The 273652-nt window shown below is 41.1% G+C and overlaps 1 protein-coding gene across 1 annotated transcript; it reads left to right on the top strand.

The window, feature by feature from the left end:
• Window positions 1–36751: 36751 nt before the first annotated feature.
• Window positions 36752–273182, top strand: imp3 (IMP U3 small nucleolar ribonucleoprotein 3). The gene is made up of 7 exons (XM_048540071.2): window positions 36752–37155; window positions 50289–50396; window positions 129518–129592; window positions 140971–141050; window positions 198434–198485; window positions 269773–269845; window positions 272039–273182. The coding sequence occupies exons 1-7, from the start codon at window positions 37019–37021 to the stop codon at window positions 272063–272065; spliced, it is 552 nt and encodes a 183-aa protein (XP_048396028.1). The 5' UTR covers window positions 36752–37018; the 3' UTR covers window positions 272066–273182.
• Window positions 273183–273652: the final 470 nt, after the last annotated feature.

Here is a 273652-nt window from a genome sequence, read left to right as displayed (position 1 = left end):
AGTTAAAATCTACACAACTGCCTTCATGACATGTGACAAACCTTTGTTTAGTTTGTGAATCCATGATGCAATGGCATAAACCACAGCAAAGAATGACATTGCAACAAACACTACATATATTCTTCTGCAAAACAGGTTTGCCAAGCCATTTTAGTTCGTTAAGGACCATGCCCCGAAAAGACTGAAAGTTTTGCAACAACGGCATTGTTGGTGCTTGCAGAATTCAAGGAGAGAAATTTACTAAAAAGGAAAATAAAGCGGAAATAAATGAAAATGCCTAGATCCTCAAGATGCTGAACAGAATGTGTTACAGTTCTGTTCATTAAAAAAACTTAATGAATTGTTACCACACCCACACCGCCCCCCCCCCCCCCCCCCGATTTTTCCTCACCCTTTCTCAGCTAAGATGCTATTAAATGGGTGTGAGTTACTTCAATTCAGAGAAATGTCTTCACATATGAACCTGGTCAGAATTAATGTGTTATTATACTTGAGATTCTGTTCTTACCTAATATCCACATCGTTTTTATCTTTTCATGGAATGTAGATTTGTTGCCCATCCCTAATCACGGTATAGTTCAGACTGAAAGCATTAAGGCTAATTATTATACCCACACTGCTACAAAGTGATTAGACATGGAACAAGGCAACATGCCAGAAGGCTTGATAACAAAGTGTGAAGCTGGATGAACACAGCAGGCCAAGCAGCATCTCAGGAGCACAAAAGCTGATGTTTTGGGCCTAGACCCTTCATCTGATGAAGGGTCTAGGCCTGAAACGTCAGCTTTTGTGCTCCTGAGATGCTGCTTGGCCTGCTGTGTTAATCCAGCTTCACACTTTGTTATCTTGGATTCTCCAGCATCTGCAGTTCCCATTATCACATGCCAGAAGCCTTTGTGACATTTATAGCTCATTTCTATATGGAGTACTCACCCAATGAACCATCAATGACATTTCAGAAAAAAAATCTTCATTTCTTTGTTTATTACTGTGCTTTGATTTCTGATTGGGATTGTGAACAGACAGTTGAATTCTAAAGGGATTAATTTGTGTCAGTGTAAACAACATTTTAAGGAAGGGGGCACCTAATGAATTACAGTGAAATATAAATCTCAACCCACATTGGTATACAAGATAATTCTGGTCACCTCTTGTCTCTCAGCTTTCTGTCCCTCCACTAAGCAGAGTACAAATGGACAGTTACAGCAACTGCTGTTGGAATTGTGTGGTTTCTAAGATGACAAGGTCCCCTCTTATTCTCAAAGTACAATATTTTCATGATCAGTACCAGGAAATTCCATCTACGATGCCCAGCTGTGGTTGATCTTTCAAGTTCTGATATATAATCTTTCACTGCCCAACCCAAATATTAGCTCTATTACCCTTCTGACCACTCGGTGACACTATGTAAACGATATAGGAACACACTTCAAAATATGCTAATATGTCAACAACCGTCTTACCTATTACTGTCACCTTACGTGTTTACACATATGTATCACCAAAGCTTCCTGTTGACTAAAGAACAGAGGAAGCAATGTTTGACCAATTCCAAAACCTAGGTGCTAGATTACAAAGAGAACAGAAAGACAAAGATGGAGAAATTGACTGATAGTCCATCAGCCAAGCGTTGAAATCCCACCATGGCAGCTTGAGGAAAAAACAATCTGCTTATGTAATGCCCAGCCTGGTCAATTCATGATTCAAAACTAATTGTTATTTCAATCCAGAAGAAGAAAAAGTTGTAACTCAATGAAACCTGGATAATATACCAATTACAACATTCACATCACACACTGAAGGTGTGAATTTCATTCCAACATTTGAACGATGCTGAAATAGCACAGCAATTCCTCTTTCAGCCACTGGGTGGTGTATTCAATTATTGTCAGGAATCTGGTCTTCAATTCTTTGTTCTTTGGAGCTGTCTCATGAGACAGCCAAGTAATGCCCACAACATTTCACCTTTGACAGGATATTGGAAGTGTTGAGTAACATATAACATTTGGTTTGTCACTAAAGTGTGTATAAAAACATTTCCTTTGAATACTGCATGCCCTTCTAAATCAGTGAAAACTATAATATTTAATGGTTAATAAGCAGAATTCTACCAAGTGCTCGGTTGAATCCTTGTTCTGTGCTGAGTTAACTGATCCGAGCAGGATCAGCGGTAGGATGTGATAATTGGCCTCAGTGACTCTAGGCAAGGGATGGAAAACAACCATTAGTTGCTATCTGATGACTCTAACTGAAATAAGAATGTCTGTGCCAGTGAGAAGGGTGCACGTCTGTGCGCATCTTCACCTCACGTGAGAACAGGATTGGGAGCATTGCAGCGAGTAGTCAAACAGCCCATTGATCATCTGTATTCAAGGTCACATGTGAAGTGCAGGTACTTGAGCAAGAATGACTAATGTCATATCACAGTACAGAGTCAGGATTTTCATAAGAGGAGAACATTAGAAGAAGTAAAAAAGACTGTAAAGTCAGCCAAAGTAAGCATACTTTTTAATACGTTTTGTTCATGGGGTCAGACAGCACAGATGGAGGCTCTTTTGCACGCATGGCTGTACCAAATCTTTGAAAGTACCATCCAATCAATCTCACGTCTTGGTTTCTCCACATAGCCTTGAAAATATTTCCATTTCAAGTTCAGTCAGTATCCAAATTACTTTTCAAAGTGAAGCAAACATTCTGGTGTATTGCTAATTATTCTGGATAGTGCACAATTCTTTTAGTGGGGGAGGAAGGGTATGTGCATTTTGAGATGACAACAGTTTAAGATTTAAAAGTCAATGGCTTTCTGGTAAGTTCAATGTAGTTTCTACCATGATTCTCAGCTACACCGGGGAGAAATGTCAAAAGTCTGATCTCTGCTAAGTCACATAACTTCAATTAGTGTGAAAGTATAGGTGCTCCAGTTGTGGTCAGTGGCTTCAGGAAAGAAATGATAGAGAAGGGAGATCAGACAAATCTTGTTTCTGCGCAGGATCCTGGAGATGTGGATTTTGGAACAGTTTGGTGTACCTCACAATTAAATTGACATTCAAGAAATGAGTGACTTGGGTGAACTATCAGCACATAAGTGGTGTTGCTGAACTTATGGGCAGAACTAATAAATGCGTTCAAACTTGTGTCTCCTTTCAGTCCCAGTTTTGTGGGCAGATGTTTTAACTAGGGAAGCTTACTAAATGGAACATCGGTGGGGTCACGTGTGCATGTAGACATTCACATGAAGTGCAACTGGAGTCAATAAGGATTGAGAATGTAATCTGGCAATTTCAAAAGGAACTGGCTTGGCTGGATAAAATAGAAGGCAAAGAATTAGGTTTGTGCATCACCAGCACCCAAATCCATCCTCCACTCCCTCCGTTTCAGCACTCCAAAAGAACTGTTCTATTCACAATATAATGGCTCACTCCTGAATCAAATTTAATATCCCATCACATTTCAATGCAAGCTTGGGAGATGCTTCATTACTTCCTCTTCCCACTAGCTGGCTGCCTTTTCTCCAATCCCGACTTTCAAGGGTTGGACCATGGACTTCCATTGGATTGGTCCAGACTTACAGGTAAAAGACTACTGTGGTTCACCTTTGCCTTCTGCAAGTTTGCTGACCAGCATACTCTCTTGCTTTCCATTTCTTTTGTTATGGTCTTACTCTTGCTTCTTTCTTGCTTCTGTTTTTGGATGGCAGCTGTTCATCTTCCTATCACACACTCTTCCCCTAGGCACATCTTTTGTTTCCTGACTTATCCTATGACTGCTCCCTTTGGTTTTGCACTATTAACTTCTTTTCATTTTTCATTTAATTTAATTCATTTAATCTCTCCCATAACTTGCTCTCTCACAGACTTCCCATTTTCTTCTTTTACCCACTCTTGCTCCATTCACTTGTTAAAAACTTTTCCCAATTCAGACCAGACAGTATTGACATGAAACATTAATTCAGTTTCTCTCTCCATGGATGCTGTCTGACCGACTGAGTATTTTCAGCAAATCTGTTTTTCTTTCAGTTTTCCAGCATCTATCGTAGTTTGGACTTGCTTTTGCATGCCTTCCATCCAGGTGTGTCTCCTGTTCCTGGAGAAAAAAACTTTCAGTTCATTTTGTTCCTGAACATAGACTCCTTTTGGCAGCCGAGTACACAGTATTATATTCAGTATTACAGTCTCCAAGTTGCCCGCAAGTGAGAGAGTGGGTGCTTATAACAGGTCAATGCATAAGCACAGAGTTATCTTCGTGAAAACTGAAACAACCGTGTCCTAACCTGCTGCTAATAAACAAGGACAGCATGTTCTGTGTGGAGTTGAACCAAATGACTAGAAGATCCCAGAGCACAGTTCATCCTGAATCACCAGCTAAATGCAACACACCTTTTAGACTTTTTAAACAAGCATTACATTGTATCCTGTTGAGCATGGTAACGTGAATTGATTAAATAAACAATTGATGTGGAAACAGGCCCTTTGGCCCAACAAGTCCACACCCCGTCCCTTGGAGCATCCCACCCAGACCCATCCCCCTATAACCCACACAACCCTGAACACTACAGACAATTTATCATGGCCGATCCACCTAGCCTGCACATCTTTGGACTGTGGGAGGAAATCGGAGCACCCGGTAACCTTTTCTAAGCTAGTTAGAGGTGTTACTATTCTATGTAACAAAATTGAAGCTGTGTGCCACTCATGCTATTTATATCACACATTGTTTGATTTGAAACAGTACCCAACTCACAAACTATCAAAATCTCTTTCCACCTCTTTAACAGTTATAGAAATATGGTTCAGAGAGATGTGAAGTGGAAGAACAAACAATGCGGAGAGGGAAAGAGAGAAAGAGATAAAAAGAGAGACTGGTGTAAAAACACATGTGTGTTTGATTTCCTCTGTGTGCTATTTTTATCCTGCAGCTAACAGCTTTGTTAAAATTCTGCCTGTGCTATTTTATTTCAAGAGTTAATCAATAGCTCAGCTGTAAATTCATTCAGGCCACTTTTCCCCCCTGGAACACTTAGAAATGGGAAATGACCTTTATCAGGAGAGCATCTGCAAAAGTTATCCCATTAACCATGTTTATCACTATTGGAGGGGTGCTGGATGAAGACAGTGGCGGGGTTGGGTGTGCAATAGGAATGGGAACAAACAAAGCAGAAGCCCTGAGGTCATCAGCCATCTCATGGTCCAGAAGACAACGCTGTTGGCTGCAAAACATTTCTCTGTATCTTCAACAGCCATTGAAAGGTCTATTTAAAGGTTTACACCCTCACAAATGCCACTGATGTGGCCGCTTCAGAATGACACTTTATTTTCAACAATTAACTTTCTTCTGAGGCTTGAAATAATCACAAAATTACAGGTGGAGTAGTATAGTTGAAGAAGACTCTCTAATTCAGTAATGAAAGGCCTTTCTTCTGTAAAATGCTGTTTCCTTCACAGAATTACACAATAACACAACACTCTCCCAGCTCTCTCTCTCTGTGCTGTGGAATTCCTGGGGTCCATGTCTGAAATTCTTGAAGTCTTCCTCTGTCACACAATCTCTAAGGAGACACACAAGCCAGTGAACAACCATTTGGGTGTTTGGGGACTAAAATATCCATTGAAACATCTGTTCTCAATACCCACCTCGATGAATGGCACTTGAAAAGGAGCACAATTTGAATCCAAAGTGGTGAATTTGTGGAATTTCTTACTACAGAGGGCTGCAGAAGCTGGATTGTTAAGTATATTCAAGGCATATGGCAGACAGATTTTTAATTAGTAAGGGAATCAAGGGTTACGGGGAGAAGGCAAGAAAGTTGAGGATGATCAGGCTAGCAATTATCTCATCAAATGGTGAAGCAAATTCAATGGATTGAATGGCCTGCTTCTACTCCTATGTTTTACGGTCTTACAACTTTCTGTGCAATTTATTCCCATGTTCAGACTGTTTCCTTACTGGGGATGGTACTCCAATTTGCTGAAATGTTCTGGCACCATAAACTAGTGGCTACCTTATTTCTGATGAAGGTTCTAGGCCCAAAATGTCAGCTTTTGTGCTCCTAAGATTTTGCTTGGCCTGCTATGTTCATCCAGCTCTACACTTTGTTATCTTGGCTACCTTATCATTGCTTGAACCAAGATATTGAATACATGAGGTGCATCACAAAACAACGATAACCAGCAAGGGACTGTAAAACTAATAAATGTATGTTAAAGGCGCAGCTGCACCAAGTTATGTGTAGACCCATAAGCTCTTCACATATAGGAGCAGAATTAAGCCATTTGGCCCATCCTGTCTGCCTCACCATTTGATCATGGCTAACATATTTCTTAACCCCATTGTCCTGCCTTCTCCCCTTGATCCCCTTACTTATCAAGAACCTATCTATCTCTGTCTGAAATACACTCAATGACCTGCCTCCACAGCCTTCTGCGACATTGAATTTCACAGATTCACCAGCCTCTAGCTGAAGAAATTCCTCCTCATTTCATTTCTAAAGCGTTGTCCCCTCATTCTGAAGCTGTGCCCTTGGGTCTGAGTCTTTCCTACTAGTGGAAAAACCTTCTCCACGTCTCTCAGTATTATCTAAGTTTCAATGAGATCCCCCTGCTCAAGCTTCTGAAGTCCATTGAGTACAGACTCAGAAACCCCTACTGCTCCTCATCTGGCAAGCCATTAATTCCCAGCATCACACGTGTAAATTTCCTCTGAACCCCACCTAATGTCATCACATCCTTCCTTCGAATCCAAAACTGCTCACAATGTTCCAAACGTGCTCTGATCAGAACCTAATACAGCCTCCGCAGTACATCACTGCTTTTGTATTCTATTCCTCTAAAAATAAATGCTAACATTGCATTTGGCCTCCTCACTGCCTACTGACCCTGCATGTTAACCTTAACAGAATCCTGAACTGGGACTTCCAAAATCCCTTTGTGCTTCAGATTTCTAAAGCTATCCCCCATTCGGAAAACAGTCTACACATCTATCCTTCCCATCAAAGCGTATAACCTCATACTTATCCATATTGTATTCCATCTGCCACCTCTTTGTCCCCTTTCCTAGCATGTCCAAGCAGGAACCCTGCTTCCTCAACACTGCCTGTCTCTCCACCTACCTTTGAGTCGCCTGCAAACTTAGCAACTAAGCTCTCAGTTCCTTTGCCCAGATTGCTAATGTATAACATAAATAGTTGTGGCCCCAACATGGACCCCTGTGGATCTCCACTAGTCACTAGCTACCATCTTGAAATAAACTCCTTTATCCCCACTCTTTGCCTTCTGTCATGCAGCCAATCTTCTGTTCATTACACATTCCCACAATATGCTAACACAAAGTGTCCCAATGTGCTAAATTTCTACCTGTCCACGATGTTGTAAAGGATGGATCTAGCCATACTGCTGCAGAATGCTCTGAGTCAAAATAATTTTGCAGAATGCCTCATCTGAGAAGTTCCAACAAGCACCAAACCATAGTTTAGCTGGCAGTGAGGACGGCACTGCATGTCAGATCTTTCTTGCATGCCTGGACTTTCTGCACCAGTGTATGCTGCCCTCAAGATGGCTGCAGACGTGAAGAGATCACTACACGTCTCTGTTTTGGAATCTGCCTTTGGAAAGAAGATCTGGAGAGGGAGCCAGTGGGTTTAGTCCAGGTTTGCCTTGAACAGCTCCATGATGCAATGGGCTGTTCTCTGGGATGCATATCAAGACAAATATTGGCCTTCAACTCAATGAAAGTCACTCTTAGGTCTGTCTGAAATTTGCTGGACTTCCAGTGCAAACAATTAACTGAGTCTTCCAGGATGGCACATTCCAACGACCGGGATGACGCTGGGAGGCACACTAAAGCTGCAGCTACCATAGCACAGTGGGAAAGTTCTCCATTGAGGCCTTTCTACCATAATATACCAAGAATATATTAACTTTTAGAAGCACCTGGAGCTTGTTTGGGAGTGTAAACAGTTTCTTGTCATATTTGGCAAAGAGTACAAACACTCAGATGAGAAATGTGATATTTTCACTATGTTTTTTTGTAATGGTTTGAATTGTTTTATACTTGCTTATAGATAACTTATGAATAAAGCATATTTTTGCCAAAAACAATTACAGAAAATCGGGAAATCCTTGGCAGGTCAGGTGGCATCCGTGGTGAGAGTGGTTTCTTGTACGCACAGTGATAGCATCACAACATATTAGAACATCTCAAAATACTTGGTTAATGATATTTTGGCATAATAGTAATGTCCCTATTTCTGAACCAGAAGGTTCAAGTCACCCGGACGTGTATTATTGCATTTCTGAACAGGCTGATTAATGCTAAGGCCCTGAGGGCATTGACAGGGTAGATGTGGAGAGAACCTTTCCTGTTATGGGAGAATCTAGAACTGGGATCACCGTTTGAAGGTCAAAGGTCACCCACTTAAAATAGAGATGAGACAATTTTTTTTCTCACAGAGGGTGATGAGTATTTGGAACGTTGTTTCTGAAAGTGTGATGGATGTGGAGTCTTTGAATACTTTTAAGTCAGAGATGGATAGATTGCTGATCGTTCCTTATCACTGTGTCAAAATCCAGACTCACTTCCTAACGGCATTGTGGGTTTACCTTAAGGGCTGCAGCAGTTTAAGAAGGAAGCTCACTATCACCTTCTCCTTGGCAATTAATGATGGGCAATAAATGCTAGTCCAGCGGGCTGCATACACATTCCCTTGAATGAATAAAAAAATGTGGGATTTAAGAAGGTGAATTGGTGAAGGCATTCCATCATCTTCCCGGACCTCAACCCAAACACGAGCCACAACCCATGTAATGCTGCCTGAACTGTGGTATTGATTTTCTTTTGTTTGGAGTTGAGGACATATAGCTTTGCCTATCCCAATGTCTGTTAGCTGCTGTTGCCTCCAATTTGGTGTTTTACTCCAGAAATTCAATCGATAGGCACTTTAAAAGCCTTTATTTGCAGAGATACACAAAACAAGCATACACCATCTACTCTATCACCTAACCTAACTAGCCCAGTTTCAGCCTCTTCTAATGTAAAGATGCACAAATGATTCCCCAGTTAATGTCCACCATCAGAATACAATTATCAGAGTGCCTCTTGTCAGGAAAGAAAGGCTGAAGTGTGCCAGTGAATGAGATGCAATGCGTTTCAATGGTGTAGGTACCACAGTTTAATAGCTGGTATTGTCTGCATGGCGTGAGGCTTGCAGCAGTGTTCTGTGCATGAGGGTGAGGATAGAGGTATAAATATGATATGTGCCTCAAGGTTGATGGAAACAATTAGTTTTAAGTGAATTGAAGATGGTGAATTGTGTACTGTCTAGAGTGTCATTAGAAGGTATTGGAAGATATGAAAAATAGAGAGGCAATGGCCTAGTCACATCATTACTAGACTGTTAATCCAGAGATTCAGGTAATGATGTGGGGACTGGGGTTCAAATCCTGCCACGGTAGATGGTGAAATTTGAACCTAATTTTAAAAAATTTGGATTTAACAGTGTAATGATGACCATGAATCCACTGTTGATTGTTGGGAAAACCTGTCTGGTTCACTGAAGTCCCTTACCAGTTCTGGGCTACATGTGACTCCAGATCTCTAGACCCACAGCAATGTGGTTTGCTCTTGATGGTCATCTGGAATGTTAAGAGGGCAGTTAAGAAAAATCCCATTTTCTAGGTTGGGCAATAAATGCTGGCCTAGCCAGTGATGCACTCTTCACATGAATGAGTTAAAAAAATTCTCTTAGCTTGATTACTAATTTGAGGTCATTAAACGTCTTGCTATGTTCCATCCAGGTACTTGGAGTAACCACTGTTTGCATTGGCCTCCAAGGCTGTCTGTTCCCATTCCCTTCAAAGGGCTTTACCTGCAGAGTCTTTTGGCCCTCTTAGGCTAGAGGACATCTTCCCACAAATCCACCTCTGCTTGGGGGCTGCATCTGAAAATCTGGGTGCCCGCTGTCTTGCTATAGGTCAGACTCTCTTGCACAATGACTTCATGCACCTGCCAGGATATGCACGACGCCTTTAAGTAGAACTCGTGCTGTACAAACTTCAGGCCCCCTGTTGAGATGGTCAACTATTAAAACAACATATATTAATGTGGAACTGGACATTAACAGACAGGACTATGTTTGCTTGCCACCTGCATTACTTTGAATGGCCAGAGGCTAATCATGCATCACGAGTTCTCCACCCATTTTCGGGGGCTATGGAATTTTTAAGGCTATGTTACCTCTGAATTCAAGAATGGTATAGATCATGGTTTCACATTGTTCTGTTTCTGACATGACAGGTTATTACTGCCAAATATGCAGGTATGTTTGTAATTTTGTTTTGTGTTTTCATTTCACAATGAGCTGTATTTGTTGATCTTGACAGGGAGCTGGTGAGGAGCTGTCATGCTGATTGTACGTCAGAAGATTGTTTGTGTAGAATGTGGAAATTGAAATCAATAGGAGGAATTACACCCAGTATAACTGCTGAACAACAATGCAAAGTGGAGGCAGAAAATGTCCATTTAGGTGAAAGGAAGAAAGGAAAGTTCAACAACTTGACTTGGACAACTGGCCCAATGTAATACACTCAAGAGAAGTTCATTATAAAGGATAGAGTTGCTTATTGCTTCCATTTCTGCAGTTTACCCATTACAATATCTTTGGGTGTTGCTTGAGATTGCTGTGACCACCATCAACGTGATCAGCCTGCGTGAGCGTAATGTCACAGGAATGAAGAAGGATGGTTTTCTTGTTACACCATCCACAGTTGGAACTGTCAAAGAGACTGGGGTATTTTACTGAGAAATGATATAACTACTTAGACAGGAAACTATAGGGAGGAAGCAAAGCGATATCTAAGTATTATTGTATTCTTAAATAAAAAGTTCCGCTGTAAAACAAAACAGCTTGAAATTAATTTAAGTTATAATTTACAGAGAAATCTGAGACCATGATGGAACACTGTCTCGTGTGTGACGCAGGAATCTGCGATCAACTAAGCCAATTGATCATTTTCAGTTGAGTGGTTTCAAAAGCAACTGAGAAGCCTATGAACAGGACTACAGATGGTTACAGGCCGAGATTGGAAGCTGCCCATGTTCTCACTTGACCACTGAGCAGAATGCAGAAGGAAATATATTGATGATTTACTTTAAAAAGAAACAGAAAGAAAACTAGGAATTGAAAAAATGCTGAAAATACACAGCATTGCACACCAAATCAAACCACACGACAGCACGGCACACCGAATCAAACCACGCAACAGCATGGCACACCAAATCAAACCACACAACAGCATGGCACACTGAATCAAACCACACAACTGCACGGCACACCAAATCAAACCACACAACAGCACAGCTCACCAAATCAAAACACTCAACAGTACGACTGACCAAATCAAACTACACAAGGAGCACAGCTTACCCAATCAAACAACAGAAAGCGAAGCCAAACCATGGAGAAACACAGCATGCCAAATCAAGCTGCGAAATAGCACAGCATATCATTAAACTATGGAATGGCATAAGGCACCAAATCGAGCCCTGGACTAGTACAGCACTCCAAATCAGACTACTGCATGGCACAGAACAGCAAATTAAACCATTAGACTTGATGGCATACCAAATCAAGTTGGGCACATACCAAATCAGCACATAGTTCATTCAATCAAACCATGACAAAGTGCATCACCTACCAAATCAAATCCACAAAGCACAGCACACCAATCGAACCACGCAAGAGTATAATGCACGAAATTAAACCAGGGAAAAAAGATGAGATCTTAAGCAAAAGTCATATAAAGCTTGTCACAATTCAACTCAACAAACTCAGAAGATAGTCAAGCAGAGATAACTAATGTTAAACAGTACTGTATTTGCCATAGTATGAAACAAATTCTTGCCACTTAAGACGAACACCGTTCTTTCCGGGTTCATAACTGTCACTATGTCATTATGCCTATGGTAAAACAATAAGCTCCATACCAGTGATTCACTTTTGGAAGACTAAATTACTCCGAAGTTTTCTTGCTTTCCTATGGCATAGGGTTCCAATGTTCTTAGCTACAGTCTTTAACACCACTCTGTCATTCCTTCAGTGTTACTGGTGACACCACGTTGAAACCTATCATTACTAATACTTACATATTGAAAAGAAAACCAAATTATTCTTTTCATACTAATCCATGTTCTGAAGAAGGATCACTGGACCCAAAATATTAACTCTGATTTCTCTCCACAGATACTGCCAGACCTGCTGGGATTTTACAGCAATTTTTTTTTAATTAACATCTTGAATGCTTTCCAGCAAAAACTGTGAACATGAGTTAAAAATCGACTGGCTCTCTTTCCCTGTTACTGCATGGCCTATTAAATTAATTACAGCATCACAACAGTTGACTTGGTTGAGGTCAGACATGACTCAATACAACATAGAACTCAAAGCCAAAATCTTCTAGCCAGTATGGTTTGCACCACAAGATGAAGACTTTTTCCTGTGAACCATCAGGGGAGATATTCCACTTCAATTGTTCTGCTTTTTAAAAATATGTCATCAGGCTAAGAGTGACATTGAAAGGCCACATTTATCATGCATTCTTGGTTACTGTGACCGCTTTAAGAAGCAACCATTTCATATGCAATCAGTTATAGGCCAGGCTTGAAAACAGTGGTATTCCCCTTCCTGAAAGATATTGGGGAGCCTATTGCTTTTGTAGTGATTGTAATGAGGTCAGCCAGATAGACCATACAAACCACAAGTTCTCTGATTTAAGCAGTTAATCTGATCCAATCAGGGAGCCTTGGCTGACAGATTAGAACAGGACTGTCAGACATTCTGTTCATTCTGAAAGCTGGCTCTGAGGGAGCTAGACCAATGTCAAAGTCTCTCTACCTATAAATAAAGGGTGACTTGGTGATGGGATACTAGCCTTTTTGAAGTTATTTCACCTTTCACGGTAAGTTTTCTGGTTTTAGCCCATAAATGATCAAATTTATTAAAATTACTAATTACTGATCAAATATCATAACCAATAGGAACATTTTAACCTCATTGACCAGATCCTGCCGTTTCAGTGTGTTGAACCTCAATTACACTCCCTCAATGGCAAGTACCTTCCTCTTTCGGCAAGGTTTCTTTTTGCCTCTTTGTTTTTGAATTCTTTCTTTTGGGAAGCAGTGGTTCATGATTCTGTCTCCTTTAGAAACATATTTTGTTTCTTTTTCCAATGGCACTCCCTTTGCCCTGCACCATCAAGCTTTAATTTCCCATACCTTCCATCCTATTACTGACTTTCCAATTCATTCACTTTCCCAATCTTTCCCCTTTGACTTGTTGAAAACCCGAGAGAGGTAAGGGAGCAAATCACAGAGTCGTTGATGGAAATTTTCCAGGACACTCTGAACAATGGATTTGTAGCAGCAGATTCGAGGATTGCAGATGTGATGCCATTGTTTAAGAAAGGGGCAAAAGCTTGACATCAATCATAGGAAAATATTCAGGGGCCACAGTACAGGATAAGATAAATATACATTTATAGAAAAATTAGCTATGGTTTTGTCAAAATGGTTTTGTCAAGGGCAAGTCATGTCTGACAAATTTAATTGAGTTCATTGACGAGGTGGCACAGGCAGTGGATGAGGGTAGTGCTGTGGATGTTGTACATTTGGACTTTCAGAAAGCAGCTGTTATGGTGCCACATGGCAGGTTGGTTACAAAATTGGAAATGCTTGGGACTGATCGGTCCGTGACAACATGGGTTAGATTTTGCTAAAAGATAGGAAACACCGGAATCGATGGGCATTTCTCAGACTGGAAACAAGTTGAAAGTGGTGTTTTCCAGGGATCAGTGTTGAACCCTAGCTTTTTCTGGTTTATATAGATAATTTGGAGATGAGTGTTGAGAGTAATGTCTCTAAATTTGAAGATGATACTAAGCTAGGTGGGAATAGTGAATTGGGGGTTCATGCCAAATGACATCAGACAAGTCGGCCAAATGGGGAAATACCACACAGATGAATTACAATGCAGAGAAATGTGAGGCAATGCATTTGGTCAGACCATATTTGGAGCATTGTGTTCAGTCTGGGTACCTTATTTATGGAAGGGTGCTAAAGCCCTGGAAAGAGTCCAAAGGAGGTTTACTCGAATGCTACCAGGAACAAAGGATTTTAGATACAAAGAAATAGTAGAGAAATTGAGCATATTATGTTTGGAGCAGAGAAGATTGGGGGTGACTTTATAGGGGTGTTCAAAAGTAAGAACAATTTTAACAGGGTAAAGGAGGATATACTGTTTTCAATTGTTGCTATGTCAGTAACTAGGATCACAATTTCAAGGTTGTTGGCAAGGGATTTAGGAGTGAGATGAGGAGATGTTTCTTCACTCAGAGTTGTTAGGATTTGGAATGTGCTCCGTGGGGGAGTGGAAGAGATGGATTCCATCGGACATTTCAAAAGAGAACCGGATTCGTATTTGAAATTGATGAATTTAGAGGGTTATGGAGATAGGGCTGGAGAATGGAATTAGCTGGGTCGTTCTTTTGGGAGCTTAGACAGACATGATGGGTCAACTGTCTTCCTTCTGTCATGTAAAATTCTGATTGTACATTTCTAACATTATTTCCCAGTTCAGATGAAAGGTCATCAATCTGAAAAGTTCACTCTATTGCTCGCTCCACAAATACTGCAAGTTGTGCAGAGTATTTCGGGCCTTTTCAGCAATTTCTATTTCAGTGTTTTCCAGTATCCACAATTTTTTTAATGCTGTGTTGTCGCAGTTTGCACCTATCACCTTGAACCTTGTCATCCTTTTTCCCTCAGTCTCCACTTTTCCATTTAAAATCGCTGGGATCTCATGCTGCAGTTTAGTACTAACTACATTTTGAATCTGCAGACTTAATGTTATCTACATAGACCCATGATTATCTCCTAACCATATTTCAATCAGTGAGCACTGGATTTTTTTTTCAAATGTGGTTTTTCAAGTCTTGGGTTTCTCTGAATGTGGACTATGCCTCTCTACTGCTTGGCAATGTGAGACTCAGAACTGCATCTCCAATCGCCATTAAGTTTCTTAAATTTTAAGAAGGTTTATCTCATTAATAACATGTCTCTCATCACTGCTGTCATCTGCTGATTTTACAACTGGTTGGACTGGTTTTCCAACTTTACATTGCAATGTGAATCATAGATCTCTGAAGCACACCACTCTTCCCGCTCAGACTGCTCCAATTGAATTGTTACAGTCAAGTTAACTTCAATCCTCTGCTCTTTTCACATATTTCATTAATACCCTGAAGATTAGAGATGATAAGAAATAGGAACAGAGAAATAGGATTTGAGCCTGCTCCATCATTCGATAAGGTCAGAGCTGATCTGACTATGATCACTGATCAAAATGTGGTGGTAGAGGGTAGAACCAGCTGACTGGATGTCAATCTACCCGACAGCATGTGCCAACTGCATGTGTGGTAAACACACTGCACCTTTATTCAACCAATTGAGCAGATCAGAAAGTGGGTGGGGATTACTCAGTCTAGTCAGGGAGCAGGGGATACTGTCCGTCAGGGGATCCCAGTTCCATCATTCACTAGCACAGTCCACGATATGCCAGTACTTGAACCCGAAGCATGTTCACTCCATGTTGCCTGCAAACAGGCAACAAAATGATTGCAAATTATATGTGACTGCAGTTTACAAACACCTGCTTCACGATTTTTCTTCTTAGCCCTTGGCAGATGTGAATCCTGCAATTGACCCAACTGACGCTGACTCTCCAGCCACTGGCACAACGTTCCAACCACCTTCCGGTTGCCGTTAACATTTAGAGCACAGCAAATAATGGCAGGGAACGCAGTTTACAGTGGTATTTCTATTGGTATTGTATTTTTGGTTGCCAAGTACCCTTCTCTCCCCAAGCCTCCACATTCCCTTTTACCTTGATCTTCCCCAACAGCCCAATTCTACTCAAAGGTCTTGTGTGGAGACTAATCACATGGAAATTTATCTCCAACTGTACTCCATGTCCCTGAGCCTTACACCTTAATGATGTCCAGTTCAGTCATCTATGTTTCTTTTGTGAGGCCACAATGGTAGGCTCTGTTAATAAACTTCACTCCCTGTAGCCTACCATACTCCACAATGCTGTTCCACCTGTCCCATTATATCTTGAGTTTACCCCCATCATCATCCTTGTCACCATCTTAACACATGCGGCTGCTTCCCACCCCCAACTTTGTATGCCCCACCTTGGAAGTTATTCAACATTGATCCTACAGCCCATCTTGTACCATTCTGAACAATCACAGTGTAGACCCTCAGTATCCATCCCAGACCTCTGGCTGACTTCAACAAGCAGCTCCAAGGCATGACTGAACAGACAGACCCCAACCATTATGTTTGCAGACCCCTGGCTGACATGCAATTCCCTGATTGCATGTGATGGTCCCATCGACTGACTGCTGACCATTCCCTGGAATGTAATTACACATATTCCCTGACCACGAGTGGCCCAAGGTGATAACTATCTGCTCTGAGCCCTGGACTATGTTGTGGTCTTGTGGAAGAATGGAGGCTTGGAGAGAGGAGGATACCTGGCGACCACTGGATACAATACAGACAGTATCCATTGCAAAACTGTGTTCCCTGTCATCATTTGCTGTTCTCTAATGTTAACTGTGACTGGAAAATGGTTGGAACTGTCGAACTGCTTGCCTGTATGTGATGCTCCCCACTGCACAGGTCTCCAGTGAGGCTTGGGGACAAGTGGTGGTTTCATAAAGGGTGTTTAAATGGGATGTAACTGAGAACAGGTAAACTGAGACCTGGTGATTAAACATTGACTTAAGTGAAAATTTAGGTTCGCAGTGCCAAGGTGAGTCAGTTGTGCTGGCTATGTACCGTGAGCAGTATTTGTTTGCTGTTAAATGAAAACCAAAAAAAACTGCGGATGCTGTAAATCAGGAACAAAAACAAAGTTGCTGGAAAAGCTCAGCAGGTCTGGCAACATCTGTGAAGGAAAAAACAGAGTTATTATTTCGGGTCCAGTGACCCTTCCTCAGAACTGTTCTGAGGAAGAGTCACTGGACCTGCAACGTTAACTCTGTTTTTTCCTTCACTGATGCTGCCAGACCTGCTGAGCTTTCCCAGCAGCTTTGTTTTTGTTATTGGTTTGCTGCTGCTGTGTCATTACATTGCTGGTGAGGGGCAACACTGGACTACCAATATTGTTTGGACGTACAGCTGCCTCTTAAAGATGGCTTGGGTGCGAGCAATGCTGGTTTCTTGGCAGATATCGAGTAAGGGATGAATTGTTCCAGGAATGGTGCACGTCAAGATCGAGCTCAAATCGGACAAGAGTGAAGCCACAGGAGTGTGATCGGGAGTTACTGCTGTGTGTCTGGAAAGATATGGTAAAGAGATCCTGCTATGCCTCACAGCGAGAAACCTTTCAAGAAATTTGACAAAACTGACACAAAAAATGTAAGATTAGCCTACAGTTGATATTCTACCCACCAGTGTCAGAATCATTGGGCTGAATCTTGTGTTTTCTTGGCTACATGTGAGTTGCCTCAGGTTTTGGAGGGATTTTCTTCACAAGGCCTAATGCAATTTCTTGCTTTATCTTACCGAACTCCACTCATGAATTACCCACCACAGCCCCTACCGCGTCCCTCACGTCTGATTACAATGCCATTTTCTCATGCGCTGTTCGCAAAATGTGTTGCCACTTAGAAGATATTACAGAATTAACTGGCATCCGTTGCATCTTTAAAAGCACGATGTGCACCTGGACAAATACTGTCAATCCTGAACTAGCTTGCACAGTTCCTGACTTTTGCCCCAGACATGTCAGGCACAGGGAGATTGGTGCCATGCTTTGTGGGCAAGGATCTGGAGATCCTGCTGGATGGTGGTGTGGATGAGGCACAAACCAGGACCATGCCAGCCTGGCCAAGTTTTGCACAGTCTCACCCATTTAGAGGACTGCTCAGAACTACGGAAAGAAGGTCAATGTCCCTCCTCACTGCCAGTGCAAGTGCCACTGCCTTCTTCCAGTTTCTCACAATGTCTCTATCCTTGCTGCTGTGCACACCTCCAATCAAAACTCATGATCTTCTGTTCTCATTACCATCTGCAACATCTTTTTCACTTACTTGCTGTCACTTAACCTAACCTGACACCAATACCCCTGCATACCCTCTGCACTACCTGCTCACTCACTTGGGACACACCACCAACACTACAACTCCCCTCCCCCCTAACCTGCATTAAAAGTAACAGGTGTGCCACCCAGTTTCATTTTCTGTAATACCTACCTGTCTCTCATTTCAGGAACAAAGCACCCAAAATAGGTCAGAAAGAGTCAAGACACGTGGTGTGTTGTCTGACATTCAGTGTATCTTCTTTTATGAGAAGATCCTGATGCTGACTAACTGACCATGTCCAAGGCCCGGACGAGTACCAGAGGTTGCCCTTGACTTACTGATGCCAGGCCCCTGACTGAACAGTATCCCTCTTGTTGTGTCAGAGATCTGCTGACAACCATAAGAAGCTTCCTGTCTTTGAATCTGCACAAAACCGCAGGGCAAGATAGAAATGATATGAAACAAAAACAGAAATTGCTGGAGAAACTCAGCAGGTCTGGCAGCATCTGTGGAAAGGAAGCACAGTTAACAGTTAGGGTCCAGTGACCCTTCTTTAGAACCCATAGCTTAAACCCTTAGCTCAGGGGAGGCAATGGCCTAGTGGTATTGTCATTGGACTGTTAATTCAGAGATCCACATAATGTTCTGGGGAATGAGATTCAAATCCTGTCATAGGCAGTTAGAGGAATTTGAATTCAATAAAAATATCTGGAATTAAGAATCTAATATGACCATAAACCCATCTGGCTCACTAATGCCCTTTAAGGAAGGAAACTGCCATCCTCACCTGGTCTGGCCTACATGTGACTCCGGATCCACAGCAATGTGGTTGACTCTAAAGTGCCCTCTGAGAAATTAGGGATAGGCAATAAATGCTGCCTGATGAGCAACACCCTCATCCCAAATGAATTTAAGAAAACAGAAAGCATAGTTTCAGAGTAATGCAGTAGCTCTTACAGTGATGACAAAAAACTTCTTCTCTCAGAGGGTTGTGAATTTTTGGAGTTCTCTTCAGTGACACTCATGCAGGACAAGGCAACTCAGTTGACTGGCACTCCAGCCACTACATTATTCATTTCCTCAAACACTGACATTGCCACTGGGTCAAACCTGTATGTAATGTGCTGCCACAGAAAGTGGTGGAGCCTGGTACAATTATAACATTTAAAAGGCATCTGGATGGACATGTAAATAGGAAGGATTTAGTGAGATACGAGGCAAATGCTGGCAACTAGATTAATTTAGGATATCTGGTCAACATGAACAAGTTGGCATGAAGGGTCTGTTTCCATGCTGTGCACCTCTATGAGTTTATCTGCGGATTTATCTAAAACATATGCTTGTAGTCGCTCACTACTACCTTCTCAAGAGCAATTGGGTGTGGGCAATAAATGCTGACCTAACCAGCCACCTAACCAAATCCACTGAAATAAATTTAAAATGTTGGGACTGAGATGGATAGATTGTTGAATTATAAGGGACTCTAGAATTATGGACAACAGGCAGATCAGTGGAATTGAGGATATAACCAGATTAAACATGATCTTACTGAATGGTGGAGAATGTTCATGGAATGGTGTCGCCAACTACTGGTACTATATGCACTGCCTGAGAGTGTGTGGAAGCAGATTCAATTATGGCTCTCAAGAGAGAATTAGATAATTACACTTACCATATATTCTCCTTTAAAGTATTTTTGAAACACACGTCTTTTATAAAACTTTTGAACATCTAACGTAATATCTCCTGATGTGGCTCGGTGTCTGACTTTGAAATTATTTTCATGTAGTTATTAGAACAGTTACTTCACCATGAAGTAGTCGACCACATGTGCAAAAAAACAGTTTCTGGGAAAGGTCAGCAGGTCTGGCAGCATCTGTGCCGGAGAAAAGAGAGTTAACGTTTCGGGTCCAGTGACCCTTCCTCAGAACCCATAGTTCTGAGGAAGGGTCGCTGGACTCGAAATGTTAACTCTGTTTTCTCCTCCACAGATGCTGCCAGGCCTGCTGAGCTTTTCCAGCAACTTTGTTTTTGTTCCTGAGTTACAGCATTCGCAGTTCTTATGGGTTTTTTTCTCTCTACTACAAGTGGTTATTGAGTTAGGATGACAATATCAATGAAGAAAGATGTATGGGGGGGGGTGGGGTACTTTTATGTTGTGGTCGTGCCCCTACCTCTGAGCCAGGAGGCCCAGATTCAAGTCCCACCTGCTCTATGGGTGTGTAATGACATCTCCAAACTGGTTCGGTAGAAAATATCTAAGAAGGGTATATGTACTTCAATAGCTGATCTTGGGACTTGAATAGATTATGCCAATTGAAAATATAACACTGGTACAGGCATGATGGAATGAACTACTTCCCATGATGCTATACTTCCCATAATCCTACAAACGTAGCTGTTAGTTCTGCAAAACAAAACTTTACAACATTGTCACACAGCAACACATGGCAAATACCTTGTTAACCTCTAGTTTTTACCAAGTATCACCAGCACAGAAATATTCAATTAATGTAATCTGAATTCTTTAAGCCCAGCAACACAAACTGATGATTAGGTTTTTCTTCATCTCCCAGCAATTCAGCACCAGCTTGTGCCAATTGTGGGTTATCTTGTGATGTGGTATCTGAATTAGTGAGCAAATAGGATTAATGCAGCCTGAAATGCACAATGTGGAATGGAAGTCACGGTGGGAATATTTAATCAAGTTTACTGCAGCTCATGATGACAGTGGACAAAGAACAGAAGAAAAGAAAAATGTAAATGCTGAAGCTACAGCAGGAAGGTTGATGAGATTAGATTAGATTCCCTACAGTGTGGAAACAGGCACTTCGGCCCAATAAGCGTTTGCATCCCAACTGAGAGTGGGCAGGCTAAAGTCACAGGCAAACGTTTCTTTGTTGTAATCGTCCTAGCTATTGTTACACAGTGTACGGGGACACAGTCTGGTTCAGATACGCTCACGCTCTCAATAATAAAGTTCTCCCTTGACCGCGTCTCCCGCATTTCCCGCAACACATCTCTCACACCCCGCCCCCGACACAACCGCCCTAAGAGGATCCCCCTCATTCTCACATACCACCCCACTAACCTCCGGATACAACGCATCATCCTCCAACACTTCCGCCATCTACAATCCGACCCCACCACCCAAGACATTTTTCCATCCCCCCTTGTCTGCCTTCCAGAGAGACCGCTCTCTCCATGACTCCCTTGTCCGCTCCACACTCCCCTCCAACCCCACCACACCCGGCACCTTCCCCTGCAACCGCAGGAAATGCTACACTTGCCCCCACACCTCCTCTCTCACCCCCATCCCAGGCCCCAAGATGACTTTCCATATTAAGCAGATGTTCACCTGTGCATCTGCCAATGTGGTATATTGTATCCACTGTACCCGGTGTGGCTTCCTCTACATTGGGGAAACCAAGCGGAGACTTGGGGACCGCTTTGCAGAACACCTCCACTCAGTTCGCAATAAACAACTGCACCTCCCAGTCGCGAACCAGTTTAACTCCCCCTCCCATTCCTTAGACGACATGTCCATCATGGGCCTCCTGCAATGCCACAATGATGTCAACCGAAGGTTGCAGGAATAGCAACTTATATTCTGCTTGGGAACCCTGCAGCGCAATGGTATCAATGTGGACTTCACAAGCTTCAAAATCTCCCCTTCCCCACTGCATCCCAAAACCAGCCCAGCTCATCCCCTCCCCCCACTGCACCCCAAAACCAGCCCAGCTTGTCCCTGCCTCCCTAACCTGTTCTTCCTCTCACCTATCCCCTCCTCCCACCTCAAGCCGCACCTCCATTTCCTACCTACTAACCTCATCCCACCTCCTTGACCTGTCCGTCCTCCCTGGACTGACCTATCCCCTCCCTACCTCCCCACCTATACTCTCCTTTCCACCTATCTTCTTTTCTCTCCATTTTCCGTCCGCCTCCCCCTCTCTCCCTATTTATTCCAGAACCCTCTCCCCATCCCCCTCTCCGATGAAGGGTCTAGGCCCGAAACGTCAGTTTTTGTGCTCCTGAGATGCTGCTTGGCCTGCTGTGTTCATCCAGCTTCACACTTTGTTATAAAGTTCTCCCTGTTGCTTTGGTCATTTGTAGCTCACAGAACACCAATCAGAATGTGAACTTGGTCAATGCAATATCAGATCATCTGAGTAGGTCACAATCCCTGGAGAGACCTTTAAAATTAACTATGAAATTCTAATCAACAGCTTAAAGGATGATGTGCAAAGTTAAATGAATTATTGAATGTATTTTAAACTACAGAACTCAACACAATCAAAAATTGCACACTACAGTGATATTTTACACTATCCATTTTGTTGTCATTCAATTCTCCTGGAACCAGTATAAAGTGATTCTAGCTTCAGAGGGTTAACATAAGACATTAAGATGCAGGAGCAGAAGTATGCCATTCAGCCCATCGAGTCTGATATGCCATTCATGGCTGATCTGATAATCCTCAACTCTATTTCCCTGTCCTTTTACCACTGTGCTTCATCCCTAATTAAAAGTCTGTCTATCTCAGCCTTGAATATACTGCATGACCCAGCCTTGATGGACCTCTACAGTAAAGATTTCCACAAACCAATTATCCTCTGACGGAAGAAGAATCCTCCTCATTTCACATCTTAAATGCGCAACATTTTATACTGAGATTATGGTCCTCTGGTCTTAGACCTTCCCAACAGAGAGAAACATCTCCACAAGTACCCTTTTAAGTTCACTAAGAATCTTGTATGTTTCAATATTTTTACCTCTTATTATTCTAAATTCCAATGAGTACAGGCCCAGTCCGCTCAAGCTATAAGACAATCCCTCAATATCCGTAATGGCTGGTGAACTTTCTCTGGACTGCCTCCCATATAAGTATATCCCTTGGTTAAGGGACCAAAAACTTCATAGTATTCCAGTTGTGGGCTGAATTGTGCCTTGTATAGATTAAGCAAAGCCTCCCTATTTTTATACTCCATGCCCTTTGAAATTAAGCCACTATTCCATTTGTCTTCCCTCTTATCCAGTTGGATGTTAGGTCTTTGTGATTTTTAAAAATTCATTCACGAGATGAGGGCATCATTGGCATCTATTGCCCAGAGGGCAGTTAAGAATCAACCTCATTGCTGTGGGTCTGGAGTCACATGTAAGTGAGACCAGGTGAGGATGGCAGTTTCCTTGCCTAAAGGACATTAGTACATAGAACAGTACAGCACAGTGCAGGCCCTTCAGAACACAATGTTGTGCCAAACCTTTACCCTAAACCTAAGGTCTATCTAACCTCCACCCCTAAGTTATACTATCAGCCATGTGCTTATCTAATAGCCGCTTAAATGCCCCTAATGAGGCCGACTCCACTGCCCTCCGGCAATGCATTCCACGCCCCATCACTCTGAGTAAAGAACCTATCTCTGATGTCTCCCCCATATATACCTCCACTCACTTTAAAACTTCGCCCCCTCATAATAGCGACCTCCACCCTAGGAGAAAGTCTCTGGCTGTCCACTTTATCTATACCTCTGACCAGTTTGTACACCTCTATCAAGTCACCTCTCATCCTTTCTTGTCCTCAAGAGAAAAGCCCTAGCTCTCACAACCTTTCCTTGTAAGGCCTTCCCTCCATTCCAGGCAACATCCTGGTAAATCTCCCCTGCACCTTTTCCGACGCTTCCATACCTTTCCTGTAATGACGTGACCAGAACTGGACACAGTACTCCAGATGTTGCCTAACCAGGGTTTTGTATAGCTGGAGCATAACTTCACAGCTCTTGAACTTGATCCCTCTATTAATGAAAGCTAACACACCATCCACCTTCTTAACGACTCTTTCCACCTAAGAGACAGCTTTCAGGGAACTGTGGACATGAACCCCAAGATCCCGCTGCTCCTCCACACTACCAAGAATCTGTCCGTTAACCCTGCATTCTGCTTTCAAGTTTGTCCTTCTGAAATGAATCACCTCACACTTTTCAGGGTTAAACTCCATCTGCCACTTCTCAGCCCAACTCTGCATCCTATTGATGTCTCCTTGTAATTGAGAACAGCCCTCCGCACTATCCACAACTCGACCCACCTCCGTATCATCCATGAACTTACTAATCCACCCTTCCATTCCTACATCCAAATCATTTACAAAAATCACAAATAGAAGAGGATCCAGAATAGATCCTTGTGGCACATCACTCGTAACTGAGCACTATGTTGAATATTTTCCGTCCACTACCACCCTTTATCTTCTAAGGGTCAGCCAATTCTGAATCCAATCTGCCACATTTCCCCCATCCCATGCCTCCTTACCTTCTGCATGAGCCTACCATGGGGAACCTTATCATGCGCCTTTCTTAAATCCATGTATACCACATCCAGTTCTCTACCTTCATCCACATGTTTGGTCACCTCTTCAAAGAATTCAGTCAGGTTTGTGAAGCATGATCTACCCCTCACAAATCCATGCTGACTATCACAAATCAAACTGTGCCTATCCAAGTGGTCATAAATCCTATTTCTCAGAGCCCTTTCCAAAAGTTTGCCCACCACTGAAAGAAGACTAACTGGCCTGTAATTTGTCGAGGGTTATCACTATTCCCTTTTTTGAAAAAGGGAATGATGTTTGGCACTCTCCAAACTTCTGGCACTCTACCCGTGGACACTGAGGACAAAAAGATCATCGCTCTGCAATCTCTTCCCTTGCTTCCCATAGAATCCTTGGGTAAATCCCATCAGGCCCGGGAGATGTATCTATCTTCAAGTTCCTCAAAATTCCTAGTACATCCTCCTCACTAACACCGACCTCCAATAGCCTACCAGCCTATTTCACACTGTACTCCCCTACAACTAGGTCTCTCTCAGTTGTGAATACCGAAGAAAAGTATTCATTAAGGACCTCTCCAATCTCTTTAGTCTTTGAACACAAATTCCCTTTGCCACCCCACATCGGCCCTACCCTTACTCTCGTCATTCTCTTACTTGTCATGTATGTGCAAAAAGCCCTGGAGATGTTCTTGATCCTATCTGCCAAGGTTTTCTTATGCTCCCTTACAGCTCTCCTAAGCCCTTTCTTTGGCTCCTTCCTGGTTAACTTGTATCCCTCTGGAGCCTTTTTCAATCCTTGTCTCCTAAACCTTTTATAAGCATCCTTCTTCCTCTTAACCAGTCGTTCGGCCTCTCTTGAGAACCAAGCCTTCCCCACTCAACCACATCTTCCCTGCTTGCTAGGGACAAACATACTGAGCACACGCAGTATACATTCCTTAAATTATCTCCACATTTCTATAGTGCTCTTCTCTGACAGCATCTGTTCCCATTTTATGTTACCCAGTTTTTGCCTAGATTAGATTCCTTTTAGATTAGATTCCCTACAGTGTGGAAACAGGCCCTTCAGCCCAACAAGTCCACACCACCCCTTGCAGAATCCCACCCAGACCCATCCCCCTACAACCCACACACTCCTGAACACTATGGGTAATTTAGCATGGCCAATCCACCTAACCTGCACATCTTTGGGCTGTGGGAGGAAACCGGGGCACCCAGAGGAAACCCACACCGACACAGGGAGAATGTGCAAACTCCACACAGACAGTCGCCCGAGGCTGGAATCGAACCTGGGTCCCTGGTGCTGTGAGGCTGCAGTGTTAACCACTGAGCCACCGTGCCGCCTAACAGAATTATAACGATCCTTCCCCAATTATAAAACTTACCCTGTTGTATGTACCTATCCTTTTCCATGATATTGTAAAAGTAACAGAGTTATGATCGTTACCGCCAAAATGCTCTTCGACCAAATGGTCGAACACTTGGCCCAGTTCATTGTCAAGCACCAAATCGAAAGTGGCCTTTCCTTGTGTTGGTCTATCTACATACTGTGTCAGGAATCTTTCCTGAATGCACTGGACAAAATCGGCTCCATGTAAACTATTACAACTAAAAAGTTTCCAATCAATATTTGGAAAGTTGAAGTCACCCATGATTACAACCCTGTAACTTCTGCACCTTTCTAGTAGCTGCCTCCCAATCTGCTCCTCCACTTCTCTGCAACTATTAGGGGGTCTGTAAAAAAACCCCAACAAAGTGACTGCTCCTTTCTTGTTCCTGACCTCAGCCCAAACTGACTCTGTAGACATATCATTCTTGAACTGCCTTTCAGTAGCTGCTTTACTAGCCCTGACTAGCAATGCTACTCCCCCACCTCTTTTACCACCCTCCTTATTTCTTTTAAAGCATCTAAGACCTGAAACTTCCAACAACCATTCCTGTCCCTGAGTTACCCAAGTTTCTGTAATGGCCACAACATCGTAGTTTCAAGTACTGACCCATGCTCTAAGTTCATCTGCCTTATTTCTGATAATTCTAACGTTGAAATATGCACACTTCAAATCATGCCTGTGTCTACAACTATGCTCCATCAACCACATTTCTTTATTAACAACCTCACTCCCTGTTGTGTCTTTTGGAAGGCTGAATACCTCATCCTCTGAATTACAAATCTGGTTCCCCACCGCCAGCCAATCGAATTTAAACCATCCTGTACAGCTTGAGCAAACCTCCCTCCTAGGATATTTGTGCCCTTCTGGTTCAGGTTCAACCCGTCCTTCCTGTATAGGTCCCACCTTCCCCAGAATGTGCTCCAATTATCCACATAATGGAAGCCCTTCCTCCTACACCAATCCTGTAGCCATGTGTTTAGCTGCACTCCCTCCCTATTTCTTACCTTGTCATCACTCGGACGAGATAAGAAATGATTATTATCTTCAGAAGGGTCTGGGCCTGAAACGTCAGCTTTCCTGCTCCTCTGATGCTGCTTGGCCTGCTGTGTTCATCCAGCTCTACACCTTGTTATCTCAGATTCTCCAGCATCTGCAGTTCCTACTATCTTATGACAAATCCAAGCTGGACCCCTACCAATCAGTCTATTCTCAATTATCAACAAAATGATGGAATGGGTATCAAATAGCACTAACTCAACTACATTGTTCATTGATATACAGTTTCATTCCATTAGACACAGTCAGATCCTGGTCTCATTACTGCCTTGGCGCAAAGATAGCCAAAAAAGCTGAACACCATAAGTGAGGTGAGTGACTTCCCTTGACATCAAAGCTGCATTTTACTGAATGGGGCACCAAGGAGCTTTAGCAAAGCTGGAATCAGGGAAATCTCTCCACTAGTTTGCGTAGTACCTAGCACAAAAGAAGGCGGTTGTTGGAGGCCACAACAGAAGTTCCTCAACGTAATGTCCTCAGACAACCATCTTCATCTGCTTCAACAATGACCTGTCCTCCTTTGTTAGATCAGGAGTGGGGATGCTCACTGATGATTACATAAAGTTCTGCATTGTTTGCAATTCCTCAGAAATGGACGCAATCCATGTCCAAACGCAACAAGACTTGGATAACAGTCAGGCCTTGTTGATGTTTGCACCATGAATGCCATGACTTCTCCAACAGGAGAGAGGGCAACCATTGCCCCTTGAAATTCAGTGGCATAACGGATGCTGAATCCTCAACTATCTACATTCTGCAGGGTTATCATGCACCTCGTCCAGCCATATAGATATGTGACTACAAAAGCAGGCCAAAGGCTAGGAATTTGTGGTAAGTAATTCACCTCCTGACTCCTCAAAGCCTGTCAAAGCTGATCTGCAAGGCACAAGTCTGGAGTCTGATGGAATAGTGTCTACTTGCTTGGATGAGTGCAGCTTCAATTACACTGAAGAAGCTTGATACCAGTCGGACAAAGCAGACTGCTCGATCGGCACCCCATCTAACACTTTCCACATTCAATCCATCTATCATTGATGCAGTGGCAGAATGTGCACCATTAACAAGATGCACTGCAATAACTCACCAAGGCTCCTCAGACAGAATCTTCTAAACTCATGACCTAAACCACCTAGAAGGACAACAATGTGGGAACACCATCACCTGCAAGCTCTCCTCTACTCTCATTTCTGACTCGGAAAAATATTACCCTTTTTTCACTCTGACTGGGTCAAAATCCTGGAATTCCCTCCCTAACAGCACTATCAATGTACCAATATTACACGAACGGCAGAGATTCAGGAAGGCAACTCACCACCACCTTCTGAGAGGCAACACCACAAAAACGATCGTATATCTCACTGCTTTTGGTGAAAATTAGTTGTTGGTCTATTGGAAGCTGAATTCCCCCACAGAACAAAATGGATATAATTTTTTGTTTGTTTTGTACTTTGGGACATTGAGTAATCAAAAGTTGCTTTATAAAAGCATCTTTATTTTCTTGCCTGTTTTGCCACTTACTTGCAAAACCAGGTCTTTACTGTAGATTCTAACGTTGTCAAATGCTCAGTGGCAGACCACAGTTTTAGCAATCACCTTCATTACATTATTCTGGGCTGTGGGGTGTAAATTGGATGCCCCATATTTAATTTAGATGTCAAACTCCTGACAATATCAATCATAATTCAACTTTGTGTCTTCCCTGCCTCTGTTTTAAAGCTACCACATTGTAGCTTGTACCCTGATATGGCTCAGAAGTGAGATATCGTGGCTCTTCATCAACCAGCAGCAGTACCACTGCTTAATCAGCAATGCAGTGTGCCTAATCTTCCTGTGCTTCTGCAGCAATACCATTAACTTATTTCCAACTACTGTACTCACTCTTTAATTGTCTCACTTCTCGTGTTGTCTTTGCCATAACTAAATTCAGGCTCATCTTGGACTTACACCTGGTGTCATTTTCAAACACCCAAGTAGAAGGAAAAATCCTTGATCCATGAACACAAGAATGACAGGGACATGGAAAACTAAGCAATGCAAGAAAAGAAATCTGGAAGGGAACGCCAGCAGTGGCAGAAGGTGGGATGAGAGACCAGGCAGGGAAAAGGGATGAGACCAAACGGTGAATCTAAGGATCTGGGAAGTATTAAAGATTTGTATCAGAATAAAGTAAAAGGATTTTTATTGAAATAGTGCTTCATGGCCTACGTTTTATAACCAATGTAACAGCTTCGGAATATAGTCACTGTTATAGTGTAGAAAACTTGCAGCAAATTTCACATATGGCTTCACAAAAAACAACAAAATGAATAACCAAACCACTGTTCGAGGTTATGCAAAAACAGAAATTGCTGGAGAAACTCAGCAGATCTGAAAGCAGTTGTAAAGCATCAACAGAGCCTGGATAGCTCAGTTGGTACAGCATCAGACTTTTAATGAGGGTCCAGGGTTCAAGTCCCTGTTTAGGTGCTGCTTTTAAATCTGCATTCCACTTGCCAAAAGCCCTCACAGTATTAAAATTGACTCATTTTCTCATGAAACCACAGGCAGTGAGATTAAAACGATCATATGTTGCCTGCTGCAGGCTTCTTTTAAGAGTGGCAGCACAGTGGCTCGGTGGTTAGCACTGCTGCCACACAACATTCGGGACTTGGGTTTGATTCAGACAACTGTGTGTGGAATTTGCACATTTTCCCTGTGTCTGTGTGGATTTCCTCCGGGTGCTTTGGTTTCCTCCCAGAGTCCAAAGATGTGCTGGTTAGGTGGATTGGCCATGCTAAATTGCTGGTGGTGTCAGGGATGTGTAGCTTAAGTGGGTTACAGGGGGATGGGTCTGGGCAGGATGCTCCAAGGGTTAGGGAAGAATTGTTAGGCTGGAAGGCCAATTTCCATACTGTAGGAAATCTGTGATGATGATGAACATTTGCTGTTGTAGTCTGGTGTAGTGACCTCTACATTGCAAAGGCTCAGCACCTGGTCTCAGATACCTCTTCCTATCTTTCCCTGGACAATGACACATCAGACCATTGTATCAATTACGATCTCATTTCATCTGATGACCTTTTCCACCACTGTCTCCAAGTTAACAGTCCCCCAGTCCCACACAGCTTGTTTCTATCTCCTTCCAAAAGTCCACGAACAGGGCTGTCTGGGCAGACCCATTGTTTCAGCCTGCTCCTGCCCCGCAGAATTCATCTCTTCCTACCTTGACTCAGTCTTCTCTCCCCTATCCAATTTCTGCCCACATACATCTGTGATTCCTCTAATGCTTTACGCCAGTTTCAAAACTTTCAATTTGCAGGTTTCAGCCGCCTCCTGTTTACCATGGATGTGCAATCCCTTAAAACATCTATTTCCCACCAGGAGGGAGTCAGGGCTATCCGCTTCTTCCTGGAGCAAAGACCTGAACCTTCTGCACCCACTACCACTCTCCTCTGCTGGGTAAGCTCATCCTTACTTATCTTTTAACTCCTCTCATTTTCTTCAGGTAAGAGGGATGGCCATGGGTACCCACACTGGGTGACTGCTTTGCAGAACATCTACATTCTGCCTGCAAAAAAGACGCTGAGCTTCTAGTTGCCTGCCACTTTAACACACCACCTTATTCTCTGGCCAACATCTCTGTCTCTGGCTTGCTGCAGTGTTCCAGCAGCTGGAAGAACAACACCTCATTTTCCGCTTGGGGACCCTGCAGCCCTCTAGACTCAATATCGAATTCAATAATTTTAGGGCTTAAACTCTCCCAAGTCATCGTGCCCCAACCCACACACCAGGCCTTGTTATCACATAGCCTGTCATTACACACTATCTATTGTTAGACACCAACAGTCCCCATTAACAGCTATTCACCCTCCCAACCAGATTGTTATCATCTCCTTTATCTGTCCTTTTGCTCTTCTCTCTCTTCAGGCTCTATTCTTTATCCTATCGTTACTCCCTACCCCATCTCCCTCCTTATTTTCTGCATATAAACTGACATTCTCCCAGCTTCCATCAGTTCTAAGGAAGGATCACCAGACTGAAAAAGTTAACTCTGACTTTTCCTTCACAGATGCTGCCAGATCTGCTGAGCTTTTCCAGCAACTTCTGCTTTTGTTCCTGATTTACAGCATCAGTTTTCAGTTCACATTTTGAGTCCAGTGACACTTCTTCAGCGCAGACTCCTGGCCTCAAGGTGAAGCCAACACGGACTCCCAGCCTTGAAAGCCTCAAGGAGAAGCCAGAGCAGACTCCTGGCCTCAGAGTGGACTCATGGCCTCGAGGTGAATCCAGAACAGACTCCCAGCATCGAGAGCCTTGAGGTAAAGTCCAGCATTATCTGGGGCGTAGGTGCCAGTGTGGACTGGGTTGTTAGGACTGTTATTCTGACCATTTTATTTAGTTTTCTAGCTTATTCCCATGATTTTGATCTTTATTTATCTAAGATGGCGTGAAGGTCTGAAATGTTGAACTTGTTAGTTTAGTGTTCTCATTTTCTCTGAAGAATGTGCACTTAAGATTCTGTACATAGGTAGATTCGAACCTAAGACAGTGTCATACGTGGCGGCTTATTCATTCAGTCACAGAGCCGTACAGCATGGAAACAGATCATACAGTCCAACTTGTCTGTGCTGACCAGATGTCCGAAAATAATCTAGTCTTGTTTGCCAGCACTTGGCCCATATCTTTCTAAATGCTTCCTATTCATATACCCATCCAGACACCTTTTAAATTTTGTTATTGCACCAGCCTCTATCACTTCATCTGTCAGCTCGTACCATACACGCACCACCATGTGTGTGAAAAAGTTGCACCTTAGGTCCCTTTTAAATCTTTCTCCTCTCACCTTAAAGCAATGCCCTCTGGTGTTGGACTCCCCGACCCTATGGAAAAAGGCTTTTGCTATTTACCCTTATATATGCCCCTCATGATTTTATAAAACTCTATTACATCACCCCTCAGCCTCTGACACTCCAGCCTATGCAGCATCTCCTTATAGCTCAAACCTCCTAACCCGGGCAACATCCTTGTAAATCTTTTCTGAACCCTTTCAAGTTTCACAACATCCTTCCTACAGCAAGGAGACCAGAACTGCACACAGTACTCCAAAAGTGGCCAAACCAATGTCCTGTACAGCCACAACATGACCTTCCAACTCTCACACAAAGCACTGACCAATAAAGGCAAACATACTAAACACCTTCTTCACTACCTGTCTACTTGCAACTCCACTTTCAAGGAACTATTAGCCTGTACTCCAAGGTCGCTTTGTTCAGCAACAATCACAGGACCTTACCATTAAGTGTATAGGTCCTTCCCTGATTGAATTTCCAAAATGCAACATATCACATTTATATAAACCTCATTTGCCACTCCTTGGCCCATTGCCTCACCTGATCAAGGTCCCATTGTACTCTGAGGTAACCTTCTTATAAATGTTTCACTGTACTCATTTGAGTACACATGATAATAAAGCTAATTCTAATTCTAGATGTAAAATAATATTTCAATTATCTGGATGACGATGCCAGGAGAAAGCCACGTGCATATTTTGAGACTTTGTCTTACTGTTATAATTTTCCATTAACGCTCTCACCAGAATTCATGGCACAATGTTACTGTTGTTTCTCTTAAAAGTTTTCTGAGTCACACTGCCATGTACAGCGGAATCCACAAATATTTGGGAGATTAGCATTCAGTGGTTCAATTGATGCCATAGAGGTTTTCCATTCCAATGTGCCAGGATTTCCTTATTCATTACCCCGGTGAGTTTTTTTTGCATTTATGTTCAAAGAGAAATTTCACTCGAAGAAAATGTACCATTGTTCCTAATTCAAACAGCTTAAAGTAATGTACTTACAGGCATTTTTTTTCTGAGATTTTTGGAACTGTTCAAAAATTGTAACGATGCCACTTAATAACAGGTATCCAGTGTCAGAGTTTCCAGCCTCTTGTACATAATCTGAGGAGGCTGCACCTTAACATCTGGTTCAACATATCTCCAATGTTTATGTAGAATGCTGCGCAAGTCCAAAGCCTTTCTACTTGTAGAACTGGGCTTAGCGAGAATGGGCATCCAGTGTCTGTTCAACTCGTAAACCATGTTCAAAGCTCTCACAGGTGGCCCATTATGTCAGGAATATCATTCACTATTTTATGAGATATTTCTTATGACCAGTAATCACTTAAGGAAATTGAGAGCAGATCTGTTCAAATTGTGCATTTATTTTGAGAGAGTGTAGGGAAAATTTATTGTCTGTTTATGCGGATCATCTGTCGTTTTCACCACATGTATCCTTTTGAGGAGGGATGTTTGAAATAATTTGGTAGGTATTAATGGATGCTGGCTGAGTCTTAGAAACCCGTGTGGGAGAGCTCCCAGCAGGGGAGCAGCTAAGTGGCTTTTTAAACTGTAACATTCCTGTTTGTTTTGTAAAGCTACAATAGTGAGTAGAATGGGTTCTTTTTTGATTATATGCTTTACTGAAATCTCTCTCCTGGTTAAATGTTAAACATATAAAATATAGGTACTAAGTTAGCCAGGAGTTTTTTTTTTAAGAGCAATACCACTGCTATTTTCTGGCAGACAGTTAAGATGCAAAGATGTCCTTTCGTAGAGTGATGTGCTCTAACTGTTGAATGTGGAAGATTAGGGAGAATTTCCATGTTTCATGATGATCACATCTGCATGAAGCGTGTTTGACTGTGAATTCTATCAGCTTGCACGGACCAGCAGTTAAAGGCAATGAGGAGTCTACAGAAGACAGGGGATGGGATAGATGGCTGCTGTGGGAAGGGAGGAAAACCACAGATACAGTCAGGCAGATGAGTTACCACCAGGAAAGGGAGGCGAGTCACTCAGGAATCTCCTGTGGCTATCCCCATCTGAAACATGCATGCTGTTTTGGAAAATATAGGGGATGACAGACTCTCAGGGAAATGTAGCACTAACAGCCAGGTTTCTGGTACTGAGACTGGCTCTAATAGTGAGGGGTATGTCAGGTTTCAAGTGATCGACTGCAATAGGGGACTCTCTAGTCAGAAGCACAGTCAGATGTTTCTGCGGCCAACAGTGAGAAATCAGAATGCTGTGTTGCCTCCCTGGTGCCAGGGTCAAGGATATCTCAGAGAAGGTGCAGAATATTCTCAAAGGGGAGAGGGATCAGCAAGAGGTTTTTGTACACATTGGAACTAACAACACAGGAAGAGAAAAGAATGTGATTCTGAGGAGAGAATAGAGAAAGTTAGACAGGAATTTTAAAAGGTGTTCCTTGAGGATAGTAATATCTGGATCACCCCCTGTGCCACGAGTTAGTGAGGATAGGAATTGGAGGGTGGAGCAGATGAATGCATGGTTGAGGAGCTGGTGCAGGGGAGAAGGATTCACATTTTTTGGATCATTGGACTGTCTTCTTGGGTAGAAGTGACCTTATAAGTAGGGTGGATTGCACCTGAATTGGAAGGGGTCTAATTTACAGACTGGGAGACAGAACTGCTCGGGAAGATTTTAACTAACAAAGCGGGTGGTGGTGCTGGGACTCAGGGAGATAGTGAGGAAAGAGATCAATCAGGTACAGCAATTTCTTATCGTGAATTCCCTATAATGCGATTTTCTTTTGCATGAGTACAGTTGGAAAAAGATCAAGTCAAACAGTCAGGACAGAGCAGAGAATGAGGCAGGACTGATAAATTAAACTGCATTTATTTCAAGGCAAGAAGCCTAAAAAGTAAGGAAGATGAACCTAGGGTGAGTTGGGAACATGGGACTGGGATGTCATAGTAATTATAGGGATGTGGCTTGAGGTTGGACAGGATTGGTAGCTTCATTTTCCAGGGTATAGATGCTACGGGAATGATAGTTGGAAGGTCATGTTGCGCTGTACAGGACATTGGTTTGGCCACTATTGGAGCACTGTGTGCTTTTGTTGGTCATTGAATTGAGTATAGGAGTTGGTCATGTGAAGGCTGTAGAGGACATTGGTTAGGCCACTTTCGAAATATCTTGTGCAATTCTGGTCTCTCTGCTACAGGAAGGATGTTGTGAAATTTGAAAGAGTTGAAGGACTGAGCTATAAGGAGAGGCTAAGCAGGCTGGGGCTAATTTCCCTGGAGCGTCAGAGGGTAAGGCACAGGCTATTCCCAGACAGTATCAGTATCACAAGATATATTGACATGACCACATTGTTTTTTGTTGGATCTGGCACTGCACAAATGAGTTTCCCACATTAAAACAGTGCCTATACTCCCTTAATTGGCTGGAAGGTAGCCTGAAGGGGTGGGGGTGGGGTTAAATGAATGGAGATTTTTTTCCCTGAAGCACAAAGACTCCTACATAAGCCTCACTTCTCACTCATAGATGCTCACCTCACTCTTGTAGATTCAACTACTCTCTTTCCTGTAAATGAGACTGTAAGACATAGCAGCAGGCCATTATGCCCATCAAGTCTGTCTGCTATTCAAGAAGATCACATCTGATCTGATAATATTCAACTCGAGTTTCCCGCCTTTTCCCCATAACACTCGATTCTGTTACTGATTAGAAAACTATCTCAGCCTTGAATATACGTAATGGCTCAGCCTTGACAGCCCTCTATGGTAAAGAATTCCACAGAAATAATCCTCCTAATCTGTTTTAAATGGGCTACTTCTTACTCTGACATTGTTGCCTTTGCTCCTAGAGTCTCCCACAACCTCTTCACATTACCGAGCCAAGTCCCCTAAGAATCTAACGCAGGTAGTTCTGCTATAACACTTTTTTTGTTGAAGTGAATTGGCTGTAATGAGATTGATGAATAGTGGACGCTGTTTGCGTAACACAAACTTTCTGCTGTACAGGTACAGCAATTTCTTATCATGAATTCCCTATAATGCGATTTTCTTTTGCATGAGGTTATGCAAGAATGCAACTATCATGTTACAGGAGAACTACTTGTGTTTCAATAAGGTCTCCTCTCACACTTCTAAACTCCAATGAGTACAAGCCCTCTCCTCATAACAGAATTCCTCCACATCTGAGATCAACCTCGTGAACCTCTCTGGGCTCCAATGCCAGTACATCTTTCCTTAAATGAGTGGACCAAAATTGTTCATAGTATTCCAGCTATGGGCTGACTCATGCTTTCCATAGTTTAGCAAGACCCCTATTTTTGTATTCCATTTCCTTTGAAACTAATTCCAACAACCTAATTGCCTACTCCTAAACTTGGATGCTAGCTGTTTCTATGAGGTCTCCCCAAATCCCTCTGTGCTGCAGCTCCCTGCAATCTTTCCCCGTTTTGAATAATATTCGGTCTTCATCATTTCTTCCAAAATTCATGACTTCTGATTTTCCCATATCATATTCATTCACCTATTTTTGTCACTTTTTGCTCTCTCCCCTGTTGGTTTTATCTTGCTGTCCCTCTATATTCCCTCTGCCCTAGAGAAACACAGCCTCTCCACCACACCCACCCAGTATATTCTCGTCCTTCTGTATATCGTTTCTGCCCATTTATTCCTTCTTCTCTATAGTTTTCTCTCCATCCCCTTTGTATATTCTCACACTCTCTTGTAGAGCACGATTGCCTCTCCTCCTCCTTTCCTCCTGTAGTAGCTCCCTCACACCCTCCCCTCCTCCTGCAGAAACTCCTTCACTCCTGTATTAGTTCCCTCACACACACACTCTCTCTCCCCTGGATATAAATTCCTCCACTCACTCTCTCCTTACCTAATTGCTCTCCTTCCCTCCTGCACTCTCCCTCCCTTCTGTATAAGTTCCTTCATTCCCTCTCTCTCTCTTCCCCTTCTGTACAAATTCCTTCATTATCTCTCTGTCTCTTCCCCTTTTGCATAAATTCCATCATTCTCTCTCTGTCTCTTCCCCTTCTGTATAAATTCCTTCATTCTCTCTCTCTCTCTGTCTCTCCCCCTTCTGTAAAAATTCCTTCATTCTCTGTCTCTCCCCCTTCTGTACAAATTCCTTCATTCTCTGTCTCTCCCCCTTCTGTACAAATTCCTTCATTCTCTGTCTCTCCCCCTTCTGTACAAATTCCTTCATTCTCCATCTCTGTACACAGTCTCTGCCAACTCTGTGGTATTCTTGCTGAGAACAGGCAGCTCCGCAGGCAGCACGACCTCTCATCGAGGACCCCGGTAACCATGGTGCGCAAGCTGAAGTACCACGAGCAGAAGCTGCTGAAAAAAGTCGATTTTATCTCCTGGGAGGTGGACAATAACCTGAGCGAAGTGAAAGTGCTACGCCGGTACCGCATCCAGCGCAGAGAGGATTACACCAAGTGAGTATGACAGCGGCTCAGGCGGCCGAACGGGTGGAAACACGGGGCGCCGCCATGTTGGCCAGGCCTTAGCAACGGATCCGTGCTCCCCTGAAGACAGTTCCCACCCTCTCTTGGCAACGACACACTGCCGCCCCTTCTCTGCAGGTCACTCCGTACGGTCACCTGGGGCTAGAATCAAACCTGGCCCTGTGAAGCAGCAGTGATGATCGCTGAGCCACCGTGCTGCCCCATGAGACACCTCTGATGGCTGTAGGGAGTGTATTCTTCCTTTGCCCTGTGCTTGAGCTCCTTCTATAGACCCTTCAGCCTTTATGTAGGGTACTGTCAGTTCACTCATCTGGCCAAAGTCTAGTCTCTGATTTGATTTGATTTGATTTGATTTGATTTAGTTTTTATCGCCACATGTGCAATCAAGAGCTTCGTTTATGAGCGGTACAGGAAAATCACAGCAAGCAAAGGATGTACAGATCAAAAAGACTTAGAAGCATATAGGTTACGTTACGTGTTAGATTATTTGAGGCTGGAGTTCATTGAACAGTTTGATAATGGCGGGAAAGAAGCTATTCCTGAACCTGCTTGTATTTCTGTTCAGGCTTCTGTATCTTATGCCTGACGGAAGCGGTTTAGGAGGTCATTACCAGGTATAATGGTTCTTTGATGATGTTAGCTGCTTTTCTGTGGGAGCAAGCTGTATAAATGGAGTCAAGGTCGGCACGGTGGCTGAGTGGTTAGCACTGCTGCCTCACAGCGCCAGCGGCCTGGGTTCGATTTTCCCCCTCAGACTGTAGGGAGTTTGCACCTTCTCCCCATGTCTGTTTGGGTTTTCCCCAGGTGCTCTGGTTTCCTCCCACAGTCCAAAGATGTGTGGGCTAGGTGGATTAACCATGCTAGGTTGCATGTAGTATTCAGGGATGTGTAGATTAGGTGGGTTTGAGGAATGGGTCTAGGTGGGATGTTTTGAGGGGCAGTGTGGACTTGTTGGGCTTAGGGGCCTGTTTTCAGACTGTATGGATTCTGTGAATAAAATCTATGAGTCTGTGCTTGGAAGATTAGCTTCCCTGATGGTCTGGGCTGTGCACACCACCTTTTGTAGTTTTTTTACGGTCCTGGGCAGAGCAATTGCCATACCGGGCCATTATGCACCTGGACAGTATGCTTTCAGTGGTGCATCTGTAGAAGTTGGCGAGGGGCCTTATGAGTGTGCCAAATTTCCTGAGGAAGAAGAGGCGTTGTGCCTTTTTTACTGTTGCATTTATGTGGGAAGTCCAGGACAGGTCATCGTTTATCGTCATACTGAGGAACTTCATGCTACTCGCTCTGTTAGCCTCAGTTCCATTGATGTGGATGGGGACATGTTCTCCTTTTTCTTTCCGAAGTCGATGATCAGTTCTTTAGTTTTCCCGCCGTTGAGAGACAGATTGTTTTCATTGCACCATATCACCAAACTGTCGGTCTCCCTTCTGTATTTTGACTCTTCGTTGTTAGATATTCATCTCACTATGGTGGTGTTGTCGGTGAACTTGTAGTTGCTCTACGTTGTGCGGTGTAGTATTTTCAGTCCTGTCCTGCCTCATCACCTGGCATGTGTAATGGAGGTACATGCTGGACATCAGGCAAAGCAGCATCTGAAAAGGCATGTTTAAGTTTTAACTATGTTTCCACTTGAAAGTTTAAGGCAGGGAAAGATGAGAGAATAGAATTGATAGCCCTGGTTATTCCAAAGCTTACACATGCAGGACAAAAGGATGCCATTGATTCATTGTGCTTGTGCCATTTCTTAAAGGCAGCTATCCAATTAGTTTCTGTCCTCTGCTTTATCTCATAACCCTAAAATTTATTGTAACTTTTAGGCATATATTCACAGAACTTTCTCTTCAAAGATACTGTGACTTATTCTACATCTATTTGAGAAGACTGTCCAACAATGCGTTCATTCCTAAAATGACGTAAAAGTTTTCTTAGCGTTAGAATCCAGACTTAGGAGTTAGGAATTGGAGGAATGAAGTGTTAGAAATAAGAAAAGTCACAATGAGGCAAAATAGCTTGCAGGTGCTGCCAAAATACAAACAATTATTTGGAAAATTTACTGTTTGTAATGCTGAGAGGCTACTGCACAGACTAACCTTCTAACAGAAGTGCACCCAAGCATCCTGCCTGTTGACTTCTATGCCTGCCTGTTAAAATTTCAAATCCTTTGTTGGTGTACTGATCAACTCTGCTTCCTTGTACTCTCTTGTGTGCAGTGTGTGCATTGGGTTTCATTATGTTCCTGGACCAGTAAGTCAGAAGATGACCCAAAACCGGAGTTCACTTCTCATTGTGACAGTTGAGAAATTTAAGTTCAGTTAAATAAATTTAGAATAAAAAACACGTCAGTAATAGCAAGCATGAATCTAGTGCAAAAAAACCCCACCTGATTCACAGTGTCCTTTTGGGAAGCAAATCCTTACCTAATTTAGACTACAAGTGATTCTCTATCCGTAACTACTTTTTGGGTGGCTAAGCATTATGAATTGTTTAGTGTTAGCTTCGTCAATGTAAGAACACAAGTACACCCTGCCCATTTGACCCTGCAAAGTTCTTGTGCCAGATTTGTAAGCGCTCTATGACCTGTTCCATCTGCAGGACAGATTTGCCAAAGGTGGTAGCATAGAGACCCTTTGAATCAACAGCCAGGTAATACTTATTGGGATAATTTCTATTTTCAAGTTATATCAATGTTTTTATTTTGAATCATTTGACCTGAGAAATGTGTTCTAAAGTGGTTGACTCTGGACCTCATGAAGTCTTATCGCTTCAGATGAAAGAGAATGTATATCATTTTAGTGGACCAGCACTGGTTTTGTAAGGAATGTGAGAGAGCATGCAAGGAGGAGCAATGGGTAGACTTTATTGATGCATGCTGAAGCTATAGCATTGAACTACATCTAAACCAAGCTTTGAACTAACATGATCAGATGTTGCTGAGAAACTCGACATGCCTGGCAGCATTTGTGGAGAGAAAGCAGAGTTAGCATGATAGTCCAGTGATCCTTCTTTACAAATAACATGCTATGGGTAGAGCTAAACTATACCACAAGTGACAGATAGGATTAAAATTTTGCAGCCTGGCCATGGAAGGTATGAATAGTTGAACAGCAGATAAGGGGAAAAGAGCTCCATGGATACTCCATCTTCAATTATCTGAGTGCTTAGCATTCAAATGAAAAAGAATAAGTACAAAAACACAGCCATCTATGGTAAGAGTGCTGAGTGGGTGATCCATCTCTTGAGGCCCCCCTTGCATGGATGACAGTCTTCAGCCATTTGTTTGCTTCATGTGATACCTAGATACAGCAAAGTTTATGGCTGTCCGTAATACCCATAGTTGGTGCTGAAGATTTTTTCTTCAGATCTAACAACATTCTTAACCATTCTATTCCTTGTGACTTCAACATTATCGATATGGACAGTTGTCCAAGTATGTCTCATCCGCAATAGGTAGGACAAATTCTATCTACCAGTAATCTCAATCATAGCGAAGTGATGGAAGATATCATTGACACTGTATTCAAAAAGCATGTACTGAGTAAATATCTGCTCACTGGTGCTCGGTTTGGATTATGCTAAGACAACTCAGTTCCCAAAGAATTCTGGGGAGAGATGGGGAGGCGGATAGAAGATAGATAAAGGAGAAGATAGGTGGAGAGGAGACAGACAGGTTAAAGAGGCAGGGTTGGAACCAGTAAAGGTGAATGTAGGTGGGGATTTAGGGAGGGGAGAGGTCAGCCAAGGGAGGACAGACAGGTCAAGGAGGATAGATGAGATTAATGGGTAGGAGATAGGGGTGGGGCTTGAGGTGGGAGGAATGATTAGGGAGGTGGGGATGAGCTGGACTGGTTTTGGGATGCGGTCGGGGAGGGGAGATTTTTGAAGCTTGTGAAGTCCACATTGATACCCTTGGGCTGCAGGGTTCCCAAGCAAATTATGAGATGCTGTTCCTGCAGCTTTCGGGTGGCGTCATTGTGGCAATGCAGGAGGCCCAGGATGGACATGTTGTCCAAGGAGTGGGAGGAGGAGTTGAAATGGTTCACGACTGGGAGGTTTAGTTGTTTGTTGTGAACTGAGTGTAAGTGCTCTGCAAAGCAGCCCCCAAGCCTCCGCTTGGTTTCTGTGAAGTAGAGGAGGCCACAACGGGAACAGTGGGTACAGTATATCACATTAGCAGATGTGCAGGTGAACATCTGTTTCATGTGGAAAGTCTTCTTGGGGCCTGGGATGGGGGTGAGGGGGGAGGCGTAGGGGCAGGTATTTAATACAGTATACCACCTACTGCTTGGCCTGCTGAGTTCATCCAGGTCCACACCGTGTTATTCAGATTCTATAGCATCGGCAGTTCTTACTATGTCTCTCCAAAATAATTATAGTCTCTTTGCAAGCATAGACAAAAAGTTGAATTTCAAAGAAGAGTGAGGATGCCTTTGACATCAAAGCAATAATTGATTGACGATGCCATCAGAGCCTCTAAAATTTATGAAAATCTTCAGGAAATTCTTGGAGTCAGTTCTAGCATGAAGGAGATATTTATTGTTGTAATGCAATAATCTGAGCTTCCTTAACATCGCTGCCAAATTCTTCAGGGTGGTGTTGTTAGCACAACCATCTCCAGATAGTACCTTAGTTATATTCTCTCCAACGTAAGTGTTGGAGGCAAGGAGCCCTTGTAGCAGTTAAGAAGTATTTCAATATATATTTACGATGCCAAGGCATACAAGGCTCTGCTCCAAGTTCTGAAAAATTGGATTAGAATAATTGGGTGGTTGTTTTTGACCATCACAGATTATATGACGCTCAAGGCCTTTTACTGTACTAGTGACCTCTGAGTTTATAAGGTTTGAAATGTGGATATTTGCTGATGATTGAATCTGAATGTAGTGACATTACAACTCCATGGAATCTCAAACAACCCATGCTTGCCTGCAGCAAGACTGAAGTGTTCAGGCTTTAGCTGATAGGTATTAAGTAGCATTGCTTGGCATTTGCGTGACAGGAATGAATATATCTGCAAGAGAAAACCTAACCATTGTCTTTACACACAGCACCACTAATTTCCCCCACCATTAGCCTTTGGTGGGGTTTTCATAGACCAGAAACTTAATTGAATGAGCTGAAAAAGTATGACTATAAGAGAAGGTCAGAAGCTTAGAAGTCTGTGGCACATAACTCACCAGACTTCTCAAAACTTGTCCACTGTCCTGCAAAGTACAGGTCAGGACTGTGATGGAACAGTCTACGCTTACCTACATGAGTGCAACTGCAACAACACTTGAGACATTGAGTACAACTGTTCAGGAAGGTAACTTGTTTGATCAGCACCCCGTTCATTTTGCAATATTTGGGTTAACCACTTATTAGCGGCAGCAGTGTTGACCTCTACAAGTTTCCTTCGGCAGTATCTTTCAGACCTGTGACTTCCACTGACCAGGGCAAAGGCAGCAAGTGGATGGCGACACCATCCTCTGAAAGTTATCGTTCAGTTTGAATGGCTTAATGGGATATGGGTATAGGGTTCATCTTGAACTTTATTATTTCTGGGTCAAACTCTGTAAGAGTACCTTGTTCTGTGTGATTGCAAATGCCACATAGAATAGAGCGGTTTGAGAATGTTACACACCACCGCCACATTAGTTGTCAATACATAGAACAAGTAGCCATAGGAGTCTAACTAGAAAATCATCTTACATAATGTTTAGGAGCTAGCTGTGCCTAATTTGGCTGTCATGTTTGCCTACATATGATAGCGAGCCTTCAAAATGATTTGTAACTTGCAGTATTCTGAGATTATGAAAAGTACTGTATAAATCTGAGTTTATTTTTCAAAATATTGCGGTCATGTTGATGTCCCAAAGTCAATATTACAGGTATAGTTTTACATAGCATGCATTGTGTATTAAACTGTTGTTATCATTGATTAACTGATTGCTTAACTCTTTATCTGGGTAGTCTTATCGAAACATAATGTACTGACAGGATTGACGTGATTGATGCTGAGGAGATGTTTCCACATGTGGGGAAGTCATGAAATAGGGGATGTATTTGAAAAATAGGGAGACCTGCATTTAAAACTGAAATGCTAAGGAATTCTCTATTCCAGAGAGTTGTGGAGGCTAGATTACTGGAAGTATTTAATGAGGAGATAAATTTTTGAAAAACCAGCGAGTTGAAGGCTATGATGATTGACCTGAGAAAAGAATTGAATTGAAGCCTGGGGCAGATAAACCATGATCTTAGAGTCATAGTCATACACCACAGAAACAGACCCATTGGCCCAACTCATCCATGCTGACCAGGCTTCATAGAATCATAAATCCCTATAGAGTGGAAACAGGTCATTTGGTGCAACAGGCCCGCGGTGATCCTCCAAAGAGCATCCCACCCAGATTCACCCCTCTACCCTATTCCTGTAACCCTGCATTTCCAGTGGCTTATCCACCTAACTTACACGTTCCTGATCACTGTGGTCAATTTATCATGGCAAATCCACCTAATCTACGCATCTTTGGACTGTGGGAGGAAACCGGAGGACCCAGAGGAAACCCCTGCAGACACCAGGAGAACGTGCAAACGCCACACAGACGGTTGCCTGAGATTGGACTTGAACCTGAGTCCCTGGCACTGTGAGACAACAGTGCTAACTACTGAGCCACTGTGGTGCCCATATGCCTACATTTGGCTGATATCCCATTAAGCCATTCATATCATGTACCTATCTAAATGTTTTTTAAATGTTGTAACTGTACTTGTCTACCACTTCCTCTGGCAACTGTATGAAAAAGGGAAAAAAAACGTTATCCCTCAGATCAGTTTTAAATCTTTCCACTCTCACCAGAAATCAATGTCCTCCTACCCTGGGGAAAATTTCCTTGGCTATTCACTTTATCCAAGTCCCACATGATGTTATAAACCTCTATAAGGTCACCCCCTTGGCCTCCTATTCCCCAGGGCTGAAAGCCTCAGTCCATCCAGTCCTTCTATGTAACCCAAACCTTCCAGTCTCAGTAATATCCTTGTAAATCTCTTTGCATCCTACTTCTGCTCCTATTTCTTATGCACTGTACTGTGTATTCTTAAACCATCTGCAGTGCCTCACCTGTTCTGAAACAAATAAGAGTTTAAGGCTAAAAAAGACCATAGTTTAATATCATTTGCCTTTTCTACTGCTAAGTGGAAGCAAGAATCAAATTCACATTTTGGGCCCAATGATCCTTCTACAGAATACATGTTCTGAGAAGGATGATTGGGCCTGAAATGTTAACTCTGTGTTTTCTTCATTGATGCTGTCGGACTTTGAGTTTCTCCCATAATAGCTGTTTTTGTTTTGGATTTCCAGTATCTGCAATTCGGTTTTCTTTTGCTTAGAATCAACAATATGCTTCTCTTAAATGTTTGTCTAATTTAATCTAAACTGATCTAAGCTATTTGCTTCTACAGCCTGCTTTTAATGCACTTTCTCATGTTTGTTTGAACTTATCGCCCTTTTGTCTGTATCCCTTTGTTTGGACTTGTACAATGAAATATTCCTGACTAATGCTACATCTGCAACTCCTATCAATTTGAACATCACCTTTATATTCTGCTTCAGTTGTTTCCTAGCTGTTCAAATTCATTCTTTATTTCTTGATTTATCGTGTCAAGAGGTGGCCAGTGCTGTACAGAAGTTTGAATAAAACTCTGTATGATGGCAGGATAACCTTCTTCAATTGGCAAACATTCTGTTTCTTACAGGTCAGAACCTTTTGTTTACTTTCCTAAAGGCAGCCAGACTTTTAATTGATGAGAGAAATTGGTCAGTGCTGAGTTCTGGCCCCTTACCCTAACTGGTAGTTGTCAGTATTTTTCCAGTAAACTAATTAATTAATATGCTTATTTTCATATGTTTAAATGTTGCTCCATTGAACTGCCCTTGCCAATTCTCAGGCCAATTGTGAAATGCAATTTAGATTATTTGAATTGCCAGAAATGAACAGTTTCCTCATAAGACATATGTGAATATCATTATGAAAGTGCTTAGCCAAGGTTTCTTGAGAAAAGAGAATGAAGGTCCCTCAACAGCTGAGAAGAAAAATGCCAGTTTAACTGGCCAAATAGCAGCCCTTGATTAGAACTGTTCAGACAGTTTCTGTGGCCAAAAAAAGCTTTTGAAATTGTTGTTCATTTCTAGCTTTAATTGCCGAATTTTGTTCTGCAGGTTTTGAAAAGTATGCATGTTGTGAATCAGCTGGATAGTAACAATGCTGTGATTATTTTCACGATTGCTAAAGCCTGCAAAAGGGATAAATTAACCAAGAACCGCTATTTAATTTGGTGACTCCTGCTGAAAGTGAATATTTGTAATTGTTGGACAAGGGCAGGATTGGCTCAGTTATAGTTTCCCCCATTGGCCAAAATAGCAGACTAACTCACTTCTTTGCCTCAATATGCAGAAGAGGAGAACTTTGATGAAGTTGCTGGTGTTGTCTTTCTCTATTTTAGAATAGAATATATACAGTGTGGAAACAGGGCATTCAGCCCAACAAGTCCATAATGATTCTCCAGAGAGCCTCCCAGCCGGATCCACCCACCTACCGTATCCCTGCATGTCCCATGGCTAATCCACCTAACCTACACATCCGTGGACACTATAGGCAATTTAGCATGGCTAAACCACCTAAACTGCACATCTTTGGATTGTGGGAGGAAACCAGAGCACCCAGAGGAAATCCACGCAGACTTGGGAAGAATGTGCAGATTTTGCACAGACAGTCACCCAAGGCTGGGATCAAAGTTGGGTTCCTGCTGTGAGGCAGCAGTGCTAACCACTGAGCCACTTTGCCACTCCAGCATGACTTGCCACCTTCAGAAGAGGTGGAAGGGCAAAAAAAGCAGGAAATGGATTGACAAATGAATTTGCTATTGAGACAAATTTTTGTATCATTTCAGATGTAAAACTTGGAGTGTATTTACAGTGATCCCACTCTCATTGAGTTGAACTCAAAATTGTTTGCATCAAAAAGAAAGTGACTATATAATTTGAGAGTTTGGTGTTTATCTAACTCTCCTGCTTGCTAAGGCCAAGAGGCTACCTTCACTGTTTTGACTTGTCATATCACTCCACTTTGTGCCCTGCAGATCTCCAGTAAACTTTTGAAATCTTCTGCAAAATGAAAGAAAATTAGTGCAGATGCTGGATACCGGAAATAAATATAGAAAGTGCTGGAAACGCTCACTGTCTTGAGGCAGAGAAAGAGTGGTCATGTTTGGATTTTTTTTTTAAATGCTAGAAAGTGGATGGGAGTGTGTACTTTTTACAAACACTGAAATATGGCTCTAAGCACAATACTGGATTTGATGGAAATCAAAGAATAACAGAAAATAGTGGAAAAGTTCAGCAGCTCAGACAGCATCAGTAGAGAAGTTGATGGAAGCTCATAAACCTGTAATATTCTGTGCCGACAAATGCCTAGTGTTTCCAGCAATTTGTATTTGCATTACCAAACAGTAGGTGTTTAGGCAGTGAAACCCGTATACATACAGAATGTCCTTGTGTGCAAACCACTGTCAATTATGTCTTGCACAACAGCTATGTGCTAATTATGGAATACATTGCACAGATATTCTTGAGACTAGCAGTTTTGTTTCATAGTAGCCTGCCATTCCAGAAAAAAACTAATTGAAGGTCTAGCACACGCATCTTTGGATGCAAAAGCTATTATTTGCATATAATTTAAGTCAACTGTAAGTAGAGGGCATTTAAGATTTACCGACTGAGAAGTGAATTTGATCTTAATGTCATGTGCTGCAGTTTTTACTTTGATTGTGTTTTAAGTTTGCATTGCATGACAGCAGCATCTGAACACTATCTGCCTGTTAATATATTGCTGAAACAAACAGTTGGCAACCAAGTGCAAAAATAATAGACCTATGAAGGAAAGGTGTCTCTGATCATGTTACCACAATACATGATTTATTTTCAGTGATTTGAATGCATGAAACTGCCTCAATTTCCACTCTTCATGACTCATAACAGACCAACTTCCTGCAGGAGTACCTTTTCAGGTTGGAGGTTGAAAGAATTCAGTGCATGGCAGCCAGGCTCAGACTTGGAACAAGATTTTATTGTGATCCACTTGACACAGCTCTTTTAAACCTTTTCAAGTCAGTTAATTGGGATGTCTTTAGACTTGTGGCAGTGAAAAGTAGGCTACAAACTGCAGCTTGCCTCCTCTGATCCAGTGACAATGATAATGGGTTTGAAAGTAGTCATCAGGGTACTAACTGCAACTCCATTTGCGAGTGCTGATTTGCTGATCATTAATCTTAGCGGGGGAACAGCTCCTAACTGTTGAACATCTTGTATTAAGATTCTTAATTTTTAAAATATTTTGTGTGTAACTTGTATAATAGTGTTAACGGGTACCATTTGAGTTGTGAGATCTTAATTCAGCATAATTAGTTTTGATTTTGGAGCGTTCTAATTTACCACAAGTAGTGCTGATTCATTTGAATGCTTTCGTGTATTGGCATAATTTCAGATTTTGTTTGTATAATTAGGATTTCTTTATGAAAACTTGACTTACTGTTGGAAGCTTAGTAATCCTTGGCTGAGCCAGTTTCCTCTTTGTGACACAGGCAAAGAATAACCTTTCAATGCTTGAAGTGATTTACAATTTGTAAAAACTCACAAGTATGTGGATGGAAATTCCTAGAAAATCAGGAATAGCCTACACCTTGTTTATTAGCTTGCAGTCTGTCTTTGACTTAGAATTAGAGTCATTAAAATTTTGATAATATATTCATTGCTTATCTTTTACCTACCCTACTTCATTAATGGCATTATTGGTAGAGGCATCCTACCATTTGCAAGAAGTGAACAAATGTAAGGGGACAGAGGAACATATTGGTGGATGTTGGCGGTGTTAACGTGAAGGAGCAGTAGATGATTGATAGAGGATTATCCACTTGCCAACTTTTGAGTTGTTGGAAAGGGTGAGCCATCAATCACATCACAACTAGAGTAGTTTAAGAGGCATCTAGATTGATGTGAAGGGAGCTGGAATGGGAGTGTACTCAACCTGTAAATGTATGTTTTACACCTTGTCAAGTTATGGAGTGATTCAAGACATTGAACAATGTCTCACCAAGTTTTTACGATGTATGACATGGGCAGCAGTTAACATTTGCAATCCTGGAACTGGAGACCCTGAATCCAGAGGTTTATAGTCTGAAACAGTGAGAATATGTGGTTTTGTGATGAACAGAATGATGGCCAGAACAAGATGAAAAGACTACTGCTTGTACTGTTCCTATGGACTGAAGGTAAAGTTGTCATGCTTTTACCAGACTGTAGTGCTACTCGTTAGAGATTCGACTGGTGGTTTAACCTGAAGTCATCATGCTTCAGTTGAAGGGAGACATTGAGAAGGCAAATCATTCATGGTAACCTTACCTGGTCCAGAAATAGAATTCACACTACTGGCATCACTTTGAGTGATCAGATCCAACCATTACTTTACTACCATTTCTCTTGACTTCTGCAGTACCCCCTTGTTGGGGCAGCACAGTGGCTCAGTGGCTAGCACTGCCTCACAGCGCCAGGGTTCCCAAACATGGGAGACGGTCTGTGTGCAGTTTGTACATTCTCCCAGTGTCTGCGTGAGTTTCTTCCAGTGCTCTGGTTTCCTCCCACAGTCCAGAGATGTGCAGGCTGAGTGGATTGGCCATGCTAAATTGCCCATAGTGTTCAAGGCAGTGTAAATTAGGTGGATTAACTATGGGAAATGTGGGGTTACAGGGAATGGATAAGAGATGGGACAGTGTGAACGTTTTGGGACAAATGGCCTGTTTCTACACTGTAGAGATGCTATGGATTGCTTCTCTGACGTTTTAGTCCTGAATGAGATGAAATTTCTTTCAGTTAAAAGTTAGGGTACATTTTCCATTGCTATCTCATCAGTTCTTGGTTGCAGCCTCTACCAAACTAATCAGGTGTGCAACAGTGGTTATAATGAGCTGAGACTTTCACCTATCTAATATCACACGTCTTTACTTCAGATGGATTCGAGGCAGTATTTTCCAGATCGTGCATGTTCTGTCCAAACTCACCTACCGAATGTTCTCCATCTCTGAGTCTTCTTTGGTCTGATACAAATTAACTCCTGCATGAGCCTTGGATATAAGCTGTCCCCGTGTTTAGGTTGCACAAACTAGCCTTGACCCTGATTTGAACATGGCACCATTCTTAAAATGTTATTTTAAAGATTATTAAATCTTATTTGCATCTTTCAGAAATCTGATCACCATTCTGCTGTCCCATTTTTGATTCATTGCTATAAAATGCTCATTTCACCAAACCTTGGCCTATGGACAGATTCGCTGCAGTAGTTATACTCCATCTCAACTTTTTCTAGGGAGCTCTAAATACAGAATTATTACCCTAAAAACTAGAGCTGAATGTTATTTTAACAATTGGTGAGCCTCAAGTCTTTTTAAATTGGGATAAACTGTTTCATGACGGCAGTTGCATACGTTATCATAACTGGAGTCGTATAATCTTCCAGGTAGCATTTGCTTGTCAAGACACCATCCTTTTCAACCATGAAGTATCTTTAAATTCTTGAAAGTAAAAATTCTCTGTATTAAGCAGCCAGATAAACGTACCATGACTTATGATCTTGGCAACTTCACTGAGACAACAGATTCTAGTTGAAGTGGGACCTGGTAGAGACAGCCACTGGCGAGTGAGAAAAGGAGTTTAAAGCAATTGTAAAGAAAAATCGCAATCATACTGGGGTATTGAGAAAATGAATCGAAGAAGTCCTTGAATTACACTAAGTTCTTGGACTTGCACGCAACGTTACTGATCCTGTCACCATGCTGAAAACCAAACTTTCAAGACAGTAACACTGATTTGGCATTGTGACCCACAACTTGGATTAGATGTTTCTTTAAATATAATTTCCGAATGCCTTGAAACCATTTTTCAAGTGCGTACAATATATACAGACATTAGTTTTAATCCTACCTTATTTGCCATACATTTTGCCCAGACAAAATGTGGAACTAACTGTTTAATGGTGAAAGATTAAATTTTCCATCTCTCTCATTTTTAACAGGTACAATAAGCTGAGCCGAGAAGTTCGAGAATTGGCACGCAAGATCCGAGACCTTAATGAGAAAGACTCCTTCCGAGTCAAGTGCACTAGCCGACTACTGGAAAAACTGTGAGTGCTTCCAACTCAATTAAAATAGAGCAAAAAGATACTAATTTCAACAGAAAATTTAAATCATGAATATATTTATTGTTTGAAACTGAATTTCATGCACTTTAGTTTGCTGAAGTTGTCCTATACGTTTTCCAGTTTCACATTGAATACTGAAGACTTAATATTTTTCTTCCCTCTTACACTTTTCCTTCTCCTCCAGTATCCTCATGATACTGAGACAAATTCGACTATTCCATTTGAAACAAAGATACTCCTGATAGACGTAAGATCTTAGTTGAGGCACATGCGTCACGTAACACGTATTCCACTGAATAGTCAAATGAGCTCATTCATCTCGTCTTTGAGCGGTTTTAGATTTTTTTAATTGTAAATTATCATGGCTTCCTTTCTCTTCATTAAGCAAGATAGTCTGAATGCAAACTTTAAATTTTTGATTTTGGACCGCAACTTGGTCTTGTGATTCCAAAGACCCGAAACTTGTAAAATAAAACGTCAAGACAACTTGGTTGATAATTGGATGTCATACCCCTCCAGAGAAAAAAAGAATAATGGTTCAATACGTAACTTAAGCGAGCGCTTCATTCACCATCTGAAAGGAGTGTTAAACTGAAGTCTTATCTGGTCTGTTTAGACGGATACTGTAAGAATAGCTGTAATAAGACTGTAAAATGTGAGAGCTTAATTAGGCCATTCAGCCCAAAAATTCTCTTCCATTATTTGATCATGCTTGGTATGTTTTCCAATCCCATTCTCCTGCCTTCTCCCCATAAAGCTTTATTCCCTTACAAATCAAGAACCTATCCATCTCTGTTCTAAATACACTCGATGGCTTGCCCTTCGTAGCCCTCTGTGGCATTGAGTTCCACAGATTAACCACCTCTGTCTGAAAAATCTCTCCTTATCTCAGTTCTAAAGGGTTGTCACTTCATGCTAAGGCCTTACCTTGGGTCCTCATCTGTCCTACTAGTGAAAACATGTTCTCCACATCCACTCTACCCAGCCCTCTCAGTAGTCTCTAAGTTTCAATGAGATCCCCTCATCCTTCTAAACTCCATTTTGTACAGATCCCCAGAGTCCTCAACCTTCACGTGACAAGCCTTTCATCCCCGGGATCATTCTTGTCAACTTCCTTTTGGGGCCCATCGAGAGCCAGCACATCCTGCCTTAGATATGGGGCCCAAAACTGCTCACAATGTTCCAAATGTGGTCTCATCAGAGCTTTATACAGCCTCGACAGTACATTTTGGTCTTGTATTCTAGCCCTCTTAACATGATTGCTAACAATGCGTTTGCCTTCTTAACTGCCAGCTGAACCTGTGTATTAACCTGAAGAGAATCCTGAAGTGGGACTCCCTTTGAGCTTCAAGTTTTGGAAGACTTTCCCCATTTAGAAAATAGTTTACACCTCTATTCCTCCTTTGAAAGTGCATAACCTCATACTTTCCCACATTGTATTCCATCTGCCACTTCTTTTGTCGACTCTCTTGCCCTGTCCAAGTCCTCCTGCAGCCTCTACATTTTGTCTACACCACCTGTTCCTCCATTTATATTTGCATCATCTGCAAACCTAGCACAATGCCTTCAGTTCCTTCATCCACGTGGTTATTATATAATGATAATAGTTGTCTCAGTGCTGACTCCTGTGGAACTCCACTAGTCACCGGCTACCACCCTTTATCCCCACCCTTTGCCTTCTGCCAATCCGCCCATCCTCTATGCATGCCATATCTTTCCCCTTACACCATGGGCTCTTGTCTAGCAGATGTCTGTGCAGCACTTTGTCAAAAGCCTTATGGAAAAGTATGTGCAATTCTGGTCCCCCTACTTTAGGAAGGATGTTGTGGAACTTGAAAGGGTTTAGAAAAGGTTTTCAAGGATGTTACTGGGGTTGGAGGTTTGAAATATAGCTAGAGGCTGAATAGGCTGGGGCCATTTTCCCTGGAACATTTGAGGCTGAGGGGTGATGTTATAGAGGTTTATAAAATGAGGGGCAAGGATAGAGTAAATAGACAAAGTCTTTTCCCTGGGCTGTGGGAGTAAAAAATTAGAGGGCATAGGTTGAAAGTGAGAGGGGAAAGATTTAAAAGGGACCTTAGGGGCAACCTTTTTACTCAGATGGTGGTGTGTGTATGGAATGAGCTGGACAAGGAAGTGGTGGAAGCTGGTACAGTGACAACATTTAGAAGGCATCTGGATGGGTATCTGAACAGAAAGAGTTTAGAAAGAGATGGGCCAAATGCTGGCAAATGGGATAATGTCTGTGTGGGTCTGTACCCCAGTGAGCGTCAGTGTGTGTGTGGGACTGTACCCCAGTGAGAGTCAGTGGGTGTGGGGGACTGTACTCCCAATGCTGCTTGCTTGTCAGACAAACCTCTGCACCAAAAGTGGTGATTTCCAAATAATTTTAGAGACTGATTATGATTGTTGAGGTTTTCGAGATCTTATAACTAGTTAAAAATTTAATACAAAAAATTGTTGCTGTCATATTACTTACTTGCAACTTCTAACAAATGTTGGCACATTAGTTAAGTTTGTTTTTACCACATTCAGGCAGGTTCAACTGTTACCTCTTGCACTCCTGGTCAATGTGCTCCATTGAGGTGTGTCCCTTGGTTATTAATGCAGCCCTGAATTTTTTTTGTTCTAAGTTTCCAAATTTTATTTTTTAGCTGATGATTCTTTGCTTCCATGTCATTATCCAGACTGCCAGGTGGCGAAGCATGCTCTTTATAAGGATTTATCGTTGACCTGACAAAGTTTGTCTGTGTCAGTAGGTTCACAAGTGACTCCCCAATTAATGCCCAATACCTGCATACAATTAATCCCAATTAATATAAATTAATAAGGTTGAAGATATGACTACCAATGATTTTAAAACCAAAGGTGTGTGAGAGAGGACAGTTGGAGGAATGCAGCTTTCTTGGACAGATGCAGAGTTCAGGATGGGGAGGGTATAGGCTGAGGCAACGCACAGGATTGAAAACGAGGATGATAATTTTCAAGTCAAGGCTTTGTTTAACTGGGAACCAATGTAGTTCTCGTGCTTATTGGGTAATGGCATATGTTGCAATTTAGGATATAGGTAGCAGACTATTTGTATGACTTTTAAGTTAATGGATAATGTAAAATGGGAGACTTGCCAGGATTGTATTAGAATGGTCTAAATGTGACAAATGCGTGGATGAGGATTCCACTAACTGGTTCTCATAGGGTGGAGTTGGGTGATGAAACAGAGATGGAAAAGTTTTTAAAATGAAAACCAAGGGCAGTCGAGATTACCTGGCTCTAGGGAGCCTTCTGGTGCCACCTGCATCTGAAATCCTTTTAGATTTCCAAAATGATGATCTCTATGTCGTTTTTATGCTTTGTGGTTAGAAAATCTGATTAACCAAATCCAGGCAACTTGCATTTGAACTCTCCTTGCTCGTTTGTCTTGTTTTAAATTCATAAATCTGTCAGGGGCTGTTAATAATAAAATTACAGCATCTCATTAAAAATACCATGGTCTGTGTTTAAAATCTTCAGATTAAAGTCGAGTGAAAGATTGACGGAAACACTGATTTATAACTTTCACATGGGAATTGTGAGCCTCAAATGGATGTGCTAAAGTCTCACACAAAAATCAATAACTTTAAAGTTATATAAAGCCCATGCAGTTTTAAAAAACAATCATTTATTAGTATTTTTATATAGGAATCATAAATATCGCTCCACTTTACGGTGATAAAAGTTGTGATCCCTAATGTTGTTTGACTGATTACTCCCTGGTTTACTTCATATGAACTTTGTGGAACTAATTAATCTTTTAATAATTAACAGTGGTTTTTATCCTGTTTTTGAATAAAATAATATTTTTAAATATTGTGTTCTCTTGGCACAGTGATATTACTTTTGCCTCTCAGTCAGAGTGTTGTATATTTCAGTCACACTTTAGGGCCTGAGTATGTTATCTAGGCAGACTAAGTATTGCATTAATGGAAAAATGTTGCATAGACAGAGGATCTGTCTAATGAATGTTTGTCCGGCTAGGCAGATGTAGAAGTAAGGTAGCACCATTCAAAGAATGGGGAGTTTTCATGATGTCCTGACGAATGCTTATTCCTCAACGGGCACCACCAAAAACATTGAGCAAGTCATTCAGTTTATTTGCAACTCAGTACCAGAATGGCTGCTGAATTTGCTTCCACAACAGTTAGCATACTTGGACAATAATTCATTGTCCATGTAAAATATTTGGGACATCAAGGCAGGTTTACATGCAAGCTACTCCTTTCAACTAAATCTTAAATGGTAAATGCATACCTTATAAGTATTTTAACTCAACCTGTTTGGGTATATCATGACTCATATCTGGGTTGGGGGGACACTTTCTGGCCCAGAGGTAGGAACACAGCCACTTCATCACAAAAGTCCTAATGCATGCCCTATAAACTCATCATAAAAACTGCTGTTCCATTGTCACCTTGTTACCTAAAACCATCCCGAATTCGGGACCAATTAAAAATGGTGGAATTATGAATTTGCCATTTTCCTTGCTTAATGACACAATTTTAGTGCACTTTCTGGTATTTCTACTCTAAATCACTTGGGTGTTTATCATCTCTTGTCTTCAGTCAGCCAACCTTGTTCCTAAACTTCATTTGTCTGACTCCACCCGATGTAATGTATCTTTTAGATGTTTTGTTGTGTTTTAGAATGTGGACAAATACATTTCTGTGAGAATTTGCTGCTGAATAATGGCTGGACAGAAAGGGAAAATGTATCACATTTTATAGTGTGGCTGTCTCTCACTAGTGTGGTTATACATCAGTCAAGTTGTGTAATTTGCACATGTCACATATACCCCTGAACATACATCAATCTTTCTCTATCCTTTCTGACAGGCTGTCTTTGGGTTGTGATCTGTATTTTGCTATTAACAGTAATGCGGATAAAATGAGAGAGCAAGCCTGGCTCAGTCTTCTTTACAGCTTTGAAGCTGTTGTGTGAGAATGTTATTTCTATTTTGTGGAATTTGAACAAAAAGCGTTGTTAACTATTGTTGGTTATCTTGAATTCTTCCCATTTAAGTGATGTAAACATTTAATTCTTTGCATTCTGAAGGCACTTCATAGTTTATGATTTGATTTTATGATTACCTTTTATATGGTGAAACTTTGTGCTAGAATTTAAATTCTACAGTTTTAAAGACTGTGATGCTTTTTTTCATAAATGGGGCAGAAAAATGGAAGAGAGGTGCATAAAATTTCTCCATCTTAAGTGTGGTGTTCTGTTGTACTGTTTCTTAACTTACTAAAAAGCACAGACATTTTAAGCTGTAAAAACGTTTTTTAGTGGTTCCATCACCAGCACTATAGATGTACTTAGACGATATGAACTGTAGTAGGTTTAGGAACGGCTCACTGTCACCACCTCAAGAACAATTGAGTTTGATTAATAAATGTTGTCTTTGCACTTTCCATGTGCAAAAAGACCCACAGTCCTGCACCCTTAACCACCTGCCTTTGGCATCATCGGTCCTTGTGCCACCCACTGTGATCCAGGGCTGCATTGTCTGGGCAGATCTTGGAACTCAATCTGTGATTTGTGCTGAGTTAACTTGTGTGCCTTTTTGCTTTACATAGTCATACAACACAGAAAAGGCCCCTACGGACCAACTTACCCATGCCAACCAAGTTGCCCAAATTAAGCTATTCCCAGTTGCCTGCCTTTGGCCCATATTTCTCTAAAACTTTCGTATTTATGTACCTTTTTTGTTTTGATATGTCGTTAAAATGTAACTGTATGTGCATCTGCCACTTCGTCTGGCAGTTCATTCCACATATGAACCACCCTCTGTGAAAACGTTACCCTTCAGGTCCCTTTTAAATCTTTTTCCTCTCACCTTAAAAATATGCCCCCTAATTTTGAACCTCTCTACCCTAGGGTAAAGACTTTTGCTATTCACCTTATCTATGTACCTCGTGAATTTGTAAACCTCAAGAAAACATCCCTCCAACATCCTACACTCTAGTGAAAAATAGTTTCTCCTTATAACTTAAATCTTCGAGGCCCGGCAACATCCCAGTATGTCTTCTGAACCCTTTCCAATTTCATAAAGGCCTTCCGACAGCAGTGTTTTGTCTTGCTGTCATCTCTGTGTTAGGGAGGGGAAACTGTTTGACATAACATTTGAATTTCTGTTTTTTATTTCATTTCTTTTTAAAGATGACGTAGCATTCGTACCTGAGCCTCACTAAATTTCAGAATGAAAATTAAGAGTCAATTAGTTTGTTTGATCATATGAAAATTTTGTTTGTCAAGAAACTTATTCAATGGAAGAGTTATTTTGCTTTGTGCATGTTGAATCTCATGCTTTAAAAGACCTGGGTATCACTGCTTCAGCGAACAAGGAAATAGTTTTGCTGCTCGTTATCGTATATCTCGATAACAAGTGATTGTACAGTGAGTGTTATATGAAACTAGAGATCTTCACTTCAGTTGCCTTAATTTGTCTGAAATAAAGACCATGTTGCAAGTATTTGGAATTCTCATCATCAGTATTTAATACTTGTCCTGCAACTGTTGAATCCAGAAGAGTTGCTTCTTAGGAGGTTGCAAGCTAAGTTTTCTTAACGATAGAGAGTGGTGTGATTTGTAATGATGTCATTCTTAGCATGAAGCAGGGACTACATTTCAAAAGCACTTCGTTGATCATAGAAATAATTACTATTGCTGCCTTTACTCTTTCTTTCGTGATTCACAAATATTCTCCAGGTGAGACTTATTAAATTTTGGGAATAAATCATCAATTTGGGTTGTGTTAGTTCATGACAAAAACGGAGATGAGTTGGCAAAACTCAGTGGAAAAATTAACTCTGCTTTCTTCCCATGATGCTGCCAGACCTGCTGAGTATCACCAGCTATTCCTATTTTTGTTTCAGACCTCCAGCACCTGAGTTTTTTGTTTTATTTTGTGTTAATTCATATTTGGCAGAGACTGTATTGGACTGTCTAAGAATATAATTTATTTATCTTGTCCTCTTTTGGGTTATTACATTTTCTCTGATTATAATGTGAGCCAATTGTAGTATTGTCCGCAAGATCTCTTGAAAGGACCAAATAAAAATTAGCTTCTGATCAAAACCTTTTGCCTACATACAACATTGCAACTTTTGACTCTGCTTCGTATTAGCAATAAAGCTTTTTGTTTTCCTCAAGAAACGAGAACTTAACTAACTTGTACAGTTAGATTAACCATGATATAAATCCCTGTGGAAGTCTGAGACATTGAAGACTGTGAAGGTGCCAACATCATCACTCTCGGCCACCTAACTCAAATTGCAGGCTTCAGCTTTTAGAGGTTACGATTGCAAGTAAGACTAGCCATTCACTGAGAACACCAAGATTTGCTTTTCATAAACCTCACCTTAAGTATTGTTGGAAAATTAGTAAACATAACAAATGGTAAGTGAATTTTAAATGCAGTGAAAATAGCCAGATTTCACTTGCAGCAGGAATGCCTTGTCTCAAGGTGAGCAGGGCCAGGCGTGATTTCTGTAGATTGGTTCTGAGCGTTTTTTTTTGGAATACCTGTTACTGCTGAAAGTGATAAAACTGTTCACTTTTTTAAATGTACCATAAGTCTATTTAGTTTCCACTGTGAATTAATGATTGACTTGAAGAAGGATGCAGTCACATCTGCTGCCAGTTAAATTGTGGCGGAAGAATTGTTAACCCATTCACCAGTTGGAAAACGTGCACTGAGAAATGGAAGACTCTAGACATTCTGCTGATGTGAAGTTGTTACTCTTTTACAGAAGTCCAGTACAATGTGGATAATGATTGTACATTGGCTTCAAGTCAGAATGATGACCAAATTGCTCCAGATGACTTGATTACCTGTATTCCCATGATTGACAATGTCAAACATTATTTCATTTACTTTAAAAGTACTTTGTGGTTTGATACAGTAAAATTGTGTTTTGAGCTTAAAGCTGTTATTCTCACGAGAAACATTCAGCTCTGATTTGGGTGTTGATTCTGCTATTGTCAGTAGAGGCCAATTCTGTATTGTACCCTGTGAATTGATTTTGGAGTTGTTAGGAAGTTGACAGATGTTTTGTAGAAGAAGTGATGAGAGATTTCTGGTGGATTAATGCGATCAATACTGGGTACAAAGCTTATTATGAATGATGGCAATTTCCAAAATGGCTGTGGGGCCAAATTGTCCCATTATTTGTTCAGGAATTCTTTTCAATTGGGCATAACATTTTTGGCATTCAAACATAGGTAATAGTGTTACTTACTACTTGATTATATTACGATCTTAAATGGTGACAATTCTGTACAAGTCAGATCCTGGCTTTAGGCCCAAATGAGATAGTAAGAACTGCTGATGTTGGAGTCAGAGTGTCACAGTGTGGAGCTGGAGGAACACAGCAGGCCAGGCAGCATCAGAGAAACAGGAAAACTGATGTTTCAGGTTGGAACCATTTTTCAGAAATGGGGGAGGGGTAGAGGGCTTTGAAATAAATAGAAAGAGGAGGGTGAGGTTGGGGAAGGTGGGTGGGGTGGTGATAGGTGAGTGCAGGTAGGTAGCGGTGGGTGTTGGTCAGTGAGGTGGGAGGAGCAGTTAGGTGGGAGAGAAGACTTGACAGGTCAAGGAGGCAGGGATGAGAGAGAGGGTTGGTCAGGGGATGAAGTGGGGGTGGGGAAATTTTGAAGCTAGTTAAATTCACATTGAGACTGTTGGGTTGTAGTCTCCAAAGTGGAAAATGAGGTGCTGCTCCTCCAGTTTCTGCGTGGTGTTGTGGTGGTGGCCCAGGATGGAGATGCCCTCCAGGAAGTAGGAGGGGGAGTTGAAGTTGTTCACGGCTGGAAGGTTTTGTTGTTTGTCGTGAGCCGAGCGCAGGTGCTCGACAAAGCAGTCTCCGAGCCTCTGCTTGGTCTCACCGATTATAGAGGGGACCACGTTGGGAGCAGCGAATGCAGTAGACCACATTACTGGATGTGCTAGTGAACATCTGTCTGATGTGGAATTTTTTTTGGGTCCTTGGATGGAGTTGAGGTAGGAGGTACAGGGGCATTTTTGCAGATGGCTTAACATTGTCATCAGTCATTGAAAATATTTGCAAGATGTTGCCCATGTAGTTTGAACAAAATACAATAAATGTATTACACACAAGGAGAATGTGAACTGTTTTACACTGTACAAAACTCATTGCAACGATCCTATTACAAATACCAGAAATAACGATTCAACCTTTGCATTCCCAACAACAACTTTTTTTATAGGATTACCCTCATTCCACTAAAAAGTTCTTTGCTGAGTGACCATGGCTGCAAATGATTTATTTTTGGTAAACTGGTTTACACAATCGCAACTGTGCCTATCAGGACAATGAACATTAAGAGCCGAGAATCTTTTGATGTTACAGCAATTTTTTCAAATGAGATGAAATGTCATTCAACTCCATTCTCTGTAAAATTAGACCGAGCACAGACATTGAGTTCAGTCAAATTCCTCGTTAGAATTAGAGTCTTGCGCTAAGCTGCTTGGACTTCAGTCTTAATGTATTGTAATTTTTTCTTGACAAAAACTATGTTGTTTGATTTCCCTGTTTGGATTTCAAACTTCTAAAATTTAGTTTCTCTTTCCAAATCTCTCCCTCTCCCTCTTCTTGCTTGCCAGTTTAAACTTTCTCATTTCCATCTCTTTCCACTTTTCTTTATTTCCTTTCCCTTTTTCTTCCAATTCAAGATTTTTCATTTTGCTTTTGACTTTCCGTCTAATTCAATTTTTAAAATTTCTAAATGTATTTCCTCTAATTCTAGCAGTGGAAATTCAATTTCAGGCTTCCTTCCTTTTGATTCCACATTCTAATAAATATTAGCAGCTCCTCCTTATGAAACCCTACTTTTATATCCAGTTACCATTTATTAGATAACTTCTCAAAGCCTTTATCAGAAATTACAAAGAATCTTCTGTTCCATCTTCTACATCCAAAAACATTTTGGCAATTGTCAAAAGAATTTGAAATGTCCATCCCTGTAATATATTCCATGATAACTGTTGTGTTTTTATGCTCAGTACCTCTACAACCAATTTTTAAAGATTTGCAGTTTGCTTCTAAGTTCAACTAAGTTTGATCTTGTCAACAGCCCTCACTTTATGATTCTGATTGATGGAAATTCTGAACAAGTCAGATCTCTCTGATGAAGGGTCTAGGCCCGAAACGTCAGCTTTTGTGTTCCTGAGATGCTGCTTGGCCTGCTGTGTTCATCCAGCCTCACATTTTATTATCTCAAAGTGAAATCTGGCTTGATATTCCCAAAGGTTTATTTTTGAAATTTGTTTATCTTATTTAGCATAGTGATGCATCATAGTGGTCAGTCACTCAACATATTCACAAAAGATTGCGACTGTACTTTTAACATAAAACATCAACGTTTGATATGCACACAGAATATAAGCCATTTTACAATGCACAAGAATTATTTGAAACATTATTAGTACAAATATCAGAAATGAAGAATCAACCCCTTTATTCTCGACAACAACCTTACAAACACTTAAATGTCAGTGAAGGGACCATCCTGCTTTAAAACTTGTTCAACGAGCACAGCTGTGCTTGGTTTGTTTATTGGCAAATCTTTATTCACTCAGTGCTATCTTCTTTAGTTGATGTGTCTTCCTGGTACGCCTAAACAAATTGCGAACACAACTTACTTTATTTCTTATCATACATTCCTTAAACTCCTGTTTCACAGCCTCCTGGTTTTGCAGCTTCTCTCTGTGGCATTAACCCATTCAAATTTCTTCTCTTCTATGTTGATTAGAGACAGCTAAACTGCATTGTTACTTTTATAGGTTTTTGTTTTCTCTCTGTTCAGCTGCTCATTGTAGGAAACCTGCAGACAACCTGATCTTCTGAATGGCTTTGAGTATTTGATTCCTCTCTTCTCTGTGTCATACCTTGCCAAGAACCTATGTTTTCATCTGAAACAGAAGCTTCATTTAGTGCTTGGAAGCAAATTTCCAAATAACCTAAGCCACTCTTAATATTCAAACATGAAACTAAAACTATTTATTTGGAGGGGGAAAACACGACATAGAAATAATTTGAAATTCGATTTGTGTGTAAGGTTCTATTCTCTTTAGAGAGAATATATAGCATGAACCTTCATCAGAATTAAAAGTATGCAGGACTCCTTATGGTATCAAAGGAGTCAAATCCCATCATGCTCCAATGAATCAGTGTGGAAAATCCTTTTGTACTTCGGTTACTGTCTTAGAGTGGCAGTTTGGAAAATAAAATGTAGGATTTCCGAACAGTAGAATTAGAGAAGCAGTAATGTTCAAGTTTTAGATGTTCCGTTGGTACAGATCTTTTTTTTTGTTCCATGTTAGCCTAATATAAAGCAACAATTTAGTTTGTGACTGGTATTTTATTGTATATTCACATTCAGTTGAATAAAATATCTTCTGGTTTATTGAAGCATACGTTTGGTAATATTGCCATGATTGTTCTGTGGTCAGTGTAGCAGAAACATTGTTCTACCATGGATTTGAAATAATTATAAACAAAAATAAAGTAGGCTGTTTCTATATGAATGTTTATTTTGATTTTGCTTCAAGTGTTTTTTAACGTCAATAAGTTATGAAGCCTGGATGTATTGTTGTAGTTTCGAACTTACTCGGGTCACAGAAATTTAAATAAACTGCTGTTATGATGCTGTTGTTTCATACTTTGAGGAAAGGAGGCCTGAGTCGAGCTGTACTGTTGCTGTGAGCAACTTGTTCCATAATTGTCACAGAGGTAGCAGGAACTGCCGATGCTGGAGAATCTGAGATGACACGGTGTGAAGCTGGATGAACACGGCACACCAAGCAGCATCAGAGGACCAGGAAAGCTTGACAGTCGGGTTGGGACCCTTGTTCAGAAATCTATATATATATCTATATATTTCTGAAGATGGGTTTCGACCCAAAACATCAAGCTGTCCTCCCCCCACCCACTGCATCCCAAAACCAGTCCAACCTGTCTCTGCCTCCCTAACCGGTTCTTCCTCTCACCCATCCCTTCCTCCCACCCCCAGCCGCACCCCCAGCTACCTACTAACCTCATCCCACCTCCTTGACCTGTCCGTCTTCCCTGGACTGACCTATCCCCTCCCTACCTCCCCACCTACACCCTCTCCACCTGTCTTCTTTGCTCTCCATCTTCGGTCCGCCTCCCCCTCTCTCCCTATTTATTCCAGTTCCCTCCCCCCATCCCCCTCTCTGATGAAGGGTCTAGGCCCGAAACGTCAGCTTTTGTGCTCCTGAGATGCTGCTTGGCCTGCTGTGTTCATCCAGCCTCACATTTTATTATCTTGGAGTCTCCAGCATCTGCAGTTCCCATTATCTCATCAAGCTGTCCTGCTCCTCTGATGCTTCTTGGCCTGCTGTGTTCATCTAGCTTCACAGTGTTATCTCATTCCATTATTGGTTTGTTTGATGTGATGGTGCTAATTATAAGCTCGAAATAGAATGTATATCCTCCACCAGTCAATGACGTTATTTGAAGACCTTTTGTATGGACCAGCTTTACGTCAGAATAGGTTTGATTTCTGAGTCAGTTATTGATGTTTAGGTTTTGTTCTTGTGACAGTGTCATTATAGCCCACCCCTGGCCTTTGTGTAATATTCTCCCAGAATTACTGGCAGTCCTGGTGAATAGCCATTATTTTATTTAGCTTTTCTGCAGTAGTGAATTTTAGTTAGTTGCTTACTTCAGATTTCCTTAAATATTGTAAGGGTTTCTGCCTCTAACACTCTTTTATAAGCAGTGAGTTTCAGATTCCCACCACTCTGAAAAGTTGTTCCTCCCATCTCTTCCAAACCTTCTGCCACATAGCTAAATTTGTGTCTCCTTGTCATCAATCCCTCCCTCAAGGGCAAAAATCTCTTGTCCCTTACCTCTGCCTTTCATAGCCTTAGGCTTCTCAATCATGCTCTTTGGTTTTGTCAGAACAAGGGAGATTGACAATCGTAGACTGTCCAATCTCTCTTCATAACTAACACTCTTCAGGCCAGGCAACGTCCTGTAAATCTCCTCAGCACCCTCTCCAGTGCTATCATATCCTTCCTATGATGTATAGTCCACAACTGCACACAATACTCTAGCTGTGGTCTAGTGAACAATTTTTACTGTTCCAGCATAACCTTCCTTATCTTAAACTATATGCCTTGGCTAATAAAGACAAGCATGCCATGTGCTTTCTTAACCACTTTATCCACCTGTCCTGATACCTTGACAGACTGATGTACATGCATGCGAGAAGCATGCAACCATTCTGAACATCCACAAATGTTCACTCCCTCAATCATCAGGTCAGTAACAGCTATGTATAGATTGGCACCCCATCCGTCAACTTAATAACATCCATTTCCATCACCACAGCACGTGTTGGCAGGAGCCTGTATCATCATCAAGATGCAGTAACTCACTATGGCTCCTTCAAAACGGCAACTTCTGTCACCTCGAAGGGCAAGAATAGCTGATACATGTCAGCAACCGTTGCAAGTTCCCTTCCAAGCCACATCCCACCTTGACTTTGGAATTATATCAGCATGCCTTCACTATCCTTGCACCCCAAGGATTGCAGCTGTTCAAGTTCTTAAAACGCACATAGGTAGATAAATCCCTGGGACCTGATTGGGTGTACCTGAGAACTCTGTGGGAAGTTAGGGAAGGGATTGTTGGCTCCTGATATTTGTACCATCAACAGCCACAGGTGAAGTGCTGGAAGACTGGAGGTTGGCTAACATGGTACCAGTATTTAAGAAAGGTGGCAAGTTGAAGCCAGGGAACCACAAACTGGTCAGCCTGACATTGGTGGTGGGCGAGTTGTTGGAGGGAATTCTGAGGGGCAGGATTTACATGTGTTTGATTGAGAACAAAATTGACATTTGTTTGTCTGATGCTACTACTTGTCAGTTCCTGTCAAACTTTGGGAGAATGAAGAAATCTTGTGCAGCAGTGAATGAGTTAAGTATAAGATCCACCCCAAGGTGAAATTAAGATACTAACCTATGTCCAGATCACACAGTCAAGTGAACAGCTGTAAGCTTACTAATAGATAAAAGATGTTTATTCTTGGTTTTGCCCCCACCATTGCTGTTTACTTTCTCCAATCACAGCTGTCAGAACTATACATAGAATCTATGCCGTGTATGTATGATTTATATCTTAACAATGGGAAAGACGATGTACATGTTCTGTTGTTTGTAAAAACTCCATTATTTATTGTGAAGATGTTTTAGAGTTGTGAACGGATACTGAAGCGATAATGGTACGTTTATTGCCCATTTTATTTTATTGGTGTCCAATTGTGTTTTCTCTATCTCATGGGAAACCTGTGAACCAACAGTTGAAATATTGGTGCTACTTGCAGGCCCAAAGATGTGATGTACAACTGTGTTTGAAGTAATCTCATAATGTTTGGAAATTTGTTAAATTACTGCAGTACACATTACTGACCTGTCCCAGTCTTTTACAGACACATTCTATTGCTGTTCATAACCTGTTCACCATAAAATTGCCTTCACTTTTCAATAGCATTATTATGTTAAGTTGTATTGAAATATTTGCACAATAGAGACAAGTTGTGAATAGCTAGGAAATGTGCAATGTGATAATTGAAGGAGCATCTTCTCTCGTGAGGTATTTTTAAAATAATTCTGAGTTGCACAGTAGATTTGCGCTTATCTCGAGGAATTGAATTTGAATTCAATGCAGGTCAATGAAGAGATTTCCCCTGCATTGCAAGTTTGTCCATGCTATGAAAAAGCTTAGAAATTACTTCTTTTAGTTGAAATGGTCATGAGTGGAGTGGACAAGAGCATTGCAGGATATGTAGTGAATTAATTGGTATTTTCTTTTGAAAGCACGAATTTTCGACTTGATCTCTGAAGACTCGGAGATCTGAGGACTTGTGCAATTTCCTTTATGCTGATTATTATCATATTCTGTATATCTTAAGTGATATCAGACCAAGGATCCTCCATCATTACCACATGCTGTTAAGGCACAGAACCTTCATAACATTTCAGTCAAATTGCAGGCACCACTCCAGTATTGTCAACTCTCAGGATCATTGTTAGTGGCACAGATGGTAGCCATGACATGGAGGCCCAAGTGGAGGACCAGGGTAGACAAAATCAGAAGTCACACAATACCAAATTATAGTCCTACAAATTTGTTTGAAATCACAAGCTTTTAGAGTCTGCTCCCTGGTCAGCTGAAGTGGAGGGAAGCACACCAGGCACAGACTTTATATGCAGAGAAATCATTGCAAGATAATTCCAGGTAATTAAGAATGTCAAAATATGGTACGAATTGTGTAAATGGAGTATCAACAGACTGAATGATAAGTCTTTGCAGGTAATCAAAAGTGACAAACGGTGCGAATAAAAAGTGTTAACAGCTGAATAACAAGTTAAAGGATGACATATCTTCTGATTAATTAAGGCAGAGAGACAATTAGAAAAAAACAAAAATAAGATGGTGCTAGAGACAAACCAAATGACTGGAATAACATGATAGGTATAAGAGTCGCATGACAAGGACCTAACCCAAGTAACAAGTAATCCAAAACTGTACAAACTCATTAAGGTAGAGAGGTCATAACAAGTTATTCAGGAGATGGTGTCCAAACAGATCAGTTAGGAAGATTTTCCAACCACGAACAGTATGGTGAGGTTACATGTAGTGTGACCTGAACCAAGGTTACGGTTGAGGGCATTTTCATTGGTATGGAACTTGGTTATCACTTGCAGCTTGGTGATTCTGGGTTGTTGTGTATCTTAAAGGCTGCCGTAGAGGACATGTACCCAAAAATTGAAGGCAAAATGTCCTTTGCCGCTGAAGTTTTTCCCTACTGGGAGGGAAAACTTCTGCCTGTCCATTGCCGTATAATCTGCATGGTCTCACCGATACCATCAGGTACCCCTTCCTGAAGTATGTGAGGTAGAGAAAATTGGCTGAGCCATAAGTGCCTCCTATATACATGGTGCGTGGTGTTCCCACGTGTGATGATAGTATTCATGTCGATGATCTGGAATGCTTTGAAAAGATTGCCGTAGCAGAGTTGCGTGGTGTTGCAACCATGGTTCTCCTGAAGACTGGATAATTTTCTCTGAATGATGGACTGTTTGAGGTTTGATGATTGTTTAAAAGGGAGAAGTGGAGGTATAGGGATAGCTCTGGCAAGATGTTCGTCGTCATTGACGACATGTCGAAGGCCGCGAAGAACATAGCGTAATTTCTCTGCTCTGGGGAAGTACTGGACAATGAAGTGTACTCCATTGGTTGTGTCCCGTATCTGTCTTCTGAGTTGGTCGTTGCATTTTCTTGCCTGTTTCAACATGGTTTAGCATTGGAAGAGTTGAGCAAAATATCCTATTTTTATGAAGGTGTCTTTCAGCATCAATAAGTGTCTGTTGCCTTTCTCCTCGTCTGAGCGGATCTTGTGAATACGCAGGGCTTGCCCATAAGGGTTGCTTCTTTAATATGCTTAGGATGGAAGGTAGAGAATGAAGATTCTTGAGGTTATCTGTGGGTTTGTGGTAGAGTGAAGTACTGAGGTGTCCGTCCTTGATGAAGACACGTATGTTCAAGAATGAGACTGATGGGATAAAACTTGTTGATATCGTTGATTCAGTGATTCCACACCATGAGTCCAAAAGAAAAAGATGTCATTGATGTATCTGGTGTATACCTTTTGTTGGCACTCCTGCGCAGCAAAAAAGTCATGCTCGAGCTTCTGCATGCAAGTGTTGGCATATTTTGGGTGCAAATTTAATCCCCATGGCTGTTCCGTGTGTCGGGATGAAAAGCTGGTTGTTGAAGTTGATGATGTTTCAGTCAAGAATGAAGCGGATGAGTTGTAGCATGGTGTCTGGAAATTGGCAGTTGTTGGTGTTGAGTCTTGAGGCTGTCCTAGTGATGCTGTCATTGTAGAGGAAGCTGATGTGGAATACCGAAACATCTGTCGTGACAAGGAGTGTTCCTGCTTCGACTTGTCTGTGGGTGCTGAGTTTCTGTAAGAATTCTGTAGTGCCGTGACAGAAGTTTGGGGTTCTTTTTGTACAGTGGGTTTCACAGCTGTCACACAGTGTCCACCATCAGACTACTGTGGACTGCACTTTGGAATCAGTCTCATTCTTGAAACCTGCATTTCCGTCAAGGACGGACACCATTGTACTTCACTGTACAACAAGCCAACGAAAACTTCACGATGCTTCACTTCTCTAGCTTCCACCCTAAACATGTTAAAGAAACAATCACCTATGGACAAACCCTGTGTATACACAGGATCTACTCAGACAAGGAGGAACGCGATGCACCTACAGACACTGAAAGACACCCTCATAAGAACGGGATACAATGCTCAACTCATCAATTGTCAGTTCCGATGTTCTACAGTGATAAATCACAATGACCTCTTCTAAGGACAGACATGAGACAGGATTGATAGAGTACTGTTCATTGTGCTTTCCTGGAACAGACAGACTATGCTAGTTCTTTGCAGCCTTCAGCATGTCATCAATAATGACAAACATCTCGCCAGAGCCATCCCTACGCCTCCACTTCTCACCTTTTAAACAACCACCAGCCCTCAAAAGGTCATCATTCGCAGCAAACTACCTGGCCTTCTGGAGAATAGTGATCTTAACACCACACAATCTTGCCATGGCAACCTCTGCAAAATACGCCAGATAGTTGACAGTTACTACCATCACATGTGGAATGCCACCCACCATGTACACGGTAGGTGCTTATGTGATTCGGCCAATGTTATCTACCTCCATAGGCTGCAGGAAAGGATGCCCTGAGGCATGGTACATTGGTGAGGCCATGCAAATGCTACGACAACGGATGAATGGACACTGCACAACAATCGTTGGGGAGGAGTGTTCCCTCCCAGTCGGGGAGCACATCAGTGATCAAGGACATTCAGCCTCCGATCTTCAGTAAATGTCCTCCCAGGTAGACTTCGAGATATACAATGATGCAGAATTGCCAAGCCAAAACTAATAGCCAAGTTCTGTACCCGTAAAGAACGTCTCAATCATGATGTGAATTAATAGAATCCCTACAGTGTGGAAACAGGCCCTTCGGTCCAACAAGCCCACACCGATCCTCAGGGCATCCCACCCAAACCCATCCCTCTATTATACTATGGGCAATTTAGCATGGCCAATCCACCTAGCCTGCACATCTTTGGATTGTGGGTGGAAACTGGAGCGTCCAGAGGAAACTCACGCAGACACAGGGACGGTGTGGAAAGTCCACACAGACAGTCGCCCGAGGGTGGAATCGAGCTGTGAGGCAGCAGTGCTAACCACTGAGCCACCGTGCTACCCCTCATGTGGGTTCCTTTTGGACTATATGTAACCCCCACCATACTGTTCTGCGGTTGTAAAATTTCCCTGTTTTGTTGTGACCGTACTGCCTTGATAACTTGTTATGTCCTCTCCACCTTAATTAGTTTGTACAGTTTTGGATTACTTGTTACTTTGGTAACTTTGGTTACTTGGGTTAGGCCTTTGTCACGTTATTCCAGCCATTTTGGTTTGTCTCCAGCATCATCTTATTTTTTGTAATTATCTCTGTGCCTTAGTTAATTGAATTGTAGGTCATCTCCTCACTTGCTATTCAGCTGTTGACACTTCTTATTCACACCCTTTGACACTTTTAATTACCTGCAAAGACTTGTTATTCAACCTGTCAACACTCCACTCACACAATTTGTACCATATTTTTATGCTTTTAATCACCTGGAATTATTTTGCATGATCTCTTTGCATACAAGGTCTGTGCCTGTGTGCTGTCCTTCACTTCACCTGACAAGGGAGCACTCTAAAAGCTCATGACTTCAAATAAATCTGTTGGACTATGACCTGATGTCATGTGACTTCCAACAGGTAGTACCAACCCTTACATAGTCAAACTTCACTCCTGGTATTAACTATTGTAAAATTGATTCAGTTGGGAGAATTGTTTTGTCTATTAGTTTTCATCTGACCCTGGGAAGTATTATCCAGTTGGTCCTACTCGCTTGCTCATTCCCCACATTTGTAAAAAAAAATCTTTTCAAAGATATACTATTTCCCTTTTGAAAGTTATGATTGAATCTGTTTCAAATATCCTTACAGATGCATTCTACAAAATGGCAGTCAAAGTAAAAAACAAATTCCACCATGAATCTCTCTGTCTCTGTCTCTCTCTGAATCTTTGTCTCCCCGATGTTTTCCCACCATCTATAAGGCATAAGCCTTGAGTCTGGATGAGCATTCTGGTACGTAGCACTTGCCAATATTATTCTTAGCAATATGCAGTATAAGTAAGAGCCTGAGGTAAGGCAGGCTGTCTTAGCAATTGATTTTTTTTTTAAAGTCATCGAAATAAAGTAAAGAAGGAAATGTGGAACGTTGTTTTGAAGTTGGCATTGTCATCGTTAGTCCCTCCAAAATGAGAATAACGTTGAGCGAGTTTCATGACAGTGACTCAGAAAGCCAGTCCTATTATCACAGCACTTTGGGCAGAGAGAACAAAAGTTGCCTTGAAGAAGGGTTTCTTGAGCCACGGTTCTATTCTCTCTCCTTACATTTTGGTTACTTCTCTGCAGCAGAGTTTGTTTTGTCAACTTTTACCTCCGTTGTGGCTTGCTGAATGAAGTATTCCCAGATGATGCAGTTTGCAGCAAGTTCCTTATACACACCAATGCTCCCTTTTCAATGAGGCATTCATAGTGCCTTAAAAGATTTTCTCTATCCTTTTTGTAATTGGATGCCATCTCTAAGTTGTGAAATGAGAATTTGCTTTGGAATGTGATTATTTGGCATGTGGAAACAGTCTGAACCAGTCAAGCCAATTTTGCATTATCGTCATTGTGATGCTATAAAATTTAGCCTTGTGGTGATGCTGTAACTTGTTTACCTGACTTCCTACTTTAAGTTTTGCAGGGACATACTGTTATTGGTGATTTTGAATAAAATTCTTCTTGTAAATACTGCTTGTATGTAGGCTAAATTCAAAGATAATGAAAGGGACAGAATGATTAGCCAACTGAAAGCAAAGTGTAATCTTGTGAAGAGGATGGGAGATAGAGACAAACTTCACATAAATTTGGACCAAGATTGAGTTGCAAAGTAACCCAGTTTTAATCAGTTGTTTATTATTAAAATGCCATACCTTGCCTGCCACAATAACATTGGTTACTAAATAACTGGCCAGTCAGTCAGCGAGTGATTGGCTGAGAGCACAGTTTCAAATATAGAGATAACAAGGTGTAGAGCTGAATGAACGCCAGGAGGCCAAGCAGCATCAGAGGAGCAGGAAGGCTGGTGTTTTGGGCCTAGACCTGAAACATCAGCTTTCCAACTCCTCTGATGCTGCTTGGCCTGCTGTGTACGTCCAGCTCTACACCTTGTTATCTCAGATTCTCCAGCATCAGCAGTTCCTACTATTTCTGAAACAATTTCAAATGTGTTTTGAATTGACTTTGTGGTGAATGGAAGAAGAATTCACTGCAAGTAGCTACTTCAGTAATTAATAGGAAATCCTTCGTTGTCCATGAGTTGTATTAAAAAACCCAATACTAGCATCTGAAAGCATTTCACAGAAAGACTTTAATGTACAGCCACAGATAACTTCTATTATCCATGATAATTTGAATAGCATTATTGAATGTTTGCTCTAATACATATTGAGAGGATCAGCATTGGTGTGTTTTCCTCATGAAGTTATTTCTTCTGGGTCACAATTTGTTGTGAATGAGATGCAAATATCCAGGATGTATTTTTCTTGAAAAAGTAAAAACAGAAATAGATCTCAACAGATCAGTTGGGAATGATATTACTCACATTGAGGAAATAAGATTGAAAAGGCAGCACATTTTATCAGTGAAACAAAACATCATGGCAGTTATTCAACATCTTTTTAATTATCTTTTTTTTAACCTCAGTTCTTTGTCCCTTTTCCCTCGCCCAAAGTCTCAGGGTGATTACGGCATCCTTAAGGACATTACAGTTTTCAGACTAAGTATCTAGCAAGCTAATCTCACTGAGACAATACAATCAATGAGAATGCTAGTTGAGGTGGATGACACACAAAAACCAAATGAACGTTGTTCTTCCTTGTTTCAAACTTCATTGGCAAAGTTATAAACAATTAGTATATGGTAAATACCTGTCAAATAATTGGGCATCATTAATCCTTAGATTAATATGGCTACCCTGATATCTCTATCTCCTTTTTCTCTTTCTTTTTCTCTTTTCTCTTTTTTTCCTCTCTCCCCTCTCTGTCTCTCTCTTCTTGCTGTCAGTTATGGTGATTGATTTTTGGCCAATTAATTACAATTGAAATTTATGTTTTATTATTGAATTTGCATTATTATCTTACTATGTACACTCAGGTTAGAACCTTTTAGTAAAAACAATTATCAAGGTGAATGACCTGATGTCTTTGGAACAGATAATAGCATAGATGCAATATTTTTGTTTTCTTACGTTCTGTCATTTGATCATTTGTCTCCTGTGTGGTCTGGTTTCGACATGCTTTGCAATTCAGTACACATAGCAGTGCAATCCAGCCGTGGAGGATTAAAGAACCAGTTCCACAATTGTGTTGTTAATTGGCAACTTTGAAGCATTTTTTTTTGCACTGCTGATATAATTGCAGTTGTGTAATCAAGCTGTCACAACAAAATGACACTTATTGCATAGCCTGTGTAGCTCTGTGACTTTGGACCTGCACATATGAGAACTCTGTGCATGTCTCAACAAGTTAATTAGTCAAAAGAAAATCCATGTCCAATTGTTGCATTATAAGGTTTATAAAATATTTTTTTCTGATGTAAATTTAAGATATTTAAATAAAGTGGATCATACAATTTGTTCCACTGTCTGCGCAGCAGTAAGCCTGATAGTTTGGTTTCTCAAAAGTCAACAAAAGACATAAATTCTTATGCTGCGAAGATGAGGAAAAATGTGTATGCTTGGAACTGATGACCATAGTCTATGAGATTACTGAGTCGATTCTTAAGTTTCCCAGAGTTCTATAAAGGTGTTATTGGAATTTGATTGTTATACTGTAGCATTTACTTCTATAATGAAAAGAGTTGTAATTAAAAATGGCTAATCGGTATTGCGCACCGGGGACCTGTGTTTGATTCCACCCTCAGGTGACTGTCTGTGTGGAGTTCACACATTCTCCCTGTGTCTGCGTGGGTTTCCTCCAAGTGCTCTGGTTTTCCCCCCACAGTCCAGAAATGTGCAGGTTAGGTGGATTGGCCATGCATATATTGCCCATAGTGTTCAGGGGTGTGCAGATTAGGTGGGGTTATGGGGATTGGGATGCTCTGAGGGTCAGTGTGGACTTGTTGGGCTGAAGGCCCTGTTCCCACACCGTAGGGATTCTATGAAATGAATGTGATTCGCACTGCCTTGAAGATTTTTTTTTGAGACGTAATTGCGAGTTCCCTGACAAATTGCTGCAGTCACAGACCAGGGGCTGTGTTTGTTCAGTGAGAAAAGGTAACTTGTGTTTGTAATGTGCAACAGCCACATGTGAAAGGGACACAGTTTCTACTTTAAGAGATGTATCATGTGGCTGTCTGTAAATTTTGCGATTTTTGTTTTCTCATGGCCAGGAGGAAGAAGATTCATAACGAGTTTTGAGAAGATTTGTAGCTCAGGTTGAATTTCTGGATGTGAGTTTGCTCGCTGAACTGGAAGGTTAGTTTTCAGATGTTTCGTCACCATCCGCTTCATCGGAGGCTCACTGATGATGTTACCTAGAATGGTGACGAAACATCTGAAAACTAACCTTCCAGCTCAGCAAGCAAATTCACATCCAGAAGATTCATAAGAACAGTCTTAGAGGTGGTGGAATTAACAAACTGTCTGTCTGAAAATCAAGGAAAATATCTATGAATGGTGATTTGAAGTCACCACTTGTTGAGATTGGGATATGGGTCTGATTGGAAGCTGGGAGCAGCATTTTTCTGATTCTTTGATGGGATGTGGCTGTCAATGGCAGATCAGCAACAGATGCAGGCCAGAATAGGTAAGGACAACAAATTTCTTCTTCTTTTAAAGGGCAACCAATGTTGTTTTCATCGTTGCTGTTATTGAGATTAGCTTTCAAATCAAGATTTTATTTAATTTACATTTCACCCATTAGTTTGGATGCCTACATCGCTAGTCCATTGACATTACCACTATGGCAATGTTTTCCTGTAATTTCTGTCTGCTCCTAGTTCTGTGGAAAGGGCAGTGAATAAACATAATAAATGTCCTTTGTGCAGTCAAAAGATAAGTTCATAGAATTCCTGTAGTGTGGATGCAGGCCATTCAGCCCATTGAGTCCATGCTGACCCTTTCAAAGAGCATCCCACCCAGACCCACCAGCTCTACCTCTGTGTTTTCCATGACTAATCCACCTAACCTACACATCTTTGAACTGCATGGGGGATACCAGAGCACCTGGAGGAAATGCATGTAGCCAAGGAGAGAATGTGCAAATTCCACACAGACAGTTGCCTGAGGGTGGAATTGAACCTGGGTCCCTGGTGCTGTGAGGCAGCAGTGCTAACTAACCACTGAGCCACCACGCTGTCCCCGTATTGTCTGTGAAGAAATACTATTTAGTCAAGAGATAGTAGGAACTGCAGATGCTGGAGAATCTGAGATAGCAAGGTGTAGAGCTGAATGAACACGGCAGCATCAGAGGATCAGGAAGGCAGCTGTTTTGGGCCAAGACCCTTCTTCAGAAATGGGGGAGGGGAAAGGTGTTCTGAAATAAATGGGAGAAAGGGGGAGGCGGATCGAAGATGGATAGGTGGAGAGGAGACAGACAGGTCAAAGAGGTGGGGATGGAGCCAGTAAAGGTGAGTGTAGGTGGAGAGTCAGGGAGGAGATAGGTCAGCCCAGGGAGGACAGATAGGTCAAGGGGGCAGGATGAGGTTAGTTGATAGGAGATGGCGGTGGCATTTGAGTGGGAGGAGGGGATAGGTGGGAGGGAGGACAATTTTTTTATCATCTAACAGTAAATGGTATAAAATTAATAGTCTGTGTCATTCTTTGAGCAATTGATTGGAATTCTGATGTAGTTTTGAATGTAATTTAGTTTCGTCAGTAACTACAGTGTGGCAGACTCAAACTAATAAATGGAGAGCCACCAGAGAAAGCTATCTTGGCTGTGTCCTCAGAATTAAAACTACATTCAGCTACTCCATTAAAGTATGTTGCTATCCCTATTTTCTGGATTGCTGTTCAGAATTTAGGGAACTATCTGAATAAACTGAGTAAAGGTTCTGAAATATACTGACTGATACATAAGCCTAACTCGAATGTTTAAATTTATGGTTAGTGTAATTTTCAGCTAGCAAACTCCATTTTACTTAGCACTGAGTGCATGAAATTGTTGGGTATGCAAGTCTAAGATCTTGTTTTATCTTGTACAAATCTAATTTAGTTTATAATTAGCATTAAGTGGAAAACTACAGTTTAAATTCTGGGATGACAAGGTGTACAGCTGGATGAACACAGCAGGCCTGGCAGCATTCTGTAGTTGCCACCTCTGAGCAGGATTTCTTCAAAGATTTAATTGAAAGATCAGCTTACTCAAGAACTATCTGAAACTATATCCTCATTTAAATGACTTGTGAAGGCCCATTGTTTTAGGTGTGCATATATAAGTAGCCAATTTAATTCAACTTAGCACTTGAGTGCAGTTTGCAATAAAATGCTAGAGTTGAGCACTTCATGGAGATGGGAAGGAGGTGTTTGTTGCCTTTGTTTTTGCCTAAACTTTGATCAGCCTCCAGGAATTGATTCTTACTCAGCCACAGGAGAAGAAGCTAGTTAATTCGTGAGTATCTGGTAAGTTATTATGGTTTATTCCATTAATTAAGGTTCAAAATGGTACAATTGAGGGAGGAATGAGTGGGAGAGGATAAAAAGTATGGATTGAGAGGCCTACCTGTCATGAGACCAGTGGTGGAGTCATGTCACAAATCACAACATAATGCAAGCTCAGGGAAAGCAGTGGATCAGTGAGCATTTCTAATCTTTAAGATAAAAGTTAGGTTTTTAGTTTGGGTTTAGGTCTCTAGTCTCTTCTTTATCTCTTTTTTTCTTTTCCTTCAAAAATGGATGGTTATCTGTAAGATTGATACTGGTGAAAAAAGCATGGGAAGTGGGGTGGTATGGTTGATAGTGTTTGAGATACCTGAGCTCCTCCAAGTTGCCTAACAGTTGTGGACGTTCCTGCAGGCTGTGTGGATGAGAGCAGGGACTACAGGGTACCATGATACAGGGAGCCAACCAAGTTGGGTAAGAAATAGGAATGTGATTGTGGTAGGAGACATCATATTTATATTCCAATTATAGATTCTGTTCATTACAGTTGTGAGTATGAGTCTCAGATACTGGGTTGACAGCCTGATGCCAGGACTAAAGGCATCGCCCCAGGGCTGGAGTTGAAATTAGAGTGGGAAGAGAGGGATTCAGTTGAGATCATCCATGTTGCTGCCAGCAACATCGGTAGAACTGGAAGGGAGATTCTGCTGAAAGGATTTAAAGTTAGGCACTCCTTTAAATAGCAGAACCTCTGAGATAATCTCAAGATTATAGCTCAAATCCTGGGCAAACTGACACAGAGTAAATGAAGTCAATAAATTAATATGTGACTCAAAAGTTGATTGTGGGGGACTAGGTTTCAAACCATGTGGCACTGGCATCAGTATTAAATCAGATGGGAGATGGTCTGGTGAAATGAACTTCACTTGAATTGTCCTGGGACTTATGTACAGGCAAATTAAATAATCTGGGCTGTAGAGATGTCCTTAAACTAAACAGAGTAGGGGAGTCTTCTGAAGAGGTCATACATAGGTTTGTAAAGGGAACTGGCAGCAATCCAGGTCAGTTTAGGTAATGTTACTTAGAGTGGGACAGAGTGTACAAACATAAAATCGGACAGAATAAAAGGGGGATGAAATTGTAAAATGGTAAAATCACTGGCTCTTATTTCTGATGAAGGGTCTAGGCGCAAAATGTCAGCCTTTGTGCTCCTAAGATGTTGCTTGGCTTGCTGTGTTCATCCAGCTCCATATTTTGTTATCTTAGATTCTCCAGCATCTGCTGTTCCCAATTTCTCGGCTCTTTAAATTAAGTGTGTGTAGTATTTGGAACAAAATAAATTAATTAATGGCAAAAATACAGTTTGATGATCTCAACCATAGAATGGTTACAAGGAGATCAAAGCTGGGAACTAAATATTTAGGAATTTTTGTTTTTTTTTGAAAGGACAAGCAGAAAGGCAAGAGTGAAAGAGTAACTATTAGTATGAGGTGGAGTAAGTGCAAAATCAAGAAATGATCTTGGATTGGAAAGTCTAGAATCCATATCGATGCAGGTAAGAAATAACGAGGGGAAGAAGGTACTGGTGCAGGTTTTCGAAGGCCCCCTAACAGTAGTTGTATGGTGGGAGAGAGAATAAATCACAAGACAATGTGGGCATGTTAAAAAAGCAGTATGTTAAATATGGTACTGCTTATGTTCGTTCTTACATTTCATCTAGTTTGGGAAAATCCAGTTGGCAGAGATAGCTATGGAGATAATCTGAGTGTCTTTGGGACAGTTTCCTCGAATAGAATGTTGTGGATCCGATCAGGCTGTTTTCCAACTGATGATATGTGATCGGGTAGGTCTGACATATAATCTAAGAGTAAAAACTCCCCTCAGAAACAGCTGTGATATTGAAGATTTGAGCATGTAACCAGTGAATGAGAAAATGGGGTTGGAAACAACTGTGCTAAATTAAGTAATGGTAAGTAGAAGAGAATGAAGACAGACGTGACTGGAGTGGAATGGAAAAGGTGGTTAACAGCATAGAAGTTTGAGGAACAATGGGAGACATTTAAGAAAATTGTTAATGACTCTCAAATATATCTCCATAAAGAAGGATTCCAGGTCAGAGATAAACCAACAGTGGTTAATCAAGGAAATTACAGACAGTATCAAGTTGAGGACTTTTGCGGCTGGGTGATTAACTACAAACAAGGCTAAAATAGACTGATTTTTATTCAGTAAGGCAGTCAAGGGTTATGTGTAAAATGCAGCAAAGTGCACTTGAGGATTATCAGCTCAGCTGTGATCTCATCGTTTGACGGGGCAAACTGAGAGGCTGAATTGCTTACTAATGCTCCTATGGTAACTTTTTGGTTTGAACAGCTTTGTAGAAGACGGTAGAGAACAGATAAAAGTTACAGACTCTTCAATTTTATGGAATAGATAGCTGCATTTTTGTTTCAGTAAAAATATTCTGGATGGTACCATCATAACCCACTGCCAAAGCAGTACAAAATAGTAGCAACCTTGATGAACCTTTTGTCTTGAAAGTTATGTCTGCTGAGATCAAGAGGCAAATATCTTAACAGTCTAATAGTAGTCAGTCATTAGCAGCGGGATTAAGGAAACACTTTGTTTCTGAGGTTGGTGGTTCATACTCTGTAAGGGAATGTTTTCCCCACCTTTGCACCGGCTTCAGATGACACTAATTAGGCAGCAAAGGGAGGAACAGTGTTGTGTGCAGTAATGATTAAAGGAAAGAACTCTGCAACAGTATTTTCAAGTAGCATTTTACAAAAACTAACATAGATCTGCTTGTTGCCAAAGTAGGCCTTTGTAAAGCTTGCCAAATACTATAATTAGCAGCTCATCCACTAAGTGAGGACAATAACATTAGTGTTTGATGAAAATAACCAGTGCAATAAATCTCTAGCAGTTCATTGTAACACATGAGGGGATTAGGGTTCAATCTGTTTTTATATGGGTCACATGTACAGGCAGCAATTTATTCTCGCAAGGGATGATAATTTTTGTCAGTCTTTCCATCAGCCACCTACTTTGAGAGGGAACACATTGCAGTAATTTTAAGTTTTGACAATTTTTCAAATTGATATGTTTCTTCAGCCTTAGATCACTTTTTAAAATTTTAAGCAGTCAACAATACACTGCGATTGGCTAATATAGGAACGCTTCTCAGAGTTGAGTTGTGCAATTACAAAACCCAGATAATTAAAAGAGGCTGCGATTGCCTGTCTTGCACCTGAGGCATGATCTCAGCTGTAATAGATTTTAATTCAACTTGTGCTGAAATTACAATCATGATCTGAACAACTAATTGAAAATTCCAAAAAAGATGGATGAGTGTGGACGATTCTCTTTAATTGAAAACGAGTTGGAGTAATTTTCAAAGTAATGCAAGTCGTGGTTAGCTAGAGTAGTGTAAATCTATTGTGAATTTGGTATAGTACACATGGATTGAAAGGCAGGACGCCAGGATTTATTTATAAAATGATTGGGGGGGGGGGGGTGGCAAGAGTCCCTTTAAAAGATTAAAAAATGTCTGCAAGCAGCAGCAGCGGATGTGCGGAGAGTTCTTGAAATAGAAACAGTATCAAAAAGCTATACTGTTAGAAGGTAAAGCAACCTTTTTTTACCAAGACAGCAGGTTTTTGAATTTAACCAATGAATTTAATCCAGGCCCTGGATACCAAAGCACAATGAAATCAAATCTGATGGTTTTGACAACCTCGGATCAATCCTATTGTAAAAAATTAATAGGCCATCGTGGGTATAAAAGAAAAGGGTTTTTGGAAATTGGGTGAGAGCAAACTGCCATCTGTTGAGAGAACAGCTCTCAATACCCATCAGTTCTAAGAAAGAGATTTCTGTGAGACGCAGTGATTTTCTCGAAGATCTCAGGGTGAGCATCGCCTAAATAAAGGTACTATGGCAGTATAGTGTCTGAGGAGTCACAAATGATGCTGAACGTTGTGCAATGATTGGTGAACATCCCTACTTCTGACCTTATGGTAGCAGAAGGGTCGATGATGAAGATAGTTGGGCCGAGGACACTACCCTGAGGAACTCCTGCAGAGACGTCCTGGAGCTGAGATGATTTGCCTCCAGCAACCGTGACCATCTTCCTATGTGTCAGGTGTGACTCGAACTACCAGAGAGTTTGCCCTTTGATACCCATTGATTCCAGTTTTGCCAGGGCTCCTTGATGTCAAGACACTCTCACCTTACCTCCTGGAATTTAGCTCTTTTGTCCATGTTTGAACCAAGGCTGTAATGAGGTCAGAAGCTGAGTGGCTCTGGCGGAACCCAAACTGGGCGTCACTGAGCAGGTTATTGCTGAGCAGGTGCTGCTTGATAGCACTGTTGATGACACCTCCCAGCACTTTACTGATGATTGAGAGTAGACTGATGGGGCAATAATTGGCCTGGTTGGATTTGTCCTGTATTTTGTGTACAGGACATACCTGGGCAATTTTCCACTTTGTCGGGTAGATCCCAGTGTACTAACTAACGGCCCTGGAACAGCTTGGCTAAGGCAGCGGCACGTTCTGGAGCATAAGTCTTCAGTACCATTACTGGAGTATTGTCGGGGCCGATAGTCTTTGCAGTATCCAGTGTCTCCAACCGTTTCTTGACATCATGTGGAGTAAATTGAATTGGCTGGAGACTGATATGTATAACGCTGGGAACCACTGGAGGAGGTAGAGATGGATCATCTACTTGGCACTTCTGGCTGAAGATTGCTGCAAGAGCTTCAGCCTTAGCTTTTGCACTGATGTGCTGGGCTCTTCCATCATTGAGGATGGGGCTATTTGTGGAGCCTCCTGCTCCAGTGAGTTGTTTAATTGCCCACTATCGTTCATGACAGGATGTGGCAGGATTGCAGAGCTTAGATTTGATCCATTTGGATGTGGGATCACTTAGCTCTCTCTCACTTGCGGCTTTCACTTTTTAGTGTGCATGTAGCCCTGTTTGGCTTTACCAGGTTGATACCATATCTTCATGTATGCCTGGTGCTACTCCTGGCATGCCCTCCTGCACTCTCAATTGAGCCAGGGTTGATCCCTTGGCTTGACAGTAATGGTCGAGTAGGGGATATGCTGGGCCGTGAGGTTACAGATTGTGCTGGAGTACAATTCTGCTGTTGATGGCTTACAATGCCTCACGGATATCCAGTCTTGAGTTGCTAGATCTGTGCAAAGTCTGTCCCATTTAGCACGGTCATAGTGGCATACAATATGATGGAAGTTACTCTCAATGTGAAGATGGGACTTCAACTCCACAACGACTAGGCAATGGTCACTCTTAGCGATACTGTCATGGGCGGATACATCTGCAGCTAGCAGTTTGATAAGGTTGAGGTCAAGAATATTTTTCCCTCTTGGTTCCCTCACCACCTGCCGCAGACCCAGTCTAGCAGCTGTGTCCTTTAGGGCCTGACCAACTCAATCAGTAGTCCTGCTGCCAAGCCATTTTTGGCTGTGGACATTGAAATTCCCCACCCAGAATATATTTTGTGCCCTTGCCACCCTCAGTGCTTCCTCCAAGTGTTGTTCAACATTGATCAGCTGAGGGAGGATGGTAGGTGAGTATCAGCAAGAAGTTTCCTTGCCCATGTTTAACCTGAAGCCATGAGACTTCATGGGGTCTGGAGTCAATGTTGAGGACTCCGAGAGCAACGCCATCCTGACGTTATACCAATGTGCCACCCCCTCTGTTGGAACTGTCCTGCTGGTGGGACAGGACATATCCAGGGATGGTGATGGTGGTGTCTGGGACATAGTCTGTAAGGTAATGGGCTTCAGATTGGTATGACAGGTTGGCACAACATCGAGGGCCGAAGGGCCTGTACTGTGCTGTTATGTTCTATGTTCTATGTTCTATTGACGGAGGAGTGTATTCCTGACTGAAGGACAGCTGAGAAATCAAAGAACATTCCGGATGCACTGCAGCCTCACAGCGCCAGAGACCCAGGTTCAATTCCAGCCTCTGGCGACTGTCTGTGTGGAGTTTGCACATTCTCCCTGTGTTTGCGTGGGTTTCCTCCGGGTGCTCCGGTTTCCTCCCACAGTCCAAAGATGTGCAGGCTAGCTGGATCAGCGATGCTAAATTGCCCGTAGTGTTCAGGGGTGTGTTGTTTATAGGGGGATGGGTCTGGGTGGGATGCTTCAAGTGGCAGTGTGACCTTGTTGGGCCGAAGGGCCTGTTTCCACACTGTAGGGAATCTAATCTAATCACAAAGCCTGCAATAATTTTAAAGGGCGTCACGGTAGCTCAGTGGTTAGCACTGTAACCTCAGTGTCAGGGACCCGGGTTCGATTCTTGCCTCGGGCGACTGTCTGCCTGTGTGGAGTTTGCACATTTTCCCCGTGTCTGCATGGGTTTCCTCCGGGTGCTCCGGTTTCCTCCCACAGTCCAAAGATGTGCAGGATAGTGGATTGGCCATGCTAAATTGCCTGTAGTGTTCAGGGTGTGTAGGTTACAGGGGGATGGGTCTGGGTGGGATGCTCCAAAGGGTGGTGTGGACTTCTTGGGCCAAGGGCCTGTTTCCACACTGTAGGAAATCTAATCTAATCTAAGACTTATCCTGGCTTTAATTTCGAGAGGTTAAGCTTCAATTTTTATTTATTAATTTCATTTATGTAGGTGGGAATTGTATCTGTTGGCATACCATTAGAATTTTGTTTTATTCAGAAGTAGTTATTTGTTAATGCGGAATTGTTTGGTTTGTTAGTAGTTCTGTTAATTTGTTAACTGTTAGAATTGGATAAATAAATTGTTACTTGTTGGTTATAAAGTGAGTATCGGGGATTTCTTTCATTAAACCACTCCTTTAATTGACTATGAGGTGAGGAGAGTTCCTCTGGGGTATTTTGATTATTCGAAAGGTGTTAACCAGTCCTTCGTAACAAATCCCAGAAATAATATTTGTTTAGTGTGTTTGGTATATGTCCTGTTTCTCAATTTTTATTTATTCTTCCTTGCACCTCCTGTATATGGTGTACTGTATGTTCTCGCCCTTCTTTCTAACTTCTCCATGCTGAAATTGAGTCTTATTGCATCAAGTTAATTTGGATCCCTGGAGACAATTGTCCTTGAATGCTGGTTCTCTATTTGCTCCATAATTAGTGTTACTTCGCATTGGCTTCAATATCAGTAGCATCGCCTTCCAGAGAACAAAACAACAACCTTGGAAACAAAGCGTTTTCTGCTACTAACTTCTTCATATTCAATCATGGGATGTGGATTTTGCAAGTTAGCTGAACTGCCAAAGGGAGATAAGAATCAACTGCATTGCTGAAGGTGTGAAATCACATGTAAAGCAGACTAGACAAGGACAGGTTTCTTTCTTTAATTATGTTGCTGAACGAATTGGGTTTTTACAACAGTTAACTATGTTTGGAAAGCTCTTCCACAAACAGCAGTGGATGCAAGATCAGATGTTATTTTTAGACAGACAGAACAGCCGTGCGGACCAGATTTGCTTCCCAATGTGCCAATGTTTTCATGCACAGATTTGAACAAGACTTCTTTGCTGCATAGAACCTCCACCCACAGCTATAGACCAGATACGTTGATATTTTCTTCTTTTGGAATCACTGAAACAACTACATAGCGATATTAACAAGTTTCATCTCACCGTCGGACTTACTATGGACTACTCTTTAGAATCAGTCTCATTCTCGGACACAGGCATCTCCATTAGGGATGGACACCTCAGTACATCACTCTACTGCAAGCCTACAGATAACCTCACAATGCTGCGCTTGGTGTGAAGGATGCCATCATAGGACAGGTTATGATGCTCACCTCGTCGATCACCTGTTCTGACGTGCCACAGCGAGAAACTGTTATGAATTCCTCAGAAGGCAGACACAGGATATGTCTAGGGTATCCTTCGTTGTCCCGTACTTCCCAGGAGTGGGGAAACAATGCCATGTTCTTTGCAGCCTTCAATACATGGATGACGATGAGCACCTCGCCAAGATCTTCCCCATGTCTCCACTTCTCGCCTTCAAACGACCACCAAACCTTAAACAGATCATTGTTCGCAGCAAACTCCCCAGCAAATCTATGGGGTGAATTTGTATTTGAAGATACATTTTACTTTGTTGAAAAAGCACACAGTTTGTAGACAGTCAGTCAATGTGGCGTTTGAGAAATTTCTCCTTCAGAAATAAAACCAATCTGACTCCAAACTAAAATACAAACAGATCTAAAGGCCTCACACCTAACATGCTTTGTCTGACTTAAAATGTCACCCCTTCATGCAGAAGAAACCTTTAGTTCTTTCAGGACAGTGACTTGTTGGTTTAAATATACATGTTAATCAATTAAAACCTTCTTACTGATTAAAGATTTAACAGCATCTGAGATTTGTTTAGTACATCCTCATCAATGGTGTGAACCTTTGATCTTTTACTGATAAATTTTGTGTCTGACACTACCTCTCTCACCAACACCTGACGAAGGAGTGAGACTCGGAAAGCTTGTGTCTTCAAATAAACCTGTTGGACTATAAACTGGTGTCTTGTGATGTCTGACCTTGCCCACCACACACGCACACAAACAACAGTCCAACACCAGCACCTCCACGTTATAGTTCTAGATGTGAAATTGATAAATTTTTGTTGACCAAAGGTATTAAGGGATATGGATCAAAAGCAGATATGTGCAGTTAGGCCATCATCTCACTTAATGGAGAAACAGACTGAGGTGGCTGAATGGCCTGCTCCTGTTCTTATGATTCTATGCCTCCTTTAGACAAGCTGTTTATTTGATTTTTATAGAATTCAAATTTCACCATCTGCTATGATTGTATTTGAATCCTTGTCCCTATAGCTTTCGCCTGGAGTTCTGGTTTATTAATCCTTGGCGTTGCCAATGTGATACTTTGAAAGCTCATAACCTTCTTTTCCCCCTATAATTTTGATTGTGAACTGAAATTACAAAAGAGCAGTTTTAAAAGTGAAGGGTTGTTGAAGGATTTACTTTTAAAAAGTAAATGACCTGATTCTCCTTATAAGTGCTGTTGACACAGCTGTTCGAGCGATGGGGAAAGCCTGTTTATAGACTAGCTGGAGCCTTGGGATTGTGTAGGAATGAAGATTTGGCTGGCATCAAGTAGCTGATTAGTCTATGAAAAGGTGATCAGTCATCAATGACAAAGGCCTCCTGCCTACCAGCAACTATGTAATTGCTTCTGCCCAAACATTTACACCTTGGAACCATTAACCTGGGAGTGAATCAGACCTCTGGGAGGGAAGGAACTATGTTCCTTTTCTGCTGTTAAAAAGTATCTCGAACCTGAAGATTAGCCAATTTATTCACCACCGCGGCCCCCTCCCCCCGAATCAGTTGCTGCAAACTGTAATTTAATTAATGAGTCAGAGACCTTTTATAAAATGTGAACCAGTCAGCCTGTCCCATCTGCAAAAATAAAAGTACCTGGAGAAGGAAGATCGAGAAGTAGCATTCTGATCAGCAAAAGGATCATCTCAACAAACCCTATGGACAGGGGCGACCGAATTGCCCTCGAGTCGTCCCTTCAACCTCTGGTAGGCATGTATTCTTTGTTTGTCTGTTTCTGTCCATAAGTGTTTAGTGCCAGTGTTTCATAGTTGTTCTTCTGTGAGTTGAGTCTAGTAAATAAATAAGTACAAATTCTCCTTAAGTCCTGAAACCTGGTGTGAACTTTACATCAATCTGGGCCAAAAAGATAGATAAATTGGGTAATTCTGTGGCGTTTTAAGATCTTTAATTTTCGTGACAATTCCAGGAAGAGCGAGGCTTGATTTCCAGTGCTCCACGCTGGTGAGGCAAGCACACTGCCTCTACTGATTTGTCTTTGACTGCAGTAACATTTTACTGTTAACAAAACCATAGCTGTACAAGAAAATGATTTTTCTTTCTTTCCCATGCAGAAGGGTAATTAGGCACATATCTGCTCATGTTGTGCCTCACTCAGCTTAAATCAGCAGCAAATAAGCAACATTAGCAGATCGTAACTGCAGTGCAGTGTGAAGTTAAAATTAATCTTTCACAGAATTACCAGAAATGTGTTGAGATTGAGTGATCAGAAGTGGATATCACATCTGAGCTTATATGCAGTCATTGCCAATATCAGATCTTTCCCTTTACATTAACTTATCAAAGATCACTCAGCAGAAGTTTTCTGATTGTTTAGTTTCCCTCATTTAAAGAAAGTAAATCCGTAAATTACAAAATAGAGGGCGGTGAAATCATTAACGTCACACGTATGTTAGTTCTAATCTAAACAACATACAAAAGATTTACGAGGCACAAAGATTGATAACAATTGGGGGAAAGAAAGAGTGATTCTGAAGATAAGTTGACAGGGAAGCCTTTGTAGGAAGACAGCATTAGAGATATAGTTTTGGGAGAGAATGAAGGACAGTATAGCAGAAACATTTGCTTCTGATTGTAGTCAGAGGGGACATGCAAACTGAAGAATGCTTCAAGGTGGGGCCCTCTTGTGGTGCAGTGATAGTCCCTTTCCCTGGACTGAGACACTGGTGTTCAAGTCCCAACTGCTCCAGAGGTGCGAAATAACATCTCTCAACAGGTTGATTAGAAAAAAGATAGGTTAAGAAAATGTGTCTAGAGATTGATATTTGTGATAAAAGATAAGTGCGGCAGCAATGTGTATCCATGGCATTTTTACAGTCAGGAAATGTTAAAAGACATTTCATGAAAAGAAAAAGTAGGCAGAACTAAGGAGTAAGCACTTGGGAAGAAAGTTTAAAAAATACTGTTTTTCTGAAGACAATTTTAATGGGTACAACATATTAGAGCCACTACTGTGGCAAGCAGAACAGAACTGGGTATTGACCCAAGATAATAAAATGTGAGGCTGGATGAACACAGCAGGCCAAGCAGCATCTCAGGAGCACAAAAGCTGACGTTTCGGGCCTAGACCCTTCATCAGAGAGGGGGATGGGGTGAGGGAACTGGAATAAATAGGGAGAGAGGGGGAGGCGGACCGAAGATGGAGAGTAAAGAAGATAGGTGGAGAGAGTGTAGGTGGGGAGGTAGGGAGGGGATAGGTCAGTCCAGGGAAGACGGACAGGTCAAGGAGGTGGGATGAGGTTAGTAGGTAGCTGGGGGTGCGGCTTGGGGTGGGAGGAAGGGATGGGTGAGAGGAAGAACCGGTTAGGGAGGCAGAGACAGGTTGGACTGGTTTTGGGATGCAGTGGGTGGGGGGGAAGAGCTGGGCTGGTTGTGTGGTGCAGTGGGGGGAGGGGATGAACTGGGCTGGTTTAGGGATGCAGTGGGGGAAGGGGAGATTTTGAAACTGGTGAAGTCCACATTGATACCATATGGCTGCAGAGTTCCCAGGCGGAATATGAGTTGCTGTTCCTGCAACCTTCGGGTGGCATCATTGTGGCAGTGCAGGAGGCCCATGATGGACATGTCATCAAGAGAATGGGAGGGGGAGTGGAAATGGTTTGCGACTGGGAGGTGCAGTTGTTTGTTGCGAACTGAGCGGAGGTGTTCTGCAAAGCGGTCCCCAAGCCTCCGCTTGGGTATTGACCCAGTGGTGCGATAGGTAATATTGTGTATAGATCTCCTAGGAAGATAGAAATGGCCTTGATAACAGTTTTTAGAGCTGGAGGATATTTCAGAAACGGTGGGATATGGACATGGATGAATTTACAGCCAGACCTTTAGTGATGTAGCCAGTGTGGGTGCTGGGGACAGTTGATGTAAGACACTTGATTTGGAACAAGGGCATGTGTTTTTTTTTGCTAAATTGAGGTTCATGCAGCATGTAAGTTTTTTGAAAATTAGCATCTGAAAACTTGTATCTGACCCTGAAAGTGTTAAAAGGACCCGTAAAAATTTCAGTAGGATGTGTTGAGGGCTTTGTGGATTTTGACAATGAAAACAGCCATTTCACTGCATTCACTGGCGTACAGCTAGTGTTGCATGATAAGCATGACAGCCTTGAGTGTGCGAGCTTGAACAAATTAGGTTGTAGTGTTCTCTGTTAACTGGAGTATTTTGACAGTATAATGTTGGGGGTGGGGATACCAAGAAGAATAAGGAAAAGACTGATTTTGAAGCAATAAGTCATTCTCTGGATTGCAATTCTTGTAGGAATAAGGTAGATTGCATGCATCATTTAGCTGTAAGAAGATAAAGGGTTGGTTAGAGGTTTTGATTTGGTTGAAATTTTGGGGCATGTGGAAACTGGTAGAAATGGAAAGGGTGACTTCAATTGTCTGATGTTGATCACTTGGAAACATCGCTTCATCTTATCTTTGACTTATTGGATTGTCATCTGTTTGGTAATGATGGAATGGCGGCTTTGGAGCAGGGACCTGTTTTACCATTCATTTGAATCAGCTCCTCAACATTATCTACATCAACGCTCAAAAATACGTGGGGACATTGGGCGAATCCATTCTCTGAAAGCTTCCAAATTCTCTGGGAAAATTCACTCAGGGGCAACCAATTGGAGAAAGTTTACCCCCATAAGTTAAATGGAAGTAAATAGTGAGGAGCGGCTTCTTCGGTCACAGATCTGATCTCCCTCGTACTCGCTGCTGATAATCAGCAAATGCAGGGAAGCAACCTACAATTGGAGGAGAGGAAAAATATGATAGCAGTGAGTGAGTTGCTGGGGGAACCTTTAACCAGTGGGATGGACTCTTGCTGAGGCTGGGATTGGGGCTGTTGTTCGCCAAGTTTGAGAGTTCTCTCTGCCAGGGTTTGAGATTTAGAAACGAGGAGGCTGCAAGAGATTTGGGCATGGAGAATGGCACCAAAGGGTCTGTTTCTGTGCTGTATGACTCCAAGCGTGTCACTTGTATTGGGGAAACCAAATTGTTGCTAACTTATACATACTTTATTTAAATTGACGCAAGATTGTGGTGTCTAGGAAATTAACGTTTTCCTTATGTTGTTTAATGGAGGGCTGATAATTATTGGGGATATTGATAAATTCTTCCAATCTTTTTGCTTCTGAGTCCAAATATTACATGTGTCAACACAGCTGGAGAAGGTTGTGTTATTATAGGACTACATCATTTTAATAAGTGAATGAATTAGTGAGATTGAAGAAGACAACCATAGGAAAATATCAAGAGGAGCCCTGATAGGTGGTTTGACCCAATTCTATGTGGTGCTGACCACATGATTGCAGGCATTAATGAGGAGGTTTCAGTAAGTGTGTTTGGACATGTAGGAGTGGAACTAAGATAGTGTGCCCGACAAAAATGTGTTCCAAAACAGTTAGTGCAGTGAAAGTGATGGAGGGTGAGGAGGAGTTATGAGCAGGAACTCATTGGTGTCTTTGATCAGACTGATTTCAGTGTTGTAGCTGGCTCAAAACTGATTGGAAGAATATGGCAAATGACTGCTGAAAAATGGAAACTATGTCTACTACCAAAGAACACTAATCAGCAATTATATAAATATAAGTTCTTATTGTTTCTGTTTTTAAAAACTTATATTGCAAATGGAAGATCATTATTGTTCATCTTGAAGGCTTTCTTTGAGAACCTTTTACCGATTTGTGCACACTCAATATTCTGTTGAGGCAACTGCTTTTTATTTGCATTACTATCACTAGCATTTATTGATCATCCCTAGTTGCACTTGAAAGGTAATGGTGAACTGAATTAAGTTATTTCTTAACTATGACATTGTAAAACTTGATGCACTGCAGTCAAGTTATTGTCTTTGGGTATTATTTTATAGCGTCTAGTGCCTTCTGAAAAGGTAGAAAGTGTTCATTTTTCAAGTTAGTCTGGTAAGCCAGTTGTAGATTCTGGCAGCTGATAAATTACTGTGAAATATTTTTCATTAGTATCAGTAATGCACTGTAAATATTTAATCTCAATAGCTCTTGAGTCTTTAAAAATGCTTTTGCTGTGCTGCTGATGTGAAGTCCATGTTAGTGTAGAACATGCATTGTCAGGAAAATGAGTTTAACCATGATCCATGGTTAACTTGATCCATGGCTTCCAGGAATTAGGTCTTCCTGTTTGTATAGTGCCATGCTTACCCCAAATTACTTGTCACCTTACTGACAGTCTTAAAGAGTTAATGTGTAGCAGTATTTTACTTCTTAAAGGTTTGTGGAAAGAGGGACTGCTGTATTTGATCCTTAAGACATGGTAGTTGATTTATCATTTTTTTTTTCCTCCTCCCCTGGGCCATTTGATTTTTTTTTGTAATGGGAATGTAAATACATTTTTGGATGGTTAAGTGGGACAGTGGCTGACAGTAGAGGTTGTATGGTTAAATCCCGAGACCTCTGGTGGGATTTGATGGAACCACTGGTATGTTGCAACAACATAAACTGGGAAATTACCTGTTTCATTGCTGCGCACCACAAAATGTACAAGAGAGTTGTGAGCTTGAACTTGGAGAAGATGTACAGTTGTTGATTCCTGATGCTATTTTCTGTCCCGTTGGTACTTGCAGGGTCACCTTCCAGAGCTTTCAACTGACTTAACAGCCAAGTTTACAAATCAATATTTGTTCGCCTTCTCAAAAGGCAATGGGTGCCTGAAGATGCCATGTCAGCTAGAGCTTCTCCGTTTTTAACTATGGCATAGTTAGGATGGAATTTATTTCAAACCAAAGTTCCAAGACAAAGCATAAGCTGATGTACTTTGTTGGAGGTTGCATAGTCTCTAGACATGAAAAACCTCAGGCACCTGCAGTGAAGGTCAGTTTTAAATTGTGCTACAGTAACGTTGAAAATTTGCAGCTGACACACTATTTGATTCGCTTGCATTTTTTGTTTGCTATAATGAGATGAGTTCCGACGTTTACAGTAAATATGCAGTACATTTATGTTTTTAATTCCAGTGATTGCCTAAAAGTACTACCTTTGGAAGTTTATGAGGCTTCAGTCTGACAGAGCCATCTTTTACTGTGATTGCATGCTTGTGTCTGTGTCTGTGGATGTTTGATGAGCAAAGGACCAGCCCTAGCTCTGATGTTTCCAGCTATGTGACGTCCTAAAACTGCTAATGGGGAAAAAAAAACCTAGTTGAAGGGTGGGACTCATAAAAGAAATTATAGACGAAGGGTGCAGTTTGGCGCATCTTGCTCATTCTTCCATTGGCACATAGAAAGCCCAAACTCAGCATGTGACTGTCTCTTAAATGAATGCTTTTGTTTTTGCTTCTGCCATATAGCCTTGTCTGAAGTCCATTTCCGGTATGGAATATTGGTCAGGTGAGTAACTGATTTCATTGTTTATTTTTGAAGTGTGGGAATTGTGTTCAGACCCACTTGATGGTGTGCTGTTTCTTTTGAAGTCATGCCTAAGATACTTTCAGCAGTGCCCACTCAATTCCTATCCATCATTTCTTTGTCGGTAAATCGACATTTGCAGTCAGACAACCACGAGTTGGTCGCAGAAGGGAAACTGAAAAATGTCGCTGTAGTGTGGGTGGTGAGTTTGGGGTTAAGATGTTACAGCAGGGGACCTTTTTATTATGTTTCACCTGACTAAGGAGGACTTGATGTGGGTTCCCAAAATAACAAATATTCTGTTTTGCTCCAATTTGATCTCTCTCACACGCGCATTATTTGCATGTCTCTGCTTTTTGAAGTTAGGGAATGAATAATAATGAAACACTTTTATACATTGTACTCATGACTGTAATAAGTTAGTTGCATGCAGTGTGAAGTTTCCTTGACATTTCATCTGCAGTATTATTCAAGCCTCTCTACTTACTCTGTCAGAAACCTTAATCAAACCAACAAAGGCACAGTAAAGTCCCATTTTGTTTCTTGCATCATTTCACCTTGTATTTACTGCAAGGTGTGGATCATTTCGCCAGACCCTCCGCCTTTCCGGAATCTAGTTTAACTTGTAGTTCATACACATTCTATTATGTGGCTTACCAGTCTGTTGAATAGATCTTTTGCCAGAATCTTATCAGCTATCACAAGGCGGCATTTCTTTCTATTTGTCGTACACAGGTTTTTGTCCTCTTCCTTTATATGACTGAATTATTGACTTTCTTGAAGGACTGGGGAATGACTTGTTGATTCCCTGTTTCATGATGTAATTGAACGTGTTTTTGCTGACTGAATGCCCCTAGATTTGTAAACTGCTTACACCTGAATCTGGAACTTCCCTGAGAGGGAGTTGAAAAAAAATGAAAGGGGGCCAGAAAATAAATCCTTGGTTGGTCTCACACACATATATACTGTCTCTCTTTACTGTATACACTGATCACAATGTCATGCCGTTCAGATTGGGGGTACTAGATGCTGACAGGGCTTCATGAAGTACCACCTGGTCTGCCAGAACGATCACAATCTTCATTTTGCCTCATTTTAATACACCTTGTTCTAAGCTAACATTGCTATCCTAGGTCTGCTGCAGTTTTACAGTAACTTCAGATGCAAACTGGAGGAACAGCACCCTATTCTCCACCTACGCTTCCACAGCCTTCTGGACTGAACATTGAGGTTCAACAACTTCACACCATGAACTCTGTCCTTCAGTTTGTCACACCGGCTCCTGTAGACTCTGCTGTTGTCTGACATATAAAATTCTGCTGATCTATCTTATGGTCCCACAAGTATTTTCTTAAGAATTCACCGGTATAGATCTTGAAAGTTCATGCAAATGTTCAATCATACGGGTGACTCAAATGGTTTTGGCTATGGATCAAGTGTGCTGATGATATACTTTTTCCGAGTCAAATTTTTTCTCCCTTTATAAACGACCAACTCAGGTTATTTGTTCTTTTATCTGGTTCTTGTTTTCAAGACCATGTTTTGTGCGTGTTTGCTTGTGCGTTTTCCCACATGTGAATGTGTGTGAAGAAGAGTTCACTTGTTGTGAAGCACTTGAGGGTCCTAAGGCTATTTAGTGCTGTTAGTCCTTTCTTCCTCGTTTCTTCTGTTCGGAAACAATGTATATTTTGTTAGGAGCCAGTTCCATACACCTTTACCCAATTAATCAGTCTTGTCAGTTTGGGCTGCAAGTACTGGCTACTGTTTCAATGTCACAGCCAAGACAACTGACTCTCATCTCATCCACATATGTAAACCTTACCATAGGGGACAGAATTGTTCACTTGCCAAGAGTGTCTTGCTTTTTGCATTATCTTCCATCCATGTGTGCCATGCATGCCCACCTTCAAACAGCTGGGTGAGATGACGTTTGCCTGGTACCACGCATACCTATTCAATCAGCAGTGACCTCTCTTTGTACATCCACACTGTTACTTCAATTCAACACACTTGTGTGACAAATTTTGTATGCTTAAAAATGGATGTTCAGTGCAAACAGTCTGTTCATTTTCAAGTATTATTAGTTTTATTTTACAGGTTTTCCTCCAACATGAGCTATGGGATTATTTTTCTGTAAAAATATGTCTTATTAACTGTCTTATTCTATTAAGATGCTTATGTAAACTTGAAACTTTAAATCATCTGGCCATTTTCCCAAAAATAATTTATGTTTCGCGGTACCTCGGTAGCTACAGACTCAAGGTATGATCGACTGTACTCGGATGACTAGGCGCAAGTTGATGTTAACGGTGACACTAGATGATAGCGGACAAGCCCCAGTCCCCAGCTAGAGTCGCACCCCAAACTTACTGACGGAGGAAGAGAGGACACGAGTCCTTCGGAAAAAGAGCTTTTACTGTCTCAGTCCGAAGACACAAAATGGACACAACTCGATTGTATTTATATATTAGGAATGACCTCGACCAATCAAATGCGGAGTAGCATACTTAAGCGTCCATCAGCCAATGAGAAGTGAGCTTTATTGATAGGCGGTCTTTTCGGCCGGGAAAGCAACATGGCGGAACCGGCGTGAAAAACTCGAAACTCAAACCTTAGAAAAAGCAAACCCTTGATTCCACTATCTTTAAGAGCTCTATCCATCTCTTTCTTGAAAGTATCCAGAGAGTTGGCCTCTACTGCTTTTTGGGGCAGAGCATTCTGTATATCCACCACTCTCTGGGTGAAGAAGTTTTTCCTCAACTCTGTTCTAAATGGTCTACCCCTTATTTTTAAACTGTGTCCTCTGGTTCTGGACTCACCCATCTGCGGAAATATGCTTCCTGCCTCCAGAGTGTCCAATCCCTTAATAATCTTATACATCTCAATTAGATCCCCTCTCATCCTTCTAAACTCCAGTGTATACAAGCCCAGTCGCTCCAATCTTTCGACATATGATAGTCCTGCCGTTCCGGGAATTAACTTCGTGAACCTATGCTGCACTCCCTCAATAGCCAGAATGTCCCTCCTCAAATTTGGAGACCAAAACTGCACACAGTACTCCAGGTGCAGTCTCACCAGGGCCCTGTCCAGCTGCAGAAGGACCTCTTTGCTCCTATACTCAATTCCTCTTGTTATGAAGGCCAGCATGCTATTAGCTTTCTTCACTGCCTGCTGTACCTGCATGCTTGCTTGCATTGACTGATGTACAAGAACACCTAGATCTCGTTGTATTTCCCCTTTACCTAACCTGACTCCATTGAGATAATAATCTGCCTTCCTTTTCTTGCCACCAAAGTGGATAACCACACATTTATCCACATTAAATTGCATCTGCCATGCATTCGTCCACTCACCTAGCCTGTCCAGGTCACCCTGTATTCTCATAACATCCTCCTCACATTTCACACTGCCACCCAGCTTTGTGTCATCAGCAAATTTGCTGATATTACTTTTAATGCCTTCGTCTGTATCAGTAATATACATTGTAAACAGCTGCGGTCCCAGCACCAAACCTTGTGGTACTCCACTGGTCACCGCTTGCCATTCCGAAAGGACCCCGTTTATCACTACTCTTTGCTTCCTGTCAGCCAGCCAATTTGCAATCCAACTCAGTATTTTGCCCCCAATGCCATGTGCCCTAATTTTGCTCACCAATCTCCTATGTGGGACTTTATCAAAGGCTTTCTGAAAGTCCAAGTACACTACACCCACTGGTTCTCCCTTGTCCATCTTCATAGATACGTCCTCAAAAAATTCCGGAAGATTAGTCAAGCACGATTTCCCCTTCGTAAATCCACGCTGACTCTGACCTATCCTGTTACTGCTATCCAAATGAGTCGTAATTTCATCTGTTATAATTGACTCCAGCATCTTTCCCACCACTGACAACAGGCTAACTGGTCTATAATTTCTTGTTTTCTCTCTCCCTCCTTCTTGAAAAGTGGGACAACATTAGCCACCCTCCAATCCGCAGGAACTGATCCTGAATCTATTTGGCGTGTGCAGTTTGAGAACGTAGTTTAAAAAGGCAATCTGGGACTTATAAATAGAGACAAAGTACAAAATCAGGGAAGTTTTGATTAACCTTTTAAAACACTCCTTGACTTCAACAGGAGTAAAATTTGGATATCAGAGGATGTGAAGACTTCAGACAGGGTGCAGAAAAAATTTACAAGTGTATTTCTGGGGAAGAAGGACTTTAATTATAGAAATAGATTCAAGAAATTTGGTTGCTTTCCAAATATGCAAGGAGCTTTAACAGTCTTGTTAGAGGCTATGTCAGCTTGACAGAATAGGTAGAAACTCTACCGAATGGTGGAAGTGACAAGAACCAGAGGACATTGATTTAAGACACATTGAGTATGGGAGTTGGGAGGTCATGTTGTGTCTGCACAGGACGGTGATTCAGCCACTTTTGAAATATGGCTTTCAATTCTGGTCTCCCACCTGTAGGAAAGATGTTGTGAAACTTGACAGGGTTCAGAAAAGATTTACAAGGAAGTTGCTGGGGTTGGAGGTTTGAGCTATGGAGAGAGGCTGAATAGGCTGGAGCTATTTTCCCTGGAGTGTTGGAGGCTGAGGGATGACGTGTAGAAGCTTATAAAATCAAGAGGGGCTTGGAAAAGTTGAACAGCGAAGGTCTTTTCTCCAGGATAGGGGAGACCAAATCTAGAGGGCATAGGTTTAAGTTGAGAGGGGAAAGATTTAAAAGGGACCTGAGAGGCAACTTGTTCAAGTAGAACATCGTGCATGTATGGAATGAGTTGCCAGAGGAAGTGGCGGAGGCTGGCCCAATTACAACATCTAGAAGGCATCTGAATGTGTACATGAATAGGAAGGGTTTAGAGGGGTATGGGCCAAATGCTGGCAAATGCGACTATATTAATTTAGGATATCTGGTTGGTTTGGACGAATTGGACCGAAGGGTTTGTTTCAATGCTGTACATCTCTATGATTCTATGAATGGGAAAAGAACTAATTGTAACTTGGAAGAGAAAAGCCTTCTTTATGCAACGTCTGGTTGGGACTTGGTGCTCACAGGGTGAGTGAGGGTTAGAGGTCAATATAATTCTCGCCTTCAGAAGGAAAGTGGATGAGCAGCTAAAGAGGAAATTTTCAGGGCTCCAGAGGAGTGGGGCTTGCTGACTCATTCTTGCAAAGCCACCATGGTCACAAAGGGCCAAATAACCTTTCTGTGGCAGCCTCCTGTTTTGTAACCATTCTATGATTTTAATGCCAATGCAAGTATTTGCTGTAAATGATGTTTACTACTGCAGTAACAACTTTTACTTGTATATTGTTTTCATATATGGCCACAAGCTTGGTCAAAGAGGAAGGTAAGTTGGAGCGGTTGTGAAAGTTAAGGAGGCAATTTCAGAGCTAATGAGACATTAGAAAGTGTAGTTGCCTACAAATAGAGCAGTTTAGATCAGAGATGCTTGAAAGACCAGAAGTAGATGACGACAGATAGCGCAGAGGACTGAAGGAGATTATAGAAACAGGGAGAATTGGGACAACTGAGTGATTTGAAATAAAGGACAAGAATTTTTGAATATAGACATTGCGAGATTGTGAACCAGCGTAGGTCAGCAAGCACAGAGGTAGCCAACAAATTAAATTTGATGCCACTTAAGACACAGACAGCAGATTATTGGTTGACTTCAAATTTTTAGAGAATAGAATGTGGGAATTCAGCAGGAGAATGTTGACATGGTCAACATAGGAAGTAACAGAAGCAAGTATGTGGATGGATGAATAAAGCTGTAGTCACACTTAAGATGCTTGGCACTATGCAGGGTAAAGCAATTTGCTTGATTTTTTTCCCATCCCATTCACCACTTAAACATCATTACCTTTGCCAATGGCGCACCGATGTGGCAGAGTTTACTATGTACAAGATGCACCGTAACAACTTAACAAACCTCCTTCAACATCTCCTTCCAAACTCTTAACTTTCGTCACCTGAGTGCAGTGGTGGACAACGTTTTTGCTTGGGGCGAAGAGGGCACATTTCAATGGATTTTGTTCACTAGGAGGCACAATGACAAACATGAATTTCATCAAAAAATACAAGTAGTTCTACTATACCGCGATAGTTTGTGTTCTTATGTAACCTTGTGCTATAGAAAATTGCTGTAGAAAATCATGTTCGGGGGAAATGGCTATAGAATATCACTATACCTGTTCAGCACAAAGTTTGCATTATCCAAACAGCGTCCATTATTCATCACTTGTGTTCCAGCCAATTTGTGTTAATGAAACACAAGTTATAGCAGAACTACCTGTAATTCAAAAACAATAAATTTAGAACTTAAATGAGTAATTAGTAGAAATGACCTTAAATTTTGCTGCTTAGCACTTTTAAATAACTCCAAATGTTGCATTTTTGGTTAAGGAGCAGAACAAGAGATGAGAAAAAGGATCATCCCGACTTCATGATCATCAAGGAAAGAACAGTGATTGAGGCCAAGCGACATTGTTTGGTGTAACTAATACTGATTGCCTTGGGTAGGGTACATTCCAATCCGGTTTCATTGGAACTAGCATGAAAGTGTGGGTCAGTCTCAGGTTTCCTCCTTTTGAAGCCTGTTTTCCTGTCACCCTTACTGCCACTTACCTCTTTTCCACTACCCCTCACCCCTTCCCCTCTCATTCTTACTCCTTCCTCCATCTCTATACCAGTCACCGTTTCTCCCCCACCCCCCCAATTACCCAGTCATTCTCTGTATGCCTTTAACTTCAAGAAAATAATCCATGGGGATTTGATGATTTTTTGACGCACAGTCCTAAAGAACAGTGCTGTTTTAAAAAGAGAGCTAGTCTTGCCTGTGAAATGAACACCCGTGCACAGAAAAACTACTTCCAGAAGTTTTTGAAAATGCATTGTAACCCCAGCTCTGTATAGGCCTCAGAGATGGCCATCTACTGCAAGAAGCTCAATAAACACTGCCTGGATGGCTCCGTGCTGGGGGAGTACCTGGGACCAGTCCTTATCAGTGGCTTAATGGAGCCTGGACCAGGAGCTCCCCAGCACCTTATCTGTATGGCAAGAGCCTGGGCCCTTTCCTATGTCCCAGTCAGAAACACTTCCTACCAATTTTCTCCTCAGTTTTCAATGGCATTGGTGGCTACCCGGATTAGCTGTTCCTGACCAGCCCTGGTTGCTGTGTCCATACATCCGAGATAAGAAATAACCCTTGGCAATAATTGCTAGTATATGGTATTAAATTTCTCCTATTAGAAGAGAAGAGGGGCTGGCAGAACTGTATCCATCACAACCTGTCCCTGAATGGCATTTTGAAGGCGCCCAAGGAGGAGGTCAATCTAGGTGAGAATTCTCCTCCCCAGTCCTACCATGTGGAAATGGGCCCTTCGGCCCAACAAGTCCACACCAACCCTCGGCATATCCCACCCAGACCCATCCCCGTATAACGCATCTAATCTACACATCCCTGAATACTACAGGCAATTTAGCATTGCCAATTCAACCAGCTTGCACATCTTTGGACTGTGGGAGGAAACTGGAGCACCCGGGGGAAATCCATGCGGACATGGGGAGAATGTGCAAACTCCACACCACTCCTGGTGCTGTGAGGCAGCAGTGCTAACCATGGAGCCACCGTGCTGCCCTGATTATCCCAGGATGAAATTATTCTCCATTTAGAGAGGCAAGATTCATCAAGATAGAGTCAGCGTGACTTTGTCAGAGGAAAGTCATGCCAAACAAATCGAGTGGAGTTTTTCTGAGAAGATGACCAAGTGTTTGGATGTAACTTATTTGGATTTCAGCAAGCCCTTTCACGGGCCCACATGGAAAACTGATATAAGAATGGTAACTTGGCAAGATGAATCCTAAATTAGATTAGTGACAGGTGACAGAGGTTGGTAATAGAAACTGGGTTGTATTACTCAAGCCCGGTGTGTCGTGGGTACCACAGAGATCAGTGCTGGGCTCCTTTTTGATTGTAATATTCACAAATGATATAGATGAGAATGTGGGAGGGATGATAAGTAAGTGTGTAGATGACACAAAGATTGGCTGTGTTGTCGAGGAGGAAGGTGTTTGATTACAGGAAGTTCTAAAAGGATTGATAAGAATGGCAGATCAATGGCAGATGGGATTTAACCCCAGTAAACATGAGGTAATGCACTTTGGAAGAAGGAACAAGAAAAGGTCATACTCAATGAATGCCAAGACACTAGGAAGGTCAGAGGAACAAAGGGATCTTATGGTGCTTGTCCGTAGATCCCTGAAGGTGGCAGGACCGGTTAGTAGGGCAGTTAAGAAGGTATATGGATGCTTGCCTTCATTAGTTGTGTCACAGCTTATAAGACCAGAGATGTAATGTTGGAGCTGTATAGAACTTTGATTAGGCCACATCTGGAATACTTTGGGCAATTCTGGTCGTCACACTGTAGGAACAATGTGATTGCACGGGGAGGGATGCGTAGGAGATTCACGAGGATGTTGCCTGGGATGGAGCGCCTCATCTATGAGGAAAGGCTAGCTAAGTCCAAGTTGTTTTCTGTGGAGCAGAGAAGGTTGACAAAGAGGGCATGGAGAGGAAAGGCAGGAGGTTTAGAGGAGAGAGAGAGAGAGAGATAATGGGAACTGCAGATGCTGGAGATTCCAAGATAATAAAATGTGAGGCTGGATGAACACAGCAGGCCAAGCAGCATCTCAGGAGCACAAAAGCTGACGTTTCGGGTCTAGACCCTTCATCAGAGAGGGGGATGGGGGGAGGGAACTGGAATAAATAGGGAGAGAGGGGGAGGCGGACCGAAGATGGAGAGTAAAGAAGATAGGTGGAGAGGGTGGAGGTAGGGAGGGGATAGGTCAGTCCAGGGAAGACGGACAGGTCAAGGAGGTGGGATGAGGTTAGTAGGTAGCGGGGGGTGCGGCTTGGGGTGGGAGGAAGGGATGGGTGAGAGGAAGAACCGGTTAGGGAGGCAGAGACAGGTTGGACTGGTTTTGGGATGCAGTGGGTGGGGGGGGAAGAGCTGGGCTGGTTGTGTGGTGCAGTGGGGGGAGGGGATGAACTGGGCTGGTTTAGGGATGCAGTAGGGGAAGGGGAGATTTTGAAACTGGTGAAGTCCACATTGATACCATATGGCTGCAGGGTTCCCAGGCGGAATATGAGTTGCTGTTCCTGCAACCTTCGGGTGGCATCATTGTGGCAGTGCAGGAGGCCCATGATGGACATGTCATCAAGAGAATGGGAGGGGGAGTGGAAATGGTTTGCGACTGGGAGGTGCAGTTGTTTGTTGCGAACTGAGCGGAGGTGTTCTGCAAAGCGGTCCCCAAGCCTCCGCTTGGTTTCCCCAATGTAGAGGAAGCCGCACCGGGTACAGTGGATGCAGTATACCACATTGGCAGATGTGCAGGTGAACCTCTGCTTAATGTGGAATGTCATCTTGGGGCCTGGGATGGGGGTGAGGGAGGAGGTGTGGGGACAAGTGTAGCATTTCCTGCGGTTGCAGGGGAAGGTGCCGGGTGTGGTGGGGTTGGAGGGCAGTGTGGAGCGAACAAGGGAGTCACGGAGAGAGTGGTCTCTCCGGAAAGCAGACAGGGGAGGGGATGGAAAAATGTCTTGGGTGGTGGGGTCGGATTGTAAATGGCGGAAGTGTCGGAGGATAATGCGTTGTATCCGGAGGTTGGTAGGGTGGTGTGTGAGAACGAGGGGGATCCTCTTGGGGCGGTTGTGGCGGGGGCGGGGTGTGAGGGATGTATCGCGGGAAATGCGGGAGACGCGGTCAAGGGCGTTCTCAATCACCGTGGGGGGAAAGTTAAGGACCGCAACTTTCCCCCCACGGTGATTGAGAACGCCCTTGACCGCGTCTCCCGCATTTCCCGCGACACATCCCTCACACCCCGCCCCCGCCACAACCGCCCCAAGAGGATCCCCCTCGTTCTCACACACCACCCTACCAACCTCCGGATACAACGCATTATCCTCCGACACTTCCGCCATTTACAATCCGACCCCACCACCCAAGACATTTTTCCATCCCCTCCCCTGTCTGCTTTCCGGAGAGACCACTCTCTCCGTGACTCCCTTGTTCGCTCCACACTGCCCTCCAACCCCACCACACCCGGCACCTTCCCCTGCAACCGCAGGAAATGCTACACTTGTCCCCACACCTCCTCCCTCACCCCCATCCCAGGCCCCAAGATGACATTCCACATTAAGCAGAGGTTCACCTGCACATCTGCCAATGTGGTATACTGCATCCACTGTACCCGGTGCGGCTTCCTCTACATTGGGGAAACCAAGCGGAGGCTTGGGGACCGCTTTGCAGAACACCTCCGCTCAGTTCGCAACAAACAACTGCACCTCCCAGTCGCAAACCATTTCCACTCCCCCTCCCATTCTCTTGATGACATGTCCATCATGGGCCTCCTGCACTGCCACAATGATGCCACCCGAAGGTTGCAGGAACAGCAACTCATATTCCGCCTGGGAACCCTGCAGCCATATGGTATCAATGTGGACTTCACCAGTTTCAAAATCTCCCCTTCCCCTACTGCATCCCTAAACCAGCCCAGTTCATCCCCTCCCCCCACTGCACCACACAACCAGCCCAGCTCTTTCCCCCCACCCACTGCATCCCAAAACCAGTCCAACCTGTCTCTGCCTCCCTAACCGGTTCTTCCTCTCACCCATCCCTTCCGCCCACCCCAAGCCGCACCCCCCGCTACCTACTAACCTCATCCCACCTCCTTGACCTGTCTGTCTTCCCTGGACTGACCTATCCCCTCCCTACCTCCCCACCTACACCCTCTCCACCTATCTTCTTTACTCTCCATCTTCGGTCCGCCTCCCCCTCTCTCCCTATTTATTCCAGTTCCCTCCCCCCATCCCCCTCTCTGATGAAGGGTCTAGGCCCGAAACGTCAGGTTTAGAGGAGAATGTTTTCACCTACTGGTTGGTGGAAATCTGGAATGCACTGCCTGGGAGGATAGTAGGGAAACCTCACAACCTTTTAAAAAGTATTTGGATATGCATTTGAAGCGTCGTAATGTTCAAGGCCAAGGGCCTGATGTGGGAAAGTGAGTGTCATGTAGGTAATAGTATATTTTTGGTGATATGGACTCTCTGGGCCAAAGTGTCTAGTCTGTACTGTATGATTCTATTCCAGGAAAGAAATAAGCACGGATGTAATTTTCAGCAGCAGATGAGCTGAAACTAGCAAAATCAGGCAATGTTATTAAAATATGTTGTCTGTCTTATGGCGCATACGGAATAAAAACAAAGTTGCTGGAAAAGCTCAGCAGGTCTGGCAGCATCTGTGGAGGAGAAAACAGAGTTAACGTTTCTGGTCCGGTGACCCTTCCTCACTACTGATGGTGGCTGGGAAAACGTCAGTTTGTATGCAGAAAATGGGGAGGTGAGCGCGGTAGGGAGTAAACGATAAGATAGAGCCCAAAGAGAGAGAAAGACAGTTGGACAGACAAAGGAGTTGCTATGATCAGGCTGGGAGGGTGAATAGTTGTTGATGGGGACTGTTGAGGACTAACAACAGGGGGTGTGTAGTGGCACGCTATGTGGTAACAAGGCCTGGTGTGTGTGGTGTCGGAGGCTGAGACACGAGAGAGTTTAGGCTCCCTTTTGGAGGCTCCCTTGTCGAAGTTGGCCTCATCTGAACATATGCGACGGAGACGGAGGAGCTGAGAAAATGCGATGGAGTCTTTACAGGAGTGTGAGGATGTATAGTCCAGGTAGCTGCAGGAGTCAGTGAGTTACAGACAGACATGTTCAGATGATGCCAACTTCGACAAGGGAGCCTCCGAAATGTCCACATTCCTTCTCAACCGAGGATTCCCCAGCTCCGTTGTCAACAGGGCCCTCAATCTGACCCTTCTCCTGCACTTCTGCCCTCACTCCTTCTCTTCTCTCCCGCAATAGCGATAGGCTTCCCCTTATCCTCACCTACCATCCCACCAGCATTCACATCCAGAAGATCATGCGATGCCATTTCCGCCACCTCCAGCAAGATGCCACCACCAGACATGTATTCTCCCTTCCCTTGTCCGTTTTCCACAGAGACCGTTTCCTCCAGGACACCCTGGTCCACACTTCCTATACCCCCAACACCTCCCGACAGCCCTATGGCCCCTTGCCCTGTAACCAGCGAAGGTGCGACACCTGCCCATTTACCTCCTCCCTCCCCAGTATCCAAGGACCCAAACATACCTTCCAGGTGAAGCAACACTTCACCTGTACTTCCCTTTGCTGCTCACAATGTGGTCCCCTCTACCTTGGGGAAATGAAGCATAGACTTGGCGACTGCTTCGCAGAATATCTACGTTCTGGTCGCAAAAAAGATCCTGAACTACCTGTTGCCTGCCACTTCAATGCACCACCCTGCTCTCTGGCCAACATTTCTGTCTCCGGCTTGCTACAGTGTTCCAGTGAAGCCGAACACAAGCTGGAGGAACAACACCTCATTTTCCACTTGGGGACCCTGCAGCCCTCCGAACTTCATATCGAGTTCAATAATTTAACGGCCTAAACTCTCCCATGTCCCAGCCCCCGACACCACACATCAGGCCTTGTTACCACATAACCTGCCACTATACGCCGGCTGTTGTTAGTCGCTAACAGTCCCCATCAACAACTATTCACCCTCCCAGCCCTGATCGTTGGCAACTCCTTTGTCTGTCCAACTGTCTTTCTCTCTCTTTGGGCTCTCTCCTATCATTTACTCTGTATCCCACCCACCTCCCTATTTTCTGCATATAAACTGACGTTTTCCCAGCCACCATTAGTTCTGAGGAAGGGTCACTGGACCAGAAACGTTAACTCTGTTTTCTCCTCCACAGATGCTGCTAGACCTGCTGAGCTTTACCAGCAACTTCATTTTTGTTCCTGATTTACAGCATCTGCAGTTCTTTTGGTTTTTATATGGCATATGTGTATTGGTGAAAGCTCATCTCTGGGTCAAATATGACACCGAGGTTTTCCTTCAGGATAAGGCATCACAGTGGCAAAGGTTTCGTTTTTTTCTTTTCTCGTCTTGTCAAATTGATTTAATACTGAAGAAGATTGTACAAGGTAATGAGAGGCATGGATAGAGTCGATAGCCAGAGACTTTTCCCCAGGGCAGGATTGACTGCCACGAGGGGTCATCATTTTAAGGTGTTAGGAGGAAGGTATAGAGGAGACGTCAGAGGGAGGTTCTTCACCCAGAGAGTTGTGAGTGCGTGGAATACTTTGCCAGTGGTAGTCGTGGAAGCGGAGTCATTAGTGACATTTAAGCGACTGCTGGACATGCACATGGACAGCAGTGAATTGAGGGGAATGTAGGTTAGGTTATTTTATTTTTGGATTAGGATTATTCCACAGCACAAAATCGTGGACCGAAGGGCCTGTTCTGTGCTGTACTTTTCTATAAATGTTTCCAACCACTTTTGAAGGCAGCAATAAACTTTCTCTGAAGCAACAAATTATTTTTCTCTTCCTTCCCAGCCAAATTCTGGCTAAGTTCCCTTCTTTTTGAATGGTATCCTGATTTAAGAAAGAAAGCAGAGTGAAATCACCCAATTTTCATGTGTGAGAAGGCTAAACCTCTGTATTGAAGGAGTGGGGTGGGAAAAAAAAGAGTTTCAACCTTAAAGCTGTTTCCGTCCCTCTGTCATTATTTAGTTATCACTTAGTCTTGTTTGCCCTTGATATGGCCGTGTTCGTATCTGCAGTTACGGTTTGTAGTGGGAACTACACTTAGTGCAAAATGAACTTTCCCACAGGAAAGCCTTGAAAAGAATATCTGTTTAATTCATATAAACAGCGTTGTTTCTGTTGAAAATGTAATCTGTCTGTAACCTTCTGCTGGATGAATTCTTGATGAATTGAACTATATTCATTTTCCAGACTCTGTAGTTAAAATTGTTTATGGCCCAGTGAAGCTTGAACATATATGTCTGTAAATAACTTCACATGATGAGAATGTATTAAACTGCATTTATCTTGTTTTCACCAGTCCATTTTAAAATGTATTGCATAGTTCAGTCGATTTGCTGCTAACTCTCATTCATGAATTTAGTTGAATCTTGAACATTGACTTACATCAATTACATCAATCAAGGTATGCGATTTCCGAGCAGCTTTACAGTGTACTACTGAGGGAACAGCTGTAGGCTGCAATATTCAGTCTAGTGTTAACCTCAAAAATGAAGTAACTGGGCCTGTATTGATGACCAGATAAGATAAAATGTATAGGGTGCTATGTAATCATTGAGAGAAAGAAAGCCATACAATTTTACCACCTTTTGGGGAGGGGAAGCTATTGGTTAGTTTTCCAGATGCTGGTTTTAAATGAGCAACGCAAAGATTGAGGACAGTTTCAGCCTTGCCTATGACTCGACAGTTGGAAAGACTGCTTTGGCTAATTCGCACATTGGGTTGTCTGCTTGAGAAAGAACCATTCATATGAATGACTTCTGAAACCCTGGGTAACAAAGTACTTCTGAAGTGGAATCATTTTTCTAATATAGACAAGGGTGGCAGTTAATTTGAGTGCACCAACAGAAATCAATGAAAATAAATTGTTCCAATCTATTTTACTGGTGTTAGTTTAGGCATGAATGCTCAGATGTTTGTTGAGGGATAAATGTTCAACGGAACTCCTTGTTCTTCTTTAAATATTGCCTTGGGAACTGGCTGATGCCTTAAACATTTCACTTTTTACAGGCGAGCAGAAGGAGCAAACAGACTGGATTTGGATAAAGCAGTCTTGGAACATGGGGTATTAAGAACTACAATATCTTGGTAGCAAAAAGAGAACAATCCTTTAGGTTTTTTTTTGGTTCCCTTGGTCGTCCTATGTATTATTTTTGCTTTCATGTGTTCCAGCAGTGTTGTTTTTTATTCAGTCACGAGATAAGGGCAACATTTATTACCCATCCCTCGTGGGCAGATAGAAGTCAACCACGTTTGCTGTAGGGCTGAAGTCACATGTAGGCCAGACCAGGTAAGGATGGCAGTTTCCTTCCCTCAAGCACATTACAGAACCAGACGGGTTTTTCCTGACAATTGACAATGGATTCAGGGTCATCATTAGCTTCTTAATTCCGGACACTTTATTGAATTCAAATTCCTCCACCTCAATCGAATCCAGGTCTCCAGAACATTATCTGGGTCTCAGGATTAACAACCCAGTGATAATACCACGAGGCAATTGCCTCCCCCATAAAGTGTGCATTGTTTGAAGCTGTTCCCAGGATGACCTTACTTTGCTAACTTGGTGTGCCTGTTTAATGATCCATTTTGTCCTCAAACTCTCTGTACCATTATAAGTGATTTGATTTGCCCAAACTGAAGTCTGCTATGTTTCTGATTCAGTTTATTAATCTTCTGTTTAGGCACCTTTATTTGGCATGTTTTTCGTAATTGTGTGTAAGCACCTTAACTTACGTTCATGCCTTCTTGCTTTTTATGACTTCTTTTTAAAAGCTAGATCTGATATATTTTTCTGAACGTTCTACTTTGCACTCCACCTCATGTGGCTCCACCTCCCTAAAGCAATTTCTCAACAGCTGTCTTCCTTGTAATTCTTATGATTCCCATTATGTTTAAATGCATCTGGTTCTTTCAAATCTACTCTTTCTGTACGGAAAACATTTTCAGTTGCTAATCATCTTGGTACCAGTTTTTTTCATCTTTCTTTAAATAATTGTTTTCCTGCTAAACATGTGAAACATTACTTGTGATCTTTTGGGTAACAAACATCTAGACGAAATTGGCTAAATGCTATCCCTTCCCCATTTTCTTGATTGTAAATGCAACTAATCAAGTGAACAAGTACCAAGATTTGGGAAGAGTTTAGTTTGGAGAATTAAATGAAAACAGCTCCTGTTGGGAACAGTATTTTTACATTAGAAATCTTTGAGAGGCTTGTGGGCATTTTAGATGTCACAAGGTTCTTCAGCTCCATTGTTGATTTTTATTTTGCATCTCATATCTGAAACTGCCAGTCATCTCCACAACACTCTGGTTTCTTAGACCCAGAGAAATTTTTGATGAATTCCAGTTGTTTTAATCTTGGTGATTTACATACAGTGAGCACTTTGAATTTAGCAAAGGTTATTTGCTGATCAGAAATAATTAAACATTACAATACTTTACTGAATCCTGATAAAGATGCCCTCGGTATGTTCAAGATGTAATACATAAAGGACCACTTCTGATAAATAGCTCTTGTTTCAATGCAAAATCAACATAATTCCTTTGCTTCCAAGGTTTGGACAGCAACCCAATGGTCCAGTAGGTTTACCCATATTTAGCCAGTTTTTTTTCCTCTGTATGTTGGTTTAACATACTTGACAAAGATCATGCCCATGCGGTGTTTAATCACTAATACTTTTAAGTGGTGACTTTGCTAATGAAATTTAAGAGTCACATTTGAGCTCAATGCAGCCAAACTGACAGCACTCGCAATAGTTAGGGAAAACTTGCATCAACAGCCAAAGGTTTCAAGTGTTCTGTCAATCACAAATGCACAGTCTGTTGCCAAGGGTGATGTCCAATTTCCTGTAAGGTTAGTGCTTATGTCCAAAATAATTTTGGGTTCTTCCCACGAAAATACCTCTTCAGATCCGACATGACCTACCGTGACTGCTGTATGTACTTCACTGCATTGTTCTACTACTTCTCCATTTAAAGATGCAAATTATACCGTAAAATAGTTTCACAAGTGCCAACAACTCTTTGGTTACCCATCCAATGTCCAGTGGGCCCTTCTTCACAAGTTCAAGCAGTGACACTTGGGAGGTTGATTAACTCGGGAGGTTGTGGCAGAGTCTAATGCTCTTTTCATCTGATATATACTACATGGTATGTTTGACAATTCCTCCTGTCTCTCAAATAATTGTTCTGAGTTAGTTTTTAACCACTTGTAAGAGACACTGTTCGTCAATTAGCTCAACATTATTGCTTGGCTATCATGTTCAATAATGTGATTGCTGAAAATTTGAGGGAATTGATGATCAGTATGAGGTGGCAACTTAATTAGTTTTATGACATTAAGCACAAGCAAACATAATGACTTTGAAATGCAAACATCACACAAATAGAAAAGACCACCTTTTCAATTTTGAACTGAAGCCAATAGGTCATTTCTGTTGGCTATTTTAATGAAGTTGCAATGAGTCAAGTATGTATAATCTATGACTAAAGTTGTGACAGCATTTTCAGCCCAAGAAGGTTGCTCATGATAAGTCAGAGTTCCACACAAGCCAGACCTGTGCATGCTTGTCACATTTGTTGACTGTGTAACAACCAGGCAGTGTGGAATTTAGTGTGTGAAACCATGGGCAAGACCACAGTGATGTCTACACCTCGCTGGTGTCCTGCAGGAGTACGTGCGAATAAACATTTTTGACTTTAATGAAACCGATCTAATTTACATTCTTTTATTAGGTTGCTCAATAATGTTTAAAGATGAAGATAAAGATATAATGGCGGGAGGTGAAGTGAGGAATGTGCCACTGCTATGGTGTGGGCCACATGTATGGTACCAAAAAACTTGCTTTTAGGATAGACAAGTCCACGGAGCCACATTACTTTATGAATATCAAGACGCTACTCTTGCTATGTAAGGCTGACTAAACTGCTTGGATGACCTCCAGCATTTTTGAGGAGCAGGTCAAGTAACTGGACAAAGTTTAGCAGTGGAAGAAATGGAAGATTATCACCTGATGACCCTGAAGAGACGGTGAATGCCCATCCACTCACCCGAGTATTTCCCTAGGTGAAGCTGCAAAGGACGTAGAGCTGCTCCAGGATTTAACAGCGCTATGCAAAAACTTGCAAAACATGTTCAAAGGTGTTGTCGATAAGGCATACTCTTTCAAAGACAGTATGCTTCCGCAGGGACCATTGCCTCTGGGACACCCTGGTCTGTTCTTCTTTCACTCCCAAAATCTCCCTACAGCCTCATGGCACCTTCCTCTGCAACCGCCGAAGGTGTAATGCCTTCCAGGTGAAGTAGCACTTTACCTGTACTTTCCTCAATCTAATCTAATCTACTGCATTTGCTGCTCAGTGTGATCTCCTCTACATTGGGGAAATGAAGCGTAGATTGGGTGACTGCTTCACAGAACGTTTACGTTCTGCCCACAAGAAAGGATGCTGAGCTTCCAGTTGTCTGCCACTTTAACACACCACCCTGCTCCCTTGCCAACACCTCTGTCTCAGGTTTGCTGCAGTGTTTCGGCGAAGCTGAAGAACAGTACCTCTCCTTTTATAGAACTGCACAAAATCACTGAATTTACTGCCTTTTAAACCTGGCTTGACAGAATGCACGGGCCAGATTTCTGTACTTAAAAAGGATTACTGTTTGTTATGAATAGGGGACCCTGCAGCCCTCCGGAATCAATGATGAGTTCAATAATTTTAGAACCTGATCTCTCCTATGTCCTAGCCCCCTACCCCACACTCCAGGCCTTGTTATCACATAGTGAGTCATTGCACACTATCTATTGTTAGCCACTAACAGTCCCCATTAACAGCTATTCACCCTCCCAGCCAGATCGTTAGTCACTCCTTTGTCTGTCCAACTGTTCTTCTGTCCCTTTGGGTGCTATCTCCACCTATTGTTTACCCCTCATTCCCTCTCCCCACCCTGTCTTCTGCATATAAACCAACATTTTCCTAGCTACATCAGTTCTGAGGAAGCATCACCAGACCTGAAACATTAACTCTGATTTCTGTTCACAGATACTGCCAGACCTGAGCTTTTCCAGAAATGTCTGTTTTGGTTTGTGGTTATGGGAAAGAACTGTAACCTGAAGCGAGGGCATGATTTCAACAAGTTTGGTTGGCAACAAGTAGCTGGTTGGTCTATGAAATGGTGAGGAGTTAGCAATGGCAAAATTCCTCTCCTGCCAACAACTATCTGATTGGCTCCCAGATAGCTGAACAATTTATGGATTGTTATGCAAATATTTCATGAGAAGTTATTTGACCTCTGAAACAGAAGGAGCTATCTTTATCCTGTTCAACAGAAAGAACCTCAAGACTCAAGAAAGCTAGTTCATTTCCCCTTCGCTGCTGCTGTAGGCTGTAGCTTCTAACGAATAAGTCAGAGTCTTCGTAAATGTGGATCAGAGCTTGCCTCCTGCAAGCAAGCGAAAATACTTGGAAGAAGGAGGATCAAGGAGTAGCAGTCCTGACAAATCAAAAAGATCATTTTGGGGAACAGGGATGATTGAACTGCCTTCCCAGACTTTTCCTTTGTCTGTAACATCTAATGTATTTTTTTTTTCTGTCAGTCTGCATATGGAGCTCTTTACAAATTGATTGGAGCTCTTACTGGTAGAGTTAAATTTCAATTGTTTACTTGTATTAGGATCTATTTATTCGTAAACAAATAGTAATCCTTGTTAAGTACAGAAATCTGGTACATACATTCTGTCAAGTCAGATCTAAAAGGCAGTAAATTGGGTAATTTGTGTAGTTTTATAAAATCTTTAATTTTTATGAGAACTTTGGGAAGAGCAAGGCTTGATTTCTAGATACCCTGGTGGGGGGTAACACCAAGCAAAGCAATCACTTGTACCTATGGAAACGGTAAAAAAGAATGATATTGAATAGGTAACCTGGCATTGACCTAGGCACTGGAAGCAGCAATAGCATATCCATCTCTCTCAGCTGTGCAAAATCCTCCTTACTAAAGCCCTTAGGATTGTGCCAAAATCAGGAAAGCTGACTTACATTCTTGTCAAACAGTGACCTGACTCAATCATATTCACTACACCATACCATATTGCCAATGACCTGGACAACAACATTGCCAACTCTGGGTATCTTCTGTACCACCAGCAGGACAGAAGTGGTGGCACATGGTGCACATTCTTAAGTGACATTGATGCTTTGAATTTTCATAGCCTTAGGTCAAACATGAGCATGGAAATTGTAATGGAAAAAGCAGTGAGAACGTTATAGGCACAGAACGTACCCTGGGTGAGGAACTTAAATGCTGACCTCCAACAGTGGGTTGGTAGTATCCCAACTGACCGGGTTTACTGAGTCCTGAGGAAATTTCTGCTCAACTGGGTCCTCAGGCTGTTTCTGATAGAGTTGGTTCGGATGATCACATTAAAACCAACACATCAATCGTTTCACTAGCCATGTTTTTTAAGACCCCAAGGTAATGCCCTGGAGAATCCAGGGACTTGTCAACCTGAAGCTCCAATAACCTTATGACTTCACTGATTAACGCTGGATGAACACAGCAGGCCAAGCAGTATCTCAGGAGCACAAAAGCTGACGTTTCAGGCTCCTGAGATGCTCCTGCTGTGTTCATCCAGCTTCACACTTTGTTATCTTGGATTTTCCAGCATCTGCAGTTCCCATTATCTCTGACTTCACTGACTGTACTTTTCTTCAGTTCCTCCCTTCCTTTTGCTCGCTGATTTGTAGATGTTTCTGTGATGTTATTTGTATCCATTATAGTGAAGACTGATTGCAAAATACCTGTCCAAATAATCTTCTTTCTTCCCATTCAGAATTCACCAAATCCACTTTCTATAGGATCAAGACTTGCCCTGTTAACATTTCTTTTTATGAAATATATATACAATCTGCTACTATCTGTTTTGATACTCCCAGGTAGCTTTGACTCCATGCTCTAGCTTTCTCATCTTTATTAATCTTTTAGTCAGTCTGTGCTTTTCTTTTATATTCTGTTCAATTTTCTGACCTGCTGCCCATTGTATATAATTATATGCATTTTTAAAAAAAAAAGTACCACTTTCTCACGTTTTTAGTTCACCGTGGATTATTAGAATATATCTGTTATGTGTATTCTGATATATCCCCTTCAACCTCTGCCACTACATCTCTGGTGATCCATCCCTTAATCCAATTTAGCAGTTCACTTTAGCTAGGGTTCTTCCCTTGTACTTATTCTTATTTATGTTTCAAAATGTTAATCTTGGATTGACATCTTTTATATTTTCCACTTCTACTGTTGCACGTTATTCAAAATTATTTTAATCTCGAAATTTTAGTTCTTGCAAACAAAGTTATATTCTATCAACAATGTGTATGCACAGATTGTCCTCAGTATTGTGTACATAAAAAAGCTAATAAGTTGAAGTTTTAATTTATTTTGGAAAACTTTTACTTGTATTTAGAAAAATGTTCAACTTTTTTTAACAGTAGCTCTCAACATTTGATTTTGTAGAATCTTAAGAAATACATATTGCAGATAATTGTCTAATTTATACCTTGGTTTTATTAAGCATAATGTTAAGCAGCGTATTTACTGCTCCCAGCATGAAACTTGGATATATTTCACATGTAAGAATGCCCTTATTCTTGAATTTCGATTATTTGATAACTATAATCATCATATTGCAGGAAGGAAATATGCCTAATATTTGGCATAAAATATACCGAAGGGAAAAGAGCCAGTTTTTTCCATTAGCTAAGCTTAAGGTTTGAACTACTGACCCAACAGTTTGTTCCCCTCCATAAAGAACACAAGCAAGGCTTTTTCAAATCTGTGCAGATGTTAGGCGTTCAACAATGCGTTGTACAGTCACTATCTTAAAAGTGTGAATGAACTAATGCTAGACATGGCAAGTCTTATGTGAGCTTTTGTCTCTTGAGGAATAATCTTGAAGTGAATAATCCCGAAGCAGAAAAAGACATCTCCATCTGCTCAGAAGAGATTTGAGCATTATTCAAAGTTTTAGAACCAATAAACTCTGCTTTTTCCTTAAAAAAATGTTTTAACTAGCCTTTTAAGTTATTTTACACACTTTGGGTATAGTGTAAATTGCCACACTTGGGCCGAATGTCATTCTGTTCGCATAATTCCTGTGGACAGAAAAGTACGTTGAACGCTATCACTAATGAAATCCTCATTTAAAAAGAGGTTACTCTTTTCTGTTTTATTGCTTTTTAAAAAAAGCTAGAAGATGCACAGTAGTCAGAACAAAAACTAGTTAACTGTGTTTCAGTCATGATCTGTTTTTCAGCTTTACAGTGAATCAGTTCCCCGTTTGACTGTAATTTCTTCTGGTCAGATTCCCATTGTAATATATTATTATCAAAGTGTTCACAAGTTCACCAAAAGAATGCTATTGTTTGGTAAAGAGCAGGACCGTTCCATGGACTCTACCTCAATTGAAGGGCATCACATCTTTTCCTTTGTTGGGACAAAAACTGAAATGAAAGTTGGACTTCTCTTAACTTAAAACACAATGAGATTTTTGCACCTTGAAATGTTATGTATTTTTGGCTGTGCAAGACAGTTTTGCTTTTCAAAGCAGCAGGGTGGGTACTTTGACACAGACTGGCACCATGAGTTTTTGAATTAAGAAAATTCTGCCCAATGACAAACATCCAATTGGTTGAACTGCACTTTCGTGCAAATCTGTAAATGCAGAATCTGCCGACATCCAGAATCTGCAAACTGAAAACCTCCCTCTCTCCCTGTCACACTCCATGCGGGTGAAAACACAGAAACTCCAAAAGATCATAAGAGATGGAGTTCTAGCAAAAAAGTGCGAGGTCCACTGGATCAGCTATCAAAGTGAAGAATGATGGTTGCTTTATCGACAGCATCACATAAACGTTGCTGAAATAAAAAGGAATTGAGTGACTGTTAACCCACTGTTGAAATCTGGACTTTTGACTTGTAGAATTTTATTTTCCCTATTTTTTTTCCAACCCTATGTCTGTGTCAAACTCTCTCTCTTTCATTTTTGGTTGTGAATGTGTGTACACTTACTTAGGTTTTCTGAAGGAACACAGCTTTCGCAGATTAGGAATCCTTTCTTTTCTCTGCCATTTGTTGAAGCTGTGTGTTACAATAAATTATGTCAACATTTTGGGGTTAACAACATTTTTTTCTTTGTCAAAATAGCAGGATTTTCATAATTTGCTTTGTCATTTAGATGTATCAAATAATGTGTGTGCCAGAATACAAGCAAGAGAAAAAAAGAATCATGAGGGATACAGAAAGAAGGATTCACGTTATTATAGCTTATTTTCTGATACCCAAAATGCTTTAGAGTGCCCAAAATGTTTGATGGCAAATGAAGTACTTTTGAAGTGCAATCAGTGTTGAAAATATAGCTCATTGTACACAAATTATCAAGAACAATTATAATATAAATGACTTTCATAATCTATTAGTGATCTTGCTTAAAGGAAAACATTGACCAAGTCATGGGGGAGCTCTCCTGGTGATCTTTAAATATTTTCTAATCAACCTGTTTCTCGCATGTAAGTGCTGTTTGTTGGCAGCCTGTCCTACTTTGCTGGCAAGTGAACATGGACTGATAGGGCAGTGACTGGCCAGATTTGATTTATTCTGTTTCTTTGTGGACAGACCATACCTGGGCAGTTTGCATGTAGCTGCTGGACCAACTTAGAAGCACAGCGTGTTCTGGAGCGTCACAGTTTGAATGATTTTAGAGCAAATGAACTTTGCTATGTCTCATATTCTCAACTATTTCTTGATATTGTGAGTTGAATGGGCTTAAATTGAAGATGAGCACCTGTTTTGGTAGGGACCCCAGGAGGAGGCTATGATGGATCACCCACTCACCACTTGTGTTTAAACATGGTTACAAAAGCTGTAGCCCTGTGTACAGGTTGGGGCTCCACCCTTAACTGAATATGTGGTTTTTGCGCAGGCTCCATTTGAATTGAATTGAATTGAATTAGCTTTATTGTCACATGTACTCAGATGAGTACAGTGAAAAATTTACAAGTTGCCACTTAGGGTGTTATTTTAGGTACAGGTACCTAGGTAAAGATTCTTCAGTACAAGTTCTTAGGAAAAAAATTAGAAAAATAAAGAAATAAAAAGTCCACTGTTACAATCGTAGGAATAAATTAGAAAATAGAGAAATAAAAAGTTCAGAATAACTGTCCTTCTAATTGGCGTCTGGAGCCTGGTCTGCAATGGGCCTTAACTCCAGACTGCGCTGGGATTCATTTCGAAGCTGTCGAGGCCAGGAGACTGCTGTGGAATCACCTCGAGGCTGGAAGTCCATGCTGAGACCACACCAGGTTGAGAGACCCTCAAGCCAGGCCAGGACACTGCCATGTCAGGCTGAGAGGACCGCTTCCTGGTACCATACTGAGGTCAGGAGTCCGAATTTGTGCTGAGGCCTGGAGTCCAGGACATGCCAAGAAGAAAGAAGAGAGCCAAAAAAATGCGAGAGAAGAAAAGAAGAAAAAGAAAAACAAAGAAATGGACAAAGGGGATGCGCTCTGGCTGACGCGTCCTGCTGTGCTGCCATCTTGGAAAGTGAACATAGAACATAGAACAGTACAGCACAGAACAGGCCCTTCAGCCCACAATGTTGTGCCGACCATTGATCCTCATGTATGCACCCTCAAATTTCTGTGACCATATACATGTCCAGCAGTCTCTTAAATGACCCCAATGACCTTGCTTCCACAACTGCTGCTGGCAACGCATTCCATGCTCTCACAACTCTCTGCGTAAAGAACCTGCCTCTGACATCCCCTCTATACTTTCCACCGACCAGCTTAAAACTATGACCCCTCGTGCTAGCCATTTCTGCCCTGGGAAATAGTCTCTGGCTATCGACTCTATCTATGCCTCTCATTATCTTGTATACCTCAATTAGGTCCCCTCTCCTCCTCCTTTTCTCCAATGAAAAGAGACCGAGCTCAGTCAACCTCTCTTTATAAGATAAGCCCTCCAGTCCAGGCAGCATCCTGGTAAACCTCCTCTGAACCCTCTCCAAAGCATCCACATCTTTCCTATAATAGGGCGCCCAGAACTGGACGCAGTATTCCAAGTGCGGTCCAACCAAAGTTTTATAGAGCTGCAACAAGATCTCACGACTCTTAAACTCAATCCCCCTGTTAATGAAAGCCAAAACACCATCTGCTTTCTTAACAACCCTGTCCACTTGAGTGGCCATTTTAAGGGATCTATGTATCTGCACACCAAGATCCCTCTGTTCCTCCACGCTGCCAAGAATCCTATCCTTAATCCTGTACTCAGCTTTCAAATTCGACCTTCCAAAATGCATCACCTCGCATTTATCCAGGTTGAACTCCATCTGCCACCTCTCAGCCCATCTCTGCATCCTGTCAATGTCCCGCTGCAGCCTACAACAGCCCTCTACACTGTCAACGACACCTCCGACCTTTGTGTCGTCTGCAAACTTGCTGACCCATCCTTCAATTCCCTCGTCCAAGTCATTAATAAAAATTACAAACAGTAGAGGCCCAAGGACAGAGCCCTGTGGAACTCCACTCACCACTGACTTCCAGGCAGAATATTTTCCTTCTACTACCACTCGCTGTCTTCTGTTGGCCAGCCAATTCTGTATCCAAGCAGCTAAGTTCCCCTGTATCCCATTCCTCCTGACCTTCTGAATGAGCCTACCATGGGGAACCTTATCAAATGCCTTACTGAAGTCCATATACACCACATCCACAGCTCGACCCTCATCGACTTTTCTAGTCACATCCTCAAAAAACTCTAAGGTTTGTAAGGCATGACCTACCCCTCACAAAGCCGTGTTGACTGTATTTGATCAAGCCATGCTCTTCCAGATGGTCATAAATCTTATCCCTCAGAATCCTTTCTAACACCTTGCAGACGACAGATTTCCCTGCCGGGGATTTCCCTATTTCTTTTCTTGAAGAGAGGAATTACATTTGCCTCTCTCCAGTCCTCAGGTACGACTCCAGTGGAGAGCGAGGATGCAAAGATCTTCGCAAGTGGCGAAGCAATTGCATTTCTCGCTTCCCAAAGCAGCCGAGGACAAATCTGGTCCGGGCCTGGCGACTTGTCAATCTTAATGTTTGACAAAATTTTCAGCACATCAGCTTCCTCTATCTCTATCCATTCCAGCATGTGGTTGTTTAATTGTCTACCACCATTCATAATTGTACGTAGCAGGACTGCAGAGCTATGATTTGATTTGTTAGTTGTGAGATCATTTTAGATCTGCCATGAAAGGATTCAAGCTCATATCTGCAGAGCATTAGTCTGAGTTTCTGGATTATTAACCCAGTAAAATTGTCATCATGTTATCATTGAAGCTAACATAATTGTTGATCTTATAATCACTTGTGTTGCCTGCCTTTGGTGATGGACTCTATGTTACTTCATATTGTGTCAAGGCAGCCAATTTTTGTTGCCTAATGCATGCTACACAAGTTGGTCATCAAATCCTTTGTGATTGAGGAAGTTTCAGAGTTTTGTACTTGTATATTGACTAATAATGTACAGTGAATTGCACAAATATTGGACTAACCCAGATTGTAACTGACATTCAGCACCAGGCATGGCTTTCCAAAGTGGAAATGGATTGAAGCAAGTGACATAGTGTCCCGAGAATGGAAAAACAATTAACGCTGTGGAGGATAACTTACATGGATGTACTGTGCCAAATCAAACTTCAGCTCTTTGATCTGCAACCAATCATAACAGTAATTATTGTATTTTACATTTGGGAGCTGGAAAAAATTTCACTTCAATAGAAGTCTTCAGATTCCTTATGAAATAAAGTATATTTGTAAAGCTTCAGTTCTTGATTTTTTTTCGACTAATGTTTGCATTCCCTTGAGGCTAAGTAAGAATAGCATGGTTTGGTGTTCAAAATACTTTTAACTTGCACATGAATTAGGGTCAAGATTGGATGAAGGTAGACATGGATAAAACCACTAATCTGGGATTTGCCGTTTCAAGAGCTCCAGTAGTTATTTGGTTTTTGTGAAAAGAATGTGCTTTTTGTATTCTTCACTCGTGTAGAATATTGTTCAACTTAAATGCTGAGTTGGTTTATTTTAATTTAGTTAATTTGGATTGGAGAGAGTTGCCAGTTATGCGCGTCGTTTGATCTCATTTCTGTTTAGTATCTTCACTTGTTGATGGCAACAGATTAGGTGGTTGCTGTTTGGAGAAAGCACAAACTTGAACTCCAGTTTTTTAAATTTCTGTTACTTTGGATCATAATTTTATCTGATGTGTTAGCTCTGTGAATAGCATTGTTTTCTATTGATTGAGTTGGTGAACGTACAAAGTGGAAAATTGCTTCAAATTTGGCTTAAATTGTCTTTGTCGTTTGTTTGAAGGGAAAACCCAAATTTGTTGAGAGTTTTCAACTTTTTCTTTGAACACTTAGACTCAGGCAAGGCTCAACATAAAGTTCCTGAGATAAATTGACTGATGTAAAATCTATTGGCTAATTTTTGCCACTGTTCATGTCAGACTCGGCGCAGAGCTGTCTGAAAATTTGTAACACGTTCATATTTCTGAAGTACTTTTCCAACAGTATTTTTCTTTTCTGGACAGGATGCAAGGGAAAGCCGGTTGTCTGATTGATCATCTTTATTTCCTATCCTGTTGCTGTGTTTTAGGCTGTCTAAAATCTGCGTTCATTGCCGAATCCCGAAATATGCATTGCATGCAACTGGGTAAAGGAAGTATTCCAAGTTTCTGGCTTTCATGAATCCTATGAAGTTTAAATCTGCCTGTGCTGATGTATTGGTAATTGTTATTTGTAGATATATGAATTTAAATTCACCAGATACCGTTGAGAGTTGAGCTGCACTGATCTTTAAAATACCATGAACAGGTGCAGAAAATAATGAGGAAGGCTAATGGAATGTTGGCCTTTGTATCTAGAGGACTGGGCTATAAGGACTGAGAAGTTATGCCGTGGCTATGTAAAACTTTGCTTAGATCTCACTTGGAGTACTGAGAGCAGATCTGGGCGCCGCATGGGGAGGCGATGGCCGAGTAGTATGATCGCTGTACTATTAATCCAGAGACCCAGATCATGTTCTAGGGACCCAGGTTCAAATCCCACCATGGCAGATGGTGGAATTTGAATTCAATAAAGTATCTGGAATTAAAAATCTCATCATGACTGTGAATCCATTGCCAATTGTCAGGGGAAAAACCCATCTGGTTCACTTATGTCCTTTAGGGAAGGAAACTGCCATCCTTACCTGGTCTGGCATATATGTGACTCCAGACCCACAGCAATGTGGTTGATTTTTAACTGCCCTCTGGGCAATAAGGGATGGGTAATAAATGCTGTCGAGCCAGCGACATCCTCATTCCCATGAACGAATAAAGAAGGCAAAAAAGACACACCTTGGGAAGGATGTATTAGCCTTGCAGGGCATTCATTATGCGTTTACAAGGTTGATACCTGGACTTCAGGTATTAAAAAGTGAGGTAATATTTATGTAAATTGGCCTGTTTTCTCTAGAATTGAGAAATGTAAGGGGTGATCTGATCAAAGTCTAAAACGTATTAATCGGGAAAAGACAGACAGGTAGATAAAGATAGAGTATTTCCACTGGTCAGGGATTCGACAACTAGGGGCATAGTGTGAGAATTAGGACTTGACCATCCAGGTGAGATGCCACAAAGCACTTCTTCACACAAAGGGTGATCGAGGTTTGGGACTCTCTTCCACAAACAGCAGTTTATGCTAGATCACTTTGCAGTTTTAAATCTGAGATATATAAATTGTTGTTAAGCAAAGTATTAAGGGGTATGAGCTAAAGGCAGGTAAAGGAGTTAGGCCAGAGTCAGCCGTGATCTCAAGGGACTGAATGGCCTACTCCTATTCCTTTGGTCCTGTAAAAGCAGCTTTTCTTGCGTACTCTTGTGTGTTCTCTCTCTGTCTCCACCTCCCGCCGCCGCCTCCCCTCGCGCGTCAGAACCCCATTTTCCCTCTCCTTACTGCAATTAATTTTTTTCCTCCATTTTTACTGATGTTACTTTGTTCCTTTTCTGAACTTTAAACATTTAGCTTCAATTTTCTCCTTCACTCTATACTTTATCCTCATTCCTCTTTTTTAGGCATTTTTCTTCTTTCAAAAGTGGGTGTTTTTGCTCCCAGGTTGGTGTCCCTGAATTATTGACATTTGATTTGCCCCATACCTCTTCAATTGTAATGCTCTCCTGTGCTATTAATCTTGACTTTTCAGATCTGTTTCTCAGGTTAAAAAAACAGGATTCCAATGTAGAAACAAAGCAAATATGATGAGGGACAGCATTGGGCAGAGTAGTACACAACCTTGTTCATGATTCATTATATTCATCACAAACTCCATTTTCCATTTATTTAATGACAACCTCTGTCTTTTTGTCTTGATAATAATCACTTTCAATTGCCTAAGTTAAGTCATCTTAGTTGTTATAACATCATTTTTGAATCAGATATGTAAATTACTTATTTTCCTTTCTTGAAGTTTGCAACCCCGCTTCCTCTCTCCCACAGACTGATTTTGATTAGTTAAAAATTGTTACATGGGCATATGTTACTCTAAAACTCCAGTAACACAGTTTATTCATAAACTGTAGAAAAGCAAATGATGCATATCATAATGCTGATCAGCACAAGTTGTAATGGCAGTAATAGTGATGCATGGTTAAGTGATACTTGTTTCTTAAATAGCTTCAGTGACAGTGGTAGTATAAAGGAGAGTATTTACCATGTGCATCAAAGCTTTTTTCGACAAAAGTCAGAATCAAGCATGCATAAAGAAAATGAAAAGTCTAGACATGACTGGAGAAGTGAACACATTCACATTATTTGTTTAAATTAATTGATAAGTTGGGATTAGTTTAAAAATAGCTCCAGATGTGGGTTTCTAATTTAGGGAGAGCAGAAGGAGAGATGAGCAGCAACCTGAGGGCAGATTCTAGTTTCATGTCTTGTTTACTCAAACTGATATTGCTTCATGCTGTCATAGAATCAATATTCCTCACAGTATGGACACTCTGTTTTAGTATGTAGTGTACAGGGAGGGCTTTATATTGTCGTAGAGTCATAGAGATTTAGAGCGCAGAAGATCCTTCAGTCCAAGTTGTCCACGCTGATCAGATATCCAAAGTTAACCTAGTCCCATTTGCCAGCACTTTGTCCATATCCTCCTAGACCCTTCTATTCACATACCCATCCAAATGGCTTTTAGATGTTGTATTTACACCAGCCTCCACCAGTTCTTCTGGCAGCTCATTCCATTCTTGCACCACCTTTTGCTTGAAAAAATTACCCCTTGGGTCCCTTTTTATATCTTTCACCTTCAACCTGTGCCACCGAGTTTTGGATTCCCCCACACTGGGGTCAAGACCCTGATTGTTTATTCTATCCATGTCCCTCATGATTTTATAAACAAGCAATACTTTGTGTTCTGTGTGCTTTAGCTGTTTGTGCATTCTGGTGTCCTATATTTTCATTCAGGCAAACCTGAATGGCTGCAAACGCATCATCCTCCGACACTTTCGCCATTTACAATCCGACCCCACCACCCGAGACATTTTTCCATCCCCACCCCTGTCTGCTTTCCGGAGAGACCACTTTCTCCGTGACTCCCTTGTTCGCTCCACACTGCCCTCCAATCCCACCACACCCGGCACCTTCCCCTGCGACCGCAGGAAATGCTACACTTGCCCCCACACCACCTCCCTCACCCCTATCCCAGGCCCTAAGATGACATTCCACATTAAGCAGAGGTTCACCTGCACATCTGCCAATGTGGTATACTGCATCCACTGTACCCGGTGTGGCACCTCTACATTGGGGAAACCAAGCGGAGGCTTGGAGACCGCTTTGCAGAACACCTCCGCTCAGTTCGCAACAAACAACTGCACCTCCCAGTCGCAAACCATTTCCACTCCCCCTCCCATTCTCTAGATGACATGTCCATCATGGGCCTCCTGCACTGCCACAATGATGCCACCCGAAGGTTGCAGGAACAGCAACTCATATTCCGCCTGGGAACCCTGCAGCCTAATGGTATCAATGTGGACTTCACCAGTTTCAAAATCTTCCCTTCCCCTACTGCATCCCTAAACCAGCCCAGTTTGTCCCCTCCCCCCACTGCACCTCACAACCAGCCCAGCTCTCCCCCCCCCCCCACCCACTGCATCCCAAAACCAGTCCAACCTGTCTCTGCCTCCCTAACCGGTTCTTCCTCTCACCCATCCCTTCCTCCCACCCCAAGCCGCACCCCCATCTACCTACTAACCTCATCCCACCTCCTTGACCTGTCCGTCTTCACTGGACTGACCTATCCCCTCCCTACCTCCCCACCAATACTCTCTCCACCTATCTTCTTTACTCTCCATCTTCGGTCCGCCTCCCCCTCTCTCCCTATTTATTCCAGTTCCCTCTCCCCATCCCCCTCTCTGATGAAGGGTCTAGGCCCGAAACGTCAGCTTTTGTGCTCCTGAGATGCTGCTTGGCCTGCTGTGTTCATCCAGCCTCACATTTTATTATCTTGGCTGCAATTGTAACAAATTTCCTCTGCCCCAGATAATCTCAGCAGCCTGTTTTTTTTATGTGCTTTGAGGCTTAATTGACTCAGATGAGCAAGTTATGTATCATGGTAAATTGAAACTCTTCAATTACACACAGAAAGCGTCAATTTGTTGTGAAACTGTTCAGTTATCAAATTTAATTGATGTTCCAAAAGGAGACTAAGACAGAACAATTACAGCTCACATTGACTTTCTCAGAGGAATCTTGTTTTTGTGTTTAAAAAAAGTATTTTTGCATGTTGGTGCTTTGGTATTCATTAAGTTGGATTTTGGTAACTCAATATCAAAATAATTCAACACCATCACGACTTTTTTTTAAACAAAGACAAGTAGCTTTCAGTGCAAGCAATCTTTCTATGACTTTACATCTTTATCCAAGCTATTTGTCTTGCATTCCAGCGAAGAACTTTGAGGACTTCGAAAATCCTTGTTCTACTGGCTGTGATTGCTGACTATATTTTCATGCTGTTACCAATATACCAGACCAAAAAAAACATGATTTTTTTCGATGTCACATACTTTGGTTATGTGCTAGTTTTAATTTTTACTAAAATTGTACCTCTAAATTGATCCTAGCAGCTTCACCACCAATGACAAAACTCCAGTGTTTCAACATTAAGGGTAATACAGATTACTCCAGACCCTGTCTCAGTTTAGAGCACAATACATTATAACTTCGCTGTTATTGTAAAATGCTGGAAATACTCTGCTGCTCAGGCCACAGCGGAGAGAGAAAGGCTTCATATTTCACTTTGATGGCCTTTTATTATGGATGAGAAAAGTCAAAAATGTAGGGGTTTTAGCAACTGCAGAGGTGGAGGGCAGCAAAGCACGTAAAGAACGCTGTCAGATTGTGTCTACGTTTAAATAGCTGTAGGGACAGAATCTGTTGTTGCAAACTTAATGTCCAATTCCCCAAGCAGTCCAGTGCCTTGCTAGCGAGCAAGTGTAAATCCGGGCTGACACTCTCAAATATTAGTTGAAGGTAAAACATTATATAATAGGGTAGGGATGATGGTACGATGCAAAAGTGGGTAGTAATCAGGCAAGTAAAGAAACTTAAACTTGGAGCAACTAGAAAATAGAATAGAATACCCTTTATTGTCACATGTACTCCAGTATAGAAGTACAGGAGTAATGTGAAAAGTATTTACAATGGTTGCCTTTAATGGCACCGTCTTGGGTACAAGTACCTCGGTACAAATCTTGAATACGAAAGAGGAATAAAAGGAAAAGTAGTAACATTATTTATTGAGTCTAAAAACTATTTTAGAAAAAAGATAATTATAACATAGTTAAAAGGATTGACATTACAGTCCAGTAAAGAATTTCAAGTAGCAGCAGCTCAGCACGTGGTCTGACTGCCCAAGCCAAGTCCCAGTCCAACAACTGTCCCACTCCGCTCCAAGCGCCAGTCTGTTCCACACTGGCATTCAGCTGCACCAAGGTAAGTTGTGCTGCTCCAGGACTCTGGTTTCCCATCGCGCTGCTCCACGGCTGCTAAAAAGAGAGAGAGAAAAGAATACGAACAAAAAGAACATACACTGAAAAGGGGTGTTCAGAAACAAGCAAAAACAGAAATTGCTGGAGAAATTCAGGTCTGATAGCATCTGTGGAAAGAAAGTCGTTTGTGTTCAAATCTGTGTTTGGCCTCCAATACAGAGGAGAGAACATGGGGAGCAGAGATTATGTTTTACAAAATGAAAGAAGTACAAGTAAATTGTCGTTGTACTTGAAAGATAGTTTTGCGTTCTCAGATGGTTGGTAGGGAGGATGTTAAAGGGCACATGCTAGATTTCCTGAGCTTGGAGATGAATACGAAGGTATGTTTGGCATGATGGAGAAGTAACCCAGTACATCAAGGACAGGCCCTTTGTAGAGTGGATCCTTTGGGGAAAGGAACGAGGTGCTCAAAGCTGAGTAGATGTCAGCTATGCTCTGTCACTCAGTGAACTCAGACCGAAGTTATACATTAACTTCCCTTTGCTTCCATATCCCTTGATTCCTAGGTGACATCTTTAGAACTGGTGTGACTGAGAAGCAAGACAAATAGAATAGAGTCCTGGCAGAAAGTGTACCAAAATGGAGTCAATGAGCTTACAGTAGACATTAATTGAAACCTGTCACCAAAAAGGAAGATGGAGAAGTCAAGAAAAGGTGAGAAGATGAAGCAGTGATTTACCTGTACTTCATTCAATCTAGTCTCCTATATTCACTGTTAACTGTGTGGTCACCTCTACATTGGGGTGATGAAATGTAGACTGGGTGAATACTTTGCAGAGCACCTCCATTCTGTCTGCAAACATGACCCTGAGCTTCCAGTTGCTTGTTGCTTAAACACACCACTGTGTTCTCATGCCAACATTTCTGCGTTGGCCCTGCTGCAACGTTCTAGTGAGCTTCAGTGCAAGCTTGAAGAACAACATCTCATATTCTGCTTCAGGACCTGCAGCCTTTCGGACTCAACAATCAAGTGCAATAACTTTAGCGACTGATTTCATCCTTCCATGTTTTTTATCCACCACACACTTGATCCTGTTATGATTGGGTTGCTTTTAGCACAGTCACCCATTCTCTCTTACTCTTAGTTGTTATTAAGTTTTTCTTCTGTCCTGGCCTACTACCCATAATTTCTTTGTTTCATATCCCTCTCTTTCTGGGCCCAAATCTCCCCTCTTTCCCCATCCCCACTCCCAACTTCACTTTCAGCATAATTACCATCTTTTTCTAGTGGCTATCATTTCTGATGAAGAGTAACTGGGTTTGAAACATTGTTGTTTCCCACAGAGGCTGCCAGATCTGTTGAGTGTAGCTAGTGATTTTTGTTTTTGATTCAGGTAAAGCTGCCCATTTGGAGCAGCTCCCTCCTTTCCCTGTATCACTAGCATCTTCATTCTAACATTTCGTGATTAATGTATGAGCATTTTCAGATCCCTGTACCAGAGCACTGTGAAGTTTCTTGACATGTAAAAGGTTAGCTTTTCTATTCTTCACAGCAAAGTAGATGACAGTATGTTTCACCACATGATCTACCTGCTAAGCTTTTGCCCAATCTAACCTGTCTTTACCTCTTTGCAGACTTTGTGGCCTCCTCACAACTTGCTTTCCTGCCTTTCTTTGTTCCTCAATGAAATTGGTTAAAGCATACTCGGTCCCTTCATTTAAGCCATTAATATAGATTTGGAAATTATTGGCCAACCTGCCAATGAACAGTTTATCCTGACACACTGTTTCTTGGTAGTCAGCTGATCCTCTCTCTGTGTTAATATATTACAACTAACACCACTAATTCTTACTTTGTGCAGTCACATTTAATGAGGCACTTTATTGAATGACTTTTGGAAGTTGAAATACACAACATTGTTTGATGCCTCTTTATCTATCCTGCCAGATACATCCTAAGAACGTTTAATAAATTGGTCAAATATAATTTCCTTTTCATAAAACCATGTTGACTCTGCCTGATCATAGATAACAAGTGTAGGTCTGGATGAACAGAGCAGGCCAAGCAGCATCAGAGGGCCTAGATCCTCCTTCGGACCCTTCTTCTGATGGAGGGTCGAGGCCAAAAACATCAGCCTTCCTGCTCCTGTGATGCTGCTTGGCCTGCAGTGTTCAACCACACCTTGTTATCTCAGATTTTCCAACATCTGGAGTTCCTACTATCTCTGCCTGTTCATATTTTGATTTTCTAAATTTCCCACTATTTTCAATAATTAAATGCAGTATTTTCTCAATGTCTGAGATTTGGCTCAGCAGCCTATAATTTCCCACTTTCTGTCTCCCATGTTCCTTGAAGAGAGGTCTTAGATTTTGCTGTTTTCTAGTCAGCTGGGAGGGAGAGAGCTAGGGAGCTATAGAACTTTAGCAAGAGAGCTTTGAGGTGATGTTCAAGACTGCTGAAAAATACGGACAGCAAAATTTTGAATGAACACAAACCACATGGAATGCAAGGTGAAATATTGACCATTGAAATGCTGAAGTGTGGAGGTAACAAGGAAATAGATGCAGATTTCTTCAGCGAAGGTGAGCTGTGGCAGGGGTGGAGTTGAACAATGGTATGGAACTGAAAATAGGTAATCTTGCTGCTTGTGTGGATGTATAGTTTGAAATTTACCTCTGGGATAAACATAGCATCTGGTTTGTGAGTGGCCTTACGCAACTTAGTAGAGTTACCCAAAAAGAAAACTTTGGTTAGGAAATGAACAATGTTGTGGGGCCCAAAGAGAGAGATAATTGGAGATAGATATTCAGTTGACCTATTTCAAGCCAGCAGATCTTGATGAAAAGATCTCGAGGGTGAGGCCAGAAGGAGGGGTCCAGGTGGATGAAATTTCTGAAGATGAGAGGAAAGGGCTGGTCATGTACAGGTGCACTCAAAAGTATCAGCCAAAGAGATAGGTGTGTTGGCTATGGAAGACCTCAGCACTGTACAGAGCTTGAAATTTGATAAGATGATGGATAAGAGAACAAATTTTTTTGGGGCCTGACGGTTCACATTGGGAGGAGGAAACCAAACAAAGATGTTATGAAGTTGTGTAGAGTGTGTGATTCCTGTAAGAAATAAAGTGCTTTTCTAAGCTTAGAGATTTACACAAAAAAAAGTCTGCATGTAGCTCAAGATGTACAGCCAGTTCTAAAATTGAAACCTGTATCAGTTGGCTGTGTTATTGAAAATCTCGGCTTGTTTTGATGTTTTGGCAATGACCTGCAGTCAACCAGTTAATTTAAGCCAAGCACTTAGCAATTGAAAGTCAATTCAATTGAAATCTGATGGTTTTGACAACCTAGGACCAACACTTGTAAGAAAATTGATAGGTACTTAAGGAGAGGGTTTTTGAAAATTGACGTGAGAGCAAACCGCTAAGAAATAAGCACCTAGCTCTCTCAGGAAGTCTCTAAGAAAGCACTATCTTATCTTTAAAAGGTGCCACAGCACTTCTAACTAAGAGTCTGCACAGAGAAAACATCACAAGATCAGCAAAAGAGAGGCATTTATAACTATTGTTACTTATAAAGTGAAATCAAGGATTTTCTTCCATTTAACCTCCCCTTCTCTGTAACATTTTAACAGACTAGGTCAGGTGAGGTGTGCATCTCTGGATGTTTCAGGTTTAATTATCAGAAGGGAATCTGCACTCATGCTGTAACAGATTGGGGACTTGTGTTTTGAATTTAATTATTAGAGGGGCTCGACCTCCCCTTCCTAACAGAATGAAAACATGACCGATGTTCAAATTGAAGGATGGATGAATAATTATTGTGATGTTGGACGTTTTACAGTGGTTCTTTTAGTGTTTAACTTTATTGAGTTCTAAGCTGGGAGGGAAGATTTATTGGTAGACTAGTCAGTGACAACCACCAGTCTCCAACTTTAATATCCAGGAATGGTGTCATGGACAAAGCAGCTTGATTCATACCCCAACCACTACCTTCAGCATTCACTCCTTCTGTCATCATACAGTGGCAGCAGTATACAATCTGCTCTGCAGTAACTCACCACAGTTCCTTCTGTAGCACTTTCTAAATCTGTAATCCCTGCCACCGAGAAAAACAATGGTAGCAAATACATAGGATGCCCACTATCCAAGCCACATACTGCTCAAAAATTGAACTCTCTTGCCATTTTTTCACTGTTATTAGGTCACAACCTGGAATACACTTCACCGTGGGTATACCTACACCCAAAATCTGAAATCGTTCAAGAAGACATCTATTACCACTTTCTCAAGGATAATTCGGGAAAGACCATAAATGCTGGCACAGCCAGTGACATCCACATGCCAAGAATAAATAGAAAATGGAGAGAGGATAACCTAAAGAGAATGAGCTTAATTGGTGGCATTTTTAATGGAAAGAGAAGTAGGGAAGTGAGGTGCCTCTCATATAAGTGGAAAACTCTTCAGTAATCTATGGTGAAACACTTACTAAGTGTGCAGTTTTGTGTGTGGAATCCATGTTTGCCCGATTTAGGCAATGATTTAAGTCTAAGTCCTAGTATTTTGTAACCTTGTCCAGCCCAGTCTTTCCCCTTCACCATGCTGTTTGTTAGACTTTTCTGTACCTGAACATTTTTCCTGTAAAACAGTGACTGTGCTTCAAAAGTAAGTAATTTGGTTCTAAGATGTCTTAGGAAGTCCTGGGAATATGACAGCTGTCTGACAAATAGAGGCTCTTTCTTCATTCGCTCTGTTATGTTTTATCAGAGTGAGCACAAGTGAGATGAGGTTGACATTTGTTTGACGTATGAAGTGTGCTATATTTCCTGAACATAGAGTTGACACTGCTGGCTGTGGTCAGAAGTTTAAAATTGGCCTGTTGGTGCATTGAACAAAAGAGTACATATGAACTTTGTGAAGCAAAATATTCTTTTGCATTGTTTTTATATTATTCATATTATTATTTTTGCAGTCAGCTATTAAAGTAGTGACTTGTCAGAACTGTTTGACATGGCGTGCAGAATTAATGTGCAGTGGATGAGCTGGGTGGCTCCATGTATGAAAATACAGTACATTAACCTATAATATCAAGGCTTGGATGATATCCAAACATTCATGCATACAGGTTCCACAGTCTTTGATACTGCATAGTACTTTGACCTCTACATTATATATCACAGCAAATTGTTAAGGCTTCTTTGGGCAGTAGCTCACAAACCAACAAACCTCCAATTCCCTAGAATCTCAAGGGTGGAAGGTGCATTGGGAGCATCAAATCTGTGTCATGTGCAGTTCTAACTAGGACCCATCATTATTGAGTCTCAATTCTAGAATTTCCTTTGTATCTGCATTGTGAGAATAACATCCAAACACAGATTGCTGAGATTTGGGGAGAAGGACCATCACCACCATTTCACAATTTGAGATAAGAAATTAATTCTGTCCTTATGAGTGAAGCCCACATTTGAACACTTATTAAACAAATAAGTTCCCTTAACACTTCTTTTGACACTGTTTGCAGGACCCGGAAACATGCCTTAGCTGTGCCACATTGTTTCCAATTTTGTTGGTGTGAAAATGTTGCATGTTATGCATTTTATGAATGAGTTTCTCTACTAGAGACATTTCTCTTCTTGAAAGTGTATTAATACCCACCAAGCTTATTTTATGGTAGTTTCTCAAGTTGTAAATTCAATTGGTTTTGACTGGAGTGTGAAACAGATCCCTGAGGTGGAAGACCATCTCGAGATGTTACACTTTTCACATTACTTGCTATGGAGTGATGCCTTTTAGCTTTAGAAGATGCATGATCAACCTCTGATTGTTTGGACAATTTAGTTCAGGACACACATTTGAGCAAGCATTTTACGTTCCGGCGAATTCGAGCATTCTCTTTTTTCTGTTCTGTTTCTCCGTTTGCAAATGTTGTCAGATCTGCTGAATTTCTCCAGTACTTTGGAATTGTTTTCCCCCAGATTTCCTGCACATGTAATATTTCACCTTGGTTCTCTGTTCAGGTCCTGGTGAATACAAAGCTTCAGCTCAACATTTCAGATAGTGATTGAGGCTATGTGTTCAGGCTCAGCAATGACTTAGAGTGGTTGGTTTGTGTCAGTCATGCTTTGACAACACTTGATACTACTAGACTGTGAGAAGTTGTTTCTTAACACTGGAGAATTGTACGGAGGAGATAGTTCCTATTTCTTGAAATTAATTCAATTTAATTTTGGTCCTGTTGTTAATTTCAGATACTCAGCAGGCCTGATCCCCACAAAGCAAGGTCTACACCTTTGTGAGAGAGTGTCAGCATCATCTTTCTGCAGGTATGAATTTATTACATGATTGTGTGCAGTGAAAAAAATGATACCCTGCCAGTTTGCTTATTGCCCATTTGCAATTAATTCATGTTCACACTCAATATTGCTTTGATTATTTTTTATTAGCAGTGTTATGAAAGTTGTGTTTGCTTTATTTGGTACGAAATGGGTTTTGATCCATGACACATTTGCTGAAATAACTTGTTTAGAAGACAGAGGACAAATTTGAAAATGATGATTGACAGAAATTGGTCTATGTGTGAGAGCGGGTTGGTACAATTCGCTGTGGTCCTATGAGAGCTCTTTGACAATATAACTCGTTAACCTATTTTCAGGGGGTGAATGCAGTTTTCTTTGCTATTCCTGATTTACGATAATGTTGTGTTTAAATTTGAAGCATCTGTTAAAATGCATTCCTAATCTAAATGCTATGTTTTCGAACTCAGTTTGGCACTTTACATTTGAAGGATTATTAAAATTCTTGTTTTAGTCGGCGACCAATTTAAATTGACTCAGGAGACAAAAGTTTAGACATGTCCTGATTCTCCATTAAAAGTTGGATAGCGTACATGTGGGCAAGTTGAGGACAATGGATTTCTTGAGTTTCTGCAAAGACCCAAACATTACTGCTGCTCTTCGCCAAGCTCCATTTCAGTTTGATACGCATTTCTGCCTGCTATCATGACTCTCCTGCCTTTCCTTTTTTGACTTCATGCTTGAAATCCTGCTCTATTGTGCTGAGTTAAATCCAGTCAATGTAGTTTCCGAGTGTAGTAGTATTTGTACTGCTCTCACAATGAAAGACCATCATAAAAAGGGTAATATTTTGTTTCTTAATTAGCAGCATGAGCAAATAGGGAAAAATAGTGCAAATAGAAATAGTAGTGAAAATGAGATATATCCGTAAACCATCAATAAGGTTTTTTAAAAAAAATTAGTGCAGTGTTTCATAAAAGGCTGCTTAGAAACTCTAGTGTGTTTTTATTTTTAAAGTATATGGTAGTATGTATTCAGTATGTATTGAAGTATTTTCTCTTGAATTGTGTATGTTAGATTGGAGATATGATTTCAGAATATCCTAATTTAGGAAGATGGCGAATTGTGGCAGGGACTATTGTTTTAAAAGAAACAAGTTGGTAAATTTTGAAGACAGCTATTCTGGCTTTAATGAAAATAATTAGTAGCTACTTTAGTTAAATAAAAAAAAGTAGCTATGCAGGAACACAGCATTCATTTCTGTCCTAATCCGGTGCATACAAATTTTATTTTACAAGGGTAATTAGATGGTGTTCAAAAAGAGGAATTCAGGCTCAATTTCAGTTCCCTCACCCAAGGATACTGAGACTAATTTTTTTTTTCTAGCTCCTCTTTCAAGTTACTTCGCACATATATTTTAATGTGCTGGTACCTCACTGATCACAATGGCTCAGCATTTGATGGTCTGAACTAACTAAGTCATTGTTCAGCTGAGTTTTGGTCAACTTTGTTTATTTGTTTTTGTTACATGTTTGCCTCATTCAAAAGATATAATGAAGTCTTTGAATTTTGGTTGACTGCTTGAGTTGGACATGTTGAATGTCATTGAGTTTGACCAATTTTGGCAGCATCGCGGCCTGATCTGCTACAGACTGTTTTGTAGCCCACAAAGCTCACTTTTAAAAATCCACAATTCCCCAAAAAGACTCAGGAAGAAAAGGAAGGTGTAAATTTAAATAATTGGTGGTACCTCAATACAAGGAGGATATTTGCTATGGAATCCGAGAGGCATGACTGAGTGAAAAGAAGAAGGAAAAGAAAATGAGGGTGTTAGAGTTAGGGATAGAATCACTACAAAGTCAAACAGATAGAAAAGAAAGTTAAAAGACTTAAGGGCGAAGCAGCATTGATGGGGTAAGAGGAAGTCTGTGTAGTCAGTTGGCTAATTTGTGGGTGTTGACAAGTCACATCCCTTCTAGATCTTTGTTTTTGCATCTTCAGCCCTTGTCATGCACCTTGCTTCAAAATCATGTATATCTTGGTGGAGCAGGGCTAGCCACCATGAATGGTCCAATGTGTTCTCTTCCCAGCTTTTGCAGTTGAAACCAGACTTCATGAAGTGGATTTTCATGATATCCTTGAAATGTTTCCAGTGGCTGCTCCTGTGATTGTGGACCAGATGCCTCAAAGTGCTTTACCACCGATGGCTTACTTTTGAAGTGTAGTCATTATTGTAATATAGGGCATGGAGCAGCCAATTGGCACATGGCAAAGTCTTTGTTGTAATGACCAGATAATTTGTTTGTTATTTGATGTTGATTGAGTGATTGGCCAGGGTTCCAATAATTGCACTACCCTTTGAGATAGTGCTAAGGGATCTTTTATGTCTACCAGAAAAGGCAGGAGGGCCCTCTGTTTAACATCTAATTTGAAACACAGCACTTCTGACAGCGTCATACACTCTTTTCTTGCTTTTCTTGTTGGTTTTCATGCTGAAGGACGAGGACCCACAATAGTGACCTTGAGGCGAGAACTGAATGGCAACAGAAAATAAAGACTCGTGATTGTTTCTGCTCACCACAAGATGACTTGGAATCTAGTGAGTGTAAAATGATGAGGCACATGCTTCAGATAGTGGCGAACATTAAACTCTTGAGTGGACTTAAGAGTTAGTCGAAGTATATGTTTCCATCAATCATCTGGACTGATTTCTCCTCAGGTGTATCATCATGATTTACATAAATTTCAGAGCAGAGCCTGTGATGCACTTTGTGCATTTTTTTTCATGGTTTAATTCCTGGCATTTTATTAGTGTGTTAAAATATTTCCTGAGATGGATCATACATGTATGTCGATTTGGGTGTGAATTTGAGCAATTGCAGAAAACATTCAGTAGATACAAGTTCAAGAAGATGAAGTGACATTTACATCAAAATATTGCAAAATCAAAAAATTTGTGTGAAACTTTAAACTGCCAGGATAGCTGCTTGTAGCACCTTCAGTTTACTGCACATTGCATACTTGTAGACTAGCCTTTCCAGTGCTTTGAATAAAATATTATCATTATATGCTCTGCCTCTATGTCACACCCAGTACTTCTGAGTCAGCTGGAAACAGGAAGTTGTATCCAATTTCACAATAAATCTCCTATGCAAAGTTAATACAATTGTTGTGCAAGTCAGCAGGAAACAAAACAACAGCTAATATTTATATAATTTAGATGCATGTTCCAAGCTGTGCATGCAAACAGTTAAATGCTCAGCTAAGAAAGAAAAGAATGTATTGGGTGGGGTGATCAAAAGCCTGTACAACAAGGTAAGTTTTAAGGAAAAACTTAAGTAAGAGGGAGATCTAAAAGTAGAACAATTTATGTTGAGAACCAATCGGTGAGGTGGGGGGAGGGGTCAGGGTTAGAGGAGGGTAGAGAGGTGTGGGAGTTTATGGCATTGAAAGAGGTGTAATTTAGGGTGAGAGGAAATAGAGGAAGATGAGCTTTAGGCGAATGGCAAGGGCAAAGGTTGGGAACTTTGAAGTCAGAGTTATCAATGCAATTTACTGATTCCAATTCATCCCTATATTTTAGCATTTATTTATTTATTCCTCCAACCTTTATCTCATTGGTCAAAGGAACGCACTTTTTATTCCATTGTTCACCAGGGTCCCTTGTAGTGCCAATATTAGCTGACCATTCCTGAAACCCAATAAATAAAAATTCTACACCTGAAAAGACAAACTACTTTAGTGCTGTTTTGGAGACAAACTAGTCTGTTACTTCCAGCAAAGTATATGATTTATGTTGTTAGTTGCAGTTTTGACATGCAAAAGGTACATATTTAAAATGTGGCATATTTTGAAAGAAAAGCTGACATCAGTTATTTTCCCTTAGTCTACTGTATCCCTGGTTTTGCTAGTAATGTGAAGATATGTCATTTTCCCAGAAGTATTTTAAATATCTCTTCCATCAACTGTGTAAGAATTCCTGCCAGCTTTATGTCCAAGATGCTGTAATTTTGTTCATTCTTTTAGGTGATTAGGGGTCACTGTGTCAGCCAGGATAAGCAGCAAGTAATAGAAACAGCTAAGTGATCCCATATCCAATAGATTAGATCTAAACTCAGCAATCCTATCACAACCAGTTGTGAATGGGGTGGACAATTAAACAGCTCACTAATATCCCTATCTCAGTGGTAGAAGAGCCCAGTTCATCAGTACAAAAGATCAGGCTGAAGCATTCGCAACGTGCTTTAGCCAGAACTGCCGAGTAAGTGATCCATCTTGGCCTCCTACAGTGATCCTCAGCATCACACATATTTGGTCTTCAGCCAATTCGATTCATTTCCTGTGATATTCAGAAATGGTTGTAAATACTGGATACTGCAAAAGCTATAGGCCTTGAAAATTCTGGCAATAATACTGAAGACTTGTGCCCCAGAAATTACCGCACACCCCTAGCCAAGCTGTTTCAATGCAGCCACAACACTGGCATCCACCCAGCAAGTTGAGAAATTGCCCAGTATCTCCTGTAGACAAGAAGCGGGACCAATCCAACTCAGCCAATCACTATTGCATTTGTCTACTCTCAATTATCAGTGAAGTGATGGAAGGTGTTATCCAATAGTGCAATGAAGCAGCTGCTTTCATAGAACATAGACTTTCATAGAACCCCTACAGTGTGGAAACGGGCCCTTCGACCCAACAAGTCCACAATGACCCTCAGAACGTCCCACCCAGACCCACATCCCTATAACCCACCTAACCTGCACACCCCTGAACACTGTGGGCAATTTAGCATGGCCAGTCCACCAAGCCCGTGCGTCTTTGGACTGTGGGAGGAAACCCACACAGATACAGGGAGAATGTGCAAACTTCACACACGCACAATTGCTTGAGAGTAGAATCGAACCCGTGGCGTTGTGAGACAGCAGAGTTAACTACCGAACCACTGTGCCACTCCTTAACTTGTTCAGCAATAACCTGCTCAGTGATAGACAGTTTGGATTCCACCAGGGCCACTTAGTTCCTGACCTCATTAAAGCCTTGGCTCAAACGTGGTGAAAAGAGCTTAATTCTGGAGGTGAGGTGAGATTGACAGCTGTTGTCATCAAGAGAGCATCAAAGAGCCTGAACAAAACTGGAATTAACAGGAATCAGGAGGCAAAGTCTCTACTGGTTGGAGTCAGACCTGACACAGAGTAAGATGGTCGTGGTTGTTGAAGATCAGTCATCTCAGCTGCAGGACATCACTGTCGTGTTCCTCAGGGTAGTGTCCTTGGTTCAACTATCATCAATGACCTACCCTCCATCATAAGATCAAAGTCGGGGATGTTCGCAGATTTTTGCATAGTGTTCAGTACCATTTTCCATTCCTCAGATACTGAAACAATTCATGTTCAACTGCAACAAGCCCTGGACAGTATCCAGGTTTGGGTTGAAAAGTAGCAAGTAATATTTGCGCCATGCAAATAATCATCTCTAGTAAGAGACGATCCAGCCATTGTCCCTTGACATTCAGTGGCATAAATATCAAAATTCTGGGGTGGTTACCACTGACCATTGACCAAAAACTCAACTGGATTTGCTACATAAATGCAGTGGCTACAAGAACAGGTCAGAGGCCAGGAATATAGTAGTAACTTACCACCTGATTCCCCAAAGCATGCCCATCTTGTACATGACACAAGTCAGGTGCATGATGGAATACTACCCACTTGCCTGGATGCATGCAGCTCCAACAACACTTGAAGATTGACACCATCCAGGACAAAACAGCTGGGTTGATTGGCACCACATCCACAGACATCCAAACTATACATCACTGATGTGCAATAGCAATATTGTGGACTATCTACAAGATGCACACAGAGATTCACCAAAAGATCTTTAGTCAGCACCTTTCAACCCCACGATCGTTTCCATCTAGTTGGACGAGGACAGTGAATACAAGTAAACTCCACGACTTGCAAGTTCCCCTCCAAGCCACTCTCCATCCTGACTTGGAAATATATCACCGTTACTTCAATGTGGCTAGATCAAAATCTTGGAATTCCCTTCTTAACAGCAGTTTGAGTCTATGTACAGTACATGGACTGCAACAGTTCAAGAAGGCAGCTCACCACTAGCTTGTTAAGGGCAACGAGGAACAGGCAATAAATGCTGGCCCAGCCAGCAAGTGAAAAAAAAATTAAAAAGTGTGAATGTGAATACTATTATCTGCTGAGAATTTCTAACTCCAATGTATTCAAAAATACAAAAGAAAACATGTTTGCCGTTGATATGCATGGTTTTATAGTGGTTGCTGTCATTTATTTTCCGCATTTTACCCAATGGCTTTTGAGCTGTCTATGTTATGGAGCAATACCATTGACCTCTCTATACTTTTCTCAAGTATCAACATACTTCTCTTTATTTCACAATAAGGACACAGTCTATTTGACAGCTGTAATGACATTTCATGGCTGTACCTCCTTTAACATTAACCAAATTAGTAAGTATTATTAATGGAACAAAATGGTAATAAAGATCAGTGCCCTTTGTTTTCATATGTAGAGAGGGCACTCGATATCCTCGCTACATGTGAAAAAATAAAGGGCATTGATCTTTATTATGAGATAGTTTGATAGTTCATCCAGCTCTACACCATTGATCTTTATTATCATTTTTTTCCACTGTAAACATTTCATTTCTCTGTTTGCACTTAATTTTGTTTTCATGCTACCTGTGAATGAGTGGGCAATGAAATAAATTAGTTTGATTAGATTAGATTCCCTGTAATATAGAAACAGGCCCTTGGGCCCAACAAGTCCACACTGCCCCTTGAAGCATCCCTCCCAGACCCATCCCTCTATAACCCATACACCCCTGAACACTCCGGTCAATTTTTAGCATGGCCAATCCATCTAGCCTGGACATCTTTGGACTGTGGGAGGCAACCGGAGCACCCGGAGGAAACCCACGCAGATACGGGGAGAATGTCTGTGTGGAGTTTGCATAGTCACCCGAGGCTGGAATTGAACCCTGGTCCCTGGTGCTGTGAGGCTGCAGTGCTAACACTGAGCTACCATGGAGATGTAAACCACAGGAACTGTGCCTCTTAGAATTTAACACAATTCATATCTTTGGTAATGATCTTGATTTTCCGCCACTGTCATTCTGGTAGAGTTAGCAAGGTCTTTTTATCTCCTTTGTACATTGTCAGAATATGAGGTTTACTGAGAGTAATATTGTGTACTTCATGTTCCATTTATTTTCTCAAGTTAAGATTAGTCTGGGGTGAAGCCTGAATTGAAGTTTGCAGCTCTTTTCAATCATCCCAGAAATAACTCCTTCCCCTTAGATGCCTGCCATTTCAATACATGCGCATCCTGCAGCAAGATAAAACATTAGGATTAATGCCAGTTTCAAATAAAAAAAAGCTTAATGCTTAACGCAAACATACTTTGAGCCTTGTCTCTTTAAAGAACAATAACTCTAGCTGAGGTGGAGAATAAGTCTCTTTGATAGATCATCCTAAGGAATGAATGCTGAAAATTGGAAAAGCTGAAACCTCTGAAAATCTGTTCTACTTAGACTTAAAAGTCTGACAGATTCTGAGAGATTGGTGGAGGGAAGCGGGGTACACCTCCAAGATGCAGTTGCTCAGTGAACTAAACCCGACCCCTAACAAAAATTGCCCAGTCTGTGTCTAATGAAACCAGTTACCTTTTTAGCTGGCCACTAAACAGGAGACTTGCTGACCTTCAGATCAACAGTGATCAATATCACTGCATTCAGTATATTTTGGTACAGGGGGCTTTTGTGGTGCAGTGGTGGCAGACCTAACCCTGAACTGGGAGGCCTGGGTTCAAGTTCCACCTGCTCCAGAGGAGCGTAATCACATCTCTGAATAGGTTGGTTTTTTTAAAAAAAAAATCATATTTTGGTACAAAGCAATACAATTCTTTGTTCTAAGGATATAAACCAATCACAAAAAACTCTTCCACTATTACTTCGTGCTCGTTTAGATGACAAAGTAAAAGAGTATTTAACTAGGTTTCCATACCAGTGCTTCTCGACTCGTTGTATGGCTAACAGCTGGGACCAGTGAACCCTATGAATATCTATCTTCATATAGATTCACATGGCATCTTGGGAAATTTACATATGTGTAATACAATTTATCATTTTAATCACAAGCAAAAACAAATTGCTGGAAAATTTCAGTAGGTCTGGCAGCATCTGTGGAGAGAAATCAGAGTTAACATGTTGGGTCCAGTGAACCTGCTTCAGAACGACTCTGTGTAATCAGCAATTTATCTACACAAGGAAAATATTTATTCAAATGTAACTTTTGAATGGGAATCCCCATCCAAACGTCTAGACATTTTTCAGCTTGTAACCTAGATGCTTCTTTATCCAGTTCATGCTTCTGGATTTCTGTTACAATCCCACACCAGATCCCTACCATTATGTTATGATCCTGGATGATATTGCCAGATTATGTTGCAATCTGTTTCGGGGAGAGTACTTTTTATTTTTAAACTGGATGGAAGATGAGTACAAGAAGCCTTGGAAGATAACAATACAACACATTTCTAGAGACCAGAAATCATGTGGTAAAGAGGAGTAGTTTCATTTTAATGTATTCATTCATAGGATGTTGGCAACATTTATTAAACATTCCTAAATTTCCCTTCACCAAAGTGATTTTCTAAGCCATTTAGGGGGCATAGTCTCAGAGCAAGGGATCATCCATTTGTGACAGATTTGAAGAGGACTTTTTTTTTCCCTCAGAAGGCTGTGAGTCTACGGAATTCTTTACAGAGGGCTGTGGAAGCTGTGTCATTAAGGCTAAGATAGACAGGTTCTTAGTCTGCAAAGGAATCAATGGTTATAGGGAAAAGGCAGGAAAGTGGAGTTGAAGATCATCAGATCAGTCTTGATCTCGTTGGATGCAGAGCATATATGATATACTTCTGTTTCTGAATCTTATGATTTTTGCATGTATCATGTTGTAACTTGCTTGTAAGAAAGACTATTTCAGTCCGACACAATAAAATGTATCTGACTTGTATATAAAAAGTTACAGATGACGAAGGCCACCTTTGGCAATGGATTTTACCTGTGCAAAATTTTCAAGTCAAAACTTCATTAAAGGGGACTGAAATTTTCTGTAATCACAATGATTCATTGTGGAGGCAACACCACAGAAAAAGCATATGGTTTTCCATTCATCCTAATATTTGTACTTTTAAGGCTTCCTCTAAACAAAACAGCAGAACAGAATTTGTATGATTTTTTTACTTAGTCATTTGCAGCAAGTTCACTTTTCTATCACCCAGCCACAAAGAAACTGAGGTCTTGCTCCAGATTAAGGATTTGTAATATTTTTAATATGGTTCCATCTCCATCTTCATTTGTCACAGTGTTGAGTGGCCAAATAGAATGAAACCAGAGCACAATGTTGTTATTTAGGTCTCATTTTGAAAGTACGTCTTTATTTTTAGTTACTATTGCAAATTTGTCAGTTGGCATTTAAATTGGAGCTGCAATTCCATCAATAGCTGTAATTGATCTCATCACCTCTTACGCCTTCTTTGAACTCTTACCATTGTCACCTTTTTGTCGTGCTGTCTTTTACCCTTTATTCTTTGTTGCTCACCCCTTACATCACAAGCTTATTTTGACATTATTTAAATATCGTGGGACACAGACAAAAGCTACAACAAATCTGTCAGTACACTTTCTTACTTGCAGACGGGCACACATTTAGTTATTTGTTGTGCTTTGCAAAATTATGTGAGGAGAATGGACTATGATTTGAGAAGCTGAATACTGCAATAAAATAGCCGACAGAGTAGAATTATTGTGTCCAGGAATTATGCACACTGCAAGTGTGCTGATTTGGTATTCTAACATCAGGTCACCGTACCAAAATTTGGAACTTCATTGAATAGACCAAAGCATTCTCGTGAAGTAGCTAAGAAACCATTAACTACACAATGGACAATTTGAGTAGATTTATTCATTGCATCCCAAAGTTAATTTTTGCATTTTTTTCCAATTGGTACTTCGTTTAGTCTCATACTTTGAATATTAGAAATATTAGATGCTGAAGGATAATGAAAAATTTCAGAAAACTCTGTTGAGATGGTTGTGGCTACCCATTGACAGTGTTGTACATTCAAAATGAAGTGTTACAATCAACAGTTGAACCATGAAAAGTGCACAATGAATGTGGACACAGGAAACAATACTTTAAAGGTATTGGCACACAGTCTCTGAATACAGGAAGACATAGCACAGACATTACATGCAGGTGTAAGATTTTAAAAATATTGATTAAAGGTAATGGCACACCGTAATAAGGGATATTCATGGCCTTGGATTTTTAAAAGTACTTGAGTGTGATTTCATTTACGTGATGGTTAAGTCTCGTGTTGTACGCATATATTGCAAGAATGATAAAATGTTATTCCTAATGCAGGCCATTGAACATTTCTTGAACTCCGTTTGCTCTGAGCAAAGTGTCATTGTTGTTGAATTTCCGATTGCCGTAGACCTCAATTCTGAACAGTGGCAACACAAGTCTAGAATGTCAATTAGAACCATTTAACACAATTCAATTCATATGATCAATCAGGCTGGAAGCCTTCATCACTAGGCTGTTTTCTTTAAAAAATGAAGCGCAAGTAATTTTCAGAGTCTGTGCCATGACTGGAAAGCATTGAGGATATAAGACTGTAGCTAGTATTTAAAAAAATTGCTAATAAAAATTCATGGTGTAACTGTAAGCTTATGACGAATATTTCTTTTGTTTTGTCATGTCATCAAGCACAATTCCCTTACGGAATTTTTAGGACATTTGTGTTCTAAACTTTGGTCAGCCTTGTTTCTTTTTCAGAAAAGAATTCAACAGTAAAAGTACATTGCATAAACACTAATCAATTGTAATCAAGAACTGAGCTTTTACTGGGGACTGTAATTTTCTACAGTACAGCTATCGAACACATTAAATATGAGGACGACTGTCAGGGATATACAGAGCTTCACATGACTTTTTAATGAGGTCATTGCCATATCATCTCTACTTCATAGTAAAATTGAATAGTTGTGTTGGTGTATCCTCTAAAACTGGAGACCTGACTGACACATTCTGTTGCTCATTTGGAATGAGTTTTCCCAGTTACTAATCTATCTTGGTTGGTTGGTATGGTTACCGGCAAGCATTGTGTAATTTCAAAGCTGAGATATTTGAGAGAACCAGCTTGTACTAGATTTTTTTTTGGCCACTTCACAGCTGTACAAATAAAGGACTGAATTCTTGTGCCTGGTCACCAATGCTTGATGGAAGAAGATGATATTTACTGAGAGCTGTAATAAGCATTTGATTCTGCGGTTTAAAATAAATTAAACTTGTGCTCCTTTTCCAGGAGGCGTCTCCCCACTATTATGGTGAAACTTCGGATGGCTCAGAATCTAAAAGCAGCAATTACCTTCATTGAACAAGGACGTATCCTTTGCAAATATTCCCATAGAGTGAAGCGCTGTAGTGAAATCTTTCCATTCTGCTTCATTTGCATTTCAGTGGATAACATAAGCAAAAATGTTCTTGAAATTGGCCAATGTGCAGTCAGTGTGCTGTAAACTGGAGAAAAGGAAGAAAGACAATGTTTTAGTTTTAGACTAGTCGTATCCCCAAGCTTGTAATTATTTTCAAGCCATAGGCTGTTTGTCTCCCTCCATTTTATCAGATGCCAATTCCACTCTCCTTGCTTGTGATAGTGGGGGGAAGTAGACTTTGGCAACTTTCCTTCTCTCTTTCTCACCCTTGCATTTTGTTCCTGTTGACCCCTGCCCTGTTTGCCCAGTGTACAATACTGAACCAACAAAAACTGTTCCAATTTGGAAACAGGAGACAGGATATTACCATTTTGAATGTTCAAGTATATGATAGCTGTTATAGGATAAGATAAAGTTTACATGTGGGATTGCCAATTTTCTTGATGCAATTTTTTTTAATGTAGTGTTTGTTATTTTACCTTCTTTTAGCTTCTCCCATATTACTTGGGATTGCCATGGTACTGGTTGATCACCCAACTCCATGTTTACAGTTTTACTGTCAAGTGAATCAGTCTAAAAATATAAATAAGCAGGTTTCTGAAACCTTGAATAGTTGATTAATTTCATATGGTAAGTGAAGTGACAGACTGTTTTAATATGTTTTGCATAATGCATCTTATCATAGATCATAGGATCCCCACAGCATGTGGACAGGCCCTTCGGCCCAACAAAAGTCTACACCACTCCTCAGAACATCCCACCCAGATCTATCCCCTGTAACGACCTAATCCATACATCCCCGAACACTATGAGCAATTTAGCATGGCCAATCCACCTGGTCTGCACATTTTTGGATTGTGGGAGGAAACCGGAGCAAACCCACGCAGACGGAGGGAGAATGTGCAAACTCCAGACAGCCACTTGCCTGAGACTGGAATTGAACCTGGGATCCTGGCGCTGTGAGGCTGCGGTACTAACCACTGGGCCACCGTGCCGCCCAACATATTATGTTGCTAATATGGAGCCTACATGAGATGCCTGTATTGTTTTATGCAAATGTACATGTTTATGAAACCAGTTATTTACACCTGAAAGGTGTATTTTCAATTCCCGATTTTTATACCATTTCATGTGTGGCATTGCAATTTTTCACAATGATACATCTCAAAATGTATCTATGTGCCTGTTTGAGTGGACACATTCATTATAAAGATGATGAGGACACTGGAGATTTTGCAGAATCCTTAGAAAGTGTAAAGTGAAAAAGCTGTTCCTAATCAGGACATTTAGAAGAATAACAAATGATAAACATGTTGAAAAGTTTCAGGTCCTTCTTACCCCAATAAACCCAAGCTAGAATATTTTGTAGATTTTTTGTTTACCAGGATGATGTCAGAGATTAAAAATAATAATTCTGCCATCATTCTCCTTCATGGAGGTAAATGTTTTTCAAAATTTGTGGAGAAATTTTCCTCCTCATAGTCTTTCTGTATCTGTGCAATTTCAAGCAGCATATTGACAATGGGAACATTGCAGCTGGCCATGTGATAATAAAAACCATCACATAAATAGTATGGTCGGAAAGTACCTGTGTTTGATTTGGGCATTCCCTCCCTTCCAATCCCAAGTACCCTTCCAACTTTGTACAGTGGTTGGTCACTACCCCTGCATCCAAGTGTTTAATACTTTTACATTGTATGAATTTTCCACTGCTTTCCCCTGTCGTACTGCTAGTCCTGTCCTTCTCTTCCCCTTGTCTCGTATTCTGTCTATGGATTCCTTCCCAAGGCATTAACCCCTCCCCCTTTCTCCTGCTATAGTTCATCATTATCTAGGTTCTAATGGTAGCTGAACCCTCCAGGATGCTGTTACTTGATAACTGTCATCAAAAGAAATTCATCTGTAGTAAAAAAGAAAAGTGCAGATGGGAAACGTCAGCTCTCCTGCCCCTCTGATGCTGCTTACCCTGCTGTGTTCATCCAACTCTACACCTTGTTATCTCAGATTCTCCAACATCGGCAGTTCCTACTATCTCATCTGCAGTAATTCTGTTTTTCGTTCACGGGTAAGGGCTTTGTCAGCTAGGTCAGCATTTATCACCTATCTGTAATCACCCAGAGAACAGTTAAGAATGAACCACATTGCTGTGGGTCAGGAGTCCCACCGGGTGGCATTTTCCTCCCTTAAAGCACATTCTAAAACTCGGATACTGAACAGTGGATTAATTGTTGTCATAAGACTCTCAATTCCATGTTTTTATTAAATTCAAATACCACTGTCTGGCAGGATTCGAATCCAGGTCCCCAGGATGTTACATGGGTCTCTGGAATAACAGCCCAGCAATAGTTCTGCTAGGTCATTGCCTACCCTTGAGTAATTGAGAATTATACACACATTGTAAGAGAGAAAAAGTGAAAGTGAACTGGACAAGAGTGCAAGTTATTCAGTACCTGTAAGAAAACATGCATACATTAGTATGAATGAAAACAAAATGAAGAAAAGATATTTACAAGCTACACAAAGAAAAGCACAACAGAAAGTTGGTAGCAATGTTTTTTTTTGCAAACAATATTGAAATGTCAAATTAAAAGTACTAAACATAGAACATTACAGCACAGTACAGGCCCTTCGGCCCTCGATGTTGTGCTGACCTGTCATACCGATCTCAAGCCCATCTAACCTACACTATTCCATGTACGTCCATATGCTTGTCCAATGATGACTTAAATGTACCTAAAGTTGGCAAATCTACAACCGTTGCAGGCAAAGCGTTCCATTACCCTACTACTGTCTGAGTAAAGAAACTATCTCTGACATCTGTCCTATATCTTTCACCCCTCAATTTAAAGCTATGCCCCCTCGTGCTCACCGTCACTATCCTAGGAAAAAGGCTCTCCCTATCCACCCTGTCTAACCCTCTGATTATTTTATATGTTTCAATTAAGTCACCTCTCAACCTTCTTCTCTCTAATGAAAAACAGCCTCAAGTCCCTCAGCCTTTCCTCGTAAGACCTTCCCTTCATACCAGGCAACATCCTAGTAAATCTCCTCTGACCCTTTCCAAAGCTTCCACATCCTTTTTATAATGCGGTGACCAGAGCTGTATGCAATACTCCAAGCGCGGCCGCACCAGAGTTTTGTACAGCTTCACCATAACCTCCTGGTTCCGGAACTCGATCCCTCTATTAATAAAAGCTCAAACACTGTATGCCTTCTTAACAGCCCTGTCAACCTGGGTGGCAACTTTCGAGGATCGATGTACGTGGACACTGAGATCTCTCTGCTCATCTACACTACCAAGAATCTTACCATTAGCCCAGTACTTTGCCTTCTGGTTACTCCTACCAAAATGCATCACCTCACACTTGTCTGCATTAAACTCCATTTGCCACCACTTAGCCCAGCTCTGCAGCTTATCTATGTCTCTCTACAACCTGCCGCATCCTTTGTCACTATCCACAACTCCACCGACCTTAGAGTCGTCTGCAAATTTACTAACCCATCCTTCTGCGTCCTCATCCAGGTCATTTATAAAAATGACAAACAGCAGTGGACCCAACGCCGACCCTTGCGGTACACCACTAGTAACTGGTCTCCAGGATGAACATTTCCTATCAACTACCACCCTCTGTCTTCTTTCAGCAAGGCAATTTCCGATCCAAACTGCTATATCTCCCACAATTCCATTCCTCCACATTTTGTACAATAGCCTATTATGGGGAACATTATCGAACGCCTTGCTGAAATCCATATACACCACATAAGCCGGTTTACTCTCATCTACCTGTTTGGTCACCTTCTCAAAGAACTCAATAAGGTTTGTGAGGCACGACCTACCCTTCACAAAACCATGCTGACTATCCCTAATCAATTTATTCTTTTCTGGATGATTATAAATCCTATCCCTTATAACCTTTTCCAACACTTTACCAACAACTGAGGTAAGGCTCACTGGTCTATAATTACCAGGGTTGTCTCTACTCCCCTTCTTGAATATTTGCTATCCTCCAGTCATCTGGCACTATTCCTGTAGACAATGACGAGTTAAAGATCAATGCCAAAGGCTCGGCAATCTCCTCCCTGGCTTCCCAGATGATCCGAGGATAAATCCCATCCGGCCCGGGGACTTATCTATCTTCACCCTCTGTATGATTTCTAATACCTCTTCCCGAACCTCAATCCCACATAGTCTAGTAGCCTGTATCTCAATATTCTCCTCGACAACATTGTTGTTTTCTAGAGTGAATACTGTTGAAAAATATTCATTTAGCGCTTCCCCTATCTCCTCTGACTCCACACACAACTTACCACTACTATCGTTGATCGGCCCTAATCTTACTTTCGTCATTCTTTTATTCCTTAAATACGAAAGTAAGATTAGGCCCAATCAAGGATAGTAGTGGTAAGTTGTGTGTGGAGTCAGATGAGATAGGGAAAGCGCTAAATAAATGTAAAGTAGGTAAAGTAGTTTTTGATAGGAGTATGCTGTTTTACCGAGGTTGCTGTTTTCCTTTGTTCTAATACCTTAGTATATAAGGACAAGTTAACAGAACTAATTGTCTAAACGGGCTTCAACTCGTAGAAGTATGCAGTGTGTAATTTTTGGAGCAGTTCTGATCACATAATTAAACTGTTTTGTGTCTTGGCTGAACCGGTCTCCCATTTTGACTTTTGTCTTATTTTCCAGAAAATGATGATAAAGCACTTTTAAAAGTTTAGACAGCTGGATTTGATCACTTTTACACAGAGCAGATTTACCATTTTACACCACAGTTTAACAGTGTGGTTAAATGAGAGCTAGTAGCTTCACTTTAACCTGTTATAGGCTGAGTATTTTCCTGAGAAGATTTGCTGGATGGAGACATTTTTTCTGGAGGGACCACTCTTTCCGTGACTCCCTTGTCCGCTCCACAGTCGCCTCCAGCCCCACCACACCCAGCACTTTTCCCTGCAACTGAAGTCCTCCACCTGCCCCCACACCACCTCCCTCACCCCCATCCCAGGCCCCAGGAAGACTTTCCAAATCAAGCAGATGTTCACCTGCACATCTGCTAATGTGGTATACTGCATCCGCTGTACCCGTTGTGGTCTCCTCTACATTGAGGAAACCAAGTGGAGGCTTGGAACCTACTTTGCAGAACACCTATACTTGGTTCGCAATAAACAACTGCACCCCCCAGTCGCGAACCATTTCAACTCCCCCTCCCATTCCTCAGACGACATGTCCACCCTGGGCCTCCAGCAGTGCCACAACGATACCACCCGCAGGTTGCAAAACAGCAACTCATCTTGCGCTTGGGAACCCTGCAGCCCAATGGTATCAATGTGGATTTCACAAGCTTCAAAATCTCCCTTCCCCTATCGCAAACCAAAACCAGCCCAGCTTGTCCCCACCTCCCTAACCTGTTCTTCCTCTTACCTATCCCCTCCTCCCATGTCAAGCCCCACCCCCGTCTCCTACCTACTAACCTCATCCCGCCCCCTTGATCTGTCCGTCCTCCCTGGACTGACCTATCTCCTCCCTACCTCTACACCTACACTCACGTTTACTGGCTCCATCCCTGCCTGTTTGACTTGTCTGTTTCCCGTCCATCCATCATCTCCTCTATCCATCTTCGATCCGCCTCCCCCTCTCTCCCTATTTATTTCAGAACCCGCTTTCCTTCCCCCATTTCTGATGAAGGGTCTTGGCCCGAAACATCAGCTGGTGTGCTCCTAAGACCCTGCTTGGCCTTCTGTGTTCATCCAGTCTACAAATTGTTATTTCACATTTTTCTCAGTTGCCCATTTTCAGACCTTTTGTCATAACTTTTTTTGAAAAAGTGTCCTTTGGTGGTTTTGCCGTTCCTCTGCTGACTTCTCTGTTCTGTCCTTTGTCTGCCCCTCTATTCCCATTGGATAAGACAGAAAGGAGCCTTGAGGTTATTTCAGCTGGAACTGGATGCACTGCAACAATGAACTTTGGGCAGTACTTTCATCTTAGGAGATGCCAATTGTGCTAATATTTTTAATTCTGCAATTTATTTTCTCTTTTCTTTATGATGGTCATGATTAGGCTTCCCATCTTAAAGTGATACTCTGAAGTGGCTAATCAAACTCCCTCTGAGGACGTGAATTTCATTTGTACCCTAAATGTGGATACACTTAGAACATTTACAAGACATTTGGACAGGTACATGAATAGGAACGGTTTAGAGGGATATGGGCCAAGTGCAGGTAAGTGGGACTGGTTTAGTTTGGGAAACTTGGTTGGCATGGATAAGTTGGACCAGAGGGTTTGTTTCCATGCTAATTGACTCTGTATGAAGCAGTTTGATGCCGTCTGTCAACATTTAACATTTTGTTCCTTTTAAGATAAAGTTTCATGCCAGTAGATTGAGATAAGGTTCACACGTTCTCTAAACTTAGCTAATTGCATTTCAAACTGCAAATGCGTGCTTTTTATACAATTTCTGTGCGTTATTTTTGAGACTGCAAAGTGCATTGAAATTCAAATATTCCTTTATATTTTCAGTTAACCCAGGCTTCTCTGACACTTCTCAGAAACTTACATTTGTTTTGTTTTTATTATTTCTGTTTGGTTTTATTTGGTGTTTCAATATACTTTATTAAGCGTCTGACGATTTGTTTCAGTTCTTTGTTAACAGTAATTAATTTTTGAGTTTTTATCGTTAGCTTTGCTGTTGTCTATGTCATGCAATGTGATCCATCTATTTGTTCGCATATGTAGAACATGTCTGCATTTATTTACGCATTCACCCGTGTAAGCATTCCTTTTTAGTGCGAAGTCAGTATCTTACTTATCTGTGTTCTTGATTATGGATTGAAATGGTCCAAGACTATTTTTAAAACCAAAGATTGTGCAAGGTATTGTTTAAAGTATTAAAATACAAGTTATTTAAACTCCTAGTAAGTCAAATTAGACTGCTGCTTTGTTCAAGCAATATGAGAGTTCAGCAGTGGGGGTGTGTACAAAGTGAGATACAAGTGGTGTAGTGGTTAGACCTGCTGCCTCACAGCAACAGGCTCAGTTCCACCCTTGTCTAGAGCTTGGACGTTCTCTCTGTCTCTGCATGAGTTTCTACCAGATGCTCCAGTTTCCTCCCACAGTCGAAATATGTGTGAGTTGGATGGATTGGTCATGCTAAATTGCCCACAATGTTCAGAGATATGTAGGTTAGGTGCGTTAGCTATGCAAAATATGGGGTTACAGGGAAATGGTGGGGGAATGGGTCTCGGTGAGATGCTCTTTGGAAGGCTGGTGAGGACTTTTTGGGCCGCATGGCCCATTTCTACACCATGAGTCACAAAGACGCGTAGCTTGGAGGGGAAATTGCAAGTGCTTGTATTCTATGTATTTTGGCCTGCTAGGTGGATATGTTTATGGGTTTAGAAGTTGATGTCTAAGGAGCCATGCTAAATATCTGCAGTCCATCTTACAGATGGTACATGCAGTAGCTACTGAGCAACAGTAGATGTTTGTGAATGTGCTTTCAATCAAGTGGGCTGATTTGTCCAGGACAAGCTTCTTGAGAATTGTTGGAGCTTCACTTATTTAAGTGAGTGCAGAGTATTCAATTACCCTGTTGGCTTTGTCTCTTTTCAAAACTGTTATTTTATTCTTCCTCAAAATGACTTATCATGACCCAATCTGATCTCTCAAATTATCATGACGTCTTCAAAATCCATGTTTGAGCTGCTCTAATCTGGTTTCTTCCCTATTGTTGGACTGAAATTATTTCTAATTGGAAGATATAGATTGGGCATCTATATACTTGCTGACATTCTTCAGCCTTACATCTTCGACTTGCCTCAATCCCCACAGTATCTGTCTGCATATTTGGAATCTGGTTGAGCCAAAGATTGTTCAGTGAAGGACTGGAAAGGCCAATGCCAAATTCCTGTTCCAAACTGCACTCTTTTTATTAATTCCAGCCTTCCTTGAACACTGACTTGAGTGCAGATAGACTGTATGCAATCTTTGTCATTCTGTTTAACCCAGACGCAATCTTCCAACTCCATAACCTTCCCTTGACAAAGGGATCTCCTGTCACCATAGTTTTCCATGTTTCTTACTTCGCTGCCATTCGCCTGCTGAAATTTTCATCAGCTTGATCTCCAGACTTGAATATTCCTCCATCTTCTTCCCTCCATAATTCTGAACTCCCTGTTTCCTGAGCAGTACCTAGTCTTCCTCACCCATCATTCCAGTGTTTGCACAGATTTGGTTCTGCATTTTTTTTAAGATACATTCATGGCCTTTTCCTCCTTATCCCTTGCCTGTTCCCCAGTGCCGCGACCCTGGGCAATGTTCCTCCAACTCTGAGCTCATGTGCACCCTCCATTTTGCACTGACTGCAATGCTTGTAGGTTCCTGGGCCCTAAGTTCTGAAACTCCCAGCCTTGATCTTTCTACTTCTGCAGCATCCCATGGTCCTTCAAATACCATCTTGTTCCATTTTTTTAGTTTTCCCTCTTAGTATCTTGTGGCTGTGCTCATCTTTGCCTGATTCCACTTTTGCAGTGCCTTCAGTTTGTATTTTATGTTGAAGTCATGTGTAAACCTTGGTACAAATAGTAATTGCCATCATCCTGATTGTGGAATTGAAGTCACAGACTCAACTTCTTTGTTTTTGAGACACAAGACTGCACATGAAATAAGAGCGACATTGCACCCAAGTATGCATCAGATCCTCTTACTAATACAAAGATGATCTCTCATTCAGAATGCTCCTAAATGCCTTGGGCTTCATTGCCATTTTGTAAACTTGCCAAGTAGGCTTATTCGTGTTTCAATCAAGCTTGTCAGTATCAGCATTTTGGTCTTTGTCTTAAATACGACTTCATCTATTCACTGTATTGTTCCAAATCTCTTGCGGGAAATGCAGTAAAATAGCTTTATCCTGAAAGATTTGCTCATTTTGGGGGAATCCTATCTGTGGAATAAAACTCCTTTCTGTTTAAAAAAAAGAGATCTTTGAATTTGCAGGCTGTATTTGATCCCTCTGCTGTTGGGAATAGATCCAGTTTAGTTTGTGTGAGGTCTCTGGTGAAATTCAATTTGGTTCTGGAAGCATTGTTACTGTTTGTACAGAAAGAGTGGAGGAAGCGGCATGTGAACATGAATGTTGTAGATTGCTCAATATCAGCATTCATTGAGTCCTAGAGATTTATAGTGTGGAAACAGACCCTTCAGCCCAACTTGCCCATGCCGACCAGAAATCCCAAACTAATCTAGTCCTATTTACCAGCATTTGGCCCATATCCCTTGAAACCCTTTCTATTCATGTATCCATCCAGATACCTTTTTAAATGTTGTAATTGTACCAACCTCCACCACTTCCTCTGGAAGCTCATTCCATTCACACACCACTCTCTGCATGAAAAGGTTGCCCCCCCCCCCCCCCCCCCCCCCCCCCCCCGATTACCTTGTAGACAGTGGATGATTGCTAAAATACACAAATGTGATCATTTACTCCTGAGTCAGGATAAGGATATTGATGGATCAGTGTTCTGAGAGGTTGGTGACATAGTGGTGCTCAGGAAGACCTAGGTCTTCCAAGGGAAAGAATGAAACAGTATTCAATATTACATTTGTTGTCACTAGAACCTTGGTGGGGCCATTAGAGACATCAGTGTGCAATGGTTAACTCAGAATCCATGTTTATGTAATCAATAGTGTTTGAGTGAATACGTAAGAAAGTGGTCAATGAGTGGACAGTGTCAACTATATCAATTTTAATAGGTTAGTAAGTCAGTATTTTCAGTTTAAAAAACAGCTAAACATTAAAATAGTTTGAATTAGTAAGTGTTAAACTTCCTCCTTTTAAACTGCATTGACTTTTACGTAGCATTTATTCGCTACTGTTAGTATACACCCTTAAAAGGAATTATACAACACTTTGAGCCTTTGTCTTTGAATTGGAGAGACCGTACTTGTCTTTTTGGAGCTGAAAAGAATAAGAGTTGATCTTATTGATGTAAGTCGATTCTGAGTTGGGTTGACAGTGTAGATGCTGAGAGGATGTTTTCCTCTAGGGGGAGGGAATCTAGAATTAAGGAGTACAGTTTAAAAATAAGGGGTCTCCCATTTGTGACTGAGATGAGAAACTTCTTCTCACTGCCAGTGAATAAACTTTGGAATTCATTACCCAAGGAAGCATTGGAGGAGGAATTATTTTTCATGTAAGTCCAACTTTGTGGGAGACCAGCTGAAAAGTAAGTTAAGGCCACCTATTAGATCAAACCAAGACTTTATTGAGTGGTGGAGTAAACTTAAATGATAAAATGGCTTTCTGTTGCACCTATTTAAATGTTTTTGTCTCACCAAAATGAATTTGAGTGTGCAGAGCACTGTGGAATTGCAATTTGTTAACAAACATTGGTAAGGTGGAGGTAAGAGCAATGATGGATGGTTTGCATTACATGACTCCACGAAGAGTTAATATGGTCAATTGATCTATTTTCATTCCATCACTTGAATGAGCAATGTTGACCAAGGCAACCTGTTTATTTTTGAAGCCTACTTTGGATACTTTTACACCTATCAGAACTGATAGATATGGCCTCTGTTTAATACTTCACACAAAAGACAGCATCTAAAACAACATGGCACACTCAGAATTGTACTGAAGTGCTCGCCTATAGATAAGCATGTTTATAAAGCTCTTACTTAGTGGGGAGAAAACATGTGATTTGTAAACATCCTTATCCTAATCTGTCTCTGGCAAATTATTCTAAACTTTCAATCTCTTCTGTGCAGAGTCTGGAAAATTTCAACTTGTAAGAATGGACTTGTGGTATTATTGCTGTTTCTTATTTCAGCATTTGAGACATATATCAGTGAAACGATTTTTAAAATGTGTGTTGCATAATGTAAATTTTAAAACTATTTTTCTTACTCTGAATTTTTGTCTTCACTTAATACTTCTTTCTTTCACAATTTTCCAACACAAAGTATCATGTCAGCAGTTTTATATGGGGATTAATTGCTTTCAGCTTGATTAAAAGATTAATTCTGTGAGAAACACAAGCTGTTTTTTAGTGTAATGTTGCAGTATGCTGTTCAGGTTATGTATCTGTCTATCTTCAAAATTCAAACAACACATATTTCCTTTTACTCTTTTCATGCGGAAATTGGATGGCACTTTTGCAGCAGTGAAAATTTCCAAATCTAGACAAGTATCCACTTGCCATTATTTCAAAGTTTAGAGGCCTGGCTCGTGTTTTTCTCTTTAGTTAACATAACTTCCAAGCTATTTTGGATGTGAAATCTTGTAATCTGATCAAAACCTTGTTTATTACTTTCTTTGTGTGTAACTATTCTGTCCAATTCTGACCTTCTGGAATGTGCTATAGTTTATAAAACTGCTTAGAGTAGCATTTGCATTTTAAATTGCTATTTGCATCCTTCAATTGAGGTTGAGAATTTACATTCCTGTCCTTCTAATGTGAAATATTCCTCTGGCTGTGAAATTAGTTTAGTCATAGGCTCCCTGATTTCTATTGTTAAACTGGTACTTAACAGGTCTGTTGGGCAACATGTAAACCAACTCTTTCTTTCTTTTTAAGTGTATTTCTAATTTTCACTCATTGTTTTCAATTTTATTTTTTCCTGTCATTTTGACTGAGTTGATAACTTTATTTCACCATCAGTGTGCCAGAATATCTCAACAATTTGTATATATCTTTAATGTCGAAAAATGTCTCAAACTTCTTCATGTAACAGTATAGTAAGAGTAGAGAGGAGCTGAGTCAAAGGATATATTTAGATAGATGATCAAATCTTGATCAAAGAGACGGATTTTAGTGAATACAGGAGGAAAAGGAGATGAAGATACAAAAGTGTTTAGGGTGGGAAAACAGACATTCAACTGTAGATGAAGGAGGGGTGAGAATGTACAGGAGTCCAGATATGCCAGCTTAATTATTTAACCAAATTGCTCGGAAATATTATGACCTATTGGATTTCTTTTTCATAGTTTAACACCGATGATCCATATAATTCACAAAATAATATTTAAATAATTTCATGAAATCTTAAGAATCTGTTGTCAAAATCAAAAATAAGGGAGAGCAAGTATTTTGCAAGGGTGGAATTTTACAGAAGAGTGTTTTAGAAGTGAAACAGAACATACCACAAGCTATTGAAATAAGGCTCCAATTTTCATATGGCAGATTCCCACAAACTGAATAAATAGCTCGGATCTTGGTTGATATTCACATCCAAAATTGGACAGATCTGTAATTGAAGTACTCATCCACTACTGGAATCAAGTGCCAATCTGGATTTTTGTGCCCAATCCCAAAGTATCGCAGAATACTATTACCTGAGCCAAAACTGACATTTTTATGAATTATTACACGTCATGGTGCCAGAAGATTAATAAGTTTAGAAACTGATTGTGATCTACTTTCATTATTGTTTATCTCAGCTGAGTAATTGTCATGTTCTTAGAAAATCTGGACCACTATTTGACTGATATCGGATGAAGCCAGAGCGGCCCAGCACTTAAGTCTATATTGCTTCCTTTATTCCTTCTACGACAATGTATGACCTCATCTTTCTCTGCATTAAATTTCAGCTGCCATGTTGCATCCATATCTGTGTCCCGTTGCAGTCAACTTATAATCGCCCTCACTGTTTACCACCCCTCTAAGTTTAATGCCATTCATTTTATCATAACGTGTACCGAAATACAGTAAAAAGCTTTGTTTACAGGCAGTGCAGGCAGATCACAGCAAACAAAGGATGTACAGACCAAAAAGACTTAGAGGCATACAGGCTAAATTGCAGGTTACATTACTTGAGTCTAGAGTCCATTCAACAGTGTGACAACGGCCATAAAAAAGCTATTCCTGAACCTGCTGGTGCTTGTGTTCAGGCTTCTGTATCTTCTGCCTGATGGAAGAGAATGTAGGAGATCATTACCTGGCGCGATGGGCCTTTGATGATGTTAGCTGCCTTTCCACGGCAGCGAGCTATATAAATAGAGTCCACGGATGGAAGTTTGGCTTCCCTGATGGTCTGGGCTGTGCACACCACCTTCTGTAGTTTCCCATAGTACTGGGCAGAGCAGTTGCCATCCCAGACTGTTGTGCACCCAGACTGTATGCTTTCAATGAGGCATCTGTAGAAGTTGATGAGGGTACTTATGGACATGCCAAATTTCCTGAGCTGCCTGAAGAAGAAGAGGCATTGTTGTGTCTTTTTGACTGTTGCATTTATATGGGAAGTACAGGCCACGTTGTCAGTTCTCGTCACTCCAAGGGACTTGATACTCTTCACGCTCTCAACCTCGGTTCTGTTGACGTAGATGGGGGCATTGGCAAATTTTGAAATTTGGTCTGTGTCTACTATCCAAGGCATTTTTATGTAAAATACAGTGGTCAAAACCCTGATGTTTAGTGAAGGTCAATGACTGACTGCCACCCTCCAATCTGCAAAGTAACTAGTTATTTTGACTGTTTCCGTTGATGACTGTATTGGCACCGCCTCGTGCTCCCACGAGGAGCTCGAACAGGTCATCCACTTCACCATCACCTTCCACCCCAACTTTAAGTTCACCTGGTCCATCTCAAATACCTCTCTCTCTCTCCTTCCTGGACCTCTCTGTTTCCATCTCTGGCAACCACCTAGAAACCGATGTCCATTTCAAGCCCACTGACTCGCACAGCTACCTAAAATACACCTCGTCCCACCCATTTTCCTGCAAAAATGCCATCCCGTCTTTCCAATTCCTTCGCCTCCACCGCATCTGCTCCCAGGATGAGGCATTCCACTCCCGTACATCTGAGGTGTCCTCGTTTTTCAAGGACCACAACTTCTCCCCTCTCAGTGGTCAAGAACGCCCGCGACTGTGTCTCCCGCATTTCCCGCAACTCATAGCTCACACCCCTTCCCCACAATAACAACCAAAACAGAGCCCCCTTCGTGCTCATGTACCACCCCACCAACCTCCCGGATCCAACGCACCATCCTCCAACATTTCTGCCATATGCAATGCTACCACCAAAGACACTTCTCCCACCCCACCCTTGTCTGCCTTCTGGAGGGACCACTCTGTCCGTGACTTCCTTGTCCACTCCATACTCCCCTCCAGCCCCACCACAACCGGCACTTTCCCCTGCAACCGCAGGAAGTGCTATACCCGCCCCTACACCTACCCCCTCACCACCACCCCCCCCCCCAACCCAGGCGCCAAGAAGACTTTCCACATCAAGCAGATGTTCACCTGCACATCTGCCAATGTGTTGTACTGCATCCGCAGTACCCGTTGTGGCCTTCTCTTCATTGGGCAAACCAAGCTTTTCAGAACACCTATACTCAGTTCGCACTAAACAACTGCAGCTCCCAGTCGCAAACCATTTCAACTCCCCCTCCCATTCCTCAGACAACATGTCCATCCTGGGCCTCCTGCAGTGCCACAACGATGCTACCCGAATGTTGCAGGAACAGCAACTCATATTCCGTTTGGGAATCCTGCAGCCCAATGGCATCAATGTGGACTCCATAAGCTTCAAAATCTCCCCTTCCCCTACCACATCCCTAAACTAAACCAGCTTGTCCCCACCTCCCGAACCTGTTCTTCCTCCCACCTTATGCCCCACCCCCATCTCCTACCTACTAACCTCATCCCACCCCCTTGACCTGTCTGTCCTCCCTGGACTGACCTAGCTCACCACTCACACGCCTTTACTGGCTCCATCCCCACCTCTTTGACCTGTCTGTCTCCTCTCCACCTATCTTCTCCTCTGTCCATCTTCTATCCGCCTCCTCCTCTCTCCCTATTTATTTCAGAACCCCCTTCCCCTCCCCCATTTCTGAAGAAGGGCTTAGGCCTGAAACGTCAGACTTGCCTCTCCTCTGATATCTGCTTGGCCTGCTGTGTTCATCCAGCTCTACACCTTGCTATCTCCTATTTACCACATCTCCTGAATTGTCACTAAGTCAATTTTAAGGTCAAACTGATCCAGTTGTTTCTGTTTCATTGGTCATAACTTTGGTTATTTGTTGTTTGTGACTACTCTTGGTGTCAGCATCCTTTGATAGGTAAACTGTTCGTCATTTTTTTAAGAAAGAGATGCTTACCATTTAAGCTTGTCAAACACATTTCCTTCTACTTCGGGTGAAATAAAATTAATGCTATTTTCAGGAAATTGTGGCTTCTTGTGGCTCTCACTCTGCTATTCTATTTGCTCGGCTTGAGAATTGGTTATCCACAGGATAATAGCTGTTCTGACCTATATGACTTGTGATTTTGAATGTCATTCATGTTGGATATGGCCTCCATGCATAATTCTCCTTCCAAATAGCACAAATTGACAGCCTTATTTAATGACCAATGTGGGAAATGTATGTGTAATTGTTTGATTGTTGAAATTTGATGTTTTGGGCCATTGATACAATATCTCGATGAGGCAGATTCGTTGTTCTTTCATCCTGCATGAAATCCATGCTGTATCTTTGATCCATGAACCATTATGTTCATTAAAACCAAATGCTGCAAATTCTGGAAATCTGAAACCAAAACAAAAGATTCTGGGGAAACTTGGTAAGTGTGGCAATGTCTATGGAGAGAGAAACAGAGTAAACAGACTTGAAACTTTAACTCTGTTTGTCTTCCCATAAATGCTGCCAGATCTGCTAGGCTTTTCCAGCAATTTGTGTTTTTGCTCTGCTTCCAAGATGGAATTGGACTGACAGGACATTATTAAACTCCAAAATTAGCAATTGTTGGTCAAAGTAAAATATCAATGTGAGGTAGTTACACCCATTTCTTTTTGGAGATGATTACTGCCTGGCACTTTTTTTTAGCATGTATGTATCTTATAACTTTCCAACAGGGGCCTTACTTTTTATGGACAGGGACAGCTGCAGTGTCAGGGAAATGACCAATAGAACTGAACATTTTGTGATCACCAGCGTCTCCAGTCTGACTTGATGAAAGGAAGATCATCAGAGAAGCCTTTGAAAGCTGTTGGGGTGGAGATACTGCCCTGGGAAACTTCTGCATTAATGTCCCAGAGTTGAAATAGTTGGCTGCCAATAACCGCAACCACTTTCCTTCTTGCTATATATGATTCCAGTCAGTGGAGAGGTTTGAGGGCTGTGGATCTTGCACCAATTCTGCTTATATTTGAATGAAGGATGTATTGATATCAGGAGTTGAGCGATACAAATGGAATCCAAATCGAGGATTAATTTGCAGGTAATTGGGAATAAATGCTGCATGATAACTGTATCAGTGACATCTTCTAGCCCTTGGCTGGTAATTGAGAATAGTTTTATAGATGGTAGTTGATCAGATTGTATTTGCCCATTTAAAATTTTTCCATTTGTTGGATGGATGCCAGTGTTCTTGCTCAACTGGAGCAAAATCTCAAAAAGTAAGTACGAAAAACAAAGCTGAAAACATTGCCGCCCTCAGTCAGAGGGGCCAAGTAGATCATTCACCTGGAGTTGCACCTACTTCCAGAATTCAGGTTTTCGCTACAGTTAGGATATTTTGTAAGCACATAATGTTTGTTTTATCCAGTGCAGTTGTCTATTTTTCATATCACCTGCTATTTTCATAGCAGGCTAATGACTGTCATTTGTAGTGGCGAGATCCTCCAATTGCAGCCCCAATGATTGACCAAGTTGATGATAGCAAAGCTTTCAGCCTCATCTTTTGTGCTTAGGTCTTGAGTTTTTGCCATTATTTAGGATAGAAGTGCTCGTAGAGCTGCCTCATCTAGCTAATTGTTTAGTTACCCAACACCATTCTCAGCTGAATGTAGCAGGACTGGAGAGCATTGATCTGATCAGTTGGCTGTGGGATTGCGTCAGCCTGCCTACAATATGTTGCTTTCATGTTGTATTTTCTAATTGAAGGTGATGGGTATTAAATCAGCAATGAAAGTTTTGTATACTGTTATTTTCTCCTCTCCTCCAACCTCCCCCCTCCCCCAGTCACCACTACCACTACCACCACCACCACCAGTCCAACCCCAACATTCTCTGATGTCCTGGAGCGTTGTTGGAAGCATTTCTACTTTCAACTTTCACAGCACTATTCCTCTTGCTTACTCTGTGTCGGCAAAAACTTGAATGTTGGAGGTTACTAATTTGGGCAGAACCATGTGTTTTGTTTACTGAGTTATACTGAAATCTAATATTTTGTTCTCAGGCATTTAAAATTATAACTCATTCTGAAATTTACAGGTCAAAAGTGTGCATTTTTTCACTGCTTAAATGTTTGTTGGAATGGGTGGAGATATAATTTATGAATTCAGTTTATTTTGAGAAATTGTGCTCATGATTCATTCTGTGGCACGAGGCATGTAGATGGCCGTTTTCTATTCAGTTACTTTCCTTTTCTTTGCCACATTATACACGTCCAGCAAATATTGAAAGAGGAATGGTTTGTAAATGCGTAGAATCTCGTTATACCCTACTTGAGATTATCAACTTCCTGGAAAAGACTCATGCTTCAAATCTGCAGGGCTCTGCAAATTCCCAGTTTATATTTAAGGTGTACTCCTTAGAACCATGATATTGTAAAATAATGGATAAATTCTGCCTCTCCCTCTTGCCCCTAACTCCCATTGACCAATGTTCTCCCTTCCTCTCAAAGTTGCCATCTCTTGTTGGTCTCACCCAAGTGATATATGCATTCTTAATATTTGAATCCATTAAAAATTGGCCAAAGCTTTCATCGTGGAGAAATTCGAAACCCATGTCCTGGTTTCCAAGAAGGATTTCTTGATGGCATGCTGATGTAATCCTGGCTGAACTACTGCGCAGTGGGATCCACGACTTGTATACAAAGCAGAAATCAAGTATGAAATAACCTCATCTGTTTGCCCCTAAATTCAACATCTAGCCCTAAGCTAGAGTTTTCAAGGAACCTGGGAGTTCTTTGTCTCGTTTCTGAGCCAGGAATGGTGTAAAGAGTAAAATAAAGAGAAAAAGGAATAGAAATCGTTTTTTAATGTAAAAGCCTTTTAAAAACAAACTGCTGTCTTCAAATAAATGGACTGCAGAACTCAGTTGAAGAAAGAAAGTCTTTGTGTCATGGGTAGGATCACAGTTTTATAGTGATTAACTGAATTTCAATTTTCTTCACATAGACTTTCTGTATTTTATGGCTGTTTGACAGTTGTGTTTTGCAGTCCCGTCCTTCTGCAGTTGTGATCTATGGTTACTAGAGACCTGTTCCATTCTAATTGTGAGATTCCATTACTTGTGCTTGTAAGATTCTATTTGGGTTTATTTTGTAAAAACTGGAAATTAATGCTGTTGCTTTGAAGTAGCCACATAAATACTTGTTCTCTCCAGTATATAATTTAGTTTTTTAATTTAAAACTGCTTTCTAAATAGTTTTTTTAATAGAAAAATGGCTCAGTTCATATTTACCCTTTCACCAGTATGCCTTGATTTCAGGCAATACATATCTTTCTATTTTTGAAATTTAATTTAATTTAATTCTGGTTTATTAGTTTTGTTTGCAAATGGTGACTCCTATCTGGGATTAAGAGTAATTTATTTTAGGGTAATTTCGTTACTCAAATCACTTTCCTTGGGAACCCTGCTTAGCACATTATTCCCATCGAAAGATTTCTCTGCACTTCAGAGCTTAAGACATGCTTTTCTCTCAAATGACTTCACAAAACAGATGTAAAAATGAAAGTTAGAGTCTGGACAGTTCTCCCCCGATCCCTCTGAGTAGTTCCCTAGGAACCCTGGGTTGCTGCCCATCATTTGAAATTTTCTGCATTGTAGTTTTTAAAAGCTGGCTGTCAACTGCAAACACGGACAAACCTGTATATTTACCTTAGAATTCCAGTGACCCAAGCTTGCAGTAAGCAATATTCATATAGAGTGATAAAATGTTAGTTGCTGCCATGTGGTGTAGTTGAAGAAAATAGCATTGATGCATTCATGTGGGTATGAGGACTTTGCTTGAAAAGGTAATTAGAGTGGAGGAGGTTTTTGCACAGTATAACCACAAATATCAACTAGTTGGACTCAATGGCCTCCTTGTGTGTTCTGGTTTCTTTGCAATCAAATTGGAGTGGTTTATACAGGAAATGAAACTCCAAGAGTATTACGCTGTTGGAAAAGCTAGGTTGAAAATGTATACCTTTCTTCCCTTCAAGTTAGCTATCTTTTTACTGTTTCTATTTCAGTTCTATCATTCAGGTGACATTTTCTATAACTACAGGCAATCCTTAATTCTTGCTATTTTATCTTACTGTTTTGCAACAGATTTTGTTTTTACCTAACTTATGATGTGAACTACCAACAAAAGAGAGTTTCACTGAACAATAATACCCTTTCTGTGTCAGTTGCTAGTGATTGGATAAAGTCCAGAATCTAACCTTCTGAGTGCCAGTATAAACTTGGCAAGCCTTTTTTCTGAACAGATCGTGACTTAAAATACAGCTGTCTGTGGGGTAAGTTTCGTATGAAGCAACAGTTGAAAGCAATTCTCAGTTCCATCCCTTCTCCCACCTCTGCAATTAAACCATTCTGCCTGTATTGAGTGTTTGTAACATAGACAAGTCAGCTAGACTCCACCTCTGCTGGAGTTTGTACATTGAACTTGCATTATAGTCCGTGCCCTTTTAAGAGGCAATTATCAGAAGTTACTACGTTTTTGTAAGATGTTTTACGTGCTAGAGTTAATGAACTATAAATCTATATTTGCATATTCTGTGTTCAGTGATTGGTGGTATACCTTCAGTTGCCCTCGAGCTCATATTTTTTTTTCTTTTTAAGATAAGCCTTAAAATGTCTTTGATCATGCTTTAAGTTATCCGGCCAAATATCTCCTTAATAAAAGCATGCTAGAAATCTGAAAAACCAAACGAAAATGCACGATTTGGCAACATCTGTGAAGAGATGAGCAGAGTTAATGTTTTGAGCCCAGTGACTCCATACTGCCAGACCTGCTCAGTTTCACCAGCATTTCCTGTTTCTAATATATCCTTTCTGGCTTGGTGTCAAGTTTTGCTTGATAATGCTTGTAAAGAGTATTGTTGTATCTCATTAAATAAATATAAGTTGTCATCCTTTTGCAAAATATATGCTTTTAGAAAAAAAAATTGTTGAACATTCAAATAGAACTTCTAATAGAAGTTCTGAGGAAGGGTTACCGGACCCGAAATGTTAACTCTGATGTTATCTTCACAGATGCTGCCAAACCTGCTGAGCTTTTTTAGGTCCTTCTGTTTATGTTCCTAATAAAAGGACAGCTCAAATGTTATTCTTTTGTTTGTGATATCCTTCTTCAGCTTCTGAATGTAATCTGCCTTTTCCTTCCTCCCAAGCATCAAGATCATAAAATACAGGAGCAGAAGTATGCCTTTCAGTCCAATTCAGTCTGCTCTGCCATTCGATCATGCTGATTTATTTCTCAACCTCATTCCCCTGGCTTTTCTCTGTAACTCTTGATCCCTATAAGAACCTCTCAATCTCTCATGTGGAACCTTATCAAAAGCATTCTGAAAGCCCAAGTAAACCATATTCACTAGCTCCTCCCTTGTCAAGTCCACTAGTTTCAACCTCGTCAGTCAACTATTAATAATTTAAAATCCATTTTAGCGTATTTAGAATTTGGCTAATATTACATTTCTGACTAGTGACTAAAAGATAAGGATAAGTGTTATCATTGGACCTATGTTTCTCATTCACAAGATTCATGTTTGTAAGTACTTCAAGGTTTTTTTTAGTAAAATGGCAAGTTTGTAAGTGGTATTTTGATTGGTATGAGTGCTTAACTACTTTGGTCACTGCTTACTAATTATCTGCTGAATTGGTGTGTGATATACAAAGGAAATAGTCAGCACCACCAGCTTTCCCTTTATCGATCCTTCTTGCTACTCCTTCAAAGAATGTAGTAAATTTTCCAGGCATAATTTCTTCTTTGTGAAGATGACTTGACAGTATTTTGTATATTTCTAAATGCTGTGCTGTTACATCCTTCATAACAGACTCGACCATATTCCTGGTATCAGATGCTGAGCTAGTTAGCCTGTAGTTGTTTATTTTCTGTCTCCTTCCTGTTTTAAATAAAGGAATTACATTGACAATTTGCCAGTTCTCTGGGGCTTTTCTGGAATTCACAGATTCTTGGGAGACTTCTGCCAGTGCATTCACTGCCTCTGTAGCTACTAATTTTAATGTCCTTGGATGTTTCCTGTCAGGTCCAGGTCTTTTCAGAGAAAGAAGACTCAGACTGTTAAATCTTTCCTGACAGGTACAATTTCTTAATTCTGGTATCAGTTCAGAAAACCTTTTTTTTAAAAAAATACATTCTCCAGTGAACCCTGCAGTCCAGTTTAGGTTTTATAATGTGGAGACCAGAACTGCGTCTAATATTCTCATCGATGAGCAAGGTACTCATCAAATTTAGAACAAGCCAAAAAAAGCAAAAATAATTTGAGAAATAGCTTTCTTGGTAAGCAAGTAGATAAGGCAGGGCTATCATCGAATTATAGAGTCAGAGAATCCCGACAGCACAGAAAGAGGCCACTCAGTCCATTGAGTCTGCACCAATCCTCTGAAAGGCATGCCATCCAGCAACAGCTGCTATGGAGTGCTGACTGAGTTACAACAGCTGTCCTGATCTAGCAGGCTTCCACTGTCACATTCCCCAAACCCTGAGCTGTCAGTTCTCATTGAGGGATTGTGACGATTTTCGATCGCTCAAAATGGTGTCACAGTAGAAAAATGTCTGGAAGCCCTGAATTAGGCTCTGGAATGCATTGCCTGTGATATGGTGGAGGCAGGTTAAATTTATGCATTTGAAAAGGAGTCAGCTTATTCCTTTTCAGATAACTATGTACAGGGTTATACAGAGAGCAGGGGAATGTTATTATGCAAAATACCCATTCAGACAGATAATTTTGTCTGAATTGCTTCACCTGCATTGTAATAATTCTATCATTAGAATGTAGTTTGGTCGTTTAGCTTGACCTATCCTTTGTAAATCCTCTAGAAGTTAACTTCTTTGCATTTTATGATTCTGTTAACCTGCATTGCTGCCTTTAGTGATTTTACATATCAGTCCCCCAAAATCCCTTTGTTACTTGTTATCCCATTTTGACTCTTGAATTATGTTTTTTCCTTTTTTTTCTAACAAAGTATACCATCATAGAGTTAATTATTGAAGCAGATATTAATGAATCTTTCTCATTGATATTACAAATGCTAACATGTAATTTCTACTTCAAGCACCAATTTATAATTGCTGACCAGAACTAGAATAATTCATGCCCTTTTCCACATGGTGGTCAATAGAGGCAAAACAGTGCAGATGCTGGAAATCTGAAACAAACCCAGAATGTTGGAGAAACTCAGCAGGTCTGGAAATAGAAGCAGCATTGAGGTTTTCATGTTCTGAAGAAATTGTACCAGACAGGAGAGTTTCACAGTTGTTAGAATGAAATCCTGATTGGAGGGATTGAAACATGGATTATTGAATAATGTGTCCCAGATTTCTGAGAGGATTGGAAGAAGAAAGGAAGGTTGTATTTGCATGTTTTTGATGAGTTTTTGTTTTGAAGAGAGGAGTTAAAAGGCAGGTGACAGATTTGGAGAGGATAACACTATCTAAACAGAGAGTACCATTAATAATATGTGCTGACATGGGAACTCGAAAGAGGAACTCGATGATCAGTATTTCTGTGGGAATAGTATCGAGCAAGTAGGAAAAACATCTCTTGGACAAAATGTGCTTGGAGAGGAATAAGAGGAGACATAGCAAAACTAATCAACAATGGATATTCAGGGTTCGGTTAGGGAGGGAGGTTGACCGGGTTGATTGGGAAATGGAGGGAATTAGCAGAACAGCTGATTAGATTATCTCAATCGTCATGACAAAGAAGCCCAGGAGCCCCTTGCTCTTGTGGGACTTGAGAACAGAGCAGATGGAGATTTAAGATAGATGATTTGCACCCCTAACTGCCTTGAGAAGATGGTGAGCTGCATTCTTGAACTGCTGCAGTCCATGTGACTCCTAAATGACTCAAAGAAAATGACAGTTTTATTTGCATTTGTCTTAAATATTCTCTTGCCAGTCTGCACGCAGGAAGGCCCCACAAATGGCATTGTAAATATTGACCATGCTTACTGTTTTAGGTCTTGGCTGAACAATTAATGTCAGGCAGAACAGCAGTGGAACTCCCCTGCTTTTCAAATAGCACCACAGCAACCAAATTAGATGTTTTGGCTTTTACAAGTATTCTTGGGAGGTGAATTTAAAAAGTTCAGTTTCTGGTGAAATGAGGGATCATAAAAATTGTTATTGTGCAGAAAACATATGATTTTAGTGTGTGATAGAAACAATCCAAACTCCCTGACCTCACTTAACTTCAAACCACCACCTCACACTACCCCATGTTAATTGGCAAACTTAACATTTTCTGGTCAACCAATGGTTATGTGTGGCTGAGGTTAAGCAAGTACTCCCTCGTCAAGCTGAGTTTCTCATCCAAATTTGTGCTTATTCACTAATTGTGTAGCTGCTGTCCTTTTTGTATTTCTCTTGCCAGGAAGTGAGAAGGCTGTTGTACCAATAGATTTTCTGTTCAGGAATCGACTTATTGGTCTGTTAATCAAGCTGGTTATTTTTCTTCATGGAGGCAGCTTCCTGTACTACATTTGGGAGAATGACCTATTGATACACAAGTGTGATAACGAATTATTGATTTTTCATGACCATTTTGGAAAACTTGTGTGGATTGTTAGCTCAGTGAGATGTCAACCTCCTCTGTAGTCCAAGGAGCATTTCAAAACTGTATGAATTTACTTCATTCTAAAACACACCACTGAACCATAGCTCTTTCCCAAATCCTTTCATTGAATAAATGGTCAAAGGGAATTTCTGATGTGGCAACATCCAGATTAATGTTTTGTTGTGCTTTAGTTTGGTAGTCATGAATTGATCTTCACCAGTACTGCAATATGGGAGAAGAAAATAGGGCTCAGTGTAAATTGGCCACTGATCAGCTACGAAGTTGCTCTTCATAATTAGCAGAGACCAGTTTCACGTAGTATGTTTGTCATTACATAATGTTGACTGTGTTGGATGTCAGTGTCAGAACAGTGTAGTTGAGGTAATTTGAAGCCCTACTGCAAGTTTTCTGATAAACACAGATTTAAAAATCAGGCTTCTTCAGTATTGAGTTCTGTACATTTTCCATTTAACTTGAAGGCATTTCCTTCATGACAGTAAGCAATTCTGTCCTTTGTTGGCTTTGTTAATGGCTGCTGGCTCCTTAGATTTGTCAGGTCGGTGACTGCTGTGATTTTTGAATTCTTTTCATGTCAACTTACATCAGGATTTGAAAACCTGACCACAAGTGGAGGTTGACCCAAAGACACTACCTTGACTTGGAAAGTAAAATTTAAACCATGTTGGCAAAGCTGCATGGTATGGTACATGACAACACTTACTACATAGCAAGAATGGAAAGTGTGGCCCTGGGTCAGTCTTTCACGTGATTACACCTTGTGCCACCACAGTATTTGTGGAAACTTCTGAAGTGGCTCAGCACATGGCGCAGCAGCAGCTAATCATGTTACAAAATATGCTTCAGATTCCTTATTCATGAAATCCAGTTTGTCTTTTAATTGCAGTTTTAGACATCCATGTGCTAAAATTGGACATTTATGGTGTGATATAGTCTTTCTCTAAGGCATTGCCTGTAGACAATGACTTCAGTAACCCCAATTTTATCCTCACTTGCACTATTGATTGTTTTGTAGCTTGGAAGCTGCACTGTCGTGAATCACACTGGATTTCCTTGTGTTGTGTGTTTGGAAACAATTACCTCTTTAAAATTAAGAAATTGATTATGTCAACATTTTTCAGATATTGCTTTTCTTTGGAATTCCTGACTCATTAATGCACAAACTATTATTTGTGCTCTGGACAGAGGTGGCCTAACACCAAAGGTATTTTAATCCCTTAAACTGTGTTTTCACAAGGGACACAGTCATCTGGTTCCCAAGGAGATAAATTAGTTTCTTTCAGTTGACTAATAGTGAGCAGGAACATTTTATGAATGTGCAATTCCCATTTCCTTTTGCACAAAAGGAGAGCCCAACTGCAGAGAAAATTTTCATTAATAACTACTTTGAAATTTTTTTTTTCATTTTATGGTAGTGGAATGAAAAGAAGATTTCAGTAGGATTGGTGGATCTCAGAACGTGGCCGAGCCCTGCAGTCTGAAAAGGTCTCCGTGCTTCTAAATGGCTGAACTAATACTAATTAAAGGATTGTGGTTGTCTTCTTGGTTGGCTTTCTTGAAACTCAAGAGAGAGAGAGAGAGAGAGAGAGGCTTAGCTAACTTTTCCAAGGCAGGATGAGATTAATGTTTCGAAAACAACCAATTTATTCAGTGTAGACATGATACTCATAGTTGTGGTTGCATTTGGACCCAAAGTATTTTTCGTGTTTCAGGTTGGGCATTCGCCCTAGTCAGTGGAATCTTTACAGTGCAATTTCTAATTTGTTATGGTTAGAATTAAATATTGCTTACAATTCATGTGCCTGCCATGGTACTCCTCCCCTGTTCATATTGCAACTTTCACAATCTGGAAGAGGAAAATCACTGTTCTTGTTTGTTGCAGTTACACTCTGTTCCTATCTTGCAAGAGGACCTGTTGTAACAATCCTAAAATAAAAGAAAAGATAAAAGTATGTGCAGACAGACGTCAATGGGTCAGTTAGTTTTATGAAAATCATGTGCTAAACATATCTGCCTGATTTCTTGAGCACCTAAATTGATTTTCTTTTTGGACCAAGATTGAGTGAATCGAGGAGTATAGACCTCAGGCCTCTGTGTGCAGAATGGACATCTAAATTGGACATATTAAATTCAAGGGAATAGTTGGTAAGAGATTGATTTAATTTTTATGCCTTGTCATTTCAAACAGAAATATATGTTCCGTAACTTTGTGTGTATTTCATGCTAGTGATTTAAAAACAGATTGGAATTGCCTATTATGAAGTATTTAAGCTTTTGATTTAGATTTGGAAAAAGCAGTTCACTTGCAATACTGCAATACTTTTGGTTCTCATTTCGGCTTTGATGATGAGTCATTTCAACTCAAAGTTAGCTTTGTCTCTCTCCATGGATGCTGTCTGATTGTTGTGATCTCCAGCATTTTTCGTTTTCATTTTAGTTTCTCCTGATTAATTAATAAATACCTGATATCTCTTAGTCCCACAAACCGAGAGGTTGAAAGTGAACCAGTCGTGTTTCTGAAGCTATTAATGTGACATGGTAATGTAGTTCCACGAAGAAAATAACTTTGTTGAAAGCTTCCAGATTAATGTTCTTCCAGATGGCAACTTTTCAACTCCATTATTCATAAATCCAAGTAAATTGCAAATGCACACTCCATTGCACTTTACTGTTTTACAATATAAGTAATTCCTTTTTAACGTTGTGTTATGACTGTCAATGAGGTTGACTAAACTTAATACAGACAATGTGATTCTCAGATAATTAATGTTGTTATTAAAGTAGCCAAAGTTGACTAAAATTCAGTCTGATCCTTAAATTGAAAAGTTTTGGTTTCAGTTCTAGGGTAGTCTGTGATATAAATTTCAGTTATTCAGAGCTGTTTCCTTACGTAATACCCGGTCTGGCTATACTGCAACAAGCTCTATTAGAGGGGTTCATTCCAAGAAATGTACACCATTGTTTTCCTTTATTAAACTGTTATAGCCTTACCTTACACTGTCATGATTCTTTGCGCAGTTGGGATATTTCAAAAATATCATCTTCATTCATTTCAGAATTGTCCCTTTCATTTTCTTCTTATATGTGTTTGATCACAAGAAAATGTACATGCATATTTTCTAAGATGTTGCAGCCAAAAGGGACACTGGAGTACCAAATCAGACCATTAGATGAACAGGAGTGTTCTGGCTACAGACAAGAGGTCTGTTCTCTGCTGTAGATATGGAGGGCATAGTTACCTGTTTAGTAAGCAGGCTGTTGCATTTCATAGTCAAACTAGGTTTTCAAGATTTTCTGTTTTTGATAGTTTGTGTTAATGGAAGAATAGGAAAAGTGCAATACGGTTCAAGCTTTTTATGCATGTTATGATACGTTAGAGATGAATAACTTCTTAAAAAGATATTTGAAATTCGAATAATTAACTGGAAGGATGACATGATGAAATGTTGAGCTTTAAGACTTTTACTGTAACAAGGAAACTCAAAGCAACATGGATTAACAACTATTCTTGGAGGCAACTTAAATACAAATTGCTTAACATTTTTCATTTAACTTTTAAAATAGCTGATAATCCTCAGCCATGGTCATCCTTTACTTTGACTTCTCGTGTGGGCACTTCTTTCTCTAGGATTCATTGCAAAGCTATTTTCAGATACAAATTACTTGATTTGTTTCTCCATGCCCAGTTTAATGGTTTTCAATCCCTGAATTGACTTTTATGTTCAGAGTTATCTTGGAAACTTCTCCCTAAAACAAAAGGTGGAGAATTTTCTGGCCTCATTAAAATCCTCATCAATTTAGACCTTCAATCTGAGCTGCCACCTCACTTGCATGTTGATTAATAAAGACTGACTGTTCTAGTTCCTGTAGCTACCTCTGGATTTTGGCAATTATTTGTTCACAGCATGACATGAGAAATTGCTGTTAAATTTGTCCTGTAATATAGCACTGATTATTTCACCTTTATTGTTATACCACAGTCTTGACTGCATAGTTAAAATGCAGAGGGTGACTAAGAAAGTTATTTCAACAGCAACGGTCGAGGGAGGAAATGTCATTTGTGAGGTCAAAAAAACCTTTGTATTTGTTTTGTTTTGCAATATTGCTTGCCTTGCATCTGTCCTTAGTAGTAACACAGCTGAAGCTAACTTGTCTCAAGACAAATGGCTCCCATCTCCAGAAAAAAGTTTGTCCTGTGCACTGCTAGAATGATATTGCAGTGTTGCCCTGATTGTAGCTACATTGCCAGAGTTGCATCTAAGCTATGTACTTTCATCCTTAAAGCTCATTGACCCAGAAAGTCACATGAACAAGTGGCATATTTTTAAAGACTGCTTCTTTACTGCTTATGAAACTGATTTTGGGATGTGTTTTCATTTAAAATTGACTTGTCAGCTGATTCCTCTTATATGATTAGTGTATTCACACACCCACTCCAAATCCTTTGTGATTTTGTGTTCCTGGACAGTGCTAGAACCAGTCTTCTCTGGCTGCCAACAATCGAATTTAGTACAGGAAGTGAAGCTCACAAATTTGCTTCGTGCTACATAATTGAACAAATTCTCTTTACTGAAAACTATGGATGGGGAAAATATCATTTTCTTTTAGAAAAGAGATGTTGCATTACATATTTTTTGTTTAAGCTGTGAGCTGTCATCACATTTTCCCCTTCTTACCCTCACAATTCCCAAACTCAATCCTCCACACCCACGTAGTTTCTTTGCATGTCATCGCCTTTCAGATTAGTCATGTGATTTTATCCATGAGAATACAGGAAGTTCTATCTTTTAAAGAAAAGACTTTGTTTCACTTGTTGTGGCTGCTCTTGGTTTTAACGCTTTCAGTCATTCCATTTGGTTCCTTACCCACCCTTTACAAAGTTATCTGGCATTTTTGAACACACTTGTAAGCCTGCGAGGGTTGACTAAGATAATAAAGTGTGAAGCTGGATGAACACAGCAGGCCAAGCAGCATCTCAGGAGCACAAAAGCTGATGTTTCGGGCCTAGACCCTTCATCAGAGAGGGAGATGGGGAGGGGGGTCTGGAATAAATAAGGAGAGAGGGGGAGGCACACCGAAGATGGAGAGAAAAGAAGATAGGTGGACTGAGTAAGCTTTGATTTTATTCATTTGCCCAGTGAAGAAATTTCCGATGTCTCTTCTGTATCTTTCCCGACATCTGTGCCCGTGATTCAGACTTGATGTGTCAAAGCCACAGAGTTAACTTGTGCTGTGATGTGTGTTGTGTCAACCGAACTGGTTAAAAACAAGTCAAAGTACAAATGAAGAAGATAGAAAATTGCTGAGTAGAGAATTGAAAATGGGTTCCTTTGGTGGACTGGTTGATCATGTGTCACAGGATTTGAAATTATAGATTGGGTCAGATGTAAGACTTTCAAGAGAGGTCTTTCAAGTCCCATAATCCTTAGAACAAGCCTAGAACATCCCTTAGATTTTCATAATTGCTATCCTTTCAGCCAAAGGAAGGTCTTATGATTTTAAAGAGCATTTTCTTTTGTTAAATAATATATGTTGCTGAACTTGTGGAAAAGTACTCCTGGCGGGGGTTACTTAGTTGGGTTAGGCCACCCTTTGGAGATGACTGTGTTATAAGTGCTACATTTTCATCAGTAGGGTGCTTTTCAAATCAAACTCAAGAAGATATTTAGATTTCTAAATTCATACCATGCCACATTAAGTATTTCTGCTTTGTGACTTGGAGCTGTTTTACTTCAGACATCGCATTCTAGTGACCGTGACAAAGGTGACATTTCTCCTTTTGTGGCTCAACCTGTCTTCAACCTTTAGTACAGTTAACCACACATCTTTGTCTAATGTCTCTCCACTGTCCGCACTCATCTGCTTCAGTTCTAATCCTTCTAATTGTAGCCAGAGTATCATTTGCTATGATTACTGCTCCTGGTCCTGCACTGTTAGATCAGATGTCCTCCAAGAAACTGTTGCTTGCTGTCTCCTGTTTTTAGTCTTGTGTTGCTCCTGGAAGATACTGTCCAAAAGTACTTCTTAAGTCTACCACTTTACTAAATTATTTGACCCACAGCATAAGATGGATGGATGTTTCATCTAATTGAATATTGGAATAACTGAAGCTGTTGTTTTTGTTCTTCATTCCCTTGCTACTAACTGCAAACCGCTCTCTTGAAATTGTACAGGTCCAAATCACACTGTTTGCAACCATGCTGTCATATTTGTTTCCAAAATCAACCTCTATTTATGTTGCCTGGTGAAGTGAAGCTTGATTTTTTAGAATTGTCATCTGTGTTTTCAGATCTCTGTCTGAAATCTCAGCCAACATCATCAGTAATCAGATTTCTGCACTCCATCTTCACCCTAGTTTTTCAACAGCCTAAATTTTTGTGCTCTAACATTTGTGGCTGAGTTTTCAGCTTTACAGGCCTTAATTTCTGAATTCCTTTCCTAAACCCTTCCTGCTCTCTTTCCCTCTTTAGTCTTTTAAGTCACTCCTTTAAAATCAATTTTTTTTACCAAGATTGCCTTAATGTGGTCTCCTGTGGCTTTCTTTTGTTTTACAACGCTCTTCCAAAATGCCAGAGGCATTTTATTTACATTAAAGGTGCTGGAAAGATATAAATGATTACAGTAGACGTTATTTCCATTCTTTTTGAAAAGGATCTGCTCAATGACACCTTTTCTATAGTCAGAGTTGAATTATCCTTATCTCAAATAAGTGTCAAGGAATGTTTCTAAAAACAGAACAAAGGATAAAGCTGAGTAAGAATTTGAGTCTTTAGAGCATCATGTGCCTTGTACACTTTTATATTCATTTAGGCATTTCTGTTTGTGCCTTGTCTCGCTGCCTTGTGCGTTGGAAATTGTTTTTTCTTGTCACCAGAGGTTTCAGTTCCGAACAATGCGTTTGACATTCTTCGCACCATCCGAAACTCTGTTCCAGTTTCTAAGAAAACCTTATTGTCATTGTTTTGACAGTGATGGCTGGGAGTTTTGAACTAAAATTTTATAATTACAATCTTATTCATTCTCGGAGATATTTAAAGTTGCTTGTAAAAGTAAAGTGACAATGGTGAAGAGAAGCACTCTGATGTAATATAGCTCAACATTGTTATTTGCTACATTTGAACCGACCGGGGGTTATTTCTAATCTGCAAACATTAACTAACCTCTCTGTGATAAATGCATTGGCAGTGGCATAGGCAATACATGAATTGTGTCACAGGTAGGGGGTAGAGGAATATATGATGCATAATGGAGTTTGTGGATTGTGCCAAAGACTACAATTGTGTCTTCTCAAGTTAATAGAAAAACCTTGCAGTTTATCTGATACTTGCAGCATCTGAAAGATACAAATATATTGTTAGCAGGGTATGAATGCTTGAGGTCAAAAGCCAGAATTTTGGTGGTAAGAAAGAACAGGATACTATTTCTGCTGCTGTTTGATGAAATCATCCATGTAGCTGAAAAATATGAAGAGGTCATGGATAGATCCTTGAGGATACTAAAATAATCCAAATCAGTGGTGATACTGGACAAGTCAAATCCCAGATTAAAAGTTGGTTGATAGACCACTTGGTTAATCTTTTAATTTAGATACCATCAATTCTAGGAAATATTGCTCCGATCTCAACACCTCCCAATTTTGTTTTTTGGATTTTTGTGACAGTTTTATGATTTTTTTTCCTAGCCTACTGGCATGAATCTTCGCAATTCTAATAGTCAAACCTTATTCAATTTTAACAATTTAAGGACTTCAACTGCAGTTCCTCTGGCTTAGAAGCATCATAAACCAAAAACGCTTTTGTTCCTAGTGACTGTTTACCCTAAGCTAAAACATGATCATCTTCCAAGAAAACTGGTTTCCTTCTTGACTGAACATTTGATTCTTCAAAACGAATGTAAAAAGCTAAACTAATGGCTTCCGATCTGTCTGAAGAAATTAGCTCCACAGAATTGGCAGATACCATTTTTCTTTAACTTTAAAACCCAAAGCCCTGAAAAAATATATATTATAAATCCATTGTCATATTACCGGAATTAACAGTGTGGGAATAGACTTAAGAAACCATCACAGAAATTTCTCTGGCTGGAACAACAGCAACAATTTACATTTATATAGTACCTTTTAAGGTGCTTTTTTGGGAACTTTTTAAAGACAAAATATGACACTGAGTCACATAAATAAGTTATTAAATTATATTAAATCATATAATCAAAATCTTGCTTAAGGAAATTCATTTTAAGCAGTGTCTTAAAGGTGGAAAGCCAAACAGAGTAGAATATTGGTATAGAGAGGGAAGCCAGAGCTGAGGCGAGAAAAGAAGATTCTTAAAGGTGGAAATGAGTTACAAAATTGATGAAGGTTAGGGATAGAATCCCAGGGCTGAGGGTCTAGGAAACTGAAGGTTTGAAGACCAGTTATGGCGTATTAGAGCGATTATCTTAACGGTTGTGGGGCTGAAAGAGATTAAGTAGATAGGGAGGGTTGAGGCAAAGAAGGGATTTGAACATAATTGTAATGAGAATTTAAACTTGAGATATTGTTTGACTGTGAACCAATATAGATCAGCGAGCACAAAAATGATTGGCCTTGATAAAAGCAAAATGCTACAGATGTTGGCTATCTAAAATAGAGCAGAAAATGCTGGAGAAACTCAGCAGTTCTGGTAGGAGAAGCAAAATTAATGTTTTGAATATGATATGCCCCTTCTTCAGAAAAGTTGGGGCTTGATTTGAATTAAGATGCAAGCAGCAGAGTTTGGATGTCCTCAAGTTTACAGAGGGGAGTTTATGGGAAACTGGAATGAATATGCAGAACGGTAAGACTAGAGTTAACAAAGGCCTGAATGATGATTTCAGCAGCAAATGAACACAGATATGGAGTGATGTTGTGGAGATAGGTGTAAATGGTAGTGATGGCATGAATATATGGTCATGACTGAATTATAAAATTGGAACTCAATAAGGCAGTCCCCCTGAAAAAGAGTCATATTGGACTTGAAATGTTAACTCTGTTTCTCTGTTTATAGATGTTGCCAGACCTGCTGAGTATCTCCAGCATTTACTATGTTTCTTTATCAGGCAGTTCCACTTAGCTGAACAACTGAAGAGAGATTATTTAAAGAGGATGGTGTAGTCAACCAGCCAATGACTGCAGACAGATTGAGAGGAGGGAATCATGCATCAGTTGCAGGGGACAGTAATGTGAGACTTTGATCAGGACAGCTTCAGTTCTGTGGCAACAGTGACAGTTTAATTGGAGAGATTAAACATGTAGTTGGGTGAAAGGTGGGCACTGATTTCACATTATGCAAGTGTACTTGCTTCCGTGTGTGGTGAAATACCTGCTGAATGTTCCTCAGCTACCTGAATGATTTGACTCCATACATAAACTCTTCTTCCAAAGTTATACCAGAGTCAAATCTGCCAAACATCAAAGAGAGACAATAATGCACATTTTTTGAATACAAGTATTAAAAATTGAGTTGGAGAAGCAAAATCCAACAGATTTAAAGACTTTGTGAAAAATGTACCATTATTTCTGTTCACATCTGCTGCAAAAACTCCGTAAATGCTGTAAAAATACATGAGCAGAGATCAAAATAGGTGATGAGTTTGTTCAAGTCTCTGCACTCTGAGCAAGAATGCACTGTCCTGCTATTAGAATACTCGCTGCCCTCACCTCCCTGTGCCAATGTGCTACAAATGGAAAAATGCAGATCCACCTTCTCTTTGAGTATGCCTAATTGAGTCGAGTTTCCATTATTGCTAAAGCTTCGGTTTAAAGTGAAAATTCTGACGTGTAAGTTAGAATTTCAAGGTTCAAATGAAGGTTGTAGGAAAGCAAGAATTTGGCTAGGTTGAGTATTGGGTTTAAAGGAAGATTTTGTTTTTTCTTGGAGGAACCATCCAAGGTTGATTTGGATGACAGCTCAAAATTTTATAATCTAAACTAGAGTGTGCTTTGATAACTTCATTTGAACAATTGTTTTTATAACAACTGACCGCCTGAGAAACTGAGGAAATCTGATCGAAGTATTCAATATCATGAGTAGGGAAAGAGGAACATCTTCTCATTAGTGAAAGAAGAACACGGTGGCACATTTAAAGTAATTTGCAAACGAGCCAAAAGAGATAGGAGGTCTGCTGCTCTCTGAGGGGCTAAGAACATTTCAATGTGGTGCTGACTCTATGAAGGTAAGATGGCAGAGCAAACTTAATGCAATAATTGTCTAAATGATCTCTTCATCTGAAGCTCAATTTTTGTAGTAATCTCTTGTGTATTCTTTTATTAGTGTTTTTTTGAAAATCTAAATGTATTACATTTCTTGCCTCCTTGTTATCTACCCTGCTAATTACACCCTCCAAACTCATTCGTGGAGTATGATTTGCTTTTCATAAATCAGTGTTGACTGTGCCCAACGGCAGAGATATGGTATTTCTCAAGTGCTCTGTTACTGGGTTCATTAAAAGCACATTTTTGCATTGAGGTCAGATTAACTGGCATATCGTTTCCTCATAACTTTGTCTCTCCTTTCTCGCATGGTAGTTAGTGACCAGGGGAACAGGTTAAACTGAGAAATTAGAGTATGACAGGTGGTTATGAGAACGGGATCATCCCACTAGGTGGGATTTTGAAGACGTGGGGAGTGAATAAAGTAGTCAAATTAGGCTGGCTTTGATAGTAAAAGGCATGGGAGAGAGCAGGAGGGTGATATTACACTGAGAGTAAAGTATTAAAGTGAATAGGGAGCGATCTTGAGATTGAGGACACACTGAATGGAAAAGCATACAGCATGCGAAGTAATATGTTGCTAAAAGATTAAGGCAAGTTAGCAGTAAACTAGAATAATTCTGAACGGCATAGTAGAGTATGGACAGAATTCTGGAGAGTGAGATCAGATTAGATGGAACATTAAAGGGAAGGAGGAGAGATTGCAAGGGTGTGAGTAGACTAGATGGGGCATTAAAAAAAAGGAAAGCAAGCAACAGGATTAGGTAAATGGGGTTAGACTGTATTATTAAAGGATATCAAAAGGAGATTAAACAAGTGGGATATAAGAGGACTTCAGGAGTGAGCAGCAGCATGGTAATAGACTGAAAGAAACTTAAAAACTAGAGAGGGCAGAAGAGTGGTAGTGGACTAACAGGAAATTAAAGCATGAGCAAGAAAGGGATTGGAGGGTGTACAGAATTAAATAGCATAGCGTGAGCAGCAGAGAATATTATAACATTCAGAAAATGAATTAGGGAACGTGATCAAACTGGATCAATTTGTTAAATTATTCATGCACGGGATGTGGGTATAGCTGGCTGGGCTAGTATTTGTTGCCCAACCCTAATTATGCAGAGGGCAGTTAAGAATCCACCACCTGTGGATCTGAAGTCACGCTAGACCAGACGAGGTAAGGATGGCAGATTTCCTTTCCTGAAGGACATTAGTCAGCCAGATGGGTTTTTAATGATAACTGGCAGATAATTGGCAATCATTAGACTTTTAATTCCATTTTTGTGATTCCATTTAAATCTCACTACCTGTCAAGGCGGGATTCAAACCAACTCAAACATGTAGTTTGGGTTTTTGGATTACTAGTTTAGTGACATTCCCCTTATGCCATAATGTGCAGGAGGGAGGGATTACACTGGTGGGATATTAAAGAGAGTGTGGTGTACAGGAGAGAGGGAGATTAGATTGGATGGAATATTAAAGGGTAAGTAGAATTGGGCCATTTGGAACATTCAAGATTTTCACAAGAAAGCTGGATTTTGGTGTCATGAGAACATGTACTAAAAATCCAAACAAATCTTGAATTCGTTCCTTCACCATGGTGTTGTCTTGAGTTTTAATAGTTTAAGGATGATTCATGCCTGACTCTATTCAAGAAAGTATTTTACAAAGACGCATGAACAGGCAAGGAATAAAGGGACATGGACCATGTGCAGGCAGATGGGATTAATTTAGAATGGCAACAGAGTAGGCTGAAGGGCCTGTTCTTGTGCCGTACTGTTCAATGTTCAGTGAAAATGTTTTCTTGCAGTAAATGGCTAGATCTTGAATGCACTGAGAACAAATTCTCGTGTTTAGGTCTTTGGCATCTGAAGGCTTGGTTGCTACAGGTGGAGTGATTAAAATTGGGGATGCTGAAGAGTCCAGAATTGGAGAAGTGCAGACATCTCGGAGGGCTGTTTGGCTGGCGGAGATTTCAGAGACAGAAAGATATGAGAGGTTTGAAAACAGCGTGGGAGTTTTAAAACTGTGACACTCTAACTGGAAGTGAGATGGAAGGAGTACACTTTTTTTTTCTAATTCAATTACCCCACTGGTCAAAACAAATTTGTTTTACTCCGTTCTTGATTTTGTCAACTATATGCTTTACAACTGCTTTCTTTACATTAGACTTAAAATAAAAGAGATCTGTCAATCAGCTTTTTTTAATAAGCACAAAATTATTATAAATCGGAATTTATTCCACAAGAATGCAGATTTAGATAACACACACACATGAAAATACAAATCTGCACTATGAAAACAAACACAGCAGTGAAGGAAAATGAGTAAATTTATTGTATTCGTTGTGCGAAAAAGAAACATGTTTGGCCAATAATGAATAGTTCTTGAAAGAAACAAAAGGATAAGACCTAGTATGTTCAGATGGCTATTGATCTTATGCTGTGGTATGACAATTGACTCTGAGGTCTAGGCATATGCATCTTGCTTGGGAAACATTAATAACAATTCTTCCACTTTGTCTTCAAGTTGACAATCAGATTATGCACTGGATTCACAACAGGGCTGTTTCAGTTGTTAGGAAGGGGAGTCGAACCCCTCTGATAATTAAATTGAAACACAAGTCCCCAGTCTGTTACGGCAGGAGTAGAGGTCCCCTTCCAATAATTAAACCTCAAACACCCCAGAGGCTGTCCTCACCTGGGCTAATCTATTAAACTGTTATGGAGAAGGGGAGGTTAAATGAAAGAAAATCCCTGATATTTACTTTATAAGTAACAATTTATTTATTCAACCATATCAGTGAGCAAATTAAAAGAATTGCTAACAAACCGAACGATTCCTGAATAACTACTAATTTTTCCCTAACTGAACTAAATTCTACTGGTATGTTGTTCTAACAATCACAAGTCCCGCTTACGTAAACCCAAGTTAAAAGAAAATAGATTAAAATATAGGCTCTCAAAGTCTATGTACTTTTCTTCTGCTGTTTTCTCAAGTCACAAACACCTTTCTTCTGCTAACTCGGCTGTCAGGGATTTTTTTGGGAAGACTAGAAGTACTTTGGTACCTTTTATAGATCAATGGTGCTTTTTTTAGCGAGCTTACAGAATTCTTCTGAGTGTTGAATGCTTATTTCTCAGATGGCAGTTCGCTCTGACACTGATTTTAAAAAACACCCTCTCCTCAATATACTTTGGATGACATATCAGTTTTCTTACAATCGCATTGGTCTGAAGTTGTCAAAACTATCAGATTTCAATTCAGTTGGCTTTCAATTGCTAAGTGGTTGGTTTAAATTAATTGGTTGATTCAAGCTGGTTGCCAAAACATCAAAACAAGCCTAAGGTTTCCAATCACACAACTAATTGATATGTATTTCCATTTTAGAACTGGCTGTACATCTTCAGCTACATGCAGACACATTTTTTTCTATATGAATCTCCTAAGCTTAGAAAAGCCCTTTCCCTCTTAAAAGAGGCATGTACTCTTCTCTCTTATTTTTTTACAAACTAATTCTAGTTTCCTGCCTTCCAATTCACAATTACTCTACATAACTTCGTAAAACAGTAACGGATGAGTTCAGCTAATCAGCCTATTCTTCAGCAGACTCCTCCTTACTGAAACAAAACAAACTCCAACTGCCTGCCAACAGTGTTTAAACAAGTCAGCCGTAAAACACAGTCAGGTGACCTCTAGCAAACAAGTCCACCAATTGGCTGAAATTGCTTTTTTAAAAAAAGTTCCAATATGTCTTTTCTTTGACTTTTTGAAAGTAAAAATCCAGACATCTCCGCGAAACTTGGAAAAGGAACTTTTTTCCCCCCGTAATCTCTTAAAGCTCACATGCTTAAAATAATTGACTATGAAGCCTTTGTAACATGTGGCATTTTAAAAATCTTTCGTAATATATGTCAGAAGAATTGTTGAGACGTATTTTGAAATTTGAAATTTTTGAAGTGAAAATTTGGCTGCTTTGGGAAGTAGAGCAAGTTTCAAACATGTGTTAATTGATAGTGGAAGGCCATACAGTTTGGTGGAATTGGAACCAGCCCATGGGTCACGCTCTCCCTTGTACTGTTTGTTCATCTGCACTACTTCATTCTGCTGTCTTCATGACTGGAACAACAGTGAAACTAAGCATTCTTTGTGACGTTCTCATGAGTATCAGTTCATTGCCTTTTACGTTGATGAAGACAATTGTAAAACTGCAACTTTTGACAATGTCCCATCCATAAATAAGTGAATAGCACTTCCAGAATGGGTATTTTCAATCTATTCTTTTTAACATTTGTGTGTAATTTATTTACTGAGGTATCTGCAGAATTTATTTACAATAAATTTAAACTCTCTAGTTTTGTCTAAACTTACAATTCTGAAAAATGAAATATTTGTAGAATTTTCTAATGTCCTAACTTCATGTAGTTGAATCATGGGTTTGACTTTCCTAAAATATGCATAACAAATTTGTTAAAAATAAGATGCTACAATTTGCATTGTTTCAGATTTTGCTTCATTTGTTTAATCTGGAAGAGGTTAGTAACTAAAGGCAAAATTTAATGAGATGCAAAATGAGGTGAAATTTCTTCCTGTGCTTGGTGTTAGCACATAATACTTGAAGATGTTTTTCTCTCTTTTCTCCTGCCTTTGATTCCAAGCATTGTTTTATTGTTACATGTATAATGAAAAGCTTTACTTGCGAGCAGTCCAGGCAGATCATAGTAAGCAAGGACATACCGCTCATAGGGTGAAAAAAATACTTGAACAGAGTAAGGCATACAAGCTATGCTGCACAGGGTATGTGCTAGGCAAGATCAACTTATCAAAATCAGCATTATTTGAAGCAAGAGAGCCCACTCATTAGTCTAATGGCAGCAGGGGAGAAGCTGTTCTTGAACTTTATGGAGTGTGTGTTCAGCTTCAGTCAGGCAGAAGATAAAGAAGAGGTTGTAGGAGAGCATTCCTGGCATGGGATGTGTCTTTGATTTTGGCAGCCTTTCTATGGCAACGAGATGGGTAAGTGGAGATAATGGGTGCCATGCTGGCTCCCATAATGGCCTAGGCTGTGCACACGACATTCTGTAGTTTGTTATGGTCCTGGGCAGAGCAGCTGCTGTACCAGGCCGTTATGCACCTGGACAGTATGCTTTCAGTGGTGCATCTGTAAAAACTGGTGAGGGTCCTTATGATCATGACAAATTTCCTGAGCCATCTGAGGAAGAACAGGTGTTGTGGTGTCTGGGTGACAGACTTACATTGAATTGGTCGACACTTATGGGCACATACTGCAATGTTCACCACTACCTTTCACAGGATTGCTGATGAGGAGATGCTTACAGTCCTTATCATTTATTCTCAGGTACATCAGCCTGAAAACAAAAATGCTAGAGATCCCAGGTCAGACAGCATATAGAGAGAAAGGAAGCTAACGTTTGAGACTTAACGACTCTTCATCAGAGCTGACATGAAGAGTGGAGGGGGCAGCATTTATGATTGCCGTCTTGATGACGACTTGAATCCAGAACTTCTGGCTCTGACAGAGGGAGATATTTTTAATAAACCTGGACAGACATGTTGTATTACACTCCTGGAGTAGGCTAAACTTGAAGCCAGGCCTTCTATCCTAGAGGTAGGGATGTAGCTACGAAGAGAACTCGACAGGGTAGATGCGGAAAGCTTGCTTCCCCTTGTGGAAAAGTCTAGGACTTGAGGGCATAATCTTAGACTAATGGGTCGAACGTTTAAAGTAGAATGTGGAGAAGTTTCTTCTCTGGGTGTTGTGAATCTGCAGAATTCTTTACCACTGTGGTGCGTTGAGTCTGAGACATTAAGTTTATTCAAGACTGAGATAGGCAGATTTTTATTCAGTAACGGAATCAAGGGTTAGGGGGAAATAGCAGCAAAATGGATTTAAAAGATTATTGGGTCAGCAATGATCGCACTGAATGGCAGAGCAGACTTGATGAGTTGAATGGCCTGTCTCTGCTGCTATTTTTATGGTTTGAGTCCTCCTTAAGGACTCTTGCCTATCAGTGTATTATAAGTTCTTTGAACTACTGCATTTATTAATATGTTTCTAAAATTAAAAGAGTTGGTATTCAGAGAAAATAATTTTTCAAAACAGCTTTATCCCTCTCCATACAGTTCATGAGATGATTAAGATGCAACTATATTTGTTTGAAAAAGGATGATAAAGTTGCAACTATATTTGTTTCCAAAACTTAGAAGACTAGCGAAGATCCTGTGATTTGGGGTGCAAGCATATTTTTCCCCTCCAAATGAGAAAAAGCAAAATTGCAAGTAATTAAATACGGATGATGAACAACCCAATCTGCCTGCATTTTTGAGCTGATTGTGAGTATACTCTTTACCTCTCCAAACATGTTTATGCAATGAGTGACAAGCGTGATGAAGCCAGTTAAAGGTGACTGACTGACTGCCAGAAATTTATTTTGTGGAATTCTGTTAAAAATTGTTTTGAAATTAAACAATTGATAGTTTACATCAGCTGAGCTTCCAGTTGCCTGCCACTTCATCACACCACCTTGTTCACTAGCCAACATGTCTGTGTCGGTCTTGCTACAATGCACCAGCAAAGCTGGAAAGACAGCACCTCGTTTTATCCGTGAGATCTCCTCAGCCTTCTGGATACAATATCGAGGTCAACAATTTTAGGGCTAGTGACACGTCCTTCCATGTCCTTAGCCCAATCCCTTCACACCAGGCCTTGTTATTCACATGATAACAAAGTGTGGAGCTGGATGAACACAGCAGGCCAAGCAGCATCTCAGGAGCACAAAAGCTGACGTTTCGGGCCTAGACCCTTCATGGATGAAGGGAAACGTCAACTTTTGTGCTCCTGAGATGCTGCTTGGCCTGGTGTGTTCATCCAGCTCCACACTTTGCAGATGCTGGAGAATCCAAGATAACAGTTCCCATTATCACTTGTTATCACATGAGCTGTTATTGCATGCAACTTATTGTTAGTTGCTAATAGTCTCCATTAGTGATTATTCATTCTCCTAGGCTGACCATTATCCGTTTCTTTGTCTATCCAACCTCTGTCTGTTTGGGCTGTATCTCCATTTGTTCATTTGCTCCTTCTCCCACACGCATACACACATACGATCTTCTGCAAAAAAAACTATTTTTTCCTCAATACCATCAGTTCTGAAGAAGGGTCACTGGACCCAAAACGTTAACTCTGATTTCCCCTCACAGATGCTGTCAGATTTGCCAGGCTTTTCCAGCAATTTCTGTTTTTGTTTCTGATTTCCAGCAACTGCAGTTCTTTCTGATTTTAATTGATGGTTTAGATTGGCAGCTAAATCTTCATTGTCAGATGCTGCAGTTGTGTCTATTAGTGCAAAAAGTGATGAATTGACTCTCATGAGAAAGTTCTGAAGACACTTTTCCCAAGGCAATTTGTATTATTTGGAGCACAAGGCACTAATCTGTAATATTTTGTAATTTTCTCTGAAAAAGTTAGATTGAGAGGACAATGTCTCTTTAAAATAACAAATCCCCAGAAGTTCCCAGTAGTTGGATGCATTGGTAGATGACAGATGGGCAGGGTATTGGCCGGAATGGTGGGAAACTGCCTGCCTTATCTCAGCATTCTACCTTGAACTGAGAGAGCAGGTTGAAGACCTCCAATTAATATTAAATCAACCAGATAACAAGTGCAGGTTTGAGAGGCATCACAGGGAGCTTGGAATCTTTGTATGTTTAGCCATAATTTGCTGAACACTCGCTGTTTGTCAAGACAATAACCTTGGCTTAAGAAAATTATTGCTTCAATCACTGTTTTATTAAATGAAGTCAACAACCCAGATGGCATCAGAGGCAGAGCAGCTGTTTGCTACAATTTGTTTTGAATTTCATCATGCCGTTTATTAGTTTGAACCTTGAAGGACAGAGCCTAACCAGTTTTAATTTAATGTATAATTAAGAAATATATGTGTCATTTGGTCAAAACCTCACTGGGTAGGAAGTCTATCAGAATGTAATTACATTAAACACTGTATGTTGGGTTAGATTCACTGGGCTTTGAGAACACTATATGTTAAAATTTTTAAAAAAAGCTAGCAAAAGCTAATCTTTAGCTGGGAGCATCTAAAACGCTGACTGCTCAAAAACGGTTCTTGGTATAGACTTCAATATGTGAAGATGAAGAAGATGACTGATACAGTGGAATACCTAACTTGAGCTTCATGAAGACTAAGCATCTCACCATTACAATAGGAGGTGTTACAAATGGTGTGGGAAAGGCTTGGAGATTTGAAAGGCTACCATTTGTGCTCTTGATTTGGAAATTTATAAACTACAGACTTAATGCAATAATATGCAAGTTTTATTTTCTAGGATCCCTGACATGCTGGTCAGAAAATTCTGCTATTCAAGATTTACTTAAGTGCAATTTGGAACATCTTGAGATCTACTGCAATTTGTCATTCATACCAAAAATAATGTCTCCAGGTTTAACAATGAAAATAAAATAGCTGAGATTTGAATATAACTTTACAGAATTCAGCTGCTTTGGAAATTTAACCTTATTTGAACATAAACAAATAAGTGTTAAAAATCTGCTGACATTGCCATTTGTGAAGAGTGGCAAACTGTTAGGCAGAGTGTAGGAGAACTTAAGCAGATAATAGAGACTGGACAGATAAATGGCAGATGCAGTTTAAATTTGAAAAATGGTGACTTAATGTATGTCAGCAATTGGAATGCTCCTTGTGTTAGAAATTTCTAAATGCCATCGAGAAGCAAAAACTTTCTGTGAATCCTTTTGAGGTATGAATCATTTAAAAGTTGTTAGACTGTTTAAAAATAAAGTAGATGGAATTTTAGGATTTCTGGAAATGGACAATAAATAACCTTTTATTTAAAAGAAGGTAATTGGTCTCCTGTACAAGATGATGATTTTCTCTACCTGAGGGTTAATTTAAGTTTTTTTTAATCATTTAACGATTAGATGAGGCAAACATATTATTTCCATTGGCACATGAATTGAAGATATGGTTGTAATAAAATAAACGTCAGATATGTGAAAGAGAGATTGGAAGAATTGGCTTTTCTAGACTAAGGTTTTCTTCAGTCACCAGACTCTGGCTTTAACTTCAACTCCTGTGGGAAACCACGCTTCACTTAACCTTCTGATTTTCAAGAACACAACTCTGACTTTAACTGAAGACACCCTGAAATCTTTTTTTTTCCCGTTCAACACTATCACAAACTTTCCCTATTAGATTAACGCTCTAACCCCATTCCGTGCTTCTTTTCTTAACACCTGTTACATCTCTGTCTACTTCTAGTTCTGATGAAGGATCATCACTCAGAAATATTAACTTTCTTTCTTTGCCCGTACACAATGTCAGGCCAGTCAATATTTCTGGCAGGTTTGAATCTCTTTGTTCCCTAATTGGGTCAAGACATAATGGCATGTGGTCATGAAAGGAGTAACATGTGCTAAGCCCTTTGCTAACTTTTTCACCCCATTATCTCTGCTCTTGTATGTGCAATGTGAATCAATGCCTTTTGACCTGAGTAGCAGTTGGCAGGACTCCAGAGAGTGTTGGCAGTCTTTACTTGAGAGTACAATTCAACTATACCAATAACTTGCTGCTAGTTTAGTTGGGACACCTGAACCCACAGCTCCTTTAAATAACAGAGTAAATTCAAATATTTGCAGTGCTAAACTCTGGCATGTTTTCAGTTGTTTTGTAGCAAGTTACTGGAACTCCTGTGAATTCTTTTGAAAAATAACAAACATTAGTTTTAATAATTGATCTTTCTGCTCATCTTCAGCTAGTTTTTGTACTGAAGCTGAAAGAAGCTCAGCTCTTTTTTTTAAACGGTAAATCTATATTTTTGTGCCTCACTAATGACTCACTTGTTAAAAATCATTGTGTCAGTTGGCGTTGGGCAACTTTGAGACAGTTTTGTTTTTCCAATCTGTGGTGACTCATATTCTAAATGGGTCTGATTGACTTGTTGCAACTACTTTCAAAACCGTTTAGATTATGTGTCCATGCCTTGTGGGTAGTGAGGTGAGGGCTGATGTTGACCAACTGTGCTTTTGCTCTGATTGCTGTTTAATCATTCTTGCTGAAAAAATGTAACTTGTATGGATGCCAGGTTAAGCTAGGCTTGGCTTTCATGTTCCCCCAGTAGTAACTAAAGGAATACTTGCATTATGTAGTGCCCTGCCTGATCTCAGTGTCCAGGAAGAGTACTGAAAGCTAATATTGTATCTTTAAAGAGAGAGGGAATGAATACTAAATTTCCTTCATTCTAATTGAAGATATACGTTTTATGAAATGTTCAACCTCATCAGTGATTTAGCTTTTATGTTGTCCTTGAAGGGAATAAATTATTTCATTATTGCCATGTCTCCCTTTATAGAGATTATGCGAGTGAAAGGTAAAGTAAAGAGCAGAGCTGCTCTCTCATTAGAGAGAGATATCTGTGATGGTTTAACCTGAGGGTCACCACGCCTCAGGCAAGGGGAGAGACTGAGAAGTGTCCTTCATGGTAACCATAGCCGGTGTAGGAATTGAACCCATGCTGTTGGCATCATGACATTTCCCATGCTCCTTTGGCTTTTTACAAAGGTCATGACCAAAAGACTGAGTGAGACAGTAGAGATAAACCCTAGACCGAAGGGTTTTCTTGTGGCAGCTTCTTCTTGCAATGAGAACATTGCTGTGCTTAACGTCATAAAGAGAGCCAAACACAACTGTAAAGATCTAGCAGTTGTCTTTGTTAACCTTCTAGAAGTGTTCAGTTCATTTGGACACAAGCTTTGTACTGAGTAAACCTTCCCAGTGATTTCATCAACCTAATAGAAACCTTGTATTCAAAGACTCAGCAGTTATTCTTGAGGTCAGATTGGCCTTAAAATTAAACTGTGGCATCTGACGAAGTTGGGTTTAGTATCTGTGGATTGGAAGGCAGTACATTAGAATTTGTTTGTAAAATGACAGGGGGAAAGAGCGTGTGTTCCCTTTAAAAGACGATGTACTTTTCTAGGCTTGGAGGCAATAGCAGATAAATAGAGTTCTTAAAATTGAAACATTGTATCAGAATTAGCTATACTGTTAGTGGCAAAGCAGCATTTTTACCAAGGCAACAGGTTTTGAATTTAGCCAATTAATTTAATTTAAACCAGGTCCTTAATACCAAAACCCAATTAATTTGTGCTCCTAAGATGCTGGTTGGCCTGCTGTGTTCATCCAGCTCTACACTTTGTTACCTCGGATTCTGCAGCATCTACAGTTCCCATTATCTCTGATAAATTTAAGTCTGATGGTTTTGACAACCCAGGACCAATCATGTTGTAACCAATTAATGGGTCATCAAAGATATAAAAGAAGAGGACATCTGAAAATCGGGGTGAGACCGAACTACCATCTGAACAGAAGCTCACAGGCTGTCTCAGTAATCTATTAGCTCTTAGAGTAAGCACCTTTTAAATGAAGGTACTATATTCCTGATACAAGAATTCAGAATGGAAAATGGTGGAGAAGGCAAAGAGCGTTCTAGAAGATGTATCCTGGCTGTAATCTTGAGAGATGTAAGTTTTAATTTTTTTTTCTTAACACTTTGCTTTATGCCAGTGGGACTTGTATTTGGTCGAGCAGCATACCAGTAGAATTTTGTTTTATTTAGGAATAGCTAGTAATTAAGGGTCAAATTGTTTGGTTTGTTAGTTATTCTGTAGATTTGTTCAATGTTAGCTAAATAAATTACCGTTGCTTATAAAGTGAGTATCAGGGACTTCATTACACTTAACCATCCCCTTTGTATCAGGCATCTTTTTATGGTTGATAGAATAGTGAGATCTGGACTGGGACACCTGTCTTGAGTTCTGGAACTCTTCGCATTTGGTTAAATACAACCATGGATATTAATGCTATTTTGGATAGGATGGATACATTAGACAAGAAGAATGTTTTTCATGGATGTGGTAAATTATGTAATCTTAGTTTAAATTTGAATAGATTCTTGGTCTTTGGCAACCTTGTGTCTCATCAGATGATGGTTTCTGAACTCTGATGGATATTGCCTGGTCTGGCTCAGGAGCCTGACTCTGGCAAGAAATCTCTGTTGCACTTACTGCAGAAATAATTTGAGAGAGTGCATCCTTCGTTGATCTGTTTTCTCTGGGCTTTCTTTGTCACAGGCTGAGCTTCTTATTTCAATGCCGTTCTACACGATCAGCCTCTCGCAGTCACACCCATCAGTAACTGGCTCCCTGTTGTCCGTGTCAATGTCTGCTATCTTTATCTCACTTCTAGATGTCCCATTTTAGCAGAGCTCTGGATGCCGAGGAGGTTGTGGTTCATTGACCAGTTCACTGTACTGAATCTCTTTGGGCATACGTATGTCATCCATCGAAAGAATATGAGTGAGTCAGTGCAGATAGCATTGGCTTAAAATGTATTTGAGCTCATGGAATTAGCACCCTCCAGGGCCTCTGGTGATTTTCTCTTTCTAAGAGATGCCAAGGTTATCTCTGGATAGCAAAGGTGGAAACTCTTTCAGGTTTTTCTTCCTGTCTGGTGTATACAGCCCAGGTCTCTCTCATGTAGATGAATGCACTGAGGATGCAGACATGGGAGACTTGCAGTTTGCTGTTCTGAGTTAGGTCACTGTTGTTTCACATTCTTCTGCGGAGCTTAGACGTGACACATTTTACACCATGCATGTTAATTTCAGCATTGCAAAAAAGATTGCTCTTGATTTGTGGAACCCAGATATGAGACAATTAACAACTTCCAGTATAGCAAACTCTGCTGATTGGCAGTATGGCAACATTCAGGACCTTGATATTTTTCTTCCTGATGTGCACAATTCAAGTTAGTGTTCCACTAATCTCCTCAGTTGTTTATTGTAGCTGGTGATGGCCTCCCTTTGTTTTCAATACTAGTGAATATACATTTGAGAATCCCTCAGAATTTGCAAAGCCATCCACAATTAAGTGGCATGTGTCCCTCTTGGATATGCTGATGTGTTTCGATGCACTTCAAATCCCTGACTGATCAAAAAAAAGTGGTTGCAATGGAGTTTACGACAAAGGTTTGTAGCACGGTTTATTGAAGCTTATCTCATGACCTGCATTATGATTGACTCAGCTTTATTGATATCAGATGATTTTGAAGAATTTATTGCTATGCAAAGAATAATTGTCACGGGGATCGTTTTAACATCTCCCACCTTCCTGATTCTAGTGATTTATGAATTGTGAGAACAGTTTGAAGTATTGATAGAAGTACATACTCTTTAAGTATGTTTGATATGCAGAGTTGAAATGCTGAGCTGTTTGTTTATATAAATGATGACCCATTTGGTTTTGGCAGAGACCATAATAAAGCTTGTTAAGCTTTTAAATTCTTTTTAATTATAGCTTCCCATGCTATAAGTCTTATTCCCAAATGATAATGGACTATTTTTAGATTATTCTGAGTTCCTTCAGTGGGCTTAGAAAGTGAGAACAATGCCTTTTTTTAGTTCCTTTTGGCATGGTCTTTGGAAAGTTCATCTCTGTGTGACTGTAGGGAGCTGAGAAATAAGAGGTCTGGTGCACTCTACTCAATTCCTGTGATATTGCTGGATGGGAAACAGGAAGTAGCTCATTACAGCCCTGGTGTTTGGTCTTAAGGGATTGTTTGGATTCAGGAGCCTTGGATGACTGAAAACACAGGCCGAATTATGGAGACCTTCACAAGACAATAAGTTGTATCTTCATTCTGTTATACTCCCCTCTCTTGATAATGCAGACTCAACCTGGAGACGGGCCATAGCAATATCTCATGCTTAACGTAAATAGCCATTTTTCATGTGCAAGTCCAGATAGCGAGTGTCGATCAGCTAGTCAGCTGTGGAGATCAGTACCATCCAAAACTGATTATATGGTCATGCGTTTACTTTCTACTTGAAGGATTGTGCCGAGTTCAAATTACCTGCTGTGTTTTCTTATGGAGCAAAACTTGAAATGCCGTCTTTTGATTATAATTACTTTGGTGCACTCTAAGCACTATATGCACAGAAATTCCTTACTATTCCTTTTTATAATCTTCAGCAACATCGGTACACTAGAAACCATGGATGTGTGGAACAAAATGTGAGAGATCCCAGTCTGTTCTCCCATGATGCTATCATAAACTATCATGGTGCATAGAGAAATCTGAGGAGGTTAAAATAAGCACAGCAGTCTTAAAAGCTGAATTGGAATGCGGCAGCTATTACTCATTACCCCAGTGGCTTTGCTTTATAAATGCAGTCACTGTCAACTAATTGCAGCTGTAAACAGCTGTCCAGATTTTTAAAAAAATGTTAACTTGGTGCTTCTTTTAGAAATGGAAGCAAAAATTTGCTGTTTTTGGATCTACCAACTTAGAGTTTCCATCAAGTAATGTCCTAACCCAAAATTAATTTCTCAATTACAGTTTTGTATGCTTATCCTGCAAAGGCTCAACAACTCAAAGGATATTCCACTGATGTTACTTCCAAATTGTAACTATTCAAAGAAATTATGCAAATAGATACTAAACTGAATTGACATCTTTTTATTTAAAAATGTGCTCTGGTAATCATCAGTTTTTGGCGATCAGTGTGTTTGCAAATAAGTTAGACTTGGTGAACCCAGAGGAAGAGTGTCCATATTGCTTTGTATCAATGGTTTCTCTTCACCACTTATGAATTCCCTGAGACCCCAAGTAGATGTTATCCTCATGTGCTGAAGTATGAGTAATGCTGCAGTTTTGGATTTCTGTGTTTTTCTTCCAAACCAAAAGATTACATGTGAGCTGCTGGAGTTGGTGTCTCACAGATTGTGTGAAGTGGTTTGTAGTGGGAGGTAATTTCATTATGATCAGAGATTTAGTAGTGTAAGAGATTTAGATCAGCGATCAGAAGAATCTTGTCTTTACGTGGCGGATAGTGGGGCTGTGGAATATATTATTGGAGTTAGTGAGCAAAATAGAGATCGTATCAACACTTACGAGCTAGGTGGCTGATAGAATAGGATGAAACGTTCATGGGAATTAGCACACATATATGGGGTTAAAGCAACAGCTCTAAGGGGCATAAGAACCAATGCTGACTGATTTGTCAGACATCCTCATCTGCTGTTGCACTTCTGAGTGTCATTTCACACAAGACCATAGACCTCAGCAGCTTGGTAACATATCCATTATTTATACGTCTGCCCTGGACTATGGGTATTATAGGTGAGCCCACTGATTCCTTGTCTTATGTTAACTTCACAAGTCTTCCCATCCACAGAGATGTTTGATTTAAGTGCTATAGTTATTCCTGCTCCAACACCGGTCTCACTGCAGCGTGCTCATACTAAAAATCTGTTAGCACAGTTTTCTACAGGTGATTGCTCACTGTACCTTGTGTTTATCCAGTTACTGCAATTGACCTCCAAGCCCCACTTCAGTGTAGTTAACAATAAGATCATGGTGACAAAAGAAACATCATCTGCAAACTCCCCCTGGGGAAATTTAGGTCTGTTTTAAATCTGTGAATTTTGAAAATGGTAAAGTAAGCTGTGGTTGTGCCTTGTTTGCTAAGTTTTACTTTAAGCTTTTGATGTATATTCTCAGTTTCAAATTATTTGTGCTTTAAGTGTTTTGGGGTTTAAAGGTTTGATTTGTAATGCCAGCTAAAATAACATTTTAATCAAGTTAAAGGCCTGATTGCCATTCAAGAGGGAGATGTATCAGGTCCAGAAGGCTCAACCAATTTTTGGTTTTTGAACTCACCAGCTTTGTTACTGAAGCTAGGAATCCCTGTGTGTGTCTGTATTTGGTTTGGGCTACTATGGTTACCTTGTCTCAGTTAAACTGATGGCCTTCATTGTCTCAGTATACACGTACAGAATTCCTAGAGACATGGTTCTCAGCCCACCGTGCAATCAACAAACATTTAGAATTGGACCCCATATGCAAACCCATACTGATCAAAACTTGAAGTGACACTGCTGGCCAGAATGGACCAGACAGTATAAATTCCAAGCAGAGAAGAATAACATCGCTTCATCGGACGATCCACTGATGAAGTCACCCAGCATGGTGACGAAATGTCTGAATGAGATCAAGCCAGCTCTTACCACTGGGAGTTAAAAACATAATGTGTTATTTATCTTGACTCCACACACTTAGATGACTTTTTTTTGCATAGAAAGGTTGTGGCTGATCAAGTTTGTTCTCACTTTGGTTTGTTGCAGTTTTCTCCAGTCAATAATAATTAATCTTGTAATTTATATAAGCCTTTGTAATAGGCACTTCCTTGATACATCAGCCAGTGCTTCCATTCTTTGTGTGGATATCTGTATTTTCAAAAATTCATTCACAGGATAGTGCTGGATGGTGATGTGGCCCTAAGTCACACCCAAGAGGGTACGTGGCATAGAGGGTAGCTTGCAGGTAGCGTGATGGCCCTGTATCGGCTGCTGCTGTTCTTTTGGTGAACTGAATGGGGATTTGGAAAATGCTGCCTAAGAAGCCATTGTTGCAGTGTATCTTGGAGATAGTACTCACCACTGCCATTTTACATCAATGGTGGAGAGTGTGTTGTATGCAGCAGGTAGGGTGCCAGTCAAACAGGCTACTTAGTCTCAGATGTTTTTGAGCTTGTTGAGTGTTGCTGGAGCTATATTCATCCAAGCAAGTGGGAGAGTATTCCAATCACACCTAACTTGTTCCTTGTGGATGATGGACAGACTTTGAGTCAAAAGATGAGTTATTTGCTGCAAAATTTCTAGTCACTGACCTGCTCTGGTAGCCACAGTACAGTATTTTGACACTTCTGGGTCCATGTCAACTTCATTAACACAACAGTTCATCAACATTACAAATCTAACATAGTGATGGACCATATGTACGTAAATGTATGTATCCAACAACTTTGACAACACGTTAGTACAAATTGTGTGCAAAAGCTAATGTGTGTGCATCTCAACCCAAGCTGTGTTACTGGCACATTAAGTATTAAAGGATAATGCGGGAAAGAGTAGGGCCTGCTAAGGACCACGATGGTCTTTTTGTATATGGAACCAGAGGATGTAGGTCAGGTTCTAAGTGAATACTTTGGTATTCTGTAGTACTAGGTCTATAGTACAACTAGAGAAATTAACATAGAGAGCAGGTTCTGAGTGATCTGCAGGCTTAGAAGTAGATAAAAGTAGAGGAAATGTACCCCAGGTTGTTGAGTGAGGCAAAGGAGGAAATAACAGGGGTGCTTGTAAAAATTTTCAGTTCATCTTTGGCCACAGGAGAGGGGTCAGAGGAATAGTTGACAACCAATATGGTACTGTTATTGAAGAAAGGAGCAGGGGATAAACCAGGAATCTAAGGCAAATCAGTCTGACCACAGTGGTGTGAAAAGTATTGGAAGCAATTCTGAGGGACAGAATTAATCTGCACTCTGAGAAGTGAGGATTAATCAATAATAGTAAGCATGGTTTTTGTTAAGGGGAGGTCTTGTCTGACCAACTTGATTGAATTTTTTTGAAGAGGTGACCCAGTGTGTTGAGAGCAATACTTTTGATAGATTCTATTCGGACTTCAGCCAGGCTTTTAATAGGGTCCTGCATTGGACACTGATGCAAGATTAAGAGCCCGTGAGTTCCAAGAAAATTTGACAAATTGGATCCACAATTAGCAAAGTGGCAGAAGGCAAAAGGTAATTGTTAAGGAGTGTTTTTCCGACATGGGTGCCAAAAGAGAGCCCGATAGCCTTAGATTACAAGACATACTGGTCAGATAGGCTAATCAGAAGTAAATGGAATTCAATCCAGATAAATGTGAGCCAGTGCACTTGGGCGGGACAAATAAGGCAGCTTTTCCTTATCTAAAGGACATGAGTGAATCAGATGGGTTTTTATGACAATTGGCAATGGTTTTGTGGTCACCATTTGACTATCTTTGTGGTCCAATTTTTTTAATTGTTGTGTACCTTCTGTCAATACATTTGAAAGGGAAGTCAGTGCTATTGTCATCATCTGGAAGTGGAAGGGGAAGTACGCTGACTGTGGCTGTCTCCACCACCGCACTGATGGCTGCCTCTTTGCCAACTCTCTGATTAGCTCCTTGACATGCTGTTGCTTATCCCCTTGTCGACCCACTGGCTATCTACCTCGCTGTCTCACTCACCGTCCCACTAGTTGACTTTCTATTGCTGCAAATTCCACGACAGTATGCTAAAGGCAATTGGGCGTTGACTTGAAGAGAATCGATTTCAGGATTAAGGAGCATTCGTTAGACTTGGCCTGCTCTGTGGGACAGACTGTTCCCATTGTTATATTGAGTAGCAAGTCTATACTTTGAATTGAGAGATAATACCACTGCCTCAGTATAGATTCATAGGACAAGTTCCAGGTGTCTGCCAGCTCCCTAGTCAGGTAGTGAGCAATTTTACCCACTAGCAGTCACCCATAAGCACTGTAACTTTGTGGACTAATGAGTGTACCCACTGGAGTGGGAACAAGCATCTTTTTATTAATTAAGTTCACCATCTGCCGTGTTGGAATGCAAATCATTTCTGGAGAACAGTAGCCTGGTTTCTGGATTGCGAGACCACTACACCACTCTGCCTCCTCAGCTTTAAGTAAATTAGCACAGCATAAGATTGTTTTCAAGATTTCTATGATTATAACTGATGGATAAGGAGTAAATTTTAAACTGGTTTAACAATATAATCTAATTGTACATGTATATATTCGACACTTGGATGTATGGAGCATTTATTGATTTAGATTCTTGACAGACCATATTGCTGTAGCATTCTCCAATATTGGCAGTCCTGACGTCCTGACGTTCTGACGTTCTAACGTTCTAACATTATTTGGTGCATTCATCAAATGTAATGTGCTGCTCATTTTGCTGAACTTTATTAATGAGAGCCATCCCCTGGAAAATGACTTTTGCCTTGGTGTTTAATTTTAATCAAATAGTTTTGTCTTGTTACGGGATACTTAAACCTGAATATTCTGGCCCAGGGATAGGAATGCTAACACCAGACACACATCCCTCAGTGGAGTGACATTTACCCACCATTAAGGATCATACCAATTGGGAAATATTGAAGCAAGTTACTAATTTAGTTTTAGGCATCGTGTGCCTGAGCTGATCTGCGTGGTTTTGACTGGGTAGTTGAATGACCCCTTTCTACCAAGTTAGTCAAGGTCCTGACTCCTGATCACAGTTCAAACAGTTCTGCTTAGAAGTGCAGATACACAGCTTCCAATGAAGACAGGACAGGGCTTGCACGTGTGCGATACCCTTGTCAGCCACCCAATCAACAGTCATTCCTCTGCTAAGATACTGCAGGGCAACTACTTCCAGAGAGCCGTACTATGACAGTAGGTGCTTTCCAGAGATGAAAGATGATGTTTAGGACTATTTGCTATCTTTAATAGAGCCATTGGCATATACAGTATGCTCAATTTTGAGAGTGAATTTTTTGAAAAGCTATTTCAAGTATCATATTAACCTTTTTATTAATTCACTTGTGGGATTGGGTGTCACTGGTTCGAATCATAGATGGTCTCCTTCCACACTGTAGACATATCAGTCCTTCAAGTTCACACAGACCCTCCAAACAGCATCTCACCCAGACCCACACCCACTGCTCTATTCTTGTAATCCTACATTTCCTATCACTAGTCCACCTAGCCTACACATCCTTGGACAATACCAGCAATTTAAGCTGGCTGTGGGAGGAAACCGGAGTAGTCAGAGGCAATCCATACAGACACCGGGAGAACATGCAAACTCCTTGCAGACAGTCACCCAAGGGTGGAATTGAACCCGGGTCTCTGGTGCTGTGAGGCAGCAGTGCTAACCACTGAGCACCATGTTGTCCATTGGCCAACATTCCCCAGTTGCCCTTGAAAAGTTGGTGGTGAGCTGCTGCCTTGAACTGCTGCAGAGTTCCCATGCTGTAGTTGGCTACAGATTGCTGTGAGGGAGGAATTTCCATGATTTAGACAGTGATAGTGAGAGAATGGTGATATATTTCCAAGTCAAGATGGTGTGTGGCTTGGAGGGGAACTTGCAGGGGGTGATGTTCCCATGTATCTGCTGCCCTTGCCCTTCTAGATGGAAGAGGTTGTAGGTTGTAGGTGGTGTCTAAGGATCTTTGGTGAATTTCTGCAGTGCATCTTCGAGACACTACGTTCTGCTGCTACTGAGCATCAGTCATGGAGGGAGTGAATGTATGTAGATGTGCCAGTCAGACGAGCTGCTTTGTGCTGGGTGATGTCAAGCTTCTTGAGTATTGTTGGGGTTGCACTAATCCAGGGAAATGGGGAATATTCCATCACATTGCTGACTTGTGTCTTGTAGATGGTGGGCAGGCTCTGGGGAGTCAGGAGGTGAATTTATCAGCAGTATCTTAGCCTTTGACCTGCTGTTGTAACCGCTGTATTTATATGGAAAGTGTAATTGAGTTTCTGGTTAGCAAAAACCCTGAGGATGTTGGTCGTAGGAATTCAGGTATAATGCCATTGAATGTCAAGGAATGATGGTTTGATTGTCTCATATTGGAGGTAGTCATTGCCTGGCTTTTGTGTTGCATGAATGTTATTTGCCACTTCTCAGCCCAAACCTGGACATTGTCAGATCTTCAATCATTTGAACATGGACTACTTCAGTATCTGAGGAATTCTGAACGGTGCTGAACATTGTGCAATCATTGGTGAGCATCCCCACTTCTGAGCATATGATGGAGGGAAGGTCATTGGCGAAGCAGCTGAAGATGTTTGGGCCTAGGACACTACCCTCAGGAGCTCCTGCAGAGATGTCCTACAACTCTGATGATTGACCTCCAACAACCACAATCATCTTCCTATATGCCTAATATGATTCCAACCAGTAGAGATTTTGACTCTTAATACCTATTGATTCCAGTCTTGCTTCGACTCCTTGATGCCACACTCGATTGAATACAACTCTGATGTCAAGGGCTGTCACTCTCTCCTTACCTCTGGAATTCATCTCTTTTGTCCATGTTCGAAGTAAGGCTGTAGTTCCCCAGGTGGGGATGTTTGCTGATTCAGTGTTGAGCGCTGTGGTTATTTTTCCAAGGTAACACCGCCCATGAACAAGTTTTCACATGTAAATTGAGGGTGATTGGGTACATAAATGTTTGCGTGTGAGAGTGTGGGTGCACACGCAAGCCAGCCAGTATCTCTGTGCGGGAAAACCAGCTGTTTATGTTTATTTTGAAAGAAGTCATACATTTCATTAAAGAACCACAGACAGCGAACTAGTGCAAATCTGCCTTTTGTCTTGTTTGTGGAAGAACTGGAGAAACAGGAATAAAATGCAGATTTCATTTGCAAATGTTTAAATTGTGTAAGACTCTTTTTGTTCCTTGACAATGATAAAACTTGGTAACTACTTCCTTGCCAACCTATTGTAGGTGATGTATGTATCAGATGTAGCTCAGTAAAAATGATCATAGAATCCCTACAGGGGAAGCAGGCCATTCAGCCTATCGGTTCCACACTGAACCTCTGAACAGTGGCCCACCCAGTCTCTTCTCCCTACCCTATCCCTGTAATCCTGCATTTCCCATGCCTAATCCACCTAGCCTGTACATCCCTAGACACTACAGAGCAATTGTTTGCAAGACTTGTTTCCCTGATCTGCCACTCAACTGGTCCTGCATGAGAATCATTGCGATCTCTTGAAAATGAATGCACAAAGGAGGTTATCCATTTTTTTAAAAAAAAACTCAAATTGGCTTTAACAATTGAAAGCTTCTGTGTTTCATCTGAAAGCTTATTAAAGAGATGGTGGGTGTAGCATGGACTAATAATACAGAGACCCTGACAAATCCCACATGGCAACTGATGGAATTTAAATTTAATTAATAAAGTATTGAATTATTAGGGATTCTTGTGACAAAGTTGTAGTGCCTGTATCCCTGATTAAGCAGGCCTAGGTTCAAGTCCCACCTGCACCAGACATGTGTAGTCTTTAAGCAGGTTGATTAGAAAATAACAGAATCTAGTATTAAAAAAGCTTATCTCATTAACAGTGACGATGAAACCACCATTGGTTGTCATAAACTTGCCCTGGTTTATTAATATCCTTTAGGGAAGGAAATCTGACATCCTTGTCAAGCCTGGCCTACTTGTGACTCATCACTGTTCTCTGCAATCTCTTTGCAAGCCAATCCTTTCAAAGGCAATACATTCAGGCCCATTCCCATGAAAGCATCAAAAAATAAATAAGGGCAGTGAGTAATACAGGCTCAATCCAAGGTTTGTATTGAGCTGCTTTCTCACAGGATTAATCGACAGAATAAATTGACCTCACACCTTCAGGTTAAAGCATGCACATGGCTGAAGTAAAACAGTGATTCCTGATTTTTAAGACTTTTGACAATAGAGCAGCAAAACCATTCAGACTGTGCCAAATAGAGGACAAAATTTTAACTTTATTTGACTTCCCTTCAAGTTAGCCTTGCCTTGGAGAAGCTAACTGCAAAGTCATAGTTGCTAGCTGAGACTGAGGCAAAGTTGCTTTACAGCTGTTGCTTGACCTGACTGAAGATGAGTATCTTTTCTCGTGTCTCCAAGGAGCAGAATCTTGCAAGATTGCACTGGCAAATATTACTGTTAAGCTCAAATGTTTTTATCAAAATAAATATAAATGATCAGTGAAATGCTCAATATATGTTTCATCATCTCTGAGACTTAACAACTTAGACAGCTCTACTAATTTCAATTTGTATTTCCTTGCCCTACTTGCTTGTTACTTCAGCCTCACATCACTGTCTCTCCATGATGGGCATCTTCAGATCATAAGTTAGTGTCAGCCCTGCTTTCAGAGGAATGGTATGTTTTCTAACAAATTATGTTAATCTACAGGGTTGGTTTTATGATTACTGCGCTTTGTTTAATGTTTTGTGCATTATGCAGAATTGAAGTAGCTGCTTTAGGGGTGGAAGGAATTGTCTTGCACCTGAGAACCTTGTTGGGGGACCATAAGTTGCGTTTATATCCTTTTTTCTAAGATATCAAAAATATGCAATATGTAAAGATTGTCATTCACCATAGTTGGAACTGCAGATTCATGTTGACCAAGTCAAAGTTTGTTTACATTGTATTGTATTTCAGAATTTTTATCATTGATTTTTGAATTGCAGTGGTTGGTTTTATTCCTTATTCCATGAAAATTAATACCCATGACATTTTCAATAATAAAATAAACCTAAATAAGAATTAACTTGTGCAAGATGCAGAACAACATAACCGGAGACAAAGCAATGCGTTGGTTTGTTAATTGAATGTGGTACTCTCTCAGTGAATCTCAGTCCAATGATTTCTTAACTTTCTGTGTCAGATGTGCGAGTTGGACCAGAAGTAGTAACTGATCCAGCCTTCCTGGTGACAAGGTAAGCAGTGATTTTTAAAAATGATCTGTTCCTTTCATTTTGAGCTGACGTTCTAAACACTTTTTGTAACTTTTCCAATCCTTCATGGGATCTTTTCACCCCATTTGTGCGACACAGTTTAATTTTATCTTTTGTTTTGTAAAATTCAAGTAAAGGCAATTTTAGTGTAAGTTTTGTTATGCAAAACTGCTGGCACACCCAAGGTAAGAAAATGTTCCTGTTCCTAAAGGAGATCTTCTTTTCCTAGCCCACCAACGTGTCTGTGTTGCAAGATTCATCCGTGCCAAGCCTTGAAATCTCATCTTTATCACTTCTTGCCTATCACATCTCATGCCCTTTCTTAGCTCATGTTGCTCATGAGATACTCTTCCTGCTCCCTCAACCTTATTCCCAAAACACTGTGACCATATATCTTGCCTTTCTGAATTTAAATTTGGCTGCTGTTATTAATGAAAAGCTCACTCTTGTCAGGTGCTTCTCCAGGGCTTCCCCGACGTTGTCTTTGGACCTTTATTGAAAGCTTTGTTCCCTGATCACTAATTGTATTCCGCAATTACAGAATTGCAATTAACAACTGCCTAAGGCCGACTGCGTCTGTTCACATCTTTAATATTATATTTGACCCTCTGAGCTTCTGATCACATGTAAAGCATCACCACAAACAAATTTACCACATTGGCTGACGGCAATGCTGCTGAAACCTTGATCATGTCTTTGTAACCCTTTGTCTTTCCTGATGCACAGATGGCTGTTGCCCATCTTCCACTCTGCATCGACTTAAGGCCGTTCAAAACTTTGTTGCTGTGCCCTTATACACGCCAGGACCTGCTCATTCCACACTCTCCTACCCTCTGCTCTGTACATGAACGTCTGATGGAACAACACCTTGATTTTATAATCTGATTGAGCCCCTACTTTCTTCCATAGTCTTGCCTCACTCAATCGCTGTAATGTCCTTTGCCAATAAAACTCTTAGATATCTGCACTCCAAGAGCTATGATTGCTTGTTCATCTTGAATTTTATTGACTCCACTGTTGGTAACTATACCTTCAGCTGCCATAGCCTGAAGCTCTCTAAGTCCCTCATGAAATGTACATGCCTCTCTGTTGCTTTCAGACGCTCCTTAAAACCTTTGTTTAAAAACTTTTGGTCAGCTTTCCCACTCCTTACGTGGCTGTGTGTCAAATTAGATTTTATAATGCTGCTGTCAGGGTGTTTCGCTTGAGTAACGCTGCTGTATGAAATGCCACAAATTATTGTTGATTGGAGGTGCTTCTACCAGTATAATATTTTTTGACTGTGTAGAATAAATTTTATTTCCCCTGAAAAGCTTTGGCCGTGATTTTTTTTGGTTTTTTGGCCGTTCCTTTTTAAATGTGCTAACTTTTGCTGGATTTGGGCTGAGTGAACATGGAAATTAATCTACCACATGTTCGCAAATTGCCATTTCCATATGCAAGCCTGGATATTAAAGCCCTGGAAGTTGTTTGTATAATAGTTCCGTTGTGTTTTCACCAGAGATCCATATTTATACTTTTTAATGGAAGCATTGGGTAGTGATGAGGAGCAGCAGTACTGAGTAATTTTCTCAGGGTTTTTTGAGGCCAACTGTCGTACTTCTCTTGTAATCTTTCGAGAATTCATCTGATGTGAACCAACCACAAAACTTCGATCCAATGTGGTGTGGCACATTAATTCACTGAGACATTGTGAAGCTGAAACTCCAATCCATCTAAACATGAATAAACTTGATCTCTGTAAGGACTATTTATTGATAGAGTAAAAATATGAAATATTTACCCAAATCCATGATAATGGATCTTTATCAAGGAATGATGTAGATTTATGGTTAAAATCATTTTTTTAATCCAGGCAAATATTCAAAATGCTTGCTGCTTTAAAAGTAGCACAAAGGTAGGTGATTTGTGATAATGATAGCACAATGTCAATGCTCAAGATACACCTGGATTAAAGAAGATAAGAATTCAGTGATGTATCATTAGTATATATTTTGTTCTGGATATAATTGCTGTACTTGTATTAAATACAGCCTTATATTTAAAAAATTCCCATATAATCTCACTATTGCTGCAGCATGTTTTATAGGTTGGTGAGTGCTGCAAAGGATGCTTCCTTCTTTGTATCATTCTGACTTTGTGCTCTGTTTACTTCCCATGTTTAATGTATTGTTTTCTTCTCAACTTCTGTGTGCTCTTATACGGCTGGAGCCAGCCTCCTCTTATTCCCAAATTGTTGGCACTCTGACCAAAAAAAGGGTTTCTTCCTGGAAATAATTTAGAAACCACATTTATTATCCACATAATCCCAATTGCTAAAACCTTGGATACTGAATTGCACATACTAAGATGTGAGGTAGCACAAAAATTTGTGAAATTTTGGATTGAAAGGATGGTTTGTTCTTAACTGTGGGGTGAGGGAGGGTTGGATTAACTTGATGGCACAACGTCTTAGGACATTGTCGGTTTCTGTCGGGTTTGGATTTGCAACTCGTCTGGATGGAATGGAAATGTCTACTGTTTTAACAGCTGCACAAAGCCTAGTGGGATAAGTTTGGGCAATCTCATCCCCGTTTCAAATGAACAAAGATCTGCAATGCACAGCTGCTGTATTGCACTACGAAATAAACAGTTTCAGAGAGGCAGTGAAGGTCATGTTGCTCTGAGTTAGAAAGAGAGAACGTAGAACATAGAACAGTACAGCACAGTCCGGGCCCTTCAGCCCACAATGTTGAGCTGACCTATTATCCTACTAAGATCAATCTCCTCTGCATACCCTACATTTTACTATCCTACTATTTACTAGGATGGGGAGAAAGCTTATTGTGCACCAGAACTGCACTGGAACCAAACAAAGGATATTTGTTAAAAATGTCAGGTTTTAGAATTGGGAAATGTTCCTTGTTTCTTTATTTGACATGTTAAGTGAACAATTTGTGCAAGTGTGATATTTAGCTGGTGGTCTAGACAACCTAGTTAAACGGGAGTGGTGTCATTTTGGGATCATTTGGGAACATAGAACATAGAACATTACAGCGCAGTACAGGCCCTTTGGGCCGTGATGTTGTGCCGACCTGTCAGACCGATCTCAAGCCCATCTAACCTACACTATTCCATGTACGTCCATATGCTTATCGAATAACGACTTAAATGTACCTAAAGTTGGCGAATCTACTACTGTTGCAGGCAAGGCGTTCCATTCCCTTCCTACTCTCTGAGTAAGGAAACTACCTCTGACATCTGTCCTATATCTTTCACCCCTCAATTTAAAGCTATGCCCCTCGTGCTCACCATCACCATCCTAGGAAAAAGGCTCTCCCTATCCACCCTATCTAACCCTCTGATTATTTTATATGTTTCTATTAAGTCACCTCTCAACCTTCTTCTCTCTAATGAAAACAGCCTCAGGTCCCTCAGCCTTTCCTCATAAGGCCCTCCCTCCATACCAGGCAACATGCTAGTAAATCTCCTCTGCACCCTTTCCAAAGCTTCCACATCCTCCTTATAATGTGGTGACCAGAACTGTATGCAATACTCCAAGCGCGGCCGCACCAGAGTTTTGTACACCTGCAGCATAGCCTCTTGGTTCTGGAACTCGATCCCTCTATTAATAAAAGCTAAAACACTGTATGCCTTCTTAGCCCTGTAAACCTGGGTGGCAACTTTCAAGGATCTGTGTGCATGGACACTGAGATCTCTCTGTTCTTCTACACTACTAAGAATCTTACCATTAGCCCTGTACTTTGCCTTCTGGTACTCCTACCAAAATGCATCACCTCACACTTGTCTGCATTAAACTCCATTTGCCACCTCTCAGCCCAGCTCTGCAGCTTATCTATGTCTCTCTGCAACCTACAGCATCCTTCGTTACTATCCACAACTCCACCGACCTTAGTGTCGTCTGCAAATTTACTAACCCATCCTTCTACGCCCTCATCCAGGTCATTGATAAAATGACAAACAGCAGTGGACCCAACACTGACCCTTGCGGTACACCACTAGTAACTGGTCTCCAGGATGAACATTTCCCATCAACAACCACCCTCTGTCTTCTTTCAGCAAGCCAATTTCTGATCCAAACTGCTTTATCTCCTACAATTCCATTCCTCCGCATTTTTCGACTATTGTGGGGAACATTATCGAACGCCTTGCTGAAATCCATATACACCACATCAGCCGGTTTACTCTCATCTACCTGTTTGGTCACCTTCTCAAAGAACTCAGTAAGGTTTGTGAGGCACGACCTTCCCTTCACAAAACCGTGCTGACTATCCCTAATCAATTTATTCTTTTCTAGATGATTATAAATCCTGTCCCTTATAATCTTTTCCAACACTTTACCAACAACTGAGGTAAGGCTCACTAGTCTATAATTACCAGGGTTATCTCTACTCCCCTTCTTGACCAGCGGAACCACATTTACTACCCTCCAGTCGTCTGGCACTATTCCTGTAGACAATGATGAGTTAAAGATCAATGCCAAAGGCTCGGCAGTCTCCTCCCTGGCTTCCCACAGGATCCAAGGATAAATCCCATCCGGTCCAGGGGACTTATCTATCTTCACCTTCTGAAGGATTTCTAATACCTCTTCCATGTGAACCTCAATCCCACCTAGTCTAGTATGCTGCATCTCAGTATTCTCCTCGACAACATTGTCGTTTTCTAGAGTGAATACTGTTGAAAAATATTCATTTAGCGCTTCCCCTATCTCATCTGACTCCACACACAACTTACCACTACTATCCTTGATTGGGCCTAATCTTACTTTCGTCATTGTTTTATTCCTTAAATACCTATAGAAAGCCTTTGGGTTTACCCTGATCCTATCCGCCAACAACTTCTCATGTCTCCTCCTGGCTCTTCTGAGCTCTCTCTTTAGGTCTTTCCTGGCTACCTTGTAGCCCTCAAGTGCCCTAACTGAGCCTTCACATCTCATCCTAACATGAGCTTTCTTGTGAGTTTTGGGAAGATTCGTAGCTCAGGTTGAGGTTCTGGATGTGAGTTTGCTCGCTGAGCTGGAAGGTTAGTTTTCAGACGTTTTGTCACCATTCTAGGCAACATCATCAGTGAGCCTCCGACAAAGCGCTGGTGTTATGTCCCGCTTTCTATTTATCTGGTTAGGTTTCCTTGGGTTGTTGATGTCATTTCCTGTTCTTTTTCTCAGGGGATGGCAGATTGGCTCCAAATCAATGTGTTTGTTGATGGAGTTCCGGTTGGAATGCCATGCTTCTAGGAATTCTCGTGCGTGTCTCTGTTTGGCTAGTCCTAGGATGGATGTGTTATCCCAATCAAAGTGGTGTCCTCCCTCATCTGTTTGACCAGGCAATAAGAGAGTCTGACAACTGAATAGCCTGCATCATACTTTGGCAGAAAGACCTTAGTGTACTTTCCCTGCTGTATCTTGACAGCGGTTGAGCCAAGTTTTTGTGCATTCCTTTAGTCACGGGCTTTGGAACATGCCAGATTGCAACACTCGATCAAGACAACTCTTTGCACTGGAAAGCTAACAACTTTCGAGCAGACCAAGAGCATTTTTTTTTACCAAGCTGATGGCCTTCCAAGCACAGTCAATGTTTGTCCTGGTGTGCATCCCAGGGAACAGACTGTATAGCACAGAATCTTGTGTCACGTAGCTGTTCGGAATGAACCTTAGCAAAAAACACAATCTCTGTCTAGATCTTCACTGGTCAGAACACTGAGTACAGGAGTTGGGACGTCATGTTGTGATCACATTGACGAGGCCACATGTAGAATACTAGAGAGTGAATTTCCTGATTGGGGCTATTATTCTGGTCCAATAAGGGAGCACAAGCTGAAAGTTGAAAAATGGAGTGCCGAAGATTCTTGCATTCTGGGTGCTGACTCTGATAAGGCTGTGCCAAAGGCAAGGACTTTCCATGTGAAAATAAAGGGTGACTTGGTGACCCTGTAGAGTTCTTTCAGAATCTATTTTAATTTGATGATTTAGTTTTGTTTTAGGTAATGGTGCCCAAAATGGCTATTTATTTTGTTTGTTTAATTAATTTGTTTTTTTTTGCATGGTTTATTGAAAGAGCACTGTGTGTATAGAAAGTAAAGCCAGGCAGTGCCAGAGGAAGTTTGTTTCGAGTAGAAATGAAATGGCAAGCAATTAAAAAGTCTCCACCAGAGCATTTGAGTTTGGTATACACTTCACAGATAGGCTTGGAAGTCCTCCAGCATCAGCAGCACTCACGTCCCATCAACAAATTTTTAAAAATAAGGTTTTCTATCAGAAGCAGGGATGAAGCATGGAATATTTCTTCTTATAGTGTCTTCATTTTGACTGTTTGTTGACATTAAGAATTGATGAGTAGTTCTATTCATGTAAGATGTCATAATGTATTTTGTTGTAGACTTTACTGATGTATTACTGAGTTAAATTTTACTTTCTCCTGAACATTAAATTTATAGTGTTTGTACTTCGGATGCTTTGAAAGCAAGTTAACAGTTGATGTAATTCAGTTTCCTGTCTTTCATGCTTCCCTCCATTTTAATTCAGATCAATTAGTAGTGACAGGAATTTTAATCATGCAAAAAACTGAAAGTAAGAAGATTTCATCAGGAATGAGTTCTTCATCCTGTTGGCACTTTTCTTCCCTGCTGCTCCCAAATCCAGTGATTTCATGGATGTATACTCTGGTAGTGTCATGAGCCCTCTAATTTCTTCTCCAAATGATCACTTTTCAGTTGAGACCTTGTGTGAGAATAGCCTATTTGACTGAGCTATGAACTGTAAAGTTTGAACATGATTTTGTCCTGTCTATCTCCACACACATGTACATCTCAGTCACATGTGGCTGACTTCTCACCATTCACTCGGGCATTATAATCCAAAACAGGTTTTTAAAAAAATATTAAACAAAAATGATCAAATGAAAAAGTACAGCACAGGAACAGGCCCTTTGGCTCTCCAAGCTAGTGCCAGCCATGATACCCTAATTAATCTAAAAACAAACCTGCCATTTTTTTGATCCATATCCCTCTATTCCCTCCCTATTCATGTACCCATCTAGGTGCCTTTTAAATGTCTTCAGTGTACCCGCTTCCGCCACCTCTTCTGGTAGTGCATTCCAGTCTGCTACCACTGTCTACATGAAAAACTTTCCTCGCACATCTCCCTTAAACTTTCCCACTCTGACCTTGAACCTGTGTCCCCTTGTATTTGAAACTTCAACCCTGGGAAAACTTCTCTGACTATCCACCCTACCTATGCCTCTAATTGTTTTGTAGACCGCTATCAGGCGTCCTCTCAGCTGCCGTCTTTCCAGTGAAGACAATCCTGGTCGTTTTAAACCTTTCCTCATAGTCAATGCCCTGGAGACCAGGCAACATCCTGGTGAACCTTCTCTGTATCCTCTCCAAAGCTTCCACATTCTTCTGGTAGTGTGGTGACCAAAATTGCACACAGTACTCTAAATGTGGCCTAACAAGGGTTTCATATAGCTGCAACGTGTTTTGCCAACTCTTGTACTCCATGCGTGGGGCGATGAAGGCAAGCAATCCATATGCCTTCTTAATCTCCTTGACTACCCATGTTGTCACTTTCAGGGAACTGTGAATCTGCATGCCCAGATCTGTCTGAATGTTAGTATTCCTAAGGGTTCTGCCATTTACAATACAATTCACACCTACGTTTAATCCTCCAGAATGCATCACCTCACATGTGTCTGGATTAAACTCCATTTCCCATTTCTGTGACCAAGTTGCCAGTCTGTCTATATCCTGTTGTATACTTTCACAATCATTGGCACTGTCAACATCTCTGCCAATCTTTGTGTCATCAGCAAACTTGTTTATCAGACCACCCACAGTTACCTCCAGATCATTTATGTTTACTACAAACACAAAGGACCTAAGACTGGCCCCCAAGTGGAACACCACTAGTTACCGACCGATATAGCATCTAGCACTAAAAGGATCAGAGAATATGGGGATGAATGGGAACAGGCTTTTGAGTTGGATAATAATTGGCCAAATAAAACCTGGGATGGTGGTGAAAATGAAAATTTCCGAACAGATAAAAAGTGGAATGATTTTCGTAACAATTTTTACAGAATCCCAGAATTGTTATGGCGCAGAAGGAGGCAAATTGATCCATAGAGCTGAACGAGCTTCATTATTTAGTGTCAATCTCTTGCTTTCTCTCCATGTCCTTGCATACTATTTCAGTCCATATGATTATCTAGTGTCCTCTTGAATGCCTCAAATAAACCTGTCTCCACCACACTTGTAGGCAGTGCATTTCATACTGCATTAAAAAATTTTTTTTTATGACAACACCCTCGCTTCTTTTACAAATCAGTTTAAATAAAATCAGAAGAAATGGGAACAAGATAAACATTCTGCCCCTCAACTCTGCTCTGCTATTCAATAGAATCGTATCTGATCTGACACACCTCATTTTTCTGCCTTTTCCCTGTCACCGTTGATTCCCCAACTAATCAAGAATCTATCGACCTCAACCTTAAAAATACACAAGGACTGTGCTCCCACAGCTCTCTGTGGCAAAGAGTTCCAAAGACAAGCTGAGAAATGAAATTCCTCCCCATTCTCAGTCTTAAATTTAAAACCCCTTCATTCTCTCAGCATTTACCCTGTCAAGCCCCTTCAGAATTCTATATATTTCAATAAGATCCCATCGCACTCCTCGAAGTTCCAATGAATAGAGTCCCAACCTGTTTTGCTCATAAGACAATCCCTCCATACTGGGGATCGTCCTAGTGAACCTTCTTTGAACTGTCTGCTATGAAATAATTTCTTAAATGAGGGTCCAAAACAGTTCACCATACAAATGAGCAGGAACAACCTCTCCTTATCCACTCTATCCGGCTTGCTTGTGATCTTGAAAACCTCTATCAAGTCTCCTCTGAACCTTGCTCTCTCAAAGGGAAAGAGTCCCAACTTCTCTTTTCTTGGATGAGAATTTGCGTTTTTACAAGGAGAAGGAGTAAGCTCATTTCAGTTATACATACATAGATACTTTACTAGGTTGTTTAGCATTCACTTGTTTCTAAAACTTGTGTTATCTTCCATTGGCCAGCAGCCGAAACCAAGGAAGAAGAAAGGCTAGCACAATATGCGTATCTTATTTTGGTTGATCGAATAATGGGAACAATCTATATATTATGCTTTGTAAAGTACTTTTAATGGTAACTATTGATTCAACATTCAAGTCACAGTTCATGACATTGTCTGCATTCCTTTTTAAGGATAATAACTGCATTTCCTGTGATGCACTCTGTTATTCTATTGATGAATGTGTGTACCTCATGGGCAACTATTCAATTATTTATAGAATTTTTAGTGTTTTACAGTACAGGGGCCATTCAGCACATTGTGCCTGTGCCAGGTCCCAAAAGAGCTAGCAACCAAGCTAGTCCCTATCTCAAAAACCCTCTAAATTCATCATTTTCAAATATTTATCCAACTCTCTTGTGAAACCTCCTATGGAATCAGCCTCCACCACTCTCCCAGGCAGCACATTCCAAATCTTAACAACTCTCTAAGCAAAGAAATTTCTCCTCGCACCAACCCTAGCTCCCTTGTTGACAATCTTGAAATTGTGACCCCTGTTTACTGACATGCCAGGTATTGGAAATAGAATACCCTGTCAAAATTGTTCACAATTTAGAATGCTTCAATAAAGTCATACCTTAATCTGTTCTGCACGAAGAAGGATGAGCCCACTTCCACTATTCGTTCATTGTATCTAAAATCCTTCATTCCTGATATCATTCTAATAAATCTCCTTTGCACTGTTTCCAGAGCTTTAACATCATTGCTTAAATAAAGTACTCAGAACTGAACATGGTATTCTAACTAAAGTCTGACCAATGATTCATGGAGGTGCAGCATCATTTCCTTGCTTTCACACTCTATGTCTTTATTTATAAACCCAATGATTCTGTAGGTCTACTTAACAACTATTTAAACTTGCCTGGCCAGCTTCAGAGAGTTATGCACTTGAAAACAAAAGTCTCTCTGCTCTTGTACTCTCTTCAAAGTTGTACCATTGGGCCAATATTGTCTCTCCATTTTTTTTAATGAAAGCACATTGCCTGACATTTCTTGGCACTGAAATTCATCTGCCTGGTTTTTGTCCATTCTACCATTTTGTTGAAGTCTCTCTGAAGTCATTCAGCATCATCGTAACAATTCACTATTCTCCATAGCTTAGTAACTTCTGCAAATTGAGAGATTTTGACCTCAACACCCATCTCCAAGTTATTTATTTACATCCGAAAAAACTAGGGCCCCAACTCCAATCCCTGGGAAACACCGTTTTCAATTCATCTCCAGCCTGAGAAATGCCCATCTGTATCTACTGTATCCTATCATTTAGCCAACTTCTCAACCATGCAGTCAAGGACCCATCAATCCCAAACATTTGCTAATCAACTTGCCATGTGGCACCATGCTTTCTGAAACTCGAAATATATAACATCCACAGCACTACCCTTATCCACACACAATGCCACCACATCAAAAAACTCAGTTAAATTTCTGACAATACCTACCCTTGACAAAGTCATGTTGACTGTCTAGTCTTCGCTTATTTTTCTCTGAGAATATGTTTATCTTGTCCTGTAGTGTGGCCTCATTTTTCCCGCTTTCGATGTCAAGTTGACAGGTCTATAGTTCTTCCTTGTTATCCTTCGCACATTTCTTAAACAACACTGTCACATCTGCAATTCCCTGGGACGAACACTGTGTTCAGAGAGGCCTGGCTCTCCGATTTGCTTCCTTAGCCCCTCGGCAATTAGGATGCACCCCATCCTGATGACTTCTCTACCCAGAGTGCTGCAAGCTTTTTTACCGCCTCTATCTCTCACAATATACCTCAAGTTGCTCAACACCAATGTTTTCAATTGGATCATTGTCACCATCATTTACTTTGGCAAAAGCAGAAGCAGAATATTAATTTAGTGTCTCTACCATGCCGTTTGCTTCAGTGGGGCGGCATGGTGGCTCAGTGGTTAGCACTGCAGCCTCACAGCGCCAGGGACCCGGGTTCGATTCCAGCCTTGGGTAACTGACTGTGCAGAGTTTGCACATTCTCCCTGTGTTTGCCTGGGTTTCCTCCCACTGTCCAAAGATGTGCAGGTTAGGTGGATTGTCCATGCTAAATTGCCCGTAGTGTTCAGGGGTGTGTGGGTTATATGGGGATGGATCTGGGTGGGATGCCCCAAGGGGTGGTGTGGACTTATATAGAACATAGAACATTACAGCACAGTACAGGCCCTTCGGCCCTCGATGTTGTGCTGACCTGTCATACTGTCTGAAGCCCATCTAACCTACACTATTCCATGTACATCCATATGCTTGTCCAATGACGACTTAAATGTACCTAAAGTTGGCGAATCTACTACCGTTGCAGGCAAAGCGTTCCATTCCCTTACTGCTCTCTGAGTAAAGAAACTACCTCTGACATCTGTCCTATATCTTTCACCCCTCAATTTAAAGCTGTGCCCCCTCGTGCTCGCCGTTACCATCCTAGGAAAAAGGATCTCCCTATCCACCCTATCTAACCCTCTGATTATTTTATATATTTCAATTAAGTCACCTCTCAACCTTCTTCTCTCTCATGAAAAGAGCCTCAAGTCCCTCAGCCTTTCCTCGTAAGACCTTCCCTCCATACCGGGCAACGTCCTAGTAAATCTCCTTTGCACCCTTTCCAAAGCTTCCACATCCTTTTTATAATGCGGTGACCAGAGCTGTATGCAATACTCCAAGCGCGGCCGCACCAGAGTTTTGCACAGCTTCACCATAACCTCCTGGTTCCGGAACTCGATCCCTCTATTAATAAAAGCTAAAACACTGTATGCCTTCTTAACAGCCCTGTCAACCTGGGTGGCAACTTTGAAGGATCTGTGTACATGGACACCGAGATCTCTCTGCTCATCTACACTACTAAGAATCTTACCATTAGCCCTGTACTTTGTCTTCCGGTTACTCCTACCAAAGTGCATCGCCTCACACTTGTCTGCATTAAACTCCATTTGCCACCTCTCAGCCCAGCTCTGCAGCTTATCTATGTCTCTCTGCAACCTACAGCATCCTTCGTCACTATCCACAACTCCACCGACCTTAGTGTTGTCTGCAAATTTACTAACGTATCCTTCCGCGTCCTCATCCAGGCCATTTATGAAAATGACAAACAGCAGTGGACCCAACACTGACCCTTGCGGTACACCACTAGTAACTGGTCTCCAGGATGAACATTTCCCATCAACAACCACCCTCTGTCTTCTTTCAGCAAGCCAATTCCCGATCCAAACTGCTATATCTCCTACAATTCCATTCCTCCGCATTTTGTACAATAGCCTATTGTGGGGAGCCTTATCGAACGCCTTGCTGAAATCCATATACACCACATCAGCTGGTTTACTCTCATCTGCCTGTTTGGTCACCTTCTCAAAGAACTCAGTAAGGTTTGTGTGGCACGATCTTCCCTTCACAAAACCGTGCTGACTATCCCTAATCAATTTATTCTTTTCTGGATGATTATAAATCCTGTCCCTTATAACCTTTTCCAACACTTTACCAACAACTGAGGTAAGGCTCACTGGTCTATAATTACCACGGTTGTCTCTACTTCCCTTCTTGAACAGGGGAACCACATTTTCTATCCTCCAGTCGTCTGGCACTATTCCTGTAGACAATGACGAGTTAAAGATCAATGCCAAAGGCTCGGCAATCTCCTCCCTGGCTTCCCACAGGATCCAAGGATAAATCCCATCCGGCCCAGGGGACTTATCTATCTTCACCTTCTGAAGGATTTCTAATACCTCTTCCTTGTGAACCTCAATCCCACCTACTCTAGTAGGCTGTATCTCAGTATTCTCCTCGACAACATTGTCGTTTTCTAGAGTGAATACTGTTGAAAAATATTCATTTAGCGCTTCCCCTATCTCATCTGACTCCACACACAACTTACCACTACTATCCCTGATTGGGCCTAATCTTACTTTCGTCATTGTTTTATTCCTTAAATGCCTATAGAAAGCCTTTGGGTTTACCCTGATCCTATCCGCCAACAACTTCTCATGTCTCCTCCACGCTCTTCTGAGCTCTCTCTTTAGGTCTTTCCTGGCTACTTTGTAGCCGTCAAGTGCCCTAACTGAGCCTTCACATCTCATCCTAACATAAGCCTTCTTCTTCCTCTTGACCAGAGATTCCACCTCCTTCGTAAACCACGGCTCCTGCACTCTACAGCTTCCTCCCTGCCTGACAGGTACATATTTATCTAGGACACACAGGAGCTTTTCCTTCAATAAGCTCCACATTTCTAATGTACCCATCCCCTGCAGTTTGTTTCCCCATTCTATGCTCCCTAAATCTTGCCTAATCCCATCGTAATTGCCTTTCCCCCTGCTATAACTCTTGCCCAGTGGTATACACCTAGCCCTTTCCATCACTAAAGTAAACATAACAGAATTGTGATCGCTATCACCAAAGTGCTCACCTACTTCCAAATCTAACACCTGGCCTGGCTCATTACCCAGTACCAAATCTAATGTGGCTTCGCCCCTTGTTGGCCAATCTACATAGTGTGTCAGGAAGCCCTGCTGCACACACTGGACAAAAACTGACCCATCTATAGTACTCGAACTATAGTGTTCCCAGTCAATGTCTGGAAAGTTGAAGTCCGCCATGACAACTACCCTGTCTCTCTCACTCCTATCGAGAATCATCTTTGCTATCCTTTCCTCTACATCTCTGGAACTATTCGGAGGCCGATAGAAAAGTCCCAACAGGGTGACCTCTCCTTTCCTGTTTGTAACCTCAGCCCATACTACCTCAGTTGACGAGTCCCCAAACATCCTTTCTGCAACTGTAATACTGTCCTTGACCAACAATGCCACACCTCCACCCCGTTTACCATCTTCTCTGTTCTTACTGAAACATCTAAATCCCGGAACCTGCAACAACCATTCCTGTCCCTGCTCTATCCATGTCTCCGAAATGGCCACAACATCGAAGTCCCAGGTACCAACCCATGCTGCAAGTTCACCCACCTTATTCCGGATGCTCCTGGCATTGAAGTAGACACACTTCAATCCAACTTCTCGCATGCCGGTGCCATCTTGCTTCCCTGAAACTTTATTTCGGACCACCCTACTCTCAACCTTTTCTATAGTCGAACTACAATTTTGTTGCCCATCCCCTTGCTGAATTAGTTTAAACCCACCTGAATAGCCTTAGCAAATTTCCCCCCCAGGATATCGGTACCCCCTTTGGTTCAGGTGAAGACCATCTTGCTTGTAGAGGTCCCACCTACCCCAGAAAGAGCCCCAATTATCCAAGAATCCAAAACCCTCCCTCCTGCACCATCCCTGTAGTCACATGTTCAACTCCTCTCTCTCCCTATTCCTCGCCTCACTAGCACGTGGCACGGGCAACAAGCCAGAGACAACAACTCTGTTCGTCCTAGCTCTCAGCTTCCATCCTAGCTCCCTGAATTTCTGCCTTAAATCCCCATCTCTCTTCCTACCTATGTCGTTGGTGCCAATGTGGACCACGACTTGGGGCTGCTCCCCCTCCCCCTTAAGGATCCCAAAAACATGATCAGAGACATCACGCACCCTGGCACCTGGGAGGCAACACACCAAGCGTGAGTCTCTCTCGTCCCCACAGAACCTCCTAACTATGGAGCCCCCAATGACTAATGCTCTGCTCCTCTTGCCCCTTCCCTTCTGAGCAGCAGGGACAGACTCTGTGCCAGAGACCTGTGCCCCACTGCTTTCCCCGGTAAGTCGTTCCCCCGCAACAGTATCCAAAACGGTATACTTATTGTTGAGGGGAATGGCCACAGGGGATCCCTGCACCCCTGACCGTAACCCATCTGCCTTTTTCCTGTACTTGAGTGACTACCTCCCTGTAACTCCTCTCAATAACCGCCTCTGCCTCCCGAATGATCCGAAGTTCATCCAGCTCCAGCTCCAGTTCCCTAACGCGGTTTTCAAGGAGCTGGAGTTGGGTGCACTTCCTGCAGAGGTAGTCAGCAGGGACACTAGTGGTGACCCTTACCTCCCACATTCTGCAGGAGGAACATTCAACTGCCCTGACCTCCGTTCCCATTATTCTAAGTTCCCAAAGACTTAAAAAAAAAGAATAAAAAATAAACTTGTTACCTTACCAATCAGGCACACAGAACCTTTTTTTTGGTAAGAGGAGGAGGATGGGTGGGAGACATTACCCGGGTAGTGTTTTGGGTAACGCAACCACACAAATATATTACCTCACTCACTCACCAGTCCCGTGTCCGCTCCTGCTCAGCCTACCTCCGCCTATTCACGAGGTAAGCTTTTTAACGATTCAAAAACAGTGACTCACTGGCTTCCCGACAGGCTCCTGCTCCAAGCTCCCGCTCTTGCTGCTGCTGCAACCAGAAATCCTGGTAAATCTCCTCTGCACCTTTTCCAATGCTTCCACACCTTTCCTGTAATGAGGCGACCAGAACTGGACACAAAACCCCAGACGTGGCTGAGCGAGGCTTTTGTATAGCTGGAGCATAACTTCATGGCTCTTGAACTCAATTACTCTATTAATGAAAGCTAACACACCATACGCCTTCTTAACAACTCTATCGACATGGTGGCAGCTTTCAGGGAACTGTGAACATAAGTCCTCAGATCCCTCTGCTCTTCCACACTGTCAAGAATCTTTCCGTTCACCCTGTATTCTGCTTTCAAATTTGTCCTTCCAAAATGAATCACCTCACACTTGTCAGAGTTAAACCCCATCTGCCATTTGACAGCCCAGCTCTGCATCCTATCATTGTCCCTTTGTAACCTAGAACAGCCCTGTGCACTGTCTACAACATGACCCACTTTTGTCCACAAATTTGCTAATCCACCCTTCCGCTCCTTCATCCAAATCACTTACAAAAATCACAAATAGAAGATGACCCAGAACAGATCCTTGTGATTAAGCCTGAACACTGTGATGCTATTTTCACAGTGGCAGAAATGGAAGAGCAATTTAACATCTTGGTGTTTAGGATGAATAAGGGATGAGAGAGGGTGGTCTAAAATAAGTGAATATGTACATAAGGTGACGTGCGAGAGATATAGCACACAGCATTAGTAAGCTCTTCTAGGACAGAGGTGTGAAACTTTGCATTACGTATTCTGAATTGATAATTGCAGCAAAAAGTTTGTCAGCATTCAAGAACTGGTTAGATAGATGGTTTTGTGAAAGCTGGGGTAAAGGCATGTGGGATTAGACTGCTTATTTGAAGGTAACACCTCAATTTGGGCTGAGTATGCTGTTGCCTCTGTATTCTGTTCACTTTGAGTAAAGTGTAAATCATTTAGGAGTGAATGAAATTAATTATCTAATAGTATTACTTCCTCAGAAATAACACCTTTTTAATGCTGTCCATTCACGGTGTGCATTGGGGAGGTGATGGCCTAGTGATATTATCGCTGGACTGTTAATCCAGAGAAACCAGATAATGTTCTGAGGACCCGGGTTTGAATTCCACCACGACAGATGAATTCAACAAAAAAAAAATCTGGAATTAAGCATCTAATGATGACCAAGAACCCATTACCGATTGTGATAAAAATCCATCTGGCTCACTAATGTCCTGCAGGGAAGGAAACTGCTATCCTTACCTGGTCTGGCCTACATGTAACTCCAGACCCGCAGCAATGTGGTTGACTCTGAACTGCCCTCTGGGCAATTAGGGTGGACAAGATATGCTGCCTGGCCAGCTACACCCTCATCCCGTTAATGAATTAAAACTAAAATTCATGGAATTCTAATATGTGCCAAAGTGAATATTTCTGTTTTAAATTAAGAACGAATTAATCCCCTCAATCTTCAGGTGTTCTGTACATGGATTGCATAACCAATTGGCAAACAGCCAGTTAGTAGTTTGAACTGGATTAAGTGAACTCTATTTAAGCTCTGCTTTAGGTTGAGCTGCTTGGGCAGGAGGATGGTTAAAATTATATTTGTTGAATGGAGGGATCTGCCAACTCTATGCACTCTGCAGCCAGTGAAATGCAGGCTAGACCAGTCTTGACGACTTTTTCCAAGTTGAAATTCCATTTGTATCTAGTTTGTGAAAAACTATTCTCCATGTGAGGTTATCACATCAACACTGGCCTTTCATCTCTCCCTCTCCAACTGAGCTCATTCTACTTGCAATGGTTTTATTCCTCTTTGCCCATATTAAATGGTTGCCAACCAGAGGTTTAAAGCTGCAGTGCTTTTGATTTTAGCTGAATATCTTCATAATCTGTTCTTTAGCAAGATGAGACCAAGTACTTTACTACTGTTTGAAAACTTTGGAAAGGTTTGAAGATAAGTTCACCTTGATTCGATGAAGAATGCAGCAGGACATGCCAAGAGCAGCACCCGGCATACATAAAAATGCATCAAGCTGATGAAACAACAGCACAAGGCTCTGCCATGTCAAACCACAAGTAAAAGTAAAGGCTATGTGATTCCACAATCAGTGGATCAAATCTAAACTCTGCATCCCTCCCTCATCCAGTTGTGAATGGCTGTGGACAACTGAAAAACTCTATGGAAGAGGAGGCTGCACTAATCTCGCTATCGTCAATGATGCAGCAGCCCAGCACATCAGTGCAAAAGCTAAAGCTGATGATTGCAGCAATCCATGCAGAAGTACTGAGAGGGTGACTCATCTTAGTCTCCACCTGAAGTCCCCAGCATCACAGATCCCAGTCTTCAACCAATTCAATTCCATTCCACATGATATCAGGAAATAGCTCAAGGCATTGGATACTGCAAAGACAGTAGGCCATAACAATATTCTGGCAACAGTACTGAAGACTTGTGCTCTAGAACTTGCAGTACTCCTAGCCATTAGTACAGCTACAATACTGACATCTACCTGAAAATGTGGAAAATTACATTATGTATTTACTGTATGCAAAAAGTAAGACAAATCCATCCTGGCCAATTAACGCGTCAGGAATCTGCTCCCAATCATCAGTGATGTGATGGAGTATTTGCAGAACTATTCTCACCTTCAATCATTGACATGCTCAGGATGGGGCTTGGATACTTTGCCTCATTTAGAGCTGGGAAAAGTGTTATTAAATTGAATGCTCACTCACTGACTTGAGATAATTATAGTAAACCTGCTTTTTAAAAACTCTCATTTGCACTTCTCAGCCACTGTTAATGTATTGCTTTCTTGACTTAAATTGGAATGGTTATTTTGTGGCAGTTGCATTTCAGTTGTGGGAGCTCTTAAATCCAAGTCAGATTGTTACTGTGAGGATTCTAGCTTGCTTGGCCAGTTTTTTTTTTATGCCTTTATGTGGGCTTTCTTGCTTTTCCAAGTGGAAGATTGCCTATTATGGAAACAATTTTGGGTGTTTTTTGCTTTAATTTTAGAATCACACTTGACCTAGATGCAGATTTAACATTTCCTATTACTTATGTGCTTGAATTTTGAGTTCTGGATCTGACTTTTAAAGATGTCTGTGGTGTATTATGTTACTTTTTGCTAAGAATATGACTAATAGATATCCAGTGCAGATGTTATCAAATTGATGGGTTTTGATAGTTGCTTCAACTGTTTTAAACTGCTACTGATATCTTACTTTCTCTGATAAGGATTCCTTTTACATGTATTCCTGTCATTAGTTTTAGCCATTAAATATTCATAAATGGAACAACCCACTATAATAAGAAGTTTCTTCTTTCATTGATTTGGTAATTAATTCACAAACCCAAGAGTATAAGAATGATAGATAATAAAATGTGAGGCTGGATGAACACAGCAGGCCAAGCAGCATCTCAGGAGCACAAAAGCTGACGTTTCGGGCCTAGACCCTTCATCAGAGAGGGGGATGGGGAGAGGGAACTGGAATAAATAGGGAGAGAGGGGGAGGCGGACCGAAGATGGAGAGTAAAGAAGGTAGGTGGAGAGAGTGTAGGTGGGGAGGTAGGGAGGGGATAGGTCGGTCCAGGGAAGACGGACAGGTCAAGGAGGTGGGATGAGGTTAGTAGGTAGCTGGGGGTGCGGCTTGGGGTGGGAGGAAGGGATGGGCGAGAGGAAGAACCGGTTAGGGAGGCAGAGACAGGTTGGACTGGTTTTGGGATGCAGTGGGTGGGGGGGAAGAGCTGGGCTGGTTGTGTGGTGCAGTGGGGGGAGGGGACGAACTGGGCTGGTTTAGGGATGCAGTAGGGGAATGGGAGATTTTGAAACTGGTGAAGTCCACATTGATACCATATGGCTGCAGGGTTCCCAGGCGGAATATGAGTTGCTGTTCCTGCAACCTTCGGGTGGCATCATTGTGGCAGTGCAGGAGGCCCATGATGGACATGTCATCTAGAGAATGGGAGGGGGAGTGGAAATGGTTTGCGACTGGGAGGTGCAGTTGTTAAGAATGATGAGTGGTAATGCCCTTCAGACTTAAGAGACAGAATGTTCCTTTTTATTGTGAAGGGCAAGGCTGGTAGGTTTAGGAAATGCTGGATGTCTAGAGAAATTGAGGATCTGGTCAAGAAAAAGGAGGAGGCATATATTAGGGCAGCACGGTGGCTCAGTGGTTAGCACTGCAGCCTCACAGCGCCAGGGACCTTGGTTCCATTCCAGCCTTGGGCAACTGTCTGTGTGGAGTTTGCACGTTCTCCCCGTAACAATCTGACTTGGATTTAAGAGTTCCCACAACTTAAATGCAACTGCCACAAAATAACCATTCCAATTTAAGTCAAGAAAGCACTACATTAACAGTGGCTGAGAAGTGCAAATGAGAGTCTGTGTGGGTTTCCTCCAGGTGCTCCAGTTTCCTCCCACAGTCCAAAGATGTGCAGGCTAGGTGGATTGGCTGTGCTAAATTGCCCGTAGTGTTCAGGGGTGTGTCTGTTATAGAGGGATGGGTCTGGGTAGGATGCTTGAGGGGCAGTGTGGACTTGTTGGGCTGAAGGGCCTGCTTCCTCACTGTAGGGAATCTAATCTAATCTAATAGACATAAACAGCTGGGATTGAGTGAATCCCAAGAAGAGTATAAAGTAGTTGGAATATACTTAGCAGGGAAATCGGGAGGTAAAAACGGGACAGGAGATAGCTTTGGTAGATAGGATTAAGGAGAATCCAAAGAGATTCTATAAATACATTTAAGGGTAAAAGAATAACTAGAGAGAGAACAGGGCTCCTTAAAGATCAGTGTGGCCACTATTCCTGTGGAGCCACAGGAAATGGGTGAGTTACTAAACAAATATTGTGTCAGTATTTACTGTAGAGAAGGACTTGGAAACCAAGAAACTTTCGATGTCTTGAAAAGAATTCACATTGCCGAAGTGGAGATGTCGGAGGCCTTATTATGAACATAGAAAAGTACAGCACAGTACAGGCCCTTTGGCCCACGATGTTGTGCTGCGGAATAATCCTAATCCAAAAATAAAATAACGAAACCTACGTTCCCCTCAATTCACTGCTGTCCATGTGCATGTCCAGCAGTCGCTTAAATGTCACTAATGACTCTGCTTCCACAACTACCACTGGTAAACTATTCCATGCGCTCACAACTCTCTGGGTGAAGAACCTCCTTCTGACATATCCTCTATAACCTTCCTCCAAACACCTTAAAACTATTACCTCTCGTGGCAGTCAATCGTGCCCTTGGGAAAAGTCTCTGGCTATCGACTCTATCCATACCTCTCATTACCTTGTACTCCTCGATCAGGTCACTTCTCTTCCTCCTTCTCTCCAGATACATGAGGTATATATATCCCAGGGACCTAATCAGGGAAGTTAGTGAAGAGATTGCAAGACACTCTGCTGAGATATTTGAATCATCAGTTGCCACAGGTGAGGTGCTGGAAGACTGGAGTTTGGCTAATGTGATGCCATTATTTAAGAAAGGCTGTGAAGAAAAGCCAGGGAACTATAGACTGGTGAGTGTTATGTCAGTGGTGGTTAAGTTCTGGGATGGGATTCTGAGGGACAGGATCTATATACATTTGTAAAGGCGAGGACTGATTGGGGACAGTTAGCATGGTTTTGTATGTGGGAAATTGTGTCTCACTAACGAGTTTTTTGAACAGGTGACAAAAAATATTTCGAAGGCAGAGCAGTAGACATTGTCTCTGTGGACTTCAGCAAAGCGTTCAGCAAGACCCCTCATGGTAGTCTAGTTCATAAGGTTAGATAACATGGGATTCAGGGAATTACTTGCCAATTAGTTACAAAATTGGCTTGAAGGTAGGAGACAGAGGGTGGTGGTGGATGGTTGTGTTTTGGATTGGAGACCTGGGACCAGTAGTGAGCCATAAGGAACAGTGCTGGGCCCACCGCTTTTCATCACTTTTATAAATGATGTGGATGTGAATATAGGAGGTATGGTTCATAGGTTTACACAGAATGTGAACCTAAGTGATGCAGTGGACGGTGAAGAAGATTATTTCAGAGTACAACAGGACTTTGATCAGTTGGGCCAATAGGCTGAGAAGTGGCAGATAGAGTTTAATTTTAATAAATGCGAGGTGTTGCATTTTGTAAAGGGAAACCAGGGCAGGACAGATATAACTAATGATAGGTCCTTGGGGAGTGTTGACGAACAAAGAGATCAAGAGAAGCAGGTGCTTTGTTTGTTGAAGGTAGAGTCACTGGTAGGCAGGATGGTGAGGAAGGCATTTGGCATGCCTGCCTTCATTGGTCAGTGCATTGAGTATAGGAGTTGGGAGGTTATGCTGCGGCTATACAGGACATTGGAGAGGCCACTGTTGGAATGCTGCATTCAATTCTGTTTGTCGTTCTATAGAAGGATTTTGTTAAACTTGAAAAGGTTCAGAAAAGATTTAGAAGGATGCTGCTGGGACTGGAGGGTTCGTGATTTAGGGAGAGGCTGAAAATGCAGTGGCTGTTAAATAACGGGACAGAGGCTGGGTCCCAACACCAACTCACCCTTTATTTACTAGTGCACAGTACACTTGCTGTAGCCAGCCAGTTCAGAGTCAATCATTAGCTGAGGAGATCATAGATCATAGAATCCCGACTGTGGAAAAGGTCCTTCGGCCCAACAAGCCCACAAGACCCTTGGAGCATCCCACCCAGACTCATCCCCCCTTTCACTCACCTAATCTACTCATCCCTTAATATTACAGGCAATTTAGCATGGCCAATCCATCTAGTCTGCACATCTTTGGACTCTAGTCTCCTGGTTATATTGGTCAGCCAAGGCTTTCCTGATTGACACAGGATAACAACCCCAAACAAGAACCTCATAGTTACCGGGGTCAGCCTGGGCTAAATCACTATAGGCTGTTTTCCTTCAAGCATCGGAGGCTGCGTGGTGACCTTTTGGAGGTTTATTAATTTATGAGAGGCATGGATAGGGTGAATATCCTAGGTTTTTGCCCCAGGGCATGGGAGTCCAAAATTAGAGGGTATAGATTTAAAGTGAGAGGGAAAAGATTTAAAAGGGACCAAAGGGCCATCTGGATTGATATATGAAAAGGAGGGATATGGCCCAAATGACCGTGAATGGAACTTGGTTAGATTAGGAGGTCTAGTTGATATGTATGAGTTGGACTGAAGGGTCTGTTTTTGTGCTGCATGACTCTGTAAAAGTTTATACCTTTCTCATCATGTCTAATTGCTGTTTCAACTTATCTTTCAATCTCTCCTCTGTTTGAAAATGAGTCCCACTCCACTTTGAGTCCATTTGAATCATCACCATGTCAATTTATCCTACAAGTCAATCAATTTTTCAATGAAGAGTTTGTTTTGCTTTCTTTTACAATTTTCATTCTTAGGTACGTAAAGGACAATTTTCTAATTGCTGTTCACAATTTTAATTTGGAAAAGGGAATGAATGGAATGCACAGAGACTATTTTTGTTAAGTCTAGAAATCTGAATGTGGGAAAAATTTTGCACAATGCTTTTTTTTATTCTTCTCGTTTTCTCTGCCAGCAATCAAGTTACTTTTTAAAATAACACTGTGTAGTTGTTTGTGCGAACTGAGCGAGACTTGGGGATCGCTTTGCGGAACACCTACACTCAGTTTGCAAAAAACAACTACACCTCCCAGTCGCGAACCATTTCAACTCTGCGCCCACGCCACCTCCACTTCTTGGACGATATGTCCATCCTGGGCCTCCTGCATTGTCACAATGACGCCACCCAAAAGATGCAGGACCAGCATCTCATATTTTGCTTGGGAACCCTGCAATCCAAGGGTTTCCATGTGGACTTCACAAGCTTCAAAATCTCCCCTCCCCCGCTCACATGCCAAAATCAACCCAGCTAGTCCCAGCCTCCCTAACCATTGCTCCCACCTCAAGCCCCACCCCCCATCTCCTACCCACTCACCTCATCCCGCCCCCTTGACCTGTCCGTCCTCCCTGGACTGACCTATCCCATCTCTAACTCCCTACCTACATTCACCTTCACTGGCTCTAACCCTGCCTCTTTGACCTGTCTGTCTCCTCTCACCCTATCTTCTCCTTTATTCATCTTCTATTAGCCTCCCCCTGTCTCCCTATGTATTTCAGAATCTCCTTCCCCTCCCCCATTTCTGAAGAAGGGTCCCGACCCAAAACTTCAAACTTTCCTGCTCCTCTGATGCTGCTTGGCCTGCTGTGTTCATCCAGCTTCACACCATGTTATCTAAGTTACTTTTTAAGTTTGGTTGCATGATCTGTATCCCCTGCCTCCCGAAACAAGACATTTATCTGCCTTTTTGTTGGTAATGTGTTAGAGCTAAATACCTAGAATTCTTGTGTCCCTAGCTCTGGGTCAGAAGGTGCAATTCAAATCCCATCTGTCCCCATCATGTATCGCAATATACCCGATTAAGAACTGAACACCTGTTCCAGTTTCTGTTCCTTAGCTCGAATTGGCCTCCTACTATTGTTTTTCAGCATTGTTATTAATGATCCTGGTTCTTATGGTGTCCTGTCAAAGTTTACTTTGTGGTTTATCTTGTGAAAAATATTTCCATTACACTGTGGTGGCCAGGATTGCTGAGTACTCTGGTTGAATAATGTTATGCACAAGTTCTTATTCTAATTCATTGCGTCCTAATATTTCTAAGATCTTTTTTACTGCTGTCACACGCATTGCTGCCAATGTCAGCAAGTCAACAATCAGAATTACCAGATGATTCTTTGTTCTGCCTCAATGATCAGTCTGTGTAGCTTCTTTACCCATTCGACCTTCACTAGTTTGCACTTAACCACATTGTAACAACTTGCTAGTTTTACATCAATTTTTTATTTCTTCCAATTCTTGGATTTTGGGTCTTGCAAATCAAATTAGATTGGATGTTAGTCTTGCATGTTCTCAGCGGTTCCATTCACTTCCTAGTGGACATGAATCAACAGGATAAAATTGTTCTTAAACATGTTGATAAATTTAAGTTTTAGATATTACGTCTCATTTGAAGAAGTTTGATTGTGTTTAAGTGTTTGCCAAAACTTTTCTTTCTTGTAGACTTTCACTTTACCCAACATTCATCAGTATGTGTGACCAGTGAAATTTAAATTGAAGGACCAAACTTAGTAGAATCAAATAAATTCTGCAAGGAAATTGGAGATTATCTTTCACATGCTACTTTGATTCAAGGCCAACAGTAATTTCCTGCAATGGATTACTCTGCAATGTGTTCTTTTGTTTATTTTGTTTTCTTGCTTGCCTTGTCCTTTTATCTCCCCCTCTCTACATTTACCATTTGGATAGAAATCTTTGCTTCAGCTTGTGTAGCAATACTAATGAGAAAATATGAGACACTAGATCCAAATCAGACCGCATCCTTTACTACTTCAGTATTCTGTGTTCTGAAGACTGTCTTTTTTATTGTGATTACTAATTTTGTTGCCTCATTAGATAACCTGAATTTTCAAGTGTGTTTTGAAGAATCTTTCATGTAGGCTATCCTTCATGTCTACATATTTCAAAAGGTCTACTAAGTGTCAACACAAAACTACTGCATATTTATAGCTATTCTGAATTAATTCACTACCAGAAACAGTCCACGTTTATAAACTGATTTTGCTTCTGATGATATTGTAATGGACTTCCTTCATTCTGATGGAGGTTTTTCAGTTGGTGTTACTATCTGCAATGTAGTCGGTACTACAGCAATATTGTGCTATCTCTTGCACTTCATCTTACAGGGAACAACTCACTTTGATTCATGTTTTCTCATTCATTCAACGGACATTGTATCCTCATGACATTACCATCTTGTTGCACTGAAATGCGCGTTATGAGATCTTTACCAACAGATGTAGGCATTATACAAAATTGAAAGGGGAAGTTTCCGCTTACTTTTGCTTTTTGAAATTTTAAACCATTAAAAAAAGTTATGTTAACATGGATGAAATCAAATCACTAAATAAATGCAAGTTAAAATTTCAAATCTAGTGCATTCAAATATTTTGCACAATCCTTGATGGGTTGCAGAATATGTTTTCTGCATGTTTCTGTAGTATCTTTATTAGTGAATTTGTTGTTTCTAGTGGTCAATATTTTCTAGGATGATATTTTATTGCTAACTGAAAGCTGGTAAAATGTTGGCTGTTGGGAGTAATTTTTAAAAATAATTCATTCGCGGAATATGGACAGCATTGGTAAAACCAGCCCTTATAAACAATGCTTAATTATCCTGAAGAAGATATTGAACTATTGGCTTTAGCAATGTGGCCTGTGTGGTAAAGGTATTTGCACAGATCTGTTAGATTTAGTTTCCAGGATTTTCACAGTGCAATAAATGAACAATGATATATTTCCAGGACAAGATCGAGTATGACTTGGGATAGAAGGCTATTCTTTGGAATGGTTGGGATAAAAGGCTCTTCTTCGGAAGGGCAACCGGTGACGAGTGGTGTCCCGCAGGGTTCAGTGTTGGGGCCGCAGCTGTTCACCTTATACATTAATGATCTGGATGAAGGGACTGGGGGCATTCTGGCGAAGTTTGCCGATGATACGAAGATAGGTGGACAGGCAGGTAGTACTGAGGAGGTGGGGAAGCTGCAGAAAGATTGAGACAGTTTAGGAGAGTGGTCCAGGAAATGGCTGATGAAATTCAATGTGAGTAAATGTGAGATTTTGCACTTTGGAAAAAAGAATACAGGCATGGACTATTTTCTAAATGGTGAGAAAATTCGCAAAGCCGAAGTACAAAGGGATCTGGGAGTGTTGGTCCAGGATTCTCTAAAGGTTAAGTTGCAGGTAGAGTCTATAATTAAGAAAGCGAATGTAATGTTGTCGTTTATCTCAAGAGGGTTGGAATATAAAAGCAAGGATGTGCTTCTGAGGCTTTATAAAGCTCTAGTTAGGCCCCATTTAGAATACTGTGTCCAATTTTGAGCCCCACACCTCAGGAAGGACATACTAGCCCTGGAGCGTGTCCAGCGGAGATTCACACGGATGATCCCTGGAATGGTAGGTTTAACATATGATGAACGGCTAAGGATCCTGGGATTGTACTCATTAGAGTTTAGAAGGTTGAGGGGAGATCTAATAGAAACTTACAAGATAATGTATGGTTTAGAAGGGGTGGACACTAGAAGTTGTTTCCGTTAGGCGGGGAGACTAGGACCCGTGGACATAGCCTTAAAATTAGAGGGGGTAAATTTAAAACTGAAATGAGACGACATTTCTTCAGCCAGAGTGTGGCGGGCTTGTCGAATTCATTGCCACGGAGTGCAGTGGAGGCCGGGACGTTGGATGCCTTCAAGGTAGAGATCGACAAATTCTTGATCTCAGAAGGAATCAAGGGCTATGGGGAGAGTGCAGGGAAGTGGAGTGGCAATGCCCATCAGCCATGATTTAAATGGCGGAGTGGACATGATGGGCTGAATGGCCTTACTTCCACTCCTATGTTTTATGGTCTTATGGACTTGGAAGTGGTGGGTTTCTGTATTGCAGTTACCATTGTCTCGCTAGGTGGTAAAGGCACGAGTTGGAAAGTAGCTTGGGAAGTAGCTGTAGTGTATGTTTTGGATGGTATTTACTGTTACCACAGTGCATTCATGATGCAGGACATGCATGTTCAAGGTAAGTTCAGATTGTCGGCTAAGTGGGCTGCTTTGTTCTAGATGGCATTGAACTTCTTGAGAATTATTCGAGCTACATTCAACCAGGCAAACTGGAAAGCATTCCAACAGATGTGGACCAGCTTTGGAGAGGTAAGGAGGTTAATAATTGACTTTATATATTGCAAAAATGAATATTGATGACGAGATTATGGCTGATCTGAATGTGAACTTAATTTCACTTTCCCACTTGTTCCTCATAGCCTTCAATTCCACTGTTTATTCTTCTTCCTTAATCTTTAACAGAATCAGTTTAATTGTTCTCTTGCTGCTGACATCACAATTATACATTCACTTCAGGTTGCTGACTACAGGTTGCTGTCTACAGCATGCTCCCTCCCACTGGCTCTCCACTCACTGCCATCTGCCACTGTCTTCTCCCACAGCTGTCTGCTCCCTCTATTATCTGCTCTCTTCATCCAACATCCTTCCAATGCCTGGTGTTCACTCCCCCTCACTCACCTCTGTGCTGCCTATCCTCTCCATTTCCTGCTGTCTGCTGCCCATCCTGCCCATTTTCCTTTCTCCATCCATTGTTGTCTGTTGTCTGTTTCCCACCATCAGATACCTCCTCCCTTTGTTTTTGCTCCCTGGCAACATCTCTCCCTTCCCCTCTCCCATTGCTCATTTTGATGCTCCCTCTGTGCTTGTTCTCTCCTGCTCCCTCTGACCTATCCACTGCCTTTGCTGCTGCTGCTTCCTCATTACTGCTCTTTCTACTACTACCTCCCACTCACTCTGCTGCTTTCTCCTGCTCTCTTCACTGTTCCTTCCTGCTTGCTCCCACTCCTTCTGCTCCTAGCTTTGCCACCCTCTCTTGTACGCTTCAACACTCCTTCATCGTTTCTCCCCGTATCACATTTTGTCTGTGTCTCATAGCACTCTGCTTCCCAGTATTTGAAATCCAAAATCCTCTGGTCCATGTTTAGTTTGTAAATGAAAAAAGCAATGGACTGACATCTATTTTATCAGCACTTAGTGCATGTTTCTTATGCTTTTGAAAGGAACATTTGCTGAATTTTCTAAGCCTGAAAGCATACCAGATAAAGGATTTTGTTTTGCTCTGTTGGAAAGAGTATCAGTTCCATATGGCCATCTTCCCTATGCTGGAGAATTAGGGAGTGTTGAGGTCAGCTCCTGGCACTTACACCCATTTTTCTTTAGGTTAACTTCCAAACACAATATGGGTATTCAAATAAAAAAAACGCATCTTTGTACTTCTGTGATCAAGGCTACATGAACATAATACGTGGAATGAAGCAGTATGCATGTGTATGGTCTTTTTCTGTGGTTGACTTCGGAAAGCTTATTATGTACTGTTTGTTTCCATGCATCAGTACAGTTTTGTTGCTACTTCTTGCACTGACATAAGAAAAACCCAAATAAAATTCCAAATCAACATGTGATCAATGTGCCAGTTTTACAACTGCTTCATAATGACTTCTCTCCATCGTACGGTCAGAAGTAGGGATGTCAACTGAAAGTTGCACAACATTCTGCACCATTCCTGACTCCTCAGATACTGAAGAAGATCAAATGCAACAGGACCCAGACAACATCCTGGCTTGGGTTGATAAGTGATGAGTAACATTCACACCACACAAATGCAACGCAACGACCATATCCAATAACAGACTATTACTATCTCCCCTTGATGTTCAATGGCATGCCCATCACTAAATACCCCACAATCAGCATCCTGGGGATTTCCAGTGACCACAAACTCAACTAAACTTGTCGTATAAATACAGTGGCTACAAGTGCAGGTCAGAGGCTAAGATACTGTCAAGAAACTCACCGTCTGACTCCCAAAAATATGTCCACCATCTACAAAGCACAAGTCCAGAGTGTGATGGAAAATTACCTACTTCGCTGGATAACTGCAGCTCCAACAAGCTTGACACCATCCAGGTTAAAGCAGCTCACTTGATTGGCACCACATCCACAAGCGCCCACTCCCTCCACCACCAGTGCTCAGTAGCAGCTGTATATACTCTCTATAAAATGCACAGTGGAAATTCACCAAGGATCCTTAGACAGCACCTTCCAAACTTATGATCACTCCCATCTGGATGGACAAGGGCAGCAAATATATGGGATCACCATCACCTGCAAGTTTCCCCCCAAGCTATTCACCATCCTGATTTGGACATATGTTACCATTCCTTCAGTGTTGCTGGGTCAAAATCCTGGAATTCCTTCCATAGTGGCATTGTGAGTCTATCTGCAACATATGGACTGTAGAGTTTCAAAAAGGCAGCTCACCACCACCACTTCAAGGGTAGCTAGGGACAGGCAATGAATGCTGGCCATCCAGTGATGCCTGTGTCCCAAGCAATAATTTAAAAACTAAGGGGCTACAGAACTGATTCAAAGGGAACTACAAAATGCCTCATTGAATGTGGACTCCTATTCAAGTGAATGGCATGTTCAGGGAGGTGAGTCTGGAGGCAGAAAAGGGAATGGATGGTTGCCAGTTAGTTCAAGAGAAATAGGCAGCTAGCCCATGAATTCCCTGGGTTCGCTTGTGAATCATTTTCCATTTGGTGGTTGATAAGATGCAGGTTCCTCAAGAATGTACAGTAGTTTGCGGTACCTTGAATGGCTTGGCTGTACAGAAGGGGAGGAAAAAGAACAGAAGAGCAATAGTATAATTGGGACTGAATGGAATGTGTGCAGGGATATCGAAGGAAGTAAGATTTGAAGTTGTAGATGCACTGGCAATAATCTTTCAGTCTTCTCTATTCTAAGCATAGATGCCAGAGGACTGGACAATTGCAGATATTATACCCTTGCTCAAAAAGGGTTGTAAAGATAAACCCAGCAATTACAGACCAGACAGTTTAAATTCAGTCGTGGGAAAACTTCTAGAAGCAATTATTCAGATTAGAATTAGTCATCACATGGAAAAAGGTGGGATGATTCAGAAGAACTAGCATAAATTTCTGAGGGGGACAATGTGTTTCACCAGCTTGCTGGAGTTTATGCATAGGTTTCAGAAGAGAATGATAATGCTATTGATATGGTGCATAGATCTTGATACAGTGCCACACAGCAGCATGAAAAAAATCTTCGCTCATGAAATAAAAGGAACTGTAGCACCATAGATACAAAATTGCATGAGTAATAGGAAACAGACCATAATGGTCAATGGATATTTTTCAGGTTGGACAAAGGAATTTTGTACTGGAATTAACGAGGAGTTTGGTATTAGGACCCTTGTTTTTCATGATATGTTAATAATATGGATCTTGCTGTGCAGAGCACCATTTTAAAGTCTGCAGATAAGATGAGTTACAGAATCCAAAAAAGTCAGAAGAGACCTTGCCCTTGACCACAACATTTGAAATGGAAAGATTTTAGAGGTAATCTCAAGGGTTTGTAATGAGTGAACTTGGCTGAGGATAGAATTGCAGAGAATTCAGAGGTGAGTCAGCAGACTGACTTTAGCCAATTTTGTTATTTCCCAGATAATTATATAGATTAGTTAATTATACGTATCGTTGTTTCAAGCTTGCATGTATATTGTCTCAAGATTTAGACTTTAAGATTTGAACAAGATCTGTCTTAAATTATATTATTGTCCAGTAAGTACGAGTATGTATTTAACTGACATGGATTTCTAATAGTCATAAATAAGGTGATTACTGTGATACATCAGATTGATTGATTGATTGATTGATTGATTGATTTTTACCCTGTAGATACTAAAGTTATAAAATTATCTAATTGTGTATATTAATAAATTATGGTAATATTACTCAACCAATTGAAAGTATAAGTTAATATCTGTAATAATGTAGAATATAAATAGTTTAGAATTTTAATCATGTGCTGCATCACTTAGATTCTGTGTAAATGTAACACACACAAAGCACAATTTTAGTGTTTATAGTGATACTCCCATTGTAGCAGCATCAGATTTAGTTCTACATCAACTCCTGGTCTTAGATTAATATCTATAAAGTGTAATGCTGAGCTGGCTGCAAGTCTTCCTAAGATCAGAAACTGAAGAATTCTTTGCACGTGTGCTTTGATGTGAGTATGTGTGCTTGAATATTTGCACAGATGTTTTGGGGAGCTAATTGTGAAACAGGTGGGATAATCTTCTTACTCCTGGTGTTCACATTGAAAAATTAAGTTTTGAAAAATTAAAATCCCCGGATTGGAAGTGGACTTGTATTTTCTTGCAGTTGATGCCAGTGTTGGGTGTGGAAACTATCCATTGACTATATATGACTGCTAAACCTGCTTCTGGCCCTGTTCTGATTGGTACCACATTCTAAGTTGTGTCTGGGACAGTGCCTCTAATCGCTACAGTGAGCTAGGTCTAATCTTCTGGCTTGGTGGCATGAAGTAATTGGATGAGTGCTGGACCATGAATGCTGGTCTAGCTTTGGTTTTGCTGCACATGGCAGTGAATACTACTTCATAATTTCCAGTATTCGGGTGTCTGTCAGTATTTATGATGAAGGGTAGTGGCTGGTTTTAATTCAAGGGTTGCTATTGCAGAGAAATATAAAATTGTCGTGGTGCTCCAATTAACAATTGTGACCTTGGTTCAGATGAGAGGAAAAAGACCAATAATGGTTGCCTAAATGAGGTCCAGATGAAGCAAATGCATGTGAAAACTTTGTCATCGAAGAGATTGGAGCTGTGGTGCCCTATAAGCAAACACTGTTCTGATTGTTCATCGTCCATGTTTATGTGAAAAATAGCCATGGGGTGCCTTGGGATTGTAGTCTCAAAAGAGTAGGCATATCTGGGGGAGAAAATTTGGGAAGTGAGTGAGAGAAAGTATAGTACAGCATGTAGTTAAGCTGTACTAAGGGAACAAATGTGTTAGTTGAGGGGTCGCCCATTTTTCAGTTTTTGTACTGGACCCCTATGCAAGTTGCACTATTATAGTCTGAAATGCGTAATGGGGTTGGCTGGCAGTTAAGGTTAAAAGGATACTTGTGTATCTTTAAAAGCAGTAGCTTATGTGGTTAGAGCTTGGCATGGGGTTCCTCTTCTGTCTGCTCTAAGCAGCTTCTTCCTGTTTCTTTCAGTTCTGTGGTGTGGACAAAGCACAAATGACTCAACTTACATGCGGGCTTGAGCTCGCTACTTGAATTTTTCTTGTCTTTATCAGATATACTTTAATTCTTGCACTTGTGATGTGTTTATTGAGTAAGCCTATCAAATCTAGCTACAGCTCACAAACTAAGTTTACATGCTTGGCTCCTTCTGCTTGAATCAATTCCTAATGCAAAAGCGGTTTTATAATTTCTTAAATAGTGTGCACCAAAATCCACCCTATTTATAATCCAGCGCAATTCTACTGTACTGGTCAAATCAAATAGCTGTGAATGCAATCATTCATTAACTTTACGCTTGCCAGACCTTTGTCAATGTCTATGGTCTGCACTGACCATGGTCTAATTTTACTGGCCTGAATGAGAAAACCTAAAGGCTCGACCTACTGATGGACATGAATAATAACTTTTCCCGTTGCCAGTGAAGACGAGCTTGCAGTTGTCATTTCTGGCATCAATATTTTCATAGAATCCCTACAGCATGGAAACGGGCCATTCAGCCCATCGAGTCCACTCCAAAGACCCTATCTTTGTTATCCTGCGTTTCCCATGATTAATTAACCTAGTCTTCACATCCCTCGACACTATGGGCAATTTAGCACTGCCAGTCCACCTAGTCTGCACATCTTTGGACTGTGGGAAGAAACCGGAGCACCCAAAGGAAACGCATGCGGATTTTGGGAGTATGTGCAAATTCCACACAGACAGTTGCCCGGGGCTGGAATTGAACCCAGGCCCTTTGCACTGTGAGATAGCAATGCTAACCACTGAACCACCATGCCACCCTCTCTTCATACCTCTCTACATTGTCGCCGGTCATATAAATGAAAATTTCATGTTTTGCAGAGGATCTTGGTGGGCACTTTTTAGCCAGTATTTCAGTAATCAGGAACAACAATGCTAATTGGTGAAGGCGAGTCTCAAATTTGTTCTGGGACACTGTTGACTGATGTTTGAGCTATATTTTTGAATATTTCCTGCTTTTGACATGTTGTCCTGACATTATTTTTCCAGTTCTCTCTTGGTTTCTAGTCGTCTTTCCTAAATTGACCATAGCTTTTTTTTTTCTCAATTTGTTTAGCACCTGGCAAAAGATTGTGTTAACAGAGAGGTGAGGGAAGAGGGAATTTAAAACAAGAAGACTGGCAGAAATGTTTTGTAGCTTGCTGCAATTAGCAATGAGTTATTAAAATCTGTGTTTATTAAGACATTAAATTTAGAGGATTTTGCATTATGATTGTGGGGACTGTGTTTGAATCCATCCAGAAGAAATGGATTGCACATGCCCTCTGCTCCTCAGATGTAAGCATTAAGGACTTTAAACCAGTTTACCATTTGTGATTTTCTAAGGATTGAAGCAAAGATGCAGAATTTCTCATACTCATTGGTATACTGGCTTGCAGTTGTGTGATATTTCTTGACTCGTTCCCATTACCAATGCACGCTAAATCCAAATTTTATTTTGTAGCATTTATTACAAATTTTGAGAACAGAAAATGTGATTCAAGGGTTACCTAGTTTGTTTCACAATACAAATTGCATATAGGACAAATAGATCTTCGCAGATCATCATAGTCCCAAAGGAGTATAGGGCTGTTCTCTCATTTGGAAGGGACAACTGGTGGTGAGTTTAATCTGAGAGTCAGCATGCCTCAGACAATGGGCAAGGTTGAGAAGGCAGTGGTGTGGGAATTGAACTCCCGTTGTTGGCATCACTCTGCAACGGAAACCAACATCTAAGCTAACCAATCTCCAAAATTTATATAATGGGTAAGAAGTATAATTTTGATTCCTTCTTGAGGATAATTACATCACCTGCCATAAATAGATAAAACAGAAGTGATTTTTGATTTTAATTTCCTTCCTGACTTCTCCCAGCAACCTGCAACGGGGTGGTGGGGGGGGGGGGGGGGGTAGTGGATGGGGTGGACGGGTAGGCGGGGTTCATTCGCTGTTCTAATCTCCCTTCACTGCCAGACTGTACCTGATGTTTAAACAATAAATCCCCTTTCATTACTTCTCTCTTTTTATGTAGAAACCTCTGCCCTTCATATTTCCCTTTCTAACGTAACCACATTGAAGTGAGGATTTGCATATGGTCAATGATTAAAATCAGGAGGTGCAGAAGCACAGCTTAAGTCATGAATACACTATGTGGGATTTGCCTGGAAATGATAAAATGATTGGCCAGTCAAGCATTCAGTGCTGCTGACGCTTTTGTTACAGGCTGAACTTGTCTGCCTCTCTACCTGGTGATGATATAATTCATTAGATGCCAATGCATAGAATGTGAATGCATCCAAGATGTAATCTTGCAATTTGTGTGGAAACCTAGTAATTAACTGCTCATGCTCAAAGCTCACCTCAGCAAGAGGGGGAGACCATAGCAGTTACAATTGTCAACTCTTGTGTTTTTCCCCAGTAACCCTTCCCACACCTGATAATTTGCATGAACATTTATATTGATGTCACCAAGAGTATTTAGCTTGTCTGATCTTGGCAGAGTAGCTGTCAAGGGGTGAAAGGCATTATAGAATTTATCCTTGACTTTATCAGAGTTGGACCTGGTAGGGATATACACAATGATTATCAGTTTCATGCAGAGGAAATTTAAGCATCCTCAGAAGATTTTTGACGGCTTCGAGAAGACCAGTAAAGCTTGCGCCAGCTGTTTGTCTCTGCTCCAACTGCTCCATAGTAATATGAGGCCTGCACCAAATTTTTTTCTTCATTCTTGGGATGTGAGCATCGCTGGCTGGATTATCATTGATTGCCAATGCTTTGTTGCCATTGAAAAAGTGAGGTGCTGCAGTCCATTTGCTGTTAGGGAGGGAGTTCCTGGAGACTGAAGGAATGGTGATAAATTTCCAAGTCAGAATGGTGAGTGGCTTGGAATCTTGCGGGTAATGGTGATCCAATATGTTTGTTAGCTCATGGATGGTAGTGGCGTTGGATTAAGAACAGTGCTATGCCCAGCAACATCTCTGTACCTTGTCTTATAATGAAGCAAAAATCTTCAATGAAGAAGCTGAGAATTGTTAAGCTGAGGACACTCCCCTGGGAAACTCCTGGGGCTCTTGTGTCCCAACTTCTGAGGCAGGAGACCAGGGTTCAAGACCCACTTGTTTCAGAGTTGTGTAGTAATATCTCTGAACAGGTTGATTAGAAAATATCTCCCCTCAGGAACTCCTGTAGCTATATCATTGAGTTGAGATGCCTGACCTCCAACGTCTATAATGATACTTCATTGTATTGGGCATGATCAGTAGAGAGGTTCCCCTGATTCCCATTGACACTCATTTTCCTCGGGGTCTTTGATGGCACACTCAGTCAATTGTGGCCTTAGTAAGGACGCCACACCACTTCACCTCTGGAATTTAACTCTTTTGTCCTTGTTTGAGCCAAAGTTGTAATGAGTGGCCTGTCAGAGTCCAAACTGAGCATCAGTGAGCAACTTATCACTAAGTAAGTACTGCTTGATAACACTGTTAATGACATCTCCCATCTCAGTAGACGGATGGGGCAGTAATTGATCAGGTTGTATTTGTCAAGCTGTTTGTGGGCAGGAAGTTCATGGGCAATTTTTCTTATTTTTAGGTCATTGCCAGTGTTGGCGTTGTAGTGGAACAGCTTGGCTAGAGTTGCGGCTAGCTCTGGAATACAAATCTTCAAGATTATTGCTGGAAATTTTGTCAGGATGTATAGCCCTTACAGTATGTTGTTCCTTGTGCCATTTATTGATTTGGGCAGCACAGTGGCTCTGGGGTTAGCCCTGCAGCCTCACAATGCCAGGGACCCAGATTTGATTCCAGCCTCAGGCATATGTGTGTGTGGAGTTCCCCTGGGTGCTCTGGTTTCCTCCCACAGTCCAAAGATGTGCAGGCTAGGTGGATTGGCCATGCTAAATTGCCCGTAGTGTTCAGTAGTGTGTGATTTATAGGGGGCTGTCTCTGGGTGGGATGGTCCAAGGGTCAGTGTGGACTTGTTGGGCCAAAGGGCCTGTTTCCACACTGTAGGGATTCCATGATTCGATGATATCACATGAAGTGAATCAAATTTTCTAAAGACTGAAATCTGCGATGCTGTGCTTTTCTGAAGGATGCTGAGGTGGATCTCAGAACACCACTTTTGGCTAAAAATTGATGCAAATGCTTTAGCCTGATCCTTTGCACTGACAATGTTGGACTCTGCTATCACTGAGGATGGGGATATTTGTGGAGCCACCTCCTCCAGTGAGTTATTTATTGCCTATAGGACTGCAGAGTTTAAATCTAAAAGGTTTTGAGATTGTAGTTATCAAATCATTTAGCCCTGCCTATTACTTTCTGCTTATGCTGTTTAGCCTGCAAGAATTCCTGTGGTGTAACTTCACTGGGTTGACACCTCATTTTTACATGTGCTTTGGTCTGTTTCTGCTGTACTCACATGCGCTCTTCATTGGACCAGAGTTCGTCACCTGGCTTTGTGGTTATGGTGGAGTGGTGATATGCAGGGCAATAAAATTGCAGTTTGTGACCAGGGTCATAGTCTCATGATACAGGCTAGGCCATTTAGGCCTGAGTTGAGGAAAGATTTCTTCACTCATAGGACAGTGAACCTGAGGAGTTCTCTACAACAAAGCACTGTTGGAGGCCATGTCACTGAATATATTCAAGAAAGAGATGGACACACGTTTTAGATATTAAAGGTATCAAATGATTCGGGGAGAAAGTAGAAAAATAGCATTGCGATTGAGGATCAGCTATTGAATAGCCGAGTAGGCATGGAAAGCTGAATGGCCTATTCCTTCTGTGTGTTGTAGTACAATTCAACTGCTGTTCATGGCTCACAAGCATATTATGGATGCCCATCGAGTTACTAAATGTCTTTGAATTCTACCCCATTTGACAGATGGCAGTGCCACACAATATGATGGAGGGTACCCACAATGTGAAGTCAAGACTTTATCTCAAAAAGGACTGTGTAGTGGTCATTCCTATTGATGCTGTCATAGAGTTGTACAGCACGGAAACAGACCTTTTGGTCCAACTCAACCATGCCGATCAGGCTTCCCAATCTGACCTAGTCCCATTTGCCAATGTTTAGCCAAAATCCCTCTAACAGCTTCGTATTTCATAGACCCTTCCAGATGTCTTTTAAATGTTGCAATTGCAATAGCCTGCAGTACTTCCTCTGACAACTCATTCCATACATGCAGTACCCACTGCATGAAAGAGTTGCCACTCAGGTCCCCTTTAAATCTTTTCTCTGTTTTAAAACTATCGTCTCTAGTTTTGAACACTCCTATCCTGGGAAAAAGGCCTTGACTATTCACCCTATCCATGCCCATCATGATTTTATTAGCCTCTATAAGGTCACCCCTTGGCCTCCAATGTTCTAGGGAATATTGCCCCAGCCTATTCAGCATTTCCCATAACTCAAACCCGCCAACCTGGCAATATCGTTGCAAATCTTTTCTCAACCCTTTTAAGGTTAACAGCAACTTTCGCACAGCAGGTACACCAGAATGGAGCACAGTATTCCAAAAGCAGCCTAACCAATGTCCTGTATGGCTGTGATATGCTGTCCCAACTCGTGTACTCAGTGCACTGACCAATAAAGGCAAGTATACCAAATGCCACCTTCACCCTATCTACCTGTGACTCCAGTTTTATCGAACTATGAACCTGCACCGCAGGGTTTTTGTTTAGCAACACGCCCCAGGACACTACCATTAAGTGTATAAGTCCTTCTCTGATTTGCCTTACCCAAATGCAACACTTCACATTTCTCTAAGTTATACTCCATCTGCTGCTCCTTGGCTAATTGGCCCATCAGATCAAGGTCCTGTTATACTCTGAGGTAACGTTGTTCACTGTCAACGTCAGATGCATCTGCAGCACAGGGATGACATCAAGTTTGTTTTTCCCTCTTGTTGGTTCCTTTACTACCTGCCACAGCTAGCAGCTGTGTCCTTTGGTACCTGACCAACTCGGTCAGTGGTGCTATTGCTGAACCCTTCATCGTAATGGATGTTAAAAGCCCAACGTGCTGAGTACATCCTGTCCCCTTGCTGCCGTCGGTGATTCCTTTAAGCGATGTTCACCATCGAAGTCTACTGATTTAAACATTTGATGGGTATGGGCCAGAGGTCCTGTAGGGATTTTAACAAGTTCGGCCAGATGGATCTCATACAAAATAAGTTCCCTATTGAATGGGGCTGTTAACCTGGTCTAATTAGGGAGTCCTGCCTGAGAAATATAAACTGGAGTGTCAGGAGTTCTGTCTATTCTTGGAGCCAGCACTGTGCTAGCTGGCTCAGCCTCATGTACTATGCATGTATAAATAAAGGGTGACTTAGTGACAAGATGCTGGCCTTCATGAAGTTATTTCAAGTATGTAATAGTCAGAAAGTTTTTTTGTCCATGTTTGACCTCATGCCATGGGACTTCTTGGGGCCAAGAGAGGGCATGGCAACTCCAATGTGCTTCAACCTCTGTTGGATCTTTCCTGCCAATGGTACAGGAAATATCCAGGGTTGGTGATCATGATCTCTGGTCAGTGTGAGTAAAGTGTGATTCCTTGAGTGTGACTATATCAGATTGTTGTTTGATGAGTCTGAGAGACAATTTGGTACGATCTCCCAGATGTTGGTAAGGAGAACTTTATAGGATCAATCGGGTTGAAGTTACCCATTGTTGCCCATTGTTCTGGTGTCTAGGCTGACGCCAAGTGGTCTATCCAGTTTTATTCCTTATTTAGGTCTTGATTGTATCTTGGAGGTGTAATGTATTTCCCTGAATCAAGCAGATATGTGGACATTTGAGGTAAACAAGAAAATGTAATCCCAAGATGTTCCTGTAACAAATGTTATCTCACATTGAATTTATATCTGTATCATATTAGAGTTTGATATTTTTATCTGAATCAATTTAACCAAACAGCTGCTGTATAACTTTATTTTGCAACAATTAATTGCTACTTGCTATCACATCTTACTTGTAAGTCGGCCACTTATAGCGTGATGTATTTTCGCTGTCATAGCAGAACAGCACTGCAGGTTTAGTCAAACAAACCGCCATTTTGTCTTGTATCTAAGATCAATCTAGATTTAATCTTTTAGTGTTTGTTATACATTGACCACTTAAAATATAGCTTGTACAGGCCATTGTCATTGCTTCTCACATTGGTTCTCAAATGTTGCATTTCATCTACAAAGGTCAAGCACTATGTATCATTCTCCTTTTCACTTTATAGCATAGTGATAGTCATACTTGGATCGCTGTGTGATGTTCAGATTAAATTTGTTTTCTACGGGATTCTCCCAAATCAGTTCCAGGAACACATTTGCAGACCACATTTTTCCAAGTTCTCAATGCCTTTATGCTTCCTAAAATATTGAGCTATTCAGAGGAGGGAGCTAAATTGTTAGGTTGTAATAGGCCTGTGTCAATATAAAAGATTATCAGATTAAAACGTTGTTGGTTAAATTGGGTATCTGTTTTTTAGTTAATGTTTTTGCTTGTGGGTGTCCAAAATCATGAAAGCAAATACTGTGGAAATCCTGAAATAAAAACAAAAATACTGGAGAACTCTGTAGGTCTGAGAGCATCTCTGAGTTAATGTTTTGAATCCAGTATGACTGTTCTTCAGAACCAGTTCCTGAAGAATCACACTGTAGTCATAAGAACGTGGAACATATGAACACATGAAATAGGAGCAGAAGTAGGCCATCGGGTCCCTGAAGACTGCTCTGCCATTCAGCAAGATCATGGCTGATCTTTTCATGGACTTGACTCCTCTTACTTGCCTGCTCACCGTAACCCTTAATTCTTTTACTGTTCAAAAATTTATTGTTACCTTAAAAACATTCATCGAGGTAGCCTCAAGTGCATCACTGAGCAGGGAATTCCACAGATTTGCAACCTTTTAGGTGAAGAAGTTCCTCCTCAACTCAGTCCTAAATCTGCTTCCTCTTGTTTTGAGGCTATGTCCCCTAGTTCTAGTTTCACCCACCAGAGGAAAAAACCTTCTTCTATTCCCTTCATAATTTTATACATTTTTATAAGATACCCCCTCGTTCTTCTAAATTCCAGTGAATGCAGCCCCAGTCTACTCAATCTCTCCTCATAAGGCAACCTTTTGAATTCTGGAATCAACCTCATGAACCACCTCTGCACCCCGGCTAGTGCTAGTACATCCTTTCTCTAGTAAGGAGACCAAAATCTCTCACAGTACTCCATGTGTGGCACTGCAGCACCCTGCACAGCTGCAACATAACCTCCCTACTTTTAAACTCTAACCCTCTAGCAATGAAGGATACTATTCCATATACCTCCTTATTTATCTGCTGCACCTGTGTTTCATGCACAAGGTCACAGCAGCATCCTGCAATTTTTCACCATTTAAATAATAGTCCATTCTGCTGTAATTCCTACCAAATGGATGACCTCACTTTTACAAACATTGTACTCCATCTGCCGCACCCTTGCAGATTCCTTTAACCTATCAATATGTTTTTACAGACTTTCGGTGTCCTCTGCACACTTTGCTCTGCCACTTATTTTAGTGTCATTTGTGAAGTTTGATACACTGCACTTGGTCTCTAACTCTTAAGTCATCTGTATAAAAGTTGTAAACAATTGCAGTCCCAACACGATCCCTGAAGCACACCATTGATTGCCAACCAAAACAAAAACACGTATATCCCCATTTTTGTTTTCTGTTAGTTAACAAATTTTCTATTCATCTACTAAATTACCTGTAGCGCTATGCACCTTTATCTTATGAAGTAGACTTTTGTGTAGTATATTGTCGAATGCCTTCTGGAAATCCAAATGTACCACATTCACTGTTTTCCCCGTTTTCCACTGTGCTCATAATGTCCTCAAGGAATGTTAACATTCAAAATGTTAATTATGTTTCTGTCCCTACAGATGCTGCCAGACATGCTGAGTGTTTCTGGATATAAATTCAAGATAGTCAGTGTAAAAACCAATAAGGAATTTAGGATACAATAAAATGTGAGGCTGGATGAACACAGCAGGCCCAGCAGCATCTCAGGAGCACAAAAGCTGACGTTTCGGGCCTAGACCCTTCATCAGATGAAGGTTCGTCCCCTCCCCGCACTGCACCACACAACCAGCCCAGCTCTTCCCCTCTACCCACTGCATCCCAAAACCAGTCCAACCTGTCTCTGCCTCCCTAACCTGTTCTTCCTCTCATCCATCCCTTCCTCCCATCCCAAGCCGCACCCCCATCTACCTACTAACCTCATTCCACCTCCTTGACCTGTCCGTCTTCCCTGGACTGACCTATCCCCTCCCTACCTCCCCACCTATACTCTCTCCACCTATCTTCTTTTCTCTCCATCTTCGGTCCGCCTCCCCCTCTCTCCCTATTTATTCCAGAACCCTCACCACATTCCCCCTCTCTGATGAAGGGTCTAGGCCCGAAACGTCAGCTTTTGTCTCCTGAGATGCTGCTTGGCCTGCTGTGTTCATACAGCCTCACGTTTTATTATCTTAAATGCCAGTGTACACCTGTTGGGAAGAGTAGTCAGTTTTGTACATGAAATGTGATGCCATGTGATCTCAAACTCAAATAATTTTAATAGAATTCTGTTTTGTGTATTGCTTTGTAGTTGTGCTCCATTTTCTTCATTGTAATTGCTGTTAAATCTGTTTTTCAGCTGACTGTATCAACTTAGTGTAGATACCACACAGTGTCCCTAACCAGCATAGTTAAAAAGCTGCCGTTTACCATGGAAAATTGCCCAGGTGTGTCCTGTCCCCAGGAAACAGGATGAATCCTCATAACCAATTACTGTACTCTGAGACTACTACTCTTGATTATCGACAAAGTGATGGAATGGGTTATCAGTAATGATAGTAAGCAGTGTATGTTCAGCAAAACTTTGCTAATTGATGCCTAGTTTGAGTTTTATCAAACCTGTGTGTTGGTCATCTCATTTCTAGGAAATCAGTACAGGTATTGAGGATTGGCCATTTGACAGAAGGCAGAGAGTTGGGATAAAAGGCTCTTTTTCGGAATGGCAACCGGTGACGAGTGGTGTCCCGCAGGGTTCAATGTTGGGGCCACAGCTGTTCACCTTATACATTAATGATCTGGATGAAGGGACTGGGGGCATTCTGGCGAAGTTTGCCGATGATACGAAGATAGGTGGACAGGCAGGTAGTACTGAAGAGGTGGGGAAACTGCAGAAAGATATAGACAGTTTAGGAGAGTGGTCCAGGAAATGGCTGATGAAATTCAATGTGAGTAAATGTGAGGTTTTGCACTTTGGAAAAAAGAATACAGGCATGGACTATTTTCTAAATGGTGAGAAAATTCGCAAAGCAGAAGTGCAAAGGGATCTGGGAGTGTTGGTCCAGGATTCTCTAAAGGTTAAGTTGCAGGTAGAGTCCGTAATTAGGAAAGCGAATGTAATGTTGTCGTTTATCTCAAGAGGGTTGGAATATAAAAGCAATGATGTGCTTCTGAGGCTTTATAAAGCTCTAGTTAGGCCCCATTTAGAATACTGTGTCCAATTTTGAGCCCCACACCTCAGGAAAGACATACTAGCCCTGGAGCGTGTCCAGCGGAGATTCACACGGATGATCCCTGGAATGGTAGGTTTAACGTATGATGAACGGCTAAGGATCCTGGGATTGTACTCATTAGAGTTTAGAAGGTTGAGGGGAGATCTAATAGAAACTTACAAGTTAATGTATGGTTTAGAAAGGATGGACGCTAGGAAGTTGTTTCCGTTAGGCGGGGAGACAAGGACCCATGGGCACAGCCTTAAAATTAGAGGGGGTAAATTTAAAACTGAAATGAGACGACATTTCTTCAGCCAGAGAGTGATGGCCTTGTGGAATTCATTGCCACGGAGTGCAGTGGAGGCCGGGACGTTGGATGCCTTCAAGGTATCGACAAGAGATCGACAAATTCTTGATCTCAGAAGAAATCAAGGGCTATGGGGAGGGTGCAGGGAAGTGGTGTTGAAATGCCCATCAGCCATGATTTAAATGGCAGAGTGGACTTGATGGGCCGAATGGCCTTACTTCCTCTCCTATGTCTTATGGTACTCCTCCATGTAGTATCCAGGACCCAATCATTTTAAGCTGTTTTTCATCAATGATCTTAGCCTATTATAAAGTCTGAAGTCGGGATGTTCCTGTATTACATGGTGTACAACACAGTTCCAACTCTCCAGATACTGAAGCAGCCCTTGTCCATGTGCAGGGAGACCCTGACTACTTTCAGACTTGAACTTTTAAGTAATACTCATGCTACATGCATCCAGAAATGACTGTCTCCAACAAGAGACAGTCTAGCTGTATCCTCTGACATTCAGTAGCATTGCCATTGACTGTAAACTGAACTGGACCAGCATTCTGGTTATGAGGGTAGGTCAGATGCTGGGAATTTTATGTGGGTATGGCCTCTTCTGACTCCCAAAACCTGTCCATCATCTTTGGAGCATAAATCGGAACTGTGATGGAACACTTTCCACTTGCTCAGATGATTGAACCTTCATCAACAGCCAAAAAACCATGACACCATGGTGGACAAAGCAGCTCCTTGATAAGCTTTGCAACAACCATGTTAAACATTCGCTTCCTGAACCAATGTAGAGTGGCAGTATAATGTGCTTCCTAAAAGTTGCACTGCAGAAACTCCAATCACCAGAAGGGCAGGGGCCGCAAAGGCACGTTACTACCTGCAAGTTCCTCTTAAAACTACACACTCCAGATTTGGAAGTAAATTGCTGTTACAGCACTGTTGCTGAGTCAAAACCTTGCCTCTGACTTCCTAGCAGCATTGTGGATGTACCTGCATCACTTGGACTAAAGCAGTTCAAGCCGGCGACTGACGAACACCCACAACCTTTTCAAGGACGGTTGCAAACAGGCAACAATTCATGGATGTGCCGGTGACAGCCATGTCTCATGAATGAATGCAAAAAATGCTCTTGGATCTAAACAGACTTGGCCTGTTATTTTATTGGAACTACTTTCTTAGCAGCACATTTTGAAGTAAATTACTTTACAATATTGCTTTCTTCACATGAAGCACATACGAAGCACGTTTGTCATCACTGTTTTTCAATTCCTAATCACATTTATTTGGAAAATTCTAGCTCCATGTTGAAATGCTTTAAAAACTCTCCAAAGGTAACTTCAAGCTTTGTAACTAAAGCACTGCAGTTGATTATATTTTTGGCTGAAGGAATGTGTGTTTTAAGGGGCTTTGAATGTGTTGTGATGTTTTTGAGACAATAAGTTTGCAAAATACCATTTTATACTGTAGTCAAGATTAGATTAATAACTGTGATCTTGGATGGTGAGCAGGCCCATCTTATCTCACGGATCTATTTAATTTTGTCACTTTTTAATTGTAAGTGGGACAGTTTGATATGACTTAGCTGTAGAAAGCACTCCATAAGAAATGGTCAATGGAACTGGGCTTCATGAGGAGTGGAATTCCACTTCTGGCTGCTCTTGATGGCCTGCTATTTAAAAACTTAACGGTACAACACAATATTCCTAGTAGACTGCGGGTATCAAGTCAGGTCAAGCCGGGCCATCAATGTAGTGACATCTGCATCAATATACAGTCACATTTCTGTAAGCTGAGAAAAACATCTGCTACTTTAAATGTGTTCTTAGCTATTTATGTTCTCCCTTTGAGCTTTCCTTTTGTAAATGTTCACTTTAGGAGTTCAACACTATTGCCGCTGCTCAGGGCATCGATCTCCCAACTGCTGTTATTTCTACTCACTTACCTCCTTGCTTCGCCAATAGAGAAAATAGGCCCAAAATACTTTTCTTTCTGCCTCCCTTGACCCAGCCCCCTCTTTGCCTTCCAACTTGTGATCCTTCCAATGTTTTATACTCCTCTCTAATCTGCTTTACAGTTATTGTTTTCTAGTCATGGCTTCCAATTGTGCTTGAGCTCTATCCCTTCCTTGACGTTGCACACTCAGCTGTCCTGAATCACTCAAAAGCCAATTTTGAAGTCTCACTTGCTCTTCTGTTGTTTAAAAAAAAACAGAAACCCAGCAGGTCTGGCAACATTTGTTGGAAGAAAGCAGAGTTCATGTTTTGGTGTTAACCCTTCATCAGAACTGTTAGCAGCTAAGAAAAGGTGGTTGCAGTCAAAGTGGTGGCAGTATGGGGGTGTGGAAGGGCAGAGGTGAGCGGACAGATAGAGTTGGAGCCCAGAGAGAAAGAGTTATGAAAGAAGCAGTTAAACAAGGAGCCTTTAGGACTCAGTTTAGAGTTCAATAATTTTAGATGCTGATTCCGTCCTTCCGTTTTTTTTAGCACCTACCCCACACGTGGTCTTTTTATGATATGGGTTGCTTTTTGCCCAGTCACCCATTCCCATGTACTCCCAGGCTCATTGTCATGTTATATGGATCGCAGTCAGTACAGCTCACCAATTTCCTCCTGTATTTAGCTTTTTATATAAGCTATTCAACTTATTATATAAGCTATTCTGTCGTGGCCTTTTTATTTGTAATCTCCTGGTTTACCTCCCCCTTTCATATTTCGCCCCGTTCCCCACCGGGTTCCATCTTCATCCATCCACTCACTTCTCCAACTCAACTTTGGCTTTAGTATAAATACTACATTTTCCTCGTGGCTAACAGTTCCAATGAAAAGTAACCAGACTCGAAGCGTTAGATTGAAGAAGGCCATTTATTTAACTCTGGCACTGAGCTACAACTGAAGAACATAAACCTCTAGATAAAATTGGATATCAAAAACAAAATAAGTTGTCACCTAGTACAGGAGCCAGTGTCAAAAAAAAAGCAATTGAGCTCTCTGTAGTGGAGCTGGATTGGCTTTTGTTAGGAATTGAAGGTTGCAAAGTAGCAGGACTGCTTTACCTGTTTTTATCCCCAGAGGCAGCAGGGAAAGTTCTTCTATTCTTTCAAGTACAGAATCAACTCGAGGTGGTTGAAACCCATAATTGTGCACAATTGTGCATAATTTATTTATTATTTGAATCCTAAAGTATCCCCAGTAGATTTTTTTAAAAAACCCTGCTTGGAGCTACTCTATTCCTTCTAAGTTTAAGTTAGGTATTTGTTTCTGGCACCAAAAGCCTGATGTAGTAAAAAGTGTTTTTTTCCATCTTCTGATTTTGCTTTCAAGTGGTGTTTTTTTGTAAAGTACTGGTTAAGTATGGTGCTGAATCATGCAGACCAGAGACCTTCAACTTTTAGTTAGCAGTTTGTGCAAAGTTATTTAAGTTTGCCTGGGAATGCAGCTATGGTCTGTATACTGGAGAATGCATGTGTATGAACATTGTGAGAGGACTGCTTAAGCTCAGTTGCTGTATTCCCCAGAATTAGCCTGTTAACACTCACTTGCCAGACTCTTGCGAAGATAAGAATTTAGTGTGTGAGGTACTAGAAACATGGCTGATTTTCCTGGAATCTGTCATCCGTTATAGTCTATATTGGGAGGAGGGGTAAATGAAGAAATTAAGCAGACTTTTACTGTATGGCAAAAGTGAGTAGACAGGTTTCGGATTCAATACAATTAGGTATATTGTCTACAGTATTTACTTAAGCAGTAATCTGTTCCATACATCAGGGAACACTCGACTTTTGGCCAAAACACTCCAAACTCTCTCTACTTGGCACCTGCTTGCTGCTGAAATCAAACTTACCCTCATATAAACTTACTCTTGAAAGCTATCTGTCAGAGCTTTGTGTTTGTGCAGGATAATAATACTTCTTGCCTCCTTTTGTGAGTGGGATAGGCAGGACCTACCTCGTCCTAGCAAATGAATGATCTGCACATCAGCTAAAACCAGCATTCACTCCCTCCACCATCAACACAGTGTGTACTATCTGAAAGCTGCACTACCATAAATTGTAAAGGCTTTTTAGGAAACACCTGCGAACTCCACATCTAACCCTAATGTGATCTCCACCATCTAAAGGTTCAAGGGCAAGAGTTAAACGGGATAATTATTACCTGCAAATACCTCTTCAAACAACACATTATACTGACGTGGAACTGAGTTGCAGTTCCTTCACTGCTTTTGGGTCAAAATTCTGGAACTTCCTCCTTAACAGCACTGTGGGTGCATTTCCACCATATGGACTATTGTGTTTCAAGAACACCACCGCCTTCTTGAGGCCATCTTGGGATGGACAATAAGTTGTGGCGTAGCTAGAGATGCCCATAACTCATGAATGAATTGAATTTAGAAACTGATATGTTGCTGTAAGCAGGTAGTGAGATAACAGGAAAATGTGGATTCAAACCCTTGAAAATATTGTGTATAATTTGATTGTGCTTTTCTGCTAAAACTTTGGTCCTGTACACTCTACTTTTATGCAAGTATAAATTAAGATTGTTTCAACCTTCAGTAAAGTTAGAATGCTGTTCAGCTTCCAGAAACTAATGTGCCTACCTTTTGGAAAATTAACAGTCGCTTTTGATCATTCAACTAACTTTTGTGCTTCACAGAATTGAAGTATGGCTGTAATAAATAGTTTACAATGCATCTTGACAGTATTGCATCGGTAACCTTTGAACTTTTAAACATCACCAACTTTGAAACAATGAATTATTACCAGCATTTCACACAGTTTGCCAGCCAGTGATAAAAGTTGTGAAAAGGCTCATGTTGTTCCCCACACACCCACTCTGTGAATTTATGCCAGCATCTTTAGTTGGCCCTTTCTTTAACGTCTGAAATCCACCCAGACTTGAGATAACTGGATATGTGAAGTTGACCAACAAATTGTAAAGCATAACATATTGAAGGACTGTGTAGAAGGAAGGGTGGCGGGAAATATCATGCTTCAGGAGCAAAGTTGCATCTATTCACTTGTTTTATAATGTTTTTTTTGTAATTTTGAAGTAAAGGAACTAAACAAACTTCAAGTTTTGGAGCTGAAAATAAACGGAAGAAGTCTCATTTGAAGTGGGTCTTCGAAAGTAATCCCTTTTCACAGTAGTTGAATTGCATATGTCCCACACATATTTAAAGCTGCCAAGAACAGTATCCGCTTGTTTCTTCTTCAAGTTGTAATTGTTTCCTAATTAACTATTAGCTGTCTTCCTTGTGGAATAAATATAATTTGAATGACGTAGGTCAAATTTATTAATGAAGAACAAGTAGCACAATTTGTGACTGCTCAGGGAATGAGCATTGAAATGGGTCTCATTATCATTTCAGCCCTGAGATCCAGGTCTGACTCCATTGCAGCTGACAGTAATTCCCTTCTGGTGAAGTGAAGTTTTCCATTGTGAAATTTGTTTTGAGCAGTCTCAGTCCAGTACTTAGCTCATGTCGCAGCACAAAACTGCCCCACTTCAGCATGAGTTGACCAATGTAGCCGGAATGGCTTTCGGGTGTATGCTGTAGAAACTAGAAGAATGACCTGGCAGAAATCATTTGGCGCCTTTATCCATGAGCGGAGAGGAGAACTGAATCTGAACTCCAAATGCCAGAAGCTGACATTGGGTGCCTTTTTCCTCAGCTTGGACACCTTGATGCCAAGAGTAGCATAGGTGTTTGTCCTCCATTAGAAAGGACCACCTTCAGCACTGTTGGTAGATACACTAGAAATCAGAATACCAAAATCTAGCAATATGAGTAATTGTCCAAATTAAGGGTGAAAGGGCTTTATGTTTTGTGTGACTGCTTGGTTATTACTCATGCAGCCCACGAAAACAAAAGTATAAGACAACAGTGTTTACTGGATGGATTACCAGGCATATGCTCTCAATACCAGTACCGTAAAATTGGTATGAACAGCAAGGACTGGTTATCTCGCTTGGCTGGGATGGCCAGTTTGTGATGTAGCGTGATGCCAACAGCAGAGTTCAATTCTGCACTGGGGACTAAGAGGCCCAGGTTCAAGTCCAACCAGCTGCTGATGTGTATATTAACTTCTCTGAGTCCAGTAACAACTCAAATTTAATATCTTCCAAATCTTCCTGTTTCTAAATTTCTCTAGCTTCATTGTCCTCTGAGAGCTCTGATTTCCTTCAATTTGTACCTCTTCTACATTCCTGATTTTTCCTTGCTCCATCATTTCCAGCTAACTTCAGCTGGCCTAATGCAGACTTGACCAGATAGACTAGGCCACGTGCTTTTGAAAAGTACTCAGAAATCTGCACTGTCAGATATTGTTCAGATAGATTGATATGACCAAGATGGGAAGGATGCATTGTCTTTTTCTTGCCTCAATGCTTGCAACATAATAGAAATATTTTTCTTAAGTCTCGATGTGCCTGATCTTATACTTTCTCTATACCAGATTTAGTCATAAGATTCCTCAATTAGGTCTGCTTAATAAATGCAAATTATTGATCTATTACAAAAAACCCACTCAATGAAGATGCAAAATTGGTTAACCCACACAACTTGTAATATATGTAAATGTTGACCCTTCTAAATAACCCAAAGCAACGCCAATTTCTCACTGCAGAGATTCATTTTAAAAAGCAAAACATCTTCTTGGCCAATAATGATTATTCTTGAATCCAAAAAGGACAAGATGTAGAATATTTTGATATTTGTCAATTTGGTTGTACTTGCATTTGTGATCAAGTTGCTAATCGTACAACTGTCTCTCAGATCTTGGCATATCCAACATGCTTAGGAAGTACAATGATATCAAGAAGTTCGTTCAGTCTTCCAGAAGAATGATCCTGGTCTCAGATTTGGTAACATGAGCTGAGCATTGCCCTCTATAATAGGCTTTCCTCAATTTAACAATCTGAACACAAACCCCAAACCTACAGACCAAGTTTAAACAGACAGCATAAAATCCAAGGTAAAGTCGTATGTTTTCCTTAAAGTGAGTTCAAGCAATTATCTGGAATCATGTGGCTTTCACGAAATGCCTTATTTTGAAAAAAGCTAAATTCTAATGTTTTTTTCATTGACCTTTTAAAAAAGTAATCCAGGCGCCTCCATAAGCCTTGAAACTCCAGTCCACACAAATGATTAAATATGACAAAATATGGTAGAAATAGAAACAATCCAAGGTCGAACACAAATGCTGCCAGAAATCTCCTGGAATCGGAGAGCGAACATCTCTCATTTAACTTCATAGTATTAAGCCTTTTGAAATTTACAAAATTTTACTTGTGGAAACCTTGTGCTTTGGAAACTGAGTTTTTTGAAAACTTGAAACTCAGTCTTTAGTGTATTTCATATCAGTAGGAATAGTGAAATTGTACGAAGTTATGTCGATCTAGTAGGAGTGAATGAATGTTATTTAATCGTTTATTTGTTCACAGGATGTCACTGGCTAGGCCAGCATTTATTCCCCATCCCTAATTGCCCTTTGGAAGGTGGTGATGAGCCACCTTTTGAAGTACTGCTCTCCTTTAGATGTAGGTACTTCCAGATTGCTGTTGGAAACGAGTTCCAGATTTTGACCCGGTAATAACCAAGGAATGGTGATCATTGTTCCAAATAAGGATAGTGTGTGACTTGGAGGGGAACTTGCAGGTGATAGGGTTGCTATGTATCTGCTGCCCTTGTAGATGGTGGAGATTTTAAGTTTAGTATGTGCTGCTGAAGAAGCTTTGAGTTGGTGCAGTGCATCTTCCGGATGGTACATCTTGCTTCTACTGTAAATCAGAAGGTGGAGGGTGTAAACATGGCTAGTTCTGGAGCACAAGCCTTCAGTACTAATGTCTGAATGTTGTCAGGCTCATATTTTTTATAGTATCTGTTGTCTTCAGGCATTTCTTGAGATCTTCCATGGTGAACTGAATTGGCTGAAGGCTGGAATCTGAGAAAGTGTGAGCCTTTGGAGGAGGCTGTCATGGATCATACACTATGCTGGCATTCCTGGCTGAAGATATGTGGAAATTCTGTAGCCTTGTCTTTTAAAAGTGCTGGTGTGTTGGCTCCCCCCCACCGTCATTGAAGATAGTGATATTTTTGGAGCCTGCACCTCTGATAGTCCCCACCATAGCTCACGGCTGAATGAGGCAGAACTGCAGAGTTTAGATCTGATTCATTGTTTGTGGGATTGGATCACTTGCATGATGCATCTGCTGTTTGACATATAAGAAATCCTGTGTTGTAGTTCCACTTTTTCGGTGTGTTTGGTGCTGACTCTAGCATGTCCTTCTGCACTCATTGCTGAACTATGATTGATCCCACAGCTTGATGATAATGATATAGTGGGGGATATGTCAGCTTCTTGTTCGTGGCAGAATACAGTTCTCCTGTGATAGACAATAGACAATAGGTGCAGGAGTAGGCCATTCGGCCCTTTGAGCCAGCACCGCCATTCATTATGATCATGGCTCATCATCCACAATCAGTATCCTGTTCCTGCCTTATCCCCATAACCCTTGATTCCACTATCTTTAAGAGCTCTATCTATCACTTTCTTGAAAGTATCCAGAGACTTGGCCTCCACTGCCTTCTGGGGCAGAGCATTCCATATATCCACCACTCTCTGGGTGAAGAAGTTTTTCCTCAACTCTGCTCTAAATGGCCTACCCCTTATTTTTAAACTGTGTCTTCTGGTTCTGGACTCCCCCATCAATGGAAACATGCTTCCTGCCTCCACAGTGTCCAATCCTTTAATTATCTTACATGTCTCAATCAGATCCCCTCTCAAGTGTATACAAGCCCAGTCCTCCAATCTTTCAACATATGATAGTCCTGCTATTCTGGGAATTGACCTCATGAACCTATGCTGCACTCCCGTCAGTAGCCAGAATGTCCTTTCTCAAATTTGGAGACCAAAACTGCACACAATACTCCAGGTGCGGTCTCACCAGGGCCCTGTACAGCTGCAGAAGGACCTCTTTGCTCCTGTACTCAATTCCTCTTGTTATGAAGGCAAGCATGATGGCCCACAGCACCTCACGGATGTCTTGTTTTAAGCTGTCGGAATGCTGAGAATGCTACTCAATACAAGGGATGATATTCCTGAAGACAGTACTTTGTCTGCATGAGTGATAATGGGAACTGCAGATGCTGGAGAATCCAGGATAACAAAGTGTGAAGCTGGATGAACACAGCAGGCCAAGCAGCATCTCAGGAGCACAAAAGCTTCTGTGCTCCTGAGATGCTGCTTGGCCTGCTGTGCTCATCGAGCTTCACACTTTGTCTGCATGAGTGTTATGTTGTAATCACTCAGGCTAATACAGTCCTAGCTGATGCATCTGTGACAGGGAGATTGATGAGGACACATTCAAGTAGGTCAACAGGGTTGTGTTTCTCATTGTTGTTCCTGGTACTGAAATTGTTACTGGTTGGTCTGCCCAGGTTTAGTCTTTTTGGACATTATAGTGATTTGATAAACTGAGTACCTTGCTAAGCTGCTTTTGAGGCCATTTATAAATCAACCACATAGCTTTGGTCTGGACCCACACGTAAGCCAGATCAGGCAAGGAAGGCAGATTTTTTTTTTAAGATTCACTTGTGGGATGTGGGTGTCACTGGCTGGTTAGCATTTATTGCCCATCCCTAGTTGCCCTTGAGACAGTGGTGGTGGTGAGCTGCCTTCTTGATTTGCTGCAGTCCAAGGTTCATTCCTTCCCTAAAGTAAATCAGTGAACCCAGATGCATTTTTACAGAAATCAGCAACGATTTTGTGGTCATCATTAAACTATATTTTAATTCCAGATTTATTAATTGATTATAAAGTCCACCAGTTGTATGTTGGGACTTGATCCTGTGGATATTAGCTGGGGCCTCTGGACTACTAGTCCAATGATATTGCCACCACAGCAGCAACTGTCCTTCTAATAATGTTATCCTTGCCTTCGTGCCATCTCTATCAATCTGAATGTACATTTATAGATAACTTAATGAAATATTGTGTGACTGAAACCTGACAAAATGTGAAATGGTGAAAATTACCTCATGCTTTACTGCCCTCTGCTGGCTATAATTCTACATTATAGCTGAGCGCGTGAGCCTGGATAATGAAATGTGAGGCTGATGAACACAGCAGGCCCAGCAGCATCTCAGGAGCACAAAAGCTGACGTTTCGGGCCCAGACCCTTCATCAGAGAGGGGGATGGGGTGAGGGTTCTAGAATAAATAGGGAGAGAGTGTGAGCCTGTTAGTTTTCTAATCATCCTGGAGCGGGTGGTCTTGAGTTCAGGCTGCCTTGTCCAGAGGCAGGGGCATTACCACTGCACCACAATAGGCCATCAAAAAGATTGTGATATAAGTAGTCAGCAGTTATGTAAAATCTCCCTTTTTTTCTCTTTCATTATTTATCTTTGTGAGGGTTTTCTTGTATAACGATATGTTGCGATTATTGTTCAAATGTTGAGTTTAGTAGAACCAATGTTGTTTAGACATTATAGTGATTTGATAAACTGAGTACCTTGACCAGAGTCATAACTGATGGGTTAAAGAGCATATCTACTTACAGTAATTCAGCTCCCTAGAGTCAAATTTGATGATTGCGTGCAGTCTGTTTTCCCAGCAAAGTTATTTGTGTTAATACTGTATCCCTAGTTGCCCTTGAGATGGTGAGGGTACCTTCTTGAACTGCTGCAGTCCACCTGCTATTGGTTGACCCACAATGCAATTAGGGAGGGAATTCCAGAATTTTGACCCAACAACAATGAAGTAATGGTGATATAGTTCCAAGTCAGGATGGTGTGAGGTTTGGAGGGTAACTTGAAGGTGGTATCTGCTGCCCTTGTCATTCTAAGTGGAAGTGGTCATGGGTTTGGAAGGTGCTGTCTGATTGATCTTTGGTCAATTTCTGCAGTGCAGCTTGTAGATAGTACACACTGCTGCTGAGTGTTGGTGGTGGAGGGAGTGGATGCGTGTGGATTTAGTGATGATTACGCAGGCAGACTGAATGATGTCACACAGCTTGAATATTGTTGGGGCTGCACCCATCCATGTAAGTGGGGAATGTTCCATCACTGACTTGTGCCTTGTAGATGGTGGCAAACTCTGGAGAGTCAGGAGATGACTTACTCACCGAAGTATTCCTGCCATCTGACCAGCTCTTGTAGTCACAGTGTTTATGTGATGAGCCAAGTTGAGTTTCTGGTCAATAACAACCCTTAGGATGTTGATAGTGGAGGATTCAGTGATGGTAACATCATTGAATGTCAAGGGATTGTGGTTAGATTGTCTCTTTTTAGTGATATTCATAGCTTGGGATTTGTGTGGTGCAAATGTTACTTGCCGTTTCTCAGCCTAAGCCTGAATAGCAGTGTTAGGGGCAGACTACCAACATTTATCACACAAAATCACTCTCAAAATTCTTCCTCACCACTCTCCTGTAAGTATTGACGCCAGTCATCAGCATTTGCTTCATCCAGTCTTCAGCAAATAGCATTATTAGTTCAATAGGAGTGAGAAAATCAGTAAAGGATCAGAGTTCAGTTTACAGCTAAAAGCATTGTGGTTTGAAGAAACAGACAGTAATGAACAGATTTACAAAATCTTCATCATTGCAGCCATAGATTTGCCTCCCACGCACCAAAAACACATTGTACATTCGCACCCAAACTGTAATGACACACTGATCATCACCCAGTCACGGTCATGAATAGCAAGTCCTCAGCCACATTCTGCTACTGCCAGCAGCGTTAATCACCTATCAGCAATAAGTCTGAACTACCGCAGACAGCATCGTTTCGACAGCAAAATAAAACATATGGTCACCAACAGTATCCAGCTTGCAACAGAAACACAAGGTCACCGGTGGTATCCAGCATTTCCTGGAAAAAATGTCACTCAGTGCCAACACCAATGTTATTCAGCAGCATCAAACCTCAGCAGCAAAAACCAGTCACCAAGAATAATGATCTAATCTCCAACAGCATCACTTAGTCTTTGGAGAAAATCCCAATCACCATCTTTACAAACACACCACTATCAGCAAAGCCCAATTCGAAACAGTATCAAGCCACTCACCAACAGCATTGCCCAGGCACCAACAAGTAAATTCGTTCGTGTCTGTCAGAAACATCAACAACTGGTCACTGGCAATCGCCCCACCTGCTCAGCGGAAGCATCTCCCAGTCACCAGCAAAACTACCCAATGCGCAGTTACACAATATTCTCACTAACAGTAATGAGCTGGTCACTACCCCTCATCAACTGGACATTGGCAATCATTTATTTCGTCAGTATGGAGATAACACCGTGAGGAGCTGGATGAACGCAGCTGGTCAGGCAGCATCAGAGGAGCAGGAAAGTTGATGTTTTCGGTCAGGACCCTTCCGAAATGTCAACTTTCCTACTCCTGTGATGCTGCCTGGCCTACTGTGTTCCTCCAGCTCCACACTATTATCGCTGACTCCAGCATCTGCAGTTCTATCTCTGAGTCATTTATTTACTCAAGCTATTTTCTCTGATTGTTCTTTGACAAACCTATTGCCTAATTTGAACTGAGGCTTAATTCTATTTTTTTAATCAATCTAACGGTATTCCAATTAATTGTGAATTTGAAAGGTTGAAATTTGTTACATGACAGACAAATTACCCAGACTTGTGTGTAATGATCTTGATGCAACGCTTCAAAATAATACGATAAGAACATGTTCTTACTTTCTCACACAGTTGTGTTTCCATTTTATTGTCATAGTTCTCGAATGCTAAACATTGTGGGGATCGCGTTAAAGCTGACACAAAGTTCACGTTTTACAAATACCATTCCCCTATTCGTCGGTCGCGTTATAGTCAAGTCACGTTGAGGAGCACACATTATGACAGAACCCTCTATAAAGGGAAAAGATATAAATCTCTCTTTAGAGCTTTGGTTTGTAGAAATAAAAACACTTCAGGCCAATTACCCTTTTTGCCTTCAGGAGCTAGCCATAAGAAGTTTTCACAGGCACTGACACTCAGATAGATCACTAGACACATGCAATTGGCTCGGGAACCTTGGCAAACGGAGCTTGCTTCAGCAAGACAGTCTTGAGAAGCTTTCTGGGATGTGCACAGAGACAATCAGGTTTTACACTGGGTGCGGAAAAGGGTGTTTCAGAAATAGAGAGATGATTTGGGCAAAATTCTTCACGTTTCTTTCCAATGAAAACAGAACACACTCCAAGCAAAACACACTGAAATAAGATGACCGTAAAACCTGAGCAGCTTTCAAAGACAAGCGTTCATGTAGTTATGGGATTTCCCAATAGCACTTTTTTTTCCAACAGTTCCACTATGTCCTTTCGTTAGCTTTTTATCAGATTCCACAAGCATCCACACAGGACTTGAAAGAAATCCAGTTTTCCACAGCCCTCAAAACATTTAATTTTGCAGCCTTCATTACAGAAGCAAGGAGATTGAAGTCAGTTGTCAGCATTTGGTAGGAGCCAAGGGAAAAGGATGATGGTTTTGATCTTCCTAGCGTTAATACTGGTGGAAATTACTGCTCACCCACTGAAACCATCTTCATTTAGCAGTGCCAATAGAATGGATGATTTATCTCTCAGTCACCAGCATCACAGATGCCAAATCTCAGCGAATTTGATTCATTGCTTATGGCATCAAGAAACAGTTGAAGGCAATGGATATTACAAAGACCATGGGCCCTGACAACATTCTGACACTAATACTGATGACAGGTGGTTTCAGAAATAACTACACGCCTAGCTAAACTGTTCCAATACCAACCTCTACCTGGTAAAGTGGAAAATTCTCCAGGTTTGTCCAGTCCACAAAAAGCAAGAAAAAGCCAACGAAGGCAATTACCACCTTATCAGCCTGCAGTTGAGCATAAATATAGTGAAAGAAGCAGTCTTTGACAATGTTTTTAAGCAGCATTTTGCAATAACCTGCTCACTGATGCCCATGGATTCTGCCATGGTCACTTGACTCCTGACCTCATTGAAGACTTGCTGTAAAACTGGATGGAAGAACTGAGCTCCAGAGATGAGTTGAGCATGACTGCCCTTGAAATCGAAGGGTCTAGCAAAACTGAGCCAACAGGAATCGGGAAAGGAGGGAATCCCTCCACTGGTTGGAGTCATATTGATCATAAATGCAGACATTTATGGTTATTGAAGCTTTTCAGTCCTAGGATATCGCTGTCCTAATCTTGAATAATCTTCAGCTATTTCACCAGTACCCTTTTGTCTCTCTTAATGTTGGCAGTGGGGATATCTCTGATCATTTTGCAATATTCAACACAGTTTCTACACTGAAGCCATCTGTGACAATATGCAGCAAGACCTGGACAACATTTCAGCATTGATAATTTACAAGTCACATCAGACTTGCAAGTGCGAGGCAATGACCATTGCTGAATCCTGTACTATCAACATTACCAATAACTAGAAACTGCAGTGGACCAGCCAAAGAAATTCTATGGCTACGAGAGCAGGTCAGAGGCTGGGAATTCTGCAGTGAGTGTTTCAACTCTCGACTCCCCTTATCACTTATCCAAAGTTTGTCCATCATGAACTAATCACAAGTTGACAGTGTTTGAAGACTCTCCACGTGGCTTGGCAAATGCAACTCCAGCACCAAGAAGCTCAACACCATCCATAATAAGCAGCCAGCTGATTGGCACCCCACCCACCACCATAAATATTCATTCCGGCCAACACTGGAGCACACTAGTAGCAATCTGCACATTTACAAAATGCACTGCAGTAAGTCATCAAGGCTCCCCAGATGACACCTACTAAACTCACTGAAGGGCAGTTGGGGATTGCTAACAAATAATGAGGTAACCATCAATGTCCTCACCTTTCTAACAAACGTAAAATGCCTAAAATAGGCTCCATTTTATATCATAATAAGTTGATATAATTCCAAACAAATTATACATCTATGCGTGTAACCAATAATTTTGGTGGCGCCATTAGGTTTGAATCCTCTGAATTCTACATTTGATTCTGCAGTAATTAGTATTTACTGCAGTTGACTGGGAAAGCAGGATTGTAAAGTCTTCATGCTTCATCCTGATCACTGCTTCCTTGACACATGCATTTTCTGATTTAATTTCATGGCCTTTCCATTCCCAATTTAACAAAATGAAAATGAAGACACTAAGTGAAGTGCCAAAGGCCTGTTATGCTTCAGATCAGAAAGGCTGCAAAGACTAGGAAAAGAGAGAGTGTAGATTGAACCGGCAGCCTTCCACAGTGATCAGTTCTGGGCCCTCTTATATAAATGGTTTGTATGCAAATATGAGGCATGGTTAGTAAGTTGGCAGATGACACTGAAATTGTTGTCAAAGTGAATAGTGAAAAATGTTATCTAAGAATACAAGGAGATTTTGACCAATTAGGTCAATGAGCTGAGGAGTAGCAGTTGGAATTTTAATTTGGATAAGTGTGAGGTAATTTGGTAATACAAACAAGGACAGGACTTATACAATTAATGGTAGGACCCTAGGCAGTGTTATAGAACTGACAAGCCTAGGGCTTCAGGTACATAATTCATTGAAATTTATGTCACAGGTAGACTGATCGGTTCAGAAGGTGTTTAGCATGCTAGCCTTCATTGCTCACACCTCTGAATATAGGAGTTAGTACATCATGTTGAGCTAGTACAGAATGTTGGTGAGGCTGCTTCTGGAGTACTGTGTAGAGTTCTTGTCGCCCTGTTACAGGAAGGCTATTATTAAACTGAAGAGAGCTCAATAAAGATTTACCAGGATGTTGCCAGGAATTCAGAGTTTGAAATATAAAAGTAGACTGGAAAGGCTGGGACTTTTTTCACTGAAGCATGGGAGGTTGAGGGGGGACTTTATGCCCATCATGATTTTATAAACCTCTGTAGATAAAGTGAATGGCAAGAGTCTTTCCCCTGAGGTGGGGGGAGTTCAAAATTAGGGTGCATTGTTTTAAGGTGGGAGGAGAAAGATTTAAAAAGGGCATGAGGGTCACCTTTCTTCTAATGAGCAGTTCATGTGTGGAATGAACTTTCAGAGGAAATGGTGGATGCACATACAGTTACAATGCTTAAAAGATATTCGGATAAGTACATGAAGAGAAAAAGTTTTGGAGGGATATGGGCCAAGCATAGGCAGGTGGGACTAGTTTGGATTAACATGGTCGGCATGGACTGGTTGGACTGAAAGGGTCTGTTTCCATGTTGTATGACTCTGTGTAACTCAACTGTACAAATCTGGGCAGTCACAACTTTGATCTCTGGTCTGTTTTCAGCAAAGGAGCATTCCATGCAGTTTGAGGTCTTCGGATTGGGGTGGGTGACGAGAATGAGGAGCAAGCAGAAGGAGAGGAATCATCCAGGTTATTAACTTGGACAGTGATGCTTCCACTGTTGTAGTCTTTTCCTCTGATCAAACATGAAGAAAGGTCAACAGGGTCGGTACATGCAGACAGCTAGTAGCCAAAAACAAAGGCTGTGATATGAGTTAACACCTTCAAATGAGGAGAGAAATAAACCAGAGAAGGAAATGTAAGAGCTCAGCTGAATGGTTGCCTTTATAGTCACATTCTGCAGCCTGAAGTGTGATAGAAAATTATTGAACTTGCAAAGTAATAGTCTTATTCCCATACACCGGCAAACTACCTGGATACTGTGTTCCATGTCTTCTGCTTTGAGCTTCTCGTAGATGTCTTCCTGTTACTGAGTACAGTTAGCACCTTCAATTTGACTGAAATATAGAAGACCATTTATATAAGTCTAATGCTAGCAGTCATTCCTGTTTCCCTTCTCTCTCTCTTTTTTCCTTTAGTTTATCTCATTTCAGACCTTATCTGCTATTTGCCAAGACATAAATTGCAGAGTGATTCCTTCGCAGACACCTGTTTGCAGGGAAGCAAATGATAATATTGTTCCTGTCACTGCCACTTGCACTTAAATCAGAAATCTACTGAAGAGTGAAGAAAGATAAACTGCCCCTATCTAGAATTTTTGGCTTCTTTGTTGCAGGGATACTGTCTGTTCCATGTGTGTCACAATCTGTTAAGCACTATCATTTATCAGTCCTTATGACACTGTAATTATGTGATTTCTGGCCAAGAATTTGCAATGCTGTGCAGGCCTGACAGGAAGGGAGTATTTGATAGAATGCACTAACTCTAGCTAGCTACACTTTGTGGTCTTGTGGTAAAAGGATGTGATGCTGCTTCTAAGAAACCTTTTTAATGGTGAAGGAACCCACAATAACTTCTGTTTGTATATAGATACTTGGAAGGAAAAAGTGATGCCATTTCTCTTGCTGTGACAAATGTCTTGCTCATCGCAAAATCTTTCAGCTGCATTTTTGTCTGGGTGCAGAGCCACATTTCAGTGCATGAAATAATCAAGTTTTTGTTTTTGGAGTAAATCCATTTTACCTTCACATTCCCAACCCCACAATACTTTTCCCTGACCCAAAATAACTACTATGCAAAATACACAAATGTTGACACTCCATCAATGGGAAAAGCATTATAATGCAGTGAAAACTACTGTGCAATGCCTGTTAAGCATAGGCTGTCATGTTGTCTGCAATTTCAATGGCTCTGGTTGAGAAATAACATTTTGTTTTGACAATTGAAAAAGAAATCTAACCTCTTGTTCCTTCGATTAATTGATAGGTGCTCTGCTTTGAAATTGAAATGAAACGTTTCTTCCTTTCTAAAGAGTAGTATGTTGCTTGGACAGCTGTGTGATCAATGGGTGGATCATTCATCTGAGAATGAATGACAGTTTCAAGGAGGTGTAATAACAGGTTGTCCCTTTCATGTGGCTTCTGGTTTATTGGTATAAGCTAATAGGATCTGAAGATTTAAAAGCTATTTCTCACTTGGCCGAATGCATTTTTTCCTCTGATCAATTGAATTGAGGTTTTTATTAAATGGTGAAAGTTTTCTTCATAAAGAATGAAAGATGCATTCCACTGATTATTGCACAGAATCTGAAAACTGTGTGGTGCATATTGGGTGAATGACCATGGAGAATACATTGGAAGGCCTGAGAGGCATTGGTGTCATTGTTGATATGAGAGGGCATGGATAATGCTTGGGCAATTGGAGGGGACGGGGGGGGAAAGGTGAATAGAAAGTGAGGGGTAAAATTTAGGGGGCCTTTAAACACTGAGATCTGGAAAACTGCTGGAGAATTGAGGTGAACCTTCTAACTGGCCTAAGTCTCCACCCACACCTCTCAAGCAGTCTGGCACAGCTTGAAAACTGCATTTGGGACCCAATATCTGTGTAAAAAGTCAAAAACAGTAAATGAAGTCATACATTGAGTCAGATATGGAGTTTACATGCTACATAAGCACACAGCTGGGATTTTCTTAAACCCAGAGGAGCATTCGGTCTTTGTCTGCTCAAATGCTCAATTTTTTCGTGTATGGAGATATTTCATATCCACCACTAATGATCCCATCTTTCTGAAATGCTTCCTGTTCCCCTTGAGGCTTTTAAACTACATTCATACTGCGCTCCACTTTCAGGGATAACATTTTCCTGCTGTTTGGATCCCTTTTTCTCAGCTTCACAAGTTTTCTACCTCCCCTTTGAAAGTAGCTGACCACTTCTCGTTTTCACAAGAAGTGAGTTGGGGTAACTAGAACTTCCTAAATTATGTAAAACAGGAAACTCTAACAAGTGAGCTCCTGCAAAACAAATTTCTTCCCTATGTCTATTATCTGTGTCGCCAGCTGTAGATTACATGGCGAATATTTCTGCTCTTTCCGAGTAATCACCCCGACATTTTTGCAAACTCAGTATTGATATATAGTTTGAACATTTCTTTATATTCTTAAATAAAAGCTGCAGCTGTGCAACTGTTGTGAACCAGTGTTTTTCAATAAGTGTAAAAATGGAGTAGTATGTTGCTTACTCATTGTGGACAAGGTGGGTATACATTGCCTCAAAAGAGAAGCTCTGAATGCCGGAACTTTGGAATTAAAGCAAGAAGTCATGGAAAGTCGCAGAAGCTCCTGAGTTTTAAACAAGGTTCCCCCCACCCTGGAATGAAAACTCTGCTTTTTCTCTTTTTGATGGTGACAGATCTGCAGTGCAGGTCCACTTCCTGCTCTTTGTACATCATGGGCTGCAACCTTTTTCCATCTCCGCCCTCCCCTCCCTGCTTGTGTTGGGACGGTGAAACTGTGGATGTGAGATGACGTGATATGAAAAAGAACAGAATCATTGAAAGGAAAGGGGCCAAGTGCAGCAGATGCACTGTTTTTGTAGAAAATGCCCAAGGAATTCAGGGAAGTGGAACAGATTCGTAAACACACAGGCTTGAGTTTAAGCATTGAAGAGGAAATAATGCACATTTTAAGTGTTGATTACTTGGGATAAGACAAATAAAATTAATCAAAATGTCACCATGCAACGTCAGAGCTGTTGGAGGCATTTGGATAATGTGCACAGAAGATGCGAACTGACAATGACTAATGTAGGCTCTGTTTTAAAAAAAGAACTTGATATAACCCACTGATTTATTTGTGGACTTGTCACCTTTCTGAACAGAGGAGTTTTAGTTAAGATATGCAGTATCTGCCTGGAAATTAATGCCATTTTCAGCAAGCGCCCACCAAAAATTGCCCCACCACTAGTGCAAATAGCATCTTTTACTTAATAAAATCTCATTCATCCCATAGGGCTGTTACTGTAAAACAAAAGATAACACTGACCAAATATACTAGTCGGATGATGAGTAAAAACTTGGTCGAAGTGGTCGGTTTTAGGGAGTTCTTAAAGCAAGAAAGTGAGATAGAGTTGATGTGGAGACGCTGGTGTTGGACTGGGGCGGACAGAATCAGAGGTCAAATGACGCCAGGTTATAGTCCAAGCTTGTCCAATCACAAGCTTTCGAAGCACTGCTCCTTCATCAGGTGAAGTCACTTTTTGTGAGATAGATTGATTGGTGAGGTTTAAGGAGAGATTTTCTCAGCTGGAGATGTGGCCACTCATGGTGGAATCATTCAAGGTTGGGGTGTTTAAGAGCTAGTAATCAGAGCACAGATGTCTTAGGGGCAGGGGGCGGAATGTTACAGGGCTAGAGGAAATGACATTTTTGGGGAGGGGTGGAGGGATTTAAAAAACAGGAAGAAAATTTTGCAATCTCAGTTTTGCTTGACTAGGCGCCATTTGAAGTCAATGAGCACAAGGATAATAGAAGAATGGGAGTTGGTGTAAATTAATACATGGTCAGCAGAGTTTTGGATGCCCTTCGGTTTATGAAGGGTAAAATGGACGAAACCAGCTAGAAATTCTGACAAACGTGGGAATATATTAGAGCTGACGCCACTTTCAAGGATTTTGAAGAGGGATGGGAAGTTGGAGATGGGACAGTTACTTGCATACTTAGCAGTTGTGACATGTCTTGTCTGTGGGGTACTTTTCTCAAGGTTGTCCAAGTTGAAGTTGTTTTGATGGGAATTAGAATAAAGTTGACTTTAGGCACCAGGTATAATGATCAAGGATAGCCAGGTGAATTATAGCACATTTAGAGAAATCCAAAACTAGTTTGGAGATAGAATTTAGAACAGTACGGGCTCTTTGGCCCTCAATGTTGCACCAACCTGTGAAACCAATCTGAAGCCCATCTAACCTACTCTATTCCGTTATCATCCATATATTTATCCAACGACCATTCAAATGCCCTTAAAGTGTTTTTAACTGGGAGTGGAGGGGACATACTGTTCTAAAATTAGGAATTTTCCTTTTAGATCAGAGATAAAGGAAATTTTCTCTCAGATAGTTTTGTGACTTTGGAGCTCTCTGCCTCAGCAGGTGAAGGATACAGGGTCAAAAGAACAAAAGAGAAGTATAGCACAGGAACAGGCCCTTCGGCCATCCGAGCCTGTGCCGATCATCATCCCCTAACTAAACTAAAAAAACAAACCTTCTGCCCATATTCAATCCGTATCCCTCTATTCCCTCCCTGTTCATGTAACCATCCAGACACCTCTTAAATGTCACCAACATGCCTGCTTCCACCACCTCTTCTGGCACTCCAGGCTCCTTCCGCTCTCTGCTTGAAAAACTTCCGTCACACATCTCCCTTAAACTTTCTTCCTCTCTCACCTTGGACATGTGCCCCTTGTAATTGAAACTTCAATATGACCTTAACCTCCGGAGTTGTCCTTCAAACTCTCTCTCCTTCGTCTTTCTCACTTCCAGCTTTAGCGGAGCAACTTATTGCATTTTGTGACTTTTTTTCCCTTTCCTCCATTTTTTATGTCCTTTCTTAGTGATGTTGTCTGTTTGCACCACTCTCAAGGTATAGGCCCACATGCAGTTGTAGTCTGCACTCATTTCTAATAACGTACCTCCTGCCAGTAAGCAGAAGAAGCTTGTATTCTGGAGTCCAGAATACGAATCCAGGTCTTGGAGGCACATAGAAATGTGTTTAATCACTCAGTCACTGCTTCTTTATTCTGCAGTGCATTTCCAGTACCTGTATTTTTTTGTGGACTTGTAACCCCCCTCCAATCAATTATGCATGAGTGAAGTCCAGTGTACAAGTTTTCAGGTTTACTGACTGTAGGCCCTGGGCTCAAGCCCCAGAAGTCTTTGACACTTGAACCAATTTGTTTTAAGTTTCGGTGTCCGGTACAGACTGTGGTTTCCCACAGCAAAACTTTCCTCTGGCTCCCTGAGTATAGAAGAACCTATTGTTTTGCGCTGAGCGGTAGTCAGTAGATCACTAATTTACCCTTCCAGCTGAAGGAGGCTGCTTAGAGGCTAAAGCCCATCTAGTAGATCAGATATCGCACAAAAATGTGAAACATGCACTTAACCCTCTTCCTGCTTCTCACTGCCAAACTTACAGACTTAGTCTTAAGCCCATGAAGTGCATGAACATTTTTGGTGTGTAGGATAAGAATCAGGATGAAAGTTTCAGACCCAAGTGAAACCCTAGCTTTATTCAGTGACTATTTATAACTTTCTATAGATCCAGGCATGAAAAACATTGCATCACCATTGGCATTCCCCTTCATTTTTTTTTCCACTGTGTGGAATTCTGAGGTCTATGGGCAGCATGGGTACGCTGACTGGCGAGTGTGGGATCTCCAAATAGCTGTGCTCTTGCACAGTTTGGAGGAAACATCAAATACTAATTTCCTTGACTGGTGATATTTCTTCTGAAGAAGAGTCACTGAATTTGAAGCATTGTCCCTGCTTTCTCTCCCCAGATGCTGCCAGACCTGCTGAGTTTCTCCAGCAATTTCTGTTTTTGAATATCTCTTTTCGCTGTTTGCTAGTTGCTTTATACTGTGCTAATTAATTTATGTTGATCCTTGTTTTGATGATGGAATTTACTCAGGATCTTGAGTTTCTACTGTGATTTTGTTTGTTGACTGACCAGACTGATACTTGACCTGCAGATCTTTGGTCAAGTGGGGCCGGGTATCCGTGATCTGGTGGGATCTGGAAAGCAGGATTTGCTTCCTTTCCTTGTCTGCTGCGGTTCTACCTTGCCATTACGGTGTTTTAACTCAAGGTATGATGCAGCTTGATGGACAGGTGGTCGCCATTTTGAACATTCGGTAGCACACTCCTCCCTGTCATTAACGATAATGTGGTTGCACTTCATGGAGAGCTTCACTGTGTCTTTATGGCATTGTATTTATCCTCCCTTGGAATGCTGGCTATTTGAAGTTGGGGAAAATAGGATCCGAAGAGGCAGATGCTGTTTAGCCACCTGGGTAGTGTCTAATCCAGTTAATTTTGTAGCAGTTTTGCCTGAATAATTTTAGAACTTCAAGAAGGATACTAATGTTTGTTAGGTGATCCTGCTACTAAATCTGGAGAATGTGACCGATGCATTGGTCTCAGAGGCCTTGATAATGATGAATGTCATTCTTTAATTTAACAAAACATGTAAGGATGAACCAAGCAGCTACAGGCTGAACAGTTGTTGGGCAATTTCTAGAAACTATAATTTAGGATAAAGTTAATAGTCATATGTACAAATAAAGTTATTTAAGGAAAGCCAGCATGGCTTCTTAAGAGAAAAGTCATGTTTAATTACCTTGCTGGAGTTATTTAATGAGGTAACAGGGTTGATATGGTGTGCATGGACTCCCAGAGGGCATTTAATTCAGTGCCACACAACAGAACCTGTTAAACAAAGTTAGAACTCGTGGAATAAACGGGGCAGGAGCTACATGGATATAACATTGGCAAAGTGACAGGAAATGAGAGTAATGGTTAACAGATCTTTTCATTAATAGTCTAGACATTGGTGTGCAAGGTCAAATTCAAAATCTGTGAATGATTCAAAAACTTGGAAACCTTGTAAACTGTGTGGAGGATTGTATAGAACTTTAAAAGAACATTGAGAAATTGGCAGATTGGACAGACAGGTGGCAGTCGGAGTTCTTTGTGAAACAGTGAGAATTGAGACAATATAAAACAAAGGGTGCACAGAAACAGAAGAATCTTGGTGTGTATGTGCATCTTTAAGGCTATAAGAACAGGTTGAAAGAGCAGTTAATAAATCACCTAGTACCTGGACATTACTGACAGGGGCGTAGAGTACAAGAGCATGGAGGTAATGTTAACTTTAGTAGGACTCAGCTGGAGGATGGCATCCGCTTCTGGGCACGACACTTGAGGAAGGGTGTGAAGGTATTGGAAAGACTGCAGTAGAGGATAAAAGAGTGGTTTCCGGGTTGACGAATTTCAGTTATGAATATTGATTGGAGAAACTCAGAAGTGAAGGCTAACGGGAGATCTGATTGAAATAAAGGTATAAAAATAAATACATTTAAGGGAGATAAATCTTCAGCACCTGATCAAGCGTATCCCAGGACATCGTGGCAAGCTAGAGAAGAAATTGCACGGCCCCTAGTAAAGATATTTCTATCATCCCCAGCCATGGATGAGGTGCTGGAAGACTGGAGAGTGTTTTATTTAAGAAAGGCTGCAAGGAAAAGCCTGGGAACTATAGACTAGTGAGTTTGACATCAGTGATGGGTAAGTGATTGGAGGGGATTCTGAGAGACAGGATCTACATGCATTTGGAGAGACAAGCACTGATTAGGGATAGTCAGCATGATTTTGTGCATGGGAAATCATGTATCACAAACTTATTTGAGGTTTTTGAGGACGTGATCATGAAGACAGATGAGGGCAGAGCTGTAGATGTCAACATGGACATAAGCAAAGCCTTTGACAAGGTTCCACATGGCAAACAAATTAGTAAAGTTAGATCACATAGGATCCAGGGAGAGTTAGCCAGTTGGTTACAAAATTAACTTGATGGTAGGAGACAGTGGTTGGTGGTGGAGGGTTTTTCAGACTGGAGGCTTGCAAACAGCAGTGTGCCACAAGGATCAGCTCTGGATCCAGTGGTGTATGTCATTTATATAAACGATTTGGATGAATAGTAAGTTTGCATATGGTATACGGGACAGTGAAGAAGGTTTTCTAAGAATACACGAGATCTTCATTTTGCATTTTGGTAAGACAAACGTGGGCAGGACTTACATAGTTAATGCCTGGACCCTGAGGATTGTGGCCGAACAGAGACCCGGGAGTTCAGGTGCATAGTTTCTTGAAAGTGGTTTAACAGGTAGACAGGGTAATGAAGAAGGCATTTGGCATGCTTGCCGTCATTGGTCAGAGCATTGAGTAGAGGAGTTGGGATGGCATGTTGAGGTTGTACAGGATGTTGGTGAGGCCACTTTTGAAGTACTATGAAAAGTTCCGATCACCCTACCGTTGTAAGTGTAGTATTAAAGGATAAAGGATACAGAAAAGATTTACATGGACTTTACAGTGACTGTAGGGTTTCAGTTATTAGAAGCTGGATAGACTGAAATTACTTTGCCTGGTGCGTAGTGGGTTGAGGGGTGATCTTTATAGAAATTTATAAAATCATTAGGGGTACAGATAAGGTGATTAGCAAAGGTCTTTTCCTAGGATATTGGAGTTCAAAACTAGAGGCCGTATTTTTAAAATGAGAGGAGAAAGATTTAAAAGGAACCTAAAGGACAGCTTTTTCACAGAGGGTTGTTCACATGTGGAATGAACTACCAGAGGAAGTGGTCGATGCAGGTACAGTCACAACATTTAAAAGACATCTGAACAGATACGTGAATAAGAAAGATTTGGAGGTATGTGGACCAAATGGGACTAGTTTAGTTTGGGAAACCTGGTTGGTATGGACAAGTTGGACCAAGGCATCTGTTTCCATGCTGTATGACTCTGTAAATATTAAAAATCGTGAGAGTTTATGACAGAGTAGCTAGGTAGGACGTGTTCCCACTCGTGAAATGCATTTAAGGCATTGTGTAACAGAAGCAAAAGTAATATTATGAGAAAATTTCACACAGCAGGTGTGATTGGATTCTGGATTACACTGCCTGAAAGCCATGGTATGGTAGCGGTAGGTTTAGTGAAGACATGAAAGGGATTTAGGTGGCTGTTTGAAAAGGGATATTGTGCAGCGTAATGGGGAAAAGGCAGGAAAAATTATACTTTGTTAGATTATCATCTGGGGAACTGTTGCAGATATGATGGGCCGAACAACTGCCTCCTGCGCAATAACAATTCTCTGATACATTTAGCTTTGACAGTGCAACCAGACTCTCTGCAGAGGTCATGGCTTAACCTTGTGTGGAGGGAAAATCGAGTGTGCATATTGTCACCTCATTGCCTCCTGGAGATGAGGCAAGAGAGTATCACAGAGCTACAAAGCATAGCATGTCGCAGCTTTTAGAGCTAAACTGAAAGGAGTTGGGAGTGCGATGCAGAGAGATTATTTTTTTTTTTAAATTGTCTTTCTCAGAAAAAGAATAAAAATTAGTTCATTCACAAATGTGACATGTACTAAACTGTTGATACATTTCAATTTTTTTGTACAATTAAACATGCAGGCATTTTGAGAGTTTCTAACCAGCCCTGAAAGAATGTTGTGATTGGATCCTCAGGTCAAAAGTTGAGCTGGTCTGCACCAACAGTTTAGATATGTGACAAAAATGGCAAACAAGTTATGTCAGTCATGTGCAAATGTACTTTCACATTGTGAAAAACTTCATTGTAAAGGGGCTGTCCCCTCCTAGTGGTGGGAAATGAGTTCTACAGGTAGTAACATATTCACAGATATCGCCACATGTTCCTTTATTTCCCATAATAGAGTCAGAGGTCTGCAGCATGGAAACAGGCCCAACTTGCCCGTGCAGCCCAGTTTTCAAAATTTAAACTAGTTCCATATACCTGTGTTTGGTCATTATCCCTGCATACCTATCGCATCCATGTACCTGCCTAAATGTTCGTTTAAATAACACCGCTACCTCTGGCAGTTCCAGACAGTCACCACCCAATGTGAAAAAATGGCCCCCCGGAACCTTTTTGTATTTTTTTTTCCGTCATCTTAAACATGTACCATCTAGTTCTGGACTCCTGTACCATCAGGAAAAGGCTATTGGCTATATGCCTTATCCATGCCTCTCATGAGATTGGTGGTTAACAGCAACAGACCAGAAGTCCCCACATTTAAATCTTCACATCCAATATCAGGAGTAGTCACTGGGATTCCACATGTTTGATTCATTGTACTCTGGCTAGTTGGGCTTGAGGGTTGGAGCATGTTTACTCTGATCCTAAAGGATGAATGCATCTAATTCAAATTTGATAAATTCAGGGAGACCAAATCAGCAGGAGAGGAAAGAATTTAGCCCTTTATACTCTCAAATGGAAACTATTGACCGTTGTTTGTTAGGGAAAGATAACAAAATAATACACTAGCCTTTCGAAAATCTATAATTTGCACACTGCCAGTTAACGTGATGTCCTTTTTTTTATTGCTTTGTCCTTGTGATTAGAATGTGTCATTGTGATGCCTAATCTATGCAGAAAACCTGTGTACCCGAAGACCATGTATTCCTAAAAACATTTATATCTGGCATGCAGCCATTCCAATGTAGAGTTTAAGGCATAAACCTAGTCATTTACTTTCACTTGACATAAGCAGTTATATGTTGCCTATGAAAGCAATATACTGCAAATGCTGGAGGTCTGAAAATGAACGAAACTTCTGGCAATCTGTTCAGCTTTTTGACAAGTCGCCAATATGAAATACAAACTGTGTTTGTCTCTCTTGACCGGTTGAAGTTTTGTAGCATTTTCTGTTTTATGTTGCATTGTAGTTTAGCCCCTGCATTCTAGTTCTTAAGGGTATCTTTGCCCCCTTTTTTTAAACTTGGTCATTATTTTGGCTGTGAGCTTTAGCTCCTTGTCTAGTTTTCTTATGTATTAAACACTTTGGGTACCTTAATAGATGGAACAGAACTTCCTTCCCTTTAAGATGTACTATAATTGGAGGTAACTTATGATCCCATGCCATCCTATTCCATTTGTAGCACATGTAAAATGCAGATGTTGGTTCATAGGCGACTTAGTCTACTTTATAACAATTACACTTGTGCTGTGAATACAAACTCTGTTGGAAGACAGGCTGAATCATATTGTAGAATAAGCATCACTTGTATCTCAGAACAGCTGTTCTAACTTTCATTTTACTTTCCATAGTTTGGCTTTGATTTCCAAATTCTAATAACAGGTGATATTTTCAGTGGGTTCCTCAATATCAACAGCTGAAGGAGGAGTTTCTCCATCACTATAAGGATTGTTATTGCAAGCGAAATAAAGTGCACCAGAGAAATCTGCGAGCCAGATTGGCATTTGGGTCATTAATGCGTTGGAGCAGGCATAACTGGCTCCTTTAGCCACCCTGCCCAAAGAATGTTAGTAGATACAGGCTGAGTACTTACGCTGCCCATAGGCTGGCATGTCTTTTTTCAAAAGATTCCTAGAATTTCTACAGTGCAGAAAGAGGCCATTTGGCCCATCGAGTCTGCTTGGGGCCCTGTTGCTGTGTGAGGTTGCAAAGCTCTGTGTCCTTGTATGGTTTAGTATTATATTTTCTAATTCTTCCGTGAAGTGCCTTGGATCATTATACTATGGCTGCTTTAAATTTGAACTTGGCCTGTCTCAGATTAGGAAGAATCAAGTTGCTTCAAAACTAGTTTTATTTTGATAAAGGCGTAAGAATTGGGTGTGTTAGCCTGTGGGATGCATGATTTCCTCCTTTCAGTTGATGAAAGTGCCTGACAGCATAAACATGTCAGCACGTGGATCAGGGTAAAACTGAAAATACTGGTTATAGCAGGTAAAGGGATAAGCAAGTAAAGTTATAAGTGCACTATCACTTAATTAGTACAAGGTAGTGCAAATAATTTGAGTATCTGTGTTGATGTGCAATTTTTGTACTAAATTAACAGAAATACAGAAGACTACATAACCTGGGTGGACTCCTCAAAAATCAGACAGCATGTAAAAGAATACAATGAAGAGGTAAGAATTATGTTCTTAATAACTTACTTAAATCTATCAAATGCTTTTTTTTTGGGATTAACTTCTGCCTTAAATGGGTGGGAGGATCTGCCCTAGGTAAGTCCACCATCTACAAGGCACAATTGCAAAATGCACTGCAGCAGCTCACCACAGTGCTTTCCAAAGCAGCAATCTCCACCACTTAGAAGGACAATGACAGAAGACTCATGGGAACACCACCACCAGTAACGTTCCTTGCAAGTTGCACTTGTTTCTGTCTTGGGCAGTCCCTACCTACTGGCATTGTATGTCCACCTACAGCATGTCGATTCTAGTTGGTAAAGAAGGCAGCTCATACCCATCTTCATCAGAGCATTTTCAGGCTAAATTTGAAATCAGGAAAGTTCCTAGGAAAGAAACGAATGGACTTCCTCGATGAGAGAGTCTGTATTATCTTACAGCAATCTTGCAGCTGATGGGCTGCCTGTGGACTTTCTACTGCAGGATCCTGGGTTAGGAAAGATGATTGGAGGCTTTGGCTGCTGCTGAGGTAACACCCCCCCGAACCACTTCCATCTTTCCTGTGGCTGATGTTTTATCCTGGGACTAAGCGCCATTTGTGGCGTGGTTATGGACAGCTAAAGGGCCATGAGAGATGGAGGGGATTGCGTCAAGCTGGAAGCCTACCTGCACTAGTTTACTAATCAGGTAGGGCTCTTTCTCGTTCTGCCTGGAACTAATATAGTTGCATTCCATGTGGGATAAGTTTCTAAGTGATCATTAACTGACTGCCACCCTACCTTCCCAGGAAATCAGAGGTGGGCTACACTCACGTAGCCTGCAACTCCCACATCCCAAAATATATTTCGAAAGTAAAATTAGACTTATTTATTTTCTGTACATGAGATTTTGCTGTGAGCATTATGGGCTGTTATCTTGGTCTACATAATATTAACTTCACGTAAAACAGTAGTTAATGGATGTTTGGCTATCTGAGGCCCTGATAGTATGATATAAACACTGCTACTTTCTGTAATAAAACCAGGACTGAAAACAGATGGACATAAAAATAGAAAGATTGATCCTTGGAAATTTAATTTATGAAGCATTTAACCCATATAAACATACAGTTGGTTATGTTATAATGTGATAGTTGCATTCCTATGCAACATGGCATTATAGAAAATCATGATTTTCTATAATGCCATGTTGCACAGGAATGCCCCAACGTACTATAGAAATAACAGGGCCTATATGAAAAATGAGGTTAGGGACGGTCAACCAAAGAAAATCACTCCAAAGCACAATTTGAATAAATATTTAATTCATGTCTAATAATGAAATAAAAGTAAATTTAACACATTACCATGAAAAAATGTCAAGATGGCTTGATGGTGGAGCAGGTTGTACTGTATCTTTCCCAGGAAGCACTTCACAGCAAAGCCTGCAAAATGATCACGTGATGCCAGCCAGAGACTTTTGATGCTAACATTGTACGTATTCATGACAAAGTCCATGAAACGATCATGTGATGTGGACGCATACACCCATGCACCGATGGAATTGTGTTTTCGACAACAAAAAGTTTGCATTGTAGAAAGAGCACTCCACTATTTGTTAATCATGTTATAGCCAATTCTCATTGATGGAACACATGTAATAGCAGAACCGACTGTATTGAGGTTATTTAGAAAGGTGTTAATAAATGGACGCTGAACAAAATCAAGACTTGAAGACTGGTGAAAGAGGTGTGTTCTAAGGAGGGGCAAGGGATAGTAATATGTTAATATTCTGGGAAAATGGTGTTTAATTTTCTGGTTGTGCTGAAGTGATGTACTGAAAGCATTAGAGGTAGTAAAAACTGCAGATGCTTGAGTCAGAGATAACACTGTATGGAGCCGGAGGAACACAGCAGGCCAGGCAGCTTCAGAGGAGCAAGAAAATTTCCGAAGAAGGGTCTCAACCTGAAACTTCAACTTTCCTACTCCTCTGATGCTGCCTGGCCTGCTGTGTTCCTCTAGCCCTATGCACTGAAAGCATTAAACTGCTTTCCTATCTGTTTCCAGCGTGTTCACTTTTTATATAATGGAAATAAAAACTGTTATAAATGCTTTTAAATAAAACTGGAATAACTTTTGAAATATGTTTTTGCTGATCAATGAATTAGTTTGGAAGATATGCATTAATTTTACCTTTTGTCTTATTCCTCCTCAGAGAGATGACTTTGACCTGGTTGTCTAGTTCCATACCTCCTGTGCTGGTTGCCCTGTGCATTGCTTGGTTTAAGTAATGTGAATATCACCTTTGGTGACCTATAATGACTACAATCCCCATTGGTGAAGCATCCTAACTCCAGACTATATATCGAGGCTATACCACAGAATGACAGAATTATGAAGTTCTCAGCGGTTATAATCAGCCTCCAAGGAATGTCCATTTTATCTCTACCCTCACACTTTTGGTATTGCAATATAAACTCCAAAATGCTCAAATTTTTCAGTATGGTTGACTCTCTCTAATTAGTTACAATAATTTACTTGTTCAGTGTTGGCAAAGTTCGTGTGAAATTTAGATGCTTCATTTAATGGATCTCAATAAGTGACCCATCATAGAGCCTTATCATTCGCCACCGTATTATCTTTATTTTACTAGTTTAATCAAGAAAGTTTCTGTGAACCATTCCTTTAAACATACTATAACCAGCACACTGACCTCATGCACCCTAACCGATAGCACGTATGTTGTGTCAATGCAATCCAATCATTCATCTAATGGTTCTGAAATATGAGCCCACAAGGAAAAAAATACTGCGTGGCAATCTTGCCAATGAGTTCAAGTACAAACATATTCAAAAAATGAAGATCAACAGTCCTGTTTTTTGGAACTGTTTGGTAATTATATTGGAGGCCAGTGCTCAATCAGCTGATAAATGGCATCATTGCCCACAGGGCTTAAAGAAGTTGAATTCCATGTACTAGAGACCAAGTCAGGCATGAACCCCAACCCTGTCTACTCTTTCACACACGCTCGCACGCACATACACACACATGCTATCCTAAGACGACGGACAACATTCTCCAGTCCCAAACGTTGCATCAAAATCTGAAGTTGCTTACTCAGGAGAGAAGATTATATTTGCTTTAAGCACTGTTTCCTGAACCCTCATTAAGTATTGAGGGGGATTGAAACATCAATGTGTTGATAATGCTGAATGGACGTCCTAATTGTGTTTGAGACTGATGTTTCAGCTTCAGATGTATTTGTTATTTTCAGCATAGCGAAGTGTTGCAGCATCTTCTGATGGTGTTTTTCATTTTTTTTAAAGCATTGCAACAAATAAATTTCTACTTGTTCATATTTTTCCTTACCATTATGGTTTTCTTTTGTAAACATCCTTTTGTAGTATAGGCAGGCTTCAGGTGTATGCAAAGATAAACAGCTGTTGGTGTGGCTTGCACTGTTTCTTGTTTGCTGACCAGTAGAGCTGCTAAAGAAATGCATCAAATTGAAATAGACTCAGAAAATGATGAGGTTGATCAGATGGCAGTTTTGAATCGTCATTCAACCAAGTAACCAGTTCAGTGAAAGTTTGCATTTAGGTTGGAGGAAACAATGACCATCATTTGTTTTAGGGAGAGAAAGCCAACTTTTAAAACACTGTTAATGGCAATCTTTAGTGCCTTGTGCATATAGAAGGGTCAAGCCACATGGGTTGCAATCTATAATTAAAATAAACGCCATTTTTTTTGTAGGGCTGGAATTAACCTTTGATGTGGCTCTGTGATCTACGTCAATGTGTTTGAAGTTAATTTCTGGAAGAAGTAGTTT

Source organism: Stegostoma tigrinum, chromosome 8, assembly GCF_030684315.1.
Source record: "Stegostoma tigrinum isolate sSteTig4 chromosome 8, sSteTig4.hap1, whole genome shotgun sequence".
In the NCBI taxonomy this organism is placed as follows: domain Eukaryota; kingdom Metazoa; phylum Chordata; class Chondrichthyes; order Orectolobiformes; family Stegostomatidae; genus Stegostoma; species Stegostoma tigrinum.
This window is presented reverse-complemented; position numbering and strand designations above follow the sequence as displayed.

Bases quoted from the DNA above. Each gene is read 5' to 3' on its own strand.
- imp3 (XM_048540071.2), top strand. From the start codon at position 37,019: ATGGTGCGCAAGCTGAAGTACCACGAGCAGAAGCTGCTGAAAAAAGTC. The intron at 37,156-50,288 runs GTGAGTATGACA...CATTTTTAACAG, and splicing joins CGCAGAGAGGATTACACCAA to GTACAATAAGCTGAGCCGAG. The intron at 129,593-140,970 runs GTATGAATTTAT...CTCCTTTTCCAG, and splicing joins TCAGCATCATCTTTCTGCAG to GAGGCGTCTCCCCACTATTA.